At 41.7% G+C, this 201,959-nt stretch overlaps 2 protein-coding genes, 1 long non-coding RNA gene, 2 other non-coding genes and 2 pseudogenes across 8 annotated transcripts; 3 read left to right on the top strand and 4 right to left on the bottom strand.

Annotated features, from left to right (window-relative positions):
• Window positions 1–386: 386 nt before the first annotated feature.
• CNIH4 (cornichon family member 4) lies at window positions 387–30,092 on the bottom strand. 3 transcript variants are annotated; one of them, XM_075530702.1, is made up of 5 exons: window positions 26,626–26,783; window positions 23,326–23,394; window positions 15,746–15,858; window positions 8,072–8,212; window positions 387–3,412 (listed from the first exon to the last, which is right to left on the bottom strand). In XM_075530702.1, exons 1-5 carry the CDS (start codon window positions 26,692–26,694, stop codon window positions 3,385–3,387), a joined length of 420 nt encoding a protein of 139 aa, XP_075386817.1. In that variant the 5' UTR covers window positions 26,695–26,783; the 3' UTR covers window positions 387–3,384. The 3 variants fall into 3 exon arrangements, with proteins under 3 accessions (XP_075386817.1, XP_075386823.1, XP_075386830.1); XM_075530708.1 differs by lacking the exons at window positions 23,326–23,394; window positions 26,626–26,783 and adding an exon at window positions 30,033–30,092; XM_075530715.1 differs by lacking the exon at window positions 387–3,412 and having other exon boundaries at window positions 8,072–8,165; window positions 26,626–26,814.
• A 1,042-nt stretch (window positions 30,093–31,134) lies between these two features.
• LOC142425470 (uncharacterized) lies at window positions 31,135–36,812 on the bottom strand. The gene is made up of 3 exons (XR_012779667.1): window positions 36,709–36,812; window positions 34,593–34,736; window positions 31,135–31,375 (listed from the first exon to the last, which is right to left on the bottom strand). It is a non-coding gene; the product is annotated as an uncharacterized LOC142425470 (long non-coding RNA).
• Window positions 36,813–37,043: 231 nt separating this feature from the next.
• On the top strand, window positions 37,044–194,403 carry NVL (nuclear VCP like). Of its 2 annotated transcripts, none has more exons than XM_075530690.1 (23): window positions 37,044–37,167; window positions 39,926–39,999; window positions 49,209–49,261; window positions 49,338–49,437; window positions 62,195–62,249; window positions 68,638–68,910; window positions 71,689–71,821; window positions 72,093–72,169; window positions 76,605–76,739; window positions 78,409–78,510; window positions 88,789–88,942; window positions 92,248–92,392; window positions 115,987–116,236; window positions 118,508–118,726; window positions 119,616–119,720; window positions 122,746–122,808; window positions 130,207–130,326; window positions 135,255–135,354; window positions 157,469–157,575; window positions 178,062–178,138; window positions 181,200–181,288; window positions 182,440–182,510; window positions 194,125–194,403. In XM_075530690.1, the coding sequence occupies exons 1-23, from the start codon at window positions 37,111–37,113 to the stop codon at window positions 194,167–194,169; spliced, it is 2,604 nt and encodes an 867-aa protein (XP_075386805.1). In that variant the 5' UTR covers window positions 37,044–37,110; the 3' UTR covers window positions 194,170–194,403. The 2 variants fall into 2 exon arrangements, with proteins under 2 accessions (XP_075386805.1, XP_075386797.1); XM_075530682.1 differs by lacking the exon at window positions 88,789–88,942 and adding an exon at window positions 82,443–82,560 and having other exon boundaries at window positions 37,058–37,167; window positions 194,125–194,401.
• Window positions 44,308–44,652, bottom strand: LOC142429678 (large ribosomal subunit protein eL33 pseudogene; annotated as a pseudogene).
• On the top strand, window positions 95,144–95,278 carry LOC142437728 (small nucleolar RNA SNORA42/SNORA80 family). The gene has a single exon (XR_012782254.1). It is a non-coding gene; the product is annotated as a small nucleolar RNA SNORA42/SNORA80 family (small nucleolar RNA).
• LOC142438070 (U2 spliceosomal RNA) lies at window positions 160,441–160,631 on the top strand. Its single transcript, XR_012782535.1, has one exon. It is a non-coding gene; the product is annotated as a U2 spliceosomal RNA (small nuclear RNA).
• Window positions 175,459–175,930, bottom strand: LOC142437405 (ubiquitin-ribosomal protein eL40 fusion protein pseudogene; annotated as a pseudogene).
• Window positions 194,404–201,959: the final 7,556 nt, after the last annotated feature.

The raw sequence follows: 201,959 nt of genomic DNA, 5'->3' as shown, positions 1-201,959 counted from the left end.
TGTTACACTAGAGAGCAAAATAGTACATTTGGAGTTCATAAACAGAGGCCTAAGATCTGGACAACAAGCACAGACTAACAATACTCTACCTTGCTCCCATTTCTGTATGCTGGACCAAGTTTGTTAGCTTCATGTAGTACATGACACTTTTCATCACAACTATTACTAGGTGAGTGAGGCTGAGGTCACACGTTATGAGTGAATCAAACTGAGCACACTCCTTTCCTTCCTAAAGTGTCTCACAACAGTTGGTGTGACTGCCTGGAAAATACTGAAGGTGGCTTCGATTCTGTTGCTCCATTGCTGCTTCAGCTTTTCCTCGAACTTAGAGGACACGGGATAGGCTTCCTGCAGCAAGAGCAATAGAACAACACCATCAGATTGGCTTGTTCATTCAACAATCATTTATTGTTTCTATGCGCAAGGCACTGTTAGGTGCCAGGCAGAGGAGGAAGGTACAAATGTGAGTAAGAGTGTGCTCTGCCCTCCAGGAGCGTACAATCTCGTAGGGGAGATGAAAGGAGTACAAACAACTCTAACAGCAGAGGGAACTTGACAGTGCCACAGGAGAGAAAGCCCAACTGGTGCTTCCTCAGCGTTCACCTTCAAAGACAGACCAGGTCAAAGGCAGCAGATGTGGACTCGGTACATTACAGTATGTGGCAGCTGAAGGAGCTGCATCCTGGCTCTTGCTTCCTCAGGTCTCAACTGAGGTAGTGATGATTAACAGGGGCCCCTTTTACCACTGTTCAGGATAGAGGGCCACTGTTTCAGGGGAAAATGACACCATGTAGGGGCGCCCCAGGGTCCTGCACCTACTGGGCCCGACAGAGGGGCAGCAAACCTCACCCTTGAAAGGAGAGGCAAAGAAGAAAGAGCGTAGACTACACACGGGACCCCAGAGGGTCCCACCTGCGAGGCCCAGCTCTCACACTTAGACCAGATGACCTCCGAGGGCCTCTGCGCCAGTCTCTGAAAAGCCCAGAAAACTAAGCTGTAGCATCTGAAGCACAGCTCTTCATGCCAGTGATTACACCCTGCCCCCGCCCCTTACATTTACCAGAGCCTCTAAAGAGAACACCAAAAAATGTTACCTTTTCCTGATTTTGATAGACAAAGCAATTTAAGAAAGAGTTGTCAGCTTTTAACCAAAATTAATGTAGAAGCAGTAGAGAATGCCTTTACTTTGTTATCAAGGCACCTCTTTGAGCAGCTTTGCCTTAGCAACTTTTGCCAGACATGTGAGCTGCCAGCCCAAAGGCATGGCAATGCCACAAGTTTCAATTCTGGTTATTAAGAATGGCAGGCCCTCAGGATCAATAACGAGTAGTGAGACCAAGAGGGGAAGGGAAAGGTGTGTGTGGGGGGGGGGGAGAGAAAGGAGGAACCAATCACAACGATCTACATATAACCTCCTCCCTGGGGGACAGACAACAGAAAAGTAGGTGAATGGAGACATGGGTCAGTGTAAGACATGAAAAAACAGTAATAATTTATAAATTATCAAGAGTTCGTGTGGGAGGGTGGGGAGAAAATTAGCTCATACCAAGGGCTCAAGTAGAAAGCAAATGTTTTGAGAATGATGATGGTAACAAATATACAAATGTGCTTGACATAATAGATGGATGTATGGATTGTGATAAGAGTTGTATGAGCCCCCAATAAAATGATTTAAAATAAAAAGAAGAATGGCAGGGCAGGGGTAAATACTAGTGAAAAGTTCGCCACCTCCATGGGCTTCTCTAAGTAGGTTTGCTAGGCTCTCAGGTCTAAGGATTTAAGTTTTCTAGAGACTTCATTGCTTTCAAAGCGTAAGCAGAACATGAGTGGCACTGGAAGCTAGGAGAAAGGTAGTGTGGAGGGGCTGATTTTTAAACAAAGCAAGTTATTTCTAAGGGAAACGTGAGGAAAAGTGATCACAAGCAAATAACTCTGACCCCCCCCACCCCCTTCTTGGCATCTGGCCTAGCAGGAATATGGAATTTCTATCAGGGGAAATTTCAAAGAGGCCAACAGAACCAAGATTGCTGGACCTACCATTTCACAATTCATTGTTCCCAGGCCACTTTGTCCCTCTTCAACTATGGGCCCACCTATCTGGGAGGTTCTCCGAGTGGCTCCTTGCTTCTGGCCAGGTTGCTCAGTCAAGGACTGAAGGGCAGAGCATCTGATCCCTTGGTGGCCAAACAGCTTTTTAGCTGCGCACACCTGCCTTACCAGAGAAAACGCTCTAGATTTGGCCAGAAAGCAGTCACGTTTTGCCTAAATGCCAATACTTAAGATTGTAATATTAAAGCACAAACTACAACTGAGGCTAAACTGTCGGGCTGACTTTACGCTTGGAGAGCTGCAAGAGGAGCTAAAGAGGTCAACTACTTTCATCCACAGCGAGCACTTACAAACAGCTCGCCAGGAAGTGTGCTCAGAGAGCGCCATGCCAGGAGGTGGTTGACACGGGTCTCCCAGCTCACAGAGTGACCAGTGCAAAAGGACAGAAGGGCGACATTAACGTGGTACCACATGGAACACCGATGAGCTAGCTCAGTTTCACTGACCGTGCATTAACTATTCCCTTCTACTCTGATGAGTATTTTGGACCACGTCCTACTCCAAACCCATTAAAACAAACTAACAAAACTCCTGGGGGGATCAATTACAATAGAAAAATAAGAACTGACAGCGGCCAGTGGCACGGTTTAGGAGGCGGGGCAGACTATGGAGGCAGTGGCTTCTCCATAAAAGCTCCTGATAAAAAAAGTTTGCTTTTCTGATTTATTTTTCCTTTCTATAAGCAGGGACTTCACTGGACCTGGGCAAATGGTTTCTAAGGTTTCACAGATTCTGCAAAGAAACATATAAATTTGAAATGTCACTTTTTGTCTGTTAACATCCTTGTGAAAAGACTTGTGGCTGACAATTCCATACATTTTAAGACTATATTAAATATATGAAGCTGCACCACTATAGGCAACGAGGGGCGTGACCTTCCTGTTCCCATCTGTCCAAATGAAACAGGGGCCTTTTTCAGTCGACCTGAAGAACGGCCCCTTTCAGGGCGGCCTTCCTCTCTTTGGCATGCAAGGCTGGAATGGCAGTCCTGTTCCTACATACAAATAACCATCTTCAACACACAGATGATGAAAAAAACACCTTCCCGTGCTGGGGGTTGGCTAAAGTTGAGAACCAGAAATCTACAAAAACTCAACTCATATTTTTTAAATACTTTATATGGTAAAAATACAGCAAAAATAGTTTCATCTTTTTTTTTTTGTTCAAAGAGGAAAAATATACTGCTATGGTCACTTCCTAAAGATGATTGAAGTAGTCTCGGTCTCCTCAAATGTGCACTGTAGTGTAGGCGGACTTCACCTGGGCTCTCCGGCTTCAGTCGTTGATCAGCGCTAGGATCATGCTGCGGAGAGAAGAAGCAAGCGTTAGCAGGCTTTCTTAGAAGCACTCCTGTAGTCTCCTCTGTCCACACTTGTGTCTCAGAGGCTCAGTAAATGGAGGAAGAGGCAAATATTTGTCCCTAAAGGAAAGAAAACCTTCTCTGGGGCATCTCGAAGCCATGGCAAATACCTTCACTGAAAAAAACTGTTTCGAAGAGTACCATGGATTTTCACTCATTACATGCCCACGTGCACCCACACCTAAAATGCTTAAAAATTAAAAGACTAAAAAGTCAGCTGCTGTGGCGTGCCCTTGTCTGTCCCATGACTGTCTCATGACATTTCTAGACGTGACTTCAGCTTCATTCACCCCTCCCCCCATACAACAAGTAAACCATATCGTTCTGTTCATTTGCTTTAGTCTCTTATTCATGTATATAAAAACAGTAAAACGTTTGATCCTATTTGTATATTAACGGTATAAAGCATGCTCAGGGAGTCACGGGTTGGGTTTGGTAGTCCCCCAGTAGCTGGGAAACCGTACACTGGTTCCTATTCACTTAAGCTGATGGAATCTATGCTACATGAACTCTCCATGTGATCAGAAATAGAAACTGAAGTCAGCACCATGTAAAATAAAATTGGCATAGCACTAACCAGAGTGACTCACTCAAGGGGGGGGAGGGGGTTGCAGTGGGTAAAAACATACAGCATGTGTCTGTGGGAAACTCTAGTCCCTCGGAGAGGGTTGAGGGAGGACTTATAACCGGAACCCAGTGTTGGGCTACATCTAAAGAGAGAAAGCTCTTCCCCCAACATGAAAGGGTCAGGTCTCTGTACACATCCCTCTGCCTGGAATGCTGACTCCAGTACATAAACGGAAATGATGGTTTACTCTGCTGTCTTGGTAACATATAGAGAGAGTGAGTGCTGTGTCAGACACTGCATATCATTGCAGGTGGCACAAAGGAGCAGCACACAGTCTCACAGGGAAAGTGTACACATCTTGGTAATCTTGGTGTATGTATGTATACACAGTCTCACAGGGAAAGTGCACGTATCTTGGAAATCCCTGGACTGAATGCGGAGGTTGGGTGAACGTATGAAGGACCCAGGTCTCCCCTCCAGGAGCCCGCGATCCAATGGCAGAGGCCAGCATGTAAAGAGGCCATCCCACCCCCACAGCCCAGAGTATTCCTACTCAGACTTTGCCATTTGGCACTAAGTGATCTGCTTTGGGAGGCTGACCTCACTGCCAGGACATCATCTTCCTGCAAGCTTTGCTTTCCTTGCTGGCCTCTACCACTGAATCGTGAGCTCCTGGAAAAGTGAGTAGGGCGCTTCGTTCATGTAATTACCACGCTCGCAGTCCAGTGGGCCACCTCAAGGAGTGCTATTTCCAAGCTAGAGGCATGCACGATGGAGATTTTGTGCTGTCAAGATTCTTGTGTCGCCTGCAATGACTTGCACAGTCTGACAGCTGTCACGCAATAAATATGCGATCAAGACTGCCACTATCGCTTCCTTTTAAATACTGGATCAGTCTTGCTCCACTGAGATCAACTGGCTAAGTTACAGAGAAATACTCTGACCATATTAATGGTATGGTGATTTGCTGTTCAAATCTATATCAACTTTCCAAGTCATGGGTTAAGAGTAATTTTTCTCAGGGATTTTTGAGAGCTTAGTACAGGCCAGCACAAATTTTAAGTGCATTATCTGTGTTAACTTGATTTAGTCCACACGCTGTCACAATCCAATGATGCAGACACTATTACCATCCCACTTTCAGATGGGGAAACTGAGGCACAGACTGGGTAAGAAAGTTACCCAGGGCCACCAGTGATTAAGTGGCGGAACTCAAATTCCACTAGGCTACCACTGAAACAAAAACACCGAAGACAGGTTCTGCCATTTTCCAAAAAAGATGAGCATTTTACTACTAATTCTACTGAACAATGCTCAGTGTCCACTCTGTAAGGTATACTGCGGAGTGCGGCAGGGGGTAGAGAGGAACAGATGAAGATCACACAATCTCTTTCAAGGTAAGTCAAGTACCAAGGGAAACGGGTTACAAAGTCATCTTCTGCGACCACCCTCATCCCAATGCCCAGAGCTACAGGTGACACCCAGGGATGAATGGCTAGCAATGGTGCTGTCAAAGACAGGCCCAGGAAGACCCAGGAAAGAGGAAGACAAGAGGTGGCTGCGGCCACTGAGAAGTGCAGCTACTCAGGAAAAACTCCTGATTAATGGTGAAGAACCACGCCGTAAGCTTGCACTCCAAATTAATTCTTGATTTCCCCAATTCCCAGTCTTCAGCCCATCTTTTCCAGTGCTTTAAATTCAAGCGCTGAAAGTTAAGACACTGAAGTGGATTTTAAAATTATCTACGACACCATATATTGCTCGCTACCCTACACCTGCTCCCACAAGGGTCCATCGAGGGCTGTACCGCCAGCTCCGCTCAACAGGAAAGCCCAGAGCCAGAGGCCGAGCACGGGCTAAGTGACTGCTGAGTGTTGTTTATGTCTTCAGAAAGAGACAAACATCAGGAGCATACAGGCGGGGCGGGGGGAGAGTTGGTGGAAATATCCCATAATCTTTTAATGTCAGTCTACTATATTTTGTGAAGTCCCCCATAGATGATGGTAAAAAAGGGTATTTGTACAGTTTAGACTAGAGAAAGTAATCAGAATCCTATGTTTCATATTAAACTCCTCTGCTGTTTATTCTTTAACACTTGCGCAGCACACACATTCGCAAAGAGGTAGGGAAAGAAAGCCAGAAACGACTTCCCTGCGCCTCCTGTCCCAGCTTTGAAAACACAGCAAGGCAAAGAGGAACTGTTAACAAGAACCATCCACACACCAATTTCAAGCACCTAGATTGGAATCGATGCTAAAAACCACTGCCCTCTTGCGGACCCCGGCTCCTGGTGGCCCTGCGGGAGAGAGCCGAGGGTCCCACAGGGCCTTCAGGGCTGCCATCTTTGCAGAAGCACAGTGGTGGCTTCAAACTGCCAGCCTTTCAGTGAGTTGTCACATGCCTCACTCGCTCACCCGCAGCTCTCCCAGGGCTCCTTGCAATCCACATTTGGGTGAAATTAGCACAGTGGAAGCGCATTTCAGAGATCCTGCTTTGTCAGGTCGAGGGTAAAATGGCTCTGAGTAATTTAAATTTTTTAAAAAACAGTAATTTTTAAAAACTGTTATCTTTTTACCCATCTAACCATTAGAGCTCTTTAGAGTTTGGTACAATTTAAACTTTTTATTCCTCCTTATGTCTATGTGGGAGCCCCAGTGGGTATGTGTTGTTGGGCTGCTAGCCACAAGGTCAGCAGTTTGAAACTCCCAGCTTTAAATTCCAAGGGAGAAAACTAAAGCTTTCTACTCCCATAGAGTTACAGTCTCAGAAACCCGCAGGGGCAGTTCTCTGCCCTATAAAGTTGCTGAGTAGAAATCAACTTGACGGCAGTGAATTTGGGTTTTTTTAATATGTTAACATGAGAGAAAATAAAAATTTACCTAAGGGGGGAATAAAATTGAACTAAGCTTTGATACAAAATTGACAAAGTTAACGTTAAGCTGGATTTCTAGACTTCTGAAGGCTTAATCAAGTCACCCAACCAAAACCAAACCCACTGACTAGATTCCACCTCAAAGAACCCTGTAAGACAGAGGAACGCCCTCGTACAGTTTCCAAAGCTGCAAGCTGTAAGGAAGCAGACGGCTCTGGAGTAGCCGGTAGGTGCAAACTGCTGGTTATTTGGTTAGCAGCTGAGAGCTTAGCTACGGTGCCACCAGGACTCCTTATCAAGTCACCCACACATTAGCCCCCGCCCCTCCTGCATTTTATTTTACCCTATCGGTTTGACATGGGTAACAGCCCGGGTGGCTTAGTGCTTAAGTACTTGATTGCTAACTAAAAGGTGAGCCGTTCAAACCCATAGTCAGTTGCTCCACGACCAACAATGTGGCGGGCAGCTTCGGTGAAGCCCCATGGAGCACTTTGACTCTGCACTTAGGGTCCCTGTGTGCTGAAATCAACTCAGTAGCAAGTGCTTTTGTTTTGTATGGTGGGTAATGAAAGGGTGGCTTGTGCATCTCTAAAGCATTAAGTTTCCAGTGCGTTACAACCAAGTCTTCAAAGTTATCCTTCCTCCCATCTATGACAAGCAGACATCTGAGCAGTCTTCCAGCCAAGACTACTTGGCATGCCAGGGAAAGGAACTGAAAACACACTCACACTCCTCACCTCAAGAGAGCTCAGCCCAACTTCGCTGTGAGCTGTGGAGAGCTCTGGCCAGTGGTCTGACACCCTGGAGACACGAGAGGGCCAGGGTCGGGGAAGCACACATTAAGGCTTCGGACAGGCAGCGAGTGCTCACATGCGAACGCTGGCGCAGCACAGGGCTAGCAAAGCCAGTCTTCAGTCGGATGAGAGCCACACTGAGGGGTAACAAGAAGCCAAGCAGAAGCTCGACTGTACCCTAGACAGAATGTAGATTCAATGCCACACATGGAGAGTCCACACAGAGAAATTCACACGCATCCCCAAGTTCTGCAAGTGTGTGTAAAATCCCACAGCACGAGAATGTAATTCTATAATACAGTGAGTGCACCCATCAACAGCAAATACGGCATCCAGGGAAACACCACGAGGACTAAATCAGAGCTCACCTATAGAGATACATGAAGAAGCACAGCAAGTGAAAACCAAGCTTGATCATGGCTTCTTTCATGTGTGACTTCAGCTGCCCTCGATTGTGTATTTCTGTTGGGTCAAACACTCCCATGTTACCACTCGGCACCATAATGAACCTGGGAAAATAAAAGATAGAAACACATTAGAATGAAAACAAGATTCTCAACATAAACACTAAAAATAATCATAGCAGTTTTATATCTAGACCATTTAAAGTCAGGGAAATATGGTGCTATCAAGTCATTACTTCCTTTTTCTTTGGAATATACAATACTATAGATTTTAAGCTCTCTCAATTACCAAAACCAGAGCAAATGTTTCATTTTTTTATTTCATTTTATTGGGGGCTCACACACCTCTTATCACAATCTTTACATACATCCATTATGTCAAGCACATCTGTACATTTGTTGCCATCGTTCTCAAAACATTTGCTTTCTGCTTGCACCTTTGGTATCAGCTCATTTTCCCCTCCCTCATGAACCCTTGATAGTTTATAAATTATTATTTTTGAACCCTTGATAATTTATAAATTATTATTTTGTCATAGCTTACACTGTCTGATGTCTCTCTTCACCCACTTGTCTTTTGTCCACCCCCCAGGGAGGAGGTTATATGTAGATCCTAGTAATTGTTCTCCCTTTCCAACCCACCCTCCCTCTACCTGTTTAAAGTTTTTAGACACATTTATTTCTTCAAAGTTCTAAATTGACAAGTGTGATTTCTCCCCTTTACTTTCATAACATGCTTAAAAGGACAGTGTCGGTATTCTGTGTTCACCTTTGCAGTGCATAAGCAAATGTCATGAAGAAAGCTGATAGTGTCCAGCTATTAAAAGACATAGCATCTGGGGTCTTAAAGGCTTGAAGTTAAACAAGGGGCCATCTATCAAGGAAGCAACCAAAATCCACATGGAAGAAGCACACCAGCCTATTTGATCATGAGGTGTCGACTGGATCAGGTATCATGCATCAGAAGACCCAAAGCTCATCAGTAGACAATTGGATATCCCTGTCACAGATGGGATGGACGAGCCAGCCAGGGTACGGTATAGCACAGACAAAACACACATTCCTCTAGTTCTTTAATGCTTCCTTCCTCTCTCACCCCACTATCAAGACCCCAGGTTCTCCCTTACAAAGCTGGCTGGACCAGAACATGTACACTGGTACAGATAAGAGCTCACAGCACAGGGAATCCAGGACAGATAAAACCCTCAGAAACAATCATGAGAGTAGCGATACCATGAGGGAAGGGGGAAGGTGGGTGGAGAAGGGGTAATGGATCACAATGATCGACATATAAGCCCCATCCCCCATAGGACAAACAACAGAAACATGGTGAAGGGAGACAGCAAGTGGTATAAGACATGAAATATAATAAAATGTTTAAAAAAAATAGATCAAACCATGCACCCCATTGGGCAAATCTGATGCAAAAGACCTTTAAAATATTGAAAAAGGGGGAAAAAAAGACATGAAATAATGATTTATAATTTTAAAAGAGTTCATGAGGAAGGGAGGGAAAAAAAGAGGATCTGATACCAAGGTCTCAAGTACAAAGAAAATGTTTTGAAAATGAGGGCAAGGTATGTACAAATGTGCTTGATACAATGGATGTAAGTAAGGATTGTGATGAGTTGTGCAAGCCCCCAATAAAACTATTTTTTTAAAGTGTTACACATAATTATTCCCATTTCACAGGCTTAAGACCAAACAATAGTTTTTTGGGTTTTTTAAAAGAGTTTCTATGTTTAGAAAAAAACTCTCAGGTTTGGTGTTCTTGCTAACAGATAATTTGTCTTAATCTGTGTGACTTATAAATGACACTATCTTAAAGTAGCAACTCAGAGAAGGTAGAACAGAAATTATTTAGAACAGAGGCTACAAGGATAAAATAAAACTCTACCTCAGGGTAAGGCACTGGAAGAATAACATCTAGAGTGAAGTAACTTAGAAAAACACAGAATAAAGGTGGGGGACAAAGGTGGAACCAATCACAATGATCGACATAATAACCTCCTCTCAGGGAGTCGGACAACAGAAAAGTGGGTGAAAGGAGACTGCGGTTCGTATAACACATGAAACAAATAGTAATTTATAAATTATCAAGGGTTCATGAGGGAGGGAGGGTGGAGGAAGGGGGAAGTGAACTGATACCAAAAGCTCAAGTAGAAAGAAAATGTTTTCAAAATGATGATGGCAACATATATACAAAGGTGCTTGAAACAAGGGATGTACGTGTGGATTGTGAAAGAGCTCTAAGAGCGCCCAATAAAATGATTTAAAAGAAAATAAAAAATTACAGAGTAAGTGGAAAATGTTACGAAATATAAAGAGAATGTAAGAAAGGGGCGTTTTTTATAGTGGTGGTGAAGGAGCACTGAAAACATGGCCCTACTCCCAAATCCAGACCTACTCAACTGAGAGCACTCAAGCTTTATGATAATGATATATTCGATATGCCGGAGTCTTCTGTGCTCTTCAGAAACAGTTACACTTATCATCCATGTTCTTTTTTTTTTTTTTTTTCATCCATGTACTTAATCGCACTGCAGCGTACAGGACACAGGAGTCTTCTCCCTGAACAATTTCTTTCACAAATAAGGAAATTGGATGCCATTAAGAGGAGCCCTGGTGGCACTGCGGCGCAAGTCCTGGTCGAGCCACTAACTTCAAGGTCAACAGTTCAAACCCATAAGGCCTCTCTGAAGGAAAAAAAAAATGAAGTTTTCTGAATCCATAAAGATATCAATCCCAGTAGATTAGTTTCATTTACAAAAGCATTACTTTTTAAATTGATCATTCATTGGGAACTCTTACAGATCACGGCATTCCACAGTCCAATCTCATCAAGCAGCAAAGCTCAAGTGTGACCACATCAGTTTCAAACCATTTTCTTTCTTCTTGAACTCCTTGCTAACCGTTCCCTTTATCCCCCCCTCCCCACCCTATTCCCCCAGCAACCCTTATTACTGTTTCCCCCTATAACAGTTTGAAAGCATTACTTTTGTAATGACAAATAATGCAGCAGTGTTATAGTAACCAACCCAAGCTACCCTTACCATATAAAACCCAATTATCTCACATGTTGTATATTAAGTTTATACATTGTATATACACCATACCATAGTTTCATTTATAAGTTAATAGTGTATAATTCTGTTGCTTTTAAAGAAAATGCAGTTTCATTCACGTGTCAATTTGACACAGGTCCATTGAGATAAAAAATCCAAACTCACTGCCATCAAGTCAATGGTAACTATAGTGATCCCCTGTGAGTTTGAGGCTGTAACTGTTTACCACAGAAAGGCCAATCTTGCTCCGGAGAAGCTGCTGGAGGTTTCGAACTGCTGACCATGCGGATCACAGGCCAAGAGATAACCACAGCACCCAGAGGGCTCTGTGTGTTAGGGGTCTGAGCTTCAACACCCACTGTGCTATCTCTGCGGCAGGTCCTGTGCTGGTGCACTTATATTCTGATCCACTCTCTTCCGGCTCAAACTCTTGGTGCCACCTTTCTAGTCCAATACGGGTTCCTCTTCCAGAATCCCAATCCTCAGCACGACAGCATCACTGCTGAGAAATGCAACTGCCTCTCTCTTTCCCTCAAATCAGGAATCTTAACTTCTCTCACAATTCTTTGTCTTTTTATCCCCTCGCAATTCTTAATTGCACATCTGTCGCTGCATTGAGGGCACTTCCATTTGAACATTCAGGTAACATCTCACTACAAATTGGCTCAAACAGGCATGTTCTCTGAATACTAGGTATCCAGTAAGAGTACCACCATTTTCTTGGTGAACCTTACAATTTTCCCCTTAAAACACTCGGTCATTTTAAAAGCTGTAAGAGCCCCAATAAAATGATCTTTAAAAACAAAAACAACCTTGGTTAGTTCAACATCTTGTCTCTCTTCATTTCTAGCATTACTTAAACAGCTGTTTCTTTCCCATTTCTGCCAATGACAACCCTGTGGCAACACCGTATCACTTCACCCCAGTCTTCTAACTGGTTTCCCACCTCATGGTTCTTTCCATTCAATCAATACTACCAAAGGGTAAGTCAGAAAAATTGCTACAAAATCAAAGAAAATGTTATTAAATAGGCGAACTGTGTGAGATTCCAAGGTTGGTAGCTATCACATGGATGATAATTCTGTGGTCTTCTTCCACTAGTAGAGTCTGGGTTTCAACCAGTTGCTTCCTTCATCAGGGATGCGGCCTTCCCTCTTGGATAAGGCTGAGAGCTTCCTGGCCTTCTTTACAACACTTGACCCAGTCAAACACTGTTGTTCTAAGGAGAGTAGTATTCCAATAAACTTGCTGCAAAGTTTCAAGGATTCGGGAAGATACTTGAGTTTTGCAAAAAAACCTTAACAGCTCTGCCTTCAAAATCCCTTTTCCACAGCACTTTTTTTTAAAGTACCCTAATGAAACTAAGACAAGTGTATTTTGGAGAGAACTTGTCTGAAGTCATCCAATTTTTGCAGAGACAAGTTAAACACATTGTTTTGAACAAACCCATGTATGAACTGGAACTGGAGAAGCAAGACTATCCTCATACTATGCTTCCAGAAAAATTTTCCAAAGCAAATACGTTATGATACGAAATTTTAACTCAACTGTCAAAAACATATAGAACAAAGAGGATTCATGAATGCTAGTTAGCACATGAAAAGATGCTGGAAACAAAAAGAAGAAAAGATGCTGGAAACCTAAGTCATCAGGAAAATGCAACTGAAAATACAACGGCCTGTTATTTCACTCCAACTAAACCAAAGCCTATTGCCACAGAGGCAATCGCAGGTGTGTCCAGTAGAACTGAGCTCCACAGGTCTTTCAAAAGTCATGACCTTTCAGAAGCCCACTTCCTTCTGAGATGCCTCAGAGCTGGACTGTACCTGCGAAGAACCATCTTAATGCAACATTCATTTTTCCATCTTCTTTTTTCACTGCCCAGTTTTTGCTTGGCTATAAGGAGACTGAATAGATCATGGCTTAGGTCAGGCACACCTTAGCCATCCAAGTGACATTTTTGCTTTTTATAAATCTGATAGCCTATTGCAGCAGAAAGGAGCCCTGGTAGCACAGCAGGTGACATGTTGGGCTGTTGACTGCAGGTTGGAGGTTCAAGCCCATCAGCCACTCTATGGGAGAAAAGATGAGGCTACTTTTGCCAGTAAATTTTTAGTCTCATAGACCCTACAGAGTCAAAGGGTCACTGTGTGTCAGATCAACTTAATGGCAGCGGAAGTGGAATTGCCAGCAGACTTGCCCGATGCTGTACATCATTTGATTTCTTGACTGTTGCTTCCACAGACGTGGTTCATTCTAGTAGAATCAAAGTAGTGATATATTTTTTCCCTTCCTTTTTTATGATGCTGTGTATCGGTCTATTAGTGAGGATTTTCCTTTTTTCTTGTTCAGGTATATGCCATCGAAGGCTGTAGTCTTTGACCCTCGTCAATAATTGCTTTAAGTTTCATTTTTGGCAAGCCAAATTGCATCATCTACATATCTTAGTTGTTAATAACGAGTCTTTCTCCAATCCGACCGACCCCATGTCCTTCATAGAGTCCAGCTTCATGAATGTTTTGTTCCGCAAACAGAATGGACAAGGCAAGTCAGAGAAAGCAACCTTGCTGCACACAGTTTCCAAATTTAATCCACCCAGCAGCCCCTCATTCTGTTCACACTGATGCTTCTCGATTCATGTACGGATTCCACGGGAACGCAATCTAGTGTTCTAGAAATTGAGTTCCTCGTAATGTAGATGAAAACTTTAAAACTTTCCTTCAGTTTATGCTCCAGCCTCATTATCGTTTTTTTTTTTTTGTTTGTTTGAGGGCAGAACATCTATGATGTTTACTCTACAGTGCCTACTACCTAGAAGGTGCTCAGCAAAGTTATTTGGACTCTTATCAACAATCAGAAGGATGGATGGACGAAGTGAAACTGTACCTGACTTTATGGGTCCCTTTGTCAAACAAAGGAAGCCATCATTCAGATGAACAGAATGATTTTATTCCTTTCAGATCCTTCAAATAATTTTTTTAAAATCACTTTACTGGGGGCTCTTACAGCTCTTATCCTAATCCATCCATACATCCTTTGTGTCAAGCACATTTGTAAAGACGTAGCCATCATCATTTTCAAAACATTTTCTTCCTACTTAGCTTCATTATCTCTATTAAACATTCCTCAAATCCCCTCTTTCCCTCATCTCGGCATCTCTCTGTGACCTTTTCATGTACTTCCAGATATCTTTCCACCCTCCTTTCTTTTCTCCCCCATTTAAGTCTAATTGCACTACTGTTTCCCTAAATTTTATTTACTTTCTTATTATTGATAACTGAACTTTTTGAAATTTAAAAACCAGTCAATGAATGGAGACCATGTTGAACTGATATACATTCTGCTATGTATGAAGGGGCTTCAGAAAATTCGTGCAAAAATGGGATTAAAAGATAATGGAAATTTTCTACAGACATTTTGATCCTCCTCATATATTCTCAACAAGAATAACTTTTTAATTATTGTATATTAAAAAGACAAAATTAAAAGCAAAAAAAAAATCAGTGAGTGAATGTTTACTGAAAATTCAAAACAAAAACCTAGATACAAGCAAAAGTAAAATAAAATCTAAAATTTAGTACAGCAGCAAGCCAAATAGCATAAAAATAATTTCAGGTTTGTCGTGAACCCCCACAGCTCTTTATAAGAAAATATGTTGTGGTACAACAGTCTACTGTACCATTACATCTAGTTAGTGCTTCCATTGAGCTAAGCCTGAACAAACTTCCTTAGTTTACTATGCAAAAATTTTGATAGGTGACTTCATTTTCAGACTTTAAAATACTATTTGTCTTAGAGCAATTCAAGCATGCTCTAGATTAAAATATGCAGATATAAATAACAAGGACCATATATTATATTCTCAGGCTTTTGACTATCCTTAAAGAAAAAGATCTTCACATCCCCACCCCCAGCCAGTCCCGGGGCTTTAGAGCTTGGCTCAAGGAGAGTCCCTCTGGGACATGGGGGTACAGTGGGCATGCCTACACAGTAAGGTATGCTGGGCCCCTCTAGGGTTTCCCGTATGGGCTCTAGTAAATTTCTTCCCTTTTGCTCAGAAAAAAAAAAGGATATTCAAAACAGAATGGAAAAGTAATTTCCAAGTTTTTAGACAATAGAGCTAACCATACATATCTTTAAATTTACACATAAATACATGCTTTTATTATAAGAGTACACTATGCTAATTGCCATGTTCCTTGTATCCCAAGAACAAAAATATATGCTGATTCAATGAACCATCCAGCGTCCTGTACTTTAATACTGCCATGTCTTAGTGGAGTAGAGAAGGTTTTAAAACACACACACACACACACACACACACAATTTTCCTAGCATAAAACAATAAACACCTATAATCTGTTGCCTTCAAGTCCATTCTGACTCATAGCCATGGTAAAAGACAGAGGAAAACTCCCCCACAGTGCTTCTAAGGTTGTAACTCTTTACGGAAGCTGACAGCCTCATCTTTCCCCATGGAGCAGGTTGGCCGGTTTAGGCCAAACCTTTTGTTGGGCATTTGAGTGCTTAACCACTGTACCATCAGGGCTTCTAGAAAAGCAATTATACTCACCGATATACATTCCAAGTGGCAACAGGCAAGTTGAGGAGAAAGATGAACCAGTGCAGTGAAACTAGCATTAATACAGTGACAATGGTATGGCCAATTACTTCTGGAATTACCCACTGCAAGGGAAGAACACAGTATTACATCTCTTCTGCTGTGTCTTGTCTGACTCTATATGTTATGTGAAGCAAAGTCAACACAGAGAACTTACCTGCTAGTTTCAAGGTTATTTAGTCAGATGCCACAAATTTACATACCACTTACCTCAAGCAAACACATCAAGGCCCAGCTTAAAAATAAACACTTAATTTCAATTACAATGTATTCCAAGAAAGGTTTAGCATCACTAAGCAGATTTTGAATGACAACTAACATCAGCAGCAAAAGTCTAATTTACTCTCTATTTCATCAAAAGCCTTTTACTCTAATCTGGGATAGTCGATAAATATGTATTTGCTGCTGCCTTTCAAGGCAGAATATCAACTTTAAAAATTTTTTAACCCATAGAGGAAATTTTTATATAATTAGAAAAGAAAAAGGGGGAGAACGACTTTATAACTGTATAGAATCAGTTCAAAGTTGACCAAATAAGACAATGAACCAAGGTGCTAGAATCCTGACCTACTGCCTTTTAGGTTCCCCTTGTTCACTGTGGAATTATGTAGTCTCAGCTATTCTAACAAGGGTTGCCTAACAAGACTTTGCTTTTTTTTTTAAAAAAAGGTTTTTAAAAGATGCTAATATCACGGCGCAACAACAAAATTTTTTTCTCGGTGTCCTGGTTTTTAAGCCTGTCTACGGGGTTATTTGGGGCGCTGATTCAGAAAATTGCATTGGATGAATCATATCTGCTCTACTTTCTTAGATAGGTCTTTCACTATATTTTCAGCTATTAAATTATACTAATTTATTAATTCATCCTCCTATTTTAAATATGAGAAGATTCATACCCACAAATCATCAAATAAGACAATAAATTTGAAAAAAATCTATTGAATTTCCAAGGAAGCTGTATATGGGTCTGATGATAGTTGGTTACGCTTTGAGCTGCGGATCTTAAGGTCAATGGTATGCATCCACCAGTCACTCTGCAGCCTTTGAAACACTGAGAGATTTGGAAACCCAAAGAGGTAGTTCTTCTCTGCCTACAGGGTCACTATGAGTTACCATCGATTAGATTGCTGTGGACTTTTCTTTTTGGCATGAAAGTCTGTACAATATATAGAGAGACTACAAGAGTTGATGCTGTAAAGCCAGAGTATAGCCCAAGAAGAACAGAAAATAGAAGAAATTGAAAAGGCACACATACAAAAGGTGTGAAGGCAATTCAGTGTCAAAAATACAAGACTTCATAGCAATTTTCATAACTATTTTGAAGATCTAATTCATCTTCAAATTATACAGTAAACATTTTAGGATACACTTTATATATAGAAATATATAAAAATTAATGGATAACTTGTGTTAAATGATCCAGATGTGAGGTGTTGACTCCAACATTTTTGTAAGAAAAAACTAACTTTTCTTTTAAAAGTTGCGCACAGGTGGAGTTTTTCCATCTTATAACAAGAATGGAACATTTAAACTCTGACAGACCCATTTTAGGTTTCTGAACATTTGAATCTCTAGATATTGTACCAAACTCACTACTAGTCAATTATGACTCATCAGGACCTTCGAGGACAGGGTGGAACTACTCTTATGGGTGTCTGAAGCTGTACATCTTTATGGGAGCAGAAAGCCTCATTTTTCTTTAGCAAGAGAAATTGGTGGGCTCGAAAACTGATCTGTGGTTAGCAGTCAAACACATAATCCACTCTGCGATCAGGGCTCCTTACTTATTACATAGTAAATCTATTTCTGGCTTTTTGTTTCAGACAACTGCAATAAAGCGAATGGTACCACAAACCAAGTCTAACACGCCTGGAATGGCATCCTCGCTCTTTATTCACCATGCACTCCTGGGCAGACTTCATTCTCTTCCCCAAGCCACAATTTTCTCTTCTCTAATGTGGAGATAACCATACCTAACTCACGAAGCTGTTATACAGATTCAGATGAGATAATGCATGTATGTCACATGCAGTATAAAAACTCACTGCCATCGAGTCGATTCTGACTTAGTGACTCTATAAGGCCAGGGTAGAACTGCTCCTGTGGGTTTCTGAGACTGTGTAACTCTTTACAAGAGAGAAAGCTTCATCTTCCTCCAGAGGAGCAGCTGGTGGTTTCGAATTGCTGACCTTGTGGTTAGCAGCCCAACACATAACCACTACGCCACCAGAGCTCCTATGTGCTGTCTCTATACTGAAAGAAATAACGGAATAGGTCTGTTTTATTAAGCAGCCACTACACCAGCAGGGCTCCATGTATGTCAGCCACGGTTACTTACTGCTTACTCTGCAAAAGGAGCCCCAGTGGAGATGTGAGTTATGTGTTGGACAGCTAACTGAAAGATTGGCAGCTCAAAGCCATCAACCACTCCTTGGGAGAAAGCTGAAGCAGTCCTATTCAGTAAAGATTTCCAGCCTCAGAATCTCTACAGAGCAGTTCTACCCTGCCCTTCAGGGTGGCTATGAGCAAGAATTGATGCCAAGGCAGTCAATGGTGGCATGGTGGGATTATTCTGCATGCTACCAGATCCCTAGTTTCCAAACTTTTCATTTCTTACTGTCCTACACAGACCCCCACCTGAAACTAAGTTCTAGGAAGCCAGATGTGACCTTAGGGATATGGATTACTAATTTTTAGCCAAATCCTGTTTTCGATCTCTTTTCTGCTTCATGTTCAAGGTACATGTACCCTTCTATTAACTTATTCCCAGAACACTAGCACTCGATTTACATCAATCTCCTCCACGGAAGCCTAGGAGATTCTTTTCTGGAGCAAATAAATGGTACAAGGGAAAACACCTACCAATAACTCCTGCCATGTCAGGTAACCCAATGAAAGTCTAGGTAGATACCAGGTATGCTCCTGTGAGTCAACAGGCCTGGGCCACCCATGCAGAGCTTCCAAAAAGCATTTTAGTGCTTTAACCTGAAGTATGCTAGACAGTCACAGATTGGCCATTTGAGGAAAATCTCCATCCAACATGAAAGGGGGAAAAAAGAAAGGAACTTGAAAGAAATAGAAATACTATAGGAAGCAAAAGAAAACGTCAAGAACTATATAGTCATTTTTCTTTGAATGCTAAGAGAATTTGACATAAACCAAAAGAACAAAGGCTGTGGGAAATTTAATCTACAGCATAGATGAGAAGTCAGAAAATAAAGTCAAAAGAAATCTTAAAGTAATCAAACAGAAGAGGGAAAAAACCAAAGAAGTGAAAATAAGATTAAAGAATTGGCAAAGCAATCCAGCAGATCAATTACTCAGTGACTGAGTGCAACAAAAAGAAAGAATGAAAAGAGAATTCTTTTATGAAAAGAATACAAGCACATTTCTCAAACATTAAGAGCCTATCAGATATCCATTTCTGGACATTACTGTTTGTAAGGAAAAGGGCCTTCCTAAATAATGGTCCACAAAGGTACCACTGTACAAAATTCCAAGGGCAAAGAAATAATTCGGAATCTTCCATAGAGAGGACAGGACCAAAATATAAATAAAATCACCTAAGAATAAGAAATCAGGGTCAGGGTATGGTACCCCATCAGCGGAAAGCACTCTTAAAGGTCCACAAACAGACCCAGAATTATTTATAGGCTTTTCTTTTTTTGTCATTGTTTTTGGTCCTGTTTTGTTTTGCTCTGGCTTGTTTTTGTGCCTATTATTGTCTCTGCAAGTCTATCTAGATAAGATAGGCGGGATACACAATCCTGAGAAAACTAAGGGACCAATGGTTGGTGGGGGGTAGGGAAGGACAGGACAGGGGAGAGGGGCTAGCTAGGGAAAGGAAGGCAGTGTAAACAAACTCAGGAACAAGGGAACTACATGTGATCTAAACTCGATGATGAGGAGGACATAGGATGCTTGGTGGGGCTTGATCAAGGACAGTGTAGCCAAGAGAATTACTGAAACCTGACTGAAGGCCAAAAATGATAGCGGGACAAGAGGAAAGTAAAAGGAAATCAGGGAAAGAGCGAGGAGGCAAAGGGCACTTAAAGAGGTCTAAATACAGGCATGTACATATGTAAATATATTTACACATGACGGGGGAATAGATTTATGTGCATATATTTATAGGTTTAGTATTAAGGTAACAAATGGACATTGGGCCTCCACTCAAGTACTCCCTCAACGTAAAGAACACTTTGTTCTAATAATGTGACATTTTGTGATGCTCACCTTCCCAACATGATCATGAAAGACAAAATGTGTGCATAAGCAAATGGAGTGAAGAAAGCTGACGGTGCCTGGCTATCAAAAGATATAGTGTCTGGGGTCTTAAAGGCTTTAAGATAACCATGTGACCATCTAGCTGAGAAGCAACAAAGCCCACATGGAAGAAACACACCAACCTGTGTGATCATGAGGTATCAATGGGATCCAGAATCAGACATCAAAGAGCCAGAACAAAAAAATCCTATCAATGTGAATGAGGCGGAGCGCAGAGTGGAAACCCAAAGCTCATCTGTAGAAAATTGTGGACATCCCCTTACAGAAAGGCCACTAGGAAGAGACGAGCCAGTCAGGGTGCAGTTGGGCACCGATGAAACATACAACTTTCCTCTACTCCTTTAATGCTTCTTCCCTCTCACTATCATGACCCCAATTCTACCTTACAAGTCCAGCTAGACCAGAGCATGTACACTGGTACAGTAAGAGCTTGAAGTGCAGGGAAATCCAGGACAGATGAGAGTAGTGATATTTAGAGGGGAAGGGGAAGGTGGTGGGAGAAAGGGGGAACGGATCACAATTATCTGTGTATAACCCCTGCTCAAGGGTACAGACAACAGAAAAGTGGGTGAAGGAAGACAGTGGTTGGTGTACATGAAAAAAAAAGTTATAAATTATCAAGGGTTCAGGAGGGTGGTGGTGGGTAGTGGGGGGTGGGGGGATGAGCTGATATCAAGGTCTCAAGTAGAAAATGTTTTGAAAATGATGGCAACATATGTATAAATGTGCTTGACACAATGGATGGATGTATGGATTGTAATAAGAGCTATAAGGACCCCCAATGAAATGATTTAAAAAAAAGAATAAGAAATCAAAATGGCATCTGACTTTCTAATTTGAACACTGAAAGTCAGAAAACAACTAAAACAGTCTTGTAAATTCTGAGGGAAAAGTGTTTTCCAACCTAGAATTTTGTACTCAGACCAACTACTAACCAGGGTTAAGACATTTTATGATACACAAAACCTCAAAAACTTAATCCCCAAGTACTCTACGCCAAACAAAAGAAGAATATGAGACCCGAGGATCAGGAGCTCCTGAGCCCAGGTAGAAAGCCCAGCGCACAGACAAGATCTCTTGGATGGCAGGCAGTCTCTAGAAATGTCACTTGGGAAAACCACTGATCACTTCAGGGTGTTTGACCATGCTGAAAATAGTACTCACTGGTTTTACAGATGTTATTGAAAATGCTTAGTAGCAGTTAAATAGAAAAATGAAGAGGAAACTGTAGCAAAATTATTAACGCTGAGAAAGACAAAGCTATCGAAAATATAAAAAGCTACCAAGCTCTACCATAACACATTTATATTATCAGAATATGGCATCACAGGGAAAGAAACACTGAAGGTAAATTTAACCCCCAAAATAAAATGAAAAGTTAGAAGATATTTAAAGGAGGAGTACCAAAATTTAATCTAAATTTTAAAGGACAAGCTACAATTTTTTTTTGGAGGGGATAATCTAAAATTTAAAAGGTCGGGAAGGGACTATTTTCATTGTAAGTTTAGTATTATCTTTAATTTTTGCTTTGTAAAAATTAAAATTAACACTAAAAACCATTTAACTTCCAACTCAAGGAATAGCGTTCTCAATGAAAGAATCGCAGTAACCATTTCTTTTATTTAAATTTTTCTCAAGGATAATCCAAAAAGTAGCTGAAATACTGAATGTGCAAGAAATACAAAGCAATATAGAAAAACCACCTGATTTTTTAAAAAAATTCATCATCATTTTACACTTAACTACCCTTGAGTTTACAATCTCACAGAACTGCCCCTATGGGTTTCCAAGGCTAACTCTTTATTGGAGTAGAAAGTGCAATCTTTCTTTCACAAAGTGGCTGGTAGTTTTGAACTACCAACCTTGCAGTTAGCAGCACAAAGAGTAACCAGAGCTCCTTATCATCCTTCTAAAGATAAAGAGAAGTATCTGTTTCTAGAAGCTCTTTCACTTTCCAAGGACAAGTTAACTTTCCAAGTTTTCATTTCTCTCCCGGGTCAGAGAAACTGAAGTACACTGAAAGAAGATAGGAAAAGAGGAGACACAGCATCATTTTTAGGTCAGGTCAAAGTCACCTCACAGTACTGTATGTATGAACTTTCATTTAGAAAATGCTTCCATCTGTTCACCTCAGAAAGTGAAACAGGGCCAACTGGTTTCCAACTATCTATACAATCTCTGAGGTACAGAGCGTTCTACTAAATATCAAGTCCAGACCACATTAAGGATAAAAATGCCTACCAACAAATCAGTCAATTAATTCCAGTCTGCAGCAAGCCACACGGATGGCTTCTCGCCTTCAACAAAAGGCAGACAGACTGAGCTTTTTTGCTATTAGCAGGAGGAGGGGTCTGGACACAGAAGACAAAAAAATACCCTCATAAGGAACCTGTGCCTAGCCTGAGTAGTGATGTCAAGGGGACCAGAAAGAGGTAAAGAAACAAAATTTCCAAGTCATGAATTCTAGTATGAAAAAAACTCCTAGCAGCTCAGGGTCTCCTCCTGCAGGTACTGGGCACAGGCTTCAGGACCTCTGGTCTGTGTACAGGTCCCTACACCCAGTGCCCACACCCTGTGGATGTCCTGGGAGCTGACTTCTCTCCTGTGATTTTGGCCCGCAGGACTGTCTCCTAGAGGATGGTCATGGCCAGACCACCCCGTGCCCTGCACACTCGGCCTCCAGTCTTCAGGCAGGCCGATGCAGGACCAGTGGCTGGTTCTTGCTCCTTCCCGCCAGTCCTGGACAAAGGCACCTGGAATGCTTTGCCCAGGGTGGTCTCCCCGGGACCTTCAGGCTGTCCCAGCGCCAGAAGGTCCAAAGTCCTCAGGGGATACTTATTTGGTTCTAAGATGAGGACCTTGATGTATGCCTACCCTGGGACAAGGGTCCCAAGGCTGTACTATATGACTGGTCCAGGAGCTAGGTCCTTTCAGGGGACTCACTGACTTTATTTGGGTCAATGCTCTCAGTAAAGACCTATTAGTCAAAGTAAGAAAGGAGGGAGGGAGCTAAGAAGGGAGAGGGAAAGGGCGAGAGAAAGGAAAGAGAAAGGGACAGAAAGACAAGAATTCCTCCATTGACTTCACCGCAAATCCCAGCAGCTCTGCCAACTTTCCAATGAGTAAGAGGGAACACACACCCTCAAATCAAGTACACATTCATATGCTGAGCTGCTGTGACCATCTTCAGTACAGAACAGGAGTGCTGATTTCAGTACCAGAAAATGAGGAAAGAAATGTCTTACCTTGTTTAATTTCGAGCAACATGATCTAGCATTAATGTAATCACATTCTAAATCAGACAAAGTAATTATCTGAGGCTCAAGATAAGGAATTAGTAGTTTTACAACTGAGCACATTTCTAAGTTTCACTAAGCAATTGGGGAGAATCCCTTATTTACTCAGAGTAGGTTCAATTTTCTTATTTATGTTCTTCTTGACAAAATGATTTTCACAGAACAATCCTTTTATTATTCTCATTACAATCTGGACCATAGAAATCTGACGCAGACAAGGAAACTCAGACTCAGTCTGAATTCCTCAAATGCTTACCAATGGCTCTAAGAAACAGAAAATAACACCAATAAAACTAAGTTAAATAGTAAAAGCCTGAACTTCCAATACTAGAAAAAGTATTTGTTCATGATACATGCATAAAAAGTCTTCAAAGCTTTAGAATATGTTTAACGAAACCAAGACACAAAACTGAGCCTAGTTACATTGGTAGCAACTATGTCAAAAATCAGATTATGTATGAATTTTTTATATTTGTGAAACTCCACAGTAGCCACATTAAACTGGAATTAGACCTAAACTACTTTTAGTATAAACTGTAAACCCACAAATAATTTAAGGAGGTAGCCATAAAAGGAAAAGTAGATGTATTTAATGAAATGATTAAGTTTGGGGTTTGCTTTAAGATATTCCCTGCTCCCAACACTCACGGTAGTTGGGAGAGAGAGAAAAAAAGCTGCAAAATCTTGGAAATCAGAGATGGAAATATAGTTTACTGCACTTATGTTCTCTACTTTTATGCTTGAAAATGTCCACTAAAAAAAACTCTCAACTAAATATTAAACACTGCCATATTACTAGCTCCTGTCATCCTCAATACACCTAGAATCAGCTTCATAATTTCCCAACAAATTGGTTCTCCTCCAATTTGTTTGCTTTTTGCCAACAACTTTATAGGCTCCAAATATGGAAAAGCCCTCTCAGCTTTCTATGTCATAGCACATAGTCAGTTGTCACAAGGCCCCAGCAATCATTTCTTAACATCACTCACTTTTATCCCTGCTTCCACTTGCCCAATTACTCTGGTGAGCCTCTTATCTTCCAGTCTTTCCTGTTTCCAACTCACACTGCTGATTCACCTTCCAGAAAAAAGACATCATGCTCGGTACAGTAACACACTCATCCACTACCATGGAATTGATTCTGACTCAGCAACATTATAGAAAGAAGTACAACTGGCCCCTTAGGTTTCTGAGACTTTAAATCTTTACCAGAACATACAGCTTCATCTTTTTCTTGAGGAACAGCTGGTTGGTTTGGACGACTGATCTTGCGGATAGCTTAATGTGTAGCCCACTAAGCCACCAGGATGTCATAAGGATCAGTGAAAAGAGTAAGGTCCTCAAGGGATTGATACAGTGGCTGCAACAATGGGCTCAAACAAAGCCAGGACTATGAAGGTAGTGCAGGCCTGGGCAGAGTTGGGTTTGGTTGTAAATAGAGTTGTTATGAATAGGAACAGACTCAAAGGCACCTAACAACACACCTTTGTTTATGCAAACAAGTTTCAGTGACACCCCACTGCCTAAAGGATAACATTCAAGTTGACTACACACTGGTTTATTTCCACCTTTACTTAGGCCTTTCCAATCTGACCTTCTAATATCACTAAAATCAACTAGGTGCTCCAGATGGTCTATTCATTAACTTGTCACTCATAAATGCCGTGAACATTCCTGTTTCTAAACCTTTGCTCTTGAAGTACACCTCCTCTATAAATTTTGCTCATGGTTCAAAGTCCAAAATTCCAACACCTTACAGAAAATCTACTCTTTTCCACCTGATTCCTAAAACTAAATGAGTGCAACAGTAATACAGTATGATGGCTTTCATCAAAATGCACTCTGCATATATACCGTGCCTACCAACATTACATTCCACAAACACATTTCTCTGTGCTATCAACCCATTCCATCATGCAGAGGTGGTATCCATCAAGACTACTGTAAATTGTCAAGCCTAGTTTTTCCGAGAGGGAGAAATCCAGAGGATACGATCCAATTTCTTATGGCACAAAAGGTACAGATAGGCAGCATCCAAACTTAGGCAAGACATGCTGTCCTTCCAGTCTGTTCCTCAAACCTAGTAAAACTCAAGAGATCTTCTCATTTTAAAAAATGCATTTCAGTAAAAGCTGCAGCTGCGATGTTTGCTATTCGCCATTGGTGGGCACTGTGCAAGGAGCCCTAGTGGCTCCAACCAGTTGCTGCACTGGGACTGAGATGTGGCAATCCCCTTCCCTAAAGATTTAGCCTTCAAAACTCAGTGGGACCCCGTGTTCGATTCCACTTGATGGCAACAGATTTTGTTTGCTTTTGTTAGACATCAACCTAACACATGTTCTCATGGTAAACATGCCTATGTGGGAAGAATACACTTCCTCTCAGTTTAACAATAAGGAAGGCAAACGAGGTGGAGTAAAACTTGTTGCCAATGACTGAGCAGGTCAGATTCAAACTGTTCTCATTTTTTCACTATAATAAAGTCCCTCAAAAGTAAGAAAGCACGTGGAGGGATAGTTATCTTCAAAACTCACCTAAAACCAGCATTCTCTGGCAAATAAGAGATTAATTCAGCTAGAAAGGGGCACATGTCATTTTGAAATTGAGGAAACGAAAACACGTGCATGGGCTTCTAAATTTACAGGATCTGCAATTGTCTGAGACAATTAGCGGACAATAACTAGAAGATGGCTTTAAAAAAAAAATCCTTCCTAACATTCACTACCAAACGATCCCGTGAAGGAAGCAGCCCATCCCTTTTGGGGGAAAAAATGGTCCATTCCTGCATGTGAAAGGTCCCGGGCACGAACCAAGAGCCGAGAGAACAAAGGCGACAGGGGTGTCGTCCGGAGAACGACTCTCCCGCTCCCAGACCGTCTACGAGGAACTGCCTATGGGCGTGGGTAGGTTCCCGAGACCCCCTTCCCCCCTCCCAAGTATCCGAAGACGGCCCCGCGGGGGGCTCCCCACGGAGAACACTGCCCCTTCCGTCCAGGGCGCCCAAAGCGGCAGGAGGCGCCGGCCCTCGACCGGGCGTCGTGGGGCCTAGCCAACGCCGAGCCGCTAGGACCCCCAGGTGAGGGGCGGCCGGCAGCCCAGGCAGGGCGGGGCACGGCCGGGCCAAGTTGTGCAACCTGGGCACTCCCCGCGCCGGGGCTCGCCCCACCCGGGCCCACCCTCAGCCTGGCCCCCCGGCGGAGGGCCAAGGGCCGGCCTCCGCTCGCTGCTGCCCGCCTCAAACAAGGATACGAAGTAGACGGAGAGGAAGATGAGCGCGCAACAATCGAGAAGGGAAAACACGAACACCACAGCCTCCATCCTCTTCCGCCGCCGTCGGCGCCGCCGCCGCCGCCGATCCTACAGTCACGCCCGCAGCGGCGCCTCTGCTCGCCCCGCCCCTGATAGGCCCTTGTCCAGGCCTGCTGGGGCGTGTAGTCCATCCCGTCCGCAGTGCGGCATGCTGGGAGTTGTAGTCGGACTTTTTACATGCTAAGCTTATCGTCCCGATGCATGTTGGGGATTGTAGTTGATTGGTACAATCTAGCTCGAAAATGTCATTTACATTTCCAGAAATTGTGACCATTCATTAGTGGGTATTTGCTACGTGATTTTAATCCGTTGGGTACGCAGTAGAATTTATTTCTCATGTGCGCAATTATTACTCGTGTCTGCTCTTCCCTTGGCACTCTTGACCCAATTGGAAGTGAAAAGAGGTTCTCAGCTCAAAGCACAAATCTAACTTCAACACACCTGACTTGACACTTGAAATTTATACTCCTTGGGCTCAATTTCTCCAGTGTTCTCACAGTTCTTTACTTATACTGTCTTAACAGAAGTGGCTCCCCTCCGCTCTGGATGTTAAGATCAATGAAAACGGATTTATTTGTTTGACTTCTTCATTAAACATATTACTAACATCCTAGCATATATGCTAAGAACTTCTATAGTCTCTAGGGATACAGTACAGAACAGGGCAAACAAGATCCTTGCTCTCCAAGAATGGGTAGGAGGGACAGGTAAAAAAAACAACAAGAAGATCGTTTCAAAGGCTAAAAACAGCTATGAGGAAATTATATCATTTATGCAACCGATTTTTTTTAGCAGCTAGCATACCTACTCCTCACTTATATTGTATTACCATATATTTAGCATTTATGACAGTAATTTTTAAAATCTACCTTATTTTGCACATTATTGATAGATTTCTGGCAGAAGCAAATGCTAAGGTGAAAGCAAAGGTCAGCATTGGTTGTGATGGCTAAATCACCTTGGTCAACTTGAATAGTGATTCCCAGTTGCTTGGCAGTTATGGAATGATGTAGTCATCTTCCATTTTGTGATCTAGTGTGGCCATCCTCCATTTTTCCATAATGCTGGCTTTCACATAACAATCTGATCTTAAAAAATAAAGAAAACAAAGGCTAATCTGGTATTTGGAACTTAACTATGGCAGTAAGTCAGGAGTGGGTGCAGATGCCAGGTATTTTTCTAGGAATACAGAGTGAAGATGGGAGACAAAGCTTCTGTGTTTCTGTAGCTTACATTGTGTGAAGCCACTTTAAAACTGGTCATGATTGGAAATGAGTGACCTAGGTCTGAATCAAAGCTCCACTTTCTGAATTAGACTTTACTTTGTCTGAGGTCCTTATTTCTGTCTTCCTAAGAATAAATCAAAATCCATTCATAGTAATCATATAAATAGAGTCTCTAATATTATATTGGATTTAGAGCCTGAATGACATGTAACATTTTATAGAATGTTGACTACCCTCAGAAAACAATGGAGAGTTTGTGAACATTTTTTCTAAGGAAAATGTTCATTGAGCCAGTCATGGGAAAATGTTTATGCATCAGCCCAAGAAAGAATGTAAATGTGGTATTTCAGAAATTGCTTGTTAGGTTGGTGCCAAGAAGTCTATCAGAAAATACATTAGCTAATCTTGTAGAATTTTAACTTGCTATAGTCTTATGGCTGTTTGGAATACCAATCCTCCATATGGAATCCCATTTTTCCTTGGAATATTGGAACACTTAGTCCTTTGGTATTGTATCCTTTGTTCCCCAGTCTGGAATATATTTTCACTCGTAATAAAATTCTTTTCTTTTGCTCCTGCAGAGGATTCCAGTCCCCTCCCCCTTAATAACATTCTTTTTGGGCACATTATGGTGAAGAACAAGGACAGCAGATAGCAAAAGTATAATGCTATGTAGTTATAATTACTTTGAAGAGTATGGAGAATATTTGGTAGATTGAATGATCAGAGAAGCTATGTTGAGAAAATGACATTTAAGGTTTGCATGAAGATTTGCAGGAAACGCATCCCTCACAGTGGGAGCAGTGATTACAAAGGCCTTCCTTGCCTATACATGTCTGGTGTTGTAGTAGTTATATAATCTGTTGTCAATTTGAGACTATTAAGAGTGAAGGGGTGGGGTTTAGCCTGTCAATCAGATCGCAGCTTGATGAGCTTATCTGGAGGTGTTGAGATAAATGGCTTGCTGGAGGCAGGGCATGCCAACTCTGCTTGGTACTCCTGAAGACAAGACACATGGAGCTGTTAGAGCCCTGGAGCTAGAGGAGCCACGTGGAGACCCACAGCAGTGGTGAGATCCTTACACCACCACTGGATCCATAAGACTTTCCACCCACTGGCCTGTGAGCTTCCTGCTTTCAGCATCATGGCATGTGTTGTGTGAGTCTGAAGAGGACTTTATCGATTCGTACTGGACATATGGGCTAATATGAAACTTAGGAACTTGATCTGGACTAGGCTGGGATATTTTCTTAATGTACAATAACTCTTTATATAAAGCTCTTTCCTATACAATGAATTTGTTTCTCTAGTCTACCCTGGACTAACACAGGTATGTTTCAGAAAACATAAAGTGCCAATGTAACTAAAGCGCAAGGTAACTAGAAGCTGAGAAAGTTTTAAGAGAATGTCAGAGTTGGGCAGGACAAGGTCACAAAAAGATTCACTGTCCCTGCTTAAGGACTTTAACTTTTCTCCGAATATAGTGAGAAACCATGGGGGAATTTAAAGCATAGACATGCCTTGGCTTGATTTGCATTTTAAAGCTATCTTTCTGTTTCTTGCTTAATTGAATGTATGACTAGAGGACACATTTATCAACAGGGAGATCATGTAGGAGCGAGTGTAGAAGTTGGATATGGGAATTAATAGAAAGGCTGGGTTTGTGTGACACAGCATTGGGTCACAGATTCATAAAGGGTGAAAGAAATACACAATCACCGTACCAAAAAGAATTGGACGATGTTCAATCGTTTCAAGAGCCAACAATATCTTAATATGAAGAGCCAACAATATCGAAGGAAGAAGTCCAAAGTGCTGTAAAGGAATTATCACAAAAAAAAAAGTTCCGAAATTGATGGACTCCTCATGACATGTTTCAATAAGCTGTTAAAACACTGGAAGAAGCACTTACTTGTCTATGTCCAAAAAATTTTGTAAATCAGCTACCTGGCCGATTGACTGGGAGAGATCATGATCTGTCACCATTTCAAAGAAGGCGGCATGACAGAATGCAGAAATTGTGGAGTGATTCCATTAACATCACGAGCAAATGAAATGTTGAAGATAATTGAAAAATGGCTGCCACAGTCCATCAACAGAGAGGATAAGAAAGACGTTTACCTGTGTTTTAGCGACTGTGTGAAGACCTTCAGCTGTGTGGGTCATGACACACTCTGAATGCCATTGCAGAGAATGAGAAATCCAGAACAGCACGTCATTGTGCTCATGTGGAACCAGGACAGAGATCAAGAGGCTGTCATTGGAGCAGAACAAGAAAATGCAGATGGATTTAAACTCAGGAAAGGTGTGTGTTAGGGCTGTAGCCTCTCACCATACTTAGTCAATCTGTATGCTGAGCAATAAACTTAGAAGCTGGATTGGATAAAGTCTTACTAACAAGCTGTAAAAGGCAGATGACACAACCTTGGGTGCTGAAAGTTGGGAGGACATGAAACACTTGCTGATGAAAACCAAAGACTACAGCCTTCAGTATGGTGGTTACATAATCTCAATTTGAAGGTATTAAGAGCTAAGGGGTGGAGTTTAGCTTATCAATTAGGTCACAGCTTGACTGGAGGGCAACTGAGGTAAATGGCTTTCCAAGGCTGGCCTCTTTCTCCCTCCCTGCAGGAGGGCCACACCCTCTCTCTGCTTCACATTCCTGTTGATAAGCCACGTGGAGCCACCTGAGACAGGGAGATCCTGGGAGATGCATCCACCATTGGATCCACAAGACTTTGTTCCAACTGACCTGTGATCTTCCTGCATGTTGGCTCATTGTATGTGCTGTGTGAATCTGAAGAGGAAATTATGGATTTATGGGCTAATATTGGACTTTAGGGACTTGATCTGGACCGGGCTGGGATGTTTTCTTAATATACAATTACTCTTTGATATAAAGCTCTTTAGTACACATATATGAGTGACGATGAATTAGTTTCTCTAGTCAATCTGGCCTAACACACAACTCAGTGTAAGGGAAACAACTCCAAATCCACACAACTGACCCAGAACCTAATATCATGATATTAACAGAGAAAAGATTGACGTTGTCAAGGATTTTACTTTACTTGATCCCACAATCAGTGCTCCTGGAAGCAGCAGTCAAGAGATCAAATGACATAATGCACTGGGGAATTATGCAGGACTCTTAGAAAGACCTCCCCTGATTACTCTACCTGAAGTCGATCCCCTTTGTTATTTTTATCTAGTACCTGATTACTTACTTCACCATTTACCTTCATTGACTTCAAAATTCTTCCCCGAGAACCTGCCCGGTGAAAAGCACTGCTCCAAGACTTAGGAATCCGCGTCACTTCTCACTGTCATGTGTGTTCATTCCTTGTTCTTGTCACCAGAATGTCAGTGCCCAGACCATCTTTGATCATCATCATATGGGCTCATGTTAGCAAATTAACTGACACATGTTGTTATTGCGTATCGCAGAACCAGACAATACATATCTGTGGAATGAATACATACAACTCATAATATTTTTATTCTATTCAGGTTTAGGGACATGAATGAAATAATCATCTCAAAGAATGACATGCTTGATTAGAAAACTGTTCTCTTTGTTTTTAAACACACAACTCTCCTCACAGTTCATACATGTACATACATCAATTGTATAAAGCACATCTGTACAGTCTTTGCCCTCATCATTTTTTTCTCCTCTTTTCTTCTTTTACATTTTATTAGGGACTCATACAACTCTTACCACAATCCATACATATACATACATCAATTGTATAAAGCACATCCATACATTCCCTGCCCCAATCATTCTCAAGGCATTTGCTCTCCACTTAAGCCCCTTGCATCAGGTCCTCTTTTTTTTCCCCCTCCCTCCCCTTCCCCCCTCCCTCATGTGCCCTTGGTAATTTATACCTCGTTATTTTGTCATATCTTGCCCTATCCGGAGTCTCCCTTCCCCCCTTCTCTGCTGTCCCTCTCCCAGGGAAGAGGTCACATGTGGATCCTTGTAATCAGTTCCCCCTTTCCAACCCACTCACCCTCCACTCTCCCAGCATTGCCCCTCACACCCTTGGTCCTGAAGGTATCATCCACCCTGGATTCCCTGTACCTCCAACCCTCCCATGCACCAGTGTACAGCCTCTGTCCTATCCAGCCCTGCAAGGTAGAATTCGGATCATGGTAGTTGCTGGGAGGAAGCATCCAGGATCTGGGGGAAAGCTGTGTTCTTCATCGGTACTACCTCACACCCTAATTAACCCATCTCCTCTCCTAAACCCCTCTATGAGGGGATCTCCATTGGCCGACACTTGGGCCCTGGGTCTCCACTCTGCACTTCCCCCTTCATTTAATATGGTATATATATACATATACACATATATACACATACATACACACACTTATATCGTGGTGTTTTTTTTGCATGATGCCTTATACCTGGTCCCTTGGCACCTCGTGATCGCACTGGCCGGTGTGCTTCTTCCATGTGGGCTTTTTTGCTTCTGAGCTAGATGGCCGCTTGTTCACCTTCAAGCCTTTAAGACCCCAGACACTATCTCTTTTGATAGCCGGGCACCATCAGCTTTCTTCACCACATTTGCTTGTGCACCCATTTGTCTTCAGCGATCCTATCATGGAGGTGTGCAGTCAATGATATGATTTTTTGTTCTTTGATGCCTGGTAACTGATCCCTTTGGGACCACTCGATCACACAGGCTGGTGTGTTCTTCCATGTGGACTTTGTTGCTTCTGAGCTAGATGGCCGCTTGTTTATCTTCAAGCCTTTAAGACCCCAGTCACTATCTCTTGTGATAGCCGGGCACCATCAGCTTTCTTCACCACATTTACTTGTTCACCCGCTTTGGCTCCAGCCGTTGTGTCGAAAACTGTTCTCTTTTACCAAACAAGAATACATGGACATGGAGAAAGTATCTAGCTCCCAGCAAGCAGGAAGCCTTGCTTATCAGCCTCGAAGAGACTTCTGACATACTCTTGCCTCTTTCTCCACATCCCTACCATGCATATGCATAGGATGAACATGAACATATTTTGCTTACTGGGATCATTTCGTGAGAGAACAGGCACATTTAATAATTATGTAAGACGAATGGGGAAAATCAGGGTTCTCCTGATTGGGCAAGCTGGGATATATAGGTACTCTAATGATAGAACACAATTTAACAAGATTTTTCACAAGCCATGGCATTTTCAGTCACCTCATATACGTGTGAAAGTTGGGCACTGAATAAGGAAGACGAATTGATGCATTTGAATTGCAGTGCAGGCAAAGAACACGGAAAGTCCCATGGACTGCCAAAAAACCCAACAGTCTTGGAAGAAGTGCATCCAGAGGGCTCCTTAGATGCAAGATGGCAAGACTCTAATTTATGGACTTTGAACATGTTATCAGGAGGGACACGTCTCTGGAGAAAGGCGTCATGCTTGGTAGAGGGGCCTTGGAAAAGAGGAAGACCTACAAGATAGGTTTACACAGGGGCTGCAGCAATGGGTTCAACGACACAGGGCGGGGTGGTGGTTTCTTCTGTGGGACACGGGGTGCTATGAGTTGGACCTGACTTGACGAGCAACATCGTCTAGTGAGGGACAAAATTTGGGAGGGAGATGGTAGGAAAAACAAGGCGAAATGTGCCACTGCCACCAGGTGGGGTTGTAGCCTTAAGGAAAGAAACCATTTCAATTATTGCAGGATGTTCTTTACGCGCCTCGGGTTTAGTAACCTTTTCAGCTTAAATGCGCGGTGCTGTACATTTGAACACTTAAATTAATATACAGTTGTCTTCTGAGTCATGCTTACTGGAAATAATTCCAAAAGAAAATGTCCAATCATATTATTATTGCTGTCTTTTATGGACTCATTAAAAGCAAATTAAGTTACTGCCTATTGCACCTGATCCAGCAAAAAAGGTGAAAATCATCCTCCTTGCACCTGATATGGCAATCTGCTGTGTCTGGGTCAGTGCGGGCACAATTTTCTGGGTCCAGTACAACATAAAAATAAAGAGGCACTTCTTCAAAAACAATTAAGGCTCTCAAGATAGCACAGCAGAGCATTAAACCAAATTGAGGCCCTTCTGAGTGTAAGTCCCTGTGTGATTGCGCAAGCCACACCTTCATTTCTGCGTCTAGGCTAATTTGCTATGACAAACTATAGATTCATGCTCCCAATGCCCTTAAGCTTGTTTTGGTTGTGGATGGCATATTTTGCATACTATTTTTAAAATTACTGCAAATTTAGGGTATTTAGATGATTTACTATAAGAGAACTATGCTAAAGTTTAATTCAATTAAGTGCATGAACACCAATAAAATAAAAAAATGTGTAAAAAGGTACTGAGTGTGTGTGTGTGTGTGTGTGTGTGTGTGTGTGTGTGTGATGAATGCTAGGAGGGTCAATGGCTGGGGAATTTTTCAAAGGGACTTTCAGAGAAGACTGAAGGGCCAGCTAAGATCTGAAAACCACTAGTTAGCCAGGAAGAGGCAAGATCAGTGGAAGCAAAGTGCTGTGCGTTCTTTATTCAATTAAAAATTATGATTACGTACTTTCCATTTCACTAGTAAGCCTTCTAGAAGCAGGAATCTTTTAAATTTAGTCATAGTTCTAACCAGTGTCCAGGCATGTGTCCGTCCAGAGTAGGCCTTCAAGAAGTATTTATTGATTGGATAAATACAAGGAACGCTACTTACCGTTCATCTAGCTGTCAGTTTGCCATACTATGCTGGCTTTCATGTCGCTGTGATGCTGGAAAGGACATCACTGGTATTTTCAATAGCAGCAGGGTCACCCAGGGCAGACAGGTTTCAGTAGAGCGTCAGTGATACCAAGGCAGACTAGGAAGAAAGGCTTTGTCATTTTACTTCTGAAACGTAGCCTACAAAACCCCATAGGTCATAATAGAAGATTAACTGATAGAGAGCTGGAAGGTGAGTACTATGGATTGGAAGGCGCTCAAAATACACTGTGGGTGCGTATCAAGGTATGGGCAGCTGGTGCAGGACCCGCCATTATTGTGTTATTGTATGTGGGGTCCCCGTGAGTCAGAGCCATGACAGCCAAAATCAGAACAATAGGACAACATTTGTCCAACACCACTGAAGAGCATCGAGGAAGGAGAGGGAAACCATGAGTGGAAAGGGGGAACCTAGGGAGGAAATGGGGCGAGTGATGACATGTTGCAGGGATTGTAACCCAGGTCATGAACAACTTACATATGAATCATTGATTGGAAAATGAATTTGGTATGTAAATTTTCACCCCAACTGCAATAAAATGGTTTTTTAAAAAGAAGCCATAGTCATTTAGGGATCTTCTTAAGATGTAGATTCTGACTCAGTGTATCTGAGGAGAAAGGACAGTTTTCAGCAAGAGTCCAACCAGATTGACCTGGTTCGAAGCTTTATTCTACTTCTTAACTCATTGCCAGGAGTAAGTTCAGACTCTTAGGGTCCCAACTGAGTTTCCAAGGCTGTTGAGCTCTATGGGACCAAGTTCGTCTCCTCTGTCTCCCAGGGGTAGAGCTGTGAGTTTGAATTTCCAATTGTGTGATTAGCAGTCCAGTTGCCTGCTCTACTCCACCACCTGTTCTCCAAACCCAACCCCACCCCCAACTCATCGGGACCCTATAAGGTAGGGGAGGACTGTCCCCATGGGTTCCCAAGACTAACTCTTTATGAGAGTACGAAGCCATGCTACTCTCCTACAAAGCTGCTGGTGGTTTTGAATTGCCAACTCTGCAGTTGGCAGTCTGATGAATAACAGCTATGCCAGGGCTCCTCTGGGCTTCAAGAAATATTCCCAAGTACTAAACGAGGCTTGCCCATATACGATTAAAAGTACCAATAAAACAAGTAAGCAAACGCTAAGTAAGCCAGCACCCTTTTTTATTTTTTAAATGTAATGTTTGACAATCGTTTCATTATTTGTGTCTCCATACACAACAGCTCCTGTGGACCCTGGTGGCCTAGGGGTTAAACTCCGGGCGGCTAAGGGGGAGGTGGGAATTCAAAAAGCCCAGCCCACCAACTGTAAAGATTTACATCCTTGGAAACCCAATGAGGTAGTTCTCCTTTGCTCTCTGAGTAACTGAGTCGGCTGGATGGGAGTAATGTTTTATATATCCACTATGAACTGGAGCCCTGCTAGTATACTGGCTACTATAATCCACGTGGTCGGCAGTTCAAAACCACCAGCAGCTCCATGGAAGAGGCTTTCTCCTCCAGTAAACAGTGACAGTGTCGGGAACTCACTGTGAGTCAGCAAAGAGGCGCTAGCAGTGAGAAGTATGTGGGGCAGAGAACAGTCATCTAATAAACTTTGGGGCAGTTTCCACACCTCGATGGAGTCTTGCATGGAAATCCTGAATAAGTTATTCTTGCCTGGATATCCTGAACAAGTTACCTGTGGATCTAGCGAATGATGGAATTATTTCTAAATCAACAAAGGTTTTCATTACATGGGTTAACAAAAGCCACTCTATCCAGTCAATTCCAATTCACAGTGATGGACAGAGTAAGGCTGCTCTCTCGAGTTTCTGAGACTGTATAGGTCTTTACAGTAGACAGACAGTCTCTCTCTGAGCTGTTGCCTGGTTTGAACTACCGATGGAGCGGTCAACAGCCCCATGCCTAACCCGCAGCGCTACCAAGGATCCTTACTCGGCATCCAAGGGCAGCATAGAACGGGCCCACTGGGTTTCCAAGGCTATAAACCTTTATGGTTGGTGGACTGCTGCTTTCCAGTCCCAGACCTTCTGCTTAGCCGGCGAGCACTTTAACCACCGCATCACCAGGGATCGTCACGTACTTCCAGTGCTTTGCTTTGGCCCAAACCAACGTTGTCTCCCGATCCGGTGTGGCTGGGAGCCCTGACCGGCTGCGCTGGGCGCCGCGCGGGCGGCAGTGTCTGTCAGCTGGGAACCAATAAAGTTGAACGTGTTCAAAGGGGTCCTTGTCATCCAGGGACCTGTTCGAAAGGCCTGCAAAACAAGCCCCCTCCCAGTGTGCCCACGGCCTCAGAGCTCCTCCGTCGCTTCAGGCATTCTCTCTCTTCACTCGCAGTCCTTCTGTCCTGTGGGGAACGGTCCTGATTAGGCCACGCGGAGCGCGTTTCGGGAGCACCGGGTCCGGCGATCGCCAGAGGCAGCCCCGAGAGGTCCCCGGTCACGTGCCAGCGGAGCCCGGCGCTGCGGCTTCCCAGACCGCCGCGATGAAACCTAGACCCGCGGGGTTCGTGGATAATAAACTGAAGCAGCGAGTGATTCAGGTGTGTGTACCGCACGACTCGGCCTCGCGGGGATGTCTGCCCGCCGTGCAGGGTACCTGCTGCGGCGCTTCTCTGGGGCGGGCGGGGGACTCGGATGAAGTTGACAGGACATCACCCCTCATCTGAGATCAGGCGTGGGCCTGTGGCTAAGTCTGCGCCTCTCTTACAGAGGTGCCCCGCATTCCCTCTTCCCGCGTTGGGCCGACTTTCAAGGAGGTGTCCTGGATGATGGGAGGGTGTAGCCTGTGCGTTTGCACTAGCACAGATTCGAACGTTAGCGTTCTAGTGGTTAGAATGAAGTTAGGTTAGGTACGTACAACCTTCCAGAGATGTTGGTATGAGAGATTTTGAGGAAGACACAGGGTATGTTAATTTCTGGGCCCGGGGAGCTTGCAGTCAGCCTGGAGACACAGGGAAAATAAGTAACGGGCCTCAGATATTGTCATAGGCATCCTACCGACCGTTGATTTTCATAACCATTGATGGAAAGTCGTGTGTGTTAAATGCGTCCGAACGTGCAGTCAGCAAGCAGTGTGAATTAGAAGGAAAAGGACATTTTTCTTCACATTGCACTTTAGGGAGTTAAACAATCGCCTTGATTTTCTCTTACTTCCCTGGACGCTACACAGCTTCTTTTTTTGATCCAGCCTGTGTTGTTTGGATCCAGCCTGAGTTGATTCTCATTCTGGGTGACCCACGTGCGCAGCTTGTGCCAGAGTAGAACTGCTCTTTAAAGTTGTCAAGACTGGGACCTTTCTGGAGCAATAGCTGGGTCTATCTCTCTAGGTGCCTTTGGGTGAGTTAATAGTTGAACACATAACTGTTTGCACCCTCAGGGACTCCATCTCATCTCCTAAGCGTTCCTCTCACTGCTGAGGGTCGATCGATTCTGACTCCTAGTGATCCTGTGGGGCACAGCAAAAATGCCCTTTTGGGTTTGTAAGGCTCTTAAAATCTGTAGGAACAGCAGGGGTTGGAACCAGGGACAAGATTTCCTGCCTTGAAAATCTTATAGAGGCAGTTCTACCCTGCTCTGTCCAGTTGCAATGTGTCAGAATCAAGTTCATGGCAAGCCCCTCTCCCCTCAATTTTTTTGCTCCTACAAGTTTCTGAGCAATGGCTCCTAATTGTTGAAGCCAGGGGCCTCGTGTCAGTCCTTACTACACTTGACTGCTCTTCTGTATTTGACACGATCTGGTTTCCTCTGTTGTTCGTGTACATTATGAAAGTAATCAGCTTTTATGGTTTAAACTAAAAGTGACAGAAGGGTATAAAGTAAAATATGATGTGGGCGCAGGGGAAGTGAACTGAAGCAGCCTGGCTTTGCCCACTTGCTTTTGGTTGGAGGCATTTAAGCAGAGGTGCTTAGCATGTATTAGGGGTATCTGCAAAGAAATGTCTGTACGAAGTGGGACAGTAGACTGGATAACAGGCAAGTGTTGAAAGGGAGGTTGATAACTTCGTCCAAGTTTCAGGTCTGACATTACACTGGCGTTGCCAGCTACAAAAGGAGATATTACTACCTACCTTATAGGATTGTTATTAGTGAAATAGATAATGTGTAAAAAGCACCAAGAACAGCACTTAAGACACAGGTTCCTCAACAATCTCAGTTCACGATTCCCTTAGTTTCTTAGTAATTTTTTAATGTTAGCTTTTTTATTTATTAATTATTTTATTGGGGCTTGTACAATGCTTATCACAATCCACACATCCATCCATGTGTCAAGCATATTTTTGCCATCATCCTCAAAACATTGCTTTCCACTTGAGCCCCTAGCTTCTCAGTAATTCTTTCATGGTGTCCTCCACACCAAAAGAGACCAAACTCACTGCTATCGAGTCAATGCCAACACATTGCAGCCCTGTAGGACAGGGCTGAACTGCAGTAGTTCTGAGATCATAACCCTTTATGGGAGTAGAAAGCCCAGTCTTGCTCCTGAGGAATGACATGCGGTTTTCCTCACTGCATAATCACTGCACCACCAGGGAAGTGTCCCTATACCAAAAGGAATAACCTAATAGGTGATTTATCAAGTATGTAAGCCCAAGCAACCTAATAGCTATCTAGTCCAAATAACTTAGTAACTATTTGAAAAATAATATATATAAAGTTGAAAAAAATCAGTATATCTTTTACTTTTAAATAGCCATAATTCTCAATGGGATTTGTGTGCCTACTGGATACTGCAGCTTCTCATACTTTGGAATCAGATTGACATTGCCATGTGCATTTCCTGGTTCATGTTGATTTTTGCATTGTATTAACTTTTTATCACAGCAAACACTGAAAATCTAGTTTTGCACATATGAAATCATCAAAAGGAATAAAAGGCAACTTAATAATTGAAATTGAATTGCTTCAAGCTAGTAAGTCTTGCAGTGCCTGACAGATGTTCACCATCACTGTTTCTTTAAATTAAAATCTCCCTGGTGCCGTTGAGCTTATTCACGTTCAGTGATGTCTTACTAGGATGTTATAAACATTTACTTCGTGATAGCTCTTCTAGTTACTGTTGCTAATGTGTTGTCAAAGTGACTAGTGTTATAACTTTCATTGTAAAAATGATACTCTTAAGTTTTGTGATGCCAGTCTTGACAACTACCTTGGAATTTATATTTAAGTTTCTGGTATGCTTTATTAATGAAGAGTTTACGTCACATTGCAGCATGTTTCAATAGTATGAGCTCTTGTTTGTTCATTAAAATCACTGTTGAAATATTACGTGTTTTATATTCATTGTGTTTTCTGTTCTAGTATCTTACCAGTAACAGATGTGGCAAATATGTGGACACTGGATTTTTAGCATCTGATTTGCAAAGAATGTACAGGTAAAGAAATGTAGTCTATAGATCCTTGTTTTCCTATTCTTTTCAAAATTTCTCTGCTGTAAATTTCTAATTGCTACTAATACTACTTAACACCATCGAGTCAATTCAGACTCGTGATCTATCCTGTAGAATAGGGTAGAATTCCCCCTTGTGAGTTTTTGAGATGGTAACTCTATGGTGATTTTGAACTGCTGACCTTGTGGTTAGTAGTCCAATGCATAGCCACTGTGCCACCAGCGCTCATGCTAGCTGGCATCTAATTACCTCTCCATGTACTTGGAATTTACTTCTGTTGCAGAGATATTTATCCAGCACTTATTATATGCTAGGAGCTTTTTTTTTTTTTGTTACTGTGGGCAATGGCTAATTATCTTTTAGTATCTCACAGTCTGGCCTGGAAAGAGTTATGGCTCTATTACTTCCTCATTAAAGAATTAAAACCTTCCAGCATATTCTCCCGCAGCACCCTGACTCCTCATCTAGAGATATGTCATTCAGTTACTTTTCCCACTGAGGGATAAATCCTCAGGTGCCTCTAATGCTACTGTGGTTTTTTAAATGCCATTAAAAATCTCTGCTTTATAAGTTTCTGTCTCTCTTTTTTCTTCCCCCTTTATCTTGTAAAGAAATACAGGTCTCTAGTTCTCTTCTATGTTGAAAAAAAGAGAGAGAATAAAAACTTTGTGCCCTACTAGATTTCTATAATAATTGATTAAATAATCTATTATTTCTCGCCCTTCACTAGCCTCACTGTCCACCCCACCACTTCCTTTACTGAGATGTGTGAGTTACCCTTTTCTTCCAATTTCTTAAATCTCACTTGAGAATATAACTGTCTACCCAGTCACTTTGCTTCAAAACTTTTATTTCTTCTTTTTCAAAAACAGTTTTATTGGGACTTCATCCACATATCATACAATTCAATAGTTTAATCATCTCAAGAAGAGTTGTACAGTCTTTACCACAATCAATTTTAGATTTTTTTTTCTACCTTCTAGTTAACCGGTATCTCCCCTTCCTCTACCCCCATGAGTCTACAATCACCACACCTTACTCTAAAAAAAAACCCAAATGAAACTCATTGTCATTGAGTCGAATCCAGCTCATAGTGATCCTATAGGACAGAGTAGAACTGCCGCCTGTGGGTTTCCAAAATTGTCACTTTACAGGCATAGAAAGCCACATGTTTTTCTCTTGGAGTGGCTGGTGGATTCAGACTGCTTACCTTGTAGTTAGGAGCCCAACTCTTAACCAGTGTGCCCCCCGGGTTCCTAGAAACCTTGCTACTGTCTCTTCAATAGTTCTTGGAACCTGTTCTTTCCTTTCCCAACATGTGACTTGCCGAATCAAGGCCTTTCATTATTTCCTGTCAAATGACTGTTTCAGCATCTAAGCTATATCTACCCTGCCTGTCCTGTATCTGGCCGCCTGCCATCCTTTTTTTTTTTTTTTTTTAAATGTATGGCTCATAAACTGAGTGTGATTTTAACATTTTAATGGTTGGGAGGGGAAAAAAAGAATGTTGTTTGAAAACTCATGAAAATTACTTGAAATTTAAAGCACACTGTAAATAATGCTTTGTTGGAGGGTGGCCCACTCGTTCATTTATTTCTGCTTTCACACTACAAAGGTAGAATTGAGTGTTTGCAACAAAACCTAAAATGTTCACTGCGTGACCTTTTGCTCACAGAGTAGTTTGCTCTCGCCTACATCTTCATCTTTCGGTTCTTTAACTCAAGATTGCTCAGACTTAACACACAGCACAAGACATACTGATGGTTAGTTTTTGAGGTAAACTGTCCCTATTGGTTTCCGAGGCTGAAGCTCTTTACAGAAGCAGAAAGCCTGTGGGTTCAGACTGCTGACCTTGTGCTTAGCAACCCAGCCAGCCCATAACCCAGCATGCCAGCAGGGTTCCTTCAGTCCTGTTGCCATGCCTTACCAAATAACGTCCATTCTAAACATCGGCTTCCCAGGGAATCTGCTGGCCCCGTTGATTCAAGGCAGAGACGTGAGTTCAGATTATGGTGACGTTTTTGGATATCAAAAGTATAATCTTGAAGGATTTTCTCAAAGGATGCAGGACAAACCTCATGGCCTTATTGGGAAGGAATTTTAAGGAAATTGAGAACTGCCCTGTTGAGAGAGGGGCCAGGAAATTTATAGTAAGGACTTTTTTCCGTCATGACAGTGCACTTGCTCCTCCTGCCAGGTAGCACGGTCTGTTCTATAGAGAATTTCCTTGGGAAACCTTATCCCGTCTATTCTGTGGCTCTTTTCTTACTCCTTCACATGTCTTTTTGTACCCCAAACTCAAAGACCATTTAAAAGGAACATGATTTAAGCCCTCAAAGGTGCCAAGACTGTCATTTTGATGTGGTATAAATCGAAGAGTGCAGAATTCTTCAGGAAAGAATCAGGGATAGACTAATTCTACCTTACAAATCCGGGTAGACCAGAGAATGTACACTGGTACAGATAGGAACTAGAAACACAGGGAATCCAGGACAGATGATCCCTTCAGGACCAGTGGTGAGAGTGGAGATTCTGGGAGAGGGGAGGGTAAGTGGGGGTAGAAAGGGGGAACTAATTACAAGGATCTACATAACCTCCTCCCTGGGGGGACGGACATCAGAAAAGTGGGTGAAGGGAGACGTCAGACAGTGTAATATATGACAAAATAATAATGATCAATTATCAAGGGCTCATGAGGAAGGGGGGAGTGGAGAAGGAGGGGAAAAATGAGCTGATACCAAGGGCTCAAGTAGAAAAGCAAATGTTTCGAGAATGATGATGGCAACAAGTATACAAATGTGCTTGACACAAGTGATGGATGTATGGATTGTGATAAGAGCTGTGAGCCCCCAATAAAATGATTAAAAAAAAGAATCAGGGATAAAAACACCATGTTCAAAAGTGTATATACCTTGATGGAGGAGGGCATATTGAAAAAAACTAGCTTCTTTATTTTGGTATTTTTGTTTAACGAAGGCCTCTGACTTTATAGCAATGATTTCTCTTACCCTGTGTAGTTCATAGTAAGATTTTCCAGTCTGTTCATTCACAACGTCCTTCACAGCTCTTTTTTTTTTTTTTTTTACATTTTATTAGGAGCTCATACAACTCTTATCACAATCCATACATATACATATACATACATCAATTGTATAAAGCACATCCGTACATTCTTTGCCCTAATCATTTTCTTTCTTTTTTTAAAAATCTTTTTATTGGGGCTCATAAGGCTCTTATCACAGTCTGTACATACATTAATTGAGCAAAGCCCCCTTATACATTCGTTGCACTCGTCACTCTCATAATTCACCTTCCACTTGGGTTCCTGGAATCAGCTCGGTTTCCCTTTTTTTCCCCCCATTCCCCTCCCTCCCCGATCCCACCCCTGGTCCCTTGATAGTTTATAAATAATTATTATATCTTATCTTACACTCCCCGGCGTCTCCCCTCACCCGCCTCCCCCTTGCCAATCTCCCAGAGAGGAGGTTACACATAGATCTCCAAGATCGGTTCTCCCTTTCTACATGCCCTTCCCTCCTGGTGTCGCCACTCCCACCGCTGGTGTTGAAGGGTTCGTCTGTCCTAGATTCCCTGTGCCTCCAGATCCCCACTGCACCGCTGTACATCCTCTGGTACAACCAGGTCCGCAAGGCAAGGTAGGATTGGGGACATGATGATTGGGAGGGGAGGAAGCGTTCAGGAACTAGAGGAAGGTTTTGAGTTTCATTGTTGTTACACTGAACCCTGAGTGGCCCATCTCCTCCTCACTACCCCTCTGGAAGGGGTGTTCAGCTCTCTACAGGTGGGCATTGGGTCCCCATCACGCACTCCCCCTCTTTCACGGTGATGTGATTCTCACCACCACCCCACCTTTGATGTTGGAGACCTGGTCTCCTCTGTCCTTCATGGTCACCTATGTTGGTGTGCTGCTTCCGTGTGGGCTCGGTTGCTTCTGGGCTAGATGGCCGCTTGTTTGCTTTCAAGCCTTTAAGTCCCCAGACGCTATATCTCTCAGTAGCCGGGCACCATCCGCCTTCTTCACCACACTTGCTTATGCACACTTTCGTCTTCAGCCATTATGTGAGGAAGGTGATCACACAATGATTGTTTTTGTTCCTTTGTATCTGCTACATGGTCCATTCAACACCTTGTATTCGCTTAGGCCGTGTGCTTCTTCTCTGTGGGCCTTCACAGCTCTTTTTAGCTTGAATATAGGATCTGGTCAGGGCTCATGCATTGTTTGGTTGCCCTGTTTCTTTCTTTCTTTTTTAACAAATGCACAATTTTATTTATTTACTTGTAAGTATAAATTCTTGAGGGGTACAGCATCACACAGATTCTGTGTCCAATAGCCTTAGCAGGTAGGTTGCTGTGGAATTTGGCCCGAACCATGCCACTGTTCCCATGGGCACGAGTTACCTCTCCCCAGATGACTCTGGTTTTGTTAGGTTTGCCACCAGGAGTCACTGTGTTGTTCTTTGCTTTGTACACATAAACACATCACTTGCCTAAGTAAAATTCCGTTTCACCTTGGACGGAAACACCTTCAATTTTAAGAAGAGCCGAGTGCTCCCTCTGGTTCCCTAGGCCCCATTTCTAGCCAGCAAAGATGGCCTTGGACCACAGCCCGCCAGACATATTTGCCATTTAGAAGTCCTGTTCCCAGCAGACCCCCAAATTGTCAGCAACTGGAGGATCACCCCGCCCTGTTTCTTTAGAAATCTTTCTCTCTTGTGTGAGGGTTTGACTTTTTATCCCCCCTGATTTTATTGGCACATAATTTACATATACAATTCAATAGTTTAATCTTTCAGTCATATCAAGGAAAATTGTACAATCATTACCACATCTGGGTTTGACATTTCTGTAGAGTGTAGGCCAACTGATTTATAAAATATCCAATGTCTGAATTTATTTTGTGTTTCCTAGCTCTTGAGTTCAAGTCAAACCTTTCTGACAAGAACTTAGGCTGAACAGAGTGGGTGAATGCTCCAGGAGGGACAGACTCTTTAGTCTCAAGGTCTCCTAGCATAAATTATTTATTAATTTGAAATCTATTTCAAGTGAATTTACAGTGAATTAATCTAGCAAGTAGAATCCTAAAATCAAAATAGCATCATTACATTGACATCATACAAACAGACTTTATCTGCCTGTATATAGCTTTTGTAGTATTCCTGCCCCCAAAGCCTCATCTTGATTCTAATCTTGGAGAAACTGCAGAAAAACCCAAATTCAAAGACATTTTATAAAGTCCTTAATCTTTAAAGATCATGAAAAATAAAATGGGCTGATGAAGTTTGAGATTAAAGGAGACTCAGGCAGAATAAGCAGGTACGGTGTGTGATCCTGAGTTGGATTCAGTTGGCAGGTATGCAGAGCGGCAGAGACAATAGCTGTAAGTTGAGACAACCTGTGAACTTTGCATGTTAATAGAGGATTGAGTAATATTTGTATTGGTACATTTCTGGTTTTAATAAGTGAACTACGCTTATGTAAGAGAAAGTCCTCTTTCTTAGGAAATTGATCCCATAATATGTATAAAGGGGTTGCCCAGGTAATGAGTATGGGAAAAAGGAATTCCAAGTGTGGGGAAAACCCAGTCTTAAATTCTATTTTGTGAACTTCTGCAATGTTCTCCTGAATGAGAGCTCTTTGCTCTAGTCCTGCAATTTTTCTGTATGTGTGAGATTATTTTAAAAGTTTTAAATAAAGCAAGGACTATTTTTCACTATGGCCAGTTAATAAAGTTAAGCAGAATGTGTCAGAGTAATATTGGCATTGATGAGAAGGCTTTTTAAGGTACTTTCATACTTTTTAGTAGCATTATTATTATTGTGGATTTTTAAATGGAATAAAAACCCGTAAGTGTGATGTCTTCATTAGCAAATTGTAGTCAAAGCAGGGAAATAGCTAATGCAAAATTCAGGACGACAAATGAAGGTAGCCGTGACTGCTGTTTTTGTCGTTAGGTGCTGCTGAGTTGTTTAGGACTCAGAGGACCTTGTGCACAACAGACTGAAACACCCCCGTCCTGCATCATCTGCATGACTGTGGTCATGTTCGAGCTCCTTGTTGTGGCCCCTGTGTTCATCTGTCTTTCCCAAGGCCTCTTTTGCGCAGCCCCTCACCTTTACCACGCATTCTGTCCTTCTTGATCTGCTTGGCTGCTAACTGACAGGTCAGCCGTTTGAAACCAGCAGCCACGCTGTGAGAGAAAGATGAGGCAGTCTGCTTTTAGAAAGTCTTGGAAACCTGACCGGGCACTTCCACTCTCTCCTACAGGGTCACTAGGAGTAGGAATCATCTCATAGTGGAGATTCTGGTCTCTTCTGATAACACATCCAAAGCACTGTGAGACAAAGTCGCAATATCTTTGCCCTGCTAGGGCATTCTGGCTGTACTTCTTCCACCACAAATTTGTTTGTTCTTTTGGCAATCCATGCTACTCTCAATGTTCTTTGCCAGCAGCATAATTCAAAGGCATCAGTTCTTGTTCAATGTTCCTTATTCAGTGTCTGATTTTCACACGTTACTGGTTATGGCGCATACACTGACATCTGGCAAGAACTGCGTATCAGGTGAGGGTCAATATCCTTACCTGTCTTGAAAGGAAAACCTTTTTTAAAAATCATCTTATTGGGGGCTTTTACAACTCTTATCACAATCCACACATACATCCATTGTGTCAAACATATTTGTACATTTGTTGCCATCATTCTCAAAACATTTTCTTTCTACTGGAGTCCTTGTATCTGCTCCTCACTTTTTTCTACTCCCTCCTCTCCCCTCCCCTCCCCTCCCTCCCCCCTCACAAACCCTTGATAATTTATAAATTATTATTAGTTTTTCATGTTTTATACTGTCCAATGTCTCCCTTCACCCACTTTTCTGTTGTCTACCCCCCTGGGAGAGGGTGTTATATGTAGATCCTTGTAATCAGTTCCCCCTTTCTCCCCCACCTTCTCCTTACCCTCCTGGTATTGCTACTCTCATTATTGCTCCTGAGCGGTTTATCTGTCCTTGATTCCCTGTCTTTCCAGCTCTTATCTGTACCAATGTACTTCTTCTGGTCTAGCTGGATGTATAAGGTAGAATTTGGATCATGTAAGTGGCGGGAAGAAAACATTAAAGAACTGGAGGAAAGTTGTATGTTTCATCATTGCTACACTGCACTCTGCCTGACTCATCTCCACACGACCCTTTTGTAAGGGAATGTCCAGTTACTTATAGATGGGCTTTGGGTCTCCACTCTGCACTCCCCCTCACTAAAACAATATGATTTTTTGTTCTTTGCTGCCTAATACTTGATCCCTTCGGAACCTCGTGATCACACAGGCTGCTGTGCTTCTTCCATGTGGGCTTTGTTGCTTCTCAGCTAGATGGCCCCTTGTTTGTCTTTAAGACCCCAGCCACTATATCCTTTGATAGCTGGCACCATCAGCTTTCTTCACCACATTTATTTATGCACACACTTTGTCTTCAGTGATCGTGTTGGGAAGGTAAGCTTCATGGAATGCCAGTTTAATAGAACAAAATGTTCATTCATTGAGGGAGTACTTGAGTAGAGACCCAATGTCCATCTGCTACCTTTATACTAAACCTATAAGTCAATGCACATAAATCTATTTCCCCTTCATCATGTATAAATATATTTACATTTGTACATACCTGTATTTAGACCTCTGTAAATGTTCCTTGCCTGCTAGTTCTTTCCTCTATTTCCTTTTACTTTCCTCTTCTCCCACTATCATGTTGATCCTTCATGTGGGTTCAGTAATTTCTCTCAGTTACATTGCCCTTGATTAAACCCTAGCAGACCTCCTTGCCATTGAAATGAGAAAACCTTTCTAAAGTAAATTTTAAAAGACAATCAAAGGCAGCTAGCAGGCCAACATTTACATAACTTTAAAAAGATGCTGCAGAAAGTATTGTACCTAGGAACATAAAGGATAAATATGAAACCAAGAACTTAAAAAAATTGATTCGCCTAATAAAAAAAGCTGTAGTGACTTCGAATGTTCTGGGGTGTGCCAGTGAGTTGATCCTGCTCAGAGGGACCCTTTAGGAGAGAGCAGCATGGCCCCATGAAGTCTCCTTGACTGTAGTCTTTATGGAAGATGGGCTCGGTTTGCTGCCATGGAGTGGCTGGTGTGTTCAAACTGCCCACCTTCCAGTTAGCAGCCAAGAATTTAATCACCGAACCCCAGTGCTCCTTAGCTAAGAACATGCATATTAGTATTATTTTGCAGTTAGATTTTTATATCTGCTAACGGTGTTATAGAGGAGCCCTGCTGCTGGCACAGTGGTTACAATGCTTGGGCTGCACAGTAGCAGTTGAAAACCACCAGCCGCACTTCAGGAGAAAAATGGGCTTTCTAGTCACAGGGCCAGTTCTTTCCTGTCCCGGAGGGATGCTGTAAGTTAGCATCGACTCAGTGGCAGGGAGTTTGATTTTTGGTAATGGTATTGTTATATAGGTATTCTTCTTCAGAAATACAAAGAAGTTTCAAAAAACTCCTGGAAATGTGAAATTAAGAAATAATATAATTTTTCATGAACTTTTTGAAATCTCCTTGTACATAATGAATATTTTGGTGTTAAGTTTCTGCACTTTATTTACAAATTGTTTTGCCAAAACAAAATTGCTCTGGAGAGAAAAGTAAAGCAAATATGGTAAAATGCTAGCAATTTGTACATATAGGTAAAGAGTAGATAGGGGACATTTTTTCTTTTAATTTCTTTTAGCTTTTCAGTAGGTTTTAAGTTTCAAAATATATGAAATAAAGGGTTAATAAAGAAAAAGAAGTCATGATAGTATAGTTATTATGGGTTGGCCTTCTAATATAATAGCTGGGTCAGTGATTCGAAACGACCAGCCACTCCACTGGAGAAAGCTGAGGCTTTCTACTCCTGTGAAAAGTTACTGTCTTGGAAACTCACAGGGCCAGCTGTATGTGAGTCGGAATTTCTCAATAGAAACAAGGGGTTTTTTGAAAAAAAAAAAAAAAAAAAAAAATCAGAATCACGAAAATATAAACATAGTCATTTTGAAAATCGGCTTGTGGTCAGGGTGAGTACTGTGACATGCTTAATTTTTGATGCAAATTTATGTGATTCTTGTAAATTGATGCTAGTGGGGAAATATTGATGGAGACCTCGGTACTAAACTTTTTTTTTCTTTTTTTTTTCAGTATAGACTATGGTCGAAGGAAAAGAAATGCTTTTCGGATTCAGGTCGAGAAATGTGAGTTTCTTCCTGTTAAATGGTCATTGATGCTACAGAAATAATTGAGCTCATGGCAGTTTTCTTTTCATTCCAGTGTTTAATTTAATTAGTAATGAGAAAGGCCTTAATGATCTAGCAGAACTAGAAGATGAACATCTAGCAAAAAGATCAAGACAAGGTGGAGAGGATAATGGGTAAGTAGGATTATAGGGAATGTTCATTCTAAACCACGAGGCCGATCACATTCTGTTCCCCTTGCGAAATGTTTGATGCTGCTCCTTGCTCATCCAGTTCTGCGGAACCCTTTCCTCGGCAATCCAAGCCTCGCGTCAGCCGTGTTCCCTAAGAAGGCAAATCTCTCCGTCACTGTGTGCTCACGCAGGTGCTTTCTGTACTCGGAATGCTCTTTTCCTCTTTCCAAACTCTAACTCAGCCTTCAAGAGTCAGTTGAATTTCTATTGGCTTTCTTAGGTCTTTCTTAATTTGTTCCTTGGTGTTTCGTTCGCTCCGACCTCATGGCTATTGGTCATCAGCCTTACCTGCTGCGATGGAAGGGCTAGGCACACTTGCTTGCAGGCCCTCATTATCTTTGTTTTCTGTGCCCTCATCGAAGGCCAAGCACAGAAAACGTTCCAGTTCCTGTGACCGAGTTTGTTTTAAAAATACATTGAGATACAATGAACTCTACATTTTTAAGGTATAAATTTGATGAGTTTGACAGACAAGGAGGGTTCAAAAAGTTCATAGAAAATGGAATTAAGGCTAATGGAGTTTTTCCAGAGGCTCTTTGAAGCCCTTTCAAAGGCATGTGGACGCTGATGCTCTCACTGTAGGAACAGTACAGGGGACAGGCCAGCTGAGGGTCTGAGGCCCAAGGAAGGCACCGGCTATCTTGTGGCAAGTTGTGCGTTATAGACCATGTGCTTACTGCTATGTTCACTTCTAATATTTGAAATGGAGACACTGACCACTTTAAATGCATGGCTGGGTTAAGCACCAATCAGTTTCAACAAATTTTAGTAGGTTAAGATAGTGTTTCACCAAATTTTAGTAAACATACAGTCAATACTTTGGTCTTGGGAAGCCATCTGGTTCATCTCGAAGAATTGTGAGGAAAATTGATTCCAGTTTGCGTCTGATGTCGTGTTCAGAAGTTCCACATCATAGAATCCCAACCATCGAGCAGCCAAAGAAGGAAAGTAGAGCGTTCCAACAAGGACGGAAGTCGCTGCAAGCCATCCCTTTCAGGATGACCGTCCTTCAGGGAAGCCCCCAAGCAGCCATGTCTCTTACTACCCCTATCTCAAGAAGAATCCCCACTAAAGACAGTGGTGCTGGGGAATGAGGAAACTGCGCCGATCTATGCTCCTGAACGTGAGCTTGCTGCTCTCCAGGCCCAGGTCCTCAGAATCGTGACCTTGCAGGAGCAGCAAATTTGTAGGGCAGGTGACCTTGATTCCGTGACCTCTCTTACCACAGCCCCCCGCCCACGTCTTTGAACGGCTCCACCAAAGTAGGTCTGCTATAGATAGACGTCATTAGAAAGTGAGGCGAGGGAAAATCCAGTGCAGAGACTGGGCTGAAAAGGTCGGAAGAAAGCTAAAGCTACGAGCTGTGCGCAGCTCTGCCTGGTGAGGAGGTCACAGCAGGAGCTCAAGCTCCGGCCGGTGACCAGCACCGACCCTGCTGCCCTCAGCTGCAGAGATTCTGAAACACACATTGGCATTTCAGTATCAAAGCGGGGTTGGAAAAGTAATTTGAAAAGCTGGATCAGAGACAACTTTCAGAAGCAGTGTCGTTTGGCCCACACATTGGAAGTCTAGAGGAAAAATATGAAGGCTTTCATTGAAAATGTCTCCAGGTCCTAAGTGGACACTGAACTGAGGAAGACTCTCCTGGTTCAGCTCTTAGTTTACTCGGGCTAAATTGGTAGTCGAAATAAGCATTATTTAGTAATGTCCGACCTTAGCATTCAGTAACCTCGGTGTTAATCTAAAGCGAAGATGAAGTGATTGAGTGGCAGTGGGTTGTGAGCAAGGGTAGGCTGACGGTCCCTATTGGGAAAGGGAGGCAGGGCCACGAGAGTGGCTCTCACTTCTTGGCATTGCTCCAAGGAAGGAAACGTAGTTGGCAAGCAGTGAGGAATCAATTGAAGGGACCACATCCCTGGGTTAAATCAAGGAATAATACAGAATATTCCATTATTTCCAGAAGCTTCCTTAGTGTCCTTTCATGCATTTCCCCCCCCACCCGGGAGACCAGGCAGTGTTTGTTCCTATTCATTAATTTTATATAGATAGAATCGTATAATAAGTGGTGTTCAAATCTAGATTGTTTCATTCATCATTGTGATTTTGGTATGTATCCATGTTGTGTGTATCAGTTCTTTGATTTTTATTGTTGTGTATGTGTGCATGTGCCACTATTGGGCCATTTATCTATTGAACACGGGCTTTTTCACATTCTGGGGCTGTAAAAAATCTCTTTTTCACTTGAACAGTTTTATGGTCAAATAATTCACATGTCATACGTTTCAGTAGTTTAAATGTAGTAAGAAGAATTGTGCAGTGACCATCACAATCGATTTTCGAACGAAGTTGCCATGAGGAGCCTTGATGTACAGGTCTTCGTGTGGCCCATGCTTCCGTTTCTCTGAGTCATTGCTGAGGGGTGGAGTCGCTGGGTAACAACGACAGCTGCATATGATTGGCGTGTGTGCCCCTTTTACCTTTCCTTTCGCAGTGCTGGTGAAACTTGTCTCAGCTCCGGTGAGCACGTGGTGTGGTTGCTGGCACGTCTACTCTGACTCAGGTGTTGTGTGGAGTAGAACTGCTCTCCACGGGTTTCAAGGCCGGGCCCTTTCAGAAGCAGATGGCCCAAGCTTCTAGGGTACCTCTGGGTTTGGACCAGCAGCCCGGAGGTTAACTATTACCACCCAGGGACTCTGATATGGTTCCTCTAGTGGGTATGTAGAGATAACTCGTTATGGTTTTAACATGTATTTCCCTAATGACTAATGCTGTTAAAAATCTGTTTCTGTATTTATTGACCATTTTATGTTTGTACCACCCAGGGGAAACTATTCAGTTTTTACCTTCAGGGTGATGTTGCACCAGGTTATTTATTTATATATTTTAGGTTTTTTGCATAGATAGATGCCCTTTCTCGGGTTAAGGCTATTTCGTAATATCCCTAATTCTCTGAGGGTTTTTATCATGAGTAGGTGTTGCATGAGTAGGTGTTGTCCTATGGATTTTATGCACCCACTGAGTGATCTTTTTTTTTTAATTTATTTTTTTTATACTTAAATTATTTTTATTACAGATATTTTAAAATCATGATCCTTCAGAAATCAACAAACAAGTAATATAACTAACATCTCCACCGTATTTTTATTTATTTATTTCTAAACCTTTTATCAGGGACTCATACAACTCTTATCACAATCCACACATGTATATACATCACTTGTATAAAGCACATCTGTATATTCTTTGCCCTAATCATTTTCAAAGCATTTGCTCTCCACTTATGCCCTTTGCATCAAGTCCTCTTTTTTCCCCTCCCTCCCCGCTGCCCCTCCCTCATAAGCCCTTGGTAATTTATAAATTGTTATTTTGTCATATCTTGTCCTATCCGGCGTCCCCCTTTACCCCCTTTTCTTTTGTCCATCCCCCAGGGAAGAGGTCACATGTAGATCCTTGTAATTGGGTCCCCCTTTCCAACCAACTCACCCTCTACCCTCCCAATATTGCCCCTCACACCCCTGGTCCTGAAGGTATCATCCACCCTGGATTCCCTATGCCTCCAGTTCCTATATGCACCAGCGTACAAACTCTACTCTATTCAGACTTGCAAAGTAGAATTCGGATCATGATAGTGGGGGTGAGGAAGCATTTAAGAACTGGAGGAAAGCTCTATTCTTCATCGGTGCTACGTCGCACCCTGACTGACTCATCTCCTCCTCTAGACCCCTCTGTGAGGGGATCTCCAGTGGCCAACAAATGGGCTTTGGGTCTCCACTCTGCACTTCCCGCTTCATTCACTATGGTAAGATTTTTTTTTTTATGATGCCTTATACCTGATCCCTTCGACACCACATGATCGCACAGGCTGGTGTGCTTCTTCCATGTGGGCTTTGTTGCTTCTGAACTAGATGGCCGCTTGTTTACCTTCAAGCCTTTAAGACCCCAGACACTATCTCTTTTGATAGCCAGGCACCATCAGCTTTCTTCGCCACATTTGCTTATGCACCCGTTTGTCCTCAGTGATCGTGTCCTGAAGGTGTGCACCCAATGATGTGATTTTTTTGTTCTTTGATGTCTAATAACTGATCCCTTCGGAACCATGTGATCACACAGGCTGGTGTGCTTCTTCCATGTGGGCTTTGTTGCTTCTGAGCTAGATGGCCGCTTGTTTATCTTCAAGCCTTTAAGACCCCAGATACTATCTCTTTTGATAGCGGGGCACCATCAGCTTTCTTCACCACATTTGCTGTTCACCCGCTTTGGCTTCAGCAGTTGTGTCAGGACGGTGAGCATCATAGAATGCCAATTTAATAGAAGAAAGTATCATGCATTGAGGGAGTGCTTGAGTAGAGGCCCAAGGTCCTTCTGCCACCTTAATACTAAACTTATAAATATTGCCACATAGATCTATTTCCCCATCCTCATATATATATTTGCATGTACATGTCTTTGTCTAGACCTCTATAAATGCCCTTTGACTCCTAGCTCTTTCCTCTATTTCCCTTGACTTTCCTCCTGCTCCACTGTCATGCTCTGTCCCAACCTGGGTTACAGCTATACCTCTTCCTTACTTTACCTTACCCTTGATCATTCCCTACCAGGCCTGCCACTCCCACCTCACCACCAATTTGGATCCCATGTTGTTATTGTTCCCTTGTCCCTGGGTTTGTTAACAGTACTTCCTTACCCCCCACCTCCCCCTATCCCAAGTCCCCCTGGAACTGTCGGTCCCGTTGTTTTTCCTCCAGATAGTTCATCTAGCCTTTCGTATTTAGACAGACTGTGGAGATAATAACATGCACAAAAACAAGACAGAGGAAAACAAAGCAACAGTATACATGAAAACAACAACAAGAAACCACTGACAACAAAACAAAACACATAAGAAAGAAAAGCTTGTAGTTAGTTCAAGGATCGTTTGTTGGCATTTAGGAGTGTTTTCCAGTCCAGTCTGTTGGGGCACCACGCCCTGGCCCCAAAGTCCACTTTCAACCTTCCCTGGGGACCTTGCCGCTCCATTCCCTTGCTGTTCCGCTCCACTCCCCCAGTGCTTTGCCTCGGTGTGGTGGGATCAGGTCAGGTGCAATTCCCACACTGTGTCTCTGGTGCTGTCCCCTGCAGGGCCATGGGTCAGTGAGGGGCATCATGTCTCATAGTGGGGCCAGCTGCGTTGTCCTCTCTGTGGACTGGCTGCTCTACTCAGGAACATCATCCTCACGGCCTGGTGGGCCAGGCTGTGTTCCACTCTCTCCTCCTCCCCCTTCATCTGCTCCCGTGTGCTCTGATCAGATATGTCCCTCTCCCAGAGCTGCAGAATCAATGTTGTCCTTTGAAACAAATTCTTGTGGTGGGAGGGGCAGGCATCCACTTAATCTTTGTTACTGGGGCCAGCCTCCCAGACCTCTCCACTGGTTCCCTACTCCACGGCGGAATGTTGCCTTCACACCTTGCGGCACTGGGTTGGAGTCTGGTCCCTCTTTCCCTGTGGAGCACTGAGTGATCTTAAGGCAGTATCCTTCTGCTCTACTAGTTTGATAAATTCCATTGGTTTTTGAGTGTTAAAACACTTGCATTCCTGGAATAAACCCTTCTTGGTCCTTTTACCATAAATATTCGAGTATAAGCTGAATTGAATATCAGCCGAGGCACCTAATTTTATCACAAAAACTGCATTAAAAATGTGCTGAAAAACTCAGCCTACACACGAGTATATCTGGTACATATGGCTAGATTCAGTTTGCTAATGTGTAATGTTAGTGGGGGCTTTTTTGGTTGTGGGTTTTTTTTTATTGTGATACAACTCTTATCACAATTCATACATACATCCATTGTGTTGAGCACATTTGTATATTTGTTGCCATCATCATTCTCAAAACATTTGCTTTCTACTTGAGCCCTTGGCATCAGCTCCTCATTTTCCCCTCCCTCCCCGCTCCCCCCTCCCTCTTAAGCCCTTGATAGTTTATAAATTATTATTATTTTGTCATATCTTACACCATCCGGGGTTTGGTTGTGGTTTTGTTTTGACTGTTAGTATTCTTCTGGAATTAATCCACCCCTGGATTTTTCATTTTGGAAGGATTTTATATCTTTTTATAATTTGGAATCTTAGACAAATTGGTTTTCCAATTCAACAATTTATTTTGTTTTTAAAATCATTTTATTGATTGGGGGCTCATAGAACTCTTATCACAATCCATACATACATCAGTTGTGTAAAGCACATTTGTACATTCATTACCCTCATCAGTCTCAAAACATTTGCTCTCCATGTAAGTCCCTGGCATCATCAGCTCCTCACTTTTTTTTTAAAACATTTTATTAGGGGCTCATACAACTCTTATCACAATCCATACATATACATACATCAATTGTATAAAGCACATCCGCACATTCCCTGCCCCAATCATTCTCAAAGCATTTGCTCTCCACTTAAAGCCCTTTGCATCAGGTCCTCTTTTTTTTTCCCCTCCCTCCCCTCTCCCCCCTCCTTCATATGACCTTGGTAATTTATACATTGTTATTTTGTCATGTCTTGCCCTATCCAGAGTCTCCCTTCCCCCCCTTCTGTGCCGCCCCTGTCCCAGGGAGGAGGTCACATGTAGATCCTTGTAATCAGTTCCCCATTTCCAACCCTCTCACCCTCCACTCTCCCAGCATCGCCCCTCATGCCCTTGGTCCTGAAGGTATCATATACCCTGGATTCCCTGTGCCTCCAGCCCCCATGTGTACAACCTCTGCCCTATCCAGTCTTGCAAGGTAGAATTCGGATCATGCTAGTTGGGGGGAGGAAGCATCCAGGATCTGGGGGAAAGCTGTGTTCTTCATCGGTACTACATGGCACCCTGACTGACCCATCTCCTCTCCTAAACCCCTCTATGAGGGGATCTCCAGTGGCCGACACTTGAGCCTTGGGTCTCCACTCTGCTCTTCCCTCTTCATTCAATATGGTATATATATCTATATATATACATACACACATATAGATATACATACATCTTTTTTTTTTTGTATGCCTTATACCTGGTCCCTTTGGCACCTCGTGATCGCACTGGCTGGTGTGCTTCTTCCATGTGGGCTTTTTTGCTTCTGACCTAGATGGCCGCTTGTTCACCTTCAAGCCTTTAAGACCCCAGACACTATCTCTTGATAGCCGGGCACAGCTCCTCACTTTTTCCCCCTTCCTCCCCATTTTCCCCTCCCTCATGAACCCTTGATAATCTATAAATTATTATTCACTCATATCTGACACTGTCTGACATCTCTCTTCACCCACTTTTCTGTTGTCCATCCCCCACGGAGGATGTTATATGTAAATCCTTGTAATCAGTTCCCCTTTTCTGCCCCACCCTCCCTTCACCCTCTTGGTATCGCCGCTCTCACCACTGGTCCTAAAGGGATCATCTGTCCTGGATTCCCTGTGTTTCCAGTTCCTATCCATACCAGTGTAAACATTCTGGTCTAGCAAGATTTGTAAGGTAGACTTGGGATCATGATAGTGGGTGGGGAGGAAGCATTTAGGAACTAGAAGAAAGTTGTATGTTTCATCGTTGCTACACTTTACCGTGACTGGCTCGTCTCCTCCCCGTGACCCTTCCGTAAGGGGATGTCCAGTTGCCTACAGATGAGTCTTGGGTCCCCAATCTGTACTCCCCATCATTCACAATTATATGATTTTGTTTGTTCTTTGATGCCTGGTACCTGATCCCTCGGCACCTCGTGATCACACAGGCTGGTGTGCTTCTTCCATGTGGGCTTTGTTCCTTCTGAGCTAGATGGCTGCTTGTTTACCTTCAAGCCTTTAAAACCCCAGACGCTATATCTTTTGATAGCCGGCATCATGAACTTTCTTCACCACATTTGCTTATGCACCCATTTGTCTTCAGCAGTTGTATAGGGGAGGTGAGCACACAATGATATGATTTTGTTCTTTGATACCTGATCCCTTCCCACAGGCTGGTGTGCTTCTTCCATGTGGGCTTTGTTGCTTCCATTCAACAATTTGTATGCATTTTGTTTTGCAACATTACTTGCAATTCCCAGTGTTAAGAGTATTCATCTCACTTTGCCTCTGTGTTTGCCATTTCTATTTCTCTTTCTTTCCTATCCCTCTCTGCCCTCTGAGTTTTACCCTGGGTCAAATGCTACACTTTTGGCCCTGTGTGTGGTTAATTATTCTTAAGGCAGTGGTTCTTAACCTGTGGGTTCCAACCCCTTTGGGGGGGGTCAAATGACCCTTTCCCAGGGGTCACCTAATTCATCCTGCGTATCGATATTTACATTATGATTCACAACTAGCAAAATGACAGTTATGAAGTAGTAATGAAAATAATGTTACGGTTGAGGGTCACTACAACATGAGGAGCTGCATTAACGAGTCACGGCATTAGGAAGGTTGAGACCAGTGCCCTAAGGAATGCATTCCTCATTCGGGTCTGTTGTTGCTTGGCTGCATATTTAGCTACGTGAGTGCTGAGTCCAGGCTTGAAGGCTATCTAAGGGTCATACTCTGGCAACTCCTACTAGTCTATATCGGGTCGTAAGTGAGCATTTTTATAAATTTGGGCTTTGTTGCATATTTTTCTCCTACTCTGTCCAGAACTTCCTATTGTGATCCCTTTCATAGGCTCAGCAACGGAAGCGAGAAACCACATAGTTCTCCTGCTCTCATGGTTGTGGAGGCAGGACTTCATATGGTTCATTAGGCCTTTCAACTATAATTGGTTTGGGGGGAGTAGGTTTTTAATAACTAATGTAATTCCCAAAGTGGACATAGAGCTCTACAGATTTTCTTCAGTGTCAGTGTTGATAACCTGTATTTTCAAATAAATGTGTCTATTTAAGATGTACAATTTGTTGGCAGAAAGTAGTTCACAATATTTTCTTACTCTTTTCATTCTTGATGTTGGTGACTTGCAATCTCTTTTTTCTCTTTTTATCTAACTATCTCTTGGTTTGTCAATTTGCTGACTTCAAAGTTGTTGATTTCTGTGGTTATCATTATTATTTTCTTCCATTTTATTTTAGACCTACATTGTACTTCTAGCACTGTAAGAAAGAAGCAGAAAAAAGATAAGGAAGCATAGATGATTAATTTAGACCTTTTTTCTAACATCAAAAGTCTTAGTATTTTCCCCAGTACTGCTTTTGATACATCCCATAAATTTAGTTATATTTTTATATCACTCAGTTAAAAAACTTTCTGTACAACATCTTTGACCCATGTGGTTTTCGTTTCCAAATATTTGTTATTTTTATTAGTATGTATTAATCTTTTTTATTTTAAGTGATTGTACTGACTTTATTTTGCTGTCCTTTGATTCACATTTAATATCAAGAAGTCAAATGTAATACGAAGAAAAGTATGTCCTAAGAAGGGTCTGCTTCCTTCTGCAGGCCTGGGCATATTTTCCAATAGGGAGCACTTGATGGTTCACATGGATAATTCTATCATTTTGTTTTCCGAGTGCTGATGAGAAGCTCATCCACATTTGGTGACAAGACTTAATGCCATGGGAACTGTGGCAAGTGGAACGTTTTTTGTGGTATTCTTAGATGTCACAAAATTCAGACCCTAAACAAGGAAATAGAGCATTCAGTCATTAGCAGTTACATCCATAGGATCTTTCTTTAAGTATAAAGTGAGAAAGAGGGCCCTTTCTTGAGTACACTGATACAGGTATTATTGTGGTCTAGAGAATGCCGAGTTGATATCGTGTCTGTCTAATGAAGACAAGGTACGCATTGAGACTACTGCTCAGTTAAGAAACTTCCACAACTTGTCAAAGTTCTTTAAGTAAAGGAGCAAGTTCCTTTTCTAGGCTATTAGTCCTCTGTCAGTATTGCTGTTGACAATGAAACTCACCACCTAAGGGAAATGATTAACTTGAACCTCTGGTAGGTGTTATCCCAACAGATCATGCTTTTGTTTCTTGAGAGTCCAAGTGAATTTACTGCCTTGGCCAGTTGCAAGAGCAAAAGTAGCTAAGAAGCCAGGTCTCAAGGTGCTCTGGAGCATTATTCTTGGCCACTTCAATAATAGGCACTCCATTTCTATCACAGTGATCGCAGGGAGTCCTTGCTCACACCTATGCAAGCGCCTCGGGAAGTCCCTTTCTCTAAGAACACGGGTTCTTCTGTACGCAGCCACATTGGCTTTTGGCTAGAATTCTACACAGTGTTCTGATTATCTGTTGCTACATTCCAAACAGTACGGATAACACTGCAATCAGTGGCTTCCAACAACATCTGTTTAATTATAACTCATGATTTATGAGTTAAGACTGCTGATAGCCACCAGCTGGCTGATTCTGGTCTACATAGTGCACATAGTGTAGACCTGGGTCACTTGGTGGCATTCAGTTAGTGACTGGTCTGCAGGATTTGAGGTATCTTTACTTATTTGCTTATTATTTTTCTGGGATTGGTGGAAAGCTGGAGTCAGCGGGGCTCTTGCCTTTCTATATGGAAGTCAGACTTGCGAACTCTAAGGATGGAAGTTCCCAAACAAGAAAGGAGAAGCAGCTGCAGACCAAACTGGGAAGTGCACAGTGTACCTTAGGTCATGTTTTGGTGTCAGAGCTGTCACCGAGTCTGCCTGTGTTCTAGGGTAGGAGACAGAGAACCTGCTTTTCTGTGGCAAGAATGCCAACTTTGTCATCGGCTAATCCAGCACAGTAGCGGTACTGTGTTCATGTCTCTGTGCCCTTATCCTAGTTGTACGGTTGTTTAACCTTTGCCAACGTGACAGCGCTGCCATCTGTTGGTTTGCTGTTCTGTGGTGGCTTACTCGCTGCAGTGAGGCTAGCAGTTCCGCCACTGGTGTTTTGAACATCGGCAGGACGGCCCAGGGTGGACAGGTTTCCGTGGAGCTTCCAGTCTGAGAACAGATAGGCGCAAGGACTGCGCGGTCTGCTGTGGAAGGGTTAGCCACTGAAGCCTTAGGAATCACAGGGAAGCTCTGTAAGCTGGAGTGCTGGGGGGTGAGCCCCTCAGGTTGGAAGGCATTCAAAATGGTACCAGGGAAGAGCTGCCTCAGCAGAGTAGAGTTGCCCATGATGCTATCGTTGATGGACTAAAGCTGTGGGGACGTCTGTTTGGTGATGACGCATGAGTAAAAATGATGCGACAGCTCGGCAAGCATCAGCTAACAACTGCAATGTAGAATATATGGAATATGAATCTAGGAAAGGGTAAGTTGTCAAAAATAAAACAGAACACATAAAAGTCTGTACCTAGGCATTAGTGAAGTGAAATAGACTGGTTTTGGTGATTTTGATTTGGAGAATCAGACTTACTATATGGGTGGAATGACAAATTCAAGAGCAATGGCACTGCATTCATTACAAAGAATATTTCAAGATCTACCTTGATAGAATCAATAAGCAATAGAATAATATCTTTATGTCTACAAGGAAACCCAGTTAATACGACTATTATTCAGATTTAATACCAACCACTAAAGCTAGTACTGAAGAAATTCCACTAATTTCTTCAGTCTGAAATTGATCAAATACACAATCAAGTTGCATTGATAGTTTTTGGCAATTGGAATGTGAAAGTTGGAAACAAGATGAAGGGTCAGTAGTCTTGGTAATAAAAAAGAAGCTGTCGATCACTTGATAGAATTTTGTAGAACCACTGATTTCCTCAATGTAAACAACAGCTATGCAGGGTAGGGCATGAGAGTATCATTGCTGATGTCAGGCAGATCTTGACTGAAAACAGAGAATGCCAAAAAGATGTTTACTTGTGTTTCATTGACTGTAAAGACATTTAAATGTGTGGCTCATAACAAACTATGGATAATATTGTGAAGAATGGGAATTCCAGAACACTTCCTTGTGCTTCTGTGGAGCCTATCCTCGAACCAAGAGGCAGTTGTGTGAAACAGAGCAATCGGGAAAGGTGTGCATTAGAGTTACACCCTTTCACCATACTTTGAGATGCTGGCCTACAAGAAGAAGGACGGGCACGCAAGATTTGAGGACGGCTTGTTAGCAACTTGCAGTATGCAGGCGAGTCAACTCTGTTTCTACTGGCAAGCATGGAAGGACATCGATCACAAGAATATATAGCCACTTGGCCTTTTTTTCCTATTTCTTTATGTTTCACTACTCCCCCCCCCTTTTTTATACTTCTTCCACTTGGAATTAATTTTGTTTGTAGACCATGATTTATTTTTAGGGCATAAAACTTTTTTCACATGGTTGAATGAATCCATCTTGATCCCACTGATTAAAAATTTCCTTAACTAATATTGATTGAACTGAATAGGTTAAAAATGATAACTTATTTTAAATAAAGATTATAGTATTCATGTAGATGATTTTATCAGGAAAATTTGGTTTGTAAAAAGTGGTAGCAAGTTGGGCTGCTAACCACAAGGTCAGTAGTTAAAAGCACTAGCCTCTCCTGAGGAAATAGAGGAAACTTTCTGATCCTGTGAAGTTACCGTTTCAGAAATCACGGGGCTAGGTCTACCCTGTCATGTAGCAGTGATGAGGAGGGTTGGTAATTACTTTCCATACAAATGTATTAAATAGTAGCAGTTCTGCAGTTACTTGAAATAATTTTTAGAAATCTGTGTTCCAAAACCTGAATTCTTAATCATACAGTTTTGCCTCAGTTTATCTTCTTGTTTTGGTTCATATTTTTATTTAGAGAAAAACCCTAAATCTTTTTTTTCTTTCCCTTTTCTAAGGAATTCTGACAGTGATTTTGATGATTCAAATATGGAAGATTACCCAGATCCACAGGTAAGTTAAACATTCAATGACTTACTTTGATTATTTTTTTTGATCATTGTTAGTCCTCTATAGAAAAGGTTAATAAGCAATAAAACAAAAGTCATTGAACATGTTCGCCAATAATTGAATATGTTTTATGATCAGTGTTGATGAACTCTTGAATTAGACTTCCTTCTAGTATGTGTATTTTAACCAGTTATGCAGGGAGTAATGAAGTGGGTGGCCAGAAAGAAGAAGGGCAACTGGTAGTGAAAATGGAGAACAGGGTGTGTGTTTACCAGCCAAGGAGCTGCTGCTGTCAGTGAAGAGGAGTCCTGCGAAAGGGAGAAGAGGAAGAAAAGTGTTACATTATTTATAACTTGCTATTTTTTCTGTCTTGGTAATTCACTTTTCAGATTTTAGTAATAAAATAATGGCAATATTCAGTTTTGATTGACTCTGTTTTGAATTGATGGGATACCGGTGACTTACTTGACCACCAGTTTATTTGCACACATAATTTCTATTGAATTATTTGACATTTTCAGTAAAGTGTTCTCTAAGCTAAAGGAATTAAAAACAATCAAACAAACAAAATCTTCCTAGGCCCTATCTCAGACCTAACCATTCAGAATTTCCGGAGGTAATAATTAATAATAACTGCTTTTTAAAATATACAAAGCAAAATAATTTTTTGTAATCTTAAATCACTTAATGATTAGAGTAAAAGAGGCAGTAAAACTATTGGTTCATATCTTTTTTGACCATGAGATGATTGAATTTGCATAGTATGACTAAAATAACAAAAAATTGCTACTTTCATTGTCTAATTCTGTGATTGATATATGAGTGCCTCCAATTTGCATAAGGTTTCCTGAGTTGTTCAATCCTTATTGAATGTTTTCTATTGAAAGAACAATACTTGTATTATTGAAAAATGATAGAGAAAACCACCTACGCTTCCCTCTCAGTTGTGACAGTCATAGCTGCTTCTTCTCTTATTCATGGAAAATTAGGCGAGTTAGACTCTTTACTCAAGAATGAAACAGTGGAAAGAAAGTGGTGGAGTCACAAGTAGAACCCAGGCTGCTGCTTTTCAGTTTGCCCATTTGGGTTTTGTGTGCTGTGTTTAACCATTGGGTGCCCTTTTTAGTTGTTCATCTCTTCTTTTATTTGGTCCATTGGTCCACCTTAAAACTCATTGAGTCTTCTTTCAGCTGTCTCAGATGTGCTGTTGAACCCCTCTAGTGAGTTTTCCACTTGGTTATCCTTTCAACACTAGAATTCCTATCTGCTTGTTGTTAAAAATGTCTGAATCTCTGTTGAGACTCCATGCTTTGAGTCATTGTTATCGTACTTTAATTCTCTCAACATGGCTTCTTTCAACATATTTGCAAGAGCTGCTTTGAAATTTTAGTTCAATATCAGGGGCACTCATCATTTCAATGGCTCTTTATTCTCATGAGCAAGAATCATGCTTCCGGTTTATTTGCATATCCCTTGATTCTTTTTTTTTATGAATACTAGATATTTTACATAATATGTTATAGAAACTCTGGACTCCCAACTACTTTCTTTATAGATGCTGGTGGTTCTAATTTTTCTCATTTCTTTATTTTTCTTTCATTAGTAATTTGCTTTGACTAAATCTATGAAATCTTTCTCCCTAATAACAGGGTGTGGTCACTGAGGTCTTTGCACAGTTTTGTTGGTTTTGTGATTATTGTTACACCTCAGTTCCTACGTCTGCATAGCTTATGGTTCCCCCAATATTGGGGAGAGATTGTCCTCAAGCCCTGAAGGCCAGTCCAGTAAGTCTGTGTGTAGTCTGGGAAATGCATGAAAACTTCAGCTGTTGTCAGGGACAGGTTGGCTTTTTCTTTTTCTCAGGCTCCCACAGATTCTTCTGTACTTGTGATCAAACTCAGACATGCAAAGAGCTCACCAAGTCTCCTGATCCTCCTTGTCAGATCGCCAGTGAAACCACCAGTCTTGCCTCCACTCTGGTAGGAACTCAGCCTAGCAGAGTTCCCTGGTTGCACTGAAGGCAATGGGAGACTTAAGGCAGGTCTTACCTGAAGCTTAGTAGTCTCATGAATAATGCTGTTGGTTTTGGTTGATCTTATTCTTGTCTTTGGTTGATATTCAGATTGCTGAATTAAAAAAAATATATATATATTTTTAAAGTTTTGCTCTGCATTGTAGTTGATTTTAAGGGGAAGGGATTTGTTGCCATCACTTCATAATGCTGTAGCTTATTTGTACCTACAAAAAATTGCAACTTAGATGTATAGACCAATGGAATAGAATTGAGAGACAAAAAATAAACTCACACATATAGGGTCAGCTGACTTTTTTTTACCAGGGTGCTAAGCCCATTCAATGAGGGAAGAAATGCTTCTTCGATAAAAATGGCACTAGAAAAATTGTATTTCCACATGCAGAAAAAAGGAAACAGGATTCATGCTTATGTCATTCAGAAAACAAACTAAAAGGAGTTAAAGCACCTCAATGTGAAAACTAAAGCCCCCAATTCTTACAAGAAATATAAGGGCAAGGCTACCAAACCTAACTTTTTAACATTGGATTATTTAATAGATAACAAAAGTATGAACAACAAAAGACAAATAACTGGGACCTCATAAAAATGAAAAGCCCTTTTCATATAAAAGGAAAAGATACGTTTCTGACTGGCAGAATCTTGAGAAAACATACATCCAGTTATTATCTAGGTAACTTCAAAAACTTAACAACAAAAGACCTATTGGACCTCATAGTGTGTTTAGTGGTTCTGCTCTACTTCCTGGTTTGCTGTGTTGTGCCTGAGGTCTTACAAACGTACCATAAACTTTGGAAGGTGCACCAATTTGTTTCTGTTCACCTGGATCAATAGAGGAAGGAGAGTCTAGAATAGTGGGAGAATATGGCATATGTGACTGTATGCAAGCATTTATAACTAGCTCCTTTGCCATGAGATCAGAAGAACCAAATGGGGCCTGGGGATACTTTGAGTATTTTTACCAAAGAGTCTATGGGAGAATGCTTGTTAAAAGGGGGAACATATATATACAACAGAATTTCGGAATCCAAGCTTTCCGGAATTGTTAAAACTGGATGAAATCCTGGCTAAAGCAATTGCCCTGAAATAATCTTAATATCACACAGTAAATAATAACAACAAAAAACTCCTTTGCATTGAATTTAAGTACAGAGTAAAATTGCCACATAGGGTTTCCAAGACTGCCAGCTTTACCGATTCTGATGGCCACGTCGTTTTCTTGGGGCAGCTGGTGGCTTTGAACCGCTGTCGGATCTTTTGGTTGGCCTCCGAGCACTGAAGGACGCCATCACCAGTGCTGCTGAACCAGAGTGGGCTGGCTTGAGTAATGCAGGCGTCTGCCTTGAGCATTGTGCTTCTCAAAAGCTGCCAGCGTACAATCGGATTGGTAGCAGCGGCTGGAACAGTTAGACAGGAAGCTGCATTTATATACGGCAACCATCTTATTAATGGTGGAGGTATCAACTTCATTAAAGGAGGCTGAGAATGGTTGTATGACTTGAAAAATATGACCGACATCACTGAATTGTATATGAAGAAATTGTCGAGTTGGTGTAAGTTCTGTTGTGTGTATTCTCAAAAGCAATGACAAACAGTGAGATAAATTAAACAAACAAAGATGATTAGATGTAACAAACTTTTGCATTGACATTTTTAATACGCATTTTCATTGTAAAATTTAAAACTTCATATTTATTTTAAAGAATTTATGTACCACAGAAATAAATGATACAGAATAAAAACATTCTCCTTTCCATAAATAATCACTGTTAGAAATTTGGTGCTTGGTTATTGAGAATATTTTTCTCTGAAAACCTAGGTTCTTTTTTTTTTTAATCATTTCATTGGGGCGCATACAGTTCTTATCACACTCCATACATACATCCATTGTGTCAAGCACATTTGTACATTTTGCCATCATCATTTTCAAAACATTTTCTTTCTACTTGAGCCCTTGGGATCAGCTGCTCATTTACTCCCTCCCCCTCCCTCCTTCCCTTCCTCATGAACCCTTGATAATTTATAAATTATTTTTTCATGTCTTATATTGATCGATGTCTCCATTCACCCACTTTTCTGTTGTCCATCCCCCTGGGAGGGGATTATAGTAGATCATTGTGATTGGTTTCCCCTTTCTTCCCCCGACCTCTCCCTTACCCTCATGGTATCCCTACTCTAAGTATTAGGCCTGAGGGATTTCTCTGTCCTGGATTCGCTGTGTTACCAACTCTTTATCTGTACCCATGTACATGCTCTGGTCTAGCCAGATTTATAAGGTAGAATTGAAGTCATGAAAGTTGTGGTGGGTGGGGAGAAGAAGCATTAAAGAACTAGAGGAAAGTTGTATGTTTCATCGGTGCTCTACTGCACCTTGACTGGATCGTCTCTTCCTTGTGACCCTTCTGTAAGGGGATGTCCAATTGTCCAACAGATTGGCTTTGGGTCTCTACTCCGCACTCCCCCTCATTCACAATGATATCATTTTTTGTTCTGAGTCTTTGATGCCTGATACCTGATCCCATCAACACCTCATGATCACACAGGCTGGTGTGTTTCTTCCATGTGGGCTTTCTTGCTTCTGAGCTAGATGGCCCCTTGTTTATCTTCAAGCCTTTAAGACCCCAGATGCTATATCTTTTGATAGCCGGGCACCATCAACTTTATTCACCACATTTGCTTATGCACCTGCTTTGCCTTCAGCGATTGTGTCGGGAAGGAGAACATCACAGAATGCCAGGTTATTAGAACAGAGTGTTCTTGCATTGAGGAGTACTTGAGTGGAGGTCCAATGTCCATCTACTACCTTAATACTTAACATCTTAACATTAAAATATATGTACATAGATCTATTTCCCTTTCTTTATATGTAAATATATTTATATATGTATATGCCTGTATTTAGTCTTCTATAAATGCTCTTTGCCCTCCTAGTTCTTTCCTATATTTTCTTCTACTTAACTCTTGTCCCACTATCATGTTCAGCCTTCATTCGGGTTTTGGTAATTCCTCTCAGTTACATTTCCCTTGATCAAGCCCTACCTAGCATCCTACACCCTCCTCACCATTGATTTCAGATCACTTGTTCCCTTGTCCCTGGGCTTGTTAACACCACTTCCTTTCCCCTGCCACCCCCACTCCCAAGTCTTCCATCACCACCCCTCCAACCATTGGTCCTGTTGTTTTCTCCTCTGGATTTTTTTATGCCACCTATCTTATCTAGATAGACATGCAGAGACAGTAATAAGCACAAAAACAAGACAGAGCAAAACAAACCAACTAAACAAACAAAAAACCAACAGCAAAAAAAGACAAGTCTATAAATAGCTCAAGATTTGTTTGTTGACCATTAGGAGTGTTTTCTGGTCATGCCCTCGCCCCACAATCTATTTTTGGTATTCCCCAGGACTTCATTGCTTTGCTCCCCTGTTGTTTCATTGCTTGCTGTTCTGTTGCATGCCCTTAGTGTTTCACCCTGGTGTGGTCGGGTCAGTTTGGGGACAATCCCTGCACTGTGTCTCCAGTGTTGTCCCCATAGCACTGTGGGCCAGTGAGGGACATCATGTCTCGGGGTGGGGCCAGCCGTATGGCCTTATCAGTGTATTGGCTGCTCTGAGCAGGAATGTCATCCTTGGGGCTTGGTGGGCCAAGATGTGCTCCCTTCTCTCTTCGTTTGCTCCCGTGTGCTCTGGTCAGACGTGTCCCTCTCCCTGAGCTGTAGCTTCAGTGCTGTCCTCTGAAGTGAACTCTTCAGGGGGGAGGAGGAGCCTAGGTTCTTAATCACCACACTGTACTTCATCTTTACTCAATTACCTAGTTATTTTAAATTAAATGCATCATTACTAAAGCTACTGCCTTTAGAAAGAATATTATAAAAAATATTAATTACCTTTTGTTCATCTGTGGGGTATACATATGTCTATGTCTGAGTCAATATTTTGTCATCAAATTAAAGATTTTGTGCCTGTACATTTAGTAAGTCATGTTAAGCCTTTATATCCCTTTACTTTGCTATTACATATGCTCATATTATGCAGAGAAGAGAATGTGCATTTCTGTCATGGCTAAGCTAGTCAGGTGATTTGAGTCTATCAAAGACAGGGTTTAGTAGTGTGTGGTAATTTGGGGTAAAGAATTATGTGGTGTTGGTCAGCTCTGGTTTTACTCATTGTCAGTTGGGCATTCATCTATCCACTTGTAGTTGCATAGGGTACATGTTTTTGCATAATGAAAGCTTGTTTGTGGATGAACACTTCATTTTCTGAAGGTAAATGCCATGAGAGAAGTTGTAGAAGATAAAATATTTATAGGAAATATATTAATGTAGATGAGTAATCTATACTAAAATTATGTTTCTGACAGTCAGCCAATCACATGAATAGTTCCCTGCTGTCTCTATATCGGAAAGGAAATCCTGATTCTGTTTCAAGTACTCCTGAGATGGAGCGAAGAGAACCCACCACGTCAGCACTGCCACGGACTTCCAAAGACCGCTCTGTTCCTTCAGAGGCCTCTGCCACCGTTTCTCCAGGAGGATGGTTTATTGACCGAACTCCAAGTGGGAAGAAAGAGAGTTTTTTCTTGGACTTGGCAGATGAGCACAGCAATACTAAGAAGCCAGTGTCTGAGATACAGGTGATTTTATTTTATTCTTTCCCAACAGTTTTATTTGCACATAATTTACCTATCACACAATTCAATAATTTCACCATTCAGTCCTATCCAGGGGCATTGTACAGTCACCACCACGCCAATCTAAGAACATCCTCGCCCACCCCCGCACCCCCCATGGTTAAATCTCCTTTAACATGAGTTGTGCAATCACAAGCAGTTCTACTGGCCCCTCCCCCCAGACTGCCTTCATTGTTTACTCCCGAACTCTCCTCTCCCTCCTATCGCCCACCCCATCCCCACCCCGGTACAGGTGTTTTTGTTATGAAATTCTAGCCTGACTAAATTGGAATATATTATACTGTTTTCATGGAATAGTATGTTAAGCAGATACAAGTTAAGTCATTTATTGTCATTCTCCCATTTGAAACTCTCCAGTGGCTTAATTCTGCCTGACAGCCATAGATCTTATCTCGTCATTAAAGCCCTGCGTGATTTCCTTGCCTTCTGTGACTTCATCTCATCTCCTGTCACCCTTTGCCCTGTACATTGCTTCAGCCCCAGTGGCTCTTGCTGCCTCTAGAACGTGCTAGGCATTTCTTTCTGCCTGTAACAGTCTTCCTACGATGTGGCGCACTCCATCCCTGCTTACATCACTCACTTTGGCAGAGGGGACTTTGCTTAGTCCTGTGGCGGTTGCCTTGTCCCCTGCAGTGTAAACTCCAGGAGAGCAGGGGCTTTGTTGTCTTAGTCTCTTACAGCCATTGAGTTGATGCCGACATACAGTGACCATATTGGACCAGGGTAGAACTGCATTTTGGAGTTTCTGAGACTGTACCTCTTTACAGGAGTAGACAGCCCTATCTTCTGCAGGACAGCTGGTGGTTTTGAACTGTGGACCTTGTGGTTAGCCCAACATGTAATGTGTCTTAATTATATTATGCTTAGCACATATCCATCAGTTAGTTAATGGATTTCCTGAAATAGTAGAAAAAGGAAAAAAGAACCTCTTTGGGTATGTGTTTCAGAGAGTTGACAGTTTCAGGTAGAAAGGGGGATTATAGCTGAAATAGCAATGTGGCTTATTTTAGTTTATGGTCATACCATGAAGGACCCTACATAAATGGATATGAGATGCAAATAGAGTAAATAGACTCCTAACATTTTATTTTTAAAGTAGAAAGATAACATCAATAAAGAGAAGTAAAGTTTTGCTGTCAGGGAGACACCATTGTAATCTTGAATGTGCTGAATCGAACTCAATACTTGGCCAGATGACCTCCCTATAGATCCAACCTGAGTTGGCTTATCTCTTGTTCCATGACAGAAATTACTTCCCTGGCTTTTGGAATGTTGATGAGGGTTTTTCCTTTCTACTCATTCGTTGTTTTGGGGGCTTTCTATTATTTATTTATTTTTCTTTCCCTTCTTATTTTGAATTTGGTTTTTATTATTTCTGTTGTGTCTCCCAGTTTGTGTGGGTGCCTAGTGATAATAACTGATACAGGGGAGACCGGTAGGGAGTGGGTGATAGGGAGGGAAAGGAGATTTTTGGAGGGGGGAAATGAAGACGGGAGGCACGAAGGAGTACTAGAACTGAGAGTGATTGCACCACTCATCTTAAAGGCAATTAATCACGGGTGAGGAACTTCTAAACTTGATATGATAATGATTGTATAATTCTTTTTGGAGTGATTGAACAATTGAACTGTTGAAGTGTATGCTAATTATGTGCCGATAAAGCCATTAAAAAAAAAGGAAAGTTTGATGAATTATCTCACATTGGACAGCAATCTTAACTGGTATTTTTTAATGTCTGACAGAATGAGAAGGCGTTTAAAGTAATACATATTGTGAAAGGAGGCAGTTTCAGGAAGGTCATGGCAAAATACATTGAAAAGAGACTGGGATTTTTTCCCTGTGAACCTTTTGAAGCCTCCGTGTACAGTGGGAGGAGTGCGCTCTAAGGTTTGCTGATCAAGCTGGCATGATCTGGACATGTGACTATCAAACATTTGAATAGTGACTAGTTTCACACGAACTGAGTTCATTATATTCCATTTCATTTTAAAAACTGATCGTTTCAGTTACTGGGACATGAGTATGGAATGACTCAGGCATGTGGATTTACTTTTTAAGTTGGAAATTTGATGAGACCTAAATGTAAATCAAATAATGACCTTGTAATTTATCACCATAAAGTATACTGTGGATTTTGAAGGCTTAGTAAACTAGCTTATTAACAGGTTTTCACATTGATCCTATGTTGAAATGTTAATATATTCAATATATACATGAAAGGAACATCAACTCAACTTACTGCCATCCAGTGGGGGTGTGCTCACGGCAGCCCTGTGTGACACGGTGCTCCCAGGAGATTCAGCGACCGTAACTGGGAGAAGAAAGAGCCCAGTCTTTCTCCCCAGATGGGCGCGTGGTTGGGAGCTTTTGAGCTTGCGGCTCATGGTCCCACATGCAACCACTACTCCCCAGGGCTCCTGTACAGTAACGCTGATCATTAACATTGAGTTCACTCTGCTGTTTACAGTGTGGCTGCTGGAATGTATAAAGTTGCATGGCTGGCTCACACGGTGCTTCTATAGTGCTGGCCCCAATGATTTTAAGAACCCAAACCTTTGATTTGGGCAAAGCATTCCTCTTTGGATTTATATTAATGAATGTGATTAAGATTATCAAGGTCAAGATAAGAGTTTGACTCTTCTATTCAATTACACTGTATAAGGATTTTTGTTACTTGAAAATGCTTAATATGTTTAGGTACATTTAAATTTCTTTCTCTAGGATGCAAAAGATTCTTCTCTTCTGGAGAGTGATAATAAACAAAAAGTTAAGCGAAAGAGCAAAGGAAACAAGAGGAAGAAAGAAGATCTTCAGGATGTGGATGGAGAAATAGAAGATGTTTTGCAAAAGAAAGGTGAGATGAGTGTTGTGTGGGTGGTCATATTTGTTATGAAAGAAGAATCATTTCTCTCCTGTTTGCTTTGGGAACTCTCTGGAGCAGACAGCCTCATCTTTCTCCCACAGAGCGGCTGGTGGATTTGAACCATGGATCTTGTCCTAGACTAGCGAAAGTGGTGGTTTGCATGCTCCATTAGCCCTTGGACTGATTGTTTCCTTGAGTCTGATTTTCTTTACTGTTTGCGCCATCACTAATTTTTTCACCTCTTCCCTTTTCTGCTTGGTAGCTAAACCCAGAGGGCTAGAATTACAGACATCCAGTATGAAGTTTGAAGATGTTGGAGGCAATGACACAACGCTAAAGGTTAGTTCAAATGCCGAATTCTGCATCAAGTGAGTCTATTGTTAATATATGGTAGGAGTAAACCATACCTCTGTATTCTTGCTATGAGCTGAGTTTAGAAAAGGAGACCGGAAAAGTGAAAGACCAATCCTGGCTTGTATCCTATAAGACACATGTATTTTTAACACTTGTGGACATATAATTCACATACCGTACAGTTCAGTGGTTTAATATTAAAAAGAGTTGTGCAGTCATGGCCACATTCAATTTTAGAACATTTTCTTCATTCTTGGACTCATTATTATTAGCTCCCCCTTTCCACCAACTTCTCCTGCCATAAACTTTATAATAGTTTTATTAGCATTTTACACAGCCCAATATATCCATTCACGTTCAGTTTTGGTGTTCAATAGCTAATGAGGTTATACATTCATTATTGCTCTCCGCTCCCCTTTCTCACCCTTCCCTCCGCTCCCTCCTCATACCCTCAAGGAACTGTTACTCCTGTAACTATTTCTGAAGGGTTGTTTATCTTGATCTTCATGTACTGCACAATCTTAAATACATAAATGAACATATGAAAATCTTACTTGATTAATGAGGTAAAACAAGTGAAAGCCGTAATAGTAAGGGGAGGAAATATTTATGAAAAGAGGATAGTTATGTGGTTCATCAGTACCATACCGCACCCTGAATGTATCATCCATTCCATGTGGCCCTTCTGAGAGGGACTGCCCAATTATCTTGTGGGTGGAAACTAAGAAACTACTCATCTAATTACTGTCTGTCTAAAGTTACCAGTTCTGTGTTTCTTATAAATAAAATCATACCTCCCTCCAAAGAAACCAAGCAATCAAAAATTCACAACAAAAAACCCACAGGAAAATCTCAATCCAAAAGAAATAAGAATATAATAAAAAACTAATAGCACTGTGAATGAGGGGGAGTGTGGAGTGGGGACGCAGGGTCCATCTGTGGGCAATTGGAAATCCCCTTGCAGAAGGGCCATGGGGAGGAAACGAGCCAGTCAGAGTGCAGTGTAGCAATGATGAAGCATGCAATTTTCCAGCGCTTCCTCCCACTATCATGATCCCAATTCTACCTTACAAATCTGGCTGGACCAGAGGATGTAAACTGGTACAGATAGGAACTGGAAACACAGGGAATCCAGGGCAGATGATCCCTTCAGGACCAGTGGTGAGAGTGGTGATACCAGGAGGGTGGAGGGAAGGTGAGGAAGAAAGTGGGAACAGATTGCAAGGATCTACATATTACCTCCTCTGGAGGATGGACAGTGGAGAAGTGGGTGAAGGCCGATGACAAAATAATAATAATTTATAAATTATCAAGGGTTCATGGGGATGGGGGTAGCAAGGAGTGGAAAATGAGCAGCTGATACCAAGGGCTCAAGTAGAAAGCAAATGTTTTGAGAATGATGAGGGAAACAAATGTACAAATGTGCTTGACACAATGGATGGGTGGATGGATTCTGATGAGTTGTACAAGCCCCCAATAAAATGATTTAAAAAAAACACAAACGAAATCAAAGTGGGTCAAAGGGAAAATCAATGATAAAATATTATATTTTAAAGTAACTGTCTGCATCAATCCATTTTTCAATGCACTCTATCTGAGGGCAAGGTTATTCACATCCCAAATCAGTAGTCAGAGCGTACTCACCAGAGGCTTTATCCTTGTGGGGCCTCTGCAAATAGATTTTGGAATGTCATTGCTATCTATATCCTTCTGAACTGGGTGCTCAGAATGTAAGCTCTAATATAATTCCCTCCTCTCGTCTTAGAGTTTATTATTTACGATCCTTGCATCAATCAGACTTGTGTGTGCCTTCTGTGTGGACATAGCTTACTCCTCAATATGATGACTGCTTCTTTTAAGACAAACTTGATTTTGCTGACTTTTAAATCATTTTATTGGAGGCTTTTACACAATCCATACATACACCCATTGTGTCAGAACATATGTACATTAGTTACCATCATCATTCTCAAAACATTTGCTTTCTACTTGAGCCCTTAATATCTGCTCCTCATTTCCCCCTCCCTCCCCACTTCCCCCTATCTCATGAACCCTTCATCGTTCATAAATAATTATTACTTTGTCATGTGTTACACTGTCCAAGGTCTCCCCCCGCTTTATTCTCTGCTGTCCATCCCCCAGGGAGGAGACTATACGTAGATTCTTGTAATCAGTTCCTCCTTTCTACCCTACATTCTCTCCACCCTCCAGGCATCGCCACTCTTACCACTGGTCCTGAATGAGTCATCTGTCCTTGATTCCCTGTGTTTCCAGTTGCTATCTGTGTACCAATGTACATCCTCTGTTTTAGCCAGATTTATAAGGTAGAATTGGAATCATGATAGTGGGGGGAGTAAGCATTAGGAACTAGAGGACAGTTATATGTTTCATCGTTGCTACCCTGCACCCTTACTGGCTCATCTCCCCATTAAGACAAGCTTTTAAGACCTCACAGTATTCTTTATGATAACTGGTTACCATATCCTGCAAGATATTGCGAGGTAAACGAAGCATACTATCTTTACCTTCATCACCATTTTAATTATAGTCTATTAAGATAACATTTTCTTCACATTTGCTTATGCACACAAAGATATAGCATCTGGGGTCCTAAAGGCTTGAAGATAAACAAGCAGCCATCTAGCTCAAAAGCAACAAAGCCCACACCACCCTGTGTGACCATGAGGTGTCGAAGGGATCAGGTATCAGGCATCAAAGAACAAAAAATCCTATCATTGTAAAAGAGGGGGGGTGCAGAATGGAGACCCAAAGCCCATCTGTAGGCAACTGGACAGCCCCTTACTGAAGGGTCGTGGGGAGGAGATGAGCCCGTCAGTTTGCAGGGTAGCAACGATGAAACATACAACTTTCTTTAGCTTCTTAAATACTTCCTGTCCCCTCCCCCCACATCATGATCCTAATTCTACCTTATATATTGACCTAGACCAGAGGGTGTGCATTGGCCTAGACCAGAAGGTGTGCATAGGAACGGGAAACAGGCAATCCAGGACAGATGACCCCTTTAGGTGAGAATGGCGATACCTGGAGGGTGGAGGGAAGGTGTCGTAGAAAGGGAGAACCGATTACAAGGATCTACATATAACCATCCTGGGGTATGAACAACAGAAAAGTGGGTGAAGGGAGATGTTTGACTGTGTAAGATATGACAATAATTATAAATTATGAAGGGTTCATGAGGAAGGGGGAACAGGGAGGGAGGGGGGAAAATGAGGAGCTGATATTAAGAGCTCAAGTAGAAAGCAAATGTTTTGAGAATGATGAGGGCAACAAATGTCCAAATGTGCTCCACACAATGGATGTATATATGGATTGTGATAAGAATTGTATGAGCCCCTAATAAAATGATTTTTTAAAAAGATAACATTTTTATCAGTAATAGTACTAGTAATAACATTTATTTATTTAACCGTTTTATTGGGGGTTCATGCAACTCTTATCACAAGCCATGCATACATCTATTATATAAAGCACATCTGTACATTCATTGCCCTCATCATTTTCAAGCATTTGCTCTCCACTTAAGCCCTTTGCATCAGGTCCTCTTTCCCCTCCCTCCCCGCTCCCCCCTTCCTCATGTACCCTTGGTAATTTATGCATCGTTATTTTGTCATATCTTGCCCTGCCCGGAGTCTCCCTTCCCCCCCCTTCTCTGCCGTCCCTCTCCCAGGGAAGAGGTCACATGTGGATTCTTGTAATCAGTTCCCCCTTTCCAACCCACTCACCCTCCACTCTCCCAGCATCGCCCCTCACACCCTTGGTCCTGAAGGTATCATCCACCCTGGATTCCCTGTGCCTCCAGCCCTCATATGTACCAGTGTACAGCCTCTGCCCTATCCAGCCCTGCAAGGTAGAATTCGGATCATGGTAGTTGCGGGGAGGAAGCATCCAGGATCTGGGGGAAAGCTGTGTTCTTCATCGGTACTACCTCGCACCCTAATTAACCCATCTCCTCTCCTAAACCCCTCTATGAGGGGATCTCCATTGGCCGACGGGTATATGTTTTCTATGTATATTCTGAACAAGAGGAAAATAAAATTTAAGGAAGACAAGTTTCGAAATCCAGGTTGTGTGTCAGAACAGAGGTGCTCCGTAAGGTTTTCCCTGGCTGCCATCTCAGCTGTACCTCACTAGGCTGGTCTTCTGCCGCACTGCGGCAGGGCCTCAGCCTCCAGCCTTCTGAGCAGGCCCCCTCTCGATGATTGCACCCTGTGAACCGGGAGCTCAGAAAAGTGCAGTGATTTTCCCGAGAACTCGCAACAGAGACCAGAACTCGGGCCCAGGCCCAAACCCTATACACTGCCTTTCCTGTGTTTTGCTCTTGAAAAAAGATGATGTTTGATTTCATGTGACCATTTCTCTTGGATTGTGAAAGACATTTTTCTTGTTTATTCCCTAATAGGAGGTCTGCAAGATGCTTATCCACATGTGTCACCCCGAGGTGTACCACCACCTGGGAGTCGTTCCCCCTCGAGGCCTTCTCCTCCACGGACCACCGGGCTGTGGGAAAACGTTACTTGCGCATGCAATTGCTGGGGTGAGGCCTGCTGACGCGCTTGTTATTCTTGCTCCTTTTTCTGTTTGATCAACTTCAACAAGACTTGGCCCCCCTCAGGAGGAGTATATGACCTTAAAAAAGGATCCTCTTTCTCTTTTTTTACCCTGTTTTATGTGATTCATTTTGTTTTTAATGAATGTAGCTGTTGTTTATATGGCAAACTTGGTGTGGTAAGTGAAATAATACGAGGGGGCTTCAAAAAGTTCATGGGAGAATGGAATTAAAAGTTAACGGAAGTTTTTTCAAAAACTTTTAAAAGTAACTATATAAATAGTCCTCTTAGCCAATACCAAGGGCTTAAGCAGAAAACAAATGTTTTGAGACTGATGATGGCAACAAATGTGCTCGACATAATGGGTGTATGTATGGATTGTGATAAGGTTGTATGAACCCCCAATAAAATGATTTAAAAAAATAAACCTCTTTCCCCCACCCCTACACCCTTTTTTCAATATATAGTGTGTATTTTATTTACTTCTCTTTACAGTAATTCCTCTTTAAATCAGTGGTCTCAAGAGCAGCGAAGTAAGAAAGCTACAAATGTGTTTTTTATAGAGCTAAATGTATTGAAAATTTCAATTCAGAGTTATGTTCTTACATTGTTTAGTGTTTAGTAGTCTTTCTTTCTAAAATAGTGATATTAGGTATTCACCTGGCAGAACATAAAGTTAGCAATCTTATTTAAGCCTGTCAGATGTTTTAGGGATTATATTTGAGAGTGACATACAAAATGTCAAAGTAACTTCAGTTAGCAACATTGCATACTACTGTAATCATTCATAGACTAGAGCTGTGGATGCAAGTGATACTGATATTGGAACTTGATGGTTTTGTTTCATTTAAGCATCTGTCATACAAATCTTATTGTTTGACTCCTGTATGTCAGACATTGGAATATACTGGTAGATCCAGCATCTAAGTTTTTCTTTAAGGAGTTTTTAGTCTAGGTGTGACACATGCTAAATAGTCATAAACATAAATAGTGCAAAAAATAAAACAACAACAAAAATACTGCACGGAGGTGCAGTGATAAAAAGTGGGACATGTGCCGAGCGCCATGAGTTGTGTAGTTAGGATTTACAAGTTAGGTTTGGATGTCAAGGAAGGTTCGACACACTCGTAGTTGAGGCTCTAAAACTTTAGGTTTTCAGAAGCATGAGTAAGAGCTGGCTAGCCATGTTGTCATCTGTGCCGTGGGACAACAGTAGCTTTTCCCCTTTATCGTCATGGGTTTGCCTTCTCTGTCTAATAACGTGATGTGTTCTGAGTTAGTTTAGGATAGAGAAATGTTAGCAGGATACATAGGGAGAGCTGTCACACATGTCTTGCTGTTTCCTGTCCAGCAGTTTAATTATTTTTCTCGGTCTTAAGTGGAGGAATACATCCTTCTTAAGACTAAAGATTTTGCTTAGATTCTTAGTGATATCAGTAAAATGAAAACAGGTAGAAAATAGCTAGATAATATGTTTAATTAAAACCCAGAGCTTGTTAAATCACATTTTTCACTGCATCAACACCAAAAGAAAGTGTCCTCGGAACATGAGTCTTTCTTTAAAAAAAACCTAATTTTGAGGGGGAGGCTGGATGAAGACAATGTAGGGAAATTGAAATGTCAGGGTCTGATCACTGTCGTTTCTGTTTTTGATAGGAACTTGACCTGCCACTTCTGAAGGTAGCTGCGACGGAGGTTGTGTCTGGGGTATCAGGAGAGTCTGAGCAGAAACTGAGAGAACTGTTTGAACAGGCAGTGGTGAGTCAAGCAATGTCTTTAATGTCCAGTTGTTCAGATGTGGGATGATATTAATGAACCTGTTTTCTCTTATTTGTTAATCCAGCCACAGGCCATTCTTTTGCAAACATGTAATTTGTTATTCATGGTACTTAAATATTTAAAAATGGTTATATGCCATAGATTGTTGGATAAGAGAATCAGTTTAATCTGAAATCAAAATGTAAATATGAGTTGGTGAGATATTCTGGGTTGCCCAAGCCAGTAATCTTGTTTAAAGTATAGTATCTTTGTGATCTTAAAATAAATTATTGTTCTTTGTGGTCTTTGTGATATTTTTTCACACTTTTACCTTCCTCGACTGATGTTTGATAAGTTTATAGGCAACATGCATATTTTTTTTAACATGTAGAATTATTAGATTAGAAAAGCAACTGTAGGAATGGCAAGATAAATTCTTCTCTGCATAATAGAATCTGTGAAAAGATACCTGTCAGCTAGAGAAATTACTGATGGAGTTTACCCAATTTGTAATTCAGGTAATTAAATCCAGAAGGTTAAGGACTTCCCAGGAAGAGGATGTTGATATCCCATGAAATTTTATCCTCAGTAGAGTTTAGTGGCTAAATATACTTTCAGGTCAGAAACAGGGTTTTATCCCTCATCACCACATACTGTTTGTATGATCTTGGACAAGACACTTGCTCCAAGTCAAGTTTTTTTTATTAGTAACCCACAGTAGCAGCAATACCCAAATCTCATGAGGTTGTAGAGATAATTAACTGAGAGCATTCTTTTAAAGAATTAATATGGCATTTAACACACCAAATCCCCTCCCAAATCAAACCTATGGCTGTAGAGTTAAGCCTGACTCTTAGAAGCCTAGTGCACAGCTGTCATATCCTGTTCACATATCATGTACACCTGAATTGTCATTAATCACTATACCATATATACTAGAGTATTAGCCAACCTGAATATCAGCTGAGGCACCTAATTTTACCACAAACACTGCATTTAAAATGTGCTGAAAGATGCAGTAAGAGCCCTGGTGGCACAGTGGTTATATGTTGGACTGCTAACCGCAAGGTCAGCAGTTTGAAACCACCAGTTGCTCCTCGGGAGAAAGATGAGGCTTTCTTTCTACTCTCATAAATATGTGCTAAAAAATTTGGCTTATTCCTCCCCCCAACTACCATGATCCGAATTCTACCTTGCAGGACTAGATGGGGCAGAGGTTGTACACTGGTGCATATGGGAGCTGGAGGCACAGGGAATCCAGGGTGGACGATACCTTTAGGACCAGGGGTGTGAGGGGCGATGCTGGGAGAGTGGAGGGTGAGTGGGTTGGAAAGGGGGAACCGATTACAAGGATTCACATGTGACCTCTTCCCTGGGAGATGGACGTCAGAGAAGGGGGGGAAGGGAGACTCCGGATAGGGCAAGATATGACAAAATAACAATCTATAAATTATCAAGGGCTCGTGAAGGAGGGGGCAGCGGGGAGGGAGGGGGAAAAAAGAGGACCTGATGCAAAGGGCTTAAGTGGAGAGCAAATGCTTTGAAAATGATTAGGGCAAAGAATGTACGGATGTGCTTTATTACAATTGATGTATGTATTTGTATGGATTGTGATGAGTTGTATGAGCCCCTAATGTAAAAAAAAAATTGGCTTATACACGAGTATCTACGGTATTTTAATAAGGGGAAGACACATTTTTATCCCATTATTTGTACTCAGAACAAATAGAGAGGCTGATTGACATGGGCAGCACCAATGTAGAAACTGATATGAAACTGGAAGCAAAATTGTATTTTACCAATATTATGGTTTTGTGATCAACTGACTTCACTCAGCATAATGGTTTTCCAGGTCCATCCATGTCGTCAGGTGTTTTGTGAGAAAAAAATTTTTTTTAATCATTTTATTGGGGACTCTTACAGCTTTTATAACATTCCATTCATCCATTGTAAAAAGCACATTTGTACATATGTTGTCATCTTCTTTTTCAAAACATTTTCTTGGTACTTGAGCCCTTGGTATCAGCTCCTCAATTTTCCCCTTTCTTTCCCCTCCTCCTTCCCTTTTGAACCCTTGATAACTTATAAATTATTATTTTCATATCTTACGTCATCTGCTGTCTCCTTTCACACACATTTCTATCGTTCGTCCGCCTGAGGAGCGGGGCGGGGTGGGTACTTTGTTGATCATTGTGATTGGTTGAGAAAATATTTCTTTGAGGAGCAAGATCATGGGAGCCATCTTGGCTCGCTGAGGAGAATGACAGTGAAGAATATATGGGTAGCACAGGAAATGCAAGGGAAGGATGGAAAGGAAACTTAGAACAAGTGTGAACCCTTTCGGGTCTTGCCTGTTTTTCAAAATGAACTTGTTTCAATTGCTAAATTGACCTGCACAGTCAGAGGACAAGTAGTGGATTTTTGTGTGTTTGATAAACTCAATGATGAATGAAGATTCGGAGACCAAAGGTATCGTTAGATGGCTGGGTCTCTGCTTAAATGTCTGTACTTGTTAACCAATCCAGTGCAGTGTCAGACAGTTAGGTGCTCGTTGCATACGCGGTGTCACGCCCACCCTTTCTGCCCTGTTACCTAATGAAATTTCATACAATAAAATGTCTGGGTCAGAGAAATAAAATGGTTACACCAAATCAAGTGGTTCTTTTTTTTTTCCAATCATTTTATTAGGGGTTCATACAACTCTTATCACAATCCATACATACTTCAATTGTGTCAAGCATATTTGTACATTCATTGCCTTCATCATTTGCAAAACACTTACTCTCCACTGAAGTCCCCAGCATCACCTGCTCATTTTCCCCCTCCATCATGAGCCCTTGATAATTTATAAATTATTATTTTGTCATATCTTGCCCTGTCCGACGTCTTCCTTCACCCCCTTTTCTGTTGTCCGTCCCCCAGGGAGGAGGTTATATGTATGTCGATCCCTGTAATCAGTTTCCCCTCTCTATGACACCCTCCCTCGCTCCACCCTCCCTGCTCTCTGTCACTGAGTTTACTCCTTGGTTGCTGGGTAGGTGCTCTTTTGCAAACATTGTCATGGGGATTTGAAAAAGAGCCAACTTTCTTTTTAAGCCAGTCATCCTCATCCTGCCTCTAAATAACTAAGAATGAACTGTCAATTTTGATGTTTATTTAAAATTTCATTTTAACTGATCCTTGTATCTTAAGTTACTCTGCCTGAACCCTGTTTGATTTATCTCCTATGAAAGGTTTATGATGTTGATCTTCTTTATTCAGTGTCATCTTAAAATGATCTTTTGGTGCTATATAAATGCCTCTCATAAACAGATTCTAAGGAAGGGCTTGAGTATTTTTTATTGGTAAGATGGACTGCCATCAAGTTGATTCGGACCAAAGTGACCCTGTGTAGGGTTTCTGAGACGGTGCATCTTTATGGGAGCACACTGCCCCATCTTTCTCCTGTGGAGCAGCGGGTGGATTTGAACTGCTGGTCTTGCAGTTGGAAGTCCAACACTTAGCCCAATGAGCCATCAAGGCTCCTTTTATTAGTCGAAACACTTATAGAACATTTTATAATATGCTTGGGTTTTCTAGTTTAAAGTTTATAATCTTGTTTGTAGAATTGCATTTCATAGCATAGCAAATAGGTGAAATTTACTGAAGAATTTTAGTTGATTCATCATCACAAAACAAGAATTGATGAAACAACTATAAATGCTTTTGCCCTGTGTGTAGTCTCTTACTCTCCTCATTTTGAACATTTTAGTTCTCGTACGTAAAATAAAAATTTGAAGTAATATATGTGAACTACCATCTCTAGATAACTGTTCTTTGTGCTATTCTTTTGATGAGTGAGTATTAACTTTTAAGATGAAAATACATATATAATCAACTACTCTGCAAGATAGGGAGTATATTTACAATTGTTTTGTGTACTTTTTTTGTAGTCAAATTCACCTTGCATCTTTTTCATTGATGAAATTGATGCTATTACCCCCAAAAGAGAAGCTGCTTCAAAAGATATGGAACGAAGAATTGTAGCCCAACTCCTTACCTGCATGGATGGTCAGTTGAAAATGACGAATTTATTTTAAGATAATAGGATAAGTATATACATGAAAATGTTATAAAACTTTCAAATGGTGTAAATCTCAAATAGTGAAAAAGCGGAAGACATTTTCTCTTCATTAGCGATTCCTGTTATTAAGTTTTATATGAGCATATATAAAATAGATGATATAAGAACTTACTTTACATTTTTTGCACATCTTTACATATATGCATATAGACACGTTCCTTTGCTTTTCACACCACTAGGATTGCCCTATACCGATTGTTCTTTAACTTGTTCCTCGTCCCTTACCCACAGTCTTGGAAATGCTGCCACGTTGATGCATTTAGGTACCTGTCTTAACTGCTGCTTCATAGTCTGTCGGGTGCTTTATCATATGGTATTTCAGCATTCCCACCTTGATGGATGCTTTTTTCAACTTTTTGGTGTTTTAAAACAAGGTCTAAAAATGGTCTAGCTGGATTTGTAAGGTAGAACTGGGTCATGGTAGTGGCAGGAAGTATACAGAAACTAGATGTGTGTTTCGTCAGTGCTATACTGCACCTTGGTTGAATCGTCATTCCTTGTAACCGTGCTGGGGGTCGGGGGATGTCCAATTGTGTACAGGATGGGCTTTGGGTCTCCACTCCAACCCCCATCTTTCACATTGATATAATTGTTTGTTTTGGATCTTTTGGTACCTGATCCTGTTGCCATCTCATGATCACATAGGCTGGTGTGCTTCTTCCATTAAAAATATAACTTTTATGAAGACAAAAATACCACTTAAATTATGGCACACTGCTTTCTTAGAAGAAGCATCATGATTTCAGAGGTAATAAAATGTGTGAAAAATGAGCAACTGCTGGGATTAAGCAGATCATTACTAGAAAGTTCTTGAAAGTGCTGTTGGTTGCGGATTCTGGTGAATTTTTGTGTTTTAAAGTTCCTTTTTATAAGCCAGCATCGAAAAAACAGTAAACAGCTCACTGTACATAGTAATATCTGCTGAGTCTTTGCTATCTAGTATAGTTGACACTTAAGTAATGGAGGGGTTATAGACTCCAAGCCCCTGTGAAGTTGAAAATCCATATATATATATAACTTTTGTCTGCCCTCAAACCCATCTGCTGTTGACAGAGACTTACTGATAGCAAGTTGATTAACACATTCTGTGTGCTAAATGTATTATTTGCTATGTCCTTGTAAATTAGAGAAAAACTTACTAAGAAAATCATAAGGAAAAGAAAATACATTCTCAGCAATCTGCTGTATTTTTTAGTAACTCAAGCTTACAAAGGAGCTCTGGTGGCGTAGTGGATTGCTGCTATCCACAAGGTTAGCAGTTCAAAACCACTAGATGCTTCTTGGGACAAAAATGAGGCTTCCTATTCCTGTAAGATTTTAGTCCCAGAAACCCACAAGGCCAACTCTCCTGTGTCCTTCAGGGTCTCTGTGAGGCGGAATTGACGCGATGGCAGTGAGTCAGGCTTGGCAAGTTTGTATGAATTGTCTTCACATTAGCTGAGGAAGAGGAGAAAGAGGAAGGGGAAAAAAGAGATTAGTTTTGCTGTCTTAGGAGTGTTGAAAGAGTTGGAAAAGGAGCAGGTATAACTTTACAGAAATATAGCCTTATTTTTATTTTTTCCTCCCAATACAGTGATTGAGAAAGAAAAAAAAATCCACAGGCAAGTGGTCCTTGTATTCCAAGCCCCATGTGCTCAAGGAACAGCCATTTGTTTTCTACTGCATGAGGAGTTTGTAAAACTGGAGTTATTCAGAGTTTACATATTTGGAATTTAACTGATTAACAAATTTAATTAATAAGAACAAGGTAACAAAGAGATCACTTATGTGTTGGACAGGGTTCTCTAGAGAGATAGAACCAAATTGCTAGTAATTATAGATAAATGTATTTATCAAGATAGATATATAACATAAGAAATGAACTGTTAAATTATATAGGATAGATAATACAAGAAATTAACAGTTAAATTATAAAGCAGTGAGACACTAGCAGTCCTTTAGGTCTTGAGAGCTGCCAGTCCCCTTCTGTGGAGAGAGCTGGGCTATATATACCCAGGCAGCAAACAGCAAGGCAGGTCACCAACTGTCGGTCCCCAGCTCCAGAGACGAACATTCCAATCGTGTGGCCTTAAAGGGACCTCAACTTACAGCGACACAGTCCACAGGCTAGGCATCCCACAGGTAGTGTAGCCTGTAAATTGAGGCACAGAACAAGCAAGGCAGCCGCACGCAGGTCCGATGATTAAAGAACGAGAGACAAGCAAGGCGAGGCTCACGGAGCCATTTATCTCTCTGCCCTTCAATTAATCCTACTTGTGTTTATCAGCCAGGCTGGCACAGTAAACTATAGCAATCCACCCCTTGCCAACCTGGCACCTGTACACAATTCTTTACCCGTACATACTTATGTAATTTCCAGACACTAATGAAATCACCCTTATACTTATCATCAATCATCTATCATACGTATAAATGAAAACACACTGAGTCAAATTATGTCTGATATATCATTCTTGAGCAAAGGAAATATATGCAATAATCACATACAAAGAAAATACGTTGACAATTACAAACCTCACTTTTGCAATTGATCACGTGGTCATAATTGATAGGTAGAACCACCTTCTACTACTACCCATTCTGTATTACCTTTTCCCTCAGCAAGCACCTCAGCTGGCTGTGGTTTTTTGCCTGGCGGGGTGACCCAGACCTTCATTCCTGAGGGGTCTGGGTCATTATAAGTCCTGTCAGGATTGGGTTGCTGCAACTTACCATTTACTTTAATAACAGGGCATGGTAACGCTAAGAGTCGGCCTAAGGGATCTCCTGGATTCCAGACATATTCTTCTTTACCTCCATTATGTAACACCAGTCCAATTTCTCCTTGGTAATCAGGATCAATCACACCACTTAGTACAGTGACATCCTTCCTGACCTGTTGATCCAAAAGCATGAGAAGCCCAAAGTGGCCAGGGGGCATTCTCAGCTGCCAGTTCAGTGGAATCTGTGATGTGTTTCCAGGTGGGGGAGTTCCCTCCTTTGGTACCAGGACCTCTAGGCCTGAGGAACACAGGGTTGCTGGGACAGGAAGCAAAAATGCTGCAAGGGGATCACTAGGAGTAATAGTGAGTGGTGCCACTCCAGCTTCCACCCCTTGGTTCCTGGACCCATGAATTCTGGCTATTGGAGACACAGCACCATATATTGGCCGCTGGTTTAGAGCGTATACAGCTTCCTGGAGAACATTGCCCCAGCCCCGCAAGTTGTTGCCACCTAGTTGGCGCCATAATTGTGTCTTTAGGAGCCCATTCCATCGTTCTATCAAGCCGGCAGCTTCAGGATGATGAGGAACATGATGCGACCAGTGGATTCCATGGGAATGGGCCCTTTGCCGCACTGTATTTGCTGTAAAGTGAGTTCCTTGATCTGAAGCAATGCTGTGTGGGATGCCATGCCGGTGGATGAGGCATTCTGTAAGTCCACGAATAGTAGTTTTGGCAGAAGCATCACGTGCAGGGAAGGCAAATCCATATCCAGAGTAGGTGTCTATTCCAGTAAGAACAAAACGCTGTCCCCTCCATGATGGAAGTGGTCCTATGTAATCAACCTGCCACCAAGTTGCTGGTTGATCTCCCTAAGGAATTGTCCCATATCTTGGACTTAATGTTGGTTACTGTTGCTGGCAAATGGGACACTCAGCAGTGGCAGTGGCCAAGTCAGCCTTGGTGAGTGGAAGTCCATGTTGCTGTGCCCATGCATAACCTCCATCCCTGCCACCATGTCCACTTTGTTCATGTGCCCACTGGGTAGTAACAGGGGTGGCAGAGGGAAGAGGAGGACCAGTCTCCACAGCGCGTGTCATCTTATCCACTTGATTATTAAAGTCCTCCTCTTCAGAGGTAATCCTTTGGTGAGTGTTCACGTGAGATACACATTTATCTCTCCGCCCTTCAGTTAATCCCACTTGTGTTTATCGGCCAGGCTGACACAATAAACTATAGCAACTTATGAAGAGGAATTTTACCCATTAAAAAAAAAACTTAATGTGCAGATCTACTTGTAGTTATTAAGAGTGAGGAAGGCACCTAAAAGATCATTATTGTACAGAAACTGGTGCAAAGAAAGTAAGGCTCCACTTCATTAAAAGAGTCATTGGCAAAATGTAGTTTACAGTCCTGGTGTCTTATTTGTACACATGCAGCTAACTCCAAATGCTGTGCGTACTTATGAGCGCTGTCGTCCAGAGTTTTCTTAGTAAGCAATACTTATAATTCTGTTTACACCGAGTGGAAAGAAATGCTTTACATTTACTTTACAGCATTCTGGAATTCTATCTTTTGCCTAGTGGAGCTTTAAATTAACACAGTGAAATCAAATTCTAGGCAAGGCAGCAGGGGAGTGGGATGTATCCAGAAGGAACTGACAGTGGTTATCTAATGAGTGACCCATCCCAGCTGAGGTATATGTTAAATTTTTCATGGGAGAAAATAGCAATTCTGTGGCACTTATCTTGCAAAGACTGACTTTCTTTTCTTTTAAATCATTTTAATGGGGACTTGTACGACTCTTCAAAATCCATACATACATCCATTGTGTCAAACACATTTGTGCATTTGTTGCCATCATCATTCTCAAAACATTTAGAAATGTTTTGAGCCCTTGGTATCAGCTTGAACTCTTGGTATCAGCTTCTCATTTTTCCCCTCCCTCCCCAATGAACCCTTGATAATTTCTAAATTATTATTACTTTTTCATGTCTTACACTGACTGCTATCTCTCTTCACCCACTTTTCTGTTGTCCATCCCCTGGGAGGGGGTTATAGGTTATAGGTGCCACTTATCTCCCCCACCTTCCCCTTTCCCTCCTGGTGTGGCTACTCTTAATACTGGTCCCGAGGGGTCTATCTGTCCTGGATTCCCTGTGTTTCCAATTTTTATCTGTACCCATGTACATGCTCTGGTCTAGCCGGATTTGTAAGGAAGAATTGGGGTCACAATAGTGGGGGTTGAGGGGGAGAAGCATTAAAGAACTAGAGGAAAGGGCCTTTCTCCCCTCCCTGCCCATCCTTCTCTTTCCCCTCCCTTCCCAGCGCTTCTCTGGCCTTCTGAGCTGGTGGTCTTTCTCAGTTCCATTTTCTCTCTCCTGCTTCTGTTTTTCTCTTGGGCCCGGAAACCGGCCTGAGCTCTCCCGCCACCACCTTACGAGGTTCCTAGATAACTCCCTCTGCGTCCCAGGATCTCTTCCCTTTCTCCCTGTCCACGTCTCCCGCCCTCTCCCTGCCCCCGCCATGAATGAGGAGTACAACGTGATTGTGCTGGACACTGGCCTGACGGAGTGCATCCTGTCAGGCATAATGTCCGTGAATGGATGAAAGTTCTTCATATGGATCGAAATCCATATTATGGAGGAGAAAGTGCATATCCATAACTCCACTGGAAGATTTATACAAAAGATTTAAAATCCCAGGAACACCACCAGCATTAATGAGGAGAGAAGAGACTGGAATGTTGACTGAATTCCCAAGTTCCTTATGGCTGACGGTCAACTGGTTAAGATGCTGCTTTATGCAGAGGTTACTCGTTACCTGGATTTCAAAGGGAGCTTTGTCTATAAGGGAAGAAAAATCTGCGCGGGTCCTTCCCTTGGCATCTAGCTTAATGGGACTATTTGAAAAATGTCGATTCAGAAACTTCCTCGTATATGTTGCCAACTTCAATGAGAACAATGCTAGAACCTAAGAAGACTACAATGCGAGATGTGTATACGAAATTTAACTTGGGCCAAGATGTTATAGATTTTACCGGTCATGCGCTGCCACTTTACAGAACTGATGATTATTAGACCAACCCTGTTGTGAAACCATTAATAGGATTAAACTTTGCAGTGAGTCTCTGGCCAGATACGGCAAAAAGCCCCTACCTTTATCTTCTTGATGGCCTTGGCGAGCTGCCGCAGGGATTAGCGAGGCTAAGCGCTATTTATGGGGTACCTACATGCCGAATGAGCCAATTGAAGAAGTCATTGTGCCAAATGGAAAAGTGATTGGTATCAAATCAGAAGGAGAGACTGCTCGTTGTAAGCAGCTCATCTGTGACCCTACCTTTGTAAAGACCGGGTACAAAAGGTGGGCCTGGTGATCAGAGTTATATGTATTCTGAGTCTTCCAGTCAAGAACACCAATGATGCCAACTCATGCCTGATCATTATTCCGCAGGACCCAGTCAACCGGAAGTCAGAGCTCTCTGTCGGCACGATGGGGCAGCACAAGGGAAGTGCACTGCCGCAGTTAGCACCACGGGGGAAACCGAGGAGCCGGAGAAGAACTCCGGCCAGCTCCGGAGCTCCTGGAACCAATGGAACAGAAATGTGTGGGTGTCAGTGGCCTGCTTGTATCAAAAGATTTGGAAACCGAAAGCCAGGTCTTTATTTCCCGTACTTATGATGCTACAACTCACTTTGAGACGACCTGTGATGTCATTAAGAACATCTATATGAGGTTGACGGAATCAGAGTTTGACTTTGAAGAAATGAAGCGCAAGAAAAATGACGTCTATGGGGAAGACTAACAGCAGTGCCTGTTACTATCTAATTAGAGCAGATTTACAATTTGACAATGCATATTGTATGAAATCAATATTGTAAGGCCTGCTTTTGTAATCAGAGCTGAGCTATTGAGTACTATACCAGTAAATATTCCTCCTTTTATCTTTTTAATATCATGTTTTAACTTTTTCATGGAGTGGCTATTAAGAATTGGCAGATTACCATATTCTGTTCCTCTTAACCCAGTATGGGCTTTATTTTTCCCCCTAGCGAAGAATCAGTTTGAAAACAGCATTGTGATACTGACACAGAGATCTCGATACAGGACCCAGTACCACCCATGTGCCACCTGTCCTCTTGACATTAAGGAGATTCTAAATTCAATATTTCATATTTGGGACAGCATCCCTTACATTTTCCTCAAAACTGTATATTTGTGTTATCTTAAGTATTATGACAATGCCCAAACAGCTTACCACAAATTTGGTTTATGAGGGCATAGAATTCTAACCAAACCACTTATTTGGGGGACACCTCTGTGGCTAATGGCTCCATGTGGTGTTTCAATCTACTAGATGAAAGTGGTAAGAACCCGAACATCAGCGGGTGAACTGTAGAAGCATCTTTTGTATCCCAGGTGTGGCTTCTTCAATGGACCAAGCTGCAATACAGTATTGACAGAGCCTCTGCTTCCATACTGTCTCCCTCAACATGACTCCACATATGATTTCTGTACTGCAAAATAAAGCCAAACCCTGGAGACCAAAAACAAGAACTAGAGGAAAGGTGTATATTTTATCAGTGCTACACTGCACCCTGACTGGCTGTCTCCTCCCCGCGACCCTTCTGTAAGGGGATGTTCAGTTGACTACAGATGGACTTTGGGGCTCCACTCTGCACTCACCCTCATTCACAATGATATAATTTTTCTTTGATGCCTGATCCTTTTGACACCTCATGATCACACAGGCTGGTGTGCTTCTTCCCTGTGGGCTTTGTTGCTTCTCAGCTAGATGGCCGCTTGTTTATCTTCGTGCCACAAAGAATGACTTTTTAATTGAAGGAGTTTTTTTACTGGGAAAAAGATGTTAGGCCTTACCTATTTCCGTGGTGGTTCTTGTTGAGCTTTCTGTTAGTAAACACCTGATATGCTTAGCGTATGCCAGCATGACTGAAGTCTGAGCCACGTGAACTAGAAGTAGCCAGTCCCTAGCCTAGGACTAGGCATTTATTTCACCATGGAGATTTTTCAAGCATCCCTGTGTCAGTTGTAGAACCAATCTGGCTCTCATGTGTATCGATGCAGGGAGGATCCCGCGTAAGAAACTGGGAAAGCATAAGAAAGCAGTGTGTCCATCAGGAGGCCCTTTACATTAGGAGGCAGTTCCTTGTCCCTGTAAAGGGCCCTTTGCTTGTTTAGTATTTCAGTTGCACAACATCTGCTTCTTCCTTTAGCCATTTCCTTCTTCTCAGACTTCAAAAAGTGCTAGAGTTCCTGCCTCGCTCAGCCCTACTCTTAGTGGCCTTAGGACTGTTTTTGTTTCAATGCAAAACTGATCAACTGAGTAATCACACTCAGTCTCTCTCACACTCTCACTCTCTCACTCTCTCACGCTCTCTCATTCCTTGATCATCAGACCAAGGAACACCTCCATTTTCAAGTTACATTACCTGTGGGACACCTAAAAAAAAAAAAAAAAGAAAGCATCCCAACCCAGGGCTATCCAAGTCCATAAGTGCAACATTAGCCCTTATGTCTGATACCAATCTACAAAGTCCTCAATCTCACAAAACACACACTATGATGCCGACTGCAGGAGGAAAGCGAAATCAGTGAATGTTTAAGCATCTCAGCGCTGGCAGGGGTCTCCACACGGCTGCTCCAGCACCCAGGGCTGCATCAGGGTAGGTTCATGTAGCTTCTCCTTGGGGATGTCTTGTTGGATGTCTTGTTGGAAGTCAGCCTTACAAGCTGAAGCAGGGAACTGGCTAAGGCAGCTGCACCCTGGTCCGACCATCATAAAGCAAGACACCCAAGAACTAGAAAGGCGAGGCTCACTAAGCCATTTATTCCTCCGCCTTTCAATTAACCCCACCTGTGTTTATCAGCCAGGTTAGCTATCTCAGGTATCAACTTGATGGCAGTGAGTTTGGTTTTAACCCAATTGCTATTGAGTTCGTTGCTACTCATCCCTTAAACAGAACCATTCCCAAAAGTCTTGTGTTTCAACTTCTTGCTTTGTACCCATTCCTGAAGTATCTTGCAGTCAGTGCTTTGTCAAAAAACCCTCATACGGTCTCATTTAGTCTTGATTTCTGAGAAGCTTCAAACCCTATTCTCAGCTGTTTGCCAGATGTGTCTATGGAACTGTTCCAAAGATCCCTCTCAGGTTTGTGTCCTCACTGCCATCCAGTCAGTTGGGACTCATAGTGACCCTGTAGGCCCTGTGATAACGGAGTCATGTAGAACTTCTCAGAACTTTTGGGTAGGGCCAGGAAATGAAAAATAAAGTCCTAATTAAATACCTGAAGGCTCAGTGAGCTAGTCATAAACTCTGGCCTTAGTTTTGTTAGACAGCTGTAAACTGCAGAATACGTTAGTGATCTGTAGTCTCTTCCAGGCTTGTAGACAGGGCTCCGTCTCATACATAACACTCTCGTCGGGCCTAGTGGGATGCTAGTCATCCAAGTCTGGAATGCTATCATCGGAGTATCCCTGGTTGCCTGTGGATCGCCTAGGAGGTGATGCCCAGGTGGGGCCATCCTGACAGAACAACCAGAGTGCCAGAACGGCGGAAACGGCTCGTTTGTCCCCTTTGACTGATGTAGCTGCTAACAGGGAGAGAGCAGCAGATTGGCAAGTGCACTGGCCTTACTGTGAACTTCAGGAGGCTCTTTCTTCAACTGAAGGTCAACGTAGCCATTAGCTATGCATGGAATCTCTCAATGGGTTGTAAACTACCTGACAGTAAAGTCGGTCATTTGTTTATTTTTTCCCGTAAATTTCACATATCAGACATTTAATAAAGGTACTTTGTCTTTAGACATTTAAATGATTATGCAATGGACATTATTGTCTCAAATGTCAAGTGTTTTGCCCACCACTTACTCTGTCTCTGCCTCCTGCTAGATCTGAACAACGTGGCTGTTACGGCGCGGGTCCTAGTCATTGGAGCCACTAACCGACCAGACGCTTTGGACCCTGCTTTGAGACGTGCAGGAAGGTTTGACCGAGAAATCTGCCTAGGAATCCCAGATGAAGCATCCAGGGAAAGGTATATACCTCCAGAATGAACTGTTTATGCCACTTAGTCATCAGAACGGAGTGCTTTGAAACTGAGAGGTGATAAATACCGTGCACCCTTTTCTTGCTCTTTCACTCTCTTTGTGGTCGTCTATGTGTTTGCTGATTGCATTCCCATATGTGTAATCTTTAACCATATCATGTTTATTCCTACAGTACAATACTGTTATTTCAAATCTAAATGATTCTATTTATTCAGCAATCATGTGTGGGCTACAGAAAGCTTTTCCCAGGTTGCCTCCCCACAGTATATGCCAAACCTAAGGCACTGCTCGCTAAAACATGGTCAGTGTCTGTACACTGGGAGATCAGCTGCTTAAAGGTCATCTCCCTGAGAGTTATGAGCCATCTAGAGCTCTGTCCCACCCTAGGGGGAGGGCCCACTCCTGCTGATAAGGATACTGGATTATTCCCCTGAAGGAGAGCCCAAAGACAAGGTCAAGCCATCTTGAATCTAGGGTCCGCCCATCTTGTCACATATGTACCCGTAACACCTCTACTTCCTATTGCATATACACCCCTAGCTCATCCCCTTCCTGTTATGTATGCCTATTGTACACCTCCTTATTGTCTCCTATGACTAAGGGGGGCTTGCACGTCCTGTTGTACCCTACTGTTCGTTCCCAGAAAGAAAACAACCCAGACCACCGACTAGCTCAAAACAAAAAGTTTTATTTCCTGCGCAGGGACCGTGAGCCCTCTTAGAGAGGAGACTGAGCGGTGGGCTGTCTAATTTCCCAAAGGTTCTTATACTTTTGCAGTATGCAGGTGTGCAAGCAAGCAGAGTACAGAAGCAGGATCTTGCGGTTAGCCATTCTTAGTTGAACAATAACTGCTCTTAGTTTTTCCAAGCCTTCTGATCATACATTTCCTTCGGTACGGTCCGTTGCGCTTTTCAGCACAGCCTGCCTCCCTAATATCAGCCAGTTTATTTATAGTTTATAGTTAGTTTATTTATAGTTCATAATGGCTTCTGTCAGCTCAAGATGGCTTCACTCTTGTCACGGCTGTTTAAGCTTTTCCTCGAGCTGCGACAGTCCCTAGAATGTATATAAGTCGATTGGAAATATATTCTTGCTCTCTGCATGGACCTGGCTGCTGAGATCATAGCCGTCCCAGAGGGGAGCAATTGCATGCTTTGTCCTGTCTGATGTCTTTTAAATTTCACCCCTCAATTACACAACTGCCCCATGGACCCATTCAATTGTGGGGCTGGTACCCCACAATGATGAGCATCACACACACACACACACACACACACACACACAAAGATGCTGAACAAATCATCAGAAACATAAGGAAGACCAAAATCTTCACAACTAACTGGACCAATGGGTAACATCATGATAAAGTAAGAAAAGGTTGAAGGTGTCAAGAATTTCATCTTACTTGGATCCACAGTCAGGGTTCATGGAAGCATCCATCAAGAAATATTGACATATTCTATTAGGTAAATCTGCTGCAGAAGACCTCTTTAGAGTATTTAAAAACAAAGATGTTACCTTGAGGACTAAGGTGCGCCTGACCCAAGCTGTGGTATTCTCCATCGCACCCTGTGCCTGTGAAAGGTGGACACTGCGCAGTGAAGACCGTAGAATAATCGATGCATTTGAATTGTGCTGGGGAAAAGAGCGAGCGCGGGGACTGCTGCACGGATAAAGAGATCTGTACTGTAAGCAGCAGGGACTGTTAGGAGAGACCTGTCCCTGGGGAAGGGCAACATGTTTGGTACAGTGGAGGGGTGGTGACGAGATGGATGGACACAATGGCTGCAACAGTGGGCTCAGGCACAGGAACGATTGTGAGGTTGGCAAAAGGCGAACCGTGCGGACGGTGTAGTTTCGCACCGTTGTACGTGGGGTCGCTGGGTCAGAGCCAACTCGATGGCACCGAACAGCAACCTAGGAAGAAATATAAGTCTTGTGTTTAAGGTGCTGACAGTGAGAGGGAAAGAGAGAGAACATGTTTTATGAAGTACAGACCTAATGGTGGAGAGAGGATGGCGCCTGTCATCCTGCACTTGTTAAACTCTTGTCCACTGACCCTGTGTCCCATCAACAAGAAGGCAGACAGGGCTTTTATCCGTGTCACGGTTTTTCCCCTGCCTAGTTTTTATTTTGGACTATGATAGACCGACAGAAAAGCTGAAAGGCTGGTGATAACTGTATTCCCTACAGCGAAATTCACCCATCTTGCCATACTTACTCTCACTCACTCTATATAAAAACATACATGTATTATCTATCTGTTGGCATGCACATATATACTTTTTCCAAACCATTTAGTGTTGACGAGGTACTACATGAACATTAGTACTTCTTGATACTACTACATCAAGTACTTTTTAAGAAGTACTTATGTTAATGTGTTACCTCTTCAACAGTTAAATGTCATGGTAATGAGAGATCATGCCAACGAGAAGTCAAGCAAAGGAGGATTGAAAATTGTGACTTCATTTTGCAACCTAGAAGTTATTAGTGAAGCTAACAAAAAAAACACCTATTTATTAAGTAGAAGTAAGGGGGTAAACTCCAGGTCAAAATGCTTTAGGCCAATGGAAGGAAAGAAATATGATCTATCTTCCTCAATTTGCTTTAAGGAAAGTATGATTGTGAAAGAGGAAAGTAGGTGGTGGCTAGGTGTGGTGTCAGGTGGGGTATTGTTTTAAGATGGGAGAAACTTGCACATGTGTACCTGTTGATGAAAAGGAGCCAAGGAGAGTGCATGGGTTTGGATTTGTGGCAGGTCCAATCCCATGGGCTTCTCACAGTGTCCCATGCGAAAGCAAACTGTCACCCCAAACCATTGCCTGGCTTTACCTGCATGGACTTCAAGCACTGAAGTGGGTTGCACAGTGGGAGAAGAATGGGCTTATGGGAGGAACAAAAGTTTTCTCAGCATTTATGTTTAGGTACCAGCCATAGGTACTAAAGAAGGAAATAGAGGTAAGTAGGTGTGATGCTAGAAAACTGAGGGAATTTACTTTGTAGATTAAAAACTGAGATCATCTCATGAAAGTGAGGCACAGGGTGGATAGTTGAGATGTTTGAGGAAAATGAAGAAGGTTGCAAATAATTTTCTTGATTAATTTGAGATAAACTGGGTAGGACTCTCAGTCAGTGTTTAGGATTGAGATGAAATCAAAACTAGATTCATTGCTTTCAAGTAGATTGCAACTCATAGTGCTCCTATCGGACTGAATAGAACTGCCCTGTAGGGTTTCTAACACTGTAATCCTTAAGGAAGTCGCTGGCTCCATTGTTTCCCCCTTGGAGGGGCTAGGGGTGTGAACCACGGAGTATTTAGTTTGTAATCTAAAGCTTAACCACTGGGCCACCAAGCATCTTTAAGTTTGAGACTGTGGTGGTTACGTGACCGTGAGTCAGTTCCAATTCATACTGACCCTGTGAACAATAGAATGAAACCCTACCCACCGTCCATCTTCATGTAACTACCTCCGTGCCTCGCCTTTACGGTCGACTTCCTTTAAAAAACGAGAGTCTGCTACTTTCATTCCTCCACTTCCAGTTTACCTCCAGCCTTTTAACCCGGTTTCATCTCCTTCATTTTACCTACACAGCTTGTTGACAAGCCCTGTGCCAGCCTCACGCTTGCTGTCAACTTTCAGCCCGTGGTCACAGCCATCTTGTTGAGGCTCCTCTGATTTTGCTGACCTTCTGCTCTACCAGGCACAGACTTCCTTTCCCAGGTTCTGGCCTCTCCTGATAACGTATCTAGAGCATGTGATAGGAATTCTCCTTACCTTTTGAAAGAGCATTCTGGTCGGACTACTTTCAAGGCAGATTGTTTGCTCTTCTAGGAGCCCATGGTATTTTAAATATTCCTCTTCAACATTGTAATTGTAATGCTTCAGTTCTTTTGTGGTCTTACATGTTCTTAATTCAACTTTCGTATGCGTATAGGGCGATTGAAATTAACCATAGTTTGTGTCCGGCACACCTTAGCCCTCAAAGTGACATCCTTGCTCTTCAACACGTTAACGAGGTCTTGTGCAGAAGATTTGGCCAATGCAGTGCATTGTTTGATTGCTGCTTCTGCCTGCATTGGATTTAGATCCAAGCAGAAGTACATCCTTAACAACTGCAATCTTTTTTCCATTTATCATGATGTTGGTCACTTGTTCAGTAGTAAGGAATGTTTGTTTTGCTTTACATGGAGTTGTAATCCGTATTAAAGGCTGTAATCCTTGATCTCTACCAGCACATGCTTTTATTTTTCTTCTAAGTATTTTAATAAATCATTTTGTTAGGAACTCTTACAGCTCTTATAACAAACCATAAATAATTGTTGCAAGCACATTTGTTCATATTTTGCCATCATTTCCAAAACATTTTCTTTCTACTTGAGCCCTTGGTATCAGGCCCCTTTTCCCTCTCTCTTCCATCCTCATGAACCCTTGATAATTTATTAATTATTTTTATTTTCATGTTTTACACTGTCTGCTGACTCCACCCGTGATTCTGATGTTCGCCAGGGGTGGGAGGAGTTATTTGTTGGTCACTACAATTGGTTCCCCCTTTCTCTCTCTTCTCCTCCCATCTTCCCCCACCCTCGTGGTATTGCTACTCTCATTATTGATCCGGAGGGTTTTATCTCTCCTGGATTCCGTGTCATGAGAGCTCTTACCTGTACTAATATACAAGCTCTCATCTAGCCAGATTTGTTAGAGAACTGGGGTCATGATAGTGGTGGGGGAGGAAGCATTGCAGAGAGGAATATTGTGTTTCATGTTGGTGCTATACTGCACCTGGCTGGCTTGTTCCTTCCTTGTGACCCTTCTGTGAGGTGATACTCAATTGTCTACAGATGGGCTTTGGGTAGCCATTCAGACTCCCTTCGTTTGCATTGAAATGGTTGTTTGTTTTGGGTCTTCTGATACCTGATCCTATAGACTTTGTGATCACACAGGTTGGTGTGCTTCTTCCATGTGGGCTTTGTTGCTTCCCTGATAGATGGCTGCTTGTTTAAGACCCCTTTAAGACCCTAGGTGCTCAAGTAATAGCAGGGCACCATCAACTTTCTTTCCAACATTAGCTTATGCACCCCATGTTGTCTTCAGCGACAGTGTTGGGAAGGTGAGCATCACAGAATGCCAGGTTATTAGAACAAAGTGTTCTTGCGTTGAGGGAGAATCCAGTGCCTGTTGGCTACCTTAATACTTAACCTATAAATATATGTACCTAGACCTATATCCCTATCATTATATATTAATGCATTTATAAATGTACATGCCTATGTTTATACTTCTATACATGTCTTTTGCCTCCTAGTTCTTTCCTCTATTTCATTTTACTTTTCTTCCTGTCCCACTATCATGTTGGGCCTTCATTTAGTTCTCTGTACTTCCTCTCGGCTACATTATTGTGGGTTCAAATAAATGACAGCCACTATAATGTCTTGAAATTTAGAAGAATCTTTATTCAGCAAGCTGGGCTACTGAGAAACTAAAGATGTTTCCCTTTATAGCAACCCTGAGTGAACTTCTCAGTCCATCTTTAAGGCTGAAAAACTCTTTTATCACTCGTCTAGGGTTCATGCAAGTGTGAATAGAAGCAGAATTAATGGATTAATTCTAACTTTAAGAAGAGTAAGCATGCTTACAAGGTATATTCCTTATCATAAAGGAAACAATACCAAAATTGACTATAACATCCTGGTTGCCATAACAAGATTAACTATACCTTTCAGATTATAATACCAAAGGGAACACTATTGAAAAATAATCCAAACAACAGATATAGTGAAGACTGAAAGGCTGGAGATGAAGGCACAGAACAGAGATAGAATTTAGCCAGGAATGTGAAGTTGAGAAAGATTTTACTGCCGCAGGGAAAGAACTCCCAGGAGGGAAGGGAGAACAGGGAAAGGGACGGGGGCATTTTCAGCCCCCGGGCAGGTTCCACAACCCAGTGAGTTAGGTCAGGGAAGTTGCACCTGGTACTGGGGCAGTGGGACATATATAGGGTATGAGCTTAAAGGCATATGGGTCGGTAAGAGGAAGGGAGGTTTCTTTGTGCTGCGGTTGCAAGTCTCGGGCCAGGCGACATCCTGTTAGTAAATCATGTTGTTCCTAGGAAACAATGTTAGGGAGAGGGGTCTGTGTTCTGTCTGGGGAGGTAAGCTCTGTGAAATGCTGAAGGCAGGTGCTTTGAAATCCAGCCAGGTCATTTCTCTTCTGGAGAAGCTGGTGCAAGGGGCTGCCTTGGTGCAGACCCGGCCCAAACAAAGACTAGCTGAAATTAATTGTAATGTCCAGAACCTGGGAACATAGGAGTGCATTCTAAAATTAATCACCAGCAGAGACTTTCCCATATGGGGAGAGAGAACTGGCAGGTCAACTAGCTGTCAACTTTCTGAGTTGGGAGGGAAGAACGGGACAGTCACTTAACAGCTACCAAAAATGGAGTTTCTTTTGCTAGTCTGCCCCCATTGCACTTGATCAACCCCCACCAGGCAATCTACGCCATCCTTGCCATTGATTTTAGAGCTTGTCCCTGGGTTTGTTGGCTCCTCCCTACCTTTCCCCCACTTCCTTCTCTCCCTTATCCCCCAGAACCATCGGTCCCGTTGTTTTCTCCTCTGGATCATTTATCCTGCCTATCTTATATAGATATACATGAAAGTAAAGAAATAAACAATAGCCTCTGAATAGTTCCAGGTTTGTCTCCTGCCCCTTATGAATGTTTTCCGATGAGGTCTGATACAGTGCCAAGCCCTGCTCACCCCCACTCCTACTCCTCCAGTCCAAAGTCTATTTTCAGAATTCCTTGGGGACTTTGTTACTTTGCTCCCCTTGCTGCTTTGTTGCACTCCCTTTGTGTTCTGCCTTGGTTTGGGGGAGAGGTAATAAAAGAGCAAGGGCATTTAATGTTCCTCATTTTCCGTAAGAGATGTTGTGTCATCTGCATATCACAGCTTGTTAATTAGACTTCCTCTGATCCTGGCCAGGATCTTCATATAGTCCAGCTTGTCAGATTATTTGTTTAACAAACAGGTTGAGTTCGTATAATGAGAGGATACCAGCATGACACCTTCCTTTGTTCTGTTCAATTTCCACATGAGCACAATGAAATGTTACATAATTCCCATTCTCCTCAATGATATTCATGGTATGTGGTAATCCAGAAACAAGTGACCAGTGATATAGATACATATGTTTTTTTCACCAGTGAATGCCAAAAAGTTTGAATGCAGACAAGCAGAGTTGGAATTTTAGTAATTGAAAAACCGTGGACCATGGTCTGACTCAGAACATAAATAGTTTGATAAAGGTCGTGAGCTGAAGGCTTGTTGAGGTAAAAGAACTGGTGCAGAAGTAAGTACATCTAAGCTAGAACATAGGAAGTCCTGTCTGAAAGTGAGCTGTGAGATAGTGCTTTCAGAGGTGGGACTGATACTGGAGATGATAAAGCCCAGGGTGTGGCATTGAGAGTAGGTAATGAAGCTTAAGTGTTTCAGAAGAGCCCAGGGATGGGTGGCGTGGGGCAGAGATGACAGAATGTTGAGTCAGTGAAGGAAATGGTATGGGACTCCTAGCTCGCTCAGGACCCATGTATTATCCCTGTACCTTGTATTTACCATGCTCAAGCCTTTGCTTATTTATCTGCAATACAGTAATGATAATAATATCTAAAGACTCCTTGTAAAGATTAAATTAATGGAAAAAAGATTAAATTAATGTACTTGGCACAATGTCTAGAAAGTGAAATGCTCCAGAAGCTACCTATTCTTGGTATTTTTCTGAAGGTTGAAAGCATTTTATTATGGAGTTTTTCCAACACACATAAAACCAGAAAAAAACCCTCACTGTCGTCGAGTCATGGTGTGCGAGACTGTCACTGTTTCCAAGAGTAGAACGTCCAGTCAGTCTCCCGAGGACCAGCTCGTGGTTTCTAACTGCGGACCATGCGGATTACAGCCCAACTCTCAACCACTGTACCGCCAGGGCTCCCCACCTGCAGAAAAGGAGCAAGACCAAGTAAATCCCGTCATCAATTCCATTCGGCCTCACTCTGAATAGCGTGGACCTGCCTGTCCCGTGGCATTTCCGCAGCTAGAAACATCTGTGAAAGCCTCCTGCCTCTCGCCCTCCGGGGCCTGCTGGCGTGCTGGAAACGGAGCACTTAACTGCCAGCCATCAAGTTTTCTCTTAGACGGAGAGAGGTTAAGGATTGGTCTAGTGTTTTTTGCTACAAACAACATAAAAGTTAGCAGCTGATAACAACAGAAACGTTATTGTCTCTCACAATTCCCGGAATTCAGAAAGGCCTCAGCCAAGCTGGTTCTGGTGCGACGTTATGTGGCCAGAGGCCTGGTAGTTTACTGGATTAAGCATGGAAATGAGGGTTTACAAACAAACAGGGCCGTTCTATAGAGTGGCTATGATTTGCAGTCGAATTGATGGCAGTGAGTTTGTAATTTTTCCTTTTCTGTTGTTTGAGAACAGCTGTGGGTATCCACAAATGCCTATTTATCTATTACCTATCCACTTACCTTCACCTTTCTACTCATCCAACTACTTGTCCATCCACGCTTTGCCCAGTCATACTTCCTGTCCTGTCTCCTTTGTTCCCACTATGTCTGCGCTTTCATGCACTTCTTTTCGGGCCCATTTCGTTTAGCACCTGTCTGGGCTAGTTTGGCCTTCTTCACCTGGCTGACTTCCTCATAGGACTTCTAACAAGGGCTCCAGCACGGAGACCCCAGAGAGCCAGACTGAAACTACATTGCTTTATTTGACCCAACCAATGGGAGGAGTGGCAGGCATTTGCGGGCATGCTTTAACATTTCCACGATAATAATGAGCAACCATGTACTTAACACCCACATTCATCACTTAGCAACTTACTGACAACTTACTTCATGTACAAGGGGACTTCAAAAATTTCTTGGAAAAATAAACCAACACCCTCCACCCCCTCAACCGCAAATTCAGTGCTGACTCAGAGTGGCCTCTTGTGTTTCTGAGACTGACTTTTATTTTTTACATTTTTATTTGCACCTGATCCACATATCATACAATTAAATAGTTCAATTATTCAGTTGTATTAAAAAATGTACAATTATTGCCACAATCAATTTAAGAACTACCCCCCCATGGTTGTATCATTCTTAAAATGTGTAGTGTAAACACCATCAGTTCTAGTGCTTCACCCACACACATTCTTTATTCCTGAAGTCCCTCACCCTCCCTAACTCCCACTCCCCACCTGTACTTCCCCTATGAACCATTGTATCAATTACTCTCTATGCATCCACTCCTGTGCTTCAGACACTGGGAAACCCACGGGAAACACTAAAAAATATCAAAATAATACTGGAATAAAACGCCAGAGAACATATGTATAAATATGCTTGATACAATTGATGTATGGCTTGGTATAAGAGCTGTAAGAGCCCCCAATAAAACACTTTATTATTTATTTATTTTAAAATTATTTTATTTGTGGCTCATACAACTCTTATCACAATCCATACATACATCAGTTGTGTAAAGCACATTTGTGTACATTCATTGCCCTCATCATTCTCAAAACATTTGCTCTCCACCTAAGCCCCTGACATCAGCTCCTCATTTTCTTTTTCTTTTTTTAAAATCATTTTACTACGGGCTCATACAACTCTTATCACAATCCATACATATATCAATTGTGTAAAACACATTTGTACATTCATTGCCCTCATCATTTTCCCCTCCCTCCATGCCCTCCGTCCCTTATAGACCCTTGATAATTTATAAATTATTATTTTGTGAAAATTATATTTTAAATAAACAAAATGCCAGAGAGCTCTTAATGTCTGTTTATTTGGACTCTAAGCCAGTGGTTTTCAACCTTCCTAATGCCACAACCCTTTAATGCATTTTCTCTTGTTGTGGTGACTCCAACCATAAAATTATTTTCGTTACTTCATAACGAATTTTGCTACTGTTATGAATCATCATTTAAATATCTGATATGCAGGCTGTAGTTTCATTGTTACAAATTAAACATAATTAAAGCATTGTGATTAACCACAAAAACAATATGTAATTGTATATTGTGAAATATTCATTTCTAATGACATTTAAATGAAATTTTGTCTTGAAGCATGGTGTAACATGGGTAACAGTCTTCACACTGGGTACTCATATGTGGGCATATCTGCATGTCGGCGGACCCGCCTGAAGACGGTAGAGGAGCAGTGTCTTGGTTCCTAAGACCAGGGAAATACACATTTTCCAATGATCTTAGGCTACCCACATCTCAGGATGAGAACAGCTGCTTTAAACTTTGCTAGGGAGCTTGTACGCCCTGTCGCAGGTTCTCCTTGTTTTATTATTCTAATACTGTGTTCGTGAACCAGTTGTGTGATTGCTGCGTTCCAGAGAAGTTTAACTGTTAAAAAAAGAAAGCCCCAGAGTGGTCTTGATTTTTAAGGTCTCAGGCTTTTGTGGGCATCTTGGCATGAGGGTGGGGGAGTTGTGCTGAGCCAGACCTCAGGGAAAAGGATTAGCTTGGCCAATTGGGGCCTGATAGGCTGTGTAGTTCCCCCAATTGGTGAGCGGAGCTATGGGTTATCCAGTAGGGCTCTTCTGGCTTTGGTGGTGAGCCAAAGTTACCTGTACTTTTATCTGCCCTGTGCTGATGCCTTAGGATTACCTTCCTGCAGTTCTGCCACTTCTCCTTTCCTGCAGATCCTGGAATCTGGATCCTCTCCCAGCCAAATGCCACAGGGAGATGGTCCACGGGTTCTAATCAGTAGACTTTGTTGCTTTTTAATTTTAGTAAATGTATGTTTACTTATCTTTATGCTGAAAATACTGTGGTTTGGAAGTATAGGATATTCCTCTTGGCAGCCCCTTTGCATTGTTCTCTTCGGCATCCCTACCATGTGCTCTACTTGCTTGCCATCTTACCTGGAGAAAAATACACTGATTCAAAGATCGAAGGCTTTTCATATCCCTTACTGCCCACCACGCCCCCATGTCTTAAAGCAACCCCAGACATTATAGTACTTCATCTCCAACAATACTTCCATTTCTAACAAATACCAGCTTTTGTTTAACATATATACAATACCATTGTATACAGAAAAAAATACATAATATATCTAATAATCTTATAGTCAGACTTCACAAGCTATCTCAAATGGTGTTGAATATGATGAATATATCTCAAATGGTGTTGCTGATGAATATCATCAAAAAGGACGTATAATGTTATCTGTGTTTATCAGCATACAGGGAAATCCGATCAGTACAACTATTATTCAGATATATCCACCAACCACTAAACTTAATGATGCAGAAATTGAAGAAACCTACCAACTTATTCAGTCTGAAATTGATCATGCATATAATCAAGACACACTGGTGATTGGGTTGCAAAAATTGGAAAAAGGAATGGACAGTATTTGGAAAGTAGGGTCTTGGTGACAGAATTGAAGCTAGAGATGCCATGATAGAATGTTGCAAGACCAACAACTTCTTCATCACAAACACCTTTTCCAACAACACAGAAAAGGCATCTGTACACATGAACTTCTCCAGATGGACTCACAGAAATCAAATTGACTGCATCTGTGAGAAGAGACGATGGAGAAGCTCAATGTCAGCAGTCTAATCCGGGCCATTGGGCGACTGTGGACCAGACTGTCAAATTCTCATATGTATTCAGGTTTAAGCTGAAGAAAATGAAAACAAGGCCATGAGAACAAAAATAATACCTTGAGGATATGCCATCCACATTTCGAGGAAATCTCAAGAACAGACTTGATGCTTTAAACACTAATGTCAAAAACCTGATGATGAGCTGCAGGATGACATCAAGAACATCAGTCTTAAAGAAAGCAAAAGGTCATTAAAAAGACATGAAAGGAACAAACGATCAAAGTAGATGTAAGAGGAGACTCTGAAACTTGCTCTTAATGGTAGAGTAGCAAAGGGAAATAGAAGAAATGATGAATTCAAAAAGCTGGACAGAAAATTTCAAAGGGCAGCTCAAAAAGACAAAGTTAAATATTTTAATGCAATGGACTCAGCCCTAGAGTTAGAATTCAAGAAAAAATGCAAGCCTTTAGTTGCAATATTGCAAGATTCTATGAGAAAAATATTGAAGGATGCAGGAAGCGTCATAAGAAAATGCAAAGAATACCCAGAGACACTGCACCAAAAAACTTAGTCGACATTGGACCTTATTAAGAGGTAGCACATGATCATGAACTGAAGGAAGAAGTCCAAGCTGCAGTGAACGCATTAGCCATGAACAAGCCTCCAGGAATTGGTGGAATACCAGCTGAAATGTTGCAACAAGTTGATGAAGTATGGAAGCACTCACTTGTGTATGCATGGAAATTTAGAAGTCAGCTACTGACTGGAAGAGAGTCATATTTGTACTCATTACCAAAAAAGGAGATCTAGTAGGATGCAGAGATTTTAGAAGAATATTATTGATACCACATGCAAGTAAAAATTTTCTGAATATCACCCTACAACACTTGCTGCAGTACATTGACAGGGAGCTGCCAGAGTTTCAGAATTCAGGTCGGAGTCAGAAGAGGACATGGAACTAGGGCTATCATTGCTGATGTCAGGTGGATCTTGGTTGAAAACAGAATACCAGAACAATGTTTACTTGTGTTTTATTGACTATGCCAAGGCTTTGGATTGTGTGGATAACAACAAACTAAGGTTTTCCTTGAGAAGAAAGGGAATTCCAGAGCACTTTGTGCTCATTTGGAACTTCTCCGTGGGCCAAGAGGCAGTTATGCCAACAGAATAGGGAATACTGCATGGTCTAAAGGTAAAGGCGTGCATCAGGACTTTTCTCGTCCTCTTATGCTTATTCAACCTGCGTGCTGAGCATATAATCAAAGAAGCTCAATTATATGAACAATGCTGTATCAAGATTACAGGGGGAGTTTATTAACAACTTGTGATATGCAGCTGACACAACCTTGCTTGCTGAAAGGGAGGAGGACTTGGAGCTCTTGCTGATGAAAGTCAACGGTTTCAGCCTTCAGGATGGATTGCAACTTGTATTAGTCTGGATAGACTAGAGAAACAAATTCATATGTGTATAAGAAAAAGCTTTATATACAAAAGCAATTGAATATTGAGAAAGCATCCATGCCTAGTCAAGTTCAAGTCCATAAGTCCGATATTAGCCCATATGTCTGATACCAATCTATAAAGTCCTCTTCAGACTCATGAAACATACAATGATTCCTAATGCAGGACGATCACAGGCCAGTGGGTGGATCCAGTGACAGTGTAAGCATCTCAGTGCTGGCAGGGGTCTCCATGTGGCTTATCCAGCTCCAAGGCTATGGCTGCCATCAACCTGTCTCCACGTGACTTGTCAACAAGAATGTCTCCCAAAGACTGAGCTTGTGTCCCTCTTACAAGCTATATTTATCTCCTTAGCACCTCCAAATGAGGTCATCAAGCTAAACTCTAACCCTTCACTCTTAAGACTTAAATGGACAGGAGATTATGTAGCTACTACGCAGCTCAATGTAAAGAAATCCAAAATCTTCACAATTGGACCAATAGGTAACATGATAAATGGAGAAAAGGTTGAAGTTGTCAAGGATTTCTGGTCCTTGAATTCACCACACTCAGTGCTCATGGAAGCAACAGTCAAGAGATCAAAAAAATATATTGCATTAGGTAAATCTGCATGAGACCTCTTTAGAGGATTGAAAAGCACAGATATTACTTTGAGGCCTAAGTTGTACCTGCCTCAAGCCATGGTATTTCAGTTGCTTCATATGCATATGAAAGTTGGTGTGTTAGTCTGGGTACTTTAGAGAAACAAATCCACAGGCATTTATGTATAAGAGAGAGTTTTATATAAAGGTTAAGTGCAAATAAAGAAAGCATCCCAACCCAGTGCTGCCCAAGCCCACAAGTCCAATATTAACCCATATGTCCAACGCCAATCCACAAAGTCCTCCTCCATCTCACAAAACACACACTATGATGCCGACTGCAGGAGGAAAGCTGAATTAGTGAACGTGTGAGCATCTCAGCGCTGGCAGGGGTCTCCACACGGCTGCTCCAGCACCCAGGGCTGAATCGGGGTAGGTCCATGAGGCTTCTTCTCGGGGATGTCTTGCAGGAAGTGAGCCTTGCCAGCTGAAGCAGGAACTAACTAAGGCAGCTGCACCTTGTTCCAACCATCAGAAAACAAAAGAGACCTGAGAACTCGAAAGGCAAGGCTCACCAAGCCATTTATCTCTCTGCCTTCAATTAACCCCACATGCGTTTTTTTTTAAACATTTTATTAGGGACTCATACAACTCTTATCACATTCCACACATACATCAATTGTATAAAGCACATCTGTACATTCTTTGCCCTAATAGTTTTCAAAGCATTTGCTCTCCTCTTAAGCCCTTTGCATCAAGTCCTTTTTTTCCCCCTCCCTCCCCGCTCCCACCTCCCTCCTGAGCCCTTGATAATTTACAACTCGTCATTTTGTCATATCTTGCCCTGTCCGGTGTCTCCCTTCACCCCCTTTTCTGTTGTCCGTCCCCCAGGGAAGAGGTCACATGTGGATCCTTGTAATCGGTTCCCCCTTTCCAACCCACTCACCCTCTACTCTCCCAGTATCGCCCCTCACACGCCTGGTCCTGAAGGGATCATCCGCCCTGGATTCCCTGTGCCTCCAGCTCCTATCTGTACCAGTGTACATCCTCTGCTCTATCCAACTTGCAAGGTAGAATTTGGATCATGGTAGTTGGGGGGGGGGGGAAGCATTTAGGAACTGGAGGAAAGCTCTATTCTTCATCGGTGCTACATTGCACCCTGACTGACTTATCTCCTTCCCTAGACCCCTCGATCCCCAGTGGCCAACAAATGGGCTTTGGGTTTCCACTCTGCACTTCCCCCTTCATTCACTATGGTACGATTTTTTTTTTCTGATGATGCCTTATACCTGATCCCTTCGACACCTCATGATCGCACAGGCTGGTGTGCTACTTCCATGTGGGCTTTGTTGCTTCTGAGCTAGATGACCGCTTGTTTACTTTCAAGCCTTTAAGAGCCCAGACATTATCTCTTTTTATAGTCGGGCACCATCAGCTTTCTTCGCCACTTTTGCTTGTTCACGCGCTTTGGCTTCCGCGATTGTGTCAGGACGGTGAGCGTCATAGAATGCCAATTTAATAGAAGAAAGTATTTGTGCATTGAGGGAGTACTTGATTAGAGGCCCAAGGTCCTTCCTCCACCTTAATACTAAACCTATAAATATAGGCACATAAATCTATTTCCCCATCCTCATATATATATATTTGTATATGTACATGCCTTTGTCTAGACCTCTATAAATGCCCGTTGCCTCCTAGTTCTTTCCTCTATTTCCCTTGACTTTCCTCCTGTCCCACTATTATGTTTCGTCCCCACCTGGGTTACAGCTGTACCTCTTCATTACGTTACCTTGATCATTCCCTACCAGGCCTGCCACTCCCACCTCACTACCAATTTGGATCCCTTGTTGCCTTGTCCCTGGGTTTGTTAAACACCACTTCCTTACCCCCCAACTCCCCCTATCCCATGTTCCCCCGGAACTGTCGGTCCCGTTTTTTTTCCTCCAGATAGTTCATCCAGTCTATTTTATTTAGACAGACCTGTGGACATAATAACATGCACTAAAACAAGACAGAGGAAAACAAAGCAACAGTATACAACAACAACAACAACAAACCACTGACAAAGAACAAAACAAAACACATCAAGAAAGAAAAGCTTGCAGTTAGTTCAAGGATAGTTTGTTGGCCTTTAGGAGTGTTTTCCAGTCCAGTCTGTTGGGGCACCACGCCCTGACCCCAAAATCCACTTTCAGCATTCCCTGGGGACCTTGCCGCTCCATTCCGTTGCTGTTCCGCTGCACTCCCCCAGTGCTTTGCCTCGGTGTGGTGGGATCGGGTCAGGTGCAATTCCCACACTGTGTCTCCGGTGCTATCCCCTGCAGGGCCATGGGTCAGTGAGGGGCATCATGTCTCATAGAGGGGCCAGCCATATGGTCCTCTCTGTGGACTGACTGCTCTAATCAGGAACATCATCCTCACGGCCTGGTGGGCCAGGCTGTGCTCCACTCTCTCCTCCTTCACCTTTATCTGCTCCCGTGTGCTCTGATCAGATATGTCCATCTCCCGGAGCTGCAGATTCAGTGTCATCCTTTGAAACAAATTCTTCTGGGGTAGGGGCCCACATGTGTTTATCGGGCAGCTTGGCATAATAAATAAGCTAACTACCTCAGTTGGACATTGAATAAGGAAAATTGAAGGAGAGTTGATGCTTTTGAATGATGCTGCTGTGGAAGAATACTGAAAATATCATGGACTACAAAAAGATAAATAAATCCATCTTGAAATAAGTATGATCAGAGTGCTCCTTATAGGCAAGGATGGGTAGATGTCATCTCATGTTGTCAGGGAGACCAGTTCCTGAAGCGGGGACATCATGCTTGGTGTAGTGGAGGAGCAGTGAAAAAGAAGACCCTCGATGAGTTGGATTGGCACAGTGGCTGCAAAGGTGGGCTCACATAACAATTTTGAGGGTGGCACAGGACTGAGCAGTGCTTCATGTTGTACATAGGGCCACTAAAAGTCAGACCTGACTTTATTGCATCTAACAACAATTCATTTTATAATTCTTTTAATTTTTTTATCATTTTATCAGGGGCTCATACAACTCTTATCACAATCCATGCATACATCAGTTGTGTAAAGCACATTTGTACATTCATTACCCTCATCATTCTCAAAACATTTGCTCTGCACCTAAGCCCCTGGCATCAGCTCATTTTTTCCTCTCCCTCCCTGCTTCCCCATCCCTTATGGGCCCTTGATGATTTATAAATTATTATTTTGTCATATCTTGCCCTGTCCAATGTCTCCCTTCACCCAATTTTCTTTTGTCCATCCCCCAGGGAGGGGGTCACATGTAGATCCTTGTAATCGGTTTCCCCTTTCTAACCCACCCTCCCACCACCCTCCCAGTAACGCTACTCTCACCACTGGTCCTGAAGAGATTATCTGTCCTGGATTCCCTGTGTTTCCAATTCCTATCTGTACCGGTGTATATCTTCTGGTCTAGCCAGATTTGTAAGGTAGAATGGGGATTATGACAGTGGGGGAGGAGGAAGCACTTAGGAACTAGAGGAAAGTTTTGTGTTTCATCTTACTGGGGGCTCGTACAACTCTTATCACAATCCTTGCATACATCCATTGTGTCAAGGACATTTGTACATTTGTTGCCATCATCATTCTTAAAACATTTGTTTTCTCCTTGAGCCCTTGGTATCAGTTCCTCATTTTTCTTCCCTTCCCTCCCCACTATCCCCTCCCTCATGAACCCTTGATAATTAATAAATTATTATTGTTTTGTCATATCTTACACTGTCCAACGTCTCCCTCATTTTATAATTTTTTTTCATTTTATAATTCTTATTGATGTTTAATTTGTCCCATTTTTTACCAGTAGGATATCTTCAAATTGATTATTGATGAGTCTTTTTAATTAAATTTTGATACCCTTTGAAAGTTTGTTTCTATTTAACATCACAAGATAGCCCATGCTGACCTTCATTTCCTGTAACAGATATGGAATAAATTAATTCTGTTCCTTTTTCAAAAAAGCAGTAACTTATTATGTTCTCTGTGAAAATTAACACAGCAGTTTAAGTTCCTGTTTTAAGCCGGTTTACTAGAGAAACAAATCCAGTGACACTCATATATGTGTAAGAGAGAATATTATATCAAGAAGTAATTATATATTAGAAAAATATCCCAGCCCAATCCAACTCAAGTCCATAAGCCCATATTAGTCCTGAAGTCCTCTTCTGACTCACAAAGCCACCTGCAATTATGCAGGAAGATCACAGGCTAGTGGGTGCAAAATCCCATGGAGGCAATGGTGGTGGTTTCATCTCCAGGGCTCTGGCAGGTCTCTGACTGGCTCACTAGCAGGAAAGGCAAGCAGAAGAGGGGGAAGTTCCCAGGATCCTCCTTATGAGTAGGCCACGTCCACCAGGAGGTATCTGGCTGTGACCTGATTAACAGGCTAGCCTCAACCCCTACACTCTATTAATCAAGTTGACCTGAAATTATGTAACTACCACAGTTCCTATTTAACAGTTTCTACACAGGATGTGCACTGACATTAGTAACATACTTTAAAATATTTCAACATTCACATTATTTCTGGTTTTTTTTTTTAAATCATTTTATTGGGAGCTCATACAGCTCTTATCACAATCCATATACACATCAGTTGTGTAAAGCACATTTGTACATTCATTGCCCTCATCATTCTCAAAACATTTGCTCTCCGCTTGAACCCCTGGCATTTTCCCTTCCCTCCCTGTTACCCCTCCCTCATGAAGTGTTTATTTTTTTACATGTGGTTTTTTTTTTTAGGGATCATAGGGCTTACAGGTGATATTCATATGTTTATTACTTTTAATAGCAAATGGTATTTAGCGATCATAATCTTTTGCCTAACCATGCTCATTACTGCTAGCTTAGTAATTACTTCTGTACTTTCTCAGTTCATGGGACTAAAAAATAAATATATATAATATATGAATTTATACAGCATTTTAAAATTAAGGACTGCATGGTTTTTACTTAATTTATTAATCTTACATTTAGATCTCCCTTGTTGCATGCCTCAGATCCTGATTGTCAAGGATATCAAATGAATTATTATTTGTTTTATCTCATATTACATATACAAAACTCTTAGGAAAAACAAAACAAAAATGATCACTAAGAATTATTGACAACAAACAAAACAAAAAAATAGATATTTTTGTTCTTAGCGGGTAATCCTCTCGGGAGTATAGTGGCCAGTGCCGGTGTTCTAGAGTATACCTCTGTATGATTATATTACCAGTGTGGTGCAGCTTTCTCCTGCAGAGGGACTGGTGGCTTTGAACTAGCAACCTTTCAGTTAGCAGCAGGCATTTAACCACAGGTTAGTGTATATTTAATTTTTAAAACTTTTGGCTTAGTTTGCTTTAGTTTTTAGAGATTGTTTTGTCAACTTAAATTTTCTGTAATTTGCTTTTTTTTTTTTACTTAAATTTTCTGTACTTGTTTTACATATTTGTTCTTGTTGTTACTAGGTTAAGTGGGTTCCAACCCCTGTACCATCCTCCCAACCATTGCTGTGGTTGAGTCTATTGTTGGATCCACTATTTCAATCCATCTCGTTGAAGGACTTTTTTTCTTTCTTTCTTTCTTTCCTTATTTTCTACTTTACCAAGAACAGTATTCTTCTTTAGGGACTGCTCCTTCCTGATAGTACGTCCCAAGTACATGAGGCAAAGTCTCAGCACCTTCACTTTTGAGGAGCATTCGACTGAGACTTCTTCCACAACGTACTTGTTCCTTCTTCTGGTAGATCACCGTGTGTTCATTATTCTTCCCCAACACCGTAATTCCCCTTTGGTCTTCCTTAGTCATAGTCCGGTTTTAGCATCCATATGAGGTGATTGAACGTCTCATGGTTTCGTTCAGGTACTCCTTAGTGTTCAAAGTGACTTCTGTAATTTTTAATATTGTAAAGAGGTCTTTTAAGCAGATTTGCCAAATGCAACATGTCATTTGCTTTCTTGACTGCTGCTTCCATGCATGTTGATTGGAGATTCAAATAAATTTATATCCTTGACAACTTCAATCTTTTATTCATTTATCCTGACATTTATTAGCCCTGTGTAGATTTTGTTAATGTGTCATCCGTAATGAGATCTGATATCTTTGCTTTCCTTTAGTCAGTTCTTTCAGTCTTCTGTGCTTTTCCTCAGCAAGGTTGTCGTCTGCACATTGCAGGTTGTGAGTGAGTCTTTCTCCAGTCCTGCGGCTGCATTACTCTTCATGTACTCCAGGTTCTTTGATTATCTGCTGAGCATACAGATTGAATAAGTATGATGCCTTTTCAATTATTATGTCAAATATTTACGTCATTCAAAGTCAGGTTTGCAAAAGAAGTCATATTCGGGGGAATTGAGTTCATGTCTGCGCCCTTTTTCACTTTTCCTTAATAAGGCAAGTAGTATAAAATATTTTTTCTCCATCCTTTGATTATTTCAATAGGGATGCACTTTTGTTTCATTCAACTAGTTCCCTACTGCATGTTTGGATTGTTTCCAGCTTTTTTCTACTGAAATAAGATAGTATAAACTGCTTTTTAAAAAGTAGTTTTGTGTTTTATGAGTATTGGGGGGTGAGGAGGTGGAGAGGAGCTAAAATCCCAAATCAAAATGTCTGATCAAAGATAGATAACTTTCTTAGAAATCACCAAATTCCTCTACATAGAGTTGTACTAGTTTATATTTCCTCTACCAGTGGATAAGACTGTCCTGTTCTGCAGCCTCACCATGAAGGTATACTGTCCCATCTTAAACCTTTTATTATTTAATATTCTCCCACTTCCTTTTAAGGTATGCTATTTTAGATATTGATCATCTTATTGAATTTCCCTCATTCTGGATTTGACTAGCATCTTCAGTAAGTGATTTAGCATGTTGTGTTTTTGGGTTTTTGTTTATGTTGAATGCCTTGTGAATTCTCCGGATTATATCTAAAGGTTTAACTATTCTAACGGTTTGAGTAGATTCAAAGCTTTTGGCAAAATACTTCCTTAAATAATCCTGTGTAGTTTCTGTGCTTGGCTTCGGGAGACCAATGTCTAGCGTCTCATTTTTTGTGAAGTTAAGATTGGTTGATGGGCTTAGGTATTTTCAGAATTCTTTTATCTGTTTCACAACCAAGGATTCCATAGATTGATGAGACATAGGATGAGAAGTGGCTGAAAATAAATGAAAAGGAAGCTTGGATTCTATATCAGTAATTCTTATTCCAAGTCATGTTTTAAAGGTTTGTGAAAGTGTTGTATTTGGAGGTCAACATTAGGCACAGATATGCAGTTGTCCAACACTTGTGCTTTTAAAACATTTCCAATGTACGGATAGTTAGGTTTGTCTTGATTCTCTTGGGAGTTTGTAAATTATGTGACATCATGGTTAATGTATTGAGTTCAGGAGAAAGATGAGGCTTTTATGCTTCACCTGTAGATTTTTATAGCCTTTAAAGTCAACAGGAGCAATTCTTCTCTATCCTATAGGGGATGGTATTGGATTGACCAGATAGTAGAGTTTGAATTTTACAAAGAATCATTTTATTCATTTTTACTAATATGAATGAGTTTAGTTCCATTTTAGTATAAGAGGAAACTTTTCCTTAGGATTGAAGATTTTTTTAAGTAGTGTTTTTAGAATTTGTTAAATAGTGTTCTGAACTAGTATCAACATTTAATATGAAGTACTACTTGTTCTGTCAGGGACTCCTATTAGTCAGATTGGTCTATTTCTTTCTCAACCATACTTCTGACTTCTGTTATTTTTTCTTCATTTCCTGCATTTCTCTCTCTTCTCTCTCGGGTACATCTATGTGTTGCTTTGGTGTCTTATGTTAAGCGGGGTTCTCTAGAGAAACAAAACCAGTAGAAAGAAATTATATCAAGAAAATAGCTCATACAATTACAGAAACCAGGAATTCCAGCGTGGTTCAAGTCTGTGGGACACATGTTAAGATGGAAGGAAGCTCCTCCTAAATCATGTAACTGTGGAGGTTCATGAACCAGGAAGCAGAAAGACCACAGGGTGGTAGAAGCAGGCCGATGAATCTAAGGTCAGCAGGTCAGATGGCAGATCACCGTTGTCTCCCAGGATCATTAGGCAGTATAGCAGGCCCTGGGCTCAAGTCCTAATAGTCCAGGCAGGTGCAGGGTTCAGATCTAACTGGAAGCCATCAAACTTACATAGGAATTAGGTCACACCCCCAAGGAAACTTACTTTCAGTTGCAGTCGGGTTGTGACTCGGTAAGGGTGTTGTATTCCACTCTAATCTTCTTACAACGGATTGGCTACTCATAGTGGGTCCTGTTAGGAAACTCATTAAGTTGTGTTAAGTAGCATCATGGGGAATTAAGAGAATCCTGACCCAGCCAAGTTAACACAAAATTTAACTTCCACAGTATACTTAAACCTGTGAGAGGCTGTGAGAAATAATACATATAAAGTCACTGGTGCTTGATACATTATAAATCTTTGTAATTGTGAGCTATTATTCATAAACTGACATTGCTACTAGTTGTCATTGAGTTGGTGCCAACTCATGCTAACTCCAGGTATATCAGTAGCCCTGTGCTCCAGGGGTTTTTGGTCACTGAGTTTTGGGGAGTGGGTTGCCAGCCCTTTCTTCTGAGGCACCCAAGAGGCTTGTCCTGTCAACCTGTTGGTCAGCAGCCAAGTGCGTTTCATGTTTGTACCATGAACATTACTGCTGCATATGGAGGCTTTCCTCAAATGGCAGTCGTCGCATCCAGGGATATGTGGTTTAAGAACGAAACTAACCAGCTTGTGCGGGGAGAGTAACTTATTGAAGGTCGGGTGCCACTGTAAATCAGTCACATTAATAGATAACATCGAATCTACAAAATTTCACATGTCAATTTCTGTTAATTCTTTTTATTGGATCAATCCACATCTTCCAGGAAATAATCTGTAGACAGCACCACAGGGTTTTAAATGTACCTCCTGGTCAAAAATGGGGCCTGTACTGTGCACAGACTGACCTGTTTTCTTGACAGAGTTGATGTTAGGATTTTTGGACAAGCAGAGGTTCCCTCCCCCATTTTAATTACATCAGAGAGTAAATTTCTAGTATCTTCTGGGCTGGAAGAGTGGAAATAGGTGGTGGCCTCATATTTCGTACACCGTCTTCTGAGCAATTCTTGTTTTCAGCTCTGTGCCTTGTCCTACTGTCTGGGTGTAGGACTTCGGAGCCGGTACTTCCTTCATTTTTGGAGCTCCACAAGGCAACTGTGCTTACTTCTCATTAATACAACACGCTACAAACATTTAATTTTGACTTTGCTCCCACGGTTCTCCATGGAGTCTCTTTCTTCATAAATGTGTTCAAGATTTCAGATAATCATACTAGTATAAAAAAGGATTGAATAAATAAACAAGTGAGCATAGACAAATCTATGTGGAAGAATTCCAAACAATTTGTGTAGCTACTCCAACCTTGTGGTATAACTCCATGGCCTTCCAGTGTTGGCTGTACTTAATGACTCCCTCCCGAGAATCCAATACAGAAATGACTTGAGGAAGTGAGTAGACCTTGAAGAAGAACATCTTTCAAACTCTGTTTCCAATGAGGTAATGAGGTTCACATCAACAATAAATCCTGAGATGATTTGATGAGAAAACACCTCTGTGTTTTTTGGCCCAAAGACACATTAACCCAGTCTAGTCACAAGACAAATATCACAAAAATATTTATAAAGGGACAGTCTACAAAATACCTGACCAAGAATCTCAGAACTATCAAAGAGTGGCAGAACCAAAGAAAGTGTAAGAAACGTGTGCCTAAGAAGACTCTCGGGAAATGTGACAAGTGAATGTAATGTGGTCTGGATGGATGGAATACTTGTTTTTACTCTGACTATGTTAGGCATAATCCCCCTTCCCCTTTTCTTTTCTACAGAATACTTCAGACTTTGTGCAGGAAACTGAAGCTTCCTGAAACGTTTAATTTTCGTCAGTTAGCACACCTGACGCCAGGCTTTGTCGGGGCTGATCTGATGGCGCTCTGCCGAGAGGCAGCCATGTGTTCAGTCAATAGGGTCTTAATGAAGCTTCAGGAGCAGCAGAATCCAGATGCTGAGGCGGAAGGTTTGCTTGCTGCAGGAAGCCAGGAAGCAAGAACAGGAACGGTGCATACTTCTAAGACACAGGTGTGTTCCAGGTATCTTCATATTGCCCTTTTTTGTATCATCTTACACTCAATCCAAGTGTCATTATAGTTGAGATTTATGATTTTGTTTTATTGGCATTTTTTCTGTATGGTAATTATCAGTATTTGTTTAGCATCAGTTTATTAAAAGTTTACAAGCTTAACATTATAAGTCCCCACCCCCCTTTTTTAGTTTCTTCTGAACAAATCTATTTAAGAATGAGTGCAAAATTGTAGAGCAGACTTGCCAAGCTAAGGTATAAAACCAACCCAAATCCATTGCCATTGTTTCGATTTTAACTCATAGCAATCCTGTAGGTCAGAGTTGAACTGCCCCTGTGAGTTTCCAAGACTATAAATCATAGGTGTAGAAAGTCTCATCTTTATCCCGAGAAAAGTGGCTGGCAGTTTTGAACTGCTGACCTTGCAGTTCCTAGCCCGACGCATAACCCACTAGAGCACGAGGTCTTCTAAACTAAGGTGTGCTGCCTGTTTTTATGAATTACAGTTATATTGGAACATAGCTATGATAAGTAATTTGCATATTACATATTTCTGCTTTTATATTTCAACTGCAGAATCAAGACCTTACAGCAGAGAGCGACCAAATGGCTGCAAAGCCTAAAAACATTTACAATGTTTAGAGCAGCTCCTTTAGAGCGCTGGGCATGTAATGGTATTTCCTTACTAATTATCCCAGGTTTTCTAACTTTCAGTTAGAGTCGGATAACTGCAAATAATTCTGGAGGACAGTTTATGAATGTGAGAAGGGTGTCTATCATTCTCAGATTAATGTTAAATTTGGGTGGGACTTTATAAGTCATAAAAACTAACGCTTCCATAGTTTTGTGTAGTGTATTAGTACATGGCGTGGGAGCCGTATCTGACTTCCTATGACTTCAGTAGAAAGAGAATCCATCTCCACAGGAGTCTAAGACCAATTGCCACAAGGCAGAGGTCAGGCATGCCTCAACTCTCCATCCTTCTTATACTTTGTTCTAATACCGCACCGCACTCACAGACAGTACAATTCAGGGGGTTATTAGGGAAGTTAGCAGGTTAGCACAAGCAGAATCAGAAAAGGTGAAGGACGCAGTCATTGATCCACAGCAGTGCCTCTCCTTGGGCAGCAGTCAACACTCTTTCACTGGCCCTCAGCCTCGTGGGCCCTTGGCCTCTGCCGCCAAGAAGCTCACTTGCCACTCCACTTCTCTTTCTCATGATCTCATTTCCCTGGCTTCTGCTCCCAGTCTCTGCCAGAAGGGATCTCAAAGGTGCTCTCTGTACCTGCTTCTGAGATAGCTCTGTTACAGTCAGGGGATGGCTTCCAAAACTGACGAATCCCTTCTACTGGTGATTCACCTACCCTTTTTCATAGTCCCATTTGCAGCGAGTTACAGAGACATGAACAGAGAAGCCATGTGAAGAGATTTCATTCTACCGCAGTTTGCAAGTGAAACTTCTATAAGTTTACACACACACACACACACACACACACACATCATTTTGTAAGGTAAATAGCTTTACTTTCTCCATTATATCCTGGAAGAAACTAAGCTCAAGGGGTGGGACTTGCCCAAAGCCATGCAGCTTCTAATTTCCAGAGTAGAGCCTTGCCTCCAGGTCTTTTGCTTTCAGATTATTTGTTTCTCTCCTACTTGGAGCTACAATGATTCTGTTTAAACAAACTCAGCTGTCACATATAGAGTAGGATTTTGTAAATGGAACTACTCAGGTGCTCATTTTTTACACCTAACATTTATATTCTTCACAAAGTAAGAAATCTATCTTCAGTGAATGATTTCCACTGTATTTTAGAACCTTTGTTAAAGTTCAAGATTCAGTGGTACTAGAAAAATTGCCTACTACGTACTTATTTGATAAAACCATCTTAGGAGCCATTATGAAATAGGCTTCTATCAGAGTAGCTTTATAAAACTCAGCGGCTTCTTGATTATTTATAAATGGAAAAAATAGTCATTGACATAAATATTTGGCGATTGACTCACCCTAACTGCCCCCAGTACACATATTGTATACATTAGCCATTTGTCTATATTTGCATATGATGGGTGTTTTGACTGTAGCAGAGGATCCTTAACTAATAAAATAGATATAAGTCTCCTTTCATTGAAGAAAATACATAGAAGTTCACTTTTGCTTACGACAATAGTGCACCAATAATGTGTGTGTGTGTGTGTGTGTGTGTGTTTATTTTTTCCACAGAATTTGTGATTTTTCACTTTTGGACCCCTTACTTTCTCTCTTTAAGGATGAATTGCAAAGGCTTCTGGGGTTGCTAAGAGACCAGGACCCCCTCTCAGAAGAACGGCTCAGAGGGCTGTGCATCGAACTGAATGATTTCATTGTTGCGCTAGACTCAGTCCAGCCTTCTGCCAAAAGGGAAGGCTTTGTCACTGTCCCTGATGTGACATGGGCAGATATTGGTGCCCTGGAAGATATTCGAGAGGAGCTCACCATGGCAATATTGGTTAGTGTGTGCTACATGTCATTGGCGTCTGTGATGGGCAGTCAGCCAGAGATGCCTAAGGGGACTTGGCTGTATGCCTTCTTCAGAGTGTCCTCTTAGATCATTAAACCGCAAATGTGGCGTCTCATTCCTTTGAAATATGTTTTTGACTTAGTCTTCTGGGCATAGCAGTGAGTTAAAAAAAAAGAAAAAGTTAGGGGTTATCTGTGACCAAGTGGCTTAAGAACTATATTCTAAACTAGCTTACTCTCTGAAGAAGCAAAGCAGTTTTAACCCCTGTGAAATGTTGGGGGAATTTTCGTTTACTCTTACATTTTTACTTTACTGGTCATTTCATGGCTCATTAATTGATGGTTGTGTACCTATACAAATGGGATTATGGTTCAAGCATCTGAGGGCTTTGACTCTGAAGGGCATTATTACAATATATACTTGAGTATAAGCTGAGTTTTTCAGCACATTTTTAATGCAGTTTTTGTGGTAAAATTAGGTGCCTTGGCAAATATTGGGTCATATTATACTCGAATGTATACTGTACTTGGGATTTTTAAACATAGGACATTTCCCCAAAGTCTCATAGCTTAGAAGTTGGGTGGTTTTCTAGAAAGTGTCTACTTTTAAAATGTTGAAAGAGTGTAGTTGTTTGTATAAAATATTTTCAGTAGTTAACATTTAAGTGTAAATTCCTTGAAAACAAGGACTGTTTTATTTATCACCGTGCATCTCATGCCTAGAACTGAAATAAGCATTCTGTGCCTTGCGCTTTTCTTATCGCCAAACCTCAAGATCACAGTACAAAGTATGGACATGATGTATGTAGGGATATATATGAGTGTTCATTGTGAAATGGGCGCCTTTAATGGGGTCCTGTGGGACTGTTTCTTTCTAGGCACCAGTACGTAACCCAGATCAGTTTAAAGCTCTTGGATTAGTGACTCCAGCTGGAGTGCTCCTTGCTGGTCCTCCTGGTTGTGGTAAAACTCTCCTAGCAAAGGTATGGTGTTAGTTCAACTCTATATATTTATTCTTACCTTCAGGTAGAGTTAAATTTATCTTTACATATTTTGGTGAATAAATCTTATGCATAATTTTCACAAGAAGTTCATTTTAGCAAAAGACAACTGTTAAACTACAAAAGGCACGTCCAAGTGCAGCAAGATGAGGCAGCGTGCTTCTTTAAAGATTACAGCCATTTAGAAACCCTATGGAGCAATTCTACTCTATCCTGTCATGTTACTATGAGTTAGAATTGACTCAGAAGGCAGTTTATCCTCTATTAAAGCAATGCTGTGTTAGACATTTGTGTACATATATATGTTTTTGTACTTTGATAATTTGTTAGAATGAATTCCTAACTAATTCTCAGTAAGAGGAATGCATGTTTTTAAATCTTACTGAAAATGCCTTCCAAAGACTCTCCATAAGTTTTCATACTTTCTCAGGGTATGAGGATCTTTTCCCTATATCGGAATCAATGGTGGGAATTAAGATTGCTTTAAATATTTGAAAATCTGATAGTTAAAGATACAGTATTTCTAAATTTCAAGTTGCATTCTTATGTGGTTTCCTTTATAAGTTATAATCACTCAATATATTAATATATGTTCTATTGGCAAGTATCAGTTTGTTTTGGCTTTTTAAATATTAGTCATGTTTTGGGACACTTTGTTTTTTATGCATGTTCTCCTTTTTACATGTTCAAATTTCTGTTTTTAATGATCATTCTTTGGACTCATGCTTGTTAGAAGCATCTTCCCAGTATATGTCATATTAGCTATCATTTTTATGACTATAATATTCTTTTAAAATTGTTATTAAATGTTTTTATCTGGGGCAAAGAATGTACAGATGTGCTTTATACAATTGATGTATGTATATGTATGGATTGTGATAAGAGTTGTATGAGCCCCTAATAAAATGTTTAAAAAAAATGTTTTTATCGTGGGCTCTCATCACAATCCATACATACATACATACATTGTGCCAAGCATCCTTGTATATATGTTGTCATCATCATTTTCAAAGCATTTCCTTTCTACTTGAACCCTTGATATCAGCTCCTCATTTTCCCACTCCTTCTCCCACCCTCCCGACTGTAATATTCTGCTTACAATTTACTTAACCTTTGCCAATTGAAAAAACAAATTTAATTACTTTTAAGAATGAAAATTTATAGCATTTTTAATAAACAATACATCTGCATTAGCCTACTAATTTGTGACTCCTTAGTAAATATCAAACATCTATAGTTTGGATGTTTCATATATATACATATATATATGGTTTTGTACTTGATTTGGATTGTCTCCTTGCTTAATGCTTTCAGTACTCTGATAAAACATGTTGCCAAGGAGTTTGGGAATAAAGGTGAAGGAGAGGATTTATTAGAACCACATAGTCATTAGGCTACGTTGTTTGAGTACACGCTTGCAAAAGCATAGCCAGGAAGAATGTGTCATGCTAATGTGCTGTTCCCTTTCCTGGGAGCCTTTATTTTCCAGACTGCTTTACGAGGTTTTTTTCTTTGTTAATTAGCTACTTCTGCCTTTGATTAGTCTTCTTCACAGGAAGTAGCTTGTGTAGTTTGAATTCCATATTAAGAGATCCAAGTTTTTCCTTATCTTTCACCTCTCCTAGCAAACTACCAACAAGTCGGTAGTTTCCTGGGTAGTTAGATTTTAGGTACCTGTGAGAATTTGGGGCAGAGAGTCTTACCTCTCACTCCATAAATGAATTTCACTGCTGCATTGGATCTGTGAGCTCAGGCAGAATATTGCGTATTTGTGAAGTGTTTCTAAGTATAGGCTTCACAACTTTCATCAAATTCTCTTAAGAATTCCAAGGACCCAGCCATGTGTCTGAGGAAGGAGAAGTTAAACACCTCCAGATCTGACTGGCATTTTATATTGAATACTATGACTGCTATGTGGAGACTAGATTAAAGGAAGAAAGCAGTAGTAAATAAGAGGATAACAGGAGGTTTTTGCGTGAGTTCAGGCGAGACATGATGGTAGTCTGGATGAGAGTAGTGGTAGAAAGAAATAGAAGAGTATCAGACTGATGTGTATTTTAGCTGTAGTGTTCATAGGACTTGCAGATGACCTGAATGTGGATGGAATGGCAAGGTGCGGGATCAAAGGAAACCCATTTGAGCAGAGTGACTGAATATTTACTGAGTTGTGGAGGGATAGGGTTTAGGGGTCTGGATTTGGAGGGAGTTGAGAGAGAGAATTGGATGTCCTGTTTGGATTTAAGTTACCTGTGAGATCCCTGTGGCAATGTACAGTATGGTGAATGTGTAGATTTAGATTCTTGGTGTCAGAGAATAAGAAAGAATTGTATTTCTTCATTATTTTGAAATTCCGCTTCATTCCATGCAGAAGTTTCTATCTTTTCATTTGGATTATGTGAGTGGACTTCAAGAAGTTTATGGAAAATCCCATTATCCTTCAATTCAATTTCCCACAAACTTTCTGAAGCTTTCTAATCATTCATAGACCCTTCTACATATGTATCTATGTTTTCTCTTTGGATTTGAACCATGCAGCTCAATAATATTTTTTTTTAATCCCTAAATATTGACCTTAGGAAAGACTGCTTCTGAAGTTTTAGAATTCTTGTTTATAAATAAATGAATGATTATTTCATCATTCAAAGCATTTCTTGAGTACAGAGATTAGGATTTCACAAAAGTCCAAACTAGAGCTTAATGTGTATCAAATTATTTATGTAAACAAAATGATTATAGAAACATTTCTGTCATTTGCATTTGGTTTAGAGTTTGCATTATTAACTCCTAGGAAGTTTGAAGTTAACATTTACTTTCCATGATTTTTCTTTACCCATTCCACTTTTTCCCATTTGTCTCCTTTTCATCTAATAAGAAAAAGAAAATTACAAAAAGGAGAGGTAGCAGAATCAGACCCACAGAACATTTTTGCAGTGTCATGAATTATTTTTAGTACTGTTTATTCTTTGCCTAATTTGCTACTTTATTTTTGTTTTGTTTTTTTTGCCAGGCTGTGGCAAATGAGTCTGGACTAAACTTTATATCTGTCAAGGGTCCTGAACTACTAAATATGGTAAGTTCTTGTGCATTTACCCTTTATTTTAGATTAGGAAAAGTACTGGTCATTCATAGTACAGCATCAAACATCCATGAAGTTGTTCAACCATTACCAAAATTGATTCCAATTTTTCTCATCATGCTAAACATGAATACTATATTCCAGAGAGAGGTTTCCTCTCTAGGTCCTCCCTCCCTGGGTAACAACTAACAACTAACTATTTGAGTGAGGTCATACAACATAGACAGTCTTCCGAGTTATGGATATCCAACTTACATATAACCAGTAATAAACCAATCCCATAAAGTATATGCTATTAACATATGAAATATGTACAATGCTTTTTAGTAGCAAATATGTGCTTTTCTGGTTGCATATAAAATATTTCCATTATTAATTTTACTGTATTATATGAAATATGTTTTTGTGTATATGGAAGTTTCTTTAATTTTTTTATACATTGAAAAGTACACTGTCTATCCTTTCTATGCACTGTATGATGTGGGTGAGACAGGACCAGGCAGAGTTTTGTTCTGTTATGTTCAGTCACTGACTGAACCTGAATCATTGGCAACAAGCATCTCTCTAGTTGACCCTTTAACAATATAGGATTGAACTGCGTGGGGTCCACTTACACCTGGAGATTTGTTTTTTGTTAATGCTGTGTGATTCTTATCATCTGCGTGAGCAGTTGGCTCTCCAGTCAATAGCATATCTTAGTAAAAAGGGATCTCTCAGTTCTCCCACACTCTGCATCATGTTTATTGCAGTACCGTAAGACCTGGATGATATCAGGGGATTCATATGAAGTACTACTAATGGTGCTGGCATGGTGCTCCCAAGAAGCAGTGAAGTCATGACATCGCAAGAAAATGTTTAATGGCTTGATAATATTTACTGTAGATTGAAGCCTGCCAATACAGTTGCCTGCCATTTCAAGATAAGTCAGTTCAGAATAAGGCTATTATAAAAAAATTTTTTAAAAAGGAAACATAACTACATTAGGATGTATGAAAACTCTACATTTCTTGGCAAAATATGTTCTTGATCATTTTATTGGGGGCCTCTTACAAATCTTATGAAGAAATGTGAGAGTAATTGTATTGGGATTGCATTGAACATAGAATGCCTCGAGCAGAACTGACATCTTTACTATATTGAGTCTTACAATCCACGACCATGGGATATTTTTCCATTTGTTGAGGCCACTCTTGGTTTTTTGTAATAGTGTTTTGTAGTTTTCCTCATATAAATCACTTTGTTCTTTTAGTCAGGTATATCCCTAACTATTTCAATTTGTGCTTGGCTATTGTGAAGGGTACCACCCTTTTGATCTCCTCTTGTCCGATGTGTATAGCAGTCCGATAGACTTCTGTTTGTTGATCTTGTATCCTACCCCTCTGCCATATGGATTTTCCATATATAAATTCATACATCTGTGAATAATGATAATTTCACCTCTTCCTTCTCCAGGCAAATACCTTTGATATCTTTTCTTTGCCTTATGCTGTTAGCTAAAACCTCCAGTACTATGTTAAATAAGAATGGAGATAAGGGGCATCCTTGTCTGGTTCCCTTTTTCAGTGGGATTGTATTCATCTCTGTTGACTACCATGTTGGCTGTTGGTTTTTCATATATAGCTTGTATTATCTTGAGGAATTTTCCTTCCATTCTGATCTTATTGAGTGTCTTAAACAGGAATGGGTGTTGGATGTTGTCGAATGATTTTTCGAGTGTATCGATATTATCTTATGATTCCTATAGTTTTTTGTGTCAATGTGGCGAATGATCCTAATGATCTTTTGTATGTTGAAACATCCTCACATCCCTGGTATGAATCCCTCTTGGTCAATGTGAATAATTTGTTTTATATACTTTTGTATTCTATTGGCCAGTATTTTGTTAAGGATTTTTGCATCAATATTCATTAGGATATTGGTCTGTAGTTCTCAATTCTTGTTGGATCCTTGCCTGGTTTGGGTATCAGAGTTATACTAGATTCATAGAACAAGTTTTTTCTATGTTCTTTTTTTTTTTTTTTCCTATGTTCCGGAAGGGTTTATGTAGGATTAGTGTCAGTTCTTCCCTGGATGCTTGGTAGAATTCTTCTGTGAAGCCATCTAGTCAAGGAGATTTATTTGTTGGTAATCCCTTGATTAACCTTGTCTATTTCTTCTATTCCTATGGGTCTGTTGAGATTCTTGATGTCCATCGGGGATAGTCTAGAGAAGGATTGTTTTTCCAAGAACTTGTCCATGTCTTCCAAGTTGTTGAATTCTTTGGATTACAATCCTTCATAGTACTGTATGAAAATCCTTTTGATTTCATTAGGGTCTGTTGTAATGTTCCTTCTTTCATCCCTCATCCATGTTTTTGAAATTTGTTCCTTCCTTTCTTTGGTTAGGTTTGCCAGTGGTCTGTGAATTCTGTTTATCCTTTCAAAGAACCATCTTTTAGCAGCATTAATTCCCTCCCCCCCATAGTTTTCTTATTTTCCCTCTCCTGAATCTCAGCCCTGATTTTTATTATTTCTTTTGTTATTAGTAGGATTGTCCTGCTGACTCTGCTTTAGTTTTTGTAATATTTATGCCAGCATACCAATCACATGTCTTTCTTCCTTTTTCTGGCATGCATGAATTGCTATAAAACTTCCTCTGATAACTGCCTTTGCTGTGTCCCATACGTTTTGGTACATCATGTGCTCATTTTCATTGGTTTCTAGAAATTTCCTAATTTCATCTCTGATCTGGCCCAATACACACTTCGTTTGCAGTAGAGAGTTATTCATCCTCCAATTGTTTGCCCTTGTTTTCTTCATTTTCCTTTTGTTGATTTCCAGCCTTATGGCCCAGTGGTCAGAAAGAGAGGTCTGTATGATATCAATGTGCTTAATTTTATGTAGATTCGCCTTATGCCCCAGCATGTGGTCTATCTTCAAATATGTGCCATGTGGGCCTGAAAAGAATGTGAGTTTCTTGGTCTTTGGATGAAATGCTTTGTAAATATTTATCAGGTCAAATTGTCTGATTGTAGTGTTTAGGTCTCTTTGTTGAGTTTCTTTCCCTCTTATCTATTTTTCTCAGAGAGCACTGTACTGAAGTCACCTACTATAATTGTTGAGGCTACGATTTCTTTTTTCATCTTTTGGAGCAGTTGGTAGGCGTATTCAGCAGGTTTCTTGTTCAGGGAATATATGCTTTAAATGCTTAGTGGTTCTTTGTCTACCATTCCCTTGAGCATAATGTAGTGTCCCTCCTTATCTCTTTTTATGGTTTGCACTTTGAAGTCAATTTTATCTGGGATTAGATTGCAACCTCTGCTTTTTAAAAAATTGCTATTTGCTTAGTATGCTTTTCCCAAGCATTTGATTCTCAGCCTATTTTTGTTTATAGTCTTTTTGTTTGTTTGTTGTTTGTAGTCTTGAGATGTGTCTCCTATAGGCATCAGATTGATGGGTTGTGTTTTTCTAAGCCAGTCTACTAGCCTCATCCTTTTAATGCCTAAGTTCAGTCCATTGGTATTCAGGGTTATTATCTCCATCCGTGGACTCTGTGATGCCATCTATACCTTTTGTGTTGGGTGTTTTCCTACCTCCCTTTCTTATCAGTGTGTTATACATATGTGCGCACATACATGCATGTGTGTGTGTTTCATTCTTGACTTCTTTCCACTTTTAAGCCAATGCTATCTTGGGGACTGTTTTCTCTCTCTGGGTGGGTTTGTTCTATGTGGTGGTCTCTTATTTATGCTCCGTGAGTGCTGTTCTGCCTATGCGGGGTTGTCAAGGATCTTTTGTAGGGCTGGGCTTCTTGTAACATATATTCTTTGAGTTTTTCCTTGTCTGGGAAGACTCTTACTTTTCCATCTATCTTGATCAATTATTTGACTAGATAGAGTATTCTTGGGTTTGCATTATTTTCCTTCAATTTTTGGAATATGTTACTCCACTCTCTCCTCTTCTTCATAATTTCTGCTGATAGGTCTGAGAAAATTCTTATTTGGGAACCTTTACATGTGATTGCTTGTTTTTCCCTAGCTGCTCTCATGATTTTCTCCTTTTCCTCAAAGTTGGATAGTTTAACTATTATGTTGCCTTGATGACTTCTTTTTGGGAATCAGTCTAGCTAGTGTTCTTTCAGCCTCCTGCATGGTTCATTAAGCTGGGGAAGTTTTCCTCCACGAATTCTTTCACTATTGTTGTAGGTGACTTCTTTGTTGTGTGTTCCTCCAATAATCCAATTATCCTGATGTTATTCCTCTTCATAGCATCAAGTATAGCTCTTAGGTTTTCTTCAGCTTCTCTGATGATCTTATTCGATTTTTGTTCGCATTTGTTAAAGTCTGCTTTACTGTCCTCTATGTCATTGTTGCGGTTCTCTGCCTCTTCCAGTCGATTTGCAAAGTCGGTGAGTCTGCTACTGTTTTTTATTATCTCGTCCCTATGCGCTTGTATTTCCCCTTCGTATATGGTCTTTATCTCCTCTGTCATTTCATCCTTTTTCTGTATTGTTTACCTTATATCCTGTATGACACCAAGCAGAATTCTCAAAATTTCTCTCTGTGGCAGATCCGTGCCTGCTTCTTCTGTGCATGTCGTTAGGTTCAGGACACCGCCTTTCATTGCCTTTTGTTTCTCCTGGTTTTTTTTCTCGTTAAGGATGTTAGGGCTGATTGCTGTTTGCGTTGCATTGTTTTAGAGGAGCCAGGTACCATTTTCCAGCTAGTCTAAGAACACGGACTTTCTCTGGGAGACTCGTAGGAATGCTTCTTAGAACTGCCTGCAGCTAATTTCACTATGGATTTGGCCTATCTCTTTATCCTCCTTTGGCTGCACTCTTTCCCTAGTCAACCAGTATTCTGTTCTTTGGAGGGCAAGTTGAATGGTCCTCTCAGAAGACGCTTGTTGGGTTGTTGTGGACCTATGAGGATGATGCTATACTCAGTGATCTCACAAGAAGCCATGATGGTGTGGCCCATGGCAGCTTGGGGTGCTTCAGAGGGCGTGTGGGTGTGCCTGCTGCAATGGAAGTGCCAGAGAAAGCTGGAGGTTTGCCCTCTTTGGTATAGAGCACAGTGAATGTGGGACGGAATTTCCCTGGTCAGGTAGGTCACTGCAGTGGTTCCCGCAGCAGTGTGGAACATTGGCAAGTGTTGGCTGAGCTGCCTAAGACAGGCAGGAGGACGTTCCCTCAGTCACGTGGGACCACAGAGGACGAGTAGGAGCTCCCAAAGCCACACAGGCAGGGTTTCCCCCCAAGAAGTTATGTGGGATTTCCCCAGCCACGTGTTATGTTCTGCAGAGGTTGGGTGGGTAGAATTTCCCCAGGAAGAAGGTGGGCGAGATTTTTCCCAGAAGCAGTTGGGTGAAATATACCCTGTTGGAGGGTGGACTGGTTTACCCCAGCCTCAGGTTAAGCTGCAGAGGGTCTAGCTCTCGCAACTGGTAGAGGGCATGCGTAATGCCTTGGGCTAAGGGGGGAGGTCTGGAGGTCGGCAATGGCCTGTGAGAGAAAAGGGAAGAGAAAAAGAAAAGACAAAAAAACGAAGCCAGCTGATACTGTGGGGGCAAAGACAGAAGAGAGGGAAATAAAAGAAACAATATAGCTCAGCCCTGATCCATGTGCACGTTGGCCTGGAGAGGTTTAATCCCTGTCCAGAGGTGGCACCAAGCTGTGGCTGTGTTGAGGTAAAGCCCTTGTGCCAATTCCAAACGGTCCCTGCTCTGGCTGAGACAGTGGCGGGGCTAAGGTTAGAACCTGGCTGGCCTCCACTGTAATAAGCCAAAAGTCCCCTGCTCCTCCAAACCTTGTGACTCTGTGCCTACTTATTTTTATGATGCTCCTCATGCAACCAGTCAGTGTGGAATTTCCCTCTCAGCAACTCTTGTGCTAATTTCTGCAGAGTCCCTTCTGTATGTGTAACTCAGTTGTCAACTTTCCAGAACTCTCTAATTTGGGTAATTCAGTATGTGATAGGAGAAATGTTTAGAGGTAGTTTAGAGAAGCTTTTATATTTTCCAATTGTAACCATTCTTTGCCGTAATCCTTAACTACTACAAAACAGCAACCAACCACTTTTCAGGGCTTTCCTTCTCTGTGAGTTTTGCACAAAGAGGCCTGCCCACTTCCCTAGTTTATTGTCGTCAACCTTAATCAGGTTGATTTGGTGTTGCGCACCCAGCGCCTCCACTGATCTGACATACATTGGTTCATCATAGCTGAATGCAAGCACACAAAGATGGGCTTGGCGCTTGTCTGTAGCTTTGATAACGTCTCGAATTCCATGGGCTGGCTAGACCTGTGGTTATCAACCTTCCTAATTCCACAACCCTTTAATACAGTTCATCACGTTGTGGTGAACCCCCAACCATAAAATTATTTCCGTTGATAATTCATAAATGTAATTTTGCTACTGTTTTGAATCGGATGACCCCTGTGAAAGGGCCACTTGACACTCAAAGGGGTCGCAACCCACAGGTTGAGAATTGCTGTACTAGACCATCATGAAGAGCCCTGCTGATATAATGGTTACCTTTTGGGCTGCAATCTACATGGTCAGCAGTTTGAAATCACCAGCAGCTCTGGGCTTTCTACTCTCAGAAACAATTATCGTCATGGAAACCCACAGGGAGGTCGCTGTGTGAGTCAGCATTGACCCGATGACAATGAGTGAGAGGCCATCATGGATGAGGATGGACTTCAGCACCTCTCATTAAGCAGTATAAACATCCCTTACACCTCCAGCTGCAGTGTCTTCTCCGGCCATGGTGGTGGGTTTTGGGTGGGACTGAATCCTTAACTCACCCAGGTCTCCACAAGGCAACAGGGAAAGCTAGAAAAGCATTTCAGGTATGGGAAGGAGAAGGAGTAAATGTACAAATGAAAATACGGGTCAGATGCGAGGAAAAGAAAGTTCTATTCTAATTTGGGAAAAAACAAAGATTAAAAACAAAAACATATAATCCCTGCTCCATGTTGCACCTATGCTTTAGTTAGTTTGTTATTTAACATTATTCCCCAATACCATAATTCAAACACATCAGTTCTACGGTCTTTCTTATTCATTGCCCAGCTTTTGCGTGTATATTGAAGAGTTGAAAACACCCTGGCTTGGTCCAGTCTTACCTTAGCCCCCAAAGTGACATCTTTATATTGAAGAGATGTTTTGCAGCTGATAGGCTTAATGTAACCCACCATTTAATTTCTATGGACATTGAGTAAACAAGCAAATAAGATTAAGTTTATAACAACTTCAATTTTTTTCTCCATTGATCATTCTGTTACTTATTGGTCCAATTTTGAGGATTGTTTTCTCTATGTTGAGGTTTAATCCTTACTGAAGGCTATATTTTAATTGGTCCGAATCGCAAAGTTGAACATGACACATTTTCTTTCCTCTCTGTGTATGTTTAGTACGTTGGTGAGAGTGAGCGTGCTGTGCGACAAGTTTTTCAGCGAGCCAAGAACTCGGCCCCCTGTGTGATATTCTTTGATGAAGTAGATGCCTTATGCCCTCGAAGATCGGACCGAGAGGTAAGTGTCCTAGAGTAGTGGTTTCCTTCAGAGTCCCAAATCAAGAACTTATAAAGCCATCCCATGGGAAACACTGAGACTACTCTTTACATGAGGAACTTTTAAAGTTAGTCTTCTGAAATCATGACTTAAAGGTGACAGTTCTGGTTTTTCTTTTTTTTTTTAGTCTACCACATTTTTGTTTCTCTGTATATTATTTTGGTTACAAAGTATTTGAATAATTATTTTACATACAAGTGAGTATTTGGTAATGGGAATAGTTTCTTCCAAGACATCATGCATTCAAAATTTAAAACAAACCTGTTGCCACCCAGTTGATTCTGACTCATGGCAGCCCTGTGTGTCCTAAGTATTACTGTGCACCATAGGGCTTTCAGTGGTTGCTCTTTCAAAATTAGTTTGTCAAGACTGTCTTCCTACTTGCCTCTGGGTAGGTTTGAACTGTCAACCTTTGGGTTAGAAGTTAAGCACTTGAATTGTTAGCTCCACTGTTGGACTCTGTACTCAAAGTAGGTCTGATCATTAGCTATAATACCCTGACACTTTACTTTCACATTTGACATTCATCTACATTAAATACTGTTTGCATCAGTCATATTTGTTAAAGGTCTTAGAGATTTCATTGCAGACAGATTCAGTTGTTATTGGGGGTGCTGTTATGTAGTAATTTGAAGCATAGAGAAGCCAACTTAGATAACCGTTCTGGATAGCAAAAACTATGAGATAAATCCATTATAAGATATATGAGGAGGTTGGTTACATTTCAGAAATCTGGGAAATTGTTCATGATTTCATTTCAAAAATTATTCTTTGTATGAATGTGTGTGTGTTTTCTTAGGTTGTGTAACATTTATTAAATGTCTCATTTCTTTAAAAGTTTCCAGAAGCTTCCCCAAATTACAAAACCAAAAATTAAGTCTCGTACTAAGCACAATTCAAATCATGGTGACTGTGTGTTCTCATCCAGTCCAGTCGTCATTGCTGTCATCCCGGGAGTTCCTTCTTAGTAGTTCTCTGATTGTGGTGTTAGGGACTGAGGCTGAGATTCTTCTTCCAAGTTCCCTTGCAGATAATCATATTCCACAATCTAAGGCAACGGTTCTCAACCTGAGTCCTGACCCCTTTGGGGGGTCCAACAGCCCTTTGACAGGAGTCGCCTCATTCATAACAGTAGCAAAATGACAGTTATGAAGTAGCAACGGAAATAATTTTATGGTGGGGGGGGTCACCATAACATGAGGAACCATATTAAAAGGTCGCGGCATTAGGAAGGTGGAGAACCACTGACCTAAGGTGGGATCCATAGTAAAGCTCTGTACTTGTGTTTGCCAGCCCAGCTGTAAGCACTATAGGGTTTACTCCTTTAACAACCTCATCCCTTTTTTTGGTCAGAAAAAGACTCTTCACTTGGCCACAGCCCTTCATTGGTGCTGTGGGTTAGGTATTGGACTGGTAACTGAAAGACCGGTTTTTCAGACCTACTAGCCACTCTGCAGGACGAAGGGGAAACTGTCCACTCTTATAAAAATTGTATAGGGTCAAGATTCATTGGAATTAACTCAGTGGCAGTTGGTTTGGGTCCTTTTTTTCCCTAAGTTCTCAGCTGGTGAATCCGAATTCTGGAGTCTTCATATGTCTAGACACCACAGCCTCTGACAAGTCTGCAGCAGTGTGAAGAACACTCCTTACTTCTAGGTTCTCTCTCTCAGATATCTGCTACCATGTTTCCATACTCTGCTGTTTTAACATTTTCACCCAAAAGGGACTCTGGAAACATTTAAAATTGAATGTCTTCTTTCTGTATTATCTAAGCTATGCATGAATACATACTTGTGAAAAATTCAAATAAAGGACAGATAGAGACAGTTTACTCTATTTTCCTCTCCCTTATTCTCCTTAGACTCTAAGGCTTAGAAGATACTACTGTGAGCAGTTTACTGTTCATTGTTTATCATTCTAGAAGTTTCCGCGTAATTTAAAAACTTCAGTAGTTTAGACTTCTGTTTTCAAACAAATATGACCATTCTATTTTGAGCAATTTCCCACGTACTTATAGCTTTATTTTTCTGTAACTATAACTTAATATTTTCTGTAACTATAACTTAATATTCTAAAGTTTGGATTAAGGCAGAATTTACTTAATATTTCTCCTATTATGGACATTTACAGTGTTTCTAGTAATTTCCCCTTACAAACAGAATTGTAAAAATTTGTATCATATTTTTGTATACATGTGGAAGAATGTGAGACAAAGTTTTGAATTTCAGAATTAAAGATATGTACAAATGTAAGACATGTTGAAAAATAATGCTATATTATCCACACAAAAAACCTCAAGGTGCATATGTCCACCAACAGTATGTTTAAAAAAAATGTTGCAGGAATACTTTCTTCTATTAAATTGGCATTCTATGATACTCAACCGCTGAAGACATAGCAGGTGAATAAGTAAATGTGGTGAAGAAAGCTAGTGGTGCCCGGCTCTCAAAAGATATAGTGTCTGGGGTCTTAAAAACTCAAAGATAAACAAGGAACCATCTAGCTCAGAAACAACAAAGCCCACATGGAAGAAGCACACACACAAGCCTATATGATCACGAGGTGCTGAAGGAATCAGTTATCAGGCATCAAAGAACAAAAAATCATATCATTTTGTGCTCACCTCCATGATACGATCACTGAAGACAAATGGGTGCAGAAGCAAATGTGGCGAAGAAAGCTGATGGTGCCCGGCTATCAAAAGATGTAGCATCTGGGGTCTTACAAGGCTTGAAGGTAAACAAGCGGCCATCTAGCTCAGAAACAGCAAAGCCCACATGAAAGAAGCACATCAGCCTTTGTGATCATGGAGTGTCGAAGGGATCAGGTATCAGGCATCATCAGAACAAAAAATCTTATAGTAAATGAGGCGGGGCGTGCGGAGTGGAGACTCAAAGCCCATTTCAGGCCACTGGACATCCCTTACAGAAGGGTCTCGGGGAGGAGAAGAGCCAGTCAGGGTGTGATGTAGCAACGATGAAAAATACAACTTTCCTCTAATTCCTAAATGTTCCTCCCCCCCATCATGATCCCAATTCTGCCTTACAAAAAAAAATCCGGCTAGATCAGAGGATGTGCACTGGTACAGATAGGAAATGGAATCACAGGGAATCCAGGGCGGATGATCCCTTCAGGACCAGTGGTGAGAGTGACAATACTGGGAGGGTGGAGGGAAGTTAGGTTGGAAAGGGGGAACTAATTACAAGGATCTACATGTGACCTTCTCCCTAGGGGACGGAGAACAGAAAAGTGGGTGAAGGGAGACGTCAGACTGAGCAAGATATGACAAAATAATAATTTATAAATTATCAAGGATTTATGAGGGAGACGGAGCAGGGAGGGAGGGGAAAATGAGGAGCTGATGCCAGGGGCTTAAGTGGAGAGCAAATGTTTTGAGAATGATGAGGGCAATAAATGTACAAATGTGCTTTACACATTGTAATAAGAGTTGTATCAGCCCCTAATAAAATGTTTTTTAAAAAAGGAACCAATTACAGTGCAAAATAAATAAATAAGAATAAAAATAATAGTGACCATTGGGGAAAAAAAGAACCAATGCCCATCTTTTATTTTTTGCACATTTTTTGGCAATATAATGATAGTAAATTTTATTATGCATTTTTCTGATTTGACTATCTTGCATTTCATCTTCTGTAAGTTATCTGGTCAATACTTGTTCACTCTTTTGTTATTAGAATGTTCTTTGTTGTTATTATCGACCCATAGGAGCTTGTTGTAGACTAATCTTTAAAATAACCAAAAGGTCAGTAGTCCAAACTCATCAGCAGTTCCGAGAGAGAACAATCTGTTCTCATAATTATTTATCGTTTCAGAAGCCCTACATAGAATGGCTATGAGTTGGAATCAACTTGATGGCTGTGGGTTTGTGTTACTGGAGATGGGGGTGGCGACAGGGAGGAGGGTCCTGGTGGTAATGCAGGACGGAAATTAGTCCTTTGTCCTATTATGTGCTTTGGTAAGATTTTTCTCCTATCACTTAGGAGTTCCTGGTCGGACAAAGGGATAAGCACTCTACAACTAGTTAGAAGTTTGGTGGTTCAAACCCACCCAGAGGTGCCTTCATGGAAAGGCTGGCAACCTACTTCCAAAAGGAAGCAGGCCTTACATAGCCTTGTAAATCCTATGGGACAGTCCTTCTCCACCCACATGGGATCACCATGCCTCAGAATTGACTCAACAGCAACCAACAACATCTGCAGCCGTAGTATTTTCTTGTATAGAATGTTTTCGTTTTAATATAGTGAACTCTACTAATCGTTTATCTTACTCTTAATTATTAGTATTATTCTAACAAGGTGTGATAATCAGGTACACTAAATGTTTCTTCTGGAGAAACCAGTAGGCTAACCCCCTGGCTACCTATACATGTACCCCATGTACATAGCATTTATGTTGCTGAACGTCAGGAGGCAAAAGAAACAGTAGCAGTTTCTCATGTTCTCAGGCCCTAGTTTTCCCTATATCTGCTCTCTGCCTCTATTTCCCAATGCCCTGAATCTTCCTCTTAGATGTTGGCCCGTGCTTCAAAGGAAGAGAAAAAAGCTGCGGTGGCTCAGATCCTTCTGAGCTAACTGCACGGAAAGATCTGGAAGACCTGATAGTCTGGGGAATCTGGAGGTTGAAACCCAAGACTAATGTAGCAGAAAGGGAAGTTCAGCTTAGCTATGAGACCAAGTCAGAGGCATGAGCCTGTGAGGTCATCTAGACCTGAGCTCAATTTGACCTCTACCCTTAATTTACTATAAGACCTCGGACAAACAACCTCTCTAAGCCTCAGTTTCTTCATTCTCATGTGTGGATGAGAACAGGACTGCTTATTTATTTTTTTCTTTTTATTGAGAGCTGACGGAATTCTCTTTTTGGTTTAGGCTGGGGCAAGCGTCCGGGTGGTGAATCAGCTGCTGACAGAGATGGATGGTCTTGAAACACGGCAGCAGGTTTTCATTATGGCAGCCACTAACAGGCCAGGTAAGAACGAAGAACATAAAACAGACAAGTCTAAAAACTTTCAATATGAAAATACTAAAAACTTCCCATATGAAAATGCTAAAAACCTCCAATATTAAAATTTTCCCAAAAAACCTAATAAAGGAAGATTCCGTTTAGACATTTTTTTTTAATATAAGTAGAAATAAAGTTGTAGAAAATACTTATATACCTGCTTATATAATGAAAAGTACAGTCGTCCTGCCTGGTTCCCACGAGAATTTTTTCTGTGTTGAAGCTCAGAAAGTTGTGTTGTTAGCAGAGGATACTTAAAATATATACCTTGAACCCCAAAGTGTTCTTCGAAATTATGCCCTTTGTTTACTCTGACTTCCCTGAAAGGTGAAGATAGGGATTTTGGATTTTGGATTGGAACCGTATCCCCTTTACCTGACCTACCTATTATTGAAAATTATTCTCAAGCTTAAATTCTCTATGAAGGGCTTAGGAACAAAGACGGAAGACTTCAGAAGTGCTGGTGGTAGCTTTTACCCTGATTCTTAACTAATAAAACTTAATGCTCATGACCATTTTTTAATACTTTGTCATCTCCATGAGCCCCTTTATCATAGCTGCTGCTGAAATGCCACTGCTGGTAACTGTCATCTACCACAATATCCTTTAATCATGTGCTACAAATACATTTATTTACCCTCAAAAATACCGTAATTTTAACTTCTTATAACTTATTGTGGAATCTTTGAATTACATACCATTTCATTTTAAAGTGAAAAACTAAAAGTCTTGTTGTGACTTAACAGTTGGACTTTGAGAACTCTTTGAATTCGACATATCTGGTATGAGTCCTAGTGTTAGCTCTTTATAGATGGGTAGTCAAAACCTGCTTCTTAAAAATCATAGAAACCTATACAGACAGGTTGCCAATGTATAATATACAGACAACTCCTGTTTGCCTTTGAGTTCAAGGCTTCCAATCAGCTCTGTTATGGCTGACAAAATGAAAGACTGAAATTTTTACAATTTATGTGGTTCGTCAGGTAATGGACACAGGAAAAATTACAGGCTGAAGCCCTGGGATGGGAGCTGGGGTAGAGGCATAGTGAGCCCTTCAGGAACCTGATGTTTGAGATTGGATTCTTGCCTGGATTGTAGAGAGCCTCGCATATTAAAAACTGCATAATCAGTTTCCATTTTTGAGGGAAGAATTCCATCTTTGAGCCTATTTGGCAAGGACTGAACCGGGAAGAACCAAGTCACAGTATTCAAACCAACCCTTACTTGCCACAAAGTCTTTCATGTCGATCACATTTATTTGTTGCAAATTCAGCTTTTAAACATTTGAAAAGGTTTGAAGCCTTTTCGTAACACTTATTTAAGACCATATAAGAATTATTAAGTACCTGTTCTCAATGACCCACAAATTCTTAGAGATATGGTTCTCATAGATAACCCAGGGACTGCCTGTTTATAAAATCATTTTATTATAAAAATAAATATGCCTGAGAAAAAAAGATCATAGAAACCTGTACTAGATAAAGATACCAAACTGTGAAGCCATTTTTTTTTCTCAGTATACCTCCTTTGTAGATCTGAATACATTTAAAGGCAATGTTCCCATCTCTCTAACCTTCCCCTGAAGAATTCTACCCTCTTCTATTTATACCACATCAAAATGGTGTGTTGGGCATCTGAGAGGACTCAAACACGTTCCTTTGAAATATTCCTTGGGCTTGGGGAGAAAATCTGAAGGGCAAGGTTAGAGCTGTAGGCTGGATGGAAGAAACTTGCCCAGCAAAACTGTCCTAATGAGCTCCTGTAGTCATCCTGTGTCCTTTGGGACGAGACCATCCTTTTGAACTCCCAGAAATCAGGCACCATGACCTTCTGAGTTGCCCTCTTTGCCTTTAACTGATCCAGCAGATCCCCTCAGAAGCCACGGTTCTGATGCCTTTTTCTCCTCAAGGCCACAAAATGAGGCTAAGAAGTTGTCGGCAGCCATCCCCTGATAACAGAGACATGCTTAGACAAAGCTGTATGTGCCTGAACTGCAACTCTAGTACGAGTGCTTTTTCGCTTGTCCTTCAATCTTGGTAACCTTGGACACACACTGCGACCCCCTGTTCCTTTGTGTATAGAAAGAGTAGTTGTAAATAGATGTATATATGATGAAGGGGAAAGAGGATCTATGTGCATAGATTCATAGGTTTAGCATGAAGGTCGCAGATGGACATTGGCCTCCACTCAAGAACTCCCTCAGTGCAGGAACACTTTGTTCTATTAGACTGGCATTCCATGGAGGGAGGATGGGTGGAAAGGGAGAACTGATTACAAGGATCTACATATAACCTCCTCCCTGGGGGATGGGCAACAAAAAGTGGGTGAAGGTAGACGTCAGACAGTGTAAGATATGACAAAATAATAATTTATAAATTATCAAGGGTTCTTGAGGGAGGGGGGAAGTGGGCAGGGTGGGAGAAAACGAGCTGATACCAAGGGCTTAAGTGTGGAGAGCAAGTCTTTTGAGAATGATGAGCACAACAAATATACAAAAGTGCTTGACACAATGGATGTATGTATGGATTGTGATAGAGTTATATGATCCCTCAATAAAATGATTTAAAAATAAATAAACTGGCATTCCATGATGCCCACTTTCCTGACACCATCACTGAAGACAAAGTAGGGGCATAAGCAAATGTGATGAAGAAAGCTGATGATGCCCGGCTATCAAAAGATACAGTGTCTGGGGTCTTAAAGACTTGAAGATAAAACAAGTGGCCACCTAGCTCAGAGGCAACAAAGCCCACATTGGAAGAAGCACACCAGCCTGTATGATCATGAGGTGTCGATGGGATCAGGTATCAGGCGTCAAAGAACAAAAAAATCAAATCATTGTGGATGAGAGGGAACCCAAAGCCCATATGTAGGCAACTGGACATTCCCTTACAAAAGGGTCATGGGAAGGAGACAAGCCCATTAGAGTGCAGTGTAGCAATGATGAAACATACACCTTGACTCTAGTTCTTAAATGAGTCCTCCCTCGCACTATCATGATCCCAATTCTACCTTACAAATCTGGCTAGACCAGAGGATGTACACTGGTACAGACAGGAACTGGGAACACAGGGAATCCAGGCCAGATGATCCCTTCAGGACCAGTGGTGAAAGTGGTGCTACTGGGAGGCTGGAGGGAAGGTGTGGTAGAAAGGAGGAACCAATTACAAGGATCTACATATAGCCCCTCCCTGGGGGACGGGCAGTGGTAGAGTTCATGGGGGGAGACCTCGGACAGAGTAAGACATAACAAAATAATAATAATTTCTAAATTATCAAGGGTTCAGGAGGAGGGTGGGTGGGTAGAGAGGAGATAAAAATGAGCTGATACCAAGGGCTCAAGTAGAAAGCAAATGTTTTGAGATTTATGAGGGTAACAGATGTTCAAATGTGCTTCACACAATGGATGTATGTATAGATTGTGATAAAAGAGTTGTACGAGCCCCCAATAAAATGATTAAAAATAGATAAAAAGCGTAGTGATGTCTTATTGCAGTGTTGTCAAAAAGGTTAAGTAAGTGGGTAATGTACCTAACAATGTGTGGCAGGTAGCAGTTTACTAATTATTACCATGTGTGGGAATAGTAGTAGGCAGTGGTCATTAAGTCATAAACATCCTGGAAAAGACATTGAAAGTAACTCAAATTTGGACAGAAACCCATCCTAACTTTCAAGTAGATACCAATCTTTTCTGACATATTTCAAAGATATCATTTAGTGTCCTCTTCATAAGTAATTATTTTTTCTAATTGAATTTTTAAAATTGTTAATTATAAAGTAACAGCTGTAAATGTTGCTAATTGTATAACATATTTGCCAGTTTCACATTATTTACCTGTGCAATGCAGTGATGTTAACTGCATTTGTCATGCTGTGTAACCATTGTTAGCCCTTGTCCTGAGGTTTGTTCCGGCGGCTACCATTAATAGAAACACAGTAACCGCTCAGCAGCGAGCCCTTCTGCCCCATCTCTAGCTAACCCTTCGACGGCTGCACGCTACACAGTTTACAGCGGTAGCCCCATGCCACTTCTGATACTAGTAAATGTATGTCTTCCCATCTCACCCCCACCCCCTTAGGCTTGCCCCCTTTTTTGGGTGGGGGGGTCTTTTTAAGAAACTACCTTTTTAATTGGGTTTCTCTTTTTCGGTTGTTTATGTTATTTATGATTGTTCCTACCTTTGTTCTTTCCATCCTGCCTGCTTTACCCATGTTTTGATCTTCTTTTTGAAGAAACTAAGATTATTGGTTTGAAACTTTGCCCATATTCTTTCCCCTTGAAAAAATAAATAAAACAAAAACCAACACTGTTATTGAGTCAGTTTCAACTCACAGAGGGTTGGATTTTGGAGCTAGTACTGTATATATGCATGTATAAGCTGAGTTTTTCAGCACATTTTTTTAATACTTTTATTGGGGGTTCTTACATCTCTTATCACAATCCATACATTCATACAGTGTGTCAAGCACATTTGCTCAGATGCCGCCATCATCATTTTCAAAGCATTCTTTTCTCACTTGAGCCCCTAATAACAGCTACCCATTTCTTAAGTTATAGATTATTATTTCCATATCTTACATTGTCATCCATCGCCCCTCACCCACTGTTCTGTTATTCGTCTTCCTTGGAGGTGGTTCTAGATTGGTCCTTGTGATTGATTCCCCCTTTCTCCCTCCACCATCCCCTAATCCTATTGGTATCTCTACTCTCCTTGTTGGCCCTGAGAGGTTTATCTATCCTGCGTTCCCTGTGTTGCAGGCTCTTTATCTGTAGCAGTGTGCATGCTCTGGTCTAATGCGATTTGTAAGGTAGAATTGAGGTCATGATAGTGGGGGGAGTAAGCACCATAGAACTAGAGGAAAGTTGTGTTTTTCATCAGTACTATACTGCACCCTAACTGGCTCATCTCTTCCCTGTGACCCCTGTGTAAGGGGTTGTCCAATTGTCTACAGATGAGCATTGGATCTTTACTCCATGTTCCTCACCGCCCCCCCCCCCCAGCCCCCGCCTTCAATTTAGCTTTGGTATGGTTTTGTTCTGGGTCATTGATGCCTGATAACTGATCCATTCCGCACCTCATCATCACACAGGCTGGTGTGCTTCTTTCATGTGGTCTTTTCTGCTTCTGGGCTAGATGGTCACTTGTTTACCTTCAAGCCTTTTAAGACCCCAGATGCTACATCTTTTGATAGCCAGGCACCATCAGTTTTCACCACATTTGCTTATGCCCCCACTTTGCCTTCATCGATGGTGTTGGGAAGGTGAACATCACAGAATTTCATCACATTTTTAATGCAGTGTTTGTGGTAAAATTGGGTGCCACGGCTGATGATCAGGTTGGCTTATACTCGAGTGTACACAGTAAGTCTCTGACGCCCAGGCCTAATCCTTCTCCCTCAGAGTGGCTGGTAGGTCTCAACTATCCTTTTATGGTGAACCACTCAAAATCCAGCATTTAGTGTTATAAAGTTCCCACTCAACATTAATTTTGATGTTACTTCATTTTCATTTAGCTCAATGTAGCTTTTCTTCCCTTCACTTCCTTTAACACATCGTGGCTTCCTAGATTATTTTAAGAGTGTGGTTTAGCCATTTTCCTAATTGTTGGCTTGAAGTTTTTAGATAATATGGATTCAAATTTTTAAAAAATGTACTGAGGCTTGTTTTTATTACCTAGAATGTAGTGTGTATAAGTATATGTTCTATGAATATTTAAATTTGCTGTCTTTGAATACAGTGTTGTCAATTCCATTATGTTGCTTGCTGGTACTTCGGAGTTTTTTCTTATATCCTTCCTGACTGTCTAGTTAGTTGTTTTATACGTTGTTGAAAGAGGAGTGCTAATGTTTTGTAGTATAATGCTGCATTTTATCTAGATGTCTTAAATTTTGTAACATTTCCCCTCAAACATTTCACAGTTCTCTTGTACATACTCATTGAGAACTATTGTCTTCTTGTAAAGTAATTATAATTATATAATATCCTCTGTCCACGACTATTTTCTTTCCTCTGAAACCTTTTTTAAATCATTTAACTAGGATGTAAAATTCTGGGTACGTAGTTCTTTTCCCCCAGTGTTTTGAAAATCTTTGTGTTACTTCCTTTGGCTTTCAAGGTTTGGACTGATAAATATCCTATCAACTGAGTTGCCTTCACTATGAGTAAGGTGGTATTACTGCCTTCATTATTTATTTTATCTTTTGTTCTTAGGAGTTTAATCGTGACATGTCTGTCCTTTATTGCTTGGGTTTCTCTTGTTTGAGACTTGCTAAATTTATGGAATTTGTGTGTTTGCGCCTTTTGCCAGATTTAGGGAATGTGCAGCCTTTATTACTTTGACAACACTTTTAGCCCCAGGTGTTTTCTCCTCTCCTTCTGGGACTCTGTTGAAATGCATAGCAGCATGTTTTTGTTTTCTCCTGCATGTTACTGAAGCTCTGTTAGTTTTCCCTTTGGATTATTTTCCCTATTAATTTATATTGTTGTATCTTTAGATTCACTGTTTCTTTCCAGTGACTTTTTGTTTTAATAAGGGAATTCCTCATCTAGTCCTGGTAAACTCCCAGTGCCTCAAACATACTTTCTTGTTCTTGCTCTTTTGTAATGTTACTACTTTTTTAAATATGTAGCATTCATAATCTTTAGCTGTGAAGAGACTAGTGAAAATACAGTTTACTCCAAGTTTTCCTTGAACCAGAGTCCTTTACTTTAAAAAACAATAACAATACAACAACAACAAAACATTCTGCCTGCTGTTTAATTAAGCCACCATTGTCAATGTTCTTAGTGAGGATCCATAAGTAAATTTAGGGGTTCTATAAACCCAAGTGTGAAAAACTTTCATCTTATATTTCCATTAACCTAGAACTGAAACTCTTACTATTTCCTTAAATCATTAAGGTAGGCAGTAAACCAGAGTTTACTAGTAATATTAGTAGTACTTGGTGGATCCCACACATGGACCATGATGTTTACAGTCAACAGTTAAATATCACCAGCAGCTCCTCGAGAGAAATAGTGGGTTTTCTACTCCTGTAAACAGTTACAGTCGCAGAAACCTACAGGGGGTCCCTATGGGTCAGCATTGACTTGATAGCAGTGAGTTTGGTGTTTTGGGTTTTGTGATTGTCACCAAGAGAAATCATAAATGTTCTTATACAATTAAAAAAATTAATTTTATTGGTGGCTCATACAGCTCTTAACAATCCATACATCAATTGTATCAAGCATATTTGTACATATGTTGCCATCATCATTTTCTAAACATTTACTTTCTATTTGAGCCTTGGTATCAACTTCTCTTTTATCCTCTCCTCTCCTCCCCACCTTTGTGACCTCTTGATAAATTATAAATTATTATTATTTTAATAATCTCACACCGACTTCTGTCTCCCTTTACCCACATTCCTGTTGTTCATCCCCCTTGGAAATGGTAGGGATTATGCATCAATCATTGCAATTGGTTCCCCCTTCCTCTCTTCCTCTGAACACATTCCCCCTCCTCACCTGGTTTCGCTACTCCCATTTCTGTACCTAAAGGGTTTATCTGACCTGTATTCCGTGTGTTGTAAGCTCTTTTCTGTACTACTGTACATATTCCAGTCTAGCCACAACTGGGGTCATGATAGTGGAGGTTACGGAAACCTCAAAGAATTAGAGGAACATTGTGTGTTTCATCGGTGCTATACTACGTCCCGATTGACCCATCCCTTCCTTGTGACCCTTCTGTGAGGGGATGTCCTACTGTCTACAGATGGGTTTGGGGTCTCTGCTCTGATCCCCCTCATTCTCAACAATCAGGGTTTTGTTTTGTTTGTTTTGTCATGATCATTTTTCTTCCATGTGGGCTTGTTGCTATGCTAGATGACCACTTGTCTAACTTCAAGCCTTTAAGACCTCAGATGCTGTATCTTTTGATAGCTGGGTACCATCAGCTTTCTTCACCGCATTTGCTTATGCACCCATTTTGTCTTCAGTGACCATGCAGGGAGAGTGAGCACCACAAATTGCCAGGTTGTTAGAATAAAGTGTTCTTGCGTTGTGGCAGGGCTAGAACAGAGGCCCAAAGTCCGTTCACTTCCTCAATGTATTGCTGTATGAACATAGGCCCATACCTCTATTTTTATGAATTAATATATTTGCATAAGTTCATACCTATTTTTATCCTCTATCCATAGCTTTCCTTCCTAGATCTTTCCTGTTTCCTTTTACCTTCCCCCTGCCCTACCATCATGCTCACCCTTCTTCTGCCCCTTAGTACTTCCTCTCAGCTAGACTGCTGTTGCTCCAACACCACTGGGATCTCTACGCCCTCCTCGTAGTTGCTTTTAATTCCCTGTCTAGTGTTGTTTGTTCACCACTCCTTTACCCTGCCTCCTCCTCCTACCAAGTCCCTTCAGAACCGTTAGTCCCATTGCTTTCTCCTTAGGCTTCCTTCCCATGCCTCTTAATCTTCTCTGATCTAACAGCTGCAGCACCGGTGGGTGATTCTACCTGGACACCATCGTGACTCCGACACCGCAAATAGTGTTAAACGTTATATTCATACTGCTTAAAAAATTAGAGTTTTGTTAGACCTGCTGTTTTGCTGTGTTTTTTTAAAACCTGTTTGTAATATAAAAATTAAAAGTATTATTTATGTTTTACAGATATTATTGCATATAAATGATATAGTATTAATACAGAAATTTTGTCCTTTAAAAAAAAATAAGTCATTTTATTGGGGAATTTTACTACTCTTGCAACAATCCATACATCATTTGTATCAAACCCATTTGTACATCTGTTGCTGTCATCATTTTCTTAATTTTTTTCATAACATTTTCTATTTGAGCCCTTGTTATCAGCTCCTCCTTTTCCCCCACTACCCTCCCACCTCGTGAACCCTTGATAAATTATGAATTGTTATTATTTTCATATCTTACACTATCCACTGGTAGAAAATATTTATTAATGTAACAATAAAGGTTATGGTTGTACACTGAATTGCATCACCCAAAAATATGTCTTGCAAACCAACTCATGTGTCCATGGTTCTAATTCCATCAGGGAAGTGGATTTTCTTTGTTGTATTAATGAGACAGGATTCATGTAGTGTGTTTGTTGTTGTTGTTGTTAGGTGCTTTTGAGTAGGTTCTTACTTTTAGTGACCCTATGAGCAGCATAATGAAACACCACCCAATCCTGTTCCATCCTCACAATTGCTATGTTTGAGCCCATTGTTGCAGCCACTGTCAATCCATCTCCTTAAAGATCTTTCTCCTTTTTGCTTACCCTCCACCTTACCAAGCCTGATGTCGTCTCCCAGGATCCAATCTCTCCTGACAGAATCTCCAAGTTACATGAGAAGAAGTCTTGCCATCTTTGTGTCTAAGCAGCCCTCTGGCTGTACTTCATTCACAACAGATTTATTTGTTCTTTTGTCAATCCATGGTACTTTCAATATTCTTTGCCAACACCATAATTCAAATGCTTTGATTCTTCTTCCGTCTTCCTTATTTGCTGTCCAATTTTCACATGCATTTGAAGTGCTTGAAAATACCATAGCTTGGGTCAGGCATGTTTCAGTCTTCAAAATAGCATCCCTGATTTTCAACACTCTAAAGAGATCTTGTGCAACAGATGTTCCTAATGCAGCATGTCTTTTGACTTCTTGACTGCTGCTTCCATGATCATTGATCGTGTATGCAAGCAAGGCAGCATCCCTGATGATAGCAAGCTTTCTCCATTGATTGTGATGTGACCTATTGGGCCAGTTGTGAGGATTTTTGTTTAGTTTACAGTCAATCGGAATCCATACTGAAGACTGCAGTCCTTAACTTTCATCAGCAAGTGCTTCAAGTCCACCAGAAAATGATAAGAACAAGATTTGGCACCAGGCAGCCACCCAATTAAGCTCCCCCACCCCCCAATATGCATGTTCATTTGTTCCACATTCCATGGCATAGTCAACTTTGCATAATGTGCTATCTTTTGTTATATGTCTTAGGTTTTGAACAGTCTCTTTGGTGTGGCTCAGTTGCTATAAATTAAAGAACTCTTTAAGAATCAAGTCTTTCTGGCTGTAAATTCTATTAGTAAATGTTATGGAAAAGAACTCTACAGAGGGAACCTCAATTAAAAACCACAGGACTAGGGAGAGGAGCAGGTTGGGGAAAGGCAGGGGGTGCCAACAAACCCAGGGACAAAGGAACAACAAGAGATCTAAAATCAATGGTGAGGAGGGTATAGAATGCCTGGTGGAGTTTGATCAAGTGCAATGTAGCTGAGAGGAATTACTGAGAGCTAAATGAAGGCTGACCATGGTAGTGGGACAGGAAAGTAAAAGGAAATTGAGGAATGAACTCTGAGGCAAAAGACATTTATAGAGATATAAATATAGGCATGTACATATGTAAATATATTAATATATAATGATAGGGACATAGGTCTATGTATATATATTTATAGGTTAAGTTTTAAGGTAGCAAACAGACATTGCACCTCTACTCAAGTCCTTCCTCAATGCAAGAACACTTTTTGGTATAATAACCTGGAATTCTGTGATGCTCACCGTCCGAGCACAATCGCTGAAGACAAAATGGGTGCATAAGCTAATGTGAAGAAAGCAGATGGTACCTGGCTAATAACAGGATAAAGCACCTGGAATCTTAGAGGCTTGAAGGTAAACAAGTGGCCATCTAGAAGGGAAGCAACAACATCCATGTGGAATAAGTACACCTACCCGTGTGATCACGAGGTGTTGTCTGGAGCAGATATCAGGCATCTGAAGACCCAAAACAAAATACCATTTCTATGTGAATGGGCAGTGGGGCTTGAAGGGTGGGGATCAGAATGGAGACCAAAGCCCCTCTGTAGACAATTGGACATCCCCTTTCTGAAGGGTCACAAGGAAGTGACGAGCCAGCCAGGTCCAGGATAACACCAAGAAAACACACAGCATTCCTCTAGTTCTTTAATGACTCCTTCCCCCAACTATCTTGACCCCAGTTCTACCTTACAAATCTGGCTAGACTCCCAAGCATGTACATTAGTACAGAAGAGAGTTGTTGACACCCAGAAGCTGGGATAGATAACCCTCTCAGGACCAGTAACGAGAGTAGTGATACCACCAGGGCAGGGAGAATGTGGGACGGAAGGGAAGAAAAGGGGAAACCAATCAAAATGATTGACATAACCCTTGGAGAGGGAACGAATAACAGAAATGTGGGTGAAGGGAGAGAGTGAATGGTGTAAAATATGAAAATAAAAATAATTTATAAATTATCAAGGATGGGGAAGGGAGGTGAAAAAAGAGGAGCTGATACCAAGGGCTCAAATATAAAGTTAATATTTTTGAAATGATGATGGTAATATAAGTAGAAATGTGCTTGATATGTTTAATGTGTAGATTGTTGTAAGAGCCCCCAATAAAACAATTTATTTTAAAAAAAACAAAAAAAGGATCCTGAACAGAGCTCTTTTTCCCACATGTCCTCCACAGTTTATAATACTGTGTTCATACTGTTATTTCTCTGTTAGTCATTGCTTTCTTTAAGGTAGGTGAAGATTCATTTTTTTACATTCACTTTTTTCTACACACACACACAATCACACAAAACACACTACCACCATATCACCTGTTCTCTGTACGTTATCATCAAAAAACTATATTGTTTTATGACCGTTTGGGTTAAGTCACTAATCGTTCCTATGGCTGTGGCTTTTCTCACAGCTGACCCAGCTAAGGTAAAGTTTTCTGTTCAAAGAACCTTTTTCTTCTTCAATGTAGTCACACCTTTCAACCCCCCACCTTTGATTATTTGTTTGTATTTCTTCTTCAAATAAGTTATAAAGCCAAATACGTAGCTCGTCCAGAAGAAGTGCAAGCTCTACTTGTTCATGTCTCTGGAGCCCTTCATACAGCCCCACCGGGCTGCTGCCTTCCCCGCCTCGGGTGTGACCAGCTGCCGCCAGCTGCCTTCCTTGCCGACTGTTTCTGCGCTTGCACCCTTCTCAGTTCATGTCCTCGTTTTCTACAGCCCATTTCTCTGTGGCTTTTCTAAGAAATGACTCATGGGAGATAACTTCTTGAGTGCTTATATTGGGGAAATGTGTTTATCCCACCCTCAGAACTATGGGCAGCCTGACGGGGTATAGAATTTTGGTTTTAAAAAGCAACAACATTTTTTTTCTTTTTTGTAGACATTGCTTCTTTGCCTGCTAGTTTTCATTGCTAGAACAAAAAAGTTTTATGTCATTCTAACTCATCTTTTGTGTGTAACTGTGTTTTTTTCCATTATAAGTGAAACACTTGGTGGGCGTTTTCAAAATATCAACTCATCCCCTCCATTCATAGAAAATTTATTTCTTTTTGGAGGGGAAAATTTCACATAGTAAATTTAAATATGTACCATGTGCCTGTTTTTTTACCCTTTTCTCAGATGTCTTTTTCTGGAGCTCCTCCAATATTGGGATAGTATGCTTACTGGATTGATAGTCTAAATTTTTTATCTTTTGTCCTCTTTCCTATTGTATTCTCTCTCACAATTTTCAAGATTTAAAATTTTTTAAAGTAAATGAAAAAACCAACCTCTCATTATTCCACCTATGCTAGTTCTGATGAAATCGGACAGACCCCAGACACTGTATCTTTTGATAGCTGGGCACCATCAGCTTTCTTCGCTACATTTGCTTATGCACCCATTTTATCTTCAGCGATCATGTTGAGAAAGTGAGCAACACTGAATGCCAGCTTGTTAGAACAAAGTGTTCTTGCCTTGAAGGAGGGCTTGAGCAGAGGCCCAAAATACGTCCACTTCCTCTGTGTATTGCTATATAAATATACGTACATAGGCCAATACGTCTATCTTTATGAATTAATACATTTACCATATATACTCGATTATAAGCCAACCTGAATAACAGCTGAGGCACCTAATTTTACCACAAAAACTGCATTAAAAGTGTGCTGAAAAACTCAGCTTATACACAAGTATATATGGTACAGATTTACATACAAATGTTTATACTTCTATCCATAGCTTTGCTTTCTAGATCTTTCCTCTGTTTCCTTTTACCTTCTTCCTGCCCCACCATCATGCTTGCCCTTCTTCTGCCCCTTAGTAATTCCTCTCAGCTAGATTTCAGTTGCTCCAACACCCGCAAGATCTCTACATCTTCCTTGTAGTTGATTTTAATTCACTAGTTGTTCCCCTCTCTATGGCATTGTTTGCTCACCTCTCCCTTCCCCCCTCCAGAATTGTAGGTCCCATTGCTTTCTCCTTAGGCTTGCTACAATGACTATCTCATATAGATAAGAAAAATAACAATAACAGACAAAACAAAAAGAAAAGGAAAGATCAAAGAAAAAGTAGCAAAACAAACAACAACCCAAAACTTAAAAGCATACATAATTCCAGGTCTGCCCACTGATCTTTATGACTATATCCTCACTAGTCCTGGGGGTTCTGAAAACTGCCCCTCCTAGCCTGACGTCTATTTTGGGGACTCCTCAGGAGTTTTGTGGCTTTGTTTTTGCTCCCGTTGCTGATCTGTAATGTTCCCTTATTGTTTCACTGGTGTGTGTGTGTGTGTGTCTGTGTGTGTCTGTCTGTCTCCAGGTTAATTCCCTTCTGTGTGTCACCAGTATTGTCTTCTGTCACCATTTACTCCAGGGAGGGGACATCATGTCTAGAGCTGTTATCGGCACTCCGGTATTCTTTGTGCCATAGCAGCTCTGCAGGGATGTTGTCCTCAGGGCTTAGTATGCCTTGTGTGCCAATATAGAGTCTAATCCCTCAGTCTCTCTTTTTCTTTCTTGGTTTGTTTCTGTGTGGGCATGGCAGGCTGACCCCTCTCCCCGACTGGTAGATTTAGTGTTGTCTACTGTAGCACATATTTCTAGGGAGGGGTCAGTTTGGTTCTGATTGGGACTGGTCATAACCCTCTGTGTTCATGAGTTGTTCTGTGTGGTTACCTCACCCTCAAGGTTTGGTATGCTGTAGTGGGTTCTGCACTCACACTCCCGTTTGTGATAGCGTATCAGTCATAAGTGTCGCTTCCTTTTTCATATATGCATTAATCGTTTACAAACTCCTCTGATAATTGCTTTTGATGTATCCCATAGGTTTTGGTACGTTGTATCCTCATTCTCATTAGTTTCTAGAAACTTCCTAATTTTCTCTCTAATCTGGGCTAGTACCCATTTATGTAGCAAAAGATCATTATTCATCCTCTAGTTGTTGTTCTTGTTTTTTTTTGATACTTCTTTTATTGATATTCAGCTTTATGGTGTGGTGGTCTGAGAGGGATGTCTGAGTAATCTGTGTGTTTGAATTTAGTCAGGCTCTTCTTGTGTCCCAGCCTGTGGTCTATTTTTCAGAATAAGCCATATGGGCTTGAAAAGAATGTGAATTTTTTGCATTTGCAAGGAGAGCTCTATCAGTCTATCAGATCCACTCGCCTAATTGTAGTGTTTAGCTTTGTAGCCTCCTTGCTGAGCTTCTTTCCCAGTGATCTATCTAGCTTTCTCTTATAACGTATATTGAAAGCCTCTGTCATGATTATTGATTCTGTGATTTCTTTTTCATCTTTTGAATAGTTTGATGAATTTCTCACATCTCTTGTTAGTTACGTATATATTTATTATGGTCACTGGTTCCTGGTCTACTGATCCATTGAGCATTATAGGGCCCATCCTTGTCTCTTGTTATGGTTTGCATCTTGAGGTCAAATTTGTTGGTGATTAGGATTGTAACCCCTTTTTTTAAGTTGCCATTTTCATGGTATATTTACCATCAGCTTTTTATTCTTAGTCTATTTTTGTCTGCAAGCTCAAGATGGATCTCTTGCATCTCACAGATTGATGGATTATGTTTTCTGAGCTAGTCTGCTAAACTAGCTTTTAATGGGCAAGTTCAGGCTGTTGACATTCAGAGTTATTATTACAACCTGTGGATTCATTGCTGTCATCTTGTACCTTTTGTGTTGTGTGTTTTCCTCTTACCCTCCATATCAGTATGCTGTGTTTATGTGGGGGGCTTCATTCTTGCCTTCTCCTCCCTCTAAGGCAGTAGTTCTCAACTTTCCTAATGCTGTGACACTTAAATACAATTCCTCATGTTGTGGTGACCTCCCAACCATAAAATTATTTTCATTGCTACTTCATAACTAATTTTACTACTGTTGTGGATCGGGGGTCGAACAACCCACAGGTTGAGAACTACTGCTCTAAGGCAATGCTATCTTGGTAGTTCTTTTTTGGCATGTTGACATCTGAATGGAGTTGCACTATATGGCCATTTCCTGCTATTACTTGGTGGATGTTAGTCTTCTGACCACAGTGAGTCAGCAAGGATTTTTATGCAGATTTTGGTGTCTTCTGGTGTATTCTTTGAGTTTTTCCTTGTCCAAGAAGACTCTTATCTCAACGTTTACTTTAATAGATAGTTTGGCAGGGTAGAGGATTCTCAGGTTGGTTTTCTTTTCTTTCAGCTTTCGGAGATGGCATTCCACTCTCTCCTCCTCTTCATGGTATCTGCTGATAGGTCTGAGCATATTCTTACTTGAGTACCATTGTGTGTGACCATCTTTTTTTTCTTGCTGCTCTTTAGAGTTTCTCTTTATCCTCGAAGTTGGATAATTTAACAATTATGTGCCTTGGTGAGTTCTTCCTGGGGTTTAGTCTAATTGATGTCCTCTGTGCTTCCTGTATGAATGGCTGATTCTTATTCATTAAAGTGGGGAAGTTTGCTTCCAGGAATACCCTCACCAATTTAGCTGTTGACTTCGTCGCTGTGTCCTGTTCTGGTAGATCAATTATTTGAATATGTTTTCTCATCATAGTTCTTAGGTTTTCTTCTGCCTCTTTGATTATCTTGTTTGACTTTGTCCCTTTTGTTGAAGTCTGCTAGATTGTCCTCGAGATTGCTGGTACAATTCTTCATTTCTTCTAGTCTGTTGGTGATGTCTGTGATCTTGTGTTTTGCTTCTGTTACCTCATCCATTGGTTCTTGTATTTCCCTTTGGTGTGTAGACTTCATCTCCACTACTGTGGATTTCATATTCTCCATCGTGCACTTCATCTCCTCTATCATTGCATCGTTATTCTGTGTTGCTTCCAAGCAGCATTCTGAAGAATTTTAATTTTTTGGCAGATCAACATCTGATTCTTCTATGAGCATTGTTAGGTTTAGGATTTCTTCTGCTGTGCATTTTGTTTTTCTTCTTGAGGTTGTTAAGGTATGTTGCTGTCTGTGTGCCATTTTGGAAGAACTCAGCACCATGTTCCCGGGAGACTGAGGGACCCCAAGCTCTTTTTCTGTGTGACTGGTAAGAGTGCTGTTAGGGACTACTTGTGGCCTACTATGGTGGTGGGTTGGAGTGCTGTGTAGATGAGGTGCCGTGGTGGGTGACTCAGTGGCTGGCGGCAGTGGAGGATCTTGGAGGGTGGGCTCAGGCTGGTGACTATAAGTATACCACTGGACTGGGTTAGGGTGGGCCTGTAGCATAGGCACGGGCATGGTCTGGACTGTGTAGCCACAATGTACAGTCTTTTAAAGACTTTCTATGGAGATCCAAACTGGTAAAGCCAGTTTTTAACTTGGGCTGTGGCTATAAGTACCTATTGGCTTTTCCTGTTGTATTATCTTTAGATACTAGGCTGTGCTCTGGGCTGTTCTACCTGTGTTGTTATGTTAATGCTATTCTAATGGCCCGGTTTCTGGCAGTTTACATTAAGGAACACAGCCTGGGATTAAAAGCTTTTATTGTTGTTGTTTTGTTTTTATAATGGGCTTGTGGGGTGCCCTGGTATTGGTACTGTGCCATGCTGTCCCACAGGGAACCAGATTAGCTGAGTGGGTTTGGGACTGACTGTATCTAAATTCTACCCCAGCCGGGTAGAATTCTACACTCCCGTGTCACTCCTGGCTCTCTCCTGTACAACTCTGTAGGTTTTGCTCTGGAGATCTGCATTCTGTCACAGATCAATATCCCAGGGTCTCTTCAAGGGACAAATTAATGTCTAATTATCTATTGTTACCCACACTGGCAGACACCGTTCTGGGGAGAGGGTGAAATAGGATGGCCAATGTAGTCATGGCATTCCTGGCTGGGGAGGGTGGTGCAAAGCCTGAGACTGCAGGAGTGGAGAGAATAGTAGAAAGGGGACCTCCAGTGTGAGGTCTTGTGGCTAGTTCTTGGTGGCCACTTTTTGACGGCAGCCTGGGGAGATTACTGCATTCTGCATGTCATGAATTTGGACGCAGGAAGGACTGTTGGACACTGACCCACTGGAACTAGGAAGGGATTAGTGGAGCCCATGGGCAGATGAAGTGGACTTAGAGCGTTTCCGGGAGCTCTCTAATTGCTCCATTGGTGAAAATCACAGGGGGGTGTCTGTACCAGATCCTAGTACACTTAATCTATTTTTAGCTCGCAGCCTACCCATATTGGATTCCTTACTTCTTAATTTTCTGATCTAACAATGGGAACACTGAGAAAGATGTTTCTACCTAGATGCCATTTTGGCTCCTCTCCCTTTCTACTTTTTAGAAGGAATTATTTGGGCCACAAATCTCGCTCTCTTATCTTTTTTTTTTCTTTTATTCCATGTACTTTTAATATATTTAAGAAATTAGTGCCTAAGTCAAGGTTATAAAGAGTGACTTCTGTGCTTTCTTCATACATTTTTATAGTTTTAGCACATATTTTGGACTGTGATCCATTTTGAGTTAATTTCTGAGGAAGGGTCCAAATTCATCCTATGGGATGTGGATATCCAGTTCTCTCAGCACCAATCAAGTAGCCTATTGTCTTTCCTACTGAATTGTCTTAGCACTTTTAACAAAAACAGAAGGTGTACTTGAAAATATTTTGCCAAGTGAAATTGGTCACAAAAGGACAGATATATGATTCAATGTACTTAAACTCTCAATAATTAGCAAATGTGTAGAGACAAAAGTTTATCAGTGGTTACTAAGAGTAGATGGAATGAAAGGGAAAAGGTAGAGTCACTGAGCTTCTTTAAAATATTATGGGAAAGTTAAGAAATTGATAGATGTTAATAATTGAGAACATGATAAACATAACTAGTGGTATCCAGTGTGCATGTGAAGAATGTTGAAATGAAAAACAATTTGTTACATGTAACGGGGACTTCTAAAACTCAATGGGAATATTAAATTAGCAAATAATGGAATTTTTCTTCAAATGTTTTAAAGTTCCCTCATAATACCATAATAAAGAAAAAAAGTTGAAAGTTCTTTTGTAACAACAATATAATGTTTTCCTAAAGTAGAAAGTACTACCATGAACTCTTATTATAAAAGTTATGTAGAGTAAGATGTACTTTTTCATTAACTGGTAAGAGGGAGAGTTCTTCAGACAACTGTCTTATCTGTGTCAGTGCATTTGGTCTTTAAAACATTGGATTAAAAAATGGGATTATTGCTTTTTGTTTGTTCGTTTTAACGGCATACAGCATGTAATTCACATACAATTCAGTAGTTGAGTCATTAAGAAGAGTTGTACAATTATCATCATAATCCATTTTAGAACATTTTGGGGGTGTACTCATGGTTAATTGGCTTTCCACTTCCCCACAAACTCCCTATCATATCCTCAAGAAACCATCGATCCATTTACTCTCTTTAGATTCACCCATCTCAATTTCATATACAGAAAAACTAATAACAATGCACAAAAGAAAAACCTCAATCAGAATAACAGCAGAAAATATGAAAAAGTAGAGCAAATTTAAAATGAGTCCAAAGGTGATGAGCTGTTAAATTTTAACCTAACAGCATCTGTAGTAATCCGCTTTCCACTGCACTCTGCCTGATGACATGGCTTTTCACACCTCCAGTGTATTGTCAGAAAGGATTCACTGGATGATTGGTTAACTTGTGTTTCCCCTCATTTTTCTTTTTAAACTGAAACAAACTTTAAAATGAGTCAAAAGAGAGATAAAATGGTATTACATTTTAACTTAGCTGCATCTGTCATAATTGACTTTACGGTGCTCTCTTATCTGATAAAGTTATTCAGATCCATCGACTCTAGTTAGAGGGGATTCACTGGAAGTTTAAGCTATGTGTGGATCCTGCAAATGGATTTTGAGTTTCCACTGTCTTCCACAGACTTCTGGAAACCAGCTGTTCACTATGTAAGCTCTGATACCATTCCCTGTTTTTGATTTGAATTTTATTATTTACAGTCCTTAGATCACAAGGTTGATGTACTCCTTCCATGTGGATTTAGTTGACACCTCACTTAAATGGCTACTCTTTTGAAAATAAGCCTTTTATGACCCAAGAAGCTATTCTTTCTGGTAGCCAGGCACCATCTAGGTGTCTCTTTTTTTTATTACAAATAAGAATTGTCATTTTGATTTTTCCACTGGAGGATCCTGCCTCTGGCATAATTGTAGTAGTTAGACCAGATGTTGGTGCTAGGTGCTGTTGTCAAGTTGGTTCTGACAGAGCAGAAGGAAACACTACCTGGTCCTGTGCCATCCTCACAATTGTTCTTAGGCTTGAGCCCATTGAGATCAATAACCATCATGTTAGTGGTTTGAACCGTACATGGGGCTTCAAAAAGTTTCGTGGAAATAATAACTGATAAGATAATGGGGATTTTCCCTAAACTTTTTGAAGCACCCTGGTTTATTGCGATGACAGCGTTGATAGGATTTACTAGTGAATTGGATGTGGATGTGAAAAAATGGAATTAAACATTGCGCCCAAGTTTTTGTTTTAAGAACCTGGAAAGAAGAGTTGACGCTAAATGAGATAAACAAAACACTTAATTGCCATAGAATCAATTCCGAGTAAATGGCCTCATCTTTCTTCTGACTGACCAAACTAGGGAAGGAAAGGTCAGAATTTCACTCTTGAATATGTGGAGTTTAAGACACACCTGTGTTCGTATGGAGTTGTTGGGTAAGAAGCTAGGTGAATGAACGAGTAGAGTAAATGACAGTGTGGTAGTTTAGTGAGCCAGCCTCTTACATTGCAGACTCTCCATTCCTTGGGCACTTCTCTTCATATTTAAGATATTCTGAAGTGCAGAGGGAGGCCTTAGTAATTCATTGGTAGAATTCTCGACTTCCATGTGGGAAACATGTGTTCGTTTTCCAGCCAGCCCGTCTCAGATACAGCCAGCACCAGAACTATTGCTGCGATGCTGAGTAGGTTCAAGGGAAGCTTCCAAAGGCAGGTTTGGAAAAAAGGCCTGGCAACCTACCTCTGAAAATCAGCCAATCAAAAGCCCTATAGATCACAACAGCCCAATCTCATTGTACATCAGGTATCTGAGTCAGGGCTGACTTGACAGTAGTTAACAACACAAAGTGCAAAAAATCAAATGAGAAGCATGTGAGTTCTGACAGACAGCATGAGATTGCCTTTGAGAAATTATATATGAGAGAATATTGCAGACATCTTTCTCAGACTATAGCTCGAATCATCTAAAGCTAAAGTTTCTATAAAGTACTATGTTAGTCTGGGTGGACGAGAGAAACAAATTCATAGACACACTCATATGTGTATAAGAAAGAGGTTTATATACAAGAGGAATTGAGTATTGCAAAAACATCGCAGCCCAGCCCAGATCGAGTCCATAAGTCTGATATTAGCCTGTATGTCTGATACCAGTCTATGAAGCCCTCTTCAGACTCCTGAAACACATGCAATGATGTTGAATGCAGGAGATCACAGGCCAGGGGGTGCAGTAGTCAGTGGCAGTAGAAGCATCTCAGCGCTGGCAGGGATCTCCATGGGGCTCTTCCAGTTGCCAGGGCAGCATCAGGGTAGGTCCATGTGACTTCCTCCAGCTCCCAGAGCATCGTGTCGTGTGTCTTATTAGCAAAGCGTCTCCAAGGGAGTGAAGTAGTGAGAGACAGTCTCTCCTGCCTCCAAGGAGGAAATACGGGATTTCCCAGAATTCTCCGGAGAAGGCCAGGCCGCACAGAGGCCTCACTGGATATACAATGATGGACAGGCTAGACTCCACCCCTTCACTCTCAATCCTCAAACTGACACCAGATTATGTAACTACCACAGTACTTAGATTGCATTTTATTATAAGTAAAATAAGCGTATAAATAGTAATATCAATGAACTTATTAATTAGATCTTTTAAGGGATTATGAAAGCCTCAAACCATCAGTGCTTTGTAATACTAAGCAGGATTATTTACATCAGATTTCTTTGGGATATTATAGATCTGATTGTAAGGTCTATTTTCCTATATTACAGTTAAGATGTGTTTTCAATGTGTTCACTCTCTTGGTCATGCTTCACCGGTATCTACAAAGTGTATCAAATTGCACGCTCTAAACACATGCAGCTTAGATAGGTCAGTATCTCAGTTGCCATCAATCCCAACTATTAAGGAGCCCGTAGGACAGGGTAGAGCTGCCCCTGTGGGTTTCTGAGACATTAACTCTTTACACGAGTAGAAAGTCTCATTTTTCTCATCAGGAGAAGCTATTAGAAATAAAAGTTTGTATTATGTTCTAACATCTCAAGAGGAATTCTAACAATGTGTCAAACTTTGATAAAATCATTTCAAAAGTATCTAGCCTCCCTGAAGTGATCAAAGTACAACATTAGCAGACTCAAAATTTCAACTTAAAAACGACTAACCGGGAGAAACAGGAAACAGGAAACTGATGACAATGATCGACGTATAAGCCCTCCCCCCTCTCCCCCCATGGGAATGAACAAAATAGGGGCAAAGGGAGTCAGCAGACAGTGAAAGATATGAAAATAATAATAATTTATAATTTATCAGGGTCTACAAGGGTGGGAGGGTGGGGAAGGGAAGGAAAAAAGAGGAGCTAAGGGCTCACATAGAAAATATTTTTAAAGCGATGATGGCAACATATGGACAAATGTTTTTGATACAGTTGATGTATGGATTGTTGTTAGAGCTGTGAGAGACCCCAATACAATGATTTCTGACTAATTCTATTTCTTTCCAGAAGAGTGAATCCATAGTTCAGTCTTAGCAACCTTGTAGGAAACATGGCTTCCATTAGAACACATGGTGAAGAATTACGAGGCATGTAAGTGTTTTCCCTTCCTTTTCCTCTAGACATCATTGACCCAGCAATCCTGCGCCCAGGCCGGCTGGACAAAATGCTCTTTGTGGGCCTGCCACCCCCCGCAGATCGTCTTGCCATCTTACGGACGATTACAAAAGTGAGTCAAGGGAAGCGGGGTGTGTGTGTGTGTGTGTGTGTGTGTGTGTGTGTGTGTGTGTGTCTGTCTGTCTGTCTGTCTGTCTGTCTGTCTGTCTAGCTCTAGATCACAGCAGCTAGTAACTTCAGATGGTTCACTTTCCGTATGTCCTCAGCCTGGACCGCTCGCTATCTCTAAAAGGAGACAAGGAACTTTTTAGCTTGAAAAGACTGTCCAGCCTCATTTTTGCTTGCTTAAAATAAAGCTAATTTAATGGGGAATGTTTGACATTAAATTCTTGACTGTTACATTTTAAATATCAGTCTGATTAGATTTTCTGTTCTTTTAGCTCTTTGATTATTAACTTTAGACACCTTTCTTTTAGAGTGTGTTTTGAAATGGAATAGAAACTTTGAATTTTGAAGCTGCTATGTAGAATTCTGTCATCCATGTTAGTATATGCTAACTTCTAAGATATATGTACAGTTTTATTGTTATTGTAAAAACAATATGTATGCATTCAAAATACCAAAAATTTACATTTTACTTATTTATTTTTTAAATTTTCTTACTTGATATAAAGAAAGAAAGAACTTATTCTAAATTGTTTTATTGTAAAAAAGTATACATTATTAACACTCAGGCCAAACATCTTTCCCAAAACATTTATGCAATATAATTGCACGAACATGAGAAGGATAAGCCTCTAATACATTACTTAAAGTTAATTTTATTTGAAAGATATAGGAATTAATTTAATTTCTAGTAGATGCTTCTCCATAAAACACATTCTTTTCAAAATAATTTTTCTCTTTTTTTAATAAATCATTTTATTAGGAACTCTTAAAGGTCTTATCACAATCCATACATCAACTGGATCAAGTACATTTGTACATATGTTGCCATCATCCTTTTCAAAACATTTTCTTCTACTTGAGCCCTTGGTATCAGCACCTCTTTTTTCCCTCTCCCTTCCCCATCCTCCAAAAAATCATAATCCTAAAGGTTTAACAACAACAACAAAGATCAGGAAAGCCAATAAGCCGGCTGAAGACATTATTACTTTCAAGTGCACATTTAAGTTTAGTCCACATAAGTTTTACTCTCTGTTATGGAAATAAGATAAGTTAGCATTTTTATACTTTCTCTCCTTTACTTCCCATTTTTTAGCTCCCTGTATATATTGCCTTTGTCTTTCAAATAATCTGGTTAATAGTCATCCTCTTTATTTCCTTTTTAAAGATATACAGTGAACACAGCCACCACTTTTGTCACCCTTTTTAAGTATTTCCTGAATTTTAAAATTTTTGATTCATCTTTCAGATGACTATATTTTATCAGTAAGTATCTTCTATTTATTAATAGCTTATTCATCTATATTCCTCAAGTTATTTTTATGATTGAAAATGCCTACCTTTGTCTTTATATATTAGTGATAGCTTTTTGAACTGAACTGGGTATACTTTGTCCTTTTATTTCTTTCCTCCTATTATTTTTTTCCTCCTGTTATTAATATGCTTTTTTTCCAAGTTGATAGTTGCCTATCCATACTCTCTGTTAGTGGAAGTGTTCTCTACCTCCTCTATTACTATACCAAAAACTAATTTTCTACCCTTACAGTTACAATTAGAAGTCTGCTTTTGTCCACATTTCTGTCCTTTGGGTAGCCAAGGTACCAAGCTGGTGTTGAGTTCACCCTGGTGAAGGGATATGACCAGCTTCCCTTCTCACTGAGATCCAGTAAACTGTCCCTGTATGCAGATTATAACTGTATTACCGTGGGCTAGGAGAGCGCAAGCCTGAGGAGCTCTCGTCGATTCTTATGAAATTTCTTGATGGTGTACCTGAGGGTTTTTCTCTTAGCTTTTCCTGGGAGTATCTTCTCCCCAGCTGCTTCTTTCCAGATTGGCATGTTCGTGGATATTCACAAGATGTTGTGAGCTCACCTTTTTTTTTTCTTGCTTGGCACCTACTTTCAATCAAACTGATAAATGATTTAACTTTATATATTTTTAGTGTTTTCTTTCATTGTGGCAAAGGAAAATTCTGTTATCCTACGTACTGATTCATTATTCAGAACTGTATCCAGAAGTAGCCATAATGCTCCAAAGGAGGAAAAAGCAAGAGTATTTGAAGGACCAGCCTCGTGCTGTGGGGCACCAGAGAAATAGTTTACATTAATTCTGCTGATAAATATTTATTTATGCTCAATCTTGTGTTAGACACTAAGAAGTTAGAGGGGAGAAAATGAGATAATCAAGAGGAAAAGAGTCATGCAACAATTAAGTGCCTTTTGTAATTAGAGAAATTTAGGGACATCTAGGAAAGTCATTCACTTCAGTTTCTAGGAATTCTGTGCTATGTACCCAATATAGCTCTACTGAGGAGCCCTGGGTACACATAATGATGGTTGGGTGGTGGGTGTGCCTTTCCTTAAAGCTGCTTGGAAAAGCCAGGGAAGTCTTGTTAAAGGTAGAGTTGGCTTGGCACATGAGCCGAGGGTGAACATTCTAGGCAGCATGTAGGCACTGACCTGAGAAAGCTTGCATCATCAGTGTTGCTCAAGGAAGCGTCTGCGCTGTTTTGGTCAGCACAAGGGAGGTCAGACTGGGCCTGATATGCCATACACAGGAAGGTCAGTTTGGTCCTACCAGTAGTGGGAAGCCATTGAAAATGTGGAGCATGGAAGAAACACCATCAGCTTCAGGCTCACTGGTAGCAGTAATAAAAGGTAGTCAGAAGGAAGGTGAAACTAAAAACTATAAAATTAAGACTATATCCGGAGACTAAGGAGCCCCGTGGCATTGTGGGCTAGGCGATTCAAACTCGCCAGGTGCTTTGTGAGAGAAAGATGGGGTTGCCTGCTCCCATAAAAACTGTCTACCTATCGCTTCTCTGCCTTTTGGCTAAGATCAAATGTAGTATCTGTTGTTATCAGTTTAATATCTGATAGGCCCTCTATCCGAGGACAATATATTAAATGGATTTTTGGAGCAGGGAGATGCACTAGGAGATTGCTCTGTCCACCCCACATATCGACTTGGTATTGCAGTACCTCCAGGAACAGTGCACCCCCTTGGGGAAAAGTTTTTTTAAAAATTAAAACAAAAACTTACCACCTGGGATAACTCTCTACGGGGTCACTGAGAGTCAGAGTCAACTCTGTGGCAATGGTTTTGGTTTATCAGGGACTAGAAAAGAAGATATAGATCTGGGAGCTGAATAATGGTTTTAATTAGCCAGACACTGGATTAACTTTGGAATTGGGGCTAAGGAAAGTGATGATCTTTCAATTCTGGCAACTGAATAGATGATAATGTCCACCACGATAACGAGTCTAGGAGCAAGAAAATGAGGCGATTTTTTGAGTTTCAGGTGCCCACGCACTACACAGGTGGAGACATCTGGCAGGAAGTTGGTTCTATAAGCAGCGAATTTAGGAGAATCCGCTGGCTGGATTATCCTTTTGGTTGTCGTCAGCACATAGCTGGTGATCAGAGCCATGAAAATGCATTGCTTTATTTAACTCTGCTTCTCACCCGTGGGAGAGATTTTTAAAAAATCATTTTATTGGGGGCTTGTACAACTCTTATCACAATCCATACATCCATCCATTGTGTCAAGCACATTTGTACAGTTGTTGTCATCATCATTCTCAAAACATTTGCTTTCTCCTTGAGCCCTTGGTATCAACGCCTCATTTTCCCCTCCCTCCCACTCTCCCCTCCCTCATGAACCCTTGATAATTTAAAAATTATTATTTTGTCATATCTTATATTGTCCCACATCTCCCTTCAACCACTTTTCTGTTGTGTGTCCCCCAGGGAGGAAGTTATGTGTAGATCCTTGTAATTGGTTCCCCCTTTCCACCCACCCTCCTGTGAGAGATTTTTATTACTGTGGAAACTTCTGCATGTCACTGGAGTGGGAGCAGGAAGAAATAATGCAGCCAAACATCCTAGGTTGCATAGAACAGTTGCACAAGAAGGCACTACTCAACTCTAATACAAAGAAAACAAAATCATGACAGTTGAATCAGTAAACATTCAGATGAACAGAAAAGATTAAAGTTGTTAAGAATATATTTTACTCGGATCCACAAACAATGCCCATGAAAGCAACAGTCAAGAAATTTAGTGTTGTACTGCATTGAGCTGCTCCATAAATTCTTCTTTAAAATATTTAAAAACAAGGATGTCACTTTAGGGACTAATGTGTGCCTAACCCAACCCACATTTTCAGTCACATCTAGGCTTTCAAAGGAACTTTGGTAGCATTGGGCTGCTAACCGCACAGGGTGAGCAATTTGAAACCACCCGTGATTCCACAGGAGAAAGATGAGGTTTCTTACACTGATAGCGTTACAGTCTCAGAAACTTTTAAAGGGGCGACTTTACTCTATCCTATTGGGTTGCCATGAGTCAGAATCTACTCAATGGCAGTTTAGTTTGGGATATGCATATAAAAGCTGAACATTGACTAAGAAAAAACAAAAGAATTATGCCTTTATACCTTTGAATTATAGTATTGGTGAAGAATATTGGGTATGCCATTGTCTTCCAGCAGAAAAGACACATCTGTCTTAGAAAAAGTACAGCCAGAGTGCCCCTCAGAACCCAAGATTTCAACTCCTGTACTATGGGCGTGTTGTCAGGAGGGATCAGTCCATGAAGAAGGACACCATATGCATGAAATCCTTCAAAAATAATAACAGGAGTAATGGTTCCCTGAGGGTACGGAAAGAGAGGCAGGGAGGGGGAACTGATAACTGTGATGACGATATAACGCACTGGAGGGGAACTAATAATAGGATTGCAGGGGAATGGACACATTGGCTGGAGTAAGATATAGGAGGGCGGAAAACTAATATAAATATTTAATATAATAACAAAGGTTCTTGGGGAGGGTGGACACAAGGAGCTGATATCTTTTTTTTAAATCATTTTATTGGAGCTCATACAACACTTATCACAATCCATACATACATCAATTGAGTAGAGCACCCTTATACTTTGGTTGCCCTCATCATTCTCAAAATTCGCCTTCCTCTTGGGTTCCTGGAATCAGCTCATTTTCCTTTTTCCCTCCCCCTCCCTTTCCGCTGCCCCCTCCCTCATGAACCCTTAATAATTTATAAATTATTTTTTATCTTATTTTACACTGCCTGATGTCTCCCTTTACCCACTTTCCTGTTGCCCATCCCCCACAGAGGAGGTTATATGTAGATCCCCAAGATCGGTTCCCGCTTTCTAACCCCCCTTCCCTCCCAGTATCGCCACTCTCACCATTGGTCCTGAGGGGTTCTTCTGTCCTAGATTCCCTGTGTTTCCAGATCCCAACTGTACCAGGAGCTGATGTCTAAGAGTGCAAGAAGAAAATGTTTGGGAAATGATGGTGGCAACAATTGTACAATCATGCTTGATCTAATTGAACTATGGATCTCTGGATTGTTATAATATCTGTAAGAGATACCAATAAAAATGGGGGGTGGCATCATAGTTGGTAAAACAGAGGGTCAGTGGTAAAACAGGGTCAGTCAAAAAGAGGAAGATTTCCAACAACGCACTCAAACATAGCTATGAGTCTGAGAATGACGCAAGACTGGTAGTGTTTCTTTCTGTGGTGCTTGAGATCACTGTGAATGGAAGCCAACTTGATGGCACCTAATAACAAAAGTAAACAATGCTGAGGTTAAAAACCCTTGTTGAGTTATGTGCTTATTTCTTTTGCATCCAACTAGGTTTAATGAGGAAGGCACCTCTCCCCTTCCTTCGCTATCATTAAGAGCTATGATTTGTTACTGTTATTAGAAACCATGATAGTGAGTTGTTTTCTTTGGTTTCTGTAAATTATATATATATATATATATATATACACACACACACACATACATGCACAGATAACATATGGACACATATATAAATCCAACTTGTTTCCATATATTTTCTGTGGTCAAAGTGATATAATGATAATGCTTTCCCATTGGTCCTCTAATTTAATCACTAAAGTTAAACATTAGAGTACTATTGATTTCTGTATACATGCCAAACATGAGATCTGCAGTGTTATGGGTCTTCTAGATTTAAGCCGTTTGTATTTTACTGTGTAATGCATTACTGAACAACTTTTCGCTTCCCTCATGTGGAATTTCAACCCTAAATGATCAGCTCTCAGACCAAGGGAAGTATTCAAAATACCTCATTTTAAAGATAAGATGATTAAGAAAACAAGATAATAAAATGTTAGCTTGAAATGAATAATCTTTTACTTAGTAAACAAGTAGCTACTATAAACTATATATACTACATATGTACTTGATTTTGTGTATATTATAGGGAAACCAAGAATACATGAGATAGCGCATAAATGTTGTACAACAACCACAAATATTAATTTATTCCTGAAGTAGAGATTTTTTTTAAAAGCAGGGACTACTGATCCCCTTTGGGGGTTGAACGCCCAATTCATAACAGTAGCAAAATTACAGTTATGAAGTAGCAACAAAAGTAATTTTATGGTTGGGGGGGGTCACCACAACATGAGGAACTGTATTAAAGGGCTGCGGCATTAGAAAGGTTGAGAACCACTGGCCTCAAGGTTTCCATCCATATAAAGAAATATGAGGGGAAAATCCAAGGATAAAAAAGTGATACCCTACTAATAGAACTTGCTTCTCTGGAGAATAAGAGTATAGAGTTTTTGTTCTTACTTTGTCAGATGGCTCCAGCCCAGGTCCACCAGGAGCCCATTGCCATTGAATTAGTTAAGCTGACTAATCTTCAGTGAGGGTGCAGCACACACCCTGGAGAGAACTTTAGGGTGTCTCAGTAAGAGGTGTAAGAAGGACTTACACAGCATGGATTTTTGTTGTTTATTGGAAAGGGTTTCGGGAAGCTAAACTTGATAGAGATCAGTGTTTACTTACATTGGCCAGGACTGGGGTGGGGGTAGGGAGGGGTTTAATCCTTCTTGTGCCTTGGGTAATGTTTGCATTTCATCTGTGTTGAGGCATGATGACCGCGTGGTTTTGTCCTGATTCCCCATACCCATAGACCTGGCCTTGTCTCATGTTGATGGTCTCTGAAATTGTGTCTGACTAATAGGAAAACACCAAGAGCAGGCAAGTGGGGGCAGGTCAGTTCCTGGGGGTCAGAGGCTGCTTTCCTGTCTCGGCTGTTGTATGCTTTTCTGTAGTTCCAGATTTTCTTCACTAGCAGATGCGATTCTTTCCATTCAGACGAGGTGGGGAGGGGAGGATCCTTATTTGGCAGAAAGGAGGGTGAAGGAGGAAGGGCGTAGAAATAAATAGAAGAGCGCCCCTGCAGCTCCATGCACCACGTTATGCATGTAGGAGAAAACATTTTGCGAGAGAAATCAGTTTAGGTCTAAGCACAGCCTTTTGTAGGGTTGTGGTCTGATGTTGCCCAGTCAGCTTTCTGCATCTGTGCTAAAGGTAGAGGAGCGCTTTTTCACATTGGTCTCTTAACTTTGGAATGCATCTTTGCTTATATTGCAACGTTGTGTCATCTCAGGCTCAGTGTTGCTGAGCAGACCTGCTCAGGAGGCGGATCTGCAGCATCTTTCCATCTTCTCCTCATCTGCCCACGCCTGGTCTGGAAGCCCTCTGAAGAGGCCTGTGCTCTGTGCTTTTCACCTCCTTTTCGCCCCTCTTCCCTCCAGAGGCTGGGATGCTTTAAAAGAAATCATTTTATTAGGGGCTCATACAACTCTTATCACAGTCCACACGTACATCAATTGTGTGAAGCACATTTGTACATTCATTGCCCTCATCATTCTCAGAACATTTGCTTTCCATGTAAGTTCCTGGCATCAGCTCCTCATTTTTCCCCTCCCTCCCCTATGCCCCCTCACTCATGAGCCCCAGATAATTTATAAATTATTATTTTGTCGTATCTTGCCCTGTCCGACATCTCCCTTCACCCATTTTTCTGTTGTCCATCCCCCAGGGAGAAGGTTATAGGTAGATCCTTGTAATCGGTTCCTCCTTTCCACCCCACCCTCCCTCCACTGGTCCTGAAGGGATCATCTGTCCTGGATTCCCTGTGTTTCCAGTTCCTATGTGTACCAGTGTGCATCCTCTGGTCTAGCTGGATTTGTAAGGTAGAATTGGGATCATGATAGTGGGCTGGAGGAAGCATTTAGGAACTAGAGGAAAGTTGTATGTTTCATCATTGCTACACTGCACCCTGACTGGCTTGTCTCCTCCCCGGTGGGATGCTTTTTTAACAACAAAAAATGATGTTTATTGATGCTAGAATCTAAAGCTGGTAGAAGGAGAGGAAGCAAAATCTCTTAGTGTCTTTTACTAGTTGCTGTCAGGTCAGTTCCAACTCTTGGCAACCCCTTGTGTCAAAGTAGAACTGTTCTCCTTAGCTGTGGGGCAGAGGCTCAGCTTTGCTCAAGCTAAGATGCTGCTTGTCTTTGGCTTCTGTGTAGTAAGTTTTACAACAATTGATGTGCCCTGTGACTTTGAGGCTACACCTGAGCATTTGTCCCAAGATGGGGCTGGCCAAACGAGACATGGCTAGTATCCACTAGCCTTAAACTAACAATCAAACAACCCCACCCTGACTCCCATCAAGGCGATTCCTACTCAGAGTGGCCCTATCAGACAGGGCAGAACTGTCCCTGTGGGATTCTAAGACCGTAAGTCTTTTTGGGAGCAGCAAGGCTCATCTTCCTCTAGCGGAGCTGCTGGTGGGTTCAAACTGCTGACTCTCTGCTTAGTAGCCCAACTCATCCACCACTATGCCACCAGGGCTCCTCAAGTAGCCTTAGGAGGCATGGCTTAGCCTGTCATGCAGCTCTGCCCGATAAAGGACAGAAGCCTCAGGCTCAGTAAGTTTCCTGATCCAGAGCGACAATAAGGTAAGACACCTTCTGATATTAGATCACGGGCTTTCCTCACCCTTGTGTCTCCTATGACGGACGGAGTTATTTTAGCTCTGGGTGCCTACAAGTCTGAGAGACAACGGGGGTGCTGTTTGGGAAGCGGATGTGAGAAATGATGGCGTGGGAAAGCAGGCTTATACTTCATCTCTCCAGCTTGTGAGACTCAGCTTGTGACATTTTCATCCACAAAGTTTTCCATGGCTGCTCTTTTGGGAAGCATTTCTTCAAGCCTGTCTTCCAAGATGCCTCTCAATAGAATTGCTACCCTCTCAGTCCGCAGCATGCTTCTGGAGCCCAGCCTTCCTAAAATTAGGGTGAGCAATGACCTCCTACTCTTTCTGCATGATATCTGCTTCTGCTGTGATAGCACTAAAATCCCTCCCAGACAGGTATTTGTTTTTTGTTTTTCTTCCATTTCTTATAATAAATGCCATTTAAAATATCTCTCTCAACTTGCCAAATGCTGCCAAGATGGTGTTCAGGTGCCTCGTGGAGGTTGGCCAGGTAGCCTTACATCTCCTTCGGGCCTCATGTTGGGAAATGGGTCACAGTTGTGATGTGAGTGATCGGAAGTGGGCTTTGGTCGATAGACCGTGCACTCGGGTAAGGAGGCAGGCCATGCCTTTCGAATGTACGCAGCTCACCGACTTCACCCTCCAGTTCCCACGCAGGGCCCGGCAGAAGAATGTCTGACAAAGCCTGGCGATCAGTCCGAAGTGGGAGACCACGAGATGGGCCCAAAAGCTTGAAGCCAGAGAAGAGAAAGCCATGAGGAGAGGTTTTGATGGTTTCAGAGTCACGAAGGCAAAGGAACCAGCTAATAAAGTATGATGTTAAGAAGCTTCAAAGGGTGGCCCTCCTGACAGCTTCTCCCCGAAAAGCAAGTGTGGTGAAGGGAACAACCGGGGCAACGGCTCCAGCAACGAAGGTGGCCGCGGCCCGCACGGCGCCTCCTGCCCAGAAAGAGAAAGGCGTGGGTCAGAAGGCTGGGCCTGCAAAAGCTCCAGCCCAGGAAACACCTGCTCCAAAGCAACTGGCCCGCATGGAAAGCATAAAAGTAATAAAGTCTCTGTATGCCAAGCTGGGGGGGGGACCTCTCTGAAAAAGCGCTAAAGGATATTTGATGTCACCAAATACTTTGAGATAATAAGTACTTGTCAAATAATGGTAAAAAAAAATCCCACTAAAATTAAAACTCTCAGAATCAATAATGTCCCACAAAACTAAAAACCTTAATGTTAACGCCTCAACTAGAGTCCGTACACGTTCCTTTCCTTTAGTGATGACAATGAAGTTAGTGTTGGAGGGTTTGTGCCGTGGGGTGAGTCCCCATTCAGTGACCCGCCAAGATAAGGTGAGCGACCCCTTACCAGGCTGTCAGAGGACCACATGGGTGATGTTTATTGAAGATTTAAAGGTTTTCTCATGGCATTAATTGTAAGGGTTCATCCGCCCTCCAAAAAAAAATCTAGAGTCTGGGAATTGAAATCTGTTCGACATTTCCTTCCTCACTTTTGATCAGGATTTTAACATTTTTATTGGCACCTAATCCACACATCACACAATTCAATAGTTCAATCACATCAAGACAAATTGTACAGTCATTATCACAATTTTAGAACATCCCTGACCCCATGGTTAAATTACCTTTAAAAGCCCCACGTACCCCTGACCCCATGGTTAAATGACTGTGTAATCACAGTCAGTTCTAGTGTTCCCTCCCGATCACGCTTCTTTAGTGGAATATTTGATCAAAATGTTTAAAACCTGGACACCATCCAGTTCCTAGGGTCTCTTGGCAAGGTAGGTAGTTGTTCATGGAGACAAGTTGTCATCTGCTCCATATCCTCCTCTTCCAGGTGAATAGCTGGAAGCTTTTAAAGCCCCAGTGAACGTAGGACAGATGCTAACTAGACATGTTACTAAGTCAGTCAACTGGGATATTTCATTGACAACTAAACCCCCAAACCAAGGAAGCAAATCCCATGAAGCTGAGTGTACGTAAGCAGCCTCAACAGTGACTTTTCTTATTGTTATAAATATATTTATCACATAATTTTTGCCAATTCAACTTACTTTCAGCAATTAACAATAACCAGCTTTGCAATCTTGCCCTTACGTGGTAAGATTTTGTCATCACTATAAACTGACACTTGGGAGCTGGTGGCATAGGGGTTATGAGTTGGGCTGCGATCTGCATGGTGGGCAGTTCGAAATCACCATCAGCTCCATGGGAGAAAGACTGGGCTTTCTAGTCCTATCAACAGAGTTTTGGAAACTCAGAGGGCTCGGTATGTGTCAGCATTGACTCGGAGACAGTGAGATTATAAATGGAATCTCAGTACCCCATAACCAGTAGTCCCTCTTTTCCTTCTTCCCTTTCACCCCTAGTAACCATGAATAAGCTTTAACCAAGTTTAAAATTGGCATCTATACATTTGCCTACTGTTTTTATATAAGCGGGGCCATGTGATAGTTGCCCTTCTCTGCCCGATGTCTTCCGTTCAGTGTAATGTCTTCAGGCTTCCTCCGTACTGTAGCAGGGATCCAGGTTTCATGTCTGCTACCAGCTGCATGTATTTATGTACCACGGTTTCTTTGTCCATTTGTCTGTTGATGGGCATTTAGTTCTTTTTAACATTTTGGCTAGTGCGGCAGTGAACATTGATGTAAAAATCATGTTTTGAGTCTTTGCTTTTGAGTATATACATAGGAATAATATTTCTAGGTCCTATGAAAGGTTTAATTTTAGTTTGTTTAGAAATTGCCACAATTGTTTCCCACAAATCCACTGCTATTTAGTCCATTTTAATTCAGCAACCCGACCCTATTACAGAGTTTCTGAGATTATAATTCTTTTATATGTGCAGACAGCCTCATTTTTCTCCTGTGGTGGGACTGTTGAGTTTGAAAGGCCGACCTTGCAGTTCACCCATTGTGCCATGAGGGCTCCTTGGTGTATTCCTTGGTATTCCCACCAGCCGTGGATAAAAATTCCAAATTGTCCGCATCCTTGCCAATATTTATTATATTTTCAGGGACTTTGTTTGCTTTTTACCCTAGCCAACCCAGTGAGAGTGACTGTGTCTTACTGTGGTCTTGATTTGCATCTCTGATGGCTATTGGTGCTGAGCATCTGCCATGTGTTTGGTGGCACGCTGAATGCCTTTCTGGTGAAATAGCCATTCAAGCTCAGACAGCATTTTCATTTTACATGCATGACTGGACTTGATCCTTAAAACAGCACTTTGACGTAGACTATCCAAATGTGTGTTACTCCCAGGCTATCTCTCAAAAAAAGCAAGGCAGAGAATTGTGTTCTCAGGCATATGTCCAAGGAGATTGAAAAATGATGAATCCCAGCTTGTTAACATGATTATGTTCATTTTCTTTTTAAGTTGTATAATCAAATGTGAAAGAAAAACCATGGCTGATTCTGAACTCTTATTATGTGACTAGCAATAGATTTGTGTGACTAAAAACCCGTGGTAATTATTGAAATATCAGAAAACCAGTACTTCTCAAATTAGTTCTTCAGCCTGGCTGTTTTACAACATGCAATACACATTAGAGTACAGGACTTTTTTTTTCTATGTTTATGGTTTATTGTGAGGTTTTTTTTTAACAATTTATTGGGGCTCATACAATTCTTATCACAGTTCATACATATACATACATCAATTGTATAAAGCACATCTGTACAGTCTTTGCCCTAATCATTTTTTTCTCCTCTTTTCTTTTTTTACATTTTATTAGGGACTCATACAACTCTTATCACAATCCATACATATACATACATCAGTTGTATAGAGCACATCCATACATTCCCTGCCCCAATCATTCTCAAGGCATTTGCTCTCCACTTAAGCCCCTTGTATCAGGTCCTCTTTTTTTTTTCCCCTCCCTCCCCTTTCCCCCCTCCCTCATGTGCCCTTGGTAATATATACATCGTTATTTTGTCATATCTTGCCCTATCCGGAGTCTCCCTTCCCCCCTTCTCTGCTGTCCCTCTCCCAGGGAAGAGGTCACATGTAGATCCTTGTAATCAGTTCCCCCTTTCCAACCCACTCACCCTCCACTCTCCCAGCATCGTCCCTCACACCCTTGGTCCTGGAGGTATCATCCACCCTGGATTCCCTGTACCTCCAGCCCTCATATGTACCAGTGTACAGCCTCTGTCCTATCCAGGCCTGCAAGGTAGAATTCGGATCATGGTAGTTGGGGGGAGGAAGCATCCAGGATCTGGGGGAAAGCTGTGTTCTTCATCGATACTACCTCACACCCTAATTAACCCATCTCCTCTCCTAAACCCCTCTATGAGGGGGTCTCCATTGGCCGACACTTGGGCCTTGGGTCTCCACTCTGCACATCCCCCTTCATTTAATATGGTACATATATACATATACATATATACATTACACATATATACACATACATACACACACTTATATCTTTTTTTTTTTGCATGATGCCTTATACCTGGTCCCTTGGCACCTCGTGATCGCACTGGCCGGTGTGCTTCTTCCATGTGGGCTTATTTGCTTCTGAGCTAGATGGCCGCTTGTTCACCTTCAAGCCTTTAAGACCCCAGACACTATCTCTTTTGATACCCGGGCACCATCAGCTTTCTTCACCACATTTGCTTATGCACCCATTTGTCTTCAGCGATCTTATCATGGAGGTGTGCAGTCAATGATATGATTTTTTGTTCTTTGATGCCTGGTAACTGATCCCTTTGGGACCACTCGATCACACAGGCTGTGGTGTGTTCTTCCATGTGGACTTTGTTGCTTCTGAGCTAGATGGCTGCTTGTTTATCTTCAAGCCTTTAAGACCCCAGTCACTATCTCTTTTGATAGCCGGGCACCATCAGCTTTCTTCACCACATTTACTTGTTCACCCACTTTGGCTCCAGCCGTTGTGTCGGGAGAGTGAGCATCATAGAGTTCCAATTTAATAAAAGAAGGTATTCATGCATTGAGGGAGTGTTTGAGTAGAGGCCCAAGGTCCTTCCGCCACCTTAATACTTGACCTATAAATATAGACACATAGATCTATTTCCCCATCCTCCTATATATATTTGCATGTACATGTCTTTGTCTAGACCTCCATGAATGCCCTTTGACTCCTAGCTCTTTCCTCCATCTCCCTTGACTTTCCTCCTGCCCTACTACCATGCTTCGTCGCCACCTGGGCTAGAGTATACCTCTTCTCTAAGCAACCTTACCCTTGATCATTTCCCACCAGGCCTTCCACTCCCCCTTCTCTACCATTTGGGGTCCCATGTTTTTCCCTTGTCCCTGGGTTTGTTAACACCACTTCCTTACCCCCCCTACCCCTCCACCCCGTAGTTTTCCTCCAGATAGTTCATCCAGCCTGTCCTATTCAGACAGACCTGTGGAGTCACTAACATGCAAGAAAACAAGACAGAGGAAAACAAAGCAACAGTATACAAACAGACAACAAAACAACAAAAACAAACCACTGACAAATAACAGAACAAAACAGTTCACAAGAGAAAAGCTTGTAGTTAGTTCAGGGATCGTTTGCTGGCCCTTAGGAGGACTTTTTTAGAGGTATATGGAAAAAATCTCCCACTCCCCTGTCCCCTTAGTTCTTTTGGTATAAGCTTTCTGTCATCACCAAATATTTGAGATTTTTTTAAAGTCTTTGCTAAAAGATAAAATAAGTATTAAGAAAAACCTAATTGACATAAAAGGTTCAAAATATTCTATATCCTAGCACTATTTCATTTTATTAAAAGTTCATTTTATTGGGGGCTCTTACAGTTCTATAGCAATCCATACATCAGTTGTATCAGGCATACTTGTACATATGTTGCCATCTTCATTTTCTAGACATTTACTTTCTGTTGAGTTCTTGGTATCAGCTTCTCCCCCACCCCTTGGCACCATGGTGACCCCTTGATAAATTATAAATTATTATTATTTTCATATCTTACACTTACCACTGTCTCCCTTTCCCCATGGATTCTGTTGTTTATCCCCGTGTGTGTGTGTGTGTGTGTGTGTGTGTGTATGGTTATGTGTCAATCATTGTGATTACCTTCCCCTTCCTCCCTTCCTCTCCCACCTTCCCCCAACCCTTTTGGTATCATGATTCCCATTTCATGTTCTGGTTGCCTGTGTCATGAGCTCTTATCCCCTAGCTCTGTACCTGCTAGCATCATCTGAATAAATGATCATCTGAAGTGTTTATATGTTTTGCTTCACAACCTTTAGGTATGCCATTAGATTATTTTCTAATTGTGTCATGAGAATAACAGAATTCCTCTTTTGTTTCACTTCTTTTTTTTCACTTCTTAGTATAGGTAAAACACTTGGTCACATTTCTATTTTAGAAATTATATTTTACTAATCCAGAGAATCCTCAGCCCTTATTTTTACTAATTGGAAACTGATGTTTCTGTCACCTTTCCGGAAGATCCCTATGTTGATACACACAGAGAAGTTTAATTTATTGTTTGGGGAGGGTATGGTATTTTTATTAATTTTAAGCTGTTAATTATTTCTCTAAAAAATGTTTCCCCACCTGATTGGTTTAGTGTGTTCACTTGAACAAAAAGTGCCCTTTGTAGAAACCTGACACAGTTGTTTCCAGTGAAGTCTCCTGGATTTCACTTAGAGAACAGGAAGAGGCCGGCCCGGCGCCCTTAATGGCATCCCTGCCACAGGCACTACGTGCGCCTCTCCGTACCGAGGCGGACTTCTCTCTGAGTGGACGCTGCGGGCAAAGCCCAGAGCTCGGCCATTGTGAGGGCTCAGAAAACGCACTCTTGAAGACACAGTACTTTGTTAACAGAAAGCCCAGCTGAATCTTAGAGTGCAAGGTACACGTTGAGAAGAATAAAAGAATGATCCTTCAGGAAGTCCTCTATGAATTTATTTCTGACAATTGATCTCTTCATTAAAAGAGAACAGTAGGAGGGAGTTTGAGGTTGAATTCTCTGAGAACACACAGAATATAAAGAGAAAAGGTCCAAGTGCTCTGTGATAATAAATTAAGGCTGAAATTGAAGAGCCTAATTAGGCTCAAGTCTAATGAAGTACACCCCAACCAATCATAGGGTGAGAGACTCAGTAGGTCGTGCTATGGGACGTTCCTGCTTTAGTAATAGTTTAGAAAGTCCAAACATTTCAATCCTCTCTTCTAGTAAATCCCTGATACATGTTCTTACAACCTTATCTAGTCTTACAACTGTGGAAAAGGAATAAAAGCATAAATATTGTTTTCCTTAAAGTCACACAGAAAGCTTATTTCCCATGTCTTGCGCCTGTCTGAGATGAGCCTTTGTGTTTTAGCAACTGTGGCTGTTACATGATCTCCTGTCAACTTGAAATGAAGGGGTGGAGTCTAGCCTGTCAATCAGGTCATATCCATTCATAACTGTGTGGGCCTGGCTTTCTCCTGAGGATTCTGGGAACTCTGGTCTTCCTCTTTGGAAGCAGGACACACTCTCTCTGTGCTCCGTATTCCTGATGACAAGCCAAATGGAGCCACGCTGAAGGAGCCAGAGCTCTGGAGCTGGAGGAGACATGTGGAGACCCACCCCAGCACTGAGACTTTTCCGCTGCCAAAGGACCCATAAGACTTTCCACCTACTGACCTGTGATCTTGCTGCATTCAGCATCATTGCATGTGTTGTGTGAGTCTGAAGAGGACTTTATAGACTGGTATCAGACATATGGGCCAATATCAGACTTAGGGACTTGATCTGGACTGGACTGGGATGTTTTTCAATATACAATTTTTCTTTCATATAAGGCTCTTTCTTATACAAATATGAGTATCTATGAATTTGTTTGTCTAGTCAACCCAGACTAGCACAGCAACTAATAACAACTGGCAGGTGTGCAGTCTGTGAAATTCTTGCACAGCCCTCTGGAAGGAAATGCGGTAGTGTCTGATGGGCAGAGGCAGGAAAGGCATGCAGCCAGGTTGCCGGAGTCTGAATCCTTTCGTGTGGGAAACTGACACCGAGGGAACTATGAAGAGGACTGTGTGCCCTAACTTATAACAGGGGATCTGGAAAGCTGGTATTCTGTGGTAGGAAAGCCTCCACTTTGGTAAAGTCCAAGTACATTTTCCTGCTTTAAATATCGTTCCCAGTGGCTGTGGGGCAGCTGCAAAAAAATAAAAATAAAAATAAAAATAAATATCGTTCCCACAGATTCTCCCCTTACCAGCGATGCTGCCTTAAATTGAGCACATGGCTGATGGTATCTCCCTACAGAGGCAGACATCCTTTTGCTCTTGGTGCAGTGTCACCCAGCCCTACTTGTACCTTCCCCCATGCAGGTATTAGGTTTCCCCACCTATGAGCTTAGGGGCCTTAATGTAGATACCACCCACCTGTGACGCATTTAACTACTGAATATGCATGTCTTTTTTTTAACCTGAGAACATACTTTATTAACTGTGTTCTTCCAAACAAGTTGATTTTGTTTATTAAATAAATTATACCCTCATGAACTTTGCTTTTTTTAAAAAATAATTTTATTGGGGTCTCATACAGCTCTTATCACAATCCATACATATATCCATTGTGTCAAGCACATTTATACATATGTTGCCATCATTTTCAAAACATTTCTTTTAACTTGAGTCCTTGGTATCAGCTCCTTATTTTTTTCAACCCTCCCTCAGACTCCTTCCCTAATGAACCCTTGATAATTTATAAATTATTATTTTCATTTCTTACACTGACCATTATCTCCCTTTACCCACTTGTCTGATGTCTGTCCCCCTGGGAGGGGATTATATTTAAATCATTGTGATCGTTTTCCCCTTAATTCCCCAACTTCCCCTTCCTCTCCTAGTATGGCGACTCTCATTAATGGTCCTGAGAAGTTTATCTGTCCTGAATTCCCTGTGTTTCCAGCTCTTAGTACCCATGTATGTGCTCTGGTGTAGGAGGATTTTTTTTTTTCAGGTCAGTGAAAGTGAAACTTTGTTGAGGGCCCAGGGCCTCTGGGCTCAGGAGAACCCCAGCAGCAGGAGGCAGGAGAGCCAGCAGACAGGGGCATTATTTGACCTTCTTCTTGGGACGCAGGTTATTGGTGTGGCCACACTTCTTCTTGCGGCAGTTAACTGCACGGGGGTGAAGGCGAGCACAACACTTGCGGCAGATCATCTTGTCGCAGTTGTACTTCTGGGCCAGCTGGCGCAGGGACGGCTCGATGACACCACCACACAGACGCAGCACCAAGTGCAGGGTAGACTCTTTCTGGATGTTGTAGTCCGAGAGAGTCGGCCATCCTCCAGCTGTTTACCAGCAAAAATCAGACGCTGCTGGTCCGGGGGAATGCCCTCCTTGTGTTGGATCTTTGCTTTGACATTCTCGATGGTGTCGCTGGGCTCAACCTCAAGGGTGATGGTCTTGCCTGTCAGGGTCTTCACAAAGATCTGCATCTTTGTGTTACCCGCTCGGGCCGCCTTGCTGAAGAGCTGTAGGAGGATTTTTAAGGTAGAATTGGGGTCGTGACAGTTTGGGGGGGGGTAGGATGCATTAAAGAACTATAGGAACGTTGTATGTTTCATCGGTGCTATACTGAACCCTGGCTGGCTCGTCTCTTCCTTGTGACCCTTCTGTAAGGGGATGTCCAATTGTCTACAGATGTGCTTTGGGTCTCTACTCCACACTCCCCCTCATTCACAATGATAAAATTTTTTGTTCTTTGATATCTGATCCTATCGACCCCTCATGATCACACAGGCTGGTGTGCTTCTTCCATGTGGGCTTTGCTGTTTCTGAGCTAGATGACCACTTGTTTGCCTTCAAGCCTTAAAGACCCCAGATGCTATATCTCTTGAAATCCAGACACCATCAGCTTTCTTCACCACATTTGCTTATTGTACCCATTTTGTTTTCAGCTATTGTGTCAGGAAGGTGAGCATCAAAACCAGGTTATTAGAACAAAGTGTTCTTGTATTGAGGGAGTATTTGCATAGAGGTCCAGTGTCCATCTGCTACCTTAATACTTACCATATAAATATATGTACATACATCTATTTCCCTATTATTATATATAAATATACTCACATATGTAGACGTCCATTAATGTCCTTTGCCCTCCTTGTTCTTTTCCTCTATTTCCTTTTCCTTTGCTCTTGTCCCACTATCATGCTCGGCCTTCATTCGGGTGTTAGTAATTCATCTCGACTATATTACCCTTGAGCAAGCCCCCTCAGACATCCTAGATCCTCCTCGCCATGGATTTCAGATCACTTGATGTTCCCCTGTGCCTGGGTTGGTTGACACCTCCCTTCTTTCCCTCCACCTGCCCCTCTCCCGTGCCCCCCCACCCCCCGAACTATCCCTTGTTTTGTCCTCTGGATTGTGTATCCCGCCTATCTTAGCTAGATAGACCTGCAGAGACAATAATGAGCACAAAAGACAGAGCAAAACAAAGCAACAAACGAAAACTAAACAATAACCACCCCCAAAAGGCTAAAATGGAAGAAGAAAGACAGTTCGTGTCTTGAGGCTACCTATAAATGTCCCAAGATAGTAAAGGCTCTCTCCCTTCTCCTAGTTCCCATTGGTCCATCCAGAGGAGCCGAGCTGAGCATGCTCCGTAAACTGTGCCTGACTCCTTTATTGTATTCTCTCTCCTGTCTTTCTTATCCACTATGACTTCAGCATGATCTTTATGTGTTTTCGCCGTACATTTGCGCCTCTGGCTCTGTGAGTGTTGGAAGCTGGTCTCCTTTGACACTTTCAGGGCACACTTACTTTCGAGCTTAATACATATGTAGATTCAATTTTTGTGTGCTTTTCTTTCAAAGCTATTTCCTTATATTTTATTATTTTTTGCAGTGATATGAATATTTTCCACGTGTATATACGCCGTGAATCAGATCAAACACTCATGAACTGACCATATAGCTAGTATTCCATACATTTTAAGTCACTCAGCACCATTTTGTCTGCCTCTGCAACGTCTGTTGCGAAAAAATATTACTAAGTACATACTGTTTGTGTGCAGGGCACATTGCCAAAATTCCCAGACTGTCCTGTTCCTTAACTTTCTCAGCATCTCTTGGTGTGAGCTGAGGAAAGGTTGGCGCCAAGCGTGGCACTGAGTTAGAGATAGAGGACTGACGATATTTTGAGCTCAGAGAGCTCTGGATTCTCATGAGTAAGCCAGTCACTGCTCGTCCTCTCTCAGCCAGTGCAGCATTATTTTACAGACAGCCCAGGCACAGCAGAACGAAGCATGAAGTCATACTTAATTAGGTAAAGCAGTGTATGTGTCGTTTATTTAGGGGAAAAGTGGCTGTGCCTTTGGAAGGCTTGAGCATGCCTTGTACCCACACCTTCCATGTGTTTTTGTGTTGTGTTTGCTGCAACCGTACATAAACTCCTCAGACTTCATACATTGTTTGCCTTTAGCTTTTCCAAGTTTGTAAACCGCTTCTTAGCTTCAATGCTCAAAAATCGAAACTTGTAAAAGTCCTGCATTATTTGATCCAAGAGCCAGTAGCGTTCATTTGGTCAAGTAGTGACTGTGTGGAGTAGTGTTGGTCTTTAGAACCTCAATAAAAAATCTCCATGTTCTATTCTTTCTTAGAATGGCACCAAACCCCCACTGGACGCAGAGGTAAATTTGGAAGCAATTGCTGGTGATATCCGCTGTGATTGCTATACGTAAGTATTGAAATCTCAAGTGGGACATATATCACCCACTGACATTTTCAGCCTCTCAGAGTTCTTGAGGAATTGTAAAGTTGTAGTATATTATAAAGTTGTAGTATAGGTGACTGCCTGAAGGGAACCTGTCGAACCACGTGAATCTGAAGCACCAGGCTTCACCCCACCACTCTTAGCACTAGAGACCACGTGGGATGTGACATACGTGACCCATGTGCTTGTATCAGACTCCTGTCACATCAGAAAACTTTTTCACGCTTGATTGCAGCATGCCTTTCATTACAGAAAGCATAACGTACCCCCAAAAAAAGAATACAAAGCAGAAACTAATCTGGTCATGAAAGGTTAACTGTGAGGTTCGGTTTCCTGATCTATAAAACGAAGAATAGTGCCCACTTCACCAGTTTTGCAGAGGATTAAATGAAATTCACCCCAAACACCCAATATCATACCTAGTTCTTGTGTGCTGCTGTTCTCTGCATGAAGGAAGTGGCCACACTTTCTGTCTTTTCTAGCAGACTATTTGGGCAGACCTTTTAGTGCTGACTGCCAAACCACCCAGACACGGCAGCACTTCACCAAAAATAACCTTCCGCCCGACAGTTTGCAGGCCCCAAGATTGTCTTTTTCATAGCACACCTGGTGATTTCCATTAGTAAAAGCAAAAAATCGACATTTCAGCCTTCGGGGCTTTTGTTGGTTGTTCTTGTCCTTTCTTGTTTTTTCTTCATCTGTTTGCAAGTAAATTTGTTAACTTTCTCACACATGGAGATGGAGAATGAAACGGAAGTTTAACCAACAGAGGCATCGCTCCCTCGGGCTTGTCTTCAAATCCATTTCCGAACTTTTTTTTTTTTCTTTTAATGCCTCTCATCTCAATTTAATACAAGGTATTAGTGCAGTCTTCCACTACCTGTTCACATTCGTGTATAGCTGTCTCTGTTTACATTCGTGTACAGCGTCTCTGTTTACATTCGTGTACAGTGTCTCTGTTCACATTCGTGTATAGTGTCTCTGTTTACATTCGTGTACAGTGTCTCTGTTCACATTCGTGTACAGTGTCTCTGTTTACATTCGTGTACAGCGTCTCTGTTTACATTCGTGTACAGTGTCTCTGTTCACATTCGTGTATAGTGTCTCTGTTTACATTCGTGTACAGTGTCTCTGTTCACATTCGTGTACAGTGTCTCTGTTTACATTCGTGTACAGTGTCTCTGTTTACATTCGTGTACAGCGTCTCTGTTTACATTCGTGTACAGTGTCTCTGTTTACATTCGTGTACAGTGTCTCTGTTCACATTCGTGTACAGTGTCTCTGTTTACATTCGTGTACAGTGTCTCTGTTTACATTCGTGTACAGTGTCTCTGTTCACATTCGTGTACAGTGTCTGTTTACATTAGTGTACAGCGTCTCTGTTTACATTCGTGTACAGTGTCTCTGTTTACATTCGTGTACAGCGTCTCTGTTTACATTCGTGTACAGCGTCTCTGTTTACATTCGTGTACAGCGTCTCTGTTCACATTCGTGTACAGCGTCTCTGTTTACATTCGTGTACAGCGTCTCTGTTTACATTCGTGTACAGCGTCTCTGTTTACATTCGTGTATAGCTGTCTCTGTTTACATTCGTGTACAGCGTCTCTGTTCACATTCGTGTACAGCGTCTCTGTTTACATTCGTGTATAGCTGTCTCTGTTTACATTCGTGTACAGCGTCTCTGTTCACATTCGTGTACAGCGTCTCTGTTCACATTCGTGTACAGCGTCTCTGTGCCAGGGTAGGTTCAGTGTGGAGAGAGGAAGACCTGAATGCATGCCTTATCATTAAACAGTGTTTACAGTACTAGCACTTAACCAAAACAAGCATTGGATTCAGTTAATAATTTAAGCTCTGTGAATCTGTGTTTTCTATGTTACACAGATGGTCAGCCTCATGTGATAAACACATGTAATGCAGTGAAGTGAGTCCTCATGAGTCCTGTGAAAGTTAAAATGCAGTGAAACCCCAGTCGCACCAGGGTCTTCCGCTGGACCCACAGCTACGTTGATTTCATGTAGTGCTGTGTGGCTTTCGAAGTAAAGACTTGTGAGTTCTTCCGTAGCTTGTATTGTATCCACCGGGAGTCAGTGTTGACTCCATGGCAGTCAGTTAGGTTTGGTTTATTGTGTCCACTTAGCTTGAGCTCAAATCAAGTTCATCAAAGACTTTCTGGTCTTTTCCCTTTATAAACTTGGAGCCATAAATGATTTTTTTTAATACAAGCTTATTTCAACATTAGATAATATATGAGCATTCCAGTCAGCTCTTTCACATCTCACATTTGATGGCAACTTGCAGTGACCCTATAAGACAGAGTAGATCTGCCCCTGTGAGTTTCCAAGACTCTCAACTCTTTATGGAAGTTGAAAGCCCATGTTTCTCCTTCCAGGTAATTGGTGATTTCAAGCTGCTGACCTTGAAATCAGCAGGTCATTGAGTTACCACTGTACCACTAGGGCGCTTTTCACATAGTCCCGGAAAATGAAAATATTACAGTAAACTTTTAAAATAATGAAAATTTAAAAATAAATTTTAAAAATTTAAAGTAATCTTTAAGAGTTTCTCTCATTTTACATCTCTTTATATTAACATTACTATATTGAAACCTGTAAGAGCCAAACTAGACAGAAGTGCTTGGGCTCTCTGTGTCTTAGATTTTTCCCATCTTTGGACAGGGCTGACTACTTTTCTCCCCCTTATTAGAGTGGAAAGTTCCCACGTTCTCTTCTTGGACAGGTTTCTATGTTACTCAGGTTCTGGCTTTCCTTCCTCTGTAGCTCAGGAAATGGGGATACTGGTGATGCATTGCTTTTGTTTCCTCCAGTATTTCTTCTAAAAATTTAAATATTTTAAGTAAAAGCTGTTTCCCATTTAGGTTACTCCGCTTAGCCTATACTTTTTGCTCCGTTTCGTCTCTAGCTTTGTAATCTGCCCATTTCTGGGGACACTGTCTTCAAACGGCTTCCTGTTCCTCGTCGGTGTCTGGGAGTAAGTCAGTAAGAGCCCTGTCTTCTCATTGCAGGGGTGCAGATCTCTCGGCTCTGGTGCGGGAAGCTTCTCTCAGTGCCCTGAGACAGGACCTGGCAAACCAGGAGACGGGGAAAGAAAAGGGTATGGTTCGTGCTGCGTTCTCCCATTCGATCGACCACTCTGGATGCTCCAAACCCTGGAAAATGGCCGGAGTGCGCCCTTTTCTAGCAGTTATTTTCTACTGTAATACAGCTGCCTTTCTCTGAGGAGACCTGCAGGAGCAGGTGTGGTGTGTTACGGAGTGATGCTGCTGGGTAACCTCGTGGCCGGCAGCTCTCCGCAGAACTCCTGGGCCTTCCTTGCGTGTGTTCCCGTCCACTTCAGGGAAGCCTCCTCGTTTGTCTGCTGAGGTGGCAGCCATGTGCCCGTTAAAGCAAGCGCAGTTTAAACAGAAAACGTAGGCACAAGTGGTGAAAACTGGAGTGATTTCCCATATGTTGCAGCTTCCCTCTCCAAATACAGAATGCACGTTTTTCGTTGTATGACAGTTTGGAGCCGTCCTTTGCACTGCCCTGCACATTTAATAGTGTTTTTATGTGAACTGTTTGGGTTGTGTCGACAAAAAGGTTCATTTGTTACCTAAATTCCAATCGTGTGTTTTCTTTGCCTGGTTTCTGAAACCATGTCTCTTGTGTGTTACGTATAGAACACCTTTCTTCAAAAAGACTTACCCTGTCCTCGAATTCTGTGTGGACCCACACGTATTTTGGTGCCTCAAATGTTAGACATATTTCCAGGTATATTTCACCTGCTGATTCCAAAAATGGTGCCACTTCTCCCCATTTGAGCTCCAGTTTCTAAACTACTATTCATCTCACCCATAAAAAGCCAGGATATTTGAATGTAGCGTTAGCTAGTTTGAGATAGAGGAAGTGCACAGTGGCTTTCTTTAAAGTAGTCTCTGTTGTATTAAGTATTTGAGGGCATTTATACCTGTCTGTGAATTAAATGACACCATGTTGTATTTGAACAGTGTAGATTACATAAACTTGGAATTTTCGCAATCATCACTTCACCTTTATTAGGAATTAAAGCGCAGGCATCTTTAAAAGGGCCCAGGAAGCCCTGCTAATCGCAGGTCCGCTCGTTGAGCCCACCAGCTGTCCTGTGTGAGAAAGATGGCATGTGCAGCCCCGGAAAGATTTAACAGCTTCCGAAAGCCCCAGGACTTCTTCCAAGTCATACTGAGTGTCCTCAGCAAGCTCTTGATATTACATGCATTTGTTCCACAGGTGAACTCAAGATTAGTCTTAAACATTTCGAAGAAGCTTTCAAGAAAGTAAAACCATCTGTATCCAAAAAGGTAAGAAATGCTCTTAAATATATAAAGTCCCTTTCACAGGTTATATTTCACATGCCAGCTCTTCGTGAAGTCATAAGAAATTGCATGTTTTACTTTGATGCAAAGCAGTGTATCTATGAATGTTCCTCAAAGATTTTAGTTTGCATGTTTCTTAGAGACAAACATCCTCTCCTAACCAGATTCTCTACTTACTACTTACACAGAGAAGATTGACCTGCTGTGACCGGTTCCACAATCTCAGAATTTATTATCCGTTTCCTCCAAGTAGACACCCAAACGAAACCCCAGGGTCTGCACACTCCCGAAATCAAACTCACTGCTATCGAGTCATTGCCGACTCGAAGCAACTCCCCTGAGTTTCCAAGACAGGAACTATTTACGGGAATAGAAATCCCAGACTCTCCCCAGAGCTGCTGATGGTTTCATGCTGCCAACCATGCAGATCGCAGCCCAGCGCTTAACCACTGTACCACCACTACAGTGGCTGTCTACATGTTTACAAAACAATAACAACCACCCAGACTCACTGACGAGTCCATGCCGGCTCATGGCAACCTTAAAGGAGAGGATAGACTGCCTCTTTACGGGAGACTGTAACTCTTTACAGGAGCAGAGAGCTCCATCTTTCTTCAAAGGAGCAGCTGGTGATTTTGAAATTCCTCATTATAAAAGCATGAAATTTTCCTCAAGTGCAAGTGATGTGACCGTCCCCTCCTGTTATGAGGCTTTGTCTTTTTAGGGCTCAAAGAAGTACCCAGAAATTTAGACATTCTGCCACTGAATAGCAGTTAGATATTTGAATAGGCCAAGTACCTTTTATTAAATAAGATGTTTTTTTCCCTTGACAGTTCCTTTAAAAAAAAACAAACTCTTCAGATTGTCTTTAAGAAGTAGTTATCAGGCATCAAAGAACAAAAAATCATATCGTTGTATGCTCACCTTCCCAATACAATCGCTGAAGACAAATGGGTGCATAAGCAAATGTGGTGAAGAAAGCTGATGGTGACCGGCTATCGAAAGATATAGCATCTGGGGTCTTAAAGGCTTGAAGGTAAATAAGCAGCCATCTAGCTGAGAAGCAATAAAGCCCACATGGAAGAAGCACACCAGCCTGTGTGATCATGAGGTGCTGAAGAGATTAGTTATCAGGCATCAAAGAATAAAAAAAATAATTGTGAATGAGGGGGAATACAGATTGGGGACCCAAGACTCATCTGTACACATCTGTCTAGTTGTCTGTAGGCAACTGGACATCCCCTTACAGAAGTGTCACAGGGAGGAGATGAGCCAGTCAGGGTGCCATGTAGTACCGATGAAACATACAACTTTCCTCTAGCCCCTAAATGCTTCTTTCTCCCCCATTATCATGATCCTAATTCTACCATACAAATCTGGCTAGACAAGAGGATGTACCCTGATACAGATCGGATCTGGAAACACAGGGAATCCAGGATGGATAAACCCCTCAAGACCAGTGGTGTGAGTGCCAGTACTGGGAAGGTGGGGTGGAAACGGCAAACTGATTGCAAGGATCTGCATATAACCTCCTCCCTGGGGAATGGACAACAGAAAAGTGGGCAAAGGGAGACGTCGGATGGTGTAGGGTTCCTGAGGGAGGGGGGAGCGGGAAGGTAAGTGGAAAAATGAGCTTATACCAAGGGCTCAAGTGGAAAGCAAATGCTTTGAGAATGACGATGGCAATAAATGTACAGATGTGCTTGGGGGGGGGAATGAATATTTCTTTTAAAGATGTTAATTAGCTGTGTCCTTCTCAAACAGATGTCCTTCTTTTTATAACATCATTTCTTCAACATTTTTGTTTTAATGCACTTTAAAAAAACAATGGTAGCCAGTGAATAGTGGTAGCCAGGCATCTTCTAGTTCTTCTGGTCTTAAGTTAGAAGACCATGGACCATTAGGCTAATGGACTTCGTTAAGACTCTCATCCCCCCTCCGCCCCTTCCTCTGATTTTTCTTAAAGGCATTTTTTGAAGAAGAAAAAGCTTTAATTCAATATTTTATTTTTGTTTTTATGCTTTTGTGTCTAAAGACATCAACTTCAAGTTTGCAAGAGCTTGTTCCTTTGTTATTTCTTAAAATTGTAGCTTTAGTACTTACGTTTAGGACTGAATCGTTTCAAAATAAATGTTTATATTTGGTGTGAGGTGTAGCGGGCATGGTTACTTTTTGCAAGCAGCTGTCTAAACATACCAGCTTTATTTGTTGGAAATATTTCCCTGGCCTCATTGAATTACATGGGCCTTGTTTTGAAAATTGTTTTTGTGCATGAATCTATTTCTTCACTGTCATCTGTTCCTTTGATCTCTCTCCCTCTTTTTTTTGCCAATATGTTGATTATAAGAGATTTATAGTACGTCTTGAAATCAGATAGTATAAGTCCCCCAACTGCCCTCCAAATTATATCAAAATTTGTTTTCAGCTCTTTGCATTTATATATAAATCTATAATCAGTTTATCAACATATAAAATAAACTGAAGTTTAGGTATCTTAAAATTATTGAGTCTTCTAATCCATGAACATATATACCTCTCCATGTATTTAGATGCATTTAATTTTTGTTAAAATATATTCATTTGTTAGATCCATTTTATTTCTCAGTATTAGTCCAGTGTGCATCTTTATTGTTTTAAGTTTCAGTTTCTAAATGCTATTACCATATAGTTTAGTCAGTTTACTAATTGACATTAATGTGTAGTTTAGCTGACTTTCTCAAGTTCTTACTTGTTACTCTACTCTGCACACTCTCTGAAAAAGCTCCACGGGCTAGGGCGCAAGTCAGTACATGAGAGATGGCTACAAACAGGCATGCAAAGTTTGAGAGTGACTTGATTCCTAAATTTGGCCTTCTTTTCATCCTTGTAGTTAGTTAGCCTTATAATTAAGAATTAAAATTTTATGCTATCAAAGAAAACTTCACCTTTGCTTTTTTGCTTATCCTATTGGTTAAAAAAAAGTAAATTTGAAACCAAAGCAAATTATATTTATTTGTTTGGAGTGAGTTCTCCTTTCTGGTTCTGGTTTGGTTTCTAATCTTTTACAGTTCTATGCTGTGGCTCAGAACTCTTGTTTCTGATTTAGAATTCAGTTAAGAATTAAGGAATTGGCATAGTCAAACAATCTCTTTCACAATAAAAGCAAAAGAAAACATCGGCATTTATCGACATGTTTGAATCTCAGCTTGCTTTTATTTCTCCTTCCTCCCTCCCTCCCTTCTTCTTTTTTTTTCTCAATGATTAATGTATTGTTTGTTTTTTGTTTTGGTAAGAATATACCTAGCAAACCATACTCCCAGCCATTAAGTAGGTGCTGACTCACAGCCACCCCTGTGGGTTTCTGAGACTAAGCTGTGTGTGTGGGAGTAGAAGGTCTAGTCTTTCTCCCTTGGAGCTGCTGGTGGTTTTGAACTGCCGACAGTGGCAGATCTCAGCTCAATACTTTGGCAAGTCAACAGTTTTACCTGTTTGGCAGCATTGATTACATTCTTCTGGGGTCCTATTCTTTTCCAGAACCTTCCTTCACTACTTGCTGTTATCACTTTGATCCCATATTCTTTGGAAAAGCACAATGCTCAACGCAGATGTTTGCAAGCTAACCCTTAAACCAAAAGGGGGGTTGTTTTGGCCTAAAGACTCTTGTGTTTGTAAATAATGCAAACCCAACACAAGGGAGAGACGGGGGTGTACAGTTCATTGGTTCATGTAACAGGAAAGTTCAGAATGCAGCTGATACTGGGTGTGCTGCATCTAGAAACCTATGACTTCATCTCTCTTTTAGGAGCAGGAGGCTGTCTGCAGCCATAGGCAGATAGGGTACCATTTCACTGACCCCCTGCAGAAGGAGACCGTTTCCTAATACCTCTGTCAGGAAATGTCAGGGAAACCTGTGTAAGCCAATACTGTGATCAAGGAATTAGATTCTCTGGCTAGGCTGGGTCTAAGGGATGTTACTGCTCTCACTATGTGTCATTAAGGGCATTCCAACTCAGAACAACTCTACAGGACAGAGTAGACCTGCCCCCTAGAGTGTAGTAGGCTGGATGTTCACAGAGCATCGCCTCTGAGTGTCCTCGCGGCTTCTGGTTGACTTGAACCACGATCTTTCCATTCACAGCTGAATGTGTAGCCAGTGTGCCACTAGGGCTCCTCTAGGGAGTGTAAACCACACCGTGGAATGAAAGAGCTGTGCCCAGACTCTGCTGCCCAAGGCAGTGGACTTGGCCATGGCAGAGGGGAGGTTTGAGTCGTCCTTCATATGAAAAGAGAATCACTGAATTCTGCTACATGGCTACATGGGAAAAGGAACGAGTGTACGTTCTACTGGACATGCGCACAGAAAGAGCCGTCTGCTTGAAGTGCGTGATTAATTAAAGGGCCATGAGATGTCTAAAAAGAGGGAAGGGAAGACGAGAAGGAAAGAAAGTTCTTCCCCAGCACCACGGGGCCTGCCCTCGTGGTTCTGAAATGTTGGCCTGTTTTATGGCAGGAAGAAAACATGCCCTACCAGCTGGTTCTTTCTCTTTCCTCGGGCAGCTTCCTCCCTGGTGCTGGATGATCCTTAGTTGGCGGTTTGATGTTAACAGCATGGTCAGTCAATTCGGCGTCTAGCAATCGGCTGCCTAACAATAAGATCTGGCTTAGAGAGACCAAATGCAGAGATGTGACTCCAGCTAGCATGGAAGTGAGGCCTAAGACCAAGCTTTGCCTCCGCACTTCAGTCTACTCATTCAGCCCAGTGCTGCTTGGGAGGTGCCAAGCTGCTGAACTCTGTCTGAAGATCCCTGCTTTGCCCTCACTTCCAGTGAGAGTCTGTGTTCTGTTGTAATCCAAAGAACAATTTAATACGATTACAGTTTAACAGGCAGCCCCAGCCAACAACTCTTTGCCATTCTGTTCTCAGAATTCAGGACTGTTTTTCTCAGCTGTGGCATCCTCCCACCCCACCCCGCTCCTCCACTCCGTGGAGCCGCATTCTCTTGCCTAATGTGTCACTTCACAGATCAAGGAAGCGTAACGGATTCTGCTAGTCTGCTGTTTCAATATTAACCACTCACTGGAAACCTGAAGCTAAGTTAGCTGTTGATAAATTGAGATTTTTGAGCTTTCCGCCCCCACCCTCGATATTTAGTCTCAAGTAATAATAGTCTTTACAGCCCTGCCTACAATAGCACTGTTCTAGTGTCATGAAGCAAACCTTGCTCAAACATGACGTCAGATTCTCTTTTTCTTTATTGAAGTCACCCCATGGAAGCTCTCCCCTTGTACTGACTCCTTCATGGTGCGGCATCACTCATTGGCCATAGGCACGTCCACCCTCGTCTTCATATGCACGGTGATGTGGTCTGCCCATTTGCCTCTTTCTTTCACACTGACATTTAATGAAAGAAACACATCCCAAGTCAGAGTCCTTGGATTGCCTTAGATCCCTTCCTTCCACCCCCACAGCCAGTTATCATGGACATGTGTAGATGCCAGGCACTGTGTGAGATTCACAAAAAGACATAGGCCTTGGGCCTTAATCTTCCTGAGAAAGTAAATGAATTGCATGATAAACTACCTTAATGTACACATAGAGTGCATTACTAATCTGATCACTAATTCTGTAAGTTGTTGCTTGTGTTGACGAGTACCAACCACATGATGAAGGCAATGTGACGGAGTTTATTCAAAACAAAGTCGAATTTATCATTCTAGATGTGGATTGCTCTTTTGATCCTCTTAGAGCGCATCCAGGGCAAGCTTACATGTACATTCCAGGGAAGCGCCTTGATCTGGTGTACCCTCTACATGACTTTGATCCTCAGATTTGTTATCTGGAAATAGTCTAGGGAATAAAGATCGTTGTTTTTAGAAATTGGCAGATTATAAATTTTGAGTAAGTAAAAACAGATGACTTATTACTGTATTGTTTATTTTTCATGGTAGTGGAGTTTATTAGGGAAGTTAACAGGTGATTCAGGTGAGAAATTGTTCTGATATAGTTACTCATTCAGGATCGTTTCTTCTCTGCTGTGCCTACAGGCAGACCTTTCTCTGCACCTCAGCTTCTTGACCTGGTCTCTGCCCTTCTCAGGCAGTGTTACAAAGTTCATTCAGGGCTGCCAACAAATGCCCAAAGAGTGGAGAGCAGGGGGGTCAGGGATGTATACATTTTTTTAAAGTAAGGAATAATACCAAGGTAAAGTGACTACTTTCCTTGTGTGGTATATTGAACTGCCTTTTGTAGACTCAGTTTTCTAGAGGAACCTTATGTAGAGATTTGTTTCAAGGTTCAGTCCGTTGTGAAGGCTGGCAAGCCACAGGTGGTTGGCCAACTCACCAGCAAACCTCAAATCAGTAGGTCAGGTGCTAAGCTGCTGGATTGTGGTTGTGGGAGCTGGTGAATTCTAAATCTGCTCTTGGGAACCAGATCAGACACAAGACAAGTGCAGGACCGAGAAAGAAAATGCTCTTGAACTTTTTAAGAGCCTCCATAAGTAGGTGAGGCAGGTCACACACCCAAGAAAACACCTGATTGATTGGTTGCTCACATCTGATTACAAAATGAAGAACAATCCTACAAAACTGCCAACCCCCTGAGCATCACGGCCTAGCCAAGGAGATACAAAACATTAACCACTGCGCTGCCCTTAGAGGCACTTAAGAAACTAACAACAGTTGCTTGTGGATTGGTGAGCTGGGTATCCAGAAGACAAGTGTGAAAGAAGCTTAGCCTTTTATCCTGTTAGGATTTTAAATCATGAATTAGCAATCCTGATATAAAAAGTCTAGAAGACCAAGATCGTAATGGTCATTCTCTCTTATAATTCTCTTTTCTGTGTTTTCTGATGTTTTCAAATAATAATTGTTCTCATACTAAGGTCTTTTGTTACTTGCTCCAAAAGAGAGCTTTCTTTAATCTGCTTATAAGGCACCCATGCTTAGGATATCTTTATCATTCGCCGGCATGCAGAGAAGCAGAGGCCCTTTCCTTCTATTTCAGAGTGAATTCGGCAATTCACTACTATTTACCTTTTTCACCTTGAGAGCTGCTGGAAAGATCACTGCATTAGTAACCGTTAAAAAAGAAGCATCTTCTAAACTAGAGGTAGACATTTAAAACATGCCAGAAACTTGCCCTTTACCGTGTACAATTCAGTGACACTATTTACATTCACCGTGTTATAAAACCATCACACAAATATCTATTTCCAAAAATACTCATTTCCTCAAACAGAGAGTGAGCACCCCCCGTAAGTAATCAGTGTCCAGTTCCCTCTCCCCCAGCTGGGAACCAATAATGAACGAGATATTTTACGTTGGTGAGAGCTTGTAATGTTTGTCCATTAGTGTCTTTCTTATCCCACTCAGCTTAATATTGGATAATATTCCATGGTACGGATACAGCACATTTTCTGTATCCATTGATTTGTTTGTGGGTAGTTAGATTTTGCTCACCACTTGTCTTGCATACAGGGCTGCACTGAGCACTGGTACATAAGCATCTGTGGGTGTTGTTTTCAAGTTCTTTGGGGTAACTGGGTTATAGTTAACTCGCTGTGTAGCCTGTGATTTCTATAACTCTTTTGAAACTATCTCTTCATATCTTCTTGCAAGACTTCCACGTTCAAGACCATCATGGATGTACTGGTTGACTGTTCTTTTCCGAAGTACAAACAGTCTTTGCTTTTTTGACTTTTCCAGGTTTAGAAAGGAAATGTTGGTACTGAGTCCCCTTGATGGTGTTCCAAATTATTTTAGCAGCTATATTTTTAATTTTTACTGGATTTGGGCTTTGAAGTGAGACAGGCTCAATCTAAAGTTTATATGGAAATAAAAACAACAGCAGCCAGGAAAAAAACAGACAAAAATCAACCTGGGGATGGGACCTAAGATGTATTAACATATTCTTTTCAAAGTCTCCATAATTGGAATATTGTAGTACTGGCACATGACTTGACCAACATACAAATGGAACAAGAAAGGAAGTTCTGGACCAATCCGTAATTTAGATAAACACAACATCTCACAGAGTAGTAGATGATTCACCACTTGTCAGTTTGTCACTCTGTGGTGGCTTGTGTGTTGCTGGGATGCTGGAAGCTGTGACACTGATATCCTCAAAATGAGAAGAAACAGCTACAAGCTTATGTTAATAACTGGAACTTGGAGTGTATGAAGTATGAATCTAGGAAAACTGAAGATCATCAAAAATGAAATGGAATGCAAAAAGATCGATCTAGGCATTAGCAAGCTGATATGACTGCTGTTGGCCATTTTGACTAAGGCGGTCGTGATTGACTCTGCTGGGAATGACATTCAAGGGGCATGGCCATGCATTTATCATCAAAAAGACCTTTCCAGACCTACCTTGAAAGTACAGCGCTGTCTGTGACAGAATAATGTTTAACAATAGTCAAGGAAATCTTGTATAGGGTACAACTATTAAGTTAGATTTATGCAGAACTACTAAAGCTATCTGAAATTGATCAAACATGCTATCAGGATGCAATAATAATTATTGGTGATTTGAATGCAAAAGTTGGAAATGAAGAGAAGGGAACAGTAGTTGGGAAATATGGCCTTGGTATAGCCATGAAATTGGAGATCACATGATAGAATGTTTCAGGACCAATGACTTCATCACAAATACCTTTTTTAAACAACACAAAAGGCGATTGTATACTAAGACTTCTCCAGATAGGGCGCACAGAAATCAAATAGACTTCATTTGTGGGATCATATAATGGAGAAACTCAATATCAGCAGCTAAAGTCTAGGAGCTGACTGTGAAACAGATCATCAATTGCTCATGTGTAGGTTCAGGTCAAAGCTGAAGAAAATTAAAAGAGCCAAAATATGACCTTGCATGCATCCCACCTGAATTTGAAGAACAAATTTGATGCATTGAACACTAATGGTTTCAAGACCTGGTGAACTGCGGTGTGGCATCAAGAACATCATCATACGTGAAGAAAGCAAAGGGCATTACAAAGACAGAGAAAAGATCAGCAGGGTCATCAGAAGAGTTGCTGAAACTCCTTCTTAGTCACAGGATAGCTTAAGGCAAGTGGAAAAAATGATGACGCCAAAGAGATGAACAAATACTGTCAAAGTGCAGCTGGAGAAGACAAAATAAAGTATTGTAATGAAGTGTGCAAGGACCTAGAGTTAGAAAACCAAAAGGGGAGAACATGCTCAGCATGCCTGAAACGGTTCCCAGCTTCATAACTTGTCATCTTGGAGTAATTTCTTGTTTCTTTCTTTTTTAAAAACCACTTTATTGGGAGCTCTTGCAGCCTTTATAACATTCCATACATCATTTGTATCAAGCATATTTGTACATATGTTGCCATCAGCATTTTCTAAATATTTACTCTCTATGTAAACCCTTGGTATCAGCTCTTCTTTTATCCCTCCCTCACCCTCCTACCCTCATGACCCCTTGCTAAATTATAAATGATTATTTTCATATCTTACACTGATCACTGTCTCCCTTCTCCCATGTTTCTGTTGTCCGTCCCCAGGATGGGGATGTTATGCGTTGATCATTGCGATTCGTTACCCCTTCCTCCCCTCTTCCCCACCTTCCCCCTACCTTCCTGGTATCACTACTCCCATTTCTGTTCCAGATAGGTTTATCTGACCTGGATTCTGTATGTTGTGAGCTCTTATCTATACCCGTGTACATGCTCTAGTCTAGCCAGAACTGAAAGGTAGAACTGGGGTCGTGATAGTGGGGGGTGAGGGAGCCTCAGGAACCAGAGGAACGTTGTGTGTTTCATCGGTGCTCTGCTGCGCCCTGGTTGACTCCTGCCTTCCTTGCGACCCTCCTGTGAGTTCAAGCTGCACTGAAGTCATTAGCCCGACACCAGGCTCCGGGAATTGATGGGGCACCAACCGAAGTGTTTGAACAGACTGAGAAAGCGCTGGAAACACGCACTCACCTATGCTGAGAAATTTGGACGACAGCGACCTGGAAGAGATTCACATGTGTACCCATTCCAAAGAAAGGTGACCCCAGAGAATGCTCATTTATGGAACAATACCATTAATAACACATGCAAGCAAAATGTTGTTGGAGTTCGTAACAGTTAAGCAGTGCCTTGGTAGGGATCTGTCAGAGACTCAGCTTGAGTCAGAAGAGGATGTGCAACAACGGCGGTCACTGCTGGTGTCAGATGGATCTTGGCTGGAAGCAGAGAAGACCAGAACAGTGTTTACTTGTGTGTCATTGACTATGCAAAGACATTCAAGTATGGACCATAGTAAACTGGGTAGTTTTAAGAACAATGAAAATTCCGGAACACTTACTTGTGTTTAAGCCGAACCTGTAGAAGCAGCTCTGTGAACAGAATAAGGGACTGTTCCACGTGTACGTGAGGGTGATGTCCCTCACTGTGCTTGTTCAGTTCGTGTGCTGAGCATATAATCAGGGAAGCTGGGTAAGAATGCCTTATCAGGATTGGAGGAAGGCTTATTAACAACTTGCGGATGGCTGCTTGGCGCATCTACCAACAATTACAGCAAAAGTTGGCCTATCGACTCCTTGCGTGAATTTATCAAAACATGCATATTATCAGTATAAAGTTGTTTACATTCAGTGGCACATTATGTATAATAAAAACTACAGATTGAAAAGACTAAATTAAATGGTCATATTTGTAATTATGATATAATATTCTAAAACATGAGAGAATGTGACTCCTAGATAAGAGTCAGTCACCATTAGTATAAAAACAGAAGATTGATTGTATTTGCTATTTAAAAAGAAAAAGGAGCCCTGGGCACATAGTGGTCATGTTTGGGCTGCTGACTAAACCACCAAAGCAGCTGTTCCGCCACCAGCTGCTGGCACTTGACTGCAGTGAGGTTCTCTTGGCATGCATGCAGAAGGAGAAATTGGAAGTGCACATTGGTCACTTTGGAAGGTTAGGGTAGGACACAGGCGTCTTTCACTCTCTATATTTTGGAACCCTGTGAATATTTAACATGCCCAAAAGAACAGTTTCGTTAAATTGGATTTAAATTTTTTTCCAATTTAAATCTCTTTATTGGAGTCTCTTACAGATATTATAACAATCCATAAATCAATTATATCAAGCAAACTTGTACATATGTTGTCATCATTATTTTTAAAACACTATCTTTCTACTTGAGCCCCCATTATCAGCTCCTCTTTAAAGGTCCCCAAAACAAAAACATGCTGCAAGTATTTGAGATTAAATGTTTAGGCATGGAGTCGCTTCTGAATGTTACACGTCATTGTTATCACAGTAACACAACAGTCCAGTACACACCAGGCTGGCTAACATCTAGAAGACTGACAGCAGCAAATGTTGATGTGGTTGTGAAGCAACTAGATTCTCTCGTTCATTTTAGATGACAGCAACTTTGGAAAGCCTTTGGTAGTTCCCTGTCCGTGTTAATGAATATACTGTGAAAGACCTCTAGACAGCGGCACCTGTCGTCTGGCGTTGTCTGTTGAACCAGTACAGGCATGCATCCCTGTGGAAAGGGGTGTCTGTGGGAATGGAGAAGTCTCCAAATGTAGAGGCGGGGTGGTGAGACCAGCCCTCTTCAGTCACGCTCGATTGCGTCTTCTGTCTCCTCCCAGGACCAGGTGATGTATGAAGCCCTGCAGCGGTCTCTCAGGGGATGACGTCTCCAGCGGGTGTGGAGGAACCCACGGCCTTTCACCAGCGGAGAAGACCAGGCGCCCGCATCCCAGCTTTCAACCTGGTGCTGATGTGGTTATGTGGAAGCTTGTATTTTCAAACTCGTGAGGCCAAGAATGAACTGGAGGTTCTTCTGATTGGGCCAACTTAAAAAAAAAATTTTTTTTTTAATAATCACTGAAATAAAAAACTGATAAATTTTCTAAATAAAAATGTTATTTTTTAAGCATTTGAAGTATACAGAAAAGTGACAATTACATTACAGTGACCCTTTTTCCCTGAGCCATCTGAGCATAACTTGACAACCTGCTGACCCCTCACCCCCCAAATACTTTTTTTTCCCATTACTATATTCCCCTACTCAATCATGGCTGCCACAAGCAGATAGACGGAAAGTGCGAGGATACTTTCTCTTGCACCTGTAGCCCAAATCCTTGCTACAGACCAGGCAACTCTCCCAAATCAACAGCCTCTAAAGTCAGGTGAGGAATCTCCCCACTTCATTCACAATGAAAACTTCACTTTAAAAAACCAGGTGATGAACACGGCCTTGGGCTTCACCCCATTCTGGTTGTCCCAAGAATATCCTTTATCACAAAAAGTACATAGGAGGTAAGTCCCTCCAGTCGTCAGGTATGTGTGCAGTGATGCCAGCTATAAGTGGCTCCCAATTGCTGGGTGTGTTGGCAAGGTACGATAGATGATAACTGGAGTAAATAGGGCCCCTCATTGGTCTTACCAGCCCATAGTCAACCCCAAGACGAGGAAAATGCCCCGGCCATGAAAGGGGAGTTCTGCTTACTCAACCAGGTATCATTGAGGTGGGGCACACGGGGCTGTCTATCTGCGCACTTACTGAGTAACCATCTCCTATTCTGGTCAGTGCCCAGGAGCAGGTGCTCAGGGCACCACAGGGCAGGAAGGTGAGCTGCACATAGACAGCCACCCCATTCCATCCCCGGCCGCATGGCCCGAGCACCAAGTAGTGTTCACCTGCTCCCCAAACAAAGCAAAGCCCCGTTAGAAAGGTAGTGAGGTCCTGCCATTCGGTGAGGCAAGCCCCAGTGATCAGGTTGCCGTGGCCCATATCCCAGGGTACCCAGTGGCAGGTGACTTGGGGTCCTGGCTGCCCACCCGAAGTCAGATTCGTCATGTCATCTACCATCTGGGCCCAGCTGGGGAATATGCCTCTCAGACCCTACAGACAGAATGACAACAAGGAGAGGCGCAAGCCCGGGTCCGTCATTTTGCTTTTAGCAGTGCGCAGGCTTGATACCGGAAGCACTCAGTATTGCCCAGGCCGAGGCTTCTGTTCTGCTTTGGGCTCCCTCCCTATGGCGCACTTTCCCCGTTATAATCTGGAGGAGACCTAGAGACCTGACTCCTCTTGACATAGATGGTCTAGCCTGTTTGTCTTTAACCCAGAGGGAAGCGTGACAGGAGCCAGCCCTGGTCCCCAAACCCAAAAACCAAACGCTACCATCGAGTCAGTCCCGACTCAGCGACCCCCTGTGAGTTTCTGAGACTGGACTGCGGTCGGAGGTGTGCAGGTGGACCGCCGGGCCTGTGCTGGAGGTCGTGCCCCCTGAGCTCCCAGTAGGGCTCCCAGATTGCTCTCTTCTGCCAGAGCTTTGCAGAGCAGGCTCCCACCTCCGTGTCAGTCACTGAGGCCTCCAGAGCCAAGGAAGCTTTTTGGCTTTGCCCACTCCCACTGCTTCCAAATCTCCAGCAACCCATGAGGCCTCCTTTGTGTACCCCCACACTCCCATGTGGGGGGTCTGAGGCCCTCCAGCTGACTGGGATAGGGATCCAGGCAGGGAAGCCTCTGCCTATCCTGAGATTTCCCTCCCTGAACTTCCTTTCTGCCCCCTCCCGCATGTCCCCAGTGGCATTCTGGAGTTTTATGGGTTCCTGGCAGGCTTGCCCATCCTAAGGAGAATCCCTGGCTTCCCTTTCTGACTGCTAGGTGACAGGAAGCCCCAAAACTGATCGCTCTGAGAGACATGGACGTCACTCACTGGGAAACTATGGCAACCCAGCCCTGGCAGGCAGAGTCAGGGCTAGTCTGCACCCCGGTTCAGCAAGCCAGGGTTCTCGGTTGCGCAGGATGGGGGATGGAGAGCAGGGACGATTCCCAAGGCAAGTCGGAAGCAGCTGGTGGTGACTTCGGGTTTGTGACTCAGCATTCTGAGAACTGCTCTTTGAAGAATGTTCCACAATCACTGCCCCAACATGCCCTTCGCGGTAATGTGGACAGCGTTGAATGGGCTCTGTGGGGCTGCTCACTTGCCCTACCTCGCCTCATTCGACAGAGCATTTTAGGTTACTTCTAAGAATGTAATTGATGAAACGGGAAACAGCAGATACATGACTAGATACAAGCGCGTCAGCTGAGAAGCTCAGTGAGCTGCGTCCACGTTCACACTGTCTGGTGACAGACCGGGGCCGGCCTCCAAGGAAGGAGCGTGTACATGGGAGAAGCTAATTGGATCTTGTGAGAGATGATTCAGAATGAAAGCCACCGGACGTGCGGGCCAGAACGTCACACCAGTTAGGAAGTGGGAGTAGCATTTAGAAATAGGTGGCGGCGGTGGTTACACAACACGTGAGGGTGGCTTTACCAACAAGGCGTACACGTTTCCTTTGGTGAATTTTGCATTGAAGATATGAGGCAGCTTCCAAAAAATGCATGGACAGCTTATTCCATTTTTCCACAAGCTTTTTGAAGCCCCTTTATATTTTATAACAGCAATGATAAATAAATAATAGTAAGCAAAACAACACCCTTCCCTAAGTGTGAGTTGCAGATTTGACTGTTTGATTATCTGCCAAATCGAGAGAAACAGAATAGGAATATGATAGATTTAGCTTATGAGTAAAAAAGAGTTTTTTGACAGGTGACTGGTTAGGTCTAAATACCTATGTCTTGAACTTAAACAGGCTAATATCGAACTCGGCAGCTGTCCAACTTGTTTATTAAAATGAGTCAGCCCCAGGAGGGACGTCAAAGGAAATAGAGGAAAGGGCTGGAAGGCAAAGCGCATTAAAGGTCTAGATAAGACATGTACATATGCAAATTTATTTATATATGAGGTTGGGAAAATAGATCTATGTGCATATATTTATAGGTTTAGTATGAAGATGGCAGGACATTGGGCCTCCACTCAAGTACTCCCTCAATGTAAGACTACTTTCTTCTATTAAATTGACAATCTATGATGCTCACCTTCCCGACACAACTGCTGAAGACAAAGTGGGTGAACAGCCAAATGTGGTGAAGAAAGCTGATGGTGCCCGGCTATCAAAAGATATAGCATCTGGGGTCTTAAAGGCTTGAGGGTAAACAAGCAGCCATCTAGCTCAGAAACAACAAAGCCCATATGGAAGAAGCACACCAGCCTGTGTGATCACAAAGTGTCGAAGGGATCAGGTATCATCAGAACAAAAAATCTTACCATAGTGAATGAGGGGGTATGTGGAGTGGAGACCCAAAGCCCATTTGTCTGCCACTGGCCATCCCATTACAGAAGGGTCTTGGGGAGGAGACGATCCAGTCAGGGTGCGATGTAGCAATTATGAAAAATACAACTTTCCTCTAGTTCCTAAATGCTTCCTCCCCATCACACCCCCCCCCCACCCTCTACTGTCATGATTCGAATCCTACCTTGCAAGTCTGGATAGACCAGAGGATGTACACTGGTACAGATGGGAACTGGAAACACAGGGAATCCAGGGCAGGTGATCCCCTCAGGGCCTGTGGTGAGAGTGTTGATACTGGGAGGGTAGAAGGAGGGTGGGTTGGAAAGGGGGAACCAATTTCAAGGATCTATGTGTGACCTCCTCCCTGGGGGACAGACAACAGAAAAGTGGGGGAAGGGAGATGTGGGACAGAGCAAGATATGACAAATAATAATTTATAAATTATCAAGGGCTCATGAGGGAGGAGGGAATGGAGAGGGAGGGGAAAAAATGAGGACCTGATGCCAGGGGCTTAAGTGGAGAGCAAATGTTTTGAGAATGATGAGGGTAACGAATGTACAAATGTGCTGAACACAATTGATGTATGTAAGGATTGTGATGAGTTGTATGAGCCCCTAATAAAATGATTTTTTTTTTAAAGAAAATGAGTCAGCCCTACATTCAGAAACGTCTGGAAATACATCCTCTGCTGTGCCTGTGAAAGACAGCCATTGCATTCAACACTGCTGAGCGCACATGGACTGGCCGGCAAACCCAGAACCCACTGCCTCTTTGGTAAGTGTGGAGGAAAGACAGCTCACTGCCCCGGGATACCCATGCAACCATTTTTCCCCTCTACGTGATAAAATACATAGTTCGCTAGACACTGACCACCCAAGCCAACACTGCCTTTCCTGGCCTCTTGCTGCTAGTGGCCACGCGTGGCGGAGTGCTGGCTCGTACACTGTGAGCAGAAATGGGAAGAGCAACTTGAGGTTCACCCTGTAAAGGAAGAGGCAGTGGGGACTGCAGACCAAACAACCAAACCCACTGCCACAGTCAATTCCAGATCCTAGCAACCTCGCAGGACAGCCTGGAACCACCTCCACAGGGCTTCTCCCAGGAGGCAGCTGCCGGGACCAGACCGCTGCCCTTTCCATGGTGGAGCGGGGCCCTTTTGCAGCATGTTAACTTGAGGCTGTCTGTGTTGAACTCCTATATTTTAGCCCATAAGCAAAGACGCTGAAAATGTCCTCAGAAAACCACCACAAGACAAAAACCAAGCAGTAGCAACTCCTTTGCCCTGTCAGCTTCACCTTTCCCTTCCCGGGACTAACTGACGAAGTGATGATGACCCAGACTGGACCATGTAAATGGGCCAGCATCCTGCAGGAAGACAGACCAGTGGAGCTTCGGTATCCTTGGCCCATCAACTGGCTTGGGCCTTTCATCCTGCTGAAGCCCAGACCTGGGGTGACCAGACACCCACTTTGGGCAGGACAGTCCCAATTTTTAACAATTTTTCCCACATCCCACAGTGTTTTAAAAGTCCCGATTTTTGGAAAGAATGCACCATGAGCTAGGGTGTATGGTTTTTGGCTGCCCTGTGGCTATTTCGCCAGGATATGAGTTTTATCAATGGTGTCCCACTTTACCAAGGTTAAATCTGGTCACCTTTGTTACTACTAAAGCAGCCAGATTAACATTCTCATGCAGCAAGGGGAAGAGGTGGTTAGGAAACAGTGGGAAGGGCTTCTGCAGGGACAAGTACAGGAGCTGTGGATGGAGCAACAGGAGAGGAGACTAGTCCAGGCTTGGGCTCAGGGCAAGTTCTCCCGAGAAAGCGGTGTCTCCTCTGGGTCCGGAAGGCCTCATAGGAACTGAGAGTAAAGGCCCTGAGCCGAAAGCGAGAGAGGCCTGGGGAGAAAAAGGAAGTATCTTTTTGAAACTAAGACCAGGCGGCTTCTGATTTGTGCATAACGTACTGCTGAAAATATGCACAAGTAGTGCTTATAGAAGAATCTTACACCCCAAACTAATGGAGTTAGAAAATACCCGGGTACCTCCACGTTTTTGAGACCACGTTTTGAGACCATGTGTAGTCATTATTGGTATCTCTCACCACTCAAACACTTGCCACCTGAACTGGGGAACGACATAGAGCCGCGGGAAGGGGAAATCCCTCACTGTTCAAAATGACACTATTTACAACCCAAAGTTGAGGAGTCCAGTAGATTGGGGATTAGGTGATGTCTGCAGGCAGCGATTCAACAGGAACTGACAGCAACAGCAAGGCGCAGCTTTAGTGCCGGCATGTGCTTTTTCACTTTTAACCTATTTTTACAAAAGAACCACCGATAGAAAAAACAGCCAGCTGTCAATCTCAATTCCAGAGCACCCCATCTGGCACACCCAAGACATTTATTAAATGTTAGATGAATCCACTCTCTTTAGACATGGCTGCCGAAAAAAATACCCTTCCACCTGGCAGGCAGTCCAACCATGTGAGAATCTGAAGAAAGAAAAAAAAAGTCATTCACTAGGAACAGAAAGCTGATTTTGTCATAATGAAAAATGACAAAGGGATTTGTGAATAGCCACAACCCCGTCATTCCACTCCTACATCGATAGGCAGCAGAAATGTGTGCACATGTTTACCAAGACAACAGCGCAATTCATAGCGGACCCAAACTAGAACAATCCCAGCAGCCATCGAGGGTCGAATGGTTTAGTGTGGTCATTTCACACCCTGGGCCATTGCACAGTGACGAACGAGCTATCTGCAACCACAGGGCGACTGGTGCAGATACTGACGCAAAGAAAGCAGTTCACATCAAATGATGGATTCTGCTTCTTGATAGATGAAGTTCAAAAAACGCAGAACTAACCAATGCATTAGAGGCCAGTTGATGGTTTACTTGGGGAGGAAGTGAGTCAAAGGGAGCTAGAAGTGGGCAGCGTGGGGGTCCTGGTCCCCACTGCCTTAATCTGGCGATGGTCCCACGGTGCATTTTCAGTGCTGAGATTTATCCTGCCTTGTGCTTGTCAATAGAAGCCCTATTGACTTCTCATTGGGCTGTTAACCACAAGATGGGCAGTTTGAAACCACCAGGGGCTCTGAGGGAGAAAGATGAGGCTTTTTACAAGGACAGTTCTACGCTGTTCCATAGGGTCACCATGAGCCAGTATTGACTCGATGCCAGTGAGTATGCTGGTCAAGTTCTTTCTTCTGAACTTGTTACACATCAATTGAAACGTTTAAAAAACTTTAGGGGTTTTACCTGTCACTCATGATTCTTCATCTGCTAGTGACAAAGAAGAACGCTCATGAACACTTTGAGAGTGAAAAGGGGATGGGAACATTCCATTTAAAAGAAGAGAACCACATACAGTCCCCAAGGCCTGGAGGCTACGTTGGCCACCCACCCACCCCCTCCCTCTTTTTTTTTTTAAGTTAAAAACACTGGATCCTCTACTCATAATATTCCTCCTCTCTCCTAGGTTCCAGCGAAACTTGGCTGATCATTGGCTCCCCAGGGAATCTGGTGAATAGGAGATCCCTGGGTTCCTCCCACTTCAGACTCTGATTCACTGAGTTGCAGATTGAGCTGTAGTGCCCCCAGGCCCCCGGGGATTCCAATGATCACTCACGTTTGGGAATCCAGGCCCTGGGTGGCCAGTTGCGTGATAACGAAGTTGGAGAGGGTGAGAAAGGCTGCATTTTATTGATGAAATTAACCTGCCTCTAAGGAGCCCTGGTGGCATAGTGGTTACACATTGCGCTGCTAACCACAAGGTTAGCAGTTTGAAACCATCAGCAGCGTTGTGAGAGACAGATAGGGCTTTCCACTCCAGTAAACAGTTACAGTCACAGAAATCCACCTAGTCCCAGCCTGTCTTAGTGGGTCCCTATGAGTCGGTATTGATCCAATGGCAGTGTGTGAGGACAGCCCCAAGGAGCCAGAGGAGTGCAATAGATCGGCGCTTTGCTGCCAACCAGAGGGCCAGTGATTGCAGTCCACCGGGAACCCTTGGAGGAAAGAGATGTGCAAAGTCCCATAACGATGACAGCCTAGAAAAGCCTCTGGGCAGTTCTACCCTCTCGTGTGGGCTGGACATGAGCCAGGATTGCCTCAATGGCACCCAACAACAATAACAAGACTGCCCTGGTGGTACAAATGCTTTACACTAAAGGTTGGTGGTTTGACTCCACCCAGCAGCTCCTTGGAAACAAGACCTCCTGATTTGCTTCTGTAAAGATTACAGCCGGGAAACCCTGATCGAGTCGTTTGAAACCACCACTGCCATGAATCAG

This window comes from Tenrec ecaudatus, chromosome 1, assembly GCF_050624435.1.
Source record: "Tenrec ecaudatus isolate mTenEca1 chromosome 1, mTenEca1.hap1, whole genome shotgun sequence".
In the NCBI taxonomy this organism is placed as follows: domain Eukaryota; kingdom Metazoa; phylum Chordata; class Mammalia; order Afrosoricida; family Tenrecidae; genus Tenrec; species Tenrec ecaudatus.
This window is presented reverse-complemented; position numbering and strand designations above follow the sequence as displayed.

What these genes read in the sequence shown, in the direction of transcription:
- CNIH4 (XM_075530702.1), bottom strand. Translation starts at nt 26,694, where the DNA reads ATGGAGGCTGTGGTGTTCGTGTTTTCCCTTCTCGATTGTTGCGCGCTC. An exon ending in GCCACTTGGAATGTATATCG is followed by an intron (nt 8,213 to 15,745) that starts GTGAGTATAATT and finishes TTATTTTCCCAG; the next exon opens with GTTCATTATGGTGCCGAGTG. An exon ending in TTCTTCATGTATCTCTATAG is followed by an intron (nt 3,413 to 8,071) that starts GTGAGCTCTGAT and finishes TTCTCTCCGCAG; the next exon opens with CATGATCCTAGCGCTGATCA.
- NVL (XM_075530690.1), top strand. Translation starts at nt 37,111, where the DNA reads ATGAAACCTAGACCCGCGGGGTTCGTGGATAATAAACTGAAGCAGCGA. An exon ending in TTGCGCATGCAATTGCTGGG is followed by an intron (nt 76,740 to 78,408) that starts GTGAGGCCTGCT and finishes TGTTTTTGATAG; the next exon opens with GAACTTGACCTGCCACTTCT. An exon ending in GTAAAACTCTCCTAGCAAAG is followed by an intron (nt 119,721 to 122,745) that starts GTATGGTGTTAG and finishes TTTTTTTGCCAG; the next exon opens with GCTGTGGCAAATGAGTCTGG.